A 287,733-nucleotide genomic window follows, 5' to 3' on the forward strand; every position below is an offset into this window, starting at 1 on the left:
ATGTCAAATGCAAAGACAGCACCCTAAATACTATCCCTTATTACCTCACACGTGTGTATCTCATAAAAATGTACAACTATCTCTATTCTTAATTGTCTTACAGAAAAATTTGACAGGGAGGTATTTTGATAAATGCTGAGTCTTCATTACAAACTATCAACACCAAGGAAAGTTCTGCTTTCAAGAGGAAAGGATGAAATCACTTCTTGGTCTTAAATTACCAAAAATGTGCTTGATTTTCCAGCCTTCGCTGCCATGAATCATCTTGACAGTGTCCCTCAAACTCATCAGAAGCCAGGTCAAGCAAAACATATCAACCAGCAAATGTAATTTCCTTAGGAGGCGACTGGCAGAACTGAACTCTGCTATTTGTTCTCCTTTTCCCCTTTTCCTTACCAGACTGACAGAACTTGGTTTTGTGCTCTTAGCTGGATTCTTTGGGTGGCCATGGTCTGTCACACAGGGGAAGCAGTCACTGAACATCTTGGTGTGCTTTCCTTTGTACCTTTCCCTACAATGATGAGTGAGGTAAACAATGCTTGAAGAACTTCAGGTCAGAACATGAGGTGTGAGTCCTCATCTTTCCAGCACAGTCAAAATGTTCTGTTTTCCTTGGCTTAACCAGTAAAACAAGAAAGCCCTCCAGGATTCAGACTGGCCTATGTCATGCCCTCTTTAGGGAGTTTATGGATTTCCATGACCTGCAAGTTTTGTGGGAGGTTTCACATTCTACTAAACGGTTTTCAAACATTTAAAACTACTACAAAAATAAAAATTTGAAGGACAAATGACCAGCACATGTAATTATGAGACCAAGAGCCTGCACCCCTAGCCCTGGCTGCATGACCCAAGAGTGACACTGCAGAGGATCACTGTTAGATGACACAGGTGCTCACAAAGGATTTTTTGGAGCATTTTTCTGGGATCAAAATATTGACAGGGCTGATGAGCACATGGCTGGGCTTTGGCAACATCATTGCCCCTTTCAAAGAGTATCCACACTCCTGGTCCTAGGCTGCCACTTTCAGCCCATTGCAGGCTCAGCCAGACTGGATGTCCATGGTTTATGATCAGACAAGTGTGCCATTTGTACTCAATTTGTATCTTCTCCATCATCAATACGTGTAAGAATAAATAGATCTGTCTGTTAGTTTCAGAGTGGAAAACATTTTGTTACCACATCTTTCCTTCCCTAAGGAGATTAGAATAGGTATATTATTTTTATTCAGTGTGTGAGGCTGCAATAAAAAAATATAATAGCATGTTCCAAATGAGATTGCAATACATGGATTGGGTTTATTTAATTTGATTTCTATGACTGGAATATTAAATTTCTTTGACTAGTCACATACCTAACAGGGCAGTGAATTATTCACAGGAAAATGTGAATTGCAGTTAATTTAGCCTCCTGCAAACCCCAGTGAAACTTGTTTTCATGGAGGTGACTCAGGGTCTGGAGAGATGCCCAGAGACCCAGGTTTAGGTCTTCTGGACTGTATCCCTGCAACCTAAAGCATTTGGTGGTTCAGGGCCCTGCAGGTACAAGCACCTGATGTGAAGCTGAGGTAATCCCAAAGGGAATTATCCTGCCTCACAGAACTATGCAGATACTGGGTGTGGTTAGCTTTTGGCTGAATAAAGTCTCTGAAATAGTATCTAGTGTATCAACATGCTCTCAGAGCTGTTAGAAGTTAAAAGTAGCAGATGCTCAGCTCTGCTGAAATTAAAGTGGTTTCATCCTCCGCCCAGACAGTCCTGCACAAAACAGCTCCTTGTGGTAACTGAAACAGATTTCAGTCTTTTTAGAGAAGGCCAAGCCCCTCCTGCTCCATGCTTGATACATCCCACTCCAGCTTTCCTCTGCACCGTCGGCGTTGCTAGACCCTCCTGTTTTGTTGTGTTACATAGGAAAGCGAAAATTAAAGCAGTCAAGTTTTGCAGCTCCAATTTTAGCAGTACTTTCACAGTTACTATTGTGTTAGAACTCCACATGACACAAAGAAATCTAGTAGGTCAGCAGCTTGAAAACAGAGTCTAATTTTATATTTCAGCAAGTTATATAAGCATTTGCTGATCACTTTTCTTAATAGAACCTGCTTTTTCTCTAAAGCAAGTGAAATCTTTCTCCCAGAAGAGAAAAATACACGCAGTGCTTGAAAGGTCCCTTAAAGATAAAACCAGAATTACTCAGTATTGCCCTTTCCAAAGAAGATTTCCAAGAAATTTTCACAGGCCACATCAGTATTTAAAAATAAAATCAAGTGTTATGTTTGAAAACATAGTGAGAAATGTGTTGGGTTTTAAGTAGTACAATGTGATAATGTTAGCACCTCTGCTAACAAAATCTCTGAAGCACTTGTAAGGACCCAACCAAATTAACAGTGAGTTTTTGTTTTCTACATTTCATTCTGTAAAAGTAATTTAACTGTCCTTTGCTGGTGATTTCAATGGAGCTGAACCAGTAACCGATTTGCCAGCTATAAAGGGGAAGTAAACATTTTAAAAAGCCTTTGGTTTTCATTCTATGTTAATAATTAGTGGAATTGCTTTTGGAAAATATGTTAAATTCGGTGATGTATCTTCAGTCAATGGGATAAAATACCTCTCAGGACAGTGAGATGTCTGCTCCTGGCTGGAGGGTAGAACAACAGACTTTATATTACTCAGCATGGCTGCATGGAAAAGGTGCAGATCTCTTTTTTCCTTTGTGAGAGATCAACCCAGACAGAGCAAGAGGATGATTGTGGGATGGCTGGGCAGGGGAAGCAGAGGGCTGCACTTTTGCACACAGTTGTGGTGTGGATGCCGCGGCAAGCAGAAGTTGTCATTTCATTTCATAGTAAAGATCATTTTACAGGTTATAAAGAACCAACTGTTTAAGAATGATTAATCAATTAATTTTACATTACAGTTTAACAATGCAAAAGCTTGCTTTAACATGATAGTTAATGGCTACTTATATTGCAGCCTATTGATGGGCTTTAATAACCACCAATACCAGACATTTGCTGCCTGGCTGTGCTTTCAGCTACAGGATTTAGCTTTGAGCTACAGGATGAGCAACATGCCCAGTGAGCCAGCTTTCATCCAATATTAGTATCTTGCTTACAGGAGATCTTCATTAACTGGCTGCTCATTGCAAAATACAGGCAGAGGTTGCTGAATGTGTTCTTCTGCAATGGCCCTGTGAAACAGGACAGGTTGTCTTTCTAGCTCAGTAATTCTGTTGCTTGCAGGCTTGGCTGAGCAAAAATGTTGTTCTCCTCCTCCCTTTTGTACCTCTACTATCATTAAGGATTTCAAACTCTTTCACCACTGCTGACAAATCTGGCTGCCTTCAGTTGTTTTATAGATTTCTCTTTTTCCTTGAGGTTTCTGGGTTTATTTAATTAAACATCTTTGTTCGTTTGTTCTGCTTGATAATTAAATCCTTTTATTTTAACCATCTTTCTTCAAACAGAGAATTCATATGCATGAAGGACAGCTTCCAGAAGTGAGGAAAGGAAGCTACTGAGTACTTTGGCCCCATTGTCAGCAATGAAAAATATAGTTTTTGATTGACTTGCAGATACCCTTTAGGAGTCACCAACTAAGGAAAAATGTTAAAACTGGAAAAAAAAATTCTACCCAGACCTTCATTTCAACTAATGCATTATTTATGTGACTTTACTAGAGATAACTGACATTATTGTTACACCTTCACTTTTTTCAGAGAGAAAAACTGCACTTTTCAGAACATCCCAATTTTTCTTTTCCTTCCCTTTTGCTCAGCCTGTCCTTCTCCAGGAGATCTTTAGTCTGTGCTACCTTATGTCTGTGGAGCTGATATCCCCTCCCAGAGCTCAGTGGTCATGAACTTATCTGCCTTTATCTGAAAATGAAATTTTCACAGCAAACTACACACAATAAACAGGCTTCAGTATATGAATAGATATTACTGGTATATATATATATATATATATATATACATATATAATAGATATACTGGTATATATATATTACCACTATCAGAGTCCATCCTTCATTAATGCAAAAGTTTTCAATATCTTGCTGGCTGAAGAGGGGTTTAAAATTAGTCTGAGCAATAGTTAATCTTCTCCTGAGGTCTCCAGATGTACTGTGGGACTCCTCATTGGAATTCACCCTGCATCCATCACTTGATTTCCTAACCAGATAAAGCACGGTGGTTCCTGGCCTGCCTGGCTCTGCAGCTCTCATTGCAACAGCAATGGGCATTAAAAAAAGAAAAATACCTGTGAGATCTTTTTCAGCCTAATACATTTTTACTAGAATTGATAAAAAAAATACACAGTTTAATAGATGAAGACCTACTAATTCTCTGAAAAATATCTAGGTGATAGTGGTGATAAATCTATTCACATTTCTCCTTTTTGTGCTTAGTGTCATTGTTGTAGTTGTGAATCACCTCCAAACAGGGGTCAGGAAAACCAGTATGGCTCCTGCAGGCAAGGATTTTAGCTGAATATGTAAAGGTTCTCTGTGGTTTATGGTTTTCTGGGAAGTATTTGTATCGATGTTGTTTTTACCACACTAAGTACACTGAAAATATGAGCAATAACAGGCATCACATTGGGGCTGTGGAAATTAACTTCAATCCTTGCTTACCACAGATGAAAAAGAGAATTTATGAAGAAGACCTCTGATTTATAGTGAGCAATTCTATCCTTGGGAAAGTGAAGAATTAATAATATCCAGAGATTTAAACCCGTAGTGATATAAATCAATGGACATGTCTGCAGATCCAGAGGGGGAGATCTGAAGGGAAGAAGCAGGTCAGACAGCTTCAAACCAGCAGCCACAGCTAAATCTAGCAGGGTCTGCAAATCAGAAGAGGTTCATGACCTAAACCCTACAGGAATGCCACCAACAGCTGGGATGTGGCAAGTGAGTCTGCATTCCTTTTCCCTTGCCATGGGTAGCCTGGCATATTAGTCTACATTTGGGACTAAAGCTGTGACACTAGTTCATGATGGGGAAATGAAGCAGGCTAGGATGTAGTTCAAATATTCTCTTCAGCAAATCATAATTTTTAAAAGACTTTTTAAAAAAAAATTTACATTTTACCTCCTTTCTCCCTCCACTTTTTACTTTTTTCCATTCTTAAATTTGTTCCTTATTAAACGCATATAAAATCTCGCCTCCATAAAAACCTTAACACCTCTTGATACAATTTGTTACATTTTTTTCCACCCTGAAGATGGCAAGTTTGTATTCCATGCTTTGTGGTGCTTTATAATGCCAAGCTGGCTTGATGAATCTCTGTGCCATGGAGTAAAACTAAAATCAAACCAGACTACTCTCAGGAAACTACACCTGGTGGAAAGGTTGTTGTTTGATGGGAGCTAAGTAAATTACGGTCATGGTTTGTGCTTTTCCTATAAAGCAGGTTAATTACCAGGATCCCTGTGCACACACCATGTCAGCCTGGGATATTTTTATACAGTTTTTTTAATACAGTTTTCACAGATCATGTGTGCAACTCTGATTGTAGTACTTTTGCCACCTAATTCATTGGTCAAAATATGTTTTGTGTGTAAAAGGCTGTCTCACTCAGATGCTTACATATCTTCTTCACTGATTCTCATGGGACAGATCTATTGTTTATGCAGGTGCAGACTTGTTTTTGTCCCCGGGAATAAGTTGTTATGCAAACAAATTCAATTCCCAAGGTTGTTTCACGTGGGAACCTGGCTAACTGTACTTAGAAAAAGTAACAGGCCAGCTTGGCAGCTCAGCAAAGCAAGGCCTGATTTCATAAGGCTTTTTTTTAATAACATCTTTTACCTGTCTGCAACATACATCTTCTGATCACTGCTCCAGCAGACACAGAGCATGTTCAGACACCATGAGAACGGGTGTTCTGTGTTGGGCATCAGTCACCTGCCAGTGGCAGCACGTGGGAGGAGGCAAGTGACAGGGAAGATGACATCTGCAGCCTTTTTACTGTTCCTGGTAAATTCTGTGATGCATCACTGCTATCCTCACTCCAGTGGAGCTTCTCCACTCCAGCAAGGCTGGGAAAACCTCCAAAAGCTGCATTCACTGGAGATTGGAAAACACTTGTAAATTTTTTTTAAGAGGAATGTTCATTGCCATAGTCCAGCTTGTGAGAGAAGATGATGGCAACATTTCTGGATGATCAACACAGCTTCTTGCACATTCCTGATCACCAGAAAGCCCAAGTCTATCATGCAAGAATTGCTTTAAATTCACAAAGCCAAATTGTTTCATGTTTGTGTTTGGAGAGGCAGAGAACTAAGTCCTTTATTTCAATAGATGAAGCTAAGTTTGCATTCAGATATTTCAATGATAAAAATATTTTATTATATGAAATTATGAAATTTTTACTTACAGAGCTCTTCCTTCACTATCTCATCATCTCTTTTACCTGTTTTGTAATTCAAGCTCCCAGCTCATACTCCTCTGGGAAAAGTTGTATGGTTGTTTATTTTTTTTTAAACAGGGAACTCTTTAAAAAGCATTCTGCCTCCACTTCTTCAACTCTTACCTGTAACTGATATAAATAAGGGTATAATTAGGCATTAAAAAATCAACACATTAAGCTTCTTAATTAATTATGATTTGCCTATTGATTTAATGTCCTTGTAAATTATTCTGCGGGAGATGTGATTGCCTTTCCCAGACATAATTGCATTGTCTATCCTATAGAGGCTTTCCAAAGAGTTCTGTAAAGTGGAAGGCACTTACTAATTGTAATAACAATGAATGCACAAAACAGGCATTTGTGTTGTCCTTTCTTGCTCATAACTTCCCAATTTGCAGGCAATTTACAAAATCCCTTAAACTGCCTATTTGCACCTCAGGCTTTTTTTAAAAAAACCCAGCTATAAATGTCTTAAAAATCATGTATGTAGACTTATGCATCATATTTCATGACAAACACCTTTTGTATCTCACAATTTTAGATGTAGTATCTTGGCTCCAATGTTTTCATAACTCAGGGCATAGGTTAAATAAGTTAGATCACAGCTACCCATAGCTATCTAAAAGCATTACTACTGAATTTTAAGCAATTTCCCAATGCCTCAGGAAATAATCAGGCCTGATTATTCCCATTCAGAGGACAGCAATATTCCCTGGGAGCATACACACAGCATCCATCAGCGAAGACTACTAATTTACAGGGCACGTATTTCTGCTACCTGATATTGCACAGAGTTTTGAGACGAGTGATTAACTTTAAATAGCTTGATAATCAACAGCAGATTAGGAGGGAGTGGGTTTGTGATGTTGGATCGGGTGGCCTCTCTTCTCAGCCCTTTTCCTAGCAATAAGTGGCACAATGGTTTTCTCTTGTGACCATGCTGTGCTCACAGAAGGGTGGGTGAAGGAACAGGGTAAGGAGGGAGGGTAATGAGGGAAATGAGGGACTCATGGAGGTGAGGGGGAACTGTCCCCACCCCTTATGGCTTCTCATTTAGTGTTTTCCATTCCCCCATGCTGGGCTGCAGAAGATGCACATCTATCATGGCTCACATAAATGGGGTTTCCTTTGCCAAACTGCTGAGAGACTCAGCCTCCTCACCTCTTGAGAGCTGGGGTTGGTTTGCTCCCAAAGAGCAGCAGCTGTCAGGTGTGTGCCCCAGCAGGACCTGGGAGCATCCAGGATCTGACAACAAAGCCATTCAGTGGGAGGCTCTGTGCCAACCCGGTTGTCACATGGGAATTCACTTACAGTTGTTTGCACTGCTTAACAGGGAGTTCATTCACTTTAATCCAGCTCTTTGGATGTCTTTGTTTGGTGAGCCTTGGAACACCTCCCAGGGAAGGGAAGTCCCACCTTTGCCCTGCTGAATTGGGTGGTGCAGACAAATTCAGGTGACTGCTTTCTCACAAAGAAGGCTCCATCTCCAAGAGCACAATGGCAGCCCATGGATCTAGGAGAGTGAAAGGGCCATGGTAATATCTGTTACCAGTGGAGGTTCTCTCTATTACACTTTTTGTTTCTCTTCCCCTAGGAATACATAGAGATGAGAAACTTTTGAAAGTTTCTCATTCAAATACTTTGCTTTACCTTTCTCCCTACTCTTTTCCAAGGTTGTGTAGGTTTGCTGAACCCTTTGCTTCTTCCAGCTGATCCCTTCTGCATCCACTGTGCTATCTTAGCAGGAAAATCCTCCTCACATTCTCCTCCTCCTTCTTTGTAATGTTCAGAAAACATAGTCGTGGGCAGGACTCATTGCACTGAGGTTCGTGGGCATTTTCTGTGGTCTGAGTTATTTCTGAAACTAATTATCTTATCAGCTCTTTTGACAGGATTTGCTGAGTGCGTGCTGAAAGAAAACAAATGAAAAGCTTTGAACGTTTAGAGAGAAGTCAGCTTGGTGTTCAAGCCCAGGTAACTCCCCTACTGCAGATAGAACCTCCCCATCATCCCCCTGCACTTTGGAACCGCTCCTGCTCTGGCACCTGCCTTCTCTCAAATTGCTGTGCAAGACGTGCAAATGCTATTTTCTTTTTTGCTGTCAGCTCTTTTCTCCACATCATCTACTACTTCAAATAACACTTTGAAAAAGGAACTCTGATGTCTGCTTTCAGATGAAAAATGACAATCCCTGGTTAACCTGTTCAAGCACATTGATGGGGAAGCTGTAATTTCAGGATGGCATCTTTCCCTCTACAGTCATGAGATTTATTGCAGATGAATGGAGCAAGTTAGAAGTAATTTTTTACTCACAAGTTTCAATAGATACGTAAGAAATGTCCTCATAGTCCATTGAGGATTAGACATTAATTTGTGCGAGTGCTTTCATAGCAGTGTAACACCCTTCATCCTAGCATGAAAATATACCTTCATGAATGTATTTTCTAGGAAACCTCAGAGGGTTACTTTACTTGGTTTTTGTTTTGTAAGATGTGATAATTTCTCTTTAAGGTAAATTAATGTGTTAAAAACAATTTTATTTTTTTTTTAGGCCTTGTGTACTTATATGCCTTTAGATATGACATCCCTGTGCAGAGGAAGGAATGTCATTCCTGCTGTCTTCCTGCAGCAGGGCATTGAGGGGACACCAGAGAACTGGAAATTAAGCCTAGAGGTGTAATGGTGCCAGAAGTCTTTTGTGAGCATGTGGGTGCCCAAAAGGGCTGTTGCACATCACATCCAACCAGCAGCACGTGGCTGCATCTTTCAATTTGGCCTTGTGGATTTCCCTAACTTTTCACCTAGGTCTAAGTCCTTTCAAATATATTGAAAGAAGCTTTTGACAAAACAAATTTTGCCCAAAGAGTGAGTAGGATTTTTGCTGTTTAGAAATATAAATTTTCTCTTAAGAGGCCATGACCAGCGGGTTGATTTTGCTGAAGAGCTGATTGTCATAGAGATAAAGCTCCATGGCATACAGGGCACAATAAAAGTGCTGGCAGCCCTTGAACATGGCGCCATTTATGCCAGAGTTACGATAAATGCTCTGAAAAACACTTCCAGTTATTTTAATTTACTTTTTCTCTGCATCCCTGAACTCTGATCACTTGCAAAGTGAAGTGCTCTTAAGAACTTTAAGTACTCCATTAATTTTAGATTGCTCTAAACTCTGCAAGCCCAGAAACCCAAAGCACTCTTGAAAATCTGTATTGCTGCAATTACTTTGAATCACTCCAAAAATGTGGGTTCAAAATCCATTTTGTGTGTTTATTTTTTTTTATGTTCATATTTTCCCTTGCAGTGCAACAAACACAGCGGAGACATAAAGTCTTCAGCCCACTAGGAAACAAACACATCACTCTAAGAACAAGGCTTCACCCAAATTGTTAAAATAAAAAAGGAGCAACTTTGAGAAAAGTTAATAATGCACAAGGATTGCCGGAAAATGTGTGTCTTCACATATTCCTAGCCACACTAAGACTTAGATGCAGGCATCTAAAGCTGAAGTTAGTTTGAGATGAGCACCTCAAGAGATTGGCCAGTGCACTGAGCTGGCTGCTGCTCTGGCTGGGAGCTGTATGTATTTCCTATTACATATGTACCAGACACCCCCTCTGTGGGAGCTGGGCTCCATCCCCCCTGTGCACATCAGGCTCCTGGGCTGGTCTGATGATGGAGAGCCTGGTTCTCTCCCCTGTCCCTGGGGAGCTGTGTGCTCCCCCACACACTCCTGCTTCCTTAGCACTGCAAGGGTGGTGCTCAGGAGGAGCCTGAAGATAAGCTGCTTTCAGCTAATATCTCATCAAAACGAAATAGCCTTTTGGCAAGGCGTGGGAGGAGCAGCACAGTGCTGCCTCCACTGAGGACAAATCACTGTGATCTTCAGCTGCTGGAGGAGAGTTGGGGATGACTAATATGTAATAAAGTGGCACAACAGGTTTGGTCCCCTGGTAAAGCCTTTGATTTCAGTGGCGGCAACTGACAGATGAAACTAAGACATGCTTCACATGCTCAGATAAAGCTGTCTGAATAAATAGAAACTTTAAACAGACTTTTTCTTGGAAATAGGATATGAAATAATAGCTGTGCTGGCAAGCTTTTGGGGATCTCTGTTAAGGCATTTGTTTTACATTTGTTTACCCAGAATTTTTTAAATAAAAAAGATAAGTCAGTCACAAAATAAATAATTCAGCATCTTTAAAAAATATAAATAAAGTATCTGATCATTACTTCCAAGAAACAGTATCAAATATTTAGGTTTTCTATCTTTCTAAAGTAACTGTTTCCATCACAAATTTGTGGCCTCCCATGTGGCTGAGCAATGCAACACCTTCATCTTCAGTCAAGAAAATCATCATACTTTTGCAACTCTTCCTGTCATAGGTAAGTCTGCTGCTTAGAAGGTCTCTACTTTTAGGCTCTGATCTCTCTGTTCTGTTCAGCTGGGGGCAGGGAATTACAATTCTAAAGACCATTTTTCATCTCTCTGGGGAGATTTTCACTTTGGGAGCTCAGCATCCTTGGCTGCCTTTGGCACTGCCTTAATTCCATGAATACATGACTTTGAGCCTGTGTGTCCTGCAGTGTCCCCATGGCTGTGACCAGGAAAGGATGTGCCACCAGAGGACTCTCTGTGGAACCCTGCGTGGGATGGCATGAGCCTACCAAAACACCTTTTAGACAGGTGTTTTTTTTGGAGGGACTAGCACAGTCCCAGCTGGTTCTGGGGTGCAGAGATTTGGTGTGTCCCATGGGAACACTGTTCCTGCTCCTTGTGACCAGCAGTGCCTTTTTGCACAGGGAATTCCCGAGAAGTAAGAGCATCGGCAGCTGGGTCCATGCAGTTCTGCATTGCTACTTCCTTATTAATGCCATATAATCAATCAGCCCACAAGTGATTAATAATGGTTCTTATTGCCCTTTTCCTCCTCCATCCTCCCCCTGGGAGATGCACCAGCTTAGACCTGCTTTTGCTGATCACCATGTGTATACTCTAAGACAGTGAGGGTGTCACCTCTGCATGGGTCTTGTCCCCTCACTTCCTGGCTCTGTGCTGGCACCCAGCATGAGAGCTGCTCAGAGGGAAATATATCCTAAAGCACTTTAGCCATCATCACCTACTAATAACCAAAAATCCATCATTACTGTATGGAAGCTAAATGAAGAGTCATTACATGTGCCAGCTATTAAATGATGCATGATGAGGTGCTTCAGCAGTTGATCATGGAAGAGATGAAACTACGCTATGAAACACAGAGGAAGGGGAAAGACAGAAGAAGCTGTCTACACTAAACTAAGCTCTTTCCAATAAATGAGACATTGGTTTTGTTGTACTGAAGTAACTTCTAAAAAAGAAAACCACTGGACTTTATGTTGGAATAAAATAGAGGTCTTGGTTCAATAGGTAGAATCCTATCTGAGAGTAGTGGCTGCAGTCACAAGCTGTGCCATCTCTCTAATAAAAGATGCTGTTTTCCAGTGCAAAGCCTGACAAAAAAATTTTCACTGTCAGCGGATCCACTTCAGCACTTAGGAGAATGCTGCTGTGGCCAGCAGCCTCACAGTGCACAGTGTTTCAGAAACAATTGTCTCAGGCTCCCCTGTACTAGGTCTTTATCCATTTCATACCTTATTACCCCTCCTCAGACCCAGTTCTCTCTCTCAGAGGCTGATCTTCTGGGCACAGCTCTACCATATCCTTATTCTTGCCAAGCACAAGTGCCCAGTCCCTTTCAGTACTGACTTTACCTGTAACTAAAAGAAAATGTGTACGGTTTCACTGTGTTTGGTTAAGCAGAACACCTGCCCCTGAATCAGGGACCTTTCTATTCCACTGCTAACTTCTTGCCCCACCACGGGTCAGTGGCCAGCCAGATCTGATGGGGTTTCATGTAGTTTTTCCCAGGTACCAGTAAAACTGCCTGCTTTGAGACCAAGCAGTGATTTCTGTGGAAATTCCACTTGAAACATACCCACATCAACTGGTCTTGGAGAGGTAATTGTTTAGCTCATAATTGATTCACTTTGTGTGCTGTGTTAATTTTGTACTGAACTATCTTCTTGAAAATTACATTGTGGAATACCAAGTCAAATATTTTACAGAAGCTTAAATCAACACTATTCCCTTTATTAAGCAAAACTGTAATCTCATTATTAAAGAAAATAAAAATCTAGTCAGTTTTCAAAGATGTATTCCTGTAGATGGGTATTAATTATATTATCCCTTCCTATTTTTTAATTTCTGCAGTTTTTTCTCATTGTCTGGGATCCATTATCTCCACAGGATCACAACTCAGCGGGCATCCAAACCATTTAACTTTCCCTTAAACAGCATCTTTTCTTCTCCTGTTGTAATTTTGCCAGTACTCCATGATCACTTCAAAATCAGCATTAGCAGGCCAGAAAAAAACTGTAAGTTCTCCTCAAAACACTTCTTTGCAAATTATTTACACTTCTGATTTGAAGATGCTGAGTGTAAGTGTTGCTTGCTATCCCTTGAACTTCTGCTGTTATGCAAATTGTTGTATCATCATCTGGTGGAATGCATCATTCATGGTTGTTTTTCTCCTAGATTCAGAACAAGAGTATTTGTTCATTAAAAATATTTTCCTTTCTGCATAATTGTTGTCATTTATATATTTTCAATATGGTAATAGTCCAAAGACATAATTTGGTTTATCTTCATCCCTAATACATTTTAAAGACTTCCTTACTGCTCTTTTCTCTGTAACTGTAGCCTGTTCTTTCTATTCTTTTCCTTTGCTTATCTTATTTTTCCAGTTTCTAATATCCAAATTACAGTAATTGCAACATTCCCTTTTTCTGTTTGTTTTCCATTTGGATGCAAACATTGCTCTTTTCATTGTTTCTCTGAGAGGTTCCATTTCTGTAACCATCTCAGGTATCCTTTGCCAGCAGAGGCACCAGGGCTCTCGAAGGCTTTGGCTGCAGCGGCAGATAAATACATTTGTGTGTCTTCTGAGTTCTTTTTCAAAGTTTGCCCTGGTGTATAATTGTTTTGCATGGAGAAACTGACTTTTTTGAAGTACCAAATGGATGTGTGACTGAGATTTTTTCCTCTCTTTCCATGAGTAATGATCAACTGTTGATCTTGGGCCCCCAGAGGAACAGCTACGCCTCTGTTCTTCAGTTAATTCCTCTCTACTGAGAGCAAATATTATCTTGTTGGATCCCACTTGTTTTTGCATTAGCTAAAATAAATTTCAGAGCTTTGGGGTGCTGACAGGTGCACAGAAATACCTGAGTTTGGGCAGCCCTCCCTAGGCACTTTCTCACTTCTGTCAGAGGAGTACCCTGAGCTGCACACCATTCACCCACGTGAGCAGCAGCTTATTCCTCAAAAGATGTCCCAAAACTGCAAACATTTCCCCATTGCTGGGATAATTGGTTCAGGGATTTCTGACTTTGACTTTTCTACATGGGTTAATAGATCACTTGATGAGTGTTTTCTGCTGGATAGGGAGCACATTTTCGTGATTATTTCTGTTTCTGCCTTTAGGTAACAGACCTAGATAATCAGAAGCCATCCTATGGCCACCTTTAAAGATATGAGTCTGGCCCAGCTTCTGCAGTCAGAGCCATATGACATTCCCAGTGGCAGAATTTTTAGAGGAAAAGAGGTTGACAGGAAACTCTTGATGCAAGTGATGATGGTGTCTTGCTTTCCTTCAGGAAGTGTTCACCTCCGTGGTGACTCTACCAAGAAGTTGGTGAGATGAGTGAGGAAAGCTGGCAGGACATACAGTGTGTTGGATGGCTATTCCAGGGGCTGCCTTTCCCAGGTCAGCTCTGGGACTGGGTGTGTGTTCAAGGGCTGGCATCTGTGGTCCTGAATATCTCCTCTCTGGGATGGCACCTCTCTCACTTCTCAGCCAGGCTCTGGAGATTTGTACTAATCACACAGTGCCAGACTTGAGAAAATTCTCTTTATAACCACTTTCTCAAATACAGGCACTCTATTTTTTTTCTGTGCATTTCTCAAAAAAAAAGAGGTTCCAATGCAAAATTCAGCTCATCTGGATAGCGTGTGAGTTGGCCACACACTCTTAAGGGGGCTTCAGCAGAAGACAAAGGCCAGCAAGCCATGAAGGCAGCACCCTTCTCTCTGATGAAGATATCTCTCTTTGCATTTTGCTCAGATCATTTAAAACAAATCGTATCCATTTCCTTCACACTGCACAGTCTGAATCTTAAAAAATGGCACATTGGGTTGTGAATGAATGGAGAACAACATGTTATATTCCTGAAAAATTTTAGTCCTCCAGCATATGACTCCCCACTTGGATAACTGCTTGTTCCACATGGGAGCCAAACAATTAGTTCTCCACTTACTTATGTCACCAGGTTGTAATTATTTTCTGGTGATACTCTTGTGTGAAGCTTTGTACAAATACAAAATAGAAAAGTAGCCCCTGTGCTAGGAATTTACAGTTCTAATAACACAGAAAATAGTGGCACTTAAACAAACATAGGAACTTCATGGTGGGCTTAATTTACACAGTTAGCCATCAAATCAGGTTGCTATCAAATAAAATACAACTAAATCACAAGTGTCAACTCTGACTGCTCATGCTGAAACTATTATAGAAAGTCACTTATTCATTTAAAGAAAATAAACCCCAAAACAACCCAACACAGAACCAGAATCTGGGTTAAGTTTAATTTAAAGTTTAAAAAAATAAAATCTCTTAGAGCAAAGCCTTGCTAGCATCTTCCTCATCTTGTACACCAGCCTATGCATTTCCCAGCCATTGAGAATCTCAGGAATTCTGCTTTTCTCTTTTTACTACAAAACCTTTCATATGGCAGCCCATAATTTGCACTCATCAGTTTTGAGCATGCTCTCTGCAGTGACCCATTACCAGATGACAGGATGCTCACAGTATCCAGGGAGCAAGGAAAAACCAAATTTCCAGAGCACATGGCACTCTGTGCATCTGCAGCATCAAGGTTCTTCCCAACAGGCTCTTGTAGGAAGGCATTTGCTTGAAATTTGCATTCTTTAGATGATACCAGGATCCAAAATCTCCTTTTCTATGGAGAGCAAGTAACTGAACAGCGTCTCCAGGGTACCACTCACAATGATGACCTCTACATGCACAGCAAAATTGATTAAATGCACACTTACTTCCCTGCAGCTTCAGCAAGGCCAGCAGGTCAATCACATTAATATCAGATACTCTATTTTATTGGAGAATTCTTGTGGAAATAAATGTCAGCATGGCTGCAGTCCAAAAATGTAAAGATTCACTGGCGAAGTCAAACATAAATGGATCTTACCTTGCAGTTTGACAAAGTTTCTTCCATTGATATTTCTCTCTAGGTACCTCAAGCTATGGATGTGATACAGCATATGTTCTATAGTTGGGAGAAATGTTAGGCTAAATTATCCTTGAACAACACAGAAGCAAGTGAAAGTCAGGTCTTTGAGGTGCATTACATCTCCCCTGACATTGGAGATATTGTTATTAATATCCCCATTTGTCACACAGCCTCCATTTAGGGCTGAGGAGACAAATCCAGACTGCTAAGGCAGAAGCTATCAGACACATTGAAGGTACCTGCCATAAAAGGGGATTGACCATAGCCTGAAAAAGCCCATTGTGCTGCTATCTCTGCAAAAGATGGCTCCTGTTTTAAGGAACCTGCAGTTTTGGTGATAGATGGCTTGAAGGGTGCTTGCAGCACATCTCACAGGAATGCCAGGGACCATCAGCCCTTTCACTCCTTCTCTTTTTGCAAACTCCTGACTCCTGCTTCCTCCACCACTTCCCTGTCCTGAAACATGCCCCATGATGGGTGTCACTGCAGCTTTACCACAGTGGCCACATGGGCTGGAGACCCAGAAGCAGCAGAGCTTGAGGATCTTCTGCTCTGCTTTATTGCCCCAAAAAAGCCTAAAGCCTTGCCTCCCATACTGCCTGCAAATCCCCAGACCTCCAGATTTTAAAGTTTGCAGTGCAGTATGTTAACAACACACCACACATTCAAATGTGTAACTTCAAATATCAGAGTGTTATAGAACAAGGAGAAAATTAAAGGGAAAGAAAAGGTCACTGTTTCAGCGGTCCTGTCCTCTTCTGCCCCACCATCACAGGCAGTGGGACACTGAGTCTGTGCAACCCATCAAAAAACTCAAGTATCTGCTGAAGCCAGTGAAATGAGCAAGAAATTAGCTACAAGCAGAGGAGTGTATGACTGGCAAACACTCAGTAAATCTTATGTTTTATTTACACATATTCATCCCTGTCAGATTAAATTAGACTTCAAAACACTTGGAAAATATTGGACAAATGCCCTTTATCATTAAGGGAAGATTCATTTGTGTGGCATTATTAAACTGGTATCTTTTGCCCTTTTTAGTACCATTTTTTCTTTAGTTAATTACCCAAAGCTTTTCAGCACTAAGAGCACTAATGAAATCTCTAAAGAGCTGAAATATAGCATTTTTTTGTTAAAATTGTAAAGGCTTGGATTTATTCTTAAAGGCAAAAAATGAGTAATGGCAGATCTTTGAAGAATATACATTGTATTTGCATTTTCAGAGATTGGCTCATACCTTGATTATCATGTCCCTTGCTTACTCTTACAGATGGGGTGAATACATCTGTTCAAAGAGGCTTGTCAAAGTCCCCATGGTATCTGTTAATCACAGGCAGCAGCAATTCTGCTTTTATTGGTGCCTTTGGGTCTCAGGAATGTTTGTGGTCTCAGCTGTTTTTCATGACCACCCACGTGCTACATTGCCCTTTCAAACATTGTTCTGTGTCCAGTCCTGTGCATCTGAGCCAGCTGCACGTGGGGGCGTTTATGGGCAAGCAGAGAACGTTTAAAAAACACCTTCCCTCAAAAACACCCTCCATGTGCAGCGGTTTTGAGATGGGTTTCCTTGGAAGCCTGCTGCTCCCTGCCCTCCCTAGTGCCGACAATGCTTTGTTGATGGGACCAGGAGCAGCAGCTCCTCAGCTGGGAATTACCATGGGAAATTAGGCAGTAAGAGACAATCCAATTATGGATGCTGTGACATATGCCCTCAGAGGGCTTCATCAACTGCAACAGTATTTGCCTAGTCCTCCACTTTGTATTTCAGAGGGCAAAAGGGCAGCAAATATTAAGGAAAGTGGCCCTGCGACAGGTTTATCTCTCTCTCATCTACAATTGTAACACTTTTAACAGATGAAGGACAGTAAGAAGGCAAGAAATAAACATGACACCCTTATTGATTTGGATATTTTTAGACGGAGAAACATGCTATTTAATACGTAGAAAATATTATAGAAAATAAAGGTGTCTTTGCACTGCTGTAGAGCTTTCCATAAAACAGTGCAAGGAAGTCAGTCAAGAATTTGATGAACAGCTCTGAGCTTGGTATTTTCAATACTTCAGTATAATTTATTGCCTCTTAAGAACCAGCTTGACCAGACTCTGCAGAAGTCAATGCAGGGGAAGTATACGATGCTGTCACCTAGCAGAAAATGGCACAATGAAATGGGAGCCGAAGGCTAAAAAGAACAGCATAAAATGTTTAATAAAGACAATATTCAGCAAGCCATGTAGATACATCAGCTTCTCCCACCCTGCAGGGTTTTTCAAAAAGACTGGGCCCTTGAACTAAGCACTGCTGAAATGCAGGCATGTTCAATCAGGAAGTGGGAGGTGAGATTCAGTTTTGGAGGCAGCAGTCAGCCTCAAAAATCCATTCTCATCACTTGTGGGTGAAAAGCCACTTGATCGTGTCCTGTGAGTTCAGCTTGGGTAGTGTCACTGCAAGGCAGAGCAGCTTGGGCATCTTCCTCCCTCTCTGCTGGGAGGCATCCCACACAGGATTTCTGACCACACAGGAGCATGTTCAAACTTCTACATAATAGTGGAGCAGGCTCTGGAATTCGTCCTTACTGTCTGTGGCCTCAGACACCTTTGTGCACTGATGGGACCACATGGAATGGCAGTGGGATCCTCCAAGGAAAAGGCACAGCATGAAGCCTGCTCAGGAACAGCTTGTCTGGGTAATACAACTGCTGGTTCCTGTGATGACTAGGGAGCTAGCAGGCAGGTTTTTGTAGTTACAGTTATTCCCAGCGAAGAGTTCTTTACCTCCCACTGCTCTTCAAGCTACAGGGTTTAACTGATATTAGCCTTTTCCCAGCTGTTTGAAATCTAGTGAGCAGTGTTGCTTTTCTTCTACCCTCTGCCACTGCTTGCCTCCCTGAGGGGAATATTTTGGCTGTCTTCCCATCTGAAGATGTGTTTGGAAATTTGGATGAGTCCAGGGAGCGAATTGTCTCTCGTTCTCATTGCAAACACCACTAGAGTTATTTGGCTTCACAGTTATTTCCATCTCCATGTAATCATTGTAGAACACCAGCCTGCCCTCAGCAGTAGTTCTGTCCTGTTGCTGGTCCTCCACAGCATGAGCTGTTGGTCGTGGTTTTCACATGTTTTTTTTGCTAGCAATGATTCCACAAGTATTCACAGAGGTTTGCTGTCCCTCCACATGCTGCCTGGGCACCAAGCAGAGGCTGCCACACGTGTAGCAGACATGGCCCAGGCAGCACAGCACACGTACAACAGGGCAGTGTATGACATGGTGAACATGCAGCACTGGGCATGTACACCTCAGTGAACACACAACCAGGTGCAGGTACACACAGTGCAGCCAGAACAGTGCACATGCCATCATGGTACACATAAATGGTGGTGCATGTTCAGCATGTACAGCACAATGCCCAAGGTCACAAACCTGTATTGGGTTTCAATGAGGTCCTTCTAAGGCCTGGTTGGAAGTCAGCTGAGGGGTTCCAGAGGACCTGAACTCCCCAGTAGATTCAGTCCTGCTGGCTCTGACAGAGCCAGGCTGCCCCATGCAGCCTTTCCACCTCCATCCCAGCCTATGCAAGGACCACAACAACTTGTTCATCCTTTACTCTGCCATCTCACCACAGTGGCATGAGGCTGACTAGAGCTGTTTTCTTTCATCCAAAAAGCTGCTAGACAGGCACACAGACTTGGTCCCTCTACTCTACAGACAGTAAAATGGCTTACAGTAAATCAACTTGGCAGAGATCATACCAGCAAGGCCAATAGAGCAACAAGTGTTCAGAGTTTCAGGCCTGCACTTCAAAATTTCCTGTTTAGAAGGCTCTGTTTTGACCACACAATCCTGGTCAGAGAAATAAAGACTGGGTATGCAAAATTGCAGCCTTAGGACTTGTCCTAAAGGCATGTGATTGACTGATTGATTTATTGATTGATTGATACACACAGGATAAAGAGGATCTAGGCAGAGTAGCTCACACCAAGGCTGATGGGGAGCCTGAGGGTGAGGCTGAGGGTGTCCTGGAAACTCAGCATTTGTGTGGCTGTAAACTGGAATGCCCTTGTACCCAGAGCACACACAGCCCTCAAGGCAATGCCAGATGGGGAGATCTGCATTAGACCTGGGAGAGCAGAGCAGCTTCTGTTCCATCCCAGTGCTTTGCCAGTGTCACAGACCAGCTGCTGCAAACCACCTGCTAAAACAGGGTTTTTCTGTAGGACAAGCCATGCTTTGGCTGAGGGTGGTGGTGGAAGCAGCTTAGCAGGTTTGCAATTGAAAAAATTATATCTGACACTGGCTACCTTTTGCAGGTTGACTTGCTGTTCAACAGGATCTTTTCTGTTCTGTGCAATATTTCAGCAAACAATGTTCATTTCAGAGCACTGCTCAAGACCAAGGCAATAAGGTGTTCCTACAAATCACAGAAACCATGATACAGGAGAAATATTTTTAATAAGTGAACTGACCATTTTTATAATTTATTTAGAAGTAATAGTGTCCTAGGATCATTACAAAGAACATAATATTTTTTAGTAATAGGCACTAAGGCAGTTCTGTAGCAATTTTACTGTCATTATTATCCACTTAACCACCTCTTACATTTAGAAATACTAATTTGTTTGTGTGTATGTATGTATACAGTGCTTGATATTACTCCAGGATCAAGTTTCTCAGAGAAGGAGAAAATTTTGCATCTAAGATACTGCTAGCCACAAAAATACTTAGGGAGTAAAGGGAAATGCAAATTCTGCGCAGATGCTTGGAAGGGATCCAAACCAATGCTTTTAAAACGTACATCAAACCTTCCTCCTCTGTTGCTGCTGCTGTGTGGTATCATGTACAGAGATGTCAAATTACTTAGAAGGCTGAAATCTGTGCAACTCAGCACCTTTCCCATCAGTAAATTAGAGAATCAAAGTGGAATTAAACTATTAGAGGAGGTGTTCATTGTGTAAAGAGGCATTAATAGGCTTTTAAGGGACAAATTCAACCAGTAGTTGCTTTACCAACTTGTAAAATGTGCAGTGTGAGTACAGCCCCAGACGTCTCACTGCCAAGGAAAGTCACTTTCTCTGTGCAAACTTCAGGAGCTTTATCAGTCTGTAAATTTACCAGGGCTATATTTGAGCTGAATTTCTCCATGAGACTGGGCCAGCTATGTCTCATTTGGAAGAAAATTTTCCCAATCAGCAAAGATGGTTTCAACAGGGGATTTTATAAGACAGAGCTTTGTGGTTTGCTTTGCCTGAGAAGGCAGAGCTGTAGTGGGAAGGGTGAGGTCAGCAGCAGAGCTGTGGCATCAGTCAGACCCCGAATCAGCCTCTCATCCAAGCTGGCTGCTTATGGCAGGAGAAGAGGAAAAAGTCAAGCGTTGCTCTTCACTGATTTTTCCAAAGTCATCACAGGTCTCCTGAGTGCAGCAGCCCCCACGATGAAACCACAAGTACAGGCTTCTTCAGGTTTACCTTGTGGTGCTCTGGTGCTGTGCTTCTAACTCATCTATAACAATGTTTGTGTAGCAGAGTAGGGGATGCAGTAGAGTTTGTATTGCAAGAGTAGGGGATTCCAAGCAAAAGGCATGTAACTGAGTTTCTTATTTTTATTTGTTGCATCCAGATAAAGTTTATTTTTTTTTTCTTTTTCTTTTTTCCCCCCAAAATTTGCGATGGATTGGTTAAAAGCAGCTTTCAACCTCTCTGAATTTGTGAGAGCCTAAAACTTTCCCAGAGCAATCCGCCAAGAATTTCCCAGGGAACCTGACAGTGGCATTGTCCATGTGAATAATTAAAAAATGTTCCTTTGGAGTGACCAGAGAAATTTCTTGGACAAAAGTCAACCAAACTCAGCAACTCCTGAACAACTCAAAAGGGGATGCAAGAGTTCTCTTCCCAATGGGTCTCTGAATGTCAAGATGACCACCTTCATTTCCAAAATAATCATAGGAGAAACAGCCCCTTTCTAGGTCTGTGAATTTTCAGTTTGAGTAAATCCCCCAGTCCCTACCTCTGCAAACACATTTGCTCCTGCCAGCCCTGGCCAAGCTTCTGGATGGGACATGCAATGGGCTGGATGTTATTTCATCCTATCTGGGTGGCAACAGCAAAGTCCTTTTGAACAGCATCGAGTCAGATTAGCAAGTCTGAGGCAGTCCTTTGCTGAATCAATAGCAGAGGAATTTCTAAGTATTGTGAGCCATAGCTGTGCCACTGGTGAGGACACTTGGACACACCCGAGCAGCATCACAGGGAATCAACTAACAGCATGCTGGTATTTGTGTCAAATTGTTGATATGTAAGCAGGGAGCATGCTGTGCATTTAAATCACTTTCACACTAAATTTGGAGCAGAAATCATTAAATATTTATTCTGTGCCTAAAATACTGCTCAAGCGTCCTACTTACTGATATTACATATTAATTCACATAGATTTTGCAGTACTGATAATGCATTTATTTTAAAATGGTGACTCTGAGGCATTTGTCATGATTGGGCTGTTTAATAAAAAGAGAGATTCGTGGCCCCAGAGGAAGCCCATCTAGTCATTTCTGTAAACCTCTTGAAGTGGCTCATGTGAAAGGCAATTCAAGAGTTCATAATTACCAAGAAAAAAGCACTAGCTGTAAGTTTTTAGTGATGTGTTGAAGACCAGTAAAATCAGCTCTTCCAGAACAAAGATACTTCAAAGCCTAGTAGAAATTTGGAGTTATTTCCTTAGCAGTGGGAGTACTGTACAGTCAGAGAAGCAAGCACACAGCTAGAGCATAATTGCTACAAATCAATTGCTCCATTCTCTGGGACTGGTGCATCAACCAGATGAGGACTGGTTGAAAAACTACTGCAAAAAACTTAGAAAGTAAATAGATGCACCTTGAATTGCAATGACCCCAGGAATGGCAATCAGGCACTGACTGGTGGCAGAAATCCAGCCCAGGTTTTGTAGGAGCCCTGTGAATGCTGGAATAGATCAGCCACAATTATTTCCAGGCTCTGGGGGAGCAGAATAGGGTGCATTTGATAAATTGCCCATGGTCCTCCTATCTGCAGTAAGACTCAGTCATTTTTAATTATAAACGCCTTGAAAGCTGGGAGCCAGTGCTGATTGGGCAGCAAAATATTGCTACAATCCTCTCAATAGGGTTTGGAAAAGGATTTCAGTGCTGAACCTGACACAGATGTGATACTGCCAGTCTGGCCAGAAAGTGGAGATAAACAGCTCACTTGTGGATTTTGCTGAGTAGCTGCAGACATGGGGAGAGTCTGGTCTCTTTCAGGGCCTGCTGGGTCAGGCTAATTTGTTGTTATTTATTTTCACACCTTGTATAATAAACCCCAGGAGGAGGCTGAAGACCAGAACCAGTGTCAGGACCAAGTGCATCATCTATGGCAAGCAGGATCTGCCCAGGCCAGTGGAGGAGAGCATGAGCCACAGGGCAAATAGTACGCTTCCTATCACCATTAAATTTCCCCGTCTCTTGCTTAGTGTTGTCAAAGAAGGTGATTCAACCTCTCCCCCTCTGTCCCTGCCCTGACATGCCTCCTACAGTACATCCCTCCTTCTCTCCCTGCAGTATTTGCTCTCACAGTGCCTCTGAGCAGTAATAGGTGCCTGGAAGAAACACATCAGGTAGATCATCATGAGCATCAGCCTCCAGGCACTGGAGGCACTAAAGCCAATGTGCCGACTGTCTCCTTCCCAAAGAAGAACTGCCGGATGCAGAGTTTTGAGAAGCAGCAACATTGCTTGTGGAGGCCAGCATTGCTTCAAACGCAGCCAAAAGCATCCCCCACACAGCTGCAGCTGTGGTGTATATAAATCCAGTTACAGGGTGGAATAAGCACTCCTACCTCAGCACACAGGGCTATTTCTGACTCCAGAACCTGGATGCTGTGGAAAGTCTCATTTTCCTGCAGATGCTAATCAGGCCTGGAGAGCAGAACCTGGCACCTGCAAAGGAGGGAGAAGAGAGAGAAAATGATGGCTCAACAGACTTTTTCAAGGGGCTGAAAAGCCTTTCCAAAGCACCTTCAAATATACTATCCAGAAATAGATTAGGAGGTTATCTTATTGCAAACTGCAGTTTTCCAGCAGTGCAGGTAGAGAGGGGAACTCCATTTCTTCAATGCTCTGCCAGGCCCCAGTGGGCAGTTACCACTGCACAGGACACAGATGACTGGTCCCACTGTGAGACACAGACCCTCATCTGGCTGGAAGGTTCCCTTTCAGGTGTCAGTTTGCTGAAGAAAGGAAACTTGCTTACCCTTGATATTTCAGGGCTGTAAATACTCTGTGTGCAGGGCAAGGAGCAGGCTGAGCACTGATAAGAGAAATGCTGAACTGAAGCAGTGACGCCCCAGCTCTTGCACCATCTGCAGCTGCAGAGGCTGTGTGTCCCACGGTGCCTCCTTTCCCCATCTCACACTTCCCTGATGTCAAGGATTAAGTAAGCCAGCAGCTCTGGCTGGCCCCTGCTTTGCTTCTGCCACAGCTCTGGTGCAGCCAGGATCCCAAAGTAAATATTAGCTGAGTGTGCGTGAACAGGTGAAAAGAGCACCAGTTTAAGCCACTCTGTTTGGGAGACACAGAAATCCATATAATGCTGTTACCAAGAAACAAGGATTGTTTCCTCTGCTATTTTAGGAAACAGTGAAACAAATGGAGCCTAGGACACACCAGGATTTCTATTTCCACCCTGTAAATGAGTGTTATTACCCAGAGGCAGTGTTTTCTAGTGGCACTCTGTAGCCAGACTCTATTCATGCCTGAATCAAAGGATGTGCTGGTCGAACCTGCCCACTCACATACTCCCATTATCCAGTTCTTTAAAGTGCCCTGTTGCAAGGTGCAAACTGTCTAGCCCCTCACAGCATGTGCCAAAGGACATGGCAGCAAGTCCTCAGGAGAAGGTACCATTTACTCGGCACTACCTGTTGCACAGCCTAAGACAGGCTGGCCCTCAGCAGCTCCTCTGCTTCCTCTTTCAGTTGCTGCTGAAATTTCTCATCTTTATAAGCTGAAAGATATTTTTAGGTAGAGTCTTTGCCACCTCCTTCTCCTCCTTTTTCCCTTTCATTTTCACCTGATACTGTACAGAATTCAGAATTGTATTGCAAAATTGCTTTTCTAAGCAAAAACTTTTCTCATGTTTTGATGGCATGTTGCCAAAGGGCCAAATTTGCAGTAGGTAACAGTCAGAAGAACAAATGATCTCTGATGCTGGGTTCCTATAAACACGGAGAGTAGCAGCCAGCAGGCACCGTGTGGTTGCTGGGGGGCTGGCACTGGGCAGCCCTGTCAAGAATAAGGAGCTGCTCTGCAGTCAGTCTCAAAGTGAGGGTGAATCCTGCACACCCCTCCAGAGGTGTTTTCTGATCCATACCCAGCATACTGCATAAATAAAGCAAATCATCTCAGGCTCATTAAAACAGTACCATCCAAGCTGGAATAGGGATAGGAGCTACAGGACGCAGTGGGTGACTGGCAGGGAGAAGCAGTGAAAGTCTGCACTCTCACTTTGCTTCCAAATCTCATGTTCAGTGCAAATGACCTCACATTCTGCCAGGGGAGGTTTAGAGTGGATACTAAGGAAAAAATTCTTCACTGAAAGCATGGTCAGGCATTTGAACAGGCTGCCCAAGGATGCGATGGAATCACTATCCCTGGAAGTGTTCAAAAGGTGTGTGGATGTAGCCCCGGGGACATGATTCAGTGATGAACAGGGTGGTGTTGGGTTAATGGCTGGTCCTTTCTACCCTAACGATTCTGTTATATACCATGGCAGAAAGGAATCTCAGAGGAGACTAAACAGCATAAGAGATGGGCCTCACTCTCTTTCCTCTTCTAGAAGTCCCTGCAACTCCCTGACATCAGAGCACATAGATGTTACAAAGGTGCTAATTGCTTCCAGCTTTCATAAATATTCTGGTTTGGGCCTTTAACCAGGATTAGTAAAGAGTGTGGGTTTATTTGGTTTTCATGCAAATGCAAGCCTCCTTGAGGGAGATATTCTGTTAAGCTCTCCCAAATGGCTGCTTTCAATCTTTCTGAGGGTTTCTCCCAAGCATTGGGTCCTGCCCACTTGCTTGAATAGGCAGTGTCACAGCTCCCAGTGCCATATACACAGGAAGTCTCTTCCCAAAGCCAAAGCTTCTGCTTCATCTCTCCTTCTTTTAACAGTCATTTCCACAAATCACAATCTACACTGATTTCCTCCATATAATGGAAATAACTGGAGATACAATCGCTACAGTAGCGATTTTTCTAGTATCAGCAGGATCTTCTCTCTTACACTGTTCAAAGTGGAAACAAATTGAAACATTTCACAAAATACTTTGACTATTCTTCATCCAACTTTGCTTTCAATACCTGACGAGGTCACCTGGAATCTCCTTTACTCAGCTGCAGTGGCTCCAGCTATAAGAGGTGGGAAGCATTTCACCCTCAGCAGGGATTGATGTGTGTTTGTGTATTTGCTGCTTCTTGTTTGTAGTGTAAACAGGCGCAGACACAGAGGCAGAGTATTCCCACGTGGTGAGTATTGCCTCTTACTGGAACTTGCATGAGAGCAGGTAATGCAGGTACTTTGGATCTCATTTAGTAATTATTCTGGAAAGTGTTTTAGCAGATGCAATTAACTCATGATGCTGGGAACAAATATGTAGGGGCAGATTTTTAAAACCTCCTGGAGCCTATTCCAAAGTGATAAGCTAGAAAGGACCAAGGGTTTTGCAGTTATGTTTCATCTTGAAAATGAACTATCCAACATTAGCCATCCTTTTAACCCAAAGAGCCTTTGTTTTAAGCATCCTGAGAAAACAGCAATAAAAACCAATATAACATAAAAAATTACTTAGCTAATGCTCCTATTTATCTACATTTACCCACTCGTGATGGGTAATTACACAAGCACCCACCATGAAATCATACCACTGGAAGTTAGGCACATATAATTTTCATAATCACTCCACTGCTTCCCTTCCTGCATGATGCCAGACAGACTGCCTTGCATTAAGATGCAAACAACTGCAAATGAGAGATGTTTTAGAAGAAGCTGCATACACCTCTCTGGACAAATAAGGCATTTGGAAAGAGAAAGCAGGAGGCCTGAGAACTTTTTGACCTGATTCTTTCCTTTACTCAGTAAAAATCATGAATGTTGTAATTGTACATTCAAACACAGTCAAGTGTGGAATCATGGCTGTGTGAGTTAAGGAAATAAAGTGTTGATCACATTGACTGTGATGTGTCCCTGCTTCTCTGGACCAGTAGAACTTCCAGATGAACTATACCTCAATATTCAGCCAGGCCTTTCAAAACATAACCAAGTTCAAAGTTCTCTAGGGAGCCAAATCTCACCCACTAAAGGATAAATATAATTCTGAAGGTTCTTAAAAAAAGAACATGCCTATTTTTTTTTTTTGGTGGTTGTATCTATTTTACGTCAATTAATTAAAGGAATCTTTTCTGACAATCCGTCAGAAAAGTCAATCTGTCTTTACAGTCAGATACTCAATGTCTGTGATGCTCCTACCAGCAAAAGTTATTTCTGTCATCCTCAGCTGCTTTCCTCTAGTGAATCCACCTCTGCAGAGTTACCTCAACAATCAGAGCAATCACCACAGAAAGAAAACCTTTCATAAAAAATGGTGCAATTTTCCTCTGATCATCTAAGAGAGCTTTGTTGCTATGTTGTCCAGGAGAGGGAAGACAGCTGCAGCTTCTGAACATCTGCCTCCTCAACTATGAGGGAGAGCATCTGCAGCCTCATGTCACAGATTTTTTTTTTTTCCATTCTCCTATACAACAAATGGCATTTCTTTCTTGAAAATCCCAAAGACTTCTACTTTCTCCTTTGTTGTGTGATCACCTATAGATAATATCATCATAGGCACTGATGGAATTTATTCAAATTTTTCTGCTTTCACAGTTCACCCAACAGGACTCAGGACAAGGGTTTTGTTCTCATGGATACTATAAAAATGGCATCAAAAGAATGGAAAAAAAAAGTCAAAAGAAGGAAATGCAAAACTAAAAGACAAGTGAAAAACCAAGAGAACTTTGCTGTGGAAGAGACTTTTGAGACATCCCATCACCCTGGTGGTAGTTATCCTTGCATTAGAAATGTTAGGGGACAAATGGCACTAGCAGGTGCTGTATGACCTGTTCCCTAGCAAGGGACTGGCAGCACAACTACACACCTTGGCTGAGCAGGGTTATTTGCATCACAGCAGTGATATCATGGTTCTTCCAGTTGTTTGTCTGGGAAAAAATAAATAAGGAGGCATGAAATTAAATGATACTGAGAAAGGTTGAGAGGGGCTGAAAAATCTCTTCCTAACTTCAGCTTGGACAGCTCCTTTCAGTGCAAAGCACATGGAAAACTGTTTGTGGGAACTTTACAATTTTGCTCTTCCCCACAGAGAGTCTGTCATGCTCAGGTCTTCCCACATTGCTCACAGGACACGCACCATGGCAAGGTGGTGCTGTAGCAGATAAGGCTGATGGAAATGGAGAAAGACATTTTTCGCTCTCTACACCAATTTTTCAGCCACTTCTCATGGCTTTTGGAAATGTAGGACTCAGAAGCTTTTCCAGAGTCATCTGCTACACTAAGCTTTTAATTAGAAGTAGGCAAGAAGCTCAGAAAGCCCAGCTGTTGTGAAAATGTTGGAACACATTGTAAGAAGCAGCGCCTATCTCCTCTCCCGCAAGCTATTCTCACAGCCCCATTACCATGAGCCAATGTTTATCTATTCTCCCTAAATATTTATTAACATGAATTAACAGGTGACAGGTATTTTGACATTTAAAAAAGAAGCACTGCTAATTGAGAAGAAAAAACACACCTTGAAAACACCCATCGACCACAAATACACAAAATACATGTAAATGAAGTCTCAATCAGATGTGAAAATCACCAAAAATTAAACCATTGAGCACACGATGCCTTCACTGACTCATCCTAAGAGCATCTCCTGAAGTCCTCAGCTTGCCCCAGGTAATCTTCATAGCAGTACACCACGATATCATGATATGTGTAATAATTAGTGACTTGGATGAAACGTATCAGCGATATCACTTTTCGATTAAGACTTTTAGATGCACTGAGGTGCAAGAAGAACTGCTTGGTGGAAAACAAATACTGCGAGCCTGAAGTCTGTGGGGATTTGTGTGGTTCAGGCTGCTGTGGGGACACAGTAATGTCTGTGTGGGGCTGTGGGGGCACAGCAGGGACACTGGTGTCCAGGGGGACACTGAAGACACAGCAGGGTCTGTGTGTGGTTGCGGACGTTCGGAGGGACAGTGCTGTGGGTACACCACGGGCACAGCGGTGTCTGCGTGGGGCTGTGGGGACACGGAGAACACCGCGATGCCTGTGTGGGGCTGCGGGGACACCGCGGGCACACGCCCCGGCCGGGCCCTCACCCCGCACCGCCCCGACCCCCGCGGTCATGGCGGAGGCCCGGCTCCCACCGGGCATGCGCGGGGCCCGCTCGGCGCTCGCTCCCCTCGGCCGGCGCGTGCAGCACCGCGGCCAGCGCCCGCGCGCACGGGGCGGGGCGGGGCGGGCCGGGGCGGGGCCGAGCGGGGCGGGCCGGGGCGGGGGCGCGCGCGGGCGCGGCGGCGCGCGGAGCCGGGCACGGACACGGCTGCGCCGAGCGGAGCGCAGCCCAGCGCAGTCCAGAGCTCGCCCGGCCGAGCCCAGCCGTCGCCGCCGCGATGTTGGACCCGTCGTCCAGCGAGGAGGAGTCGGAGGAGCTGGTGGAGGAGGAGAGCGGCAAGGAGCCGCTGGCGCCCGCCGCGGCGCGGCTCTCGCCCAGCCGCCCCGGCGAGGGCCCGGGCGGCGGCGGTGGCGGCGGCTCCGGCGGCGGCGGGAGCGCTGGGGGGCTGCAGCCCGGCGGGCGCGGCAGCAGCGCGGCGCGGCCCGCCAGCCCCAGCCCCTCGGTGGCCAGCGAGAAGGAGAAGGACGAGCTGGAGCGGCTGCAGCGGGAGGAGGAGGAGAGGAAGAAGAAGCTGCAGCTCTACGTCTTCGTCATGCGCTGCATCGCCTACCCCTTCAATGCCAAGCAGCCCACCGACATGGCCCGCCGGCAGCAGAAGGTACCGGCCGTGCGCTGCCCTGCGCTGCCCGGCTCTGCCCTGCCGGCCAGGCCCTGCCTCTCCTCTCTATCACCCACCTTTGGCTGCTCCCTGCCTGCCCCTGCCATCCACCCACCTGCCTGCCCCCTTCTTACCTACCCGCTGTTGACTTACCCCTCCGCACGCTCCTCTAGATACCCCCTCTGTCCGCTTCCCTGCCCGTTCCTCGCCTCTCCTGCTGCTCCCCAGGCCTGCAGCTCCCCGGGCACCCCAAGGGCACTCCCGGCACAGGGCACCTTGGGCCCACGTGGTGCGGCTTGCTGGCAGCAGCCCTGTCCCGGGGCTCGCAGAAGCCCCCTGACCCCTTGTCACCCTTGTCACTCCCCGACACGGTCTCCCACACAGAGCCGGCGCGGTGACATACATCGTTGCTTCTAGTTACGCAACATCGGGATTCGGGAAGTTTGGGATGTTGGCCATTTGAAGGTTGTCAAAAGGAGAGAGAAGGGTTATATTGCTGGAAAACACCAGGCATGTGCTGTTGCCTCCTTCAAAGAGATTCCACAACTCCGTGCTTACTGCAAAGTTTGTTTAACTGGGAGTGCTGGCACTGACTTGGGGAGTTGCTGAGTCTCATTTCAACTTCTTGCAAGTGTTTATGTGTGGTGAGCTCCCCAAGACCAGCTTCCTGGCAAAATACATCAGCAGAGGTTTGCGATGAAGTCTGTGTCCCAGTCTTGACTCTTCCTCCCCAAGTGTGCCACCACGGCAGGGCCGCGTGCTGCTCCAGGCAGCTGGGCAGGAGCTTCACCTGGACTCCCCATCACCAGGAGCTGTCTTGGAGCTTGTTTCTCCTCTGAGGCACTAGCTTGTGGGCCAGGGCAGAAATTAAGTTTCTTCTGCCTCTGGATTCGGGCATCTTTCAGTCAAACACAGCCAACTTTTTCCTTATGCCAGACAGAGTTGGTTGTGTGATGTAATTTAGCTCTCTGAAACAGCTGGCTGACTTTTTGTCACCATTTTCGGTTGAGTTTCTTAGACTGCAGTTTTAGCCTTGGTACTGTTCTGTGTTCACAAATGACCTTTACAATTCAGGCAGACTTCTGGATGTAGTGATGCAAACGACATTCAGTTCTGCTACACCACAGGACTATTATTAGTCATTGCAACATACGGAGGTAGGAAAGTGTATCCGTACTGTATCATGTAGTTTAAAGGCAATATAGGACAATCTGTTGCTGGAAGGTTGAATGATCTGCTTTTGTTTGCTGAACAAAGTACACAGCTGAAATTATAGCCAGGTTTGGAGTTTCTTTTATTTGTTCTTTTTGCCTACAATGCTTTTCAACAGATTGTGAATTTCCAAAGTAGTTTTGGCTTTTGTTTGCTGTGCAACTTCTTTGTGTTAGGGAAAGATGATGAAAGTTACGTGTTTGTTAGTTTCACTGAAATAAAACCTAGTAAGCCCTGCAACTGTTTCTCACATGAAAGTGAACTGAAATTGTCAAGTAGTTTATCCAAAGGAGCACGCAGCACCTTAGCAGTTCAGAGTGGCTGGGAAGGACAGTTTATAGTCACTAAAATCAAAACAGTGCATTGTGAAAGGACAAGAGAAGGTGAAGGAAAAGGTGGGGAATAAAGTGCAGGTGAAACAAAGAAAGGAGGAGTAATGAGAAAAAATACAAAATGGCAGCAATACTCAAGGGTATGTGGAAGTTATATAGCATCTTGGGAGGAAATAATCCATTCTCTGTGAAATGAACATAGGGAAACATTTCTGGCTTATTAACATAGCTAAAATAGGTGTGTCTTGGAGGATGACCATCTCCCCTCAAACTTAGCAGTGGAATGGAATTGGGAAAGCTAAATTTACCATGATAACACATGTAAAATTTAATTTGCCCTTTAAAAGGTGAATTAATTCTGGTTTTTTGTCTTCTCTATATCCCTACATTCAGTTGTCATGCTGGGAGTAGATCCCTGCCTTTTTTTCTTAGCCACGACTTCTGTTGAAGTCAGTTAAAGGACTACCAGAACCTGGAGTTTGTTGTTGAACTTCATGTGCTCCTCTGCTTTGCTTTCCTGACACATCCCTCTGGGAAGGTGCACCCTTCCTTCTCTGGCTGGGGGGGGACCAGAGGGTGAAGGTGCAGGATTTGATCCCGCTTGAGCACCGAGCTTCAGTTGCAATGTAGTGGTTGGGTCTTCAGTAATGATAAAAGTATCAGGTGCTCAGGACTCACCAGACTGGAGCAAATGCATTTTGCTTCTTAGGGGAAACGTGAGAGAAAACTGGATTTTGGTTCTGCTCTAATGGGGGCTCTTGGGTCAGTTTGCTCAACAGAAGAGGGGTAAACTGCTTCCTTTCCCATGTGCCATTTGCCTCTCCACCCTCACGGTCTGCAGTTTGCCAGGGAATTGTTTCATTCTTGAAGAAATAGGGAGCAGAAGATCCCTAGGCATTGTCATTTGCAGTCTCCAGGCTGGTGTGCAGGACCACACTCCCTCCTCTCCCAGTGGTGCTGGACAGGCTGCAGAAGGTGCTGCTCGATCCACTGGACATGCGGGCCCGAGGAGATGCCAGGACCAGAACCTGCCCCACTGCCCATGGACAGGACAGGGTGTCTGGGAGCCCCACTGGGGCTCTGCCCAGGTGAGGGGACTAGCTTCACGCCAGGCTGCTCAGGCCCCACACCCATGGCAGGGAGGTGCCACCACAGAGGTGTCTGGGCAGAGCTGTGCAGCAGTGAGTGCTGGGGACCTGTCCCCAGCGCTGCTCAGGTTCTGCCCAGTGCTGGAAGAAGAAGGATGAGGTTTGGCTTTACCTGGCTCGCAGCTCTCCCCTGTAGAACGGGAGATGCTGTAACCTCGAGCACAGCCCAGACAGGTCACCATGGCTTTGCAGGTGAGGCAGTGAAGCTGTTGCCCTGCAGAGTGGTTTCCTGGCTGGGCCAGCCCTCCCCACCACAGCTGGAAGACTGCAGCTGAGATGGGCTGTGTTGCAGTCAGCCCCTGCCAGGCTCCCCGAGCCCGGGCAGCTTCACCGTTGCAATTTCCTCAGTTAAGAAAGAGTTGATTTTGTTGTGGCCGCAGCACTGAAGTTCTTGCCGGGGCTGTAGATCCCTGTGATACCTCCTCTGAGGTGTGCAATCCTCCCTCCTTGGTCCTGCAGTGCTGCTGTGTCAGAGCTGGCTGGTGCCCCGGGGGCCGTGTGTTCCAGTGCTGTGAGTGCACAGACACAGCGGGCACCACTCGTGTAGCCACACGCACAGGTGTAGTGCTTTGGAGCTGGAAAATGCAGCCTGGTGTTCTGCATCACCCATGAACCACCCTGGAACAAAGGGAACTGTGTAGTTAAGGTGCTGTTGCACCACAATGGTAATTACCTGCTGTTTGATAAATTAGAATGTATATGAGAGTGAAGAGAGCAGCAGCAAAGTGTGAATGGATGGTGTAGCTGGGTATTTACTTCATGTGGGCATTACAGCACTGCTTGTTTACACCTGCAGCAAACTGTTTCAGATTTCCAGATGAATTTAAGCAGATGCCACTCAGAACTGGTATTTTTCTGATCCTGACACCCTAGAAATTTCAGCAACAGAAGAAAAACTGTTTTTTATATCAGTGTGTTCAGGTCTACACCTCTGCTTTGGGTTTATTTTGATTTTTATGGGGTAAGGCTCCACTGGAGTAACTACACATCTGCGATGTCTACCTGTAAGTTCTTTTATTTACATCTTTCTGGCAGTATTTCCTAAGGGAAAAGAAAAAAGGCTTGTTAGATACCTGCCCATGCTGTCTTACTTCTCTCTTAGGTTTCTTTTTTAAGCCACCACTGAATTCCAGACACATTTGAGATGCAGAGTGGTCTGCAAGATACTCATCCCTGTAAAACTTGGTGAAAATAAGGAGATTTCATTTTTATCTTCTACCCCAGATCAGAGGAAGGTGCAGTGTGTGGGCAGCCTTTACTAGACACTGAGGAGTCTGGGAGAGGAACCTACTCAATGTGGAGGAAAAACTCCCATCAGAGCTTACAATATTGCTGGACATGGAAGGCTCCAGCCTCATGATGCAGCTCAGGAGGAAAGTGGCTTTGCCAGCTCTGTGGCTCTCAGAACAACGTGTTTTATTACTGCAGATGGCTCTGAGCTTGGTAATTGCTTGCCCAGGATGTGTGTGGTCTTTTCTCTAGCTCATGCTGATTAGTTGGAAGTAGAGTTGAGACGACCAGCTGTGCTTGGTGCCTCTTCCCACTTGATCCCATCTGTCTGAAGCCTTTGGGAAGAGAGCTCAGCCAGCAGACCAGGGATGCTGGACAAGGTGTGTGTCTGTAGTGATGCAAACCAAGCATCCTTGGATGTTGGTTGTACCTCTTGCTAAATATCTCTGCAGCACGGCAGTCAAAAGGCTGGAAGCACAGCCCTGGAATCCGTGTTTGCTCCTTCAAAATAGCATTAACTAGAAACATTTGTTGGGAAAGGGGCAGCAGGAAGAACTTTTTAGGGGATAAAATGTGGAGAGCACATTAGGTCGGACATTGTTGCAGTTGCCCGCTTTCCTTCCTGCAGAACATGGAAGGAGGCAGGCAGGAGAGTAAATCAGTTCCCAGTGGGATAAATGTGGGATGAAAAAAGTTCCAGATTTGTTGCAGATTACCAGGGCTACTCCTGGGAGAAGTGGCTCATGATTTGGGTTCCTGTGTAAGCCTGTGGGATGACGTCAGGTGCATTAGCAAAATTCTCAGTCAAATTCAGCAAAGCGCTTAAGCTTATGCTTCGCTGAATGGTGATTGATTTAAGCACAATGCTTAATGCAGAACAGGTGTGAGAGGTCAGAAGCTGTTATATTGGTTACAGTGCATCTTAAAATACTGCAATTCCTGCCATTTCAGCAGGGACACAACAGCTTGGACATAGCAAAGCTAGTGCAGCCTTCCAAATAACCACGTATTTCTTCCTTATCATGGGTTGGATTGTTACTCTCATGCTATACTTACACAAGTTCTCTCATAAAACCAACACATTGTTCTTCTGGGACAGACCCTGAAGTCAGCCGGTGTTGGGACTTGTTTTAGCAGCTTTCTGCCAGAGGAATTTGTTTTTGTGCTCAGATTCGGCTCTGCTGGTCCCAAGAAACCCTTGGAGATTTTTGTTTTCCTCAGCTCTGCAGGGCAGGAGAGTTAAAGACGATGCTCTGCTTGTTTCTTGTCTGTCCCTCAGTTGCTGTTTAGTGCTGTTTAAGAAGTAGATGCAAGGTCCAGGCAGTTCTCAAGCATGAGCCGGACCTCATGCACAGTTCTGCTGCAGCAAAGCTTGCAGGATAATTATCCGTGCTATGCCTGTACAAACCTGGAAGGGTAGTGAGGGGCTGGCTTCACCACTTATTGGCTTAATGTAGGCACAGGCCAGTGCCACCATCAAATGAGAGCTGTGTGTGTGGTCTGGGGCTGTCCCCAGCTCTGTGCCAGCCCTGAAGTGAAGGTGAACCTGTGTGAAGAGCATCACCATGGCAAGGAAGGCCTGACACATCTGAGATGCTGTGCTGCATAGCATTGTGGAGTGCAGAATGTGGTTACTGTGCTCATATTGTCTAGAATCTGCAGAAAACGGTTGTTTTCAGTTAAAACCCTTATAATTTATTTTTCCAGTGCCTTATCTTAATTTAATTCTAGGAGATATTAAATATTTGTAATATTTTGGCTATTTATATATTTGCAGTTTATTGGATTGTGAAGTGGGTAATTAAATAGGCTGTGAGCTTGGTCTTTAGCTGTTGTAAAACTTTGTACTCTTGACCCATAGCCTGACATTTCAATTATTGTGGGTGGCACCTCTTGGGCCAGAGATGTTACGAACTAAGAGTGGAGAAGATTTATCAGTTCATGCAGCTCCAAGCTCTGCTACAGCCCATTGTTTCAAAAGGCATAATTTATGGCCTTGCTTTGCATAGTCTAGACACTCTCCCCAAAGCACTTTGCCTCTTGCACAACTTGTAATTTCTTCTGCTAAATGGTGAGTCACTTACTCTCCATTTACCTATGTGGAAAGTGGTCAGCAAGTCATTTACCTATGGAAGTTTTTTGTTAGCTGGAGAAATATTTAATTTGTTTTTAGCTTATGTAGCAGGAGCAGCCCAGCCTTTAACACTCTGCTACTAGCAGTGTATGTATATAAGGTCCAGAGCTACTGCCAGTGCTGTAGTCCAGAGTGCTACAAGGTAAATACCCTGTTTCTATTTCATTATGTAAACTTGATCAGTATATTAAGACCAATCAATTCAGTATGATCAATAAAGCTGTTGCTTGGAGGGTATTGATGTGTATCCAGCAGCACCAGGGTTGTACCTACAAAATGATCTCTAGAAATCACATATTTTAGTGTGTCTTTGAGAATTAACTCTAATTAAAACAGTAGAGTTCCCTTAAAACAGCAGACAAAGGGACTTCTGCTGGTGGTGAGTGGCTCTTCTCCATTTGTCACCCAGGAGGGTGGGTGGGATTTGATGGATGGCCCCTTAAAGGTCTTCCCTTCCTGGAAATAGAGCAGGGTGAGGTCCAAGGGAAGGGGCCACCTCCCTGCCCAGCTCTTTTAGAGAGTGGTGCAGGCATGGCAGGACAATCAGAATTATCTGCTCACCCTGGATGCTCCTTGTGCAAGTGGCACCACCAGCTCCCAGGGGTCAGAATTGGGCCACCCTTCCTGAAGGGCATGCTCCAAGGTCCAGCAATAGGGTCCAGCTGCCTCTTCATGAGTGTGGGAGAGGGGAGATGCAAGAGAGGGAAGGTTCCTGGGGAGTTCTCCTGTGTCATTACCTTGTAGATACTGACAAAAATACATAGAGCATCCTAACCTGGCACTTGTTATTTGTGGGTAGAGGATATTTGGGTTACTTCAGCTAAGTTTTCCTCTGAATTGTGTTCTTAAAACAGGACATAAAGTACAGTCACGGAGCATTTGATGTTAACCTTTTGAAATTGTTTGAAAAGGTGCTTTTAGTGATAATATTTGGTATTGTTTGTCTGTGATTCAGGCTGATAAAGTCAGACATTTTCTAGAATTTAAACACCTGAGTCAAAGTGTCATGCAAATATTTATTGAGCTTGGGGTAAGTGATGCTGTGTTTGTAGTTGTCATAGTTCAAAACCTGTCTGTCTACTTCACAGTAAGGTTGGGAGCTTGGCCTTTTAGTAGTGTCAGGTATATGGTGACCCTCATGGGTGTCTCCCCATACCTAAATGTTAATATTTGATGAAGAAACTTAATGAAATCTAGATGTAGTCATGTTTTTCCAGGCCAGAAGGGTGGATTTTTTAGTGACGGTGCTGTGGTGTTTGTCTTTGGGGATTGGTGATGCGGTGTGCAAATCTTGAAAGAACCCCATTGACTTTGGTAGGACTTTGGGCTGATGCCACAATACATCTGTGTAATGCCCTGACAAACAGGCTGATGGTCCAGCACTGGCCTTTTGTGATCTCCTGTGCTAAATTAGGGTGACATTCACACAAGGACAGGGTGCTTTTAGAATTTCTAAAATGAAGAGTCATCAAATTTAGCTTTGTCTGTAGACGCTCTGCAGACCACCTTCTGCCCCCTTTTTGAGGTGGGATTTAGATCCACATTTGATGATTTAGGATTAGTGTTTATGAACTGGATCTGATCCTGTACCAGCATGGAGCAGAGTGAGCCTGGCCCTGCAAGTCTATCTCTCGATGTATGCCTTCAGCCAGGTGAAGAATTTTGGGGGGGAAAAATGTAATAAATTTTTTGGCAGTGGAAAAGAAGTACTTGTTTAGGGTGTTGTGGTTGCCTGATGTACTTCTGCAGGAGAAAGGGGTCTTGTATCCAGAGAAGCTGCAGCACTGTGCACACAGGCTCAGTTCAATCTCTTGGAGCAGGGATAAAAGGGGATGATTTGATTCTCAATTGCATGTCTGGCACAGGGGAGGACAGTAATAGGGAGGAAAGGCTGTTTTCCAAGAACACACCTTGAGGGACTACTGATAGAAAAAGCTAATTTTTAATAATTGTCTTGTTGAAACAGTCTCACAGGTTGCTTTGTAAAGAGAGGTGTCTGCTCTACCATTTGAATTTGATTTTTAGCATTTGCATTTGATCCTGAGAACCCATTGAGCTGGAGAGGATGGCAGGGGAAGTTTGCATATCCTTTAAATTTGTAGCAGCCACCGATGTCTGTTAGTTGCAGTGTGTGCTTTCAATCAATGAGGTTGTGGGGCTGGCTGGCTCCTGTAGGATGCCATTCTCCCTTTCCTGGGGAATTTGTTAAGTTACCAAGGCACATGATGCTAAGTTGGCATTGCCTTGAGGTGCAGAAGGCTTCAACCCTGTTGAAGGATTTTGCTGCTTTAAGCCTCACAACGTGTGACCACAACCCACAAGTTTTTCCCCACCTCCCCATCACAAAGGAGCAGCCTCATGCTTTCCTCAGATCCCTCAGGAACAGTGATTTGCTTTTGTTGGTAGGGTCATGGGTGTGTGCATGAGGGTCATTTCAGAGCCTGGAGGGTCACAGCCAAGATGCTGTCTCTGGCTGGCACTGGAGAGGACAAGGTGCCTGGCTGGTGGCATCCTGGTGAGATAAAGGGACTTGGTGTTAGAGGAAAATAGACCAGTACTCCTAAATACAGCTCCGTGCTCACTGATGTTGGTTCTACAAGAAGGCACCTGCCCATCTGAGTTCCAGCTGGTGCTTTGCTTGGAAACAAACTCTTATCCCAAGGAGTGATTCGGAGGAGCCCTGTCCAGCCAGTTGGCCAAGTGAACCTAGATACTGCAAAGACACTTTGGGAAGAAAATTCTGGACTTGCTCTGGCACGCCTTGACATGTGGCTGGTACAAGTGGCTGTGAAAGGGAGAAGCTTCTCCATGAACAGCCAGCCAGATACAACCTTTGTTCCATTCAGCACTCCCCTCAGGTGTCCCTGTCTGATGGGTGTGGGCTAGGAAGGAAGGAGCATTCAGGTGTTGTGTTTAAGGCACAGAAAATACTGAATGATTTGGGAACAATAAGTTGCAGCCATCCAGAAGTTCTGTTGGACTGCTGCTGATGCTGCCAGGGGCAGCAAGGAGATGGTTTTTGCAAGGAGCTGGTTTCACTTCACCTGATGTGCTGTTGCAGGGGGTCAGCTCCTCCCACACCTCAGCAGCAGATGATTTAGGCAGCTGGAAGGTGATCATATCACATAAGCAGAACATCAAGCAAAAGGCAGTTTTCTTCTAAGATGTCAAATACCTTTTCCTAATTGAGCAAGAAGGCACACATGCTTTGCGTGTTGCATATGACGAGTTTGCTTTTATTGTTTCCACCACTAGACTTCTTCCCTCCTAGCAGACTGCTCCCATTCTTCTTGCAACCAGAGATGACAGACTCGTCTCTGCCTCGGGAGGAAGCTAATGGGGTGACGCAGCAGGAGCCAGCTGCCTTGCTACCTGCATGGTGACAGTGCAGGGGGGAAGGCAGGCCACAGCCAGAACATCTTCAGCCACAGGCGAGGCTGCATGACCTGACTGTGGTGCACACTGCAAGAACCAGCACTGTGCCTCCCACCCTGGCTCTGCAGACCACCCTCTGCCACTGAGACCTCTAGGCAGAAACCATCTGCTGATGTTATCTGGGGATGTTCTGAGCTGCATGGGGCTGGTTCTTGGTGCATAGCAAAGAGTTAGCTGGAGGTAGGACTGCAGAGACTTTGTGTGTGCTCAGTCATTTGTGAGGACAGAGCAGCTTGCAAACATGAATTGATGCTGATGCTCTGCAGTGGGAAAGAACAGGGAGCTGGTAAGGGCATGAGGCCTGTCTGAGGGAGTTTGGAGTTGGTTTCAGCTTTGCTCCCTCCCTTTATCAAGTGTTTGGTGTTTTAGTCTGCAAACTTTCCTCCTCTGGAAGGGTACCTGTGAAGGAGCTGGGGCAGAGAGGAGGGATTGCTGGCAGTTCTCAGGTATGGCTGTGTTTTCCTTCTCCATCTCCCATTTTCTCTGCATCAGGTATGCCCAGGCTATGGTGATGGGGAGTAATACTCTTCTAGCCTCTAGCTGTCTCAAGAGAGAGCTGGTATCCTCAAAAGACTTGAGTTGATCATGCAGTGGTGGATTATGTTGGCCAAGGCTCAGCCTGATATGATTTCTGCTTGTTTATGGGCTCCTGGACTTTAGTGGTACCTTCTACTCTGAAAGATGTTGGTTGTAATTCTGCAAAGACCCTACCCAGCTGTGGTCTCATGGGTTTTATCTACTCCAAGGGCTACTTCTTTCCCAGAATCTCTCATGGCACATTCCCACACAACCTGAGCCACACGCCCAGCAGGGAGAGCAGCAGTTTGTGCTCTTGTTCCAGCCTAACTGGTGTAGGGAGGGAAGACTGGGCAGGGAATGGCATCAAGAGAGCCTGTTTTTTAAACAGTGAGCTGGTTGCTTGTACCAGCTCCCGTGAGCCTGCATGGCTGAGCCATGGGCAACTCCTCGAGGGTTACACCAGCCTGGGAAGGGAGATTGAAATGAGCAGAGCAGTGGATCACGCCAGAGGCATGATGGAGGATGGAAGAAGTGAATTTGACACTTGAATTACACTTTTAAACTTCTGGTTTTGTTTGTTTGTAAGTGCTGTTACAAGTGCTTGTGCAAAGGTTATGAACTGAGCAGGACATGGTCTGCATGGGCATTGTTAGATTTTTCCATCAACGAGGAAAGCCACAGAAGTGCCTGGACTCCTGTGCCATACACATTGCTGGCTGATATAAAATGTGTGTTTCCTTCTAAGGCTGCATTGCATCCCTGCTGCTGAACTTATATTTGGAGTTCCTCAAAGCCTCTGACCTCTGAAGCCTCTGTGGCAAAGCTCCTGCTTGGTACATATTTCATGCAGCAGGATGTGAGTGATAGAAATTCTTCCTGTAATTTCATCTCTCTGTAAACTCCCTTCCCTCAGCTTCTGTTGCATGCCAAAATAGTCCTTTCTGCACAGAAGTCACCCCAAAAGTGAATCAGATCCTGCTGAGCAGGACAGTCTTCCCACCACCTATTTATAGTGCATGCAATTACCCTCCATGCATCTCGGAATTCTAATTGCCTTTTTATTGCTGTTTGTAGTGTGCTAAAGGTTTTTGAATGCTCATGCCTTGTGTTCTCATTAGCTCTATTTATTCCTCCTTTGGCTCCTTTCCTCAACGTCATCAAATTTAACATCTTCATGCCTCCAGGGCCTTGGGCAGCTCTGCCACTTTTTGACTTCTCCCATGTCCTCGCTTGTGTTGCTTCTCCAGATGCTGTGTTCCCTTGTCTTGGTCTGACATGCTCTTGGGAGCTGTCTCCTGGAAGAGCTCTGTGCCTGCTGTGATACCCTGCCACTGATCCCTTTGCTGGGCAGGGTGGCTCAGGGCAGATGCCTCAGTGTCTCTGGGGCAGCTGTCTTGCATCAGACAGGGCTGTTGAGCGTGGTGAGGCTGCCCAGGCAGTTAGGAGCAAGTACATGATTTCCAAATGGGGAGCGACTGTCAGGAGTCTGGGGAGCAGCTGGTAATGGGGACTGGGAATTGGTAAGGCAGCTGCCGTGGCCTGGGTTGCCCTGCATGGGTTTGTTTTGCCAGGGTGGCCCCAGAGCTGCTGTGTCATCAGTGGTCCCCTTGAGACAAGGGCCTTCTCTAGAGATGCAGCCTCTTGGGCTGGGGGTGCATACAACTGGTATCACTGAGATTGGTTTTTTTTAGAGCTTCGTGTATATCCTGTACCAGTTTTCACCTGATGGGCTTGTACAGCACCTGGCACCCTGGTGGGTCACTGGAGACAAGCCTGTGTTTGTCTCGTACACTTTCTTGAGTGCAAAGTCCTTTACAATGTTGTTTGCTTTATGTTTTAGCCTTGTTGTGTGGCATTTCCATAGCTCAGATTAATTTAATTATCCCCCGAGGTGCTTGCTTGCTCACAGTTGTCCAGGACTTTATTGCCCTCCTCTTGTGTATTGAGGAGCCCACACAAATCTGAATCATCAGTAAATGTAATCACGGTGTTTGATGTTTGTTCTTCCACGTCCGTGATATATACAATGAATGAAACTGGTCTTAATACCCATCTGTGCCTCCCCTTTCAGCACTTCTTATGTTCCAACATGCTTACTTGCTGTGTGCAGCCCTGCCACTCAGATCCCCCAGCATTCATATTGAACACAGGAACTAATGTCTTATGTAAAACTGTGTCGAAAGCCTTCTCACCCTATAGGTGATTTATGGTCAGAACTTGCCATCAGCAACTTTAGCATGTCTGCTAAGCACGGTGTCTGCTCAGGGAGGGCTGAGCTCAGTGTCTGCAGTGCTCTGTGGCTTGGGGCTGAGGACAGGTGAGTGCTCCATGCTGGGAGCCAGCATCCAGCTGCCTGCTGGTCTCAGCCTCCGAGGTGGTGGCACTTGTGACATGGGCTGTGCAGCGTTACTCTAGGCTGGCAGCCTCATCTGTGGGCTCTGGCTGAGTGTGAGGGCTTGTTAGTCAACAAGAAAATTACTGAACTGAAGCAGCCTGGAGCTCCTTGGTTTCAGTGGGAGTTTGCTGTTTCAGGTTCCTTGTGAAAGGTGAAAGCAAAGGCAGAGCTTGGCAGTTTGGGCACTGACTGGGGGCTTGAGTTTGGGCCAGGTTACAGGCTCAGCTCTCTGCTCACTTCTTCACAGACTCACACAATTATCCAGATCTTTCTTAAGCTGTCATCAATAAGGAGGTGGTGAAAATATTACTCCTTCCTGCACAGAGCACTGTAAGACAGTGAGAGCTTGTGAGATGCTGAATTAATTGCTTAGTGCAGGATACAGGTCTGGGGGAGCACTGGGGCTGGACCTGGTGAGAGTGGCCGTGCTGTAGCTCAGACACACTCTGACACTGAGCACCAGGGGCTGCCCCTTCTGTGACTTGCTGTGTCCTCCAAGCAGCTTCTACAGCTGCTCCCTCTTAAAATAAGACAGTTAATAGTCTTGTATAATTCATGCTTACAAGTTGTAGACATTTGATGATAGAAGGAGCCGATGTTTCATTTACACACATGGGGCTTCATATAGATCTTACCAGCTCTGTGCACAGCAGCCATGCACCCTTTCTTGCTGTTTGTGTTTGGGCAGGTGGACAGCAGGCTGCCTGCTGTTTCCATCGGTAGGGCAGTGCCTGGCTTGCCTGCAGCCTGCTCCTCTGACATTTCCTGAGCTTGTCACGGGTGCTGTCCTCCTTCAAGAGGGAGAATTGCACTGGAATACAGAAGCAGGAAAATCGTCATCTTTATTGTTCTTAAAACCAAACTGCGGTATGAAAGGAAGGCAGTCTGGAGTCCTGAGCCTAGTTTTGCATTGTTGGGAGTCTGTGGAGCAAGGCTCTGCTCCAGATGGGCTCTCTCGGGATGCATATGGATGTGCTCTGGCTGCCCTTGCTTGGGGCGCTCGCGGTGCAAAACGCGGCCTTCAGATGTTTGTGCTCTGGTGATGGCTCAGGCTTCAGGGACAGCCAACTGTGACTAACAGAAAATGGGCATTTTGACTAGTGTAGCAGCTCAGCTGCCCTCTGCTAAAGCCCATACAGCCAGGAGAAGAGTAAGACCTCTGATTCTTTCCTCTTGGCCAAAGGCATAAGAGTCAATGGCCAGCCAGAAGCAGCTGCCTTGCTGTTTGTTTGCTGCAGGTTTGGGAGGGAGCTCCAGCTGCTCCACTAGTGTGGCAAATCATCTCCATTTATCTTGTGGTGTTATGCCTTGATGATGTCAGAGGGTCTCTTTACATTGCATATATATTCAGACTAAGCAAATCACAGTAGTTTTCCTATTAAAATTTAATGATGAAAGATTACACTTATAAGTGATTTCTCTTCTTTTTTTTCTTAGCCAGTTGTTTCATTTGCTGTATAACCCTCATACTAATGGTAATAATCTTTCCTGTGACTCAGGGGAACAGATGTGCCTTTTGAATTTGTTTTTTTTTACCTAGACAGAATCTTCGTGGTAGTTTGTTTGGTTTTTTTAGAGCTCTGATTACTTGCTTTGCAATGCTGTGACCTATATTCAAGGTGAAACTTGTGATAAATACTTGCTTTGGGGAGAGAGGAACAACTATGTTTTTGAGAAGATTAAGGCCTGTCAGGCAGCAATCCTCATTTCAATTAGACATCAAAATGCAAATCATCCAGACTTCAAAGTATGTCAAGGTGAGAGTAGAAAGGACTTTAATGCATTCTGAGATTAAACTGAAATCCTTGAGCACTTTATTTGTTCTTGGTTAGTTACGCTGTCTAGGAATGGTGTGGGGGTAAGTCACAGTTGTTCAAGGAAGCCCTTCAAAAATATTTTTAGTCCCAGGACTTCAAGAGCTAGAGGAGGGATTTGCTCACCTGGATGCTTGGGAGACTGCAGTGTGTGAAAGGGTGAATGACAGAGCCTGGGCAGTGGGAAGACTGAAGTATTTTTTAAATTTCTGCTTGAAGAGATTAGCTATGGTTTTATGAAATGTAAATGAAATTCCTACTGTTCATTCTCTTTTTCTTGTATCTCCTTCTGACTTCTCAAGCAAACATTAATGAAAAAATTGGGGGTGAGAACCAGCAAAAAAAACTACTCGTCCCTGTTGAAACCATGGGTACAAGGTCATAGCTGTTTATGTAACAAATCTCACAGGATTCAAAAAATGTCCTTGGAGTTGTCTTGTGCAATTTTTCAGAAGTATTCATGGAGTCACAGCACTACTTTGCACCAAAAATTGTAGCCATATACTGTAATTGCACATTGTGCACCTCTTTGTACCCTGTTTGAATGATCCTACTTTGTAGGTATGACACAGAAGCTTAATGATAAAATAGCAAAAATGCAAATTACACATCTATCTTGTTTAAAAAAAAACATGTAATTATGTTAGCATGTAGACCCTGCACTAGAAAAACTACTGTAGACAGAAAAACTCTTTAAATGTCTGTGTTCTTGAGAGCTGTACCTTGTGTGAAGAGCATTTACAGCCACCTCATATCACCCCCTTCCCAAGGGAGCCAAGCATCCAGTGAGTTCCCCATGGCTGATAGATCTCCCTGGGCCTTGTGGGGCTGGGGCTCTTTTTGCACAGCAGACCTGGGCATTGTTCTAGGGAGTTGCTGAGCCTTGGTAACTCAGCAGAGGTGGGAAGGGCTACAAACAGGGGAGCAGAGGCAAAGAAACAACCTCCTGCATCATGCGGGCTGCTGCTGAATCACTGTTTATGCTGTTTCCGTACCTGCTGACTTGATGCGTGGAAATAGGGTACCTCTATTTTTAGTTCTTACCTTGTGCATTTATGCACATGCACGCTAAAATGATACTTTTTGTGATGGGAGCAGTTTCTTGCCTACACAGGGAAAGTATTTCAGTGTTGTGGCACAGTAATGATTCCCAATTTCTTTCCTTCCTGAAATAATCTGCACAAGGAGAGAGTGGGGAAGAGCTTCTTGCTCTCTGTAGTAATACAGGATGCCCTGAGTGCCTTGGAGCTGCTGCTGTAATTGATGCCATCCAGACATGGTCCTGCCCCACTGCCTTTCTGGCAGCAGAATTGCAGCTGCCAAATTTTATTCCATATCCTGCTGGCTTCCTTTACCCTCTCCTTTAGAGCTTATTTGATATGTAACTAGGATTTATCAACTATTGCAGCAGGACCACAGTGTTTTGGTTTGTTGCTGTCAGTTTTTAATCTGTGGTTTATTTTGCTCCTGTTGATGCTAGTGGAGCAGTATTGAGCTCTGTCAGCAGAGGAGAAGGTCCCAAGATGAAACCAGCACATTTGTGTTGGCAGGAGTTGCGTGTTGGCTGTTACCTGCTGCTGCATTAATTGTGCTGTGAAAACAGGCACCACTTTTAAGGTAATTTAGATATAAATTACCAATACGAGCTGGGACGTTGAAGTGAGGCAAAGCAGCGACTCGTCTGTAGCAAAAAATTACTTACACTGGAGACAAGATCTGGCTTATTTTGTTAATGCTGCAGGAAGCCAGTGGTTGCTGGTGGAACATTCCAGTGAAAACAAAGCTTTCTCATTCTAGTGTGTTTGGATTGACAATGGCATTTTGGGAAGAGAAGAAATAAAAAGTGCTCTGCTTTTAAATGGCTCTGTCATTCATGCAGCAGCAGCTTTGTGACACTGTCTGTCCTCAGCTGCTGCGACTTCAGAAGCCGAGATTTCCCAGAGCTGATGAGATTATTTGACACAGTGATATTTTTTGGAAAATGCATTGTTCCCTTCCTGGTATCTTCCTGGTGCATGGTGTGCTGGTACCTGCCACCAGAAAGCCTAGGAGTGAGTGCTGCTGCTGCTGCTAAAATGAATGAAATTGTGCATTCAGTGATGGCAAACTGGTCCAAGTGCTGTGTCCCATGTAAGTGTGACAAAAGGCTTGTCAGGATTCTGCTTTAAAATCCTGTGTCTAAAACCTTAGTGCTGTACTTGGCATTCATCAGGTTTTTCCAGCGGCCCTCTTTGATTTGCTCTCAGGAGAAGGTAGCAGGGGAATAGCTGCTGCTCTTGAATACTGGGTGAAGTTTGGCATCATCTAGATGGGAATTGTGCCTTTGACTTGAAGGTCTCTGTAGCTTTGGTTTCTGGAATGTCTGGATGTTAAACTGTCACCTCCCAGCAGGTCTCATGTCTAAAACCACTTGCAGGGCAGCCCTGTGGCAGCCTTGCTTTCCTTAGCTAGCTTATGCAGAGTCTCAGTATCCAGAAATTAGTGTTGCCTCCAAATTCAGATCCATTTCTTAAATAACCATTTACTGTGCTGTGAGAGTTTGGTCTGGCCAGCAGGAATGACTTAGTGATTCTGGTACTCACTCCGGTTCAGTGACGCCTGATGTCTTTTGGGTCCTTTGCTGTCCTTCATCATTACAGAGCCTTGGCACCTGCACCCAGGAGATTATGGTGTCCTTGTGAAACCTTTGCTGGTCCAGTTTCTGTCCTTTTCTCAGGGATATCAGGAATGAAGCAGTCACTTGCATTGCTGCAGAGTAATTTTCTGCCTCTGGAGCCACGTACAGAGCTGCAGCACGTTCACTCCTCGCTGCACACCCAGCCCCAGCTTTTCCTGGTGTGAAAAGCTTGCTGAATTGTTTTAAAATGCCACAGCAGGAAAGAGCTCTATTTCTTGTACTCCATCATTTATGTCAGCCCAACTGGTGAGCTATTTGCCAGAAGCACGTGGCGGGTGTAAATGCATTGGCTTTACATGGACCTGTTTTCTGAGTGCTTGTGGCTGCCCTGTTGAGGAGCATCACCAACCAGTGCTGGAAAACTCCTGGGGGAAAAGAGGGAAGAAAGAGGAGAGGTGGGAGGAAGGTGCTCATCTTGAAGCAGAAACACCATTTGCTTCTGCTTCACCTCCCTGCAAAGAGACAAGGAGGGCCTTTGGACTGTGCAAGGACACACTTCCCTCAGTATGTGGGAATAAGGTAGAGCAAGGGCTACCCAAGAGTAGCTGTTTAGAAACAGATCTATGGTACCTTTGGGTTTTGGGGAAAGAAATGCTGAAGGTTTGGGCACTTAATGTCTTTTTTTTTATGGAGCTCAAACTGGACTGCAAATACTTTCCCCCCAAAGATGTTTAAAGCTAAGCCTCACAAGGCTGAAATTGTGTGCAAGCAGCCCCAGCTCTCCACGAGGCTTCAATTTTCAAGATTATTCAGAGATTTGCAAATTAGAAAGGTGCTGAAACCGGTTACCTTGAGTTTCAGTGGTAGATCATTTGATGGTATGTGGCGTCTTGCAGATTATTTCCCAGGCACCATCCCCTGTCAGTGGTACTTTTCCATCTCTGATGGTGTCTGTGGCCAGAGCTGTCTCCTTGGCTTATAGCCACACTCTTTAAGGCACAGAGAAACCAAGGCAAGGGGAAGAGAGGCTGAGCACAACCTGAGAAGGTGCTCTCAAATCAGTGCTGGCTGCCAGCTCTTTCCTCACTGTGCCCAGGGAGGTGGCAGTGGCTGTGCCAGGGATGCTCCCGTGCTCGGTGTGGGATGCAGGATGTCTCGTCAGACACCTGAGCAGACGGCTGGGAGGTCAATACCTCGTTAGAGCAAAGCCATGTGCCTGCCTTGCCTTTCTGCTCTCTAATTGCTGCCTCGGTGCTTCCTATCTGCATCCAGTAAGCGAGCTACCAGATAGTTAATTACTGCTCTGGTCTGAGTGCTGTATTATAGTCCATTCTGTCAATACTAATTGTTTTATAGAAATATGAAGTACCTCTTCCCCTTTCCTCCAAGGACTTTGAGACACAATGTGGGCTTTAATGATATCATGCTCCCTTCTGTCCACTGTGAGCAGGAAAGTATCTCCCATTTTCAGCAGGCACTTAGGGCGATCTGTTGGAGAGTCATGAGCACTCTGCTTCTGGGGTCTGTTTCTGTGCCTTTCCAAAAAAGCTCTTTCCTTGCCCTGGTACCTTTGGTGCTGTGTATTTATAACTAATCAATTGCAACCCAAGATCACAGCTATGATTATCAATTGTCCTGATGAATGCTTCCTGACATTGTTCCATTCCTGGGTGGGGTTTCTTCTTGCTTTTCAACCTTTGGTTTAATAAATAGGTGCAAAAGAATAAGTAACTTAAGCAGGGTGTTTAGGTGGGCATCTGCTGAAAGTGCACACAGCAGTGTATAAGGATAGAAAATAAGGAAAATTCCCCCTTTCAGGCATGGAAATTGTCATTCAGTTGTATCTCTGTGTACTTGCACTGAGTTGGGAAACCACTGGTGTGATGGCTCTTTGCAGGGGGATTTATAATTTTGAATGTGTTCTTATTACTGCCCTGCAGTAAACACCAAATAAACATTCATAATTAAAGAAAAGTAAATTTAAATGTGCTGCACATGTGTTGAGCTTCAGGTGTGTTCGTAGTGACTAATGTTTTAGGGCTGTGCTCTGGTTCTCTTTGCCTCACTGGAGGTTTTGCTGTTAGCTTTTAATCGTTAGTGGCATTGCACAGAGCAGGATGAATTCCCAGGTGAGCACCTGCAATCTGTGCTGTCATGCAGAGATGAAACAGGAGAGCAGGGAAGAGAGCCTGGCTGTGGGAAAGGCCCTGCCACCGGGATGCTCCAGACCTGAGCCTGCTTTCTGTACCTACAACATCCCGCACAAGCCTCAAGAACGAGATACGGGTATGCCTGAGGCTGAGGTGTGATTTTAACAGGGATGGGGAGGATTTGTTGACACAAGGATGGATGGCAGAGTCCTGTTCCCAGGGGGTTGGTGAGGATGAGAAGTGTTTTAGCCCTTCACTACGTGGCACCTTCTGCTTGGGATGTGCCTCTGTGTTGCTCAGCACAGCTGCAGGTGCACATTCACATCAGGGCTTCGTCTGCTGTCAGCTGGTTACACCACGCAAAAGGAGGACGGCTGGATGCAAGGGTTGATGGTATTCCTCTGCCTTCCCAGGGGATTCACAGAGCAGACCATATTTAATTAGACTTGCTTTTATACTTAATTAGAGTCGCTTTCAGAAAACAGCGCAACTTCTGGTGCTATCAGTGCTTTTCAATGGCAAACACGGGAGGGCAAGCAGCATTTAGGTACTGCAGACCCACAGGGCCAGAAATACTCAGTCTGAGAGGCAGGAGTACTGATCCATGGGCTGAATGGTGCAGGATGACTGCTGGCTACTCCCACAGGCATGGCACAGTGCTGGACTGCTGGACATGCTCGCTGCATCCTTGTCAGGCTGATGAATCCGTGCTGAAGGTCTGAAACTGCTGTACGCAGGCTGAGATTACATGGCTGTCAGTGCAAGCTGTGAACTGGGAGGTGACACAGCTTTTTCTCTGAAGGAGAGGTTTTTTTGCATATTGTGTGGGATTTATAAACAAAACTTACTCCAGTACAGGCTGAATCTTTCCTGTATTCTATTAAAATATGGGGGGACAGGAGGCAAAAATTAGCCTTTTAGACTTAATCTCTGTCTTGTTCATCTGTATTGAGCTCTGAGAGTGTTTGTGAGCAGAGAGTTGTTGTTTGGCTTGGAGTTCCTGCACAAGGGCTTTCCATCTCAGCTGAGCACTCTCAGTGCTTTCTCTGCTGTTCTCCACAAACACTCAGTAAAGTTTGATGTCTTGCTGATGTCATCTGCAGGATGTTCTGTTCTGTGGCTTTAAAATGCATCCCAATTTCAAACCTGCTCCATTAGGTTTAAGAAAGACTGTGCTGGTGCCCTGGCTGTCACATCACGCAGACTTGTGGAAGCCTGCATGTTAACTGGTCTCTGAAAACAGTTTCCTGGTTCTCAGCAGCAAATGTGATTATGGTTACACTGGGGAATAGAAGCATTAGAAGCCACGTTGTTGCATTAAAGGTCAAATTCAGTTGATTTTTAGTTCTTCAGCAGCAGCAGCCTCCTCTCTTTTACACCTGTGACTTCATGTATGTCTGCCAAGGCATAGGCAGGAGCTTAGAGATTGAGTACCAGGTAGGCCAGGCTTTGCTTCTGGAATTTTTCTGGGGAAGAAAGAGGCAGTAACATCTTGGCTCTTAGTTGATTTTTTTAAGAGAAGAGCCTGGTGCTGCTGTCTCCCAGTGGTACCCAACGCTGCTGCTTTGTGCCTGCCATCGGTGGGAACTGGGGAGCCCCAGTGCTGTGTGCAGCTGGATTCTGGGTGGGAGTGATGCAGCTTGCTGGATCAGCACCTGGAAAGCCACAGGCTTCAGTGGGAGTGGGGCCAGTTTCCAGGCTATGCCTGCTTGGGACCTGTGGCATGAGGATGTGTATTTTGGGAGGGCGTGGGATTCCGTGTTCCAGAGTGAGTGAGCTCCCACACGTGTACCCAGGGATGTGCAGCAGCTCAGGATGTCACTGATGATGTTTGTCACATTAATATTCATCTCCTGTGTTTGCAAATCTTGGCGTGTGCTGCAAATTCTTCTGTTAGTATTTTGGGGCAATTTCCTTCGGTTCCTGATTAAAATGCATGTGTTTTTCCTCATTTGAAAATATCATCTGTATCAAAAAGCTAATGATCACAATACCTGGCTTCCTTTTCCCCAACAAAGATGACAGCAGTGATATAAATCATTATGTTGCTGATTGTAAAATTGCTACCTTCAGGCACGTCTTTATTTTAGGGCTGGATTTTTTGGCTGCCAGAATTTACAGGAAAAAGACAGTTAGAAATTTTCTCCTTTTAATATGTAGTTTTCACAACTCTCAAGTCTCTTTATCATGTCAAACTGCTTTGGCTGCCAGGCTGGAAAAAGCAGAAGATTAAAGTGCCTTTTTTTTTTTTTTTCCCCAAGCATGCAGCTGTGCATATAAGTATATGGTGTCTTTTCTGACGTAAGATAAAGTCATAAAGAGTTCCTGGTGGGCTTTTGCATTGCTCTGCTATTGTGGTTCTTGCTGCAGTAGACAGTGAATGTCCTTTCCTTGGGACTTTTTTCTTGTCTGATTTGAACCTCAGTTACCTTCTTCTGGTTTCTGGCATGGTTGTTGTGGGATCACAGACCTTCCTAGCACTGAGGTGCAGCAGCTCCAACGTGTGCAGAGCCCTGCTGAGAATTTGGATTTTAGTTGCTCATTTTTGACGTGAAATCTTAAAGGGATTTTAATGCAGCGTCATATGGAAACACTAAGGATTGTTTGTTTTGTTGCTGGGTTAATTTTGTTTTATTTTAGGTGGGTTTTTTTCTTCCCACCCCTGTGGGGAGATGTAAATGCCTGTCTAGAGAAGTCAGGAGCTGCAGAGACTGTCTGAAATGCCACCACCATCTGACCACCTCCCAAATGGCCGAGCTCTGTGCTTGGTGAATGACGACAGCAAACCCTATGAAGGGTATGGCTTGTATTTAATTCTGCATTACAATCCCTTTAATCTAGGATTATATCCAGTTGTTTTCTTCATGCAGGGTCTGTCAGATAAAAGCAATAGCATCAGGGAGAAGAAAAATTGCCTCAAACAGGGGCTGGAAACCTTGAGTATCAGCAGGTGCTTTTATCAGAGGCATAAACCTACCTCACAAAAACTGTCCAGGCAGGTGCAGGGGCTGACAGGACCCTCCAGCTCTGATAGATTAAGACCCAGGGATGGCAACTGGTTGCAAATGAAACAGTAATTGCTTTCCCCTCACTGAATGAAATCTTCTCTGAGGCGATTACACAGATTAAAGCTTCCCACTGCAATGTACCAGAATAAATATAGCCTGTGCCTCTTGCGGGGGCCGCTGCAGAGCAGCATTGGCTGCAGGATGCCTCTTGTGAGGTATGGGAGGGCAGCTGGAGTAAAGGAGAGAAATCCTGTTAAAAATAGGGCTGGAAGGACCTCAGGCTATCTGAACATCTTCCTCTCTTAAAGCTGGATTGAGCATGCCCAGGTTGTTCTTGGTGGCACTTGTCCAGCTGGTCCCACTGGGGATGTGGGGACATGAATTCCTGGGTCAGCTCATCCTGTGCATCTGCATCCTTACTGGGACAGGGCTTTTTCTCCAGTATCCACCTGGCTTCCTTGCTGTAACACATACTTTTAACTTTTTGTCATGGATATGAGTGGGAATGAGTTTGTTTTGGGGTTTTTTTTTCAGCAGATTTTTCCATACTTTGAAGAGTCTTGTCCTCAAAGCCTTCCTGAGGGAGCTTTTTGCTCCTTACAGCCCTGCCCTGGGCTCGCATTTGTTGCTTTGCTCCTGCTCCCCTTCTCAGGGGCTCCCTGAGTGGTCAGTGCCACCAAGGTGCCCTTTCCCTGCACTTTGTGAGTATTTAGTGCACCCTGAGCCATGCACTTTACATGTCAAATTAAGCCATTACCCTAAATAACAGATGCATTTTACCAACCTGATAATTGGTAGTAGGTGCCACTTCGACCAAGGTGCGAGGGAGAATTTGCCATGCTTACACAAAATCGCTTTCCTTGTTTATCACAGCATGATTTAACTACCTGGTGCTGCTAGTGGAGTTTGATTAGGTTGCATGCTATATAGTTTCAAGTACAGCGTGTGTGTGGTAGTTGCATAACACAAATTAAAGTCTGAAATACAGAAGTCGTATATGTGAGTCGTAGGGATCTTTTTCCACTCTAATTAGCTTCTTTCCAGAAGAAAAGAAAAAAAGCATAAAAAAAATGCAGTTCACTTCAGTGTGTAGTAGAAGATGAAGCCTTATGTGGGCTGGAGCAGTGCCACATGATGGAGCATCGTTCTGGGTTGTACAGAGCTGTGTCTCTTCCCTACAGCAGTGTGCTCCTGTGAAGAATCTGGCTTTTCCTAAGGCGTTTGGCAAACCTGAGGAGGACAAGTGCAGTTACGGTGGGAGGGGTCTGGTCTCCTCTGTCCAGACCCTCTTGGCACAAGCTTGGGCTCCCCTTCCAGAGCTCAGCATCAGTCCCTGCCCAAGGGACACAGTCTTGTGTCCTTGGCACAGCCCTGTGAAGGGGACTGCTCCTGGCTCTCATGGCTCACCATGTGAAATTATTCGAGTTATGAGCACCTTGGGGCGAGGCCCGGGAGGGTTTTCTGTTATTTTCATTTTGCACCAAATGGTACAGGGAGGCCACAAGACTATGTTATCAGCACAAAACCAGGCCCTGGAACTGACCTGTGTGCAAATGGGTGAAGGCAGATGCCTGGGTAGCACTGGCTTCTGCAGAGGCATGTGCAGCCAAAGGGATTTGAGTGAGCTGTGGGCGAGAACTCAGAAGTGCTTTGAATTGTGACAGTGATTGCAGCACCATCACCTCCTATCAAATGAATCAGCAGGAAAGAAGTCTTTCTCTAGCCCAGGGCTAGTTAGTTTAATTAAAGGCCTGTTGCTCTTGCAGAATTTTGATGTAGTCAGCTAAGTTGGTTGCTTAAATGATGTAATGTTGTTATGCCTATTTTTCCTCGAGTCTAAATTTCTGTGGCATAAGTAACAGGATGAAATAATCTGTTGTTGTCTGTGGAGAGCTGATGAGAAACGAGTGGTGGAGGTGGTGGGTAGGCACTTTCAGGGGATCTGCTGTGAGACCTGATGGTTTTGCTGCAAATTGTAAGGGCCAAGGCTGTGCCAGCGACTCGTCTCGTGTGGCACACTTGGGAGATGGCCACCACCGGCCCAGCACCTGCTTATTAAACTGTTTTGAAGAAAATAACCTTGGCATCTAGTTTATCCATTCTCAGGGGAATGTGATTTGTATCTGGCTTTTTCTCTAATTAATAAAAATCTATTTTTATATCGTGGGGATGAATTTTCTCTAGGCCTTTGCTTATCCAAAAATTGTCAGTGACTTCAAGTGATGGTTTTAATGATGGCTTTTTCTCTTGGTCTGAACTGCTGGACCCTAACAAGGACCAAAACAATGTCTTTAAGTTTTCAGCCCCTGTTCTTCCATACATGCAGTTTTCTCATGGTCCACCTTTTGGTTTTTGTTATATCATTTTCTGATCCCAAGCCCTTGTTTTTCCAAACCAATACTTTCTTGTGAACTATCTTCTGTTTCCACTGGGGATAGAAATGATTTTCTGTTCCTCATCCCAAGGAGCTTGGTGGTTGTTGGCAGTAGCTGTTCATGGAGTAGTTTCAAGAAATGCTGCAGTGGCCACCTGGTTCCCTCAAGCTTGCTGCTGAGGGCTGTGACTGACTGCCACGTGGACACTGGAGTGGGGCTTGCCTTGTGCCATTGCTGGCACTTCACTGGCCATTAGTGCTGCTCCAGCTCCAATGCCCCATCCCAGCTGGGATCCAGCCCTTCTTTGGAGCCTGAGCCCTGGCTCTTTTCTCATCCCCACAGTCATGATCATTTGCCTGGTACAGCTGCTGGGGCTGACTTAATGCAGTTCTGTACTCATCAAAGGCACTCATCAAGACTGGAGGCTTTTTGGCTCCTTGGCTGCTGCTTCTGTCAGTAGTTCCTATTAACACTAATGGAAATCACACTCTGGCATCAGCAGCACTGCACCCCCTGTGCTGTGCTCTGCTGTCTGACAGGCGTGGAATTGTGGAGGTAATTCCTTCTGCATCACACAGAGATTTTACTGCAAGGGGTCTTGCTGTCACTTCATAAGTACTGTGCCAGCTTAATGTTCTGTTATTTTCTTTCTTGGGAGCTGAGGAGTGTGATGGGGGTTAATGTTGGTTCTTAGGCACGGAGAATAAGGGAAGAAAAGTCTTCTTTTGAATTCCAGCCTTTGACAGAGTGCTTCAGTGGCTTTCCCTGTGGCCCTCCATAGCTGCAGGGTACATTGTTCTCTCTTCAGCAGCAGCCCCCGAGCAGGAAAGGCAGCCTCTGTCACCCACCCAAATGTCAGCCCGTAGGCAAAGAGGATTTGTGCACAGCTTAGCAGAGGGCTCAGCTACCAGCCCCATTCAGAAATCTCCTTGGTCTCCCAAACAGGCTGATGCCTTGCTCTTACTGACTCATGTTGTGCAGGCTCTCAGTTGCTCAAGATAAGCATCTTTATTCTGCTGTGCTCTTGCTGTTAGCCTGCAATGTGGCAAAGGATTCTGTCTTTGTGGGATTTTTTTTCTGATACTATCTTCAGTTTCTTTGCTTCTTCATTGTACCAGGAAGAATTGAGATTTGTTTTGCATCTTTAAAGCACATTTCTGTAAAAAATGTCTAAGGAATTAATCACAAAGCTCAAAAATAGTACATGGTTTGTAAAAAAGTAGTCACAGTTCAAAAGACTAAAGGAAATAATTTATATTTGCCACTTAAATTTAAGGGGAGCTTTATTGTATTGTGGGATATAGTATCAGAGAGAAAAGTGAGATTGCAAAGACAGACATCAATCAGAAGGAGTGACTTGTGCCCAGTTCTGCATTCAGGTTTGGGGAACTTTGCTTCTCGTAAATACTTGGGCTTTTGTCAGTGAAGGCAGAAATATCTTCTCCAGGTCTGGAACTGATGGGCAGGGATGCTGAAGTTCTCAAGTGACTTCTGTTGCCAGCTTCCCTGGCAATTTTTTTCCAATATTTCCTGGGGGGGAAGATTTTATTGCTGATTTTGTTTGCTACAGGATGCATAATGTCTGACTTTCCAAGCCCAGAGCCAGGGTTTCAGCTGGAACCTTCTCTGCTGTGTGGGTCAAGCCAAGTGCTGAAACCTGGCTGGAAGTGAATTGGAGGTGGAACAAAGTTTCCCACCAGTTTGTCCTTCTCTTGTTGGTGTGGTCAGGATACTTGCCCACTCAATAAACCATTGTGTGTAAAACTCAGAAGTTTGGAAACTGCAGACAAGGAGAGGCTGGATGGCAAAGTAACATTGGCATTGCTGGAGAAAGCCCTGCCAATGTGGAACTGAGGGGAATGGGCTTGTTTGTGCTGCTTTCTGGCATTTCCCCTTTGTGCATGGCCCAGCTTTCTGGAAAAAAGCCTGCTTGGTCACAGTTCAACCTGATCCCCTCTTCATGAGGTTTTGAGGCCAAAGGAGCTGCATGAGCCAGTGCAGCTGGTACCTGGATCACCTGCCTTGACCTTCACACCCTGCAGGCTCCCTGCCCAACTTCCAGCGTGCCTACTCCCTCATCCAGCTGCCAGGGAAGCTCACTGCTGATATTCCAGAGGGCTGGGAAAGCATTTGTCTCTGAGACAACTGCCAATCAGGGCTGCCTGTTCTGGAGCAGGCTGTGTGGGCCCTCTCTGCAGCGTGTGTCGTGTCAAGGGAGAAACCATCTCTGGCTGTGCTGGTGCTGGCCCAGCAATCAGCACCAGGAGTGAAACTCCAAGCTCCTTTCATTCAAATATTTTGGGGCATTTTCAGGTAAGCGACTGGATTCCCACATCCTCAGTTCTGCAGCTTTTATTCAAGCAATATTTAAGAGTAGTGTATTTCCTTCCAATTTCTGCAGGTACCAGTTATCTCTAATTCTTCAGCGTAGGCTGAGGCTTCTAATAGGAATGTTTGAGTTGAAAAAAAAAAAAAAAAGGCAAACCATGCTGTAGGGGGAGGTGAGCTGGATTGATTGTGCACATACAGCATAATGTGGGATCTGGTTTATGGGATCAGAGTAACATGGAGTACTGTGGTCCAGCTGCCACCAAGCTCTGGGATCTGCCACCTGCACAGACCTTTTTCCAGGCTGTAGCTCGCTCCTCACACTTATTGAGAGGAGGAAAATGAGAGTAGTGATGCAATGCATTGTGCTCATTTGGGGAGTTTATTTTCCCTTTTTTTGTAGTTTTTACTGTTATGATTTCAGTGATCTCTTGCAGGGCTCCTAGAAGCAGAAGGCAAGCTCCAGGATAGAGAATGCTGTAGGCAAATGCTAGCACAGCTGCCTTTTATGAAGAATAATTTCATTTTGTCTTTTCCTCTTTCTGCATGCCCACGTGTTTTTCTGCTCCTACAAACTCTCCTCTGAAATGATATGCTTCAGTTCTGCAGTAGCTTTGCTGCTTTTTGTGGGGGTTTCAACTTGAGCTATTAATGTGTAGACAAACTCACTACCAGATGTAGAAACAGGCAGTTCTTCCCTCCTGCCCTTTGGGGCCATGTTCTGCTGCTCTCTCTGTGCACAGCCTGCTCTTCTTCCTCCTCCTGTTTTTTTTGGGCCAATGTAAGGTAGTGTAAGACACATAGGAAATCTGGAATTTGAGCTTGGACAGCGTATTCTGGGGGTGTGTTGAAGAGGATATTTACTCCATCTGTTACATCCCCTTCTGCTGCAGGTCACTGTTCTTGTAGCATCAGCCTGCAATTCTTCTGAGCAACCCACAGTAAATGAGGAGCAGAGACAGCTCATCTGATGGGCAGAGGATAGCAGGGGGCTCTGACCCTCCCAGCAGAAATGCACAGAGCTCATCACTCACTCAAAGCCTTTAAATTTATTCTGCCTCAAGTCCAAAGCAGAAAAATTAATCTTTCTTCTTTTGGAGACAGCCTGCAATATACTACACATCACAGGAATTCTTAAAACAGCTTTCCTGGCTTAAATCAGAGAGTTTTTAATGTGTAGGCATGTGTTTTTGGAGAGGATTTTTATGTAGGGCCATATACAACTGCTGTGTTGAAAATTGCCAGACTATAGAGAGTTAATGTATAATAGTGGTACCAACCTTACTCTTTTGGGTGTGTTAGGAAACAAATGTTTCAAATGGATATTTTGAACTACTGTCTCTGAGATTTGGCCAAAAAAAGCCCCACAGGGCATCAGAGGTACAAAAAAAGAGGCTTTTTAAAGGGTTTTTTTTGTTTTGTTTTGTTTTTTTTTTCTTCTAGTTTACCCAGTACTGTGTCTCCAGGGTGATGGGAAGGTGGTTGGACCAGACCTGATCTGGCTGCCTTTGCTCCCTCTGCCCCAGAACCAGCATGAAAGATTTGTGTGGTTGGGTGCTGCTGCTGGGACTTGGTGGCTGGTGCTGGGTCACAGCAGGCAGCTTTGGGGGGATGTTCTTTAGCTCTAATTAAACTTGGCAGGAGGTGGAAGGCAAAAGACAGCCAGCGTGCTGGCCAGAGGCACCAAGGGCAGAGGGCTACTCGCTCAGGGAGCCAAGATGTCCCTCTGGCCCCAGCCAAGTGCCCCAGGGAGGATTCAATCAAGTGCTGGTTGTGGTGCTGCTGCTTTCCTTCCACGGGCGGGGTTTGTGTTGGGAAGGTCCTGGTTGGTACCAAGCTGTGCTCAGATGCCTCATCCCTGTCCTTCCACCAGTTCCCCAGGAGATCTCCCTGGGCTGCAAGGCTCAGACTGATCACTGCAGCCTGTCAGCCAGCAAATGGCCTCTCCCTTATCTTGAAAACCACGGTTGAACTTCTTGCCTAATCTCAAGCAAGCAGTTAATTGTCCCTTTGCAGATGCCAATGTGGGCCCTGCTCACACCGCACACAGGCTGTGTGTACCATGACTGCCCTAGCTGGATTTCATTTATACTTACAGCCTAAAGCTGAGAAAAGGTCATTGCTTCCTCCAGCTTTCCCTGTCAAGTGAGTGTGCTCCAAGCCTGGAAATCTGAGCACTTGCTTGCACAAAGCCACCCCTGGGGATATGTCCCCATGGGGCTTTCATCCCATCTCTGATGCCTCAGATAATTTGCAAGATTTGCCCCTTGTTTTCAGCCTCCTGACAGAAACTGGGTCCAAATTCTAGGGCTGTGGGAAACAAATTGGATCATTTTAATAGTGCCTTTCTTTAAATAATAGTAAGTCACCCCAGTGGAATGATGTTATTAGGCAGATGAATTTCCCTGATGTCTTTGAAGGAGCAGACGGACATTCTCAGCTATTCCAGGTACATACCAGCCATCCTGTGAAGGTATATTTCCATGTATCTGCCTGGTGGTAGGCATGGAAAGTTGAAATGCTGTTTCCTTGCAGTAGTTTGTTGCCTCAGAACAAACTACCTTTTACTAAACTTTCTCCTCCAGCTCCAAACAACATGCCCTTGTAAAATCTGATATTACTCACTTTAGCAGGAAATGTGAGGTGGAGGAGGACGTACACTACAGTTTCACACCTTTTCTCTTGTTTTTCTATCTAGAAGCAAATTCTGTTCTAGTTTGACTGATTGCTTGAACCTCTTTCAAGTGCTCTCTGAAGGAGACAGCTTCTCTTTTACTGGATCAGAGATGCATTTGGCTCTTACACAGATTTTTCTTAAAATCTGGAGTGTTTTCTTTTTGTTTGTTTCTTGGAACTCATGGCAGATTCATAGAATAAAGGAAAATTTCAAACACAACAAGTTGTACTTAACCAGAGCCATGGTCACATCTCTGGTCACGTCTCTTGGTGGGCTGCTTTGAAAATGTGCTTTCTTTGGAAAAGAAATATTGCTCAGACCTGCATCTGCTTCATCTTCTGCTCCAGCAGCCCAATTTCATGTTGATTCAGACAGCAGCCCTCTGGTTTGGGGGCTGGTGGTTTCCCCAGCTCTTGGCAGGGGCAGGGTGGGCATATGGGGTGCCCCACAGCAGGGCTCACCATTTTAGCCTTGTCTGCCTGGGAGCTCCTCTTCATTTCTTGCCATCTTGTTCATTCCCATCAAAGATATTCCCTCCCCTGCTAACTCTGCCAGGCTGAAACCAGCATTTTCACAGAGGCTGGGGCACACCAGGAGTCCTTGAGTCTCCATTCATTTGTCTGCCACTTCTGCTCAGTAAGAACTGTTTTTAAAATAGCTTGTGACATGGAGGAGAGGCAGAGTTTAATGATGAAAATGATGCAAAAATAACGCCAGTGATGGTAGATGTGCTTTTTCTTTATCTTAAAAAAGAATGGAGAGAAGCCTGTGTTTCTTGTTTGGACATCTGAAGTGTCGGTAGGAGATCTTTAGCTCTGATTGTTTAATATTTTTAAGTCAGCATGAGCCCCTGTATATATCCACCAGGAAGGATGATTGGCTTCTGCAATCTGTAAGGTCTGCCTGGAATAGGAACACAGAGATGGAAATAGTTCAAGTAGTGATTTAAACACGTCTCTAAAACTAGCTTGCTTTTCCTCTTGGATATGCACCATCCTAGTCTGTGAGAGGCTCTCAGTTTTTTCATGCATGTAGCCACTTCTGGAGAGAAGAAAAATGCTGTTACTCTCCACAGATGGGAAATGCAGCACAGGAGGGAGCAGACAAATGGGCTGTTGGACAGCAGGACTTGCTTGAATCCCAGAAGCCCCCAGCATAGACCACCTTTTGTTCCCTCCTCGTGCCTCACCCCCATTTGTGGATCAGTTAGTTTATGGATATTTAACTGTCCTTAGGTTGTGCATGCGATCTCCAAACCCACAATATACTGAGCCATTCCTAGCCCCTAATCCAAGAATGGAGATACTGGGGTGGTGTCAGCAGCATTATGGGTTGCTGATCTTCAGAGTGCTGAACTGTCCAAATAACACTGGCCTGGGTGGTGGAAAGAGGTTCTGTGCTGTTAGTTACCCCTCAGGAGGGGCTGGCAGAGTGTTCCTGGTCAAAGGGGCTCTGGCCACATTGAATAGCAGTGTAAAACCACCACTTCTATACAATTCTTTCTTTTGGGCACCTGGGAATTGTTTGCTCCTTTGTAGCATTTGTAAGAGATTTTGCACTTGTTTTTTATCAAATAAATACAGTATCAGCTATCTGTTGCAGATGATTGAATGAGAGGTTTTGCATACCTGTGATGGTGACAGAGCAGGAGGATTAGGGCTTTTCAGCCAGTGGGCAATAGATGTGTAATATCCATACCCCAAACTGTCATTTTTACTTCCTTTCAGTCAGGCTCTGAACATCGAAGTTCTGGAAGTTGTCCTCAGAATATTCTGAAATAAATATAATTTCTAGTAGGATCATAGCCCAGCCTGTTCCTGACTTTTCCAAGGGTCCGGACATGGGTGTCTCATGGAGAAGGACCTGTGATGTTCTCCAGCTCCCCACCTCCCTCCTCCACTGCAGCACACCAAGGTCCTGAGGCATGAAAGGATGGGAGGTAATGTCTCAGAAGCTGTGTCACATTAACACTCACAGGCTTCCATAGACCATCTGTTGTTTTCCATCCAACAGAAAAAAACGAATGAAAATGTTACTTTCCAAGACTGCCTGTGGTGTTCCAGAGGAGAAGGAAGATCTTCCCTCAATCCTTTATCCTGGGCTGAGTGTTTTTTGAGGTCTCAGAGCAGCAATACATTGTATGTACCACATGTACTGCACTGGTGGAGTGAAAGGGCAAGGCCAAGCCATGTCTGTTGCATTTACAGAGTTCCTACATCAGTCAGAGCAAACATGCTCCAAGTGCCCTTCTGGCCAGGCCCTTGCTAGGGGGGCTTGCTGGAGCAGGCTGTGTAAGCAGTTGTGTTAGTGGTCCTCAGGACTTGAGGTTAATCAGACAGGAACTGATTAAGGAAGGTGTTTGAGCCAGAGAGAGGAGGAGGAGATAATCCAGCTGCAGAGTCCAGCCTGGGAGTAAAGGGATTTCTGGGCACCCAAAGGGGCATCCAGTGTTGGGGGGCTTTGATTGTCACTCTGCCCATTCTAGACAGCCTCTATTCTATCTGTCTCCTGGATTTATTTCCTAGCTATATTTCTGCTAGTATTTTTATGGCTTTGTTTTTTCTGTTTTATTAACAGAACAGCTGCACTTTTACCACAGGCAGGATGACGCTGGGCTTTCTGCTGAAAGCTGCCACATCATGATGATGTGTTTTACCCAGCAGACCTCACCAGGCAAGGTTCTTGGCACAGCAGAAGTCACCAGGGAGGTTTCTCAGAGCAGCAATCACCCCTCAGCCCATCCCCAGTCACTGGCCTAGTATTTCATTATTGCTATTTCTTGCTTCTGTTTTGTGCTGGCTTCTCTATTCTTCTAAGATCAAAGTCATATTTTTATTAGCAGTAAAAAAATAGGGGCCTGAATCTGTTTGATCATACACAGAAAGATACCCAGCAGGGCTAGCTTAGTCTGTTGGATCTGTCACAAACTCACTCTGCTAATGGCTTGCTTAGGTAAAATAAGATCAAAGGTGGAAAAAGTTCCAAGTTTTCTGTGCTCTTGTCAGGTGGCTCCATCTTGGGGTTACTTGCCAGCACATCAGCTGCAGAGGAGGAACCAGCCAAGAGGAGACACACAGGAGAAAGAAACTTGCAGTCAGGAGCAGAATTTCCTGATTGGAACCACTGCTGAGCCACCTGGTCTAGTGGGAGGTGTGCCTGCCCTTGACAGAGGGAGTGGAACAGAGAGTGATCTTTGAGGTCCCTTCCAAACAATTCTGTAATTCTGTGATGTTCAAGGAAAAGGGGACCCTTTGCAGGGGAGGGATGCAAGGAGACAGATACAAGGGTGGTATGTGAGTGTTGGATAAAAATCCCTGGTACAAACAAAGAAAGTGAAGCAGGCTGTGGCAAGGTATCTTTTGATGTACCTGCATCTAGGCTTGCTCTGTGGTGGCAGGTTGAAAAAGGAAGGTGTAGTTTGGAAAGTCATCATGGCAAGGCCCAGTCCCAAATCCTGGGTTTGCTTTCCTTTTTTAGCATTGTGCACCGCAGTGTTGCAGAAAGTAGGAGCAGCTATAGTGGCATTTTAGGTCTTTCATATATGTCAAAGAAGTGTGCCAGAGTGAATCATAGAAAAGAAATATACTCAGGGTTTGAGAGGATAAAAAAGCACATCCATGTATTTCAGCGAGCAACTCAGAGCCTGTGCTTTGTCTCTCCAATAAATCTGCTACTGGATGTAGTCTGGGACAGTGGAAAGAGGAGATCTGCACTGCTTGATCTAGAGCCTCTGTGTCTGCAGCTGGCTTAACCAAAGGGATTGATGTTTTGCCTTCCCATAGTTACTCAGCAATACTTGAGCCTCTTTACAGGAGAAATGGTCCAGCAAGTGCCAAAATCATTTAACACTCACTGCTTTTGCTGCAAAGCTGCTGGAGTTTGCTCATAATAGCGAAGGTAGTGAGAGGTCCTGGCAGGGAGTGGAGCTGCTGTGGGGAGGCATGGCTGGGTGGTAGCTCTGTGGCTGAGCAGAGGAAGGGGCTTTCTTCCTCTGCAGGCTGCTTTAGTGGGTTTTCTCTCCCCTTTGGTCACATTGCTGAAGCAGATAGGTCAGGAAATACTATTTTTGTTTTCTTGGCCTGCTTGAGTGAGAGGCTGGCTCAGTGTCTGACCTCCAGATGGGTGCTGTGCTGGTGTCTAAGGACCCAGGAGCTGTTTGCATTGTTTGTGCTCAAACCCAGCCTGATCTCTGAGCACAGGGCAGGTGGGCATGTAGGAGTGTTTCTCTTGGAGGATCCCCATTGCTCTGACCCATCCCCAACATCTCAGGTGGGCTGAGCAGACAGGGCATGAGCTGCTGCAGGCACGAGGGGTTGTGTGCTCTTCACTGCCCACGTGTGTAAACCCAGGCATGGTCATGGTGCAGTCATTTTCTCTGCAACAAATCAGCTGGACACCTTCTGAGAGAGGAGTAGGTGACACTGGGGTGGCTTGCCAGGACCGTGTCTTTTTCTTGTTTGCCACTCACAAATGATGAGTGTGGCTGGAGAGTGGGTGGCCAGTGTGGATTCAGCAGGGCCTGTAAAGCATGGACCAAGGGAGAGGCAACAAGCACCCACAAAGAGGGAATTGTACAGGCAGCAGCAAAACAGGGGGTGTGTGCACAGTGATCAGCATATGGTCAGACTGTAAGGGTATCCCTGGGAAGATGTATGGTGGCTATCAGGAACCAAAGCACAAGAAGCTCTTTCTGGTAATAAGTATTAAATGTCTCTGAATCAACCAGAAAAGGCATTGTTAGGTGGCTGGGAACAGTTTCCTGAGGCTGGCAATTAATACTAGTTGTGTATGTGAGCACTGAAAAGACAGCAGTGTTCAGCTGTTTGCAGAGCAGCCACGTCTGCCCAAGAGAGTTTGCAATTAAAACCCCAAGTTCTGGAGCTGTGAGTCACCCCACCTGTGGCCCCCTCTTGTAGCAGAGAAATCAGCATCAGCAGAGGGACAACCTGATACTTTTTGCCAGTGCAAAATAACCTGTTTGTTTGGTTTTTTTCCTAGTCTCATGTCCATTGCTGGGGCCTCAGGCCTCTCTCCTGAGACCAGTGCTCAGCTGCTCTGGCCTCCTCCCCACGCCTTCCCTCCCACATTGTTCGTGTTGTGACTGGTTTTTCTGGCTGTGAAAGCAGCAATGATGAGAGATGCTCATTTGGTTGGTTTAGATTTTTCCTAAATCACTTGGTGCTGAGGAGTAATGAAATATTTATTAGATGTTACAAAACCAAACCCAGAGCAACAGCACAGTGAGCAGTTAAATATTCCTCCTTTCCTCCCTGCAGTGGTCCCTGAGCAGCAGGTGCCCTAAGAAGGAAGAGCTCAGTGCTGCTTGTGGTTGACTGCTGCTGGGCTTTCTGGATAAAAAGCAGAGGTGCTTTCCCTGGGAATTACCTGCAGTCCTCAGCTGAAACCATTCCTTTGGGACAGGGGTGATGCTGATGGGCTGAGCCATCAGGGACCAGTGTGCAGTGCTGTGTTGCATCCTCATGTCCTGCCTACAGGAAAGACCCTTCCAGTGGGATGTGCAGTGTGCCAGGGCTGTGTGAGACATCAGAACACTGAAACATTCTGTGTTCATCAGAGGTGTTCAAGTGTGGCAGTGAAGGGGGTCACTTTTTAGCCACAGGGTACCTTTCACTTGGAATAATCCTTCTACAGAGCCCAAATCTGATTGATTTCAGCAGCAGTCACATTGATGGACAGGGCTTTATTAGCAGGTTTGAGTATCTGTACAGGTGTGGATGTGTTATGCTGGAGCTTGATACTTACAGATTCAGCAATCTACAATCTAAGATGGCCCTTCCTTCCAAATCTTCTGTTGGTTATGGTATTGCTGTAGTATAATGTGGATTTCAGTGGAGTTCTAGAGGTCTCTGGCCCTATTTCCCTGTTTAAAGCAGGGCTCCCTCCCAAACCAGATAATTTTCATGCAGTCAGGCTGTGGAAATTTGCAAGACTGGAGATGCTACAGCCTCTCTGGGCTCATTTTGGTGCTGTACTTATTTATTCCTGCATGCTCAGACTCAGCAAAGCATTCTGGAGAGAGAATGTCTTAGTGAGGCACATGGCTGTGTATAACTTTTTTCAGGGAAGTTTTCTGTAGCAAGCAACTCCTCTTTGCAGTCTTGTGCTTCCCTGGTGTAGGCAAAGAAGGCTGGAGACAATGTGCAGAGTCTGTGCCAGGTGTTCACTGGCTGGAACACTTTGGAGAAGGTGCCATGGCTCCCTGCATCCAGGTTGGCATTTGGCTCTGAGTCAGACCGAGTATGTGCAAAAATAACACAGAGCAAAAAAAGCTGCTGCTGAATGTTTGTCCCAAAGACGCTGATGCGCTGTTTGCTGGGATCTGCATCAAGGAAATTCGTTTGGTTGCCTCTGTGATTTGCTTGTGGCTGGTGGGTCTTTAGTCAGGTTGTGAAGTCACTAGATTGTGCTGGGCATGTGGTTTTTTTCTTAATAAAGTTAAACCAAGAAGGTAGGAATAAATCATGTCTAGTCACTGGTGAGCTCTTCCCCATAGTGTAGTCTGTTATGGGAAAGGCATCTGCCAAGCTTCTTATTAAAAGCCACTCAATCCACCAGGGATGCCAGCCCAAAAGCTCCATGGGTGCCGTGCCTGATACCTGTGCCAGGAGTTCACTGCCTCAATTGATTACAGTTTTTAATATGTCTGTGTATATCTGGCAAGTTAAATACTCCCATGCTTTAGACAGGTAAAGGTCTGGGAAACACCCTGCTGCATAAGCACACCACAGTATCAACCTGGGAGAGTTCTCTTGGGTCCACAGTGCTGTGTTCTGTGATCTCTCTGGAATGCAGAAATGACTCATTTTTTAGTGGCTCACATGTGGGAAGCAGTTGTAGGGAGCATCAGAGAGGTTTGGAAATGTGAGGGAAGGTAAGCAGAATAAACCTTTTCAATCCACCAGTTTTCCTGCTAACTCCCAGCTCTCCTGTGTGATGGCACTTGGATTTGTGTTCGCATGGGAGGCAGCGAGGCTGTGCCCCCAACACCCACACACCTGCTGGGCTTGCAGCCCAACAGGGTTTCACCTCCTGCCACAGCTGGTGTGAAGGCTGTGATATTGTCTGATGTCCTTCCAAATGGAAGTAATTCTGCTGTTTTCTGCTATTTGTGAGCACCCTCTGGAAGGTAACTGAGAAGTGGTTTGTATTGGCCCCTTAGTGGCTTTACTGGATCTGCAGAGGCTGTTGGCTTGCTTTATATGGATTTCTAGCTTATCACTTATCAACTGCCTCTAATTACAAGAGATAAAATAACACCCCTGCCTTTAAAGCACTTAAGCTTCCAGTTGAGTGTTCAGGGCATGTGCTCTTTTAAGCCTGTGGCTGAGTTAGTAGCATCACTTGGCACTGCTTCAAGGCTCTGGAGTGTGATGCTGGTGCTGAGACTGCCCAGCCTTGCTCCAGCCTTTGCTGAGAGGTGCAGCCTCCCAGCTGCCCCAGAAGTGCTTCTGGGATTTGGCAGCAATGCCTGTGCAGCCTGATGGGGAAGGAAAGAGGCATAAAATAGGAGGTGAAGTGTGTTGGGCATATTTGGTTGACCTGCAGGTCTGTTTCCTCTGCTCCCTTGTGGTGCTGGCTTTCTGCACCAGGTGTTTGCTGCTGTGCTGCAGAAGCTAAGTTTAATGTGAAAATAGTTAAATTGTGTCTCAGATCGACTGCCTCCTTGATAACATCCCCAACAGTGGCACAAACATGGATCAATACCCAGTGCTGTCTCACCTCTGGTGGGGGTGTCAGTCTGAAGGTCTTGTTAGCTGAGGACTGGACTGTGCTGCAGCCTGCTGTGATCAGAGAGGATCTCCTTCTCCCTGGATGGGGAAAATGCTGGCATACAGCTTGGCTGAGAAGGAAGCAACTGACACTCTAGTAGAGACAAATCCGATGATTCATTTCCACAGCCCCCGGGAGCTTGCGTGTGAGCTGCGGATTGGGAATTTCTAGGAATTTCAAGGAGCATCATTTGTTCTGAAGGTATCCCATTCAGTACTGAGGAAGGAGGATAAAATACTGCTGCTAGATGGCATTACAGGAATTGAACAAGCAAGGACTCTTGGAGGTTGTCGTAAGAAATAATCTGGACCCAAAAATGTAATAAATAAGCCATGCATGTTGTTAAAAATCCCAAATGAAAGAGCCTCTTAGTATGTCTTTCCTTGTGCCTCAGCACCCTAATTTCAAGGCTACCTGTAGTTTTTGTGTTTCCTCCCTTAGTTTTTTATAGCATCTGTTGCCCTGTCATCTTTCTGACATTCACAATGCTCACTAATAAAAAATCATCAATACATTTAATTAACATATTGCCTTTCTATTTCTTTGCTATTTGTTTGAGATAATTAAATTATTAATAAAAACAGACCTAGCACAGGTGTCTTCCACTTGATCACTTCATTGTCTCCTCTTATCATTGACCCTGTTTTCAATTTCGAGCTCAGATAGGTTTGGAGCCTATTTTACAGCTGATGTTGTGCATGTTGCCCAAGGGTTCTTGATGTCTAGGGTGCTGTTGGGAAACACCCCAAAAGGGTTTAGGTTCCTGACATGGCAGATAGGATCTAATTTTTGGTCCCAAGAGTCTGCCATCCTAAAAGCGAGAAGCTTTTGGCAGTGCTTTTCCGCTGTGCTCATGGTCCAAGGCTGAGATGAGTCAGGTTAAGGGACGATCCTTACTCCAGCCTGTGATGCTGAGCTTTGTTGCGTGTGTCAGACCCTGTGAAGCGTGGGCTGGTGTTTTTTGGGGGTGGGAATGACCCACCTTTGCAGCCCCCATGAGGTGCTGAAGGCTGTTCCACGTTTTCTAAAGCAGAGCATAGTGAGTCTCACTTTGTCACTTTGATGAACACCTCTCCATTAGCAGTAAGATAATTCCAGATTATCACATCAAATGGCTATTGCTCACTAACCCCCCTCAGCGTGGTGTTGAGGAATTAATTACCAGAGTTCATGATGTTCGCTACTGCAGTCCCTAAACACCCCACGTAGCACATTGTGATTGTAGCTCCAGTGATATTTATCACTGAATTTTCCAAGTGGTCCCTCTCCTGCTTTTTATCACTAGTGGTATTTACCAGGCATCATTCTGCTCTAGTTGTTTGAATCTCTGCAGTTTTTTGTACTTTATTCAAAGCCATTTAGACACTTAGAGACATTAATTTTATCATTCTCTTCCATTCTAATGGGCTCATTTCTTCCATTGGCATGCAAATGAGAAAAAAAAGAATCTTCTCTAGACTTTTTGGTCACTAATAAATACCTGTCCTAATTCTTACTGCCTAACTTACGCTTTAAGTTTGAAGTTGCAATATATACACAAAATTAATTCTTATCCTCAAACATGAAGTAACCCCATGGTAAAGCAGCCCCAGCTACATTGCAATCCCTGCAGCTTTTCAGCATGGGTGTTGTCTACATCTTAAGATGTTAGGCTGGCATTGCTGATACATAACTTATGTGCCTGCTGTGACTTTGTCTGCATTTTAAGCTGAAGAGGTGGGTTTTTAGCTATGTCTGGTTTTAAACTGACAGATAAATTGGAAAAATAATGGCATGTTATCTTACAAGGCTGGAATAAACCCTTGTAAACTTTCTATTGATGCCATTGTGACAGAATTCGAATTGTCTTGTAAGTTGTACCAGCTGTATGCTAAACAGAAAGTGTTTTGAGCAGCAAAGAGACAGCAGAGAAAGTCCTTGCTAGGATAAGGAGAATAGGTTTGCTGTCAAAGGATTTCAGCATTAAATTCTTTCACTCCTGGTTTTGACTGATGTTTTGTGTGTAAAAAGCCAAAATAAATGAGCAAGGACAAAAAATCAAAAACAAAAATCCAAAAACCAACAGCTAGCTTGCAAGGCTTTCCATTTGGTATGAAACCTCAGCTTCTGAAGGGGAGGAGAGGCTGAGTGGAGAAAGGGTTGCACCAAAACAGATTCTTCCAAGCACTCACACAGCAGCTTGCTTTTAAATTAAGTATACCTGAAGCAGTAAAAGTCTTGTGTTCATTTTGTGGTGGCAGAGTTGTTTAGAAATGATGTTCAGGGTGACTTCAGGTGCTTGTGATGCCTAAATAAACATGCCAGGCTGCAGAGTGCACGTGTGTGTGTGTACCCATGTGTGGCTGGTTCCTCAGCTATTGCTGGCTGTCCCCAAAGGAGAGCAGAAATGCATGTCATAAGCACCTCAATAAGGTATTGCAGGTCAATTACTGTTTTTTTTTCCTCATACATAAACCTTCTTTGATTAATTTTCTTCTTTTGGCATGTTTTACAGATAAGTAAGCAGCAGCTCCAGACAATCAAAGATCGTTTCCAGGCCTTTCTCAATGGAGAAACCCAGATTGTGGCCGATGAAGCATTTATAAATGCTGTCCAGAGCTACTACGAGGTAAGGAGAGACAATGCAATGCTCTTAGAAATTCCTGTCCTCACCCATATTCACAGATGGGGTTGAATGCTGAATTAACAGTTTGTCCATTATCACACAGTATGAAGCAAAGGCAAGTGCAAAGTGACTTCTGTCTAATGTCTGGTACATCACAGTGTTTGGGAGGTTCAGGATTTGAATGTAAGCCATGAAACAACCCCTGTGCCATGGTGTTTCCTTATAGATTGATTATGGGGAAGACTGTCCTTCCTTTGAGCTGAAAAATAATTTCCTGGTACTTTTAAACAGTGTATTCTAAAACAGGGAAGATGGAAAAATCAGTAAAATCAATGTCATGTGCTCCCTGTGAAAAATACCAAGAGAAATCTGGGCAGCACATTCAGTTCTTGTGGGAGCTTTTGCATTGTGTCCAATTGACTTTGGGATTTTCAGCAACAGTCTTGTCTTTTCTCTTTGGCCTAAAAAGTGCTGCAAAGCAAAGGGGGAGTGATGATAAACCAGATGATACCAGAGAACATAAAACATTGTCCATAATTGTGGAAAAGAATAATTATGCATATCAGTCTTTTTGCACCTCTTTGTATGCAGCCCATAATGCTGCCTTTTATATCTCTGCTTAGAAGGGAAGAGTTTCTGGTTTAGAAGGAAATCAGTGCTTGTCATTTCTATGAGGAGTGTTGTTTATTATTTTTACTAGCCTTTCTGCAAACGATTTCTCTTTCTCCCTAGAGCTATTCTGTCATAGAAGGTGAAGATTTTGAATTGCCTACATAAAATATTTCTCTAGAAGTGCAATCTAAGAGGGAACCAAAATCAGACACTAAAACTGAAGAAAATTTTAACTCTATAGGATATGACAGCAGCTGCTTCTGTGTAAGGAAAGCACAAATTATCTCTGGTTTAACTCTGTTAAACCAGTCTAGTAGTTCCTGCTCCATTGTTCTCTGTACAGGAAAGAAGCCAACAGTCATTTGCATCTTTTATCAGAAAAGAAATTGCCAAGGAATCATCACAGCTTCACTGAACAGGTGCTCTCAGAGAAAATTTTCAAGATGGAGTGAGCTGTGTTTTAGGATGCAAGAAGAGCATAATCTGTTTAGATAAAATTAGTGGGCAGGAAAAGAAAACTGCTTTAAACCAGGAAAAATACATCCCTGTTTCACTTCTGGGTGAGTGTGTCAGCTCCAGAAGTCCTGTGCTGTGTAAATGCCCCAAGTTATCAATCTGAAAAACAGCAGTAGATTAGCACTAGATGTACACAAACTCATGTCTTCAAGTGGACCCTCCACTGGCTCTGTCCTACTTAAAACAGGCCACATAAAGTGTAATGCATAAATCTGTGTCCTTTAGCACAACTTTATTTTTATTCTTCTTAGCTGTTGGTCTCCTTTAATCGATGGCCATGTGCTTTCAGCTTCTGTGCAGCTGAAGCTTGCCTCTGTGGCTCTTCCTCAGCACCAGCTGCAGTGGCACAAGCAAGAGCCTTGCCACAAAAAGCCTCTGCCCCTCAGTGCCTGAGCAGAGTTCCCTGCTGAGTGTTCTCCCATCTCTGCAGAGATGTGCCCCTCTTGGTTGATCCATTGTGCAAATCACGGCAGATCCTGCTTAGCTCATCTCCTGCAAATCTCAGTTTTATTCAATTAACTTGAGCCCTTCTGCTGGGTGCTATCTAGAAATCAGCATTTACTGATTTATAAATCTGCAAGATGGCTTGGGAAACACACAGTTGTGCAGGACATGGCTGATGTTTCTAAAAGGTCCACTTATTAATGGTTCAGAATAAGTTCATTATCTGGGAATGATTGGTTTTTGCAGAGGGAAAAAGGTAAGGGTGACATTGTAGGTCAGAAATGCACTTGCTGTTGCCCTGAATGTGTTTGCACGGCCACATTTTGCTGTTAATTCTGGCTGTCAGGGTAAGCACGTGGTTGTCAGTCTTAGGCTAGTTCACAGGCTGCTATCAAATTAAAAAATTGAGTGATCTGCTGCTGCTCTGCAAAGCATCGCTGTGCCTGCAGGAATGCCGCAGACCCGTGTGTGCAGACAGGCCCAGCATACTCCAACACACTGCAGGGGAGCTTTTCTCAGCTCCTTTGACTTCCAATGAGTAAAGCTTTGTGTGTCACCGGCACATTTTGCAGCAGTCACCTCAGTGCATATGATGGAAGTGCTTCATTAGCCCCATTTCCCCTTTGCTGTGGGCAGACAGAGGGCAGTGGCATGGTGGGCTCATCTGTGGGTGTGGCAGGAGATGCCTGACCCAGCTCCTGGAGGTCAGCTCCCTTCTGCAAGATTCGGTGTGTGCACCCATGCTAGGGTTTTGTTGTAGGCAATTCTTGGCTCCTGGCAACCCTACTAAGCAGTCCTACAGCCAGGCAATTCACCTGGTATTTTCTAAATAAAACAGGACAGAACACCTTTTTTAAATCTTTTTTTTATCTTCCTATTTCATGGTTTCTGCTGCTTTGTGTCTGATGAGTGCTCCCCTGTGCCTGCCTCCTCCCTGCCAGCTGCAGCCTTCCTTTCCTCTGCTGGCTGCTGCTCCATACCCAGGGAGGAAAAATCAGGGCTGAGGGAATATGGGGAGCCAGATCCCACTGCTCATGATACTGGGGGTGAGGACCATGGCTAACAACAGCCACTGGGGCTGGCAGGTACAGGAGGTTCAGGTCTGGGCACCTGGCATGGATGAGGGGACATGAGAGCCCAGAATGTTGCAGTGCACTGGTCACTGTGACCTCCCACCATTTCCTGCAGTCAGTGTGCTGATAATTTCCATGGCTGCATCAGGAACTTGGCTCTTGATAGCTCTCACCCATTACTTGACAGCATCTGCACACACCTGGGGCATTATCACTCATATTTAATCTCCATGAGGAAACAAAGCACATGCTGCTGTTGTTTCAGCATGGACTGAAGAGGTTACTGGTGGCATTCTGCCTGTCTTGTCTGCAGGGAGAGTGCTCCTGTGGTGATATTGGAAGGAAACAACTCAGCTCTTTCTCAGCATCATTTTTGGTCTGGTCCTTGGACAAAACCCATTACTATTGCCAACAAATGCCTGTGCCATCAAGCATCTGGGAACATGGAGTACCGTGTTGCTGAATGGTATATAAAAAAAAATCCATCATGGCCTTAGGTCATCCTCAAGCTCTTGAATTATTGAGAGCTGACAGATACACCCTTGTGAGGGCACAGCTTCTTCCCAAGCTGCTGTATTCATAAGTTCTCAGTATTATTAATAAAAAAGCAGTTTTCTTATTGGATATTGTTTGCTCTTCTGTGTTCAGGGCTTGGGAGAGGAGAGTCAATGCAATATCCCTCTGTCTCTCTAACCTTTGAGCTCTGTGTTGTTCCCAGGACATCTGTGGTCTGTGGGAGTTTACCATGTTTTGATCCTTTTGCTGCTCTTGCAGTGAGAAGAACATCTTTATGAAATGTCTTCTCCCTCCCTTTCTCCTGCTTGTCAGTGTCCTGCATCTCTGCAAAGGTTCAAGCCATGCTGAACCATCTTGCACTTCCCATTCCTGGGACAGCAGGGCAGACAGCAGGGATCTCATCTGGTGTAGTAGAATGAGGGTGTCAACCTGGTCCTTGCAGAGGTTTCCCAGGGGCCTGGCTACCAGAATAAATCCAGTGCAGTGCTGTTGGCTTCAATAAGATGACTCTGCTCCCTCTAACAGAGCAGAACTTGGTTAGGTGCACGTAGTTGTGCAAAAACTTCCTTATTAAAACATCAGATACAACAAAATAAAATCATGCTTTCCCAAGGGGCATTTATGTATCTGGTGAGGTGTGACCATAACATCACATCAAGTCCTAACTGCATCAAAATATTGCATTTTAGTGGAGGCAAAGCAGAAGCTTCACCTGATTTCATTACACTTCCCAAAGTACAGCTGGAACCTCTGGCAACATGTGGTGGTTGAGTGAGGAGTTGGAGAGTGTCCTGGCAGTCAATAAGCAGCTTCCCAGCAGTGAAACCACCTTTTGTGGTACTTAAGGGGGATTATTTTTTAAGCTGGCACCATTTGAAATCACGCTTTTCTTTGCAGGTATTCCTGAAAAGCGACCGCGTTGCCAGGATGGTGCAGAGCGGAGGGTGCTCAGCAAATGACTCCCGGGAGGTCTTCAAGAAGCACATTGAGAAGAGAGTGCGCAGCCTGCCAGAAATTGATGGCCTCAGCAAGGAGACAGTCCTGAGCTCTTGGATGGCAAAGTTTGATGCTATTTACCGTGGGGAGGAGGATCCCCGGAAGCAACAGGCCAGGATGACAGCGAGTGCTGCCTCAGAGCTCATTCTCAGCAAGGAGCAGCTCTATGAGATGTTCCAGAACATTTTAGGGATTAAGAAATTTGAGCATCAGCTTCTGTACAATGCATGTCAGGTAAGGTGGGAATGGAAGAGGGTTTTTCAGGGCAGGCTTGCCAATGGGAAATACTGCTGTTATGAACTGGAAACTTTCTGACCAGACACTTTTGGAAGGAACTTCTACCAAGAAATTTGGGTTGGTTTATGGTGGGACTTCAGCACTGCCAGTGTTGTTCTGCCAATCCAAATTGGCCTCCTTCTCTTGCTCATTTTCATGCACAATTCCATAGGATTGCTGAGATGGGAATGTTTTATTCCTCAGCTCTGTATCTGGGTGAGCAGATCTTTGAGGTGCTTAAGTGGGCTGTTTGCCTGTGGCTTGTTTGCCCGTCCTGTGTCACATCACCAGTCTAAATGACAGAGAGCCTGTGATAGCAGCAGCCAGATCCCAGGAGTGCCTAGGGTGGGTGGCTTATGCAGACTTGCCCAGTGAGATTATACAGGTTCTCCTTAAGTAGAGGGAGCTCTGTGATCCCTGCATGCCTGTGGTGGAAGGAAAGAGCATCCCAAAGCCCCATGACCTCAGGGTAGCTCTGCTTACACTTGAAAACCTTTCCCATTCATCTCTTTCTGCCCCAGAAGGGCCAGTTCTCCAGAGTTGCATGGCTGGGACTCTGCAGTGCTGCCTGTGTTTCCAGCAGCCCTTGCTGAGGGCTGGCTGTGGCTATCCAGACTGCTGGTGACCCAGATTATGGTCCCCTGCTGTTGGATATAAATATCACAGGCGGGATAAAGGATGCCAGAGACACAGAGAGAGTAAGGTATGGAAAGTTTTTGGAGGAGGAGCAGACTTCAGTCTTTTCCCGGTAATTCAGGGCTTCAGCTTCTTTTTGAAATGAATACATTTGAGACCAATTCTGTCTGTCTTCTGTCTAGACATTTCCAATTCTTTTTAAGACATGGAAAATTATGTTTGATCTGTTTTTACCCCTGTGAACAGATTAGTTATCTTGCATTTGTTCTTCTTCATCTCAGACCTTAATGGCAGAGTGGGCAGAGGATAATAAATGTCCCTGAGTAATGTGTCTTCATAGTGAAAACTGTAGTGGCCCTCATAAATTGTGTTTACACAGATTTGGTGCCTCCATCCTCTGTTGGAAGAATTCTTTATAATCAAAACTGTAATATTTTCAGTGGTGTGTTAAGAACTGAGTCAGTTCTGCCATGTTTTGGTTTATTTTTTAACTTAAACCAACTCCAGCCCTGTGTCTCTCATCCTCCCTTAGCCTGTGCTTTGATAAGGACCAGGGCAGCTCTGTGGGAGCGTGTGTGTGATCCTTCCCTCCTGGTTTGTGCTTCCCAGTGATGCAGAAAACAGTGTTTGATCACAGCTGCCCTGATTTGTGATCTCTGCTTGTTAGAACTTTGCTGGCTGACGCCATGAACCCAGAGGTTGCTCCCTGCAAATTGCCCTGTTGCATCAAGCAATCTTTTTCCTGCATGGGTCCTGGTTTTAATCTGAAAGCAGAGGACTTAATTCTGGGTCTTTTCTAATACTTGGAGGCAGTAAACCTGTAATTTAAGCTTTTACAGGAAGACATAATTTCTGATGAAAGCGAGAATTAGCATGGCAGTTCCTGTTTGTAATACCTGGATAGTGAGGATTAGCTGTGCAGAAGGGAAAGCCCTTTGTGCAGTGCACACCTCAGAAAGCTGCAAGGTCAGCAGTCAATGAGCAGCTGGGAGGGGTTAAAGTGCCAGTGCTGTGGGGTGGGACCCTGTCCCATGGGGAACTGGTCTCTCCTGCTCCTTCTCCATCTGCAGAGCAAAGGCAGCAGTGAGCACCCAGGGAAACCACAGGCTTTGCTCTGAGAATCGTTTTTTGATGCTGCTTGTGGTCCTGTCATCTGGGCTACACCAGCAGGGCCTTTGGGGCTCTCTGGCCAGCAGCAGACACTCTGTACTTCCCTCTTGCTGTGGAAATTAGTGTTGACCATTACTCTCTCCCCAGGGACACAGCCATTGCTTGCAGCCAGTCTGTGGGATGTAGTCACGAGCTTCTCGGTGGTAATTTGGTATGGAATAAGCTACACTTTTTTGACCTGTGCTTGTCTGCCATGCATGGGAGGAATTGGGAAAAGCAGCCTTTTCCCTGGCAGGCTGTCTGAATGCCATCAGCCTCTCCAGAGTGGCAGCACTGTGCTGTTCATGCAGTTTAGCAGTCAGTCACCTGTGATTAGAAAAGCAAAGCCCATTTTCTTCTGTGGAGGGGCTGGCTGGGCTGTGCTCTGCCTTGCCTTGGTGTGCAGGGTGAAATTGCCCAGAATTGCTGTGCAAGTAGGCAAGGAGTGACAAGGCTTTGCCAAGTTGTCCATTGAAAGCATGAGCAGGAATGGTGCTGAGAGTCCCAAACACTGCTGGTACTTCTGTGGTTTGAAAGTAGATGCTTTTCTCTATGCAGCCTCCTGTTACATCACTCTAATTGCATAATGATTGCATCACTGGGACTGCATTTCCATTCACTTCTGAGATAATATTTTGTTTGTGCAGAAGGAGGATGATTTCTAAAGAGATTTTTTAATAAAGTATCCCCAGGTGGTATGAGATAAGTGTATTTTTAATGTGATAGCAGTGATTTAGCAGGATCTGAGATAGCAGTTACTGATAGTGAGGTATTAATGCAGTTAGAAAGGCTTTTAGGAAACAAAGATGGGAAGGGGTGTTGTAGCAGCATAGTTGTGAAGATTACAGTGTTGTTAAGCACAAGCTCTGACTAGAACATTTTAAATAATACACAGAGTCTTGTGCTTTTTGCATAACACATGCCACGTGGCTTGGTGTTTCTGCTCCAGTGGAGTCAGCATGGGAATTGAGCATCTCTGGCTCCAGCAGCAAGCTCCTCTGCTGTGTGAGAGGTGTGGTGGAGGGAGAAATGTGTTTCTGTCTGGGCTTTCTGGTCCAGAACCTGTTGGCAAAACCTAAATTTAGCTCTTCTGCTATGTAATTAACATGTGGCTGTAGAAGAGTACTAAAGAAGCTATTTTCTGTACGTAGTGGGCAATTCCAAACTTGGGTTCTTGCTGCAGTTGGCTTTTCCTAGGGTACTCTGTTTCCTGCTGACCTTCATGACGACTGAATTCAGAGCATCTCTGAAAATCAGGCTGTGGTGTTCTCCTGTCTTGTTCTTTAAATCACAGCCGTAGGGCAGTGATTTACTTTTCTGTCTCAAGCTGTGTTTGGAAGTAATTTTTAGCTACAGTGAGACGAGCCAGAGCTGGTACAGTGCTGTTCAGTTAATCCTGCAGCAGGAGCAGATGTTCAGATCGTGTCTGTGATGAGCTGTGCAGGTCCATCCTCCTGCTTCAGAGGAAGAGTGGGGTCTCCCTGCAAAACTGTCTGAACTCTCAGGATTCACAGTCAGACTTTCTCTTCTTTCCCGGGCCTGAAGTGTCCCATATACCGTGGCAAAATAACCTGTGCTAAGCATAATTCCTTTAGATGTGAGATTTGAAAGCAAATAACTAAATATAGGCATGTCCAACCTGCTGAGTGATGCTAATACATGGTCATGGTTTTTCAGCATCCATTTCTGTCCATCCATGTAGAAGACAAAACATCAGAGAAGTATGCAAGTGTGGGTGGGCTGCAACACACACCAGGTCTCATTGCTGTCTGGTGGCTATTTCATGTGAAGGCATAAAGACTTCTCACCAGTGGAATTGTTTCATAAGTTTTGGGGCCCTGGGATTTTAACTAGGAAACATTTCAACCCAAATTTTCTCGAACAGAGCTGACTTAAAACTAGAATTCACTGTTTTGACATTTATTTTCGCAGCTGAATTAGGACACTATGTCCAAAGGCTGACATTTCTCACATAGCAGAAAGTTCCCCTGCCAAAAAAACCTGACTGATTTTAGCTCAAGTCAGTATTGGAAATGATTTGCTGAGGTGGTATCTTGCCTTCTGCCCCTCTCTCATCTCTGCAATTCGTGTGGTTCTACCAAACTTGGTTTCTTCACTTGCTTTGGTGTGTTGAGCCCTTCACGTGCCCATTACACGCCCAACATGTGTCAATCATGTGCCTGGCACATGGTCACACTGCCATCATGTACCCAGTGTGTGCCAAACACGTGGCATGAGCTGCCTTTGCTGACTTAGCTGAAAGTTGGAGAAATCTCCTTAAAAATATTTCCTAAATCCTTTCTGTTTGCAGAGAAGCTGTAGTGGTACTTGGAAGCTGCAGCCCAAGTAGGGGCAGAAACTCATGTGAGGCACTGTGACAGCTCAGACAGTGAGATGAAGGCTAAAGTCACCTCAGAATAAATGTCTGATTTGTGTGTATACTCCCCAGACCAAGTATTTCACTTAGTTTGTTGTGATGATGCCTTGCAATGGGCATTGAGTCCAGGGTTGCTGTGCACAGTGTGGAGTTACCTGTCTGTACACATCTCTGTCCCTTCAGTCCAGGGCCTCAGAGATTTAGGATCAGATCCCTCCATTCTGCTCCCTGTTTGAAGAACACAAAGCAATTCCTTTTTATTCTGGCTTCATCTTGAAGCTCAATGTCTATGAAATATGTATCTGCAATTCCGAGCATTTAAGCACTAACTGTGGCTGTAATAACCCCTCTGAAAGGGAGGGAGGTTTGCTGGGACCCCAGAGCCCCCTACAAACAGCCTGTCCTTGGGATGGTGGTGGTGAGCTGGGACTGCTGCAGTGAGCCTCCATGGGCTCCTCTCTCCAAGGCTGGATGCATGTGCCATGGATAACCAGCAGCTTAGGCCAGCACTGCTCTCCCCCTTGCAAATCACCAGGGCATCAGCCTTACCCTGTGGCTTTTTTTTTCTCCCTCTTTCAGTATTTAAAACTCCTTTTGATTGCTCCACCTATTTTCACACCGTGAGCATCATCCCCATTCTGCCTTCTCCCCTCCCCACTTAAAACAAAGCCACGACCAATAAAAATGGGTTAAAGTGGTTTAGAGATGATCAAAAGCCTCAAAATCCATAAAGCATCATGGGCTGTTTTCAGTAATTCTGTATTTATTTCCATGGAAACGGAAATGGCAGCCTGGAGCCTTCTGCAGGGTTGTAATTACTCCTGCAGCAGCCAGCAGCAGCTGCAGCTTCCTGTCAGGGCCTGAGCATCTCGCAGAGCCTGCCGTGATTTAGCACCCAGTGGGAAATTGAAAAAGGAAAAAGCACTGGGAAGTGAATGAAATCTTCCCTGTCACAACAACACAACGTAGATACACACGTGGTCCTTTGGGGAGGAGGGGCAATTGCCCTTCTCCATCAGCTCAGCGTGCAATGTTTTGAGCACGGTTTGGCACGGGAGGGCAGAGAAACTGAGAGGGACAGTGCAATGTCAGGGCAGAGGGGTGAGGGTGGTGCCTGCCTCTGCTGGAGCCTCGGTTGCCAGCCCCATCCTTTGGGAGGGGTTTGCTGATGGAGGTTACCCAGGAGGAGCAGACAGGTGCCTTGACTGTCCCTGTTGGTCCCAGGTGGTGCAGAAACAGTGACCCTGTGTGCGATGCATCATTTGAGATCTGTAGTTTGGAGGTGGTTGAGATGGGACATCTCTTAGCCCCAGCATCCAGAGAGAGCTGCAGGGAAGCCCTGAGCCAGCTGGAGTGACAGGGCAGTGGGCAGGGTGGCCCTGCCAGCCCAGCAGTGTGCCACAGCACTGCAGCCTTTTGGGGAGGACAGTGCAGAGCTCACCCTGCCAGGGCTGTCAGCATCCGGTGTCTCATTTGCACAGACACGTGTGGACCTACATGTGCACCCATTAGCTGTGGGATCAGCTTATGTTATGTGCTGTTATGGACTTAGAGAGCAATCTTGGCCCCTGTAATTAAATTTAAAGCAAATTAGCTCTTCTATTAAACAAAATAAATCTGATGTAGCCTAATGCTGTATTCTCCAGCTATGGCTGATCAATTGCTCCTGCAAAGAGCAGGCAAATGCTGCTGAGCAGATGGTCTTGGCTGAGGCATGGTCAATTAAACTAATTAAAGATGCTTTCATTTAATCAGAGGGTGTTTTAACCCTGTTAGCTGCCAGTTGGGGATGTGTTTTTGTGTACTAGGAACTTCCAGTTCTGGCCCTTCTATGGAATTCTTCTGGTTTTCAGTCTCTTTACAGAAACCAGGCCAAAGAGTGCATCTAAAGACCATATATCTGGCAGAGAAATTATAATGTCATGCAATAGTAGTGAAGACTTGCAGAGAATTCAGTTGTTTTCTTCTAACACTAACCAGAGATGTTTATTAGCCTGAAGAAATCTTCTGCAATGAATCCTTCCTACCCTACCTCCTGCCAGCCTTCCCTCTGGGTTTAGGGGTGTGGCTGTCTCTCCACAGCCCAGACAAATGTCACTTGTTCCACCAAAACAAGAAGTGGCTTGTCATGGTGTATTATTTAGGGGACAGAAAATGGTTTCAGCATCCAGACAGGTTCTGGGGTGGAGGAGCAGGCTCTTATATCAGCTCCCTGCTACCATGCAAAACATCTTGGCTGCTGGAAGCCTCTCTTCCTAGATGCTCTGGAGATGGGTTTAATTCATTATTTGCTGCAGGAGTCCACAAGGACTCCTCTGAGCTGAAGCCTTCTTTTCAGAGTCTGTGACTCAGAACTGGGCACCTTCACCATTTCCTGTCCCCCACTTCTGATCTGCTCCCCTGCCCTCGCTGTAAGCTGACACCACTCGGTAAGAGCCACCAAGAGAGCTTGTTAATCTCGTGGAAGATCATGCCAGATGTTCTCAAGAAGCTGCAGTAGAGCAGAATCCTGCATACAGCCCATGAGTGACCCCTTCCCTGGGCTACACAAAGGGCTGCAGTATGCCCCTTCCTCTACCTTTCCACCAGCATGCACACATTAAATCAGAAACAGTTGTACTTTATCCAGAGGCCATGTGGAAAACTCTTGCCTCAGCAACATGGATCCCTGCAGGTACATCAGAGCTAAAATCAGGGTGATTTTCAAGATGTTCATCCTTTGTGAAATGATAAAGACCCTTTTTTACCCTCATCTAATTAACAGGGTGTTTTTGTGGTGCAGCATCAGCTGAACGCTCTTTGTTGTCTGTGTGGACTGATTAATTTTTGCAGTTTTAGGCTTAAATTACCATCAAAATATCTCTTTCATTTATTTTTGTTTCAATTGGCCCATCATCTGCATTCATGCTGCAAAGGACTGCATAAAAAATAACCATGGTTACCTTATAAAACATCACATCGATGACTTGACATTTCAAATCTACCTTAACCCCTGAGATGGGCTGGAGTGAAATTTTTGAGTTGGCTTCCATAGGGTCTGGTTCCAAAGTTTCCAAAGCTGGGACTTGGCTCTCAAGATGTTGTCTTTATTTTGAGCAATCTCTCTTGCTTCCCTAACTTTGAATTCAGTGCAAGCCACTGTACATGAAAACCAGTTTCTCAACGTGGAGAAACATTGTGGACTGTGTCTTGTTAGGAAAGGAAAATGTCACTCCTCCTGTTTGTCTTTCCCTCAACCAGAGATGATGGGCAGAAGACACGACAAAGAAATGCCCCCACTGGCCCCTTTTGGAGAACGTAATCTTATTTTTTCTTTGAGCAGCATTTGTTCCCTGCAGTACATGTTCCTGTCAATCAGCCCAAGAGGCCTTGGGAGACAGAAGGGGTGTTATCCAGACCTCTCTCTCTTTAAGCAAGGAACTGCTAGCTGCAAAAGAACCCATATGTGATGCTTATCTTGAGGAAGGCTGGAATACTTAATAAGACATAACTGGTGCATGACCCTGCACTATGTTAATGCCTCTCTTTCTCTTCCTCTTCCTTTTAACTGGAAATACAATGGAGCCTCTAGAATTTAATTTTGTCTGTAGGTCTTTACATCTAATTTGAATTCCACATGAAAATCTCAATGCTTTGCAGCCCTTCAACCCTTGCTCATGTATTTTATCAGTGATTACCTTCCTGGGGAACTTTTAATGCCTATCTCAGGAGCAAAATGGAAAGATGCAGTCATACTTGCACATAGTGGGGGTTATACATTGTCATGCTGACTTGTGCCAAAGCTCCAGGGTCTTCATTGCAGCACGCAATGTCTTGTCAGAGAGCCTGGACTGGTTCCCACTGAGCTGTGCTAGCCTAAGGTTACATACTATTCTTTTGGTTTTCTTTTTATCATGTTATATAGAGAGATCACTCTTCTGACATACATCATCCACTAAGGGAATATTTTGAAAGTTCTACATTAATATTTTACTAGGTTTTCTCTAATCTTATTTCTGTAAAGATGTAGTTTCCTCAAGGCTGCTTCTTTGCAGTCCATATTGTGTTCAGATTTAAAGAAAAGGGAATTATTAAAAAAAAAATAAAGTTATTCACCAGACATTTCCTCCACTCCTTACATTTCATTCTTCAGGCCACCAGTGTTCCATGCAACTTGAAAAATGCTTCATGTCACAGTTTGGAATATGATGGACAGTATAATTTTAATTCAGAAGAAACTTTGGGAGACAAATGGATCAGGCCATAGAAAGACTTCATGAATATAAAATACAGATGGGTTAATCTTCCAGTTTTCATCTAAAAAGTACCAAATTAAAAAGAGAATAGGTATATTTCTTAGCAGAAATTAACTGCCAAGAATTTTCATCAAAAGGATATCAAAGTAGGCACATATTTGTTTCTACTGAGCTGACTGTAAATTGGAAAATGATCAACAAAGAAGATTTCATGCATTTCAAAGGCTCAGCCTCAATATCCCTAACTTATGTAAGCTGCTCCTTACCTCAGTTTCAGTGCTGAGTTTTCATATTCAATACACTACATTTTTTCTGGAACATCTGATTCTACGCATGTTTGTGAGAACTTAGAGAGCAAGTTCAATACAGAACTGGACGCAACACAACTTTAAATACAGCTTCTCATGTGTTTAAAAGGCCTGTAGTAGTCTAATATAATTTAAGAACTGTGTTGGGCTCCATAGCACAGATTTTGTTGTATAATGCAGGGAAGCAGTGATGTTTCCTAACAGCAGTGATTTGTGCATGTGTTTTTCAAGTGTTGTAGCCAGCCTTTGGGTCCTGTTCTTTAGTCTCTGACAGAGAACAGTAAGAATATGGGGAGGTGATGGAACAATGCTATTTGTCACGTATTTGTCATGAAGTCTTTGTAGGAGCATTGATAGCTGTGACAGGGAAGTGAGTGGAGTTTCCCAGGAGCTCTGTGTGCCAGCCCTGAGTGCTGGTGGCCCAGGAGAGCACGGTGTGGGGTGGAGGTTGGAGTCTGAACCCTACTGTGCCCCAACCACAGCCAGGTTCCAGTGCCCTGGGGACTCCTGGGCATTGGTGGAACCAGGCTGCCTGCTTGTGTATTCAGGCTTGAGCCTTAATCATTCCTCAGATGTGCAGAGGAGGAGACAGCTAAAATTACAGGCATTTCCCACAATAAATGAGAACAAAGAACAAATGCATAATTTTGCTGTCCTCTTCTGAATGTGCTGCGTGGGGAATGATGTTTGCAGTTAAAAAAGGGTGCTGGGGAGGAAGCAGGCATGGTGACAGACAATGACCACAGGTCAGGCACCCAGACTTTGCCCAGCAGCTTGTTGAGTTTTGGTTAATTACCTGCTCATTCTCTTGGGTTCTGCTCCTTTCTGCATCTTGCCTGACTGCTGCCTGTGTGTGCAGCTGTACTGGCACCAGCAGCAAAACTGCACATCTCCAGTCATCATTAGTCCACAGAAAGAGAAACTAGATAAGGTCTACATTGATGGTATTTTGCTCCAGGTGTCAACATAAAAATGTAAAATGTAGGGCCCAGAAATCAAGATATTAAGTCACCAACAAAGGTGGGAGATCTTGGAAGATGACACAAATTGCAGTGGGATGCTGGAAGGAGTGTAAGGTTTTACTCCTTGGCTGCTCCTTAGCAGAAGAAGCAGCAATGAAGAGTTCTCTTTTTCCCAGGCTGAGGACCATGAGTTGTCTTCTGTGGAGAGTTTTGCTAAATAGAACTATCTTCTTTTGTGACCTAGTTAAGTCCAAACTTGACAGGGAAGAAAGCCTTTTGGGTGTTTTAAGTGATTAAATTCTAATAGTGGAGTAATTAAATGGTCTCATGTTTCTTCTCAACATCAGTCATTTATTGTGCTGATATTTCTGCCAGTTTTTTGGAGAGCTCATGTTGTGCAACATTGGTGGAATGAGCTGCAGGCATTGGTTTGGCTGCCATTGCCAAATGTGCAGAACTGAGACCAGGACTGACAAAACAGCTGCAAAACAGAGATGTTGTTCATGGAGAAATTATTGACAGATTTATTTTATTAAGTCCCATGATGCCTGTTAGGTCTGATGAGAATGCCATTTGCCAAGTGTAGCATTCTATTTTGTATTTTGAAATCATATTAAAACCCAGTGCTCTTTATTTCTGATGCAGGGTGTAATATCAGCAACAGTTCCTCATCATGGTTCTCACCATCCCCTCATAGCCTGAAGTTTTATTCCCTTCCCATGCATATCCAAATTCTTACTGTCAACACAGGCAGATAGTGATAAGACAAGAGGGACAATTCTAAAGTAGAAGAGAAGAGCATTAGATTAGGTATTAGGAAGAATTTCTTCCCTCTGGGGGTGGTGACACACTGGCACAAGTTGTCCAGAGCAGCTGTGGATGCCCCATTGTTGAAGTTTTCAAGGCCAGCTTGAATGGGCTTAGGGCAATCTGGTCTAGTGGAAGGTATCTCTGCCTGTGGCAGAAAGGGTTGGAAAAAGATGCTCTTTATGTTCCCTTTCAACCCAAACTATTCTGTGATTCTGTATTTCTATGGAAAATGTAAAATATCAAGTAGTCATTTTCATTCACCTTCTGACTCTGCTCTTCATTGACCTTTCTGCTTGTAGATTTTCTCTTTATTTGCCCTTTTTCTCTGTAACAGTGTATTTTGGCTGGGAATAGCTGTGCTCAAATGGTTAGGTATCAGTTGAGTGTAAATTAGTTGAAGGAGCTGTGGCTGCCACTGTCAAAATGATTCCAAAATAACTTTGTGTGGGAGAGTGATGGTCAGGTCAGACAAGAGAAGAATGGTTTGAGTCTGCTTGAGGGAAATGGAGTTAGAGGGGATAATGCCAGTTGGATTAATAGAAGAGCAATGTGCTCTTAAATACTGGCTTAAATGCTGTCAGAGATCCTTCATGCTACAGTGGCCCCTTGTGAGTGTGCAGCAGCAGCAGTATTTGGGAAGGGGTCTGTTTCCCATGAACATCTGCATTATTTGAGATGAGCTCGGGTTTCTTTGAGGCTGGTACAGCAGCTTTCCTCTGGGAAATCCCTGCTGACAGGGTGGTCCTTAGCAAAGCAAGAGAAGAAAACTGGACATGGGTTTTGCTACTGGTTTGGCTCATTGATGAGCTGCTGTTCTCCCCAGGGGTACCAGCTGAAGCCCTGCTGCTCAGTGCTGGGAGGTGACTCTGCTCCCTTGACATGCAGTCCTTTGCCCAGCTGTGTAACTCCTGATCCCCTTTATTAACAGTCAACATAGGCAATTATTCAGGGTCATTGATTGGCCAATTTGTTCTGGCTTTATGTATGGCAACTGCAAAACAGCTGAGGATGTCTGGCAGGCAATAGAAGTTTTATTTCTGTCAATTAAAATAGCCAAATATATGTTCAATGAGATAATTTGGATCATTACACTTCCCTATTATAATGCCAGTTGCAGCTTCGTCTATTGTATGGATAAAAACATAAAAAATAATATCATTTTCTATCCTAAATATACAAATAAAAATGCTGGCATTGTAACATCAGAGCATGAGCCTGATCTGAGCTTTGTCTTTAGTGATCTTGGGAAAACCTTGTTCAAAATAAGAGTGGCTTCCTGGATGATGACAATCAAAATACATTTTGTTTAACCAGATCAGTGGTTATCACCATCATGTGAAGCACCACTGCAAGCCAGGAACTGGCCCTGGTATCTCTGTCATATATTTTGTCTTGTCTGCAGTCAGGGTAGCAGTAGAGCAGGGGATGATGGAGGAAGGGCAGAGCAGTGTGCAAGGGCAGAGCAGGAGGCACATCTGTCTCCCTAAGGCATCCTGCCAAACCACCATCACAGCAGAAGAGAATCTCTCTCCACTGTTGCCTGAATTTACTCAAGTACCAGTCAAAAGTAAATCTCTCCTGTTCAAAGATGAAGAGTTCATAAGAATCTTTAATAACAAAACTCTCCCTGTGCAGAGGCTGCTGGAAAGGGGTGCCAGGGTTCTGGGGAGCAGAGGAAAAGAGAAATGGGTCAAATAAATATCTGCTGAAGAAGAATTTCTGCTGAAGAAGGGGTAAATGCTCATTGATAGCATGAAATTGGATGTAACTGTAAACTCTGCTGTACATGAAGTGGTCTATGCCAGTGTGATATCCCTGGAGAAGGGAAGGGCAGCTGACAACAAAGGATGGTCTCAGAAAAATTGACCAAGCAAACCAGAGTTCAGCTTGGAACAGGAGCATTTCCTTTCAAAAGTGTCATTAGCTGTCTGCTGCAATGATTCCTGCTGTAAGATGAACAAAACTCATCCCTCTGGTGTGATGGCAGTGATCTGTGGAGAGCTTTTCCAGCTGCTCTGGGATGTTCTGGAAAACCCCAGGGGAGGTGGACACAGCTGAACTGGATATGGGGCCAGTCCCACCTTGCTACAGCAGTTTGCCTGCCCTGTTTTCCAGCATATGAAACCACTGTGCTGCTCTTGCTTTTCTCAGGATGCAAGCCTCAGGATGTAACCTTCAAGAGAACCTCTAGCAAAATCGAAAGGAAAATCAGCTCCTTTTTTTAAACCCGTCCTCCCCCTTTTTTCTTTCCCTTTTTTTCTGCTTCAAAAGAGACTCTGGAGAGGACTTTAAACAAACAATGAGGAAGTACAAGCTGTCATAAATAGTGTTAAAACAAGAGTCAGACTCACAGTAAGATAACAAGGTACCTGAGACAGTGGTGACAGAGTTGTGAAAGGTTTTCAAAGCTTGTGTCTGATTGATGCCTTGTGGGCATCAGCTAAGGATTCTCAGGACATTGGTGGGCATGGAGAACAGGATGTAGTCACAGCCTCAGTGGGTGTGCTGAGCCTTTGGCATGTGTGAAGGTACCCCAGGAAACATTGTGAGTAACTGTTGTCTTTCTATAGGGCAGCAAAAAAATCCACTCCTATATCCCAATCTGGAATCTGTACTATAAAAATATGTTGGAAAGGTCTTGAGAGTTATGTGAAGGGATAAGGAAGAACTAAAAGTTTGACTCACCTGGGTAAATGGTCCAAGTGATTTGTTTGCAGATGTATTGGAGCAGTGTTTAACTGTCCGTGTACAGGAGCAGTAAAACTGGGATCAAAGCAGTCATTCTTGGCTGCCACTGACAGGGGTGGGAGCACTGGGCAAAGGTTGTGGCAGCCTTTCTCTCGCCTGGAGGATACACTGGATCTTCTCCTATCAGATAATGCTTAAGTTTAAAGGGAAGGATGGATCTTAACATAGCAATTGTGTGCTGAATTTTTACTAGGTATGTACAAGAGATTGCACAGGAAGGGGCAAGTGGCTAATTCTGGGCTGGGAATCCATCCTGTGTCTGGGCAGGTTTTGGGTATCATGAAAGTGTTATTGCTGCATATAGACTCAGTTATTCAACTGAACTTTGTCTAGGCTGGTTATTTCATTTCAGTCTGCAGTGGAAGTTGTGGTGAGCTCTGAAAAAGTCTTGCAGCCAGGCAGATTGGAGCTGTTCCTGGCCACCTGCAGCCAAAAGCCTTTGCTGTGGAGCTGCCTGTGTTGGGAAGCAGGGCTGGCATGCATGGAGCACTTGGTGCTGCACGGCAGTGAGGATGAGGTGATGGCAGATGAGGGGACACTGCTTTGCCAGATGAAGTTTGTTACAAATTCCCATCTGCTCAGAAGCAGAAGCTATAAGGTTTGTGCTTGTACAAGTAATTATTTGTTATACATTTTTAAACATGAAATGTAGTCCAAACGGCAAATATTTTTAGCGTGTGTCATTGTGCAGTTAAGAAGGCTGCCAGCAGCATAAACCAGAATAACTCTGTGTGGTGATTGGGCTGAGATGGGATTTTCTGCTTTGCCCATTTTCTCATCCCCGTGTTTGGGTACTCATTCTCTCGGCTGGGCTCCTTCTTCCACAAGCCAGCCTCTTGCAGAGCCAGCTGCTTTATCGCCCCCTCCATTCATTTTACCTGTGGTGGAAACCACATCTGGCACAGCTGGGAGGTGTTTGGCTGGGTGTGAAAATGGCTCTGAAAAAAATGGGACAGGATTGCTGCTTTTTCTCCTAGTGTAATATGGAGGAGGCAGTCTTACATCTCTTAATTTTCAGTAGATGCATGCTGTGGACTGAGCTGCACGTGGTTTATAACATAGGCATATTTGGGCTGAGTGAAGCATTTTTTCAGGTTTTTAAAGAACTGGTTGAATTGTTCAGCAATATTTTACCCTCCACTCTAAAATCCACTAGAAAAGAATGGGAAAGTGGATTTAAGATGGGTCTCAGCATTTTAGGAACAGGACAGCTTAAGTTTTTAAGGTTGCATAAAAATGTTCAGGAGGAAAACCATCTGAAGATGAATGCTTTTTGACAGGGCGAGATCTGTTGTGGATTATGCTCAGCCTGTGAGCCAAGTGATTTTGTTATTCCCTCAGTTCTCATGCAAGGTCACAGCATAAACCTCAGTTGATTCCTTTGCACCTGCGAAGCAGCACAGACAGGTACCAGAGCATTTCCCAGCTTTGCTGGTCCCAGCAAGAGCTTGTTTTTGTCCACCTGTCTTAACAGCTTTCTCAGCATTTGGGACATCAGTCCTATGAGAGCCTGCTTTTCCCTGTTGTTTTACCCTGTAACTCCACTGGAGAAAGAGGGGGATGCATTGGGTATGCAGCAGGAACAGCAGTCTGACCCCATGGGTTCCACACATGCATTATTTTTTTTATTAGTGCCCTGAGCACTGCTCTCCTGCCCTTGATTTCCATAGATCTTTGATTATTAATAAGAAAGAGAGGGGAAGGGTTTCAGCTGTAGGTTCCCTATGTGTCTGTTCCTGTGGGTTTATTGCTGGTAACATCTGGTGGTACCTTCATTTGAGATAAGAGGGTGGTTCTAGCAGTGCAGTTTTGACCAGTTTACATAGAGGAACGCAAAAAAAAAGCTGAATTCCATGAGAATGCTTGAAGCGTGGCTTTTGTCTTTAATCTTTTCATTGATGTTTTTCCTAATTTCTAAAAAGAACTGCAGCAGCTGGATGAGATGAACAGGTACTGTTGCTGCAGACCTGTGGTCATGGTTGCACTCTGTCTCACATCTGGATCCCAGCTGTATATTTTGCTTTACTCTCTTACATCTCTTTCTTCCTCAGTGAAAGGAATGTCCTCAGTGAAAGCTTAAAGGGAAGGTTGAGAGTAGACTCAGATGAAATGGGATCAGAGAACAGATTATCACCTTATTTTTTCAGAATGCTGCCACACAGAAAGCACTGAGGGACTTCAACAATAGCAGAGACTGTAATGCCATACGCTCTTGAGTGTCCAGTATATTCTCCCTAGCTCTCTAAGCAAAAGCCTCCTGCTCTGCTAACAGTTTCAAAGGAAAAAGGTCATGCCTTGCTGAATGTAGTTTGAAATAAACCACATTTCCTCAGAAAAAAGGAGATGACAATGTTTCTGGCAGAGGAGCTGTCTGGGAGAGTCACTGTGCAGCTATACTGGGGCCTGACCTGCCACCCAGCACCTAAAATCACCCAGCACCCATCCCTAAATCCATAGTCTGTTGTTGATGGAAGCCTGCTGCAGAGGACTGTGCCATCTCTGCTGGCATCCCAGCCCTGTCCTTCAGGCTGCCCACGGGGTTCAAGGGTGGTGGGTGCTGCACTCTCTTCCCCAGCTGTGCCAAGGGTGAGCTAGTCCAGGCTGGGCTGGGCTGGATGTGTTGGGCAATTAGTATTTTACTTGGCTCTAAATACAAAGAATAATCAGTGAAGCAGTATGAAGAAGAGCTCTCCACCCACTGGGGATGGAAAAGCCCTGTCTGGAGGTTCTATCCCTGCTGAGCTCTGAGGAAAGATAATTGAGAGGCAGTGGGTGAAGCCCAGAGTGGGACTGGGGGAAAAAGCTGGTGCTGCCATGAGCACAGTGCACACCATCGGGACAACACCGCTCTCTCCTGCCCTGGGCCCCCCATCCACAGGGTTTGGGGTCCTTGGCACTCAGAGCCCCTGTGGGGAGCTGGGAGCATGGGGGTGCAGGCACTGCTCTGGAATGTTCCACAGCAGCCTGGCTGCATTCACCATCTCGAGGTGGCCGGGGCTCAGGTGTGGGAGGGACAGGGACAGCCTTGGCTGGGCGAGTAGGGCGGACAGATGGACACCCCGTCCCTCTGCTCCAGCTGGAGCGGCTTGTATGCACACAGCTCTCCTGCACACACTGGGACAGCAGAGCTGCTTGAAAACTTCACATCATAATATTTCACCTGAAGAAGGCTGTTAATGACGGGATGTGATTGATTGCCTTTTTCTGTCGCTGCTGTATTAGCTGTACTTAAATCAGCTTACATTAACTGCAGTTATATTTAATGTTCTCTGTCTACACGGCTGAATTTTTAGATTGTTAATTTTCAATTGTGAATTGTTTAATTATGTCTGAGCTTTTCATAAATATTTGGAACGTGTGTTAATATTTTCTATTACATGCGATACATGGTCTGGAAAAAACTAATCGTTCTTAGTGCTGTGCACTGGGTCTGGCAGTGTCCTCAAAGCCTTGATGCTCTCTTATCTGCAGTTTCTTGCCTTCACAGCTGATGTGTCAGAAATTGAGGTCTGTAGCTGGTTCTGTGTGTGTGTTATGGTCAGGAAATCTAGGATTCATTTGGCTCCCTGACAAGAAGAGGAGGAAATGTTTGTTTTCTGCAGTGTGGTAACATGGTGAGGTCTGGAGGCTCGTGACCCTACACGAGTGTACAATTGCTGTGGTCCGAGAGCCTGCTCTGAGCATCAGTATGACATCTGGAAGGCAGTGGTTCTAAAACTAGGGGGATTTTTAGGATCTTCAAATCCCAGAGCCCCAAAAGCTCATCCCTGTTTTCCCATCCTCCTCTGCCCAGGCAGGGCTGCATGCAGGGCCCTGATTTGAGCTGATTAGAGTAAAGCAGTGCCATGCTGTATGCAGAGGGAGCTGCTGCTGCCAGGCTGAAACACCTTACTCTGTAACTGTTATACGTACGTATACGTACGCAGAAGTTTTTCATCATACATTTGATATGGACAAATAACAGCATTTTCTATATTGTGTAGATGGTTTGCTGGGCTGACTGTCCCCACCAGTAAGGGGATGAGGATGGGTGCACCCCATGGGAGGACTTGCCCCACCTGCTAAGCTCTCCCCACACATGGTACCTGTGCTATATTCCTCCTCTCAACTTACAGACTCACTGCTTTTAAAAGCATCACATTTTTGCTCCCTGTGTTAGTTTCTTCATAGCTATGTCTCTTGCTGCTTTTCTCTGTCTCCTTCAATTCTTCTCACATCCTTGATCCTTAATGCAGGCGCCAGAGCATCTCACAAGGGTATTATGTGAGGTTAGATCCCACATGACAGCTCTCAGCTCCTCATGGCCCTTCTCAGACATCCATTTTATGCCACTGGTTCTTCAGGGGCAGAATAGGTGCTGTTGGAGGGGATCAGGCAGTAAGAGAGGTGGTGGATGTTCTCAATCAGTGAAGTTAGGATTCCAGTCCCTATTTCTTGTGATTTTTTTTTCATGTTGTTAAATGCTAACTATTTTAAAAAGAGGTGGCTTTTCTGAAATGCAGTGATAGATTACATAGGATTGATAAGGCTAAAGATTGATATGGCTTCTGTTCAAAACCAGGAGATTGTCTCTGAGGTAAACCTCTCTGAAACCTTTGAATGACTCAGAGCACAGATGTTTGGGCACTGCTCTAAGAAAAGCGAGGAATTGACCTTTTAATTAGCGTAATATAGTAATTTAGCATAGCCATACTGATTGCTTATTAATCATTTATAGTTGTTGTTATGTATTGATCAAAGGGACTTAGAGATGTGGTGTTTCTGCTCTGGATTTTGATAAGCTGATACTAATTAGTGAGCAGCATATTAGGTGCAAGTCAGAGGGAATAAAATAGCTGCATTTGCAGTAGAAGGCAGCTCCCTTCCAGTTCTCTGTTGCTGTAGGAAGGGAGTCTGGTGGTGACCTATACAGAGACTTCTGGAGAAGTGTGATCCTACTCACAGGTGAGACCAGCAGCTTCAGCTCCCACCTCCACCATAGGATACCATCCACTGAGAACATGTAGCAACCTCTTTATGTGCTGCAAATTTGCTGCCTAGAGGTTTAATTCTCCTGACTGCTTTCTCCTTGACCTCATGGGAAAGTTTGCTGCATCAAACCAGTGTGAAAAACATCAGCCTGTTCAGGAGGTTGGTCTCTTTAGATCTCTGGCTGTGATAAACCTAGACTTCACAAATACAAAAATGAACTGTAATGGGCAGGACTGCAATCTTTGCTATCCTAGTCCTTGAAAAAGTGGAAGCCATAAACTTATTTTTATACTCCCTTACCCTTGTTTTCTGCTGATTTAGCATATAATAAAACCAAAATGTTGCTGTTTCATGGCCAGTTTCTGTTTTGCCAGTTTTTTGCCCAGGGCTTTCTGCAGAAAAACAATTATTGCATGGACACCATTGGAGATGTTCCACATCTTATTCCGTCACATTTAATCCTACAGTGCAGCTTTGCTGGACTAGGTTCTTGTGCAACTTGCTTTAGCTCCAAAAGCCAAAGCCCATTTTGAATTAAGTTGTGAATGTGTCTGCTATTGAGCTTTTAATCAAAGATGAGGATTTGAGGATATGTAGATCCTTCTTCCATGATGGATTGGGATGAACTAATTACAGCTGATTCTAGCTGTAAAACTTATTTGGAACTCAATAGTAGTTTGAGGAAATTCAGGTGATTCTCTTTGCATTAACTGATGTGAAATTCAGCATATGAAAAGGAAACACAGGCAAGCTGAATGTAGTGATGTACCTCAGGCAGCATCAACCAGCCAGTGCTCCAGTTTCTCTCATGGTGCCATAGCTCAGCGTATGCTGCCTCCAAGCATCCTTATGCAATGCCATAAGAAGATGGTATTAAGGCATGCTCAGAGGTCAGAGCCTCTGGACAGCTTTAGTCTGCAATCCCTTTCAGTGTCATACACCTTGCACACATGATCTTGCAGAGGGATTTGCAGGGTTCAAAAGTTCTCTGGCCACAGATGGAAAGGACGTGGCTGTGCTCTGCCATCCCTTTTCTTAACAGCTTGCAAAGCATTTGCAAAGGCAGGCAGCACTTTTTTTCTTCCCCTTCCTGTTTTGCTGAATCTGGTTTCTCATTTACTTTGGTTTATCATTGCACATAAATCTGGAGGTATCTTTGCACAACCTGCTGGGTTTGCTTGTCTCAGCTTTCCTCAGCCCCACGGTGCAGCCTTGCAAAGCTGTGGAGAGGTGTGGTGGCAGGCAGGTGGGGAACCGAGAGGCCATGGAGTAATATCATCTTTCCCTGCACAGGATCCATGCCTGGCACCTGCCTTCCCTTGCCATGGCACCAGCTTGTGCTGGGTGATCCATCAGCACTCTGCAGGAGAGCAGTGAGTACCCAGGGGTGCTGCTGCCAGCTGCAGAAAGGACATGAGAAACCTCTGCCTGCTCGTGCCACCAGAGCTGCTCGGGTGGAAAATCATCTCATTTCATGGGATAAACAGCTATCTAAGACAGCACTCAGACCAAGGTGAAACCAAGGGTGGACCTCCTGACCTCGCCTGGTGAAGCAGGCATGGTCCCAGCATCCACAGGCAGATGTAATGGGTGAGAACCTGCACAGCCCTGGTGGATGCTGAGGCACAGAGATGTATTGCAGCACTCTGGGATTCACACTGAGGTGGGGAGAGGCTGCTCTACATCCCAGAGAATGTTTTCACAGATGAATCTAGTGCAACCCTAAGTTCGTGAAGCATGAAATAAGATTTCTCTTTAAGAGAGAATCATCAGCCCTTACTGAATTATCCAAGTCCTTTCTGTTGTTCTAAATCACCCTCCCAGGACCCCCTGAGTGCTCTCATGCAGAAGGTGTTCATTAGATAACCTAGGTATTTGCTGGGATAGCAGGAGCCAGCACCTATCCACAGCAAACAGCAGCCAGCAACTGTGCAGCCCTTACTGAATTATTATGGAAATGACTGAATTCCTGCAGTGTAGCCTGTTTTACCTACACATGAGCAAAATAAGGTAATCTCCTCCCCAGGGGAGGGGGTTTGTCACATTTTGGGGTGCTGGAACCCTGGGGTTTTGTGAGGAGCTAGGGCTGACCAGAGGGAAAAAGAAAATTTTGGTGATGTAATAGGCACAGGTTTCTTGAATTAAGGGGAGCTTTATGTTGTACCAGGAAGATTCTGCATGACTGAGCCTAAAAGACTGATTTGGGGAGCTCTGACTGGACAGAGAAGAGGCAGCCTTAAATATCCCTGCTGTGCCGTGGCACCGAGGAGATCAGTCTCCTGGAATGTCATGGGATCATTGTCACTGAAATCCTAAAGGCTGGTGAAGAAATCATGTTCTGCAGGTCCCTCCAAGTCTTTCAAAATCCTTTCTTGAACTGCAGGAGCGAGAGTTGTTGAATCCATAGTTGGGCTGTGCAGATGCTGCCGTGGCTGCTGATGCAGGAGGTGCCTAACGTGGGGAAGCTGTCCTTGTTCCTCTTCCTTGCTCCTGTTTCAGATCCCAGGGCAGCCAGCAGCCTGCAGTTTGCTGCTCAGAGGGTGAGCACGTTGCCCAGGACATTAGTGACTTACCCTTCTGAGGTAGCTTAGCATCATTCATGTTCCCAGTTTAAAGGGAAGAACCCCACCTGTGGCTGAAGAGGGAATGTTCAGATCCTCCTCTGCTTTCTGCCTCAGACTTGTGGGAAGAGGTCGGGGCCTGAAGCACCAGAGTGCTGCCATCCCACTGCCCTTGGCTGCTTGTAGAGAGGAATATTCACCATTAGTGGGAGAAGGATGCTGCAGAGCAGTCTGTGACATTGACATGGAGCATATGTGTGCCACATGGTGCCACTGTGTCCTGCCTCATTGCACTTTATCTCCTGAACAGCAGCTTTGTGCTAAGAAACCGAGGGCATCCCTGCAATGAGTCACTTTGGGGGCCATGTTTCTTTTAGCTGGAGCACTCCATGATGCTGGTGCCACATGTTGTGAGTACTCCTGGACTGACAGATCAATTATTAATTGATGTGGCTTATGAATTTTTCAGTGTTTTCTCACGCTGTGCATCACAAAGTGAAACCACCTTTTATGAGACAATGATCTTTCCTAAAGCCCTACATCAAAGCTGCAAAATTGTCACCCGTATTGTGATCTTGTTCAGCCTTCACCATGAACATGTTTGCTTTGAAATACTTAATCAACCATTTGCTGAGCTACAGAGCTCCCAGCATGTTAAAGGATGAGTGCCTTGAAACTTTGTCTTTGAGGCATTTGGCACCTAAAACCATGCATGGCACATGCATTTGGCTGCACTAATTATTTTGGGAGGAGTTATGCCAGGCCTAGGAAGAACATGAGTGGGTCATGGCTTTTGTCTTAGTCCTCCAGCCACAGAAAAGAATTTAAAAAGTGACATTTTCAGACCCCCAAGCTGCATGGTGGTGTGCTGGATACCAGGATAGGGAAAACTAATGTTTGGGATTGCTGAGAGTGTCCCCAGCCAGGACAGTCCCTGCTCAGCAGCAGCCCACCTGATCACCTATCCTGGCTGCCAGTACTGCCAGGGAGGAAAACTTCTTAGGTTGCTGCAGCTCAGCATTTGTGCTTTCAGAGCATATAAAATGTGTTTTTCCAGAACCCGTTGCAAATGGCTGGAGCACGTGTCCTGGGAGGGCACTGGTTCCACCAGCACACTGTAACCTTTGTCCCAGGAGGGGAGATAGCCTTGGACAGGCCCCAGGTAGTGCTCAGGAACAAGGATGTTGTGAGACCTGCTGCCTTTGCTGGGAGCCAGGAAAATCAGCATTAGCCGTGGCTGGCAGGGAGGGATTAAGCTGTTAAATGGTCCTGGTGGTTTCTGGCTGGTGCTGATGGCAGTTACACCAGTACCTGTCACCTCCACGGTGTAAATGCCAGGCATTGAAGGTTGTATCTGTATGTTGCTTCCTGTCATTACAAACCCTCTTAGCTTACAACGATGCTATTTCATTATAAGCCCTGTTAGTTTACAACAACGTTACTCCCAGCTGAGCTCAGAGCGTGGGTTTAGCTCCTGTGCTGTTTCACTCCCTGTGTCTGTCGGGACTATACCCCATCAATCCACGTTTGGTGGAACAGCCAGACCCACTGTGCTCTTACCAACCAGCCTGGGGCTGTGTACAGCATGTCACTTGTGCCACCAGCATCGTCCCCAGACTGGGAGGGTTTGTCCCATCTGCAGCCCTCTTGCTGTAGTCAGTGGCACGAAAACTATGCCCTGCTCAGTCCCCGGGCAGGTGGGTGGATCTGAGGTGTGAATCCCAACCATAGCACTTTGTGCACAGCAAAGGAAAGAGGAGGGCAGCCTGGGCTGCTCCAGTGGCTCTTTTGGGGCCATGGCAGTAATTGTAAATGGTTTGACTTTAAACTGTGATAAACCAAAGCTGGAGTTTTCAATATAAACTCTTGAAATAAAACACTTGGACTCCAGAAGCATGGGGGTTTAAAATCCCCTAATACCACTCATGTCCTTGCTCTGCTTTGGCATTTCCTGTATAAGCAGAAGTGGGCCTGGGCTCTTTGCTTTAAAAACAAGGCTCAGGCTGGGTGATTTGCAGGTGAGCTGATGCAGCAAACTCGTTAGATGTGGGTTTGGTAGGTGCCTGTGCATCTTGTTGAAGATCTTACAGACTAATTAGGATGGTTGGTTTGTGTCTGCTTCTGCCTTTCAGAGATACAGAGGGATTATCTCCCATCCTTTTGGGATAGGAAGAAAATTCTCTCAGTGAATTTTTTTCAGGGGGATGGAAACAAAGGGTTTCTTCTGCAGGCCAGAAATTGGTTCTTACTGGCAATCAAAACTCTCATGAGGAATGTTTTAAACCCATTTCTCTTATTTACTAGTGCCCACTAAAAAGTATTCCTTATTGACAGTTTATATGTACAAAACCTGTCTTCTTGCAAGGTCTTTTTCTTGCAATTAAGCCCTCACCAGGAGTTAGAGTAGGCACCTGCCCTGCAGTGCCTGCAGTGACAGGCTGGCTGCAGTGCTGGTCAGTTTTGAGTTCCACTTAAAATTTAGTCTACATATAGCTTTTAATTTTTATTCTTTTGCTTTAGCAACTGTTGCACCAGTGTAGATAGTCTCTGCAGGGCAGGCAGAGAACTAATGTGGTTGCGGGTAGACGTATGAAAACATCTAATTTACCAGCAGGCAGTTGGGTAATGATCAGTTGAGAATTACAAATTACGTAAATCATGTGTTTGTGGCATGCTGCTGAAGAAAAGCCCAGTGCATATGACAAATCATGTACATATTGAAATATATAATACTTTTCACATTTAATTGACTGGGGCAACCTTATGATTTATATCTTTGCTTTATTCACAGCACACCCATAACATAGTCATAATGCAGAATGAAACTAATTCATTTTCTCTTTGACTTTTAAAATAATTTATTTATTTGGCTGTCAAGTACTTGAATATAAAGTGGGCATGTGACAGATAATAAATAGCTGATTCTCTAGTTAAGAAATTGAGTTTTAATGATATTAAGGTCTGTGTTGCCTTACTTGGTCTTGCTTAGCTGGCATGCCTCACACTTGCACCTTGCCTTATTTTACAAGCAAAGTATGTTTTATGGGTACCAGCTTTACTCTCTTAATGGCCTTATATAACTATATATATTCATAACTATATATAACTATAAATATATATAGAGAGAGTGTTATGGCTGTGTAAAATATACTGTGGTTGCTCTGATGGCAGCAGGAGCCCTTCCTAGGCATAAGAGGAGACAGTGGCTGAGCTGTTGGGCTGCTGCTCTTAGTCACAAGAGATCTTCTGGGAGGTGCCAGGAGGACAGGCAGGGGCTGTCTCATTAGTACCATTCTGTAGAAAACAAGAAGAAAATGTTATTTTGGCTGCTACAGACTAGAATTGCCTTCCTAAAGATCAGTTTTCATCATGGAGCTATCATGCAGAATCATTGAAAATACAGCCTGGAAAGATTTTTTTTTTGTTTCTTTTAAATACCAGGCTTGGCATCACTACTTAATCTTGGGAAACCCAGCCCTAGAAAGCAATACCTTACCCATTCTACCACTGCCACAGAGACTTCCTAGGCTGCTTGTTGGCTCCTAAGAAAAATAGTTTCTGCATTCAGATCTGTCTTTGACACCTGTAGAATGACTGGAAAACATCTGCACAATCAAGATGGTGCAGAAAGCATGGAGCAGTTTGTTGGCTCATTATCCTACTGCAAAATCAACCCTCCTCCACAGCAACATCCTCAATTTCTAAATTTAGCTCCTGAGTTATTTTGGGTAGTGTGTGATTAACCTCAATTACTGTAGCTCAGATAGGATTCACATAATGCCCCCTCTTTCAGAATTGCAAAGAAAGGGAAATCTTGCTCTGTACATTTCCTACCCTTAATGAAGCAGCTCTGAGAGGTGCTTCCACAGGGGTGCAGGATAGTTGTGAGATACATTTTTTCATGGAGACACTAACAGAGGCAGCTGATCCTGAAAGGTGCTGATAATCCATGGCTCAGTACTGGTGCTGGGATCAGGAATATCAAGATGAACCACACCAGCAGGTTACGTCATGTAGCTGGTGTGAATGAAATCATTGAAGCTTCAATGGATTTGGATCACAGTCAGGACACTTTGTAGTTTTCCTGAATTAAATCCAGAACAAAGGCTTTCAAAAGCTAATAAAAAATATGCTTTCCGTCAATCTCAGCCATCTCATTGTTGGCTCTCTGGAAAATCAGTGGTGAAGCAGAAATAGCACCTGCACCTGTGCAGATCTGCACAAGTGTGTGTGGCAGAGGCGAGGGATGTGCAGGCAGAGGAGGAGATGCCGTGGAAAGTGATGGGGTGGGGGCAATGTGGTGTTTCAGCTGATCCAGTGAGCACCAACAGATGAGCTCATCATTCATCAGGCTGAGAATCAGAACTTTTGTCATCACTATAGCTGTAACAGACTACACTGCACCAGACTGCCTCAAGGTGAGGGTGGTTGGCCCCAGGAGGCAGCAGGGCAGGCTTCAAAAACTCTCTTGGATTGTTGAACATTGCTTTTGTCCTTTGTGGGGGCTTCTGTTCCAGAATGTGGCCCCTCACCACTCGCTCTGTCTATCAACAATGTGGCACAGGTGGTCAGCCTGAAGAACTGAACTGCTCCTAAAGGTGTTGCATTGGTTAATTTTTCACCTTGATTTGCCTTTTGTTTCTGTACAGCTGGACAACCCTGATGAGCAAGCAGCGCAGATCAGACGCGAGTTAGATGGACGTCTCCAAATGGCAGAACAAATTGCCAAGGTAAAAAAAAGTCTACTGTTATTAATAACTTCATTTAGGAATATACAAGGAGTTTGATGCAGCCCTCAAGTCCTGTCATTCTCTTACGGGTTTCTTCTCACAGTAATTACAAGTTAAAAATGATCGGATTTTTAGCTGCAAACAAAACAAGATGAAGCTGTTTTGATGTGCATGTACTGGACTGTCCTGACGAGCTGGGATAGTTTAGCTACCTGAAAAATCCCTTGTGAATCCTCCAAGGTGTCACATTTCTATGCTAGACAATAGGGTGGATGGTGGTGTGTAAAAAAGGAGCCAGGAATAGTCCTAATGTGATTTGTGTTGTTTGCTGGACTGATGGGAGCCACAATTTCCTGCCTGTAGGTAAATGCTGCCTCAATAAAGGTCTTCCAGATGTATTGTCCCAAAGAAGTTCACACTGTGCATGAGAGCAGTCAGACCATCATTGCCCCCTACAAGCATTGCTGCTGTTTGGAGCAGTAGGCACAGGACCTCCAAACAGCTTTGATAACCAAGCACTCAGCTAATCTCCCTAGAGACCCCTCTGTAAGGAGCCATCTCCTAGGAGCAAATCACAGCCTCACACAGGGCAGGTTCACATGGCCTCCAAAGGACCAGAGATGATGGAGAGGATCCTGTTGACATCAGTATGGCTGAGTTTTATCCTTGCCTCTAATCAGATGCTCTGAGTCACTGATAAAGCCCTAATGGGGCTGAAGTCATTTGGAATGATCTATCTGGCTGTTCTTGATAATCAAGAAACCATTACTACAAGGCAAAAAAAAAGATCTAATCAGAGAGACAAACTCAGTCTAGGGGCCTGCCTTTCAGCAGCAGTCCTCCCAGCACTGAGCTGTGCCCAAATTAGGATTTTTTTATAAGAATGGTAATATCAGAGCTGTTTGCAACCACACTGATATGCCTGGGTGTGAAAAGCAGAGCATATTGATTTATAGTCAGGCATTAACAATGGTGCTGGTGAAGCCTGCACAGCTCCTCCTCACTAGCACCTCTGTTAAACATCTGCTGCTGTTTTGGCTTTGGGGATGGTTTTCCCCACTTCACAGATAAAATTAGTGAGATGGCCAAGGACCACATGGCCAATCAAAGGTGCAGCAAAACAGCAAACTGACTGTAGCTCTTGTTTAGCATTTGTCCCTTTACCACTTCATTCTTGTCAAGAAAACCTACAGTATTTATTTGCTGTGAAATGTAAGCCTCTGCACTGAGTGCAGCTGCTCTGGTTCTGAGATGGGTAGCCAGGCCCTGAGTGCCAGAAAAAGATTGCCTGGTTTTGTTATTTCATTTTCTCTCTATGGCATGTAGAACAACAATATGCATGATTCAGTAGCAGCCAGCAGAAGCTGCAGCTTCATGAATTATTTTTTGCAAATGAGAATTTTCCATTTCCATTCTTCCCCCAAGGATGCTGAAAACAAACCATGACACTGCTGGCTGTCCGAGAGAGAGTCAGGGGGAAACTCCTCAACATAACCTGACATATCAATGTGCAGAATTCAACCTTCAAACTACAACACTGCAGCTTGGAGGGTGGTTTAGAGTAAAAGGTACTTTCCTGCATTTCAGTAGGCAGCTAGGGATATTTAATCTCCGTCATGTTACTGCAGCAGACTTTCTCTTCAGAATGTCAGGTCCCACCAGCATCTGCCTGCGAGAAACCTTGTTCTTTCAGATCCATGAATACTGTATTTTGGAGGCATCCAAATGACCTTTTGAATCCTTTTCTGTAGCCACCTTTCTGGGCAGGGCTGCTTTCCCTGTAACAGAGGGCAGGTTCACAATTCAGCTCGGTGAAAGGATAGGATTTCCATTTTTATCTCCAATTTGCAGCTTTCAATACAGATTTTCTGCACAGGGAGTCTTACAGTGCTTGTGAAACCAGCACTGAGGTGTCTGTCGTAGAGATTCCATTCTCAAGGCACATTAATGCCTCGTTGATAAATTAAGAAATTCAGACTAGGGCATTTGCACTTCAGAGGCAGCAAAGACTGTGGAGTCTTATGGGACCAGTGGCTCTGCAAGGCTTTGTCTGAGCTGTTGTGTGACCTTGAATAAGCCACTGTTCATGCCAGCTTTCCTGCCTCTGGACACCAGGACACAGCTCTGGGTCTTTCTGCCTTCCCATGTGCCCAGGACAGTGCAGTTCAGTGCAGCACTGGGGCAGTCTGGGCAAGGTCTCCCACTGAGCTCCATCAAAGCACATCAGCCCAGCCTTGGAGCCAGGTGGCTTGAGGATCACGCTCTGTGGCAAGCAGATGTTTTAAAGCTGAATCTGGACAGGATTTTCAGTCTGCATGTTGTACTTTTCCAGTGGCTAAATAGAGCAGCGTTACAGCTGAGAGCTTAGTGATGCCAAGGCAGACATTTGTTTTTCTCTGCAGCAGCAAGGACTCTGCTGTTCTGTGGTGCCTTTTCTCCTTCCCAGTCACCTGGCCTCAAGGACAAGGAGGAGCACGTGTGGGGGCAACTAAATGAGACCTTGTGGTGACACTGGGGTGTCTGTCTGGGGCTGGACCCACTCTGATCCTACAGAGGTCATTCCTCAATATCTTACCTCTGCCCCTCTCCATATTCCTGATCCTCTCTCTGCCCCCAGTGCATGAGGAGGTGACTAATGCTCTTTCTTGCTCTTGTCTGCATCTCATGATAGTGCCCTACTCCAGAATTCCCCCCAGTTTTATCTCCAGTCTGATGGGTGACTTGAGACCACATCTGCATCTCTGCATTTCCAGCATCAGTTAAACAGTCCCAGTTAAACTGGGACTGTGTTATGCAGCACTTCAAACTACATTTTTAGCCTTAATACAGGAAGTTGCTGGTGGCACACAGTGAAATGTCTCAGTCCTTGCTGCACTGCTGAAAAGGTTTGTGAGGGCAGTGCCAAAATTGCAGTCCCTGGAGAGATGGATAAGAGCAGGATAAAAAAGCAATAATGTCTGAACATCATTGCTGCAGCAGTAGCTCTCAAAATCCACAAAACAGTTGTTTGTTGTTTGTTTTTTATTTTTTTTTTTCCTGGGGGTGACTTGCAACTTATATAATGCACAGACAATACAGGAGGCTGATTAGGTAGTTTATTTCACTTTAAGTCTAATTTACATGAGGGAATTGCTTCCCAAGATTGAGGCTGGAAACAGATGACTATGCTTCAGCTGCTTGGTGTGAGTGCTCTGTGAGCTCTGCTTGTAGTGGTAAGACCTTGAGGACAGATGCAAGAATTAGTGCAGAGGAGAACTCTTTCAGCAGCCTGATGACAGTCTTCTAGAAGAAACATGACCTTGTTTTCTTTTCTAGCACACATTTTACAAATGGCTTTTTACAATGTTGTGAGTTGCCACCGAGATTGTTTGCACATCAGCCTTGTTTTCCCTGGCTGCAGGTGCTGCCTCACTGTCTTACACCTTGCACAATGTCTCATAGCCCACTGAGAGACATTCCAGTCCTGAGCATGTTCAGGCCATGGAAAGGATTGTCAGAAGATGTAGGGCTCAGGCCAGTGATGGGCAGCAGTTCAAATGAGAGCATGCATTGGGGAATATCATATTTTGCTCTCACTGTCACCATTGGTTTTGGGGTTTAAATTTCGTGTTGACAGCAAGCACTGGAGGATCTCACAGTGAAAGTTTGTCTCCTTGTGGGGAGGCTCAGGCCTTGGCAAGTAGTGGAAAGGATGTATTACCCCTTCTTCCAGTTAGGTCCAAACATTCCTGCTCACACATGGCTGGTTTTCCCTCTTTGGGCTCCTTTCAACCTAGAAACCTGATGAAGCAACTGCTCAGAAGTGTTTTAAAAAGAGCTGGCACAATTGGAAGACTGGAAAACAAATTTCTTACTGTCAGCATTCTCTGAATCCTTAATAAGTTGTTGTTGATCACAAAGTTCAGTTGAGATCTTGTCTGGAATGTTTGTTACTGAGAATACATCCATAGGAAAAGGCCCATTTGCAGATAGAAAAGTCAGTGAAATGCAAGTGCATGCAAGATACAGGAAAGTTGGACAAGTACCAAGCAGTAATTCTATGAGAAACTAGCAATAATGTTTCTACATTACTCAGGGGGAAGCTGTAATTTGTCATCTGGTTTGTAGGAGTTCCCTGCTCACAAACCTCTGCAGATGCTTGTCCTAGGGTGACTTTATGATGCTTGTATCCCCAGTCATCATTTCTGTTTGTGCTGGATGTTAGGTTCTGCACCTTTAGCACTGGTTCTGAGAGCAAAGTGGGGAGAAGAAGCCGCAGTTTGTTTTCAGAAATGGCACTCACTGCTCCACATTCCTCTCCAGACTCTGCTGTCCGGACAGCGGGAGAGAGCTCTCTTTGGAATTTAGTTAGTTTTTAGCTAGCTGAGGCAGAGAAGTTCCCCAGACTGTGGCTTTTCTTTTTCTTGGAACTGATGGGCCCTGCTCTGCACTAAAAACCCAGAAAGACACCAGGATCTCACACCTATGGCCCACCAGGGCCTGGGACACACAGCATTTTCCAGCACAGGAGGGACTGATAAGAGACTGAGCAAGCCCAGCTACACCCCACAACAAGGACTTTCTCAATTTGCCATCTCTTCAGAACAGTGAGAGGTTTTATTATTTAATATTATTCATTTGTTATGCTTGTGAATACTTTGCTTGTTAAATAAACAGGTTTTTTCCACTTTTCTTCAAGGAAATCTTTTCCTGAACCAGCCGGGAGAGGAGCTGCTTGAATCTGCTTTCTAGAGGGACCCCTTTGGAAGTTTCCTTCCAAACTTGCCCTAAACCAGTGCTCTTGGGGAATTCTCCCACTGCATCAAGTGGTTGTTGATTGTCACAAACATTCATTCTGTTGTGTTTGTTTCCAAATCCAAGGAGCGCAAGTTTCCCAAGTTTGTGTCCAAAGAAATGGAGAACATGTACATTGAGGAGCTGAAGTCATCTGTCAATCTCCTGATGGCAAACTTGGAGAGCATGCCTGTGTCTAAAGGAGGCTCCGAGTTCAAGCTGCAGAAGCTGAAACGTAGCCACAACACCTCAATAATTGACATGGGAGAGGAAAATGAGAACCAGCTTTCCAAGTCAGACGTCGTGTTGTCATTCTCCCTGGAGGTAAGCTACGTGCACACAACAGGATGAAGAGTTCATGGGAGTAAAAAGTGCAACAGCCAACTTCTGCTCAGTTCATATTTAGGTTAGGTGGAGAGAGGTGAGTAGAAATCACTCTCTGTTTACTGGAAGCTTTGCCTGTGATTAAATACTGTGTCCATTCTGGTGTCTTACCACCTTGTTGGAACAATCTGTGTGATATTTTTTCCATTTCCACTGTCTGGCATTTTCTGATGATGTTGTATCAAATGGCTCAGAAATCTGCATCATTAACTGATCTCTTCATGCAGTTTGTTACTGAGTGTAGCCCAGTAACCCTGAACCTGTATTGTCCCCAAAACCATTACAATAATGCAAAACTGTAAATATCAGCATGTTGAACTATTGCCAGCTAGAAGGGTTGCTGTATTTCCCTGGGAGAATTGCTTCCTCTTTGAAGAATTGAGAAAAATTCCTGGGGTTTGAATTCACCCAACAGATTGGTTTGCAGTTTGTGTGGAAATACTGTGCTGTGCTGGGTTGCTCTTTGCTCTCTGTTGCATGCTGACTTTCTGCTCAGCGCTGTGTTGAGCAGTTTGCCTGTGCAGCCCAGGGCTAGGCAGGGTGCTGCTGCTGCCTCTGACTCGGGCTGCCTCAGTCCTGGAGCAGTGTTGTACAGTAGCTGCTTTCAGCCAACTCAGTTGTTTTGTGCAAACACATTTGTGGTCTATTTGTGGGCATATTTACTTCAAGGAGTCACCAGCTCACCCGCACAGAATTGTTGTTGTCTGTCAATGAGTGGGTTTATGTTACATTGTCAAAACAGCTACCAGGATGGAGTCAAAAATGTAGGATGCAGAAAAATCAGAAAATTCTATTTTTGTGTCGTTTCCTGTTTATTTATCTTCCTAGGGCATCTCTTGTTATACATACCATGCTAATGCAAAACTTAACAGCTGTAGTTGTCCAGTCTCAGAATTTAACTCACTAGGTGTCTGAAACCATTTTATAGTATTCAGTTCCGTTTATTTAAAAGTGGGGCTGTGAACCCAGAGATGGTACCTTCAAGAGCAGCATCAGATAAGGCTCCAAGCATTCCCATGTAGAGGAGCAGGGAACTATGACAGAGCAGCATCCCCCTGTTGCAGAAGCTGTGCAGTGTGTACAGCTGTGTGTGAAGGGACACCCTTACAGCAGTGTCACAAATGCTCTGCTCCAGCTGAATCCCATCTGGGGGCAAGTCAAAGCCCAGCACTGACTTCAGCAGCTGGCAGCTCTGGGCACTGCTCAGTGCACAAAACTCCTGCTGCAAGAAAGCTTTTACTAAAAATGTGCATTCATCAGAGGGTTTGGGGAGCTTGGTGTGCCAGGGAGAGGATCCTGAGCTCCAGACAGATCAGAAGACCTGAGGAGAGGAATTTTAAACCCCTGTGTATATACTACATAAATAGCTGTAATAAAACATGAACAGAAACTCCCACAGTGATTCTTGTAGAAATGTTTAAGGTGTGTGGTTAATGGGATTAATCACCTTTAAAAAAAATTAATTACCTTCAAGAAACTTAGGCGGTGATTTCTTAATTAGAAAGATTTTGTATAAGCAAGATGAAGAAAGATTTTCTTTTTTTTTTTTTTTTACCAGAGCTGTAGAGTGGACAAGGGGCAGCAGTTTTAAACTGGAAGAGGGTAGATCTAGATTGAGTATAAGAAAGAAAATAGTTTCTATGAGGGTGATAGGACATGGGAAAAGGGAACAACAGGGACATAGGTGTTTCATCCTTGGAATTTTTTAAGATCAGGTTGGATGGTGCTCTGAGCAACCTGATCTACTGACAGACATCCCTGCTTCAGCATGGGGAGTGGACCAGATGATCTTCAAATGTCAACCCCAAACTATTCTATGATTAATATGGAAAATAGGCTTTTGACACAAGTTGAGTAGTTGTGTGGGTTTTTTTTTTCTGGATTTCACTTTCACATTAAGGCACTTCTAGATGGGGCAGGACCATGTCTGTGAAGCCCATCTCCTGAAGCTTGGTACAGCCCTGGACACCCAAGAGTTTCAGGGAGCCCATGGGCAGTCAGAGGGAACCCTGGTCTCCATACAGACCTGGCTGGCTGCCACAGTCCCCACTCAGGCTGGGCAGTGCCACGGTCCCTGAGCATCCAGCAGCACGTGAAGGACCCCAGCACTGGCTGACCAGTGGGTTCAGCAGCCACAGCAGGGTCTGAAGGAGGCTGCTCCTCTTACATTTCTCCTCTGCCTGCAGGTTGTCATCATGGAGGTGCAGGGGCTGAAGTCGCTGGCCCCCAACCGCATCGTGTACTGCACCATGGAAGTTGAAGGTGGGGAGAAGCTGCAGACGGACCAGGCTGAAGCCTCAAAGCCAACGTAAGCCTTGATTTGCTCTTTGGTCTCTTCACCACACTCTCCTCTGCCCAGTCACTGCAGATAGCTCTGGCTCCTGCATGGTGAGGGCAGGGGGAACTCTCAGAAGTAGAGGAGAAACGTGGCCTTCCACACATGCAGAGTGTTGTCCTGCAGCTGAGAGTGGCACATAAGCCCTGATTGAGGGGAATAAAGTGTTAATGAGAGGCTTATGTCTCGTGTAGCCACAGAGAGATAAATTTGTGCCTATACTTAAGTGCTTTACTAAATAGGGATGTAGTTAAGCATGTGCTTAGATAAGTACTTGTCTGAGAGTCCATCTGAACTGGTGCCATCAGGTATAGGTACATTATCTTGTTCTCACTGTCATGATTTTGGCAGTCCTACAAGAAAGAGAACAGCTGGCAGGGACACAGTCTGGCAGCCACAGCCAGAGGTGGAGGAGAGGATCTGGGAAAAGCTTCAAATGACTCAGTTAAAGCTTTATCTGGGGCCTCTCTGGCCCAGTCCTGTTCAAGGGCAGAGTCTTGTTCTGTCCTCTTCCACCTTGTCCCCAAATCCCCACTTTTGAACCCACACTTGGCTTTCTTTTGTCTTACCTGGGTGTTATTAAGTGTCTACCAGTAGTGATTGGCCTTTGTTATTTGGAAGGAGAAAATGATGAATGGCTTATTTCCTTTCCTATTTATGGGATTAGTTAACTTGAAACATTATGGATTTAAGTCAGTTTTTCTCTGGATGACTGCAGAGATTTCACACTTAAATTAAATTCTCAGTGTGCTTCCTCACAGTGGAGAATTGCTAAGGTGGTATGAGGCCTCCTGCAGGAGTAGGGAGCAGTGCTGTTGTGCTCATGTCCCATTCCCAGTGGCCAGCCCTCAGAGCTGCTTTGCCAGGAGCTTCCCAAGCTCGTGGAAGGAAATCCAGAACCACCTGGCTGCAGGAGATGGGAGTGCACAAGCTCTGCAGGCAGCTCTGGAGCAGTGGATGCAGGCAGGACAGAGCAGAGACAAGGTCAGGCTGCCTTCCCTCTGTCACTCTCCTCCCACATAGGCGCAGAAATTGCTGGTGCCTCATGCCCTTTGCTGCATCAGAGCAGCAGGAATCTGCAGTAAGCAGTTCAAAAACAATATTCCCAATCAGGAAAAGTGCTAGAGCCTGGCTGACTTTTCAAAATGCTTTGAAATCTGCTTTAGAGAAGGAAGGAAGGAAGAGAGCTGTGCTTAGAGCAAAATTTCCATGAGAACTTACAATTGTCACTATTTTAGGTATTCTTACTGCTTCAGTGGAGAAAGTTGGGCTTTATTTAGGGGAAATTGCTACTATTCATACTGAAAAAGCACACTTCTCCTGGGTTACGTGTGCTTCTTTAGATTGGTCTGTTCATCCCCCTTTTGCACACAGCTCTGCCCTTCCATGCACAGGTGTTCTTACTGCAAGATGTAGGGCCATTTCTATGAGAATTGTTTTGAAAATAAGACCTGCAGGAGTAAACTCTTTAATTGAGTGGATCATTTTATTATAATTAAATGTACAGTGTCTGGGCATGAAGCCATCAGCCCTCAAGAAAATGCGGCCAACACTGAGTGCTGCGGTGTGATAAAAGTTATGCAAGTCCATCACATTCATCCTCTCTCTGCACTGGCTTCCTGTAGAGGTGTGAGCCAGGCTTAAAGACTTCTGGATTGCTCCAGCACTTGGGCTAGAAATGGCTTAGGAGGAGAGTAGGTTTGACAGTTGTATTCCTAGAGGGAATTTTTTTTTGAACTTTTCATTCCAGAACCAAAGACCAGCCAAGGCTCTAGAATAACCTTCACAGAACCCAGAGGCCATCACAAAATGCTTGTCCTTCTTTCCTCTCTGAGTTAGAGGTGTTTCTTTCACCTTGCTTCCCCTCCCAGGTGCTGCAGCAGAGATACAGGAAACCAAAGCTGTGTGAAAGCAATTTACTGTACCTAAGTTCTCCTCTCAAGAAGGAAAGAGAATGAATCAGATGTGACATGTTTGTCATCTTGCTTAATACAAGACTTGAAGGCCCTCAGGTACTCTGGTGATGGAGGGCAGTGATAGAAACAGCTTACACATATTGGAGCATTTTTTGAGCAGTGCTGTCTTAGAAACAAAGGATTTATGGCCAGGCAGAGCAGCCTTCTGAGGTCTTAGTTTAGATGCCAACATTGGTCTCACTGAGGTCATTCACACCTGTTTTCTTCTGTATTTTTGTAATAAGCAAACCACCCCTAAAGAAAGGAGCGGCTCAGTGAAGGCATGAGGGGCTGCTGGCTGCCCAGCATCCAAGGATTTGTGTGCTTTGGCAGGGAATGCTGCCTGGCCTTGGGGTGAAGAATGCTTGGGGATTTTGGACCTCAGCACTATGAAACTGTAAACATTGAAGCAAGTTATCTCTGTACATCCCAGAAGTTTTATGTCTCAGAGGCTCAAAAAACGTGGGTTAAGCACCCATGCTCAGAATATGCAGTGAATGCTGTTCTGGAAATAGGCAGAATTTTTAAACTGCCAGTCTTGAAACTGTTTGAAATTCACCTTTGCCATTGTCTGGAGGCTCTACAGGCTACAAGATTTCTCACAAGCATCAGGGGATAAAAATTACATTTTAATAATAAGATTCACTGGAAGACTTCACTTTTCTATGACAGCCCTGTGTCCTGGGGTGGGGAATGTTAGGGGCCACTTAACTTTGTAGGACATCTTTGCACCTAACTCATGGAGTTGTTCACTGTATTCTCACATGTCCTTGAAATGCCAGCCCTCAGCTGGAGCACCCAAGTCACAGCACATTGCTGATGGTGGCTGCTCTTCAACTCAGTGTCATACCAGGGCTTCCAGCCCAGCTTCCACATCTCTGACAGCAAAAGGCAGTTCACCAGCCAGGGAAGAATTTCCAAAAGCACTGGTCTAGGTCTGTGACAGATACTTCTTTCATCTTTCTGGTGTAAAACTAGCAGTTTTTGAGAAGAAAATATCTTAGTGACTTTGAAGCTTGAATCCCAATTGCAGATCTTGAGAGAGGCAGGGCAGCAGCAGGGTTAGCAGCCACACATGGCCAGCAATCAGATGAGTTATGTGCAAGGAGTGTGGTTTTTGGGACAACAGTAAATACTGGCCTTCTATTTCTTCTCAGGCTTCATGTTTGATTCCTGACATTTTAAGCCCAATCCCTTCATGTGAGGATTATCTGCCTCAGTGCAGATGCAGGGGATGGCACAGTTCTAGAAAAAAACAGGTCTGAAATAGCAAGGTTTATTTCAGATCAGGCTTGCAGTGTTTTACTAGTAGTGCTTTTAATAAGTTGTGTAAGAAGAAGCTTTTGTGTATTATGCTCTAACACACAGATGTCTCTAAAAGATATTTCAAATCCCAGTGTGAGAAGGATTTTGCTGCTTTTCATGCTGGAACTGTATTCTTGCAGATGTTTGTGGGGTTTATATCTCTCCCCCCCTGCCCTGCATACTGGCCTGTGGTCTGCCCTCTGCATGTCTCCAAAATGCCCTTCCAGGAGCTGTGTTAGTAGTGCTGCTGTTTGTGCAGCCTGGGAACTGTCAAGGGTTGTCAAGGGGCTTGGGAATAGCACAAAAGATCCAGCCACAACCCCCCCTGTCCTAAAGTTTCTAGAGAAGCTGCTGGGTATATTTAAAGAGTGACATAAACAGTGCTCATGGTCAGCATCTTACATCACCTTTCTCTGATGTGAGCAGAACAAAAGAAGAGACCCAAACGACAGCAAGGGCCTGTGTGCCTTGTGAATAAATGCTATAGGTTCTGGACTTATTTTGGCACCCAGATAATTCATATTTTCTCCTCTATCACAGCAGTGAAAATTGGGTGTTGCTGCATTGAAGTGAGCTGAATCATTTGTGGTAAAAGCAATAAATACTGCTGAGGGAAGAATCTGGCCAACCTGTGCATTTGACATGCCTGGAAGGGAGAGGGGTGTGGGCTGCTCCTCTGGAAGTGTTTTCATTTTGAGGTTATATATCCCCCTAGCAGAGCAGTCTTTTCAGTCCTAGTGTAAGGGTTGTGCAGTAGCTCAGAGAATGAAAGGTGAGGATGGAGCTTGTTGTGTTCTGAAGGAGGAAAGACCATTCTTCATTGTTTGAGATTTTTTTCCATGTTGTTTTCTTCAGCATGTGCTGTAGGGCAGTGCTGGAGAAAGGACACTCAGTGGCTCTCATCTGACTCCATCCAATGTCTCACGTTTGTCATGACCAAGGGCTTCAGCCTTGTGCCCTTTCCTGAAATTCACTCTTGATAAAGTAATGTCTTTGGTAAACTTCTAAACCTTTCCTATCTCCTTTCCCTTAGCCACCTCCCTAGGATATGGAGGTGTTTGGTTTTATCTTTGTGCTTGCTCTGCTGCTGTTCCCTGATTTGTTTCAAGGTGCTGTGACAGCTCTGCTGCTTATCTCTGCTGCAGCAGGCTGCCCTTGTTCCCTGCACCAAACCTCCAAGCTTATCACTCAGGCAGAGTTTTTGTTTCAAATTGGTGTGCCACATCCATCAGAACCCTCTGCCTGACCATGAAGAGGGACAGGACCTGCACAGCATCCTTCCTCAGTGCTGTTTAGTCACCTTCTCCTGCTCGGAGATGGGCACTGAGCAGCAAAGGGAGAAGCTTTGTGGGAAGGGAGGCTGGCAAGCAGGGATGCTTTCTCTGCAGAGGGGGAAAATCTGGTCTTTTCATTCAGGAATCCCCTGCCTCAGGGCCTGGAGTTTGAAGTGATGCCCAGTGGCTTTGCACAGAGAGGACTGTGATAGGAGTGTTCTGTTGCAGTCAGTGTTTTGCTGCCGCCTTGGGAGATGCTGTGAACACTCCCCCATGGTAAAATGAGAAAAGTCCTTCCAAGTTGCATAAATTCCAAATGAATATTCCATATTCCATACATCTAATTTGACTCTGCTATAGTAAAGGGTTTTATGTTGATGTGAGTAAGAGTAGAGTTTAATTCTTGGTGTGCCTCCCTCAGCACAGTTGTTGTTGCCAGGCCTGGTAGGTCTCTTCCAGACATGGCAGAACTCAGGCACAGGTCCTGTGTGGCTACACAGTTTTAAGTAAATGTTCATATTTAGGTTTGCATGCTTAGCTAAGCCCTGTGTAAGCAAAATTCATGATGCTGGGTAAAAAACAAAGCAGAAGGAAATTTTAGGAAGTAGCTGCTTTTTCTTGCTTTTTTTCCCTCCTCCTCCTCCTTTTAATTGGCTTCAGCATTAGATATAAGCTGTCTTAATTACCCACCCTGATTGGATTGCTTTTCCAGTTACATTACTTCATTTCACAGCTGTGCAGATGTTTGCAGCTCTTTCTCCTTAGGACATCTCTGGGAGCCCTAGTAATGTGTTAAAGCAGGTGACAGGGTACAGAAAACATCAGACACCATTGTTTGTGAAATACAGTCTGTGTTCCTGGGGTAAGGCTCTGAGCAGAGGGTCAGTCTGCCCCAAGGCATCTGTTGGGGAAATGTCACCCTGGAGAGGTCTTCAGCTTTGGTCTCTGTGAGTGTGGTGCAGATGCCATGAGCCTGTGATGCTGCTGGGCTAAGAGGTGAAAATGACAGGGACAGGAACTTCAGGGCAGCTGCTTTCAGCCCCCATGCCTAAGGCTGAAGGGTACAATGTGGTGTCCACATTTTCTTCACTTACAGCTATTTAGAATGCCTAGGAGAGTTTTCTGATGGGACTGTGCATGACTTTGCACCTGAAGGTAAGATAACCTGATATTGTCTTGGTTTCACCTGCTCCTCAAGGCCTCTTTTGTGTGACAGTATTTCCATAATGCTCCTGAGATTTATGGCGTGATGTTCCCATTTCTGAAAGTGGAGGCTGTGGACAAGTCATTAAGCACAGCAAAAACTGCACTAAAAGGTTATTACCCGAGTGCAAGTATGTGATCTGTTATGGGAGGTCTTCATGCAAATGATTTACTACCCTTTTTAATTAGGAATTCAGAACCTTCTCTGATGTTCCCTCAAAGCTGTTCTGCAGGATTGGTTCTCACCCAGCTCAGCCACTGTGGGATAAAAACTCTGCTTTAGATTAAGCAACCAAATTTTTCACCAGAATAAGGGCAAGATCCTGTAGGGATTTCCTTACCTCAAGTGCCATCCAGACAGCCACACTGCTGTGGAGGAGCCTCCTGGACAGCCATGGAATACTCTGGAATACGTGCAATACTCTTCTGGGACTGTCAGTGTTGATCCCAGGTGGGGACCTGTTCCCAAAGGTCTTATGTTCAATCCCTGCTCTCCTGTACCACGCTAGAAGCTATCTTGAAGAATAATGAAGGCTTGTTTCTTTGCGCTTACCCCTTGTACTTGGTTTCTTCCAGTATCAAGTAAGTTCAAGCTCTGTGTTTTCCCTGACTTTAAGAGCTCACACAGCATTGCTTTCACATGGATTCTCTGGTGTCTAGTAAGGGTTGAGCTCAAGCACCTTCTCTTTCACAGATGAATGTCTTGCTTTTCTCGCCAGCTGTCTAATTTCTTGAGTGTTCCTATGCACTTGGGAATTATGTATTCCTGTGATAGCACATACATTCAAATTTAAGTATTCCAGAAGGTGTGATGATGCCCAAGGCAATTTTCATCGACACCCGTCTGCTTCATCACTTGCAGCCTTAAGATGGGGATAGGAAAAACCAAAAGGACATTGAAATGAGAGTGAGACTCAGTGATCTGAAATAGTGCTTTATTAAGAGGAGGACTGCAAAATGCAGGTTCTGAGATACGTTCAGTCATGATGCTTATTGCTCATAGGTGGTGTTCTAAAAAAAAAAAAAATAAGGCATGCCTTAGTGTAAGTTCAGCACATCATTTGCCAAGGGAAAGGTGGGGGATGAGACATGTGAAAGGGCTGAGTTGTTGGTTTATTTATTAAGTGCTGTGTACAAGTAGTGCACATTGTTATTTAATGAGGGGTGCTGCTGTTGCAGCAAAACAGTGTAGGGAGATAGAGGACACACTTTATAGAATTGGTACTGTGCCTGCTCCTGTCTGGACAAAGCTCTAGAATGGTGAAATGAGAAGACCAACCTTGATAGTGATTTTACAACATTTTAGGTGTCCTTTCTGTGAAATGAAGGTAGAGTGTGTGCTGGCTTTGTGAATGTGCCTGCATCTCCCAACAAACCACAGAACTAAGTGTAAAAGCATTTAAAGGGAGCAACATACTGTTGTCACTACGTGGACAAGGCATGCTCATGGAGGGAAGGGCTTGCAGATGGCTGGGTGGGCATCACCTCCTGGAATTGTCCACTCATCTCCACTGACCCAGGGGATGCTGGTGTGAACTTTGCTTCTAGCAGTCAGAAGTTGGGCAAGGCAAACCCAAGTGACTGGCTGGATTTGAGCTTCCTGTCCTGGATCCTGGCTTAGAAAAATATAGGACAGCAAAAATGTGAGTGGTGGCACAGTAAGAGATGGTCTCACACTTCTTGTTCATCCTTTTAGCTGATTTTGGAAGGGTACCTGTCCCGTTCCGTGATGAAAGGGGGAGTTGGGAAGCCCCTATAAGAATATAACATATGTTGAGGCATAAAAAAAAGTCAGATTGATCCCTCTCAATACCTTATGTTGTTTTCTGCTGTTTGCATTTAGAAATATTTCACTGCTCTCTACTAAGTTTTATAAAGGGGGGTCTAGACTATGTTGAAACAACATAGTAGAAAAAACAAAACAGTAACATATATTTTCAGGCAGAGGATTTCTGTCTCCTTTTCCATGGTCTGTGACATACTAAGTTTATGTAAATCTGGCAGGCTATGGCCTTATTAAGTCCAAAATCATGAGCAAGCCTTAACCAATGGGAGTCCTCTGCAGTTGTATTTTCTTCCAGGGTGACAAGATCTGATAGATGTGATTAATTGTATTTGGTCATTCTGCAAAGTGAGCAGCACTGTGGCTGGTTCAGTGGAGCATCTTTGGCCAAAGGAAACTTTGATTAGCATGTGTGTGGCATTGAAGTCACCCTGTTCAAGAATTGGTCACAGCCACAGACAGTAAATGCACACAGGCATTTAATGAATGAAGCTGTAAACTCATGCTGTATCCAAGCAGATACACTGATGGAGCACATACAGTAGGCAGCCCTTGTAAAAGCAATTTTTCTTTCAGTTCACACCTCCCAGTAAAACAGTGCTGGGCTTTCATTTCCATTTCCCCCTGCTGAGTTTTTTTCCTCTAATTGTGGTAGTATTAAACAAGAGCACAGGGCATTTGGAAAGCAGTCATCATTTAAATCATGGAAAGTAATCATGCAACTTTTTAATTTTCCCTGTTAATACCTAAAAGATTGTGAATAGCACTGCCACAATTTCACTTCCAAACCAGCTGAGGGATTTCTGCAGTAGAGTCCAGCTTGGGGTGCAGCAGTGTGGGAGGGGTGTGTGGTCCTGGGCTGGGTGCAGGCAAGGCAGAGGGACATCTCTGGGGCAGGAATGCCATCTCGTGGCCATAAATAGCTATTATGTGATTTTAAATCCACCTCCCATCCCTTCTTCCATCCTCATGACACTTCCCCAGTGTATCAGTCATTCTCAGGAAACACAAATCAAGCTGTATTTTCTTCATAGCAGAGATCATCCCTTTTTGGGTTCCTGAATCTGTGCTGTCGGGCTCAGCAGCTCCTCTTGGCTGTGGTGCCCTGTGCTGGCACTGGGACGGGATCCACGGGGATTGTGTGTGAGCCACAAGCAGATCAAGAGCAGACCTTTGCAGGCTTTGCTTTGCTGCAGTCTCTGTCAGCTTTACCCTGTTCCTTCTGTGCCTTGCACACTCAGGCACAGATGTGATGCTCTCCAAGACATATTTCTCCCTCAGCCGGCAGTGTAGTGCTGCCGTAGCCAGTCTGAGGATGTGGGAGTTGCAGCTCCTGGAGGGAGAGATGGTCTGCTACTGCTGTCTGCATGATGTTAAGCAAGATGGTGCCTGTGTGTGTGACACATACCTTGTGTCTCAGAGGTGGGGAAACAGAAAAGGGACAGACCATGAAATGCTGGAGGTTGGAACACCTTAGATGCTGTAGAAGGAGCCCAGTACTTGGAGAAACACTGTCTCTGCTCACCTTTTGAATAACACCATTCAAATAATAACACCAGGTGCTGTCTGCAGTGGTGTTTTTGGGAAAATAAACACCCTTTTTGTAAGCAAAATATTTACCAGTGGTGTTCTATTTAGCAGAGGGAGTGCTGTATGCTCGGCAGGAATTAGGGTGCCATGGGGAATGATGGATTCACTCGGACCATCCTTGGATTATCCCATCAGAGCAGACATCAGTGCTCCATTCAGAGACATGGCCTCACTCAGTGTTCTGTGGCTCCAGGGAAGGCAGGTACAGCCACCTGTGCTGGGCAGTGCCTGCAGGAATGCTGATTTGTCAGCACCTGCACGGGAGATGCGTCAGTGGAAGCGCGTTTTAAATCCCCGCAAAGTCTGTGCGGGAAAGTCTAGGAGGAATCAAATCTGTTTGTGCTGTCACTCCCACTTCAGCTCAGCTTGTTCCCAGGGGATGGGACTGAAAGGCTGTTCTGGCAGCTGAAAGGGAGGGGAGGAAACAAATGTAAACAAAAATAGGCTGTGTTGTCAATCTGTGTCTGATGTCTTTGGTTATTCTGTTTTGAAGGTGAGTAAACACATCAAAGTTTTACCGTGGGAGGAATCCCAGAGGAGGCTCAGCAGCCCTTGAGCATCAAAATGTATTGTGGATGCACACCATTCTCAGTGCATTTCTGCAGGCAGAATGGAAAGATGCCTTTCTTAGCACCTGAGTGGTATTTCCTAGCCCAGGATGGTTTTGCATGAGCAATGTATATACATCTGTATGTGTTCTTTGAGATTTTCATTTCAAATCTTTTCTGTGAATCTGCAGCAGTCACCTCCAGCACACCTTTCTAGCAGTGGAAAGATCGTAATTTCATCTTCTTGCTTTCTCTAAATTGGGATGAGGCAAATTAAGGCCTATCTCTAGTGACTTAATTAGACCTCTCATTATTGCAATAGCAGGAAACCAAAGCAGGTGACTGAGGCACACGTACACAGTAGTACAGTCCCCTAAATTTGTGGGTTTTCAGTGGAGGTTTTGTAGTCCTACTGCAGGAAATCACAAACTAGTTTGTAGCTAGTACAGCATCCCCAAACTGGCAGTTGTTTATAGCATTTCCCTGCTGAAACAAGAGTTGTGTATGCGTGGAGTTGCATGTGCATCCCACAGGTCTCCAGGTATGTGACCCAGCCTGTGAGTTTTCTTGGAGTGCCTAAAAAAAAGCTGGAATTCTTCTGTGCCTTTGGGTTATTTCAAATACTAAAGACACAAATGAAAAACCTATTATCCATTGCCATTGCCCACAAGAGCTGCAAAGAATACATATTTTCTCAAAGGCTTTGGAATTCCCTGCTTCCATTTATTATGGTTTTGTGACCCAGCTGGTACAGGGGTGAGCACCTGCCTCTGCCATGTGTCACAGACACATCTGTTCTGCCACATCCCTGCCAGTTCAGGGCCTCACCTGCACTGCTCCTACAAGGAGCTGTCAGCTCTCCCAGCCTCTCCTTGTGAAGGGCTCACCATTGTCTGGTTTATGGTGTTCCTAGAAGTTCCCAAGCACTCTTTCCATTTTTAAAAATGGCTATTTTTATCCCAGTGGGATTAATGCCATTTCTGCATGAGGTTTTGTTGTTGACCTGAGTAAGTCTGTGTGTGCTCACTTATAATGAACTATCACCTCCATGTATGGGCAAGGGAAATTCAGATAAATCACTGATAACTGTGGTCATCAACCTCTAGTTCATGTTTTTGAATGGTTGCTATAGATAAAGCATTAGAGAATACAGTAAAAACTATCCTGTGTGCTTCTTTATATATAGTTGACTGTTAAAGATACTTCAAACCTGTTTATTTTCCTCCTCACTTGTGTCTCTAGGAATATGTAGAAAAAAAACACAGCTTAGCATTACATTAGAGGAAAAGGTGCACTACTCCTTCAGCTGTGTGAAGGTAGGTTAGCTCAGTGCCTGGTGTGCTTCTGCTCTGTTTTTCCTGGTACTCAAGCATGGGCATACATGATTTATGGCCCATGATTTAAAGGTCTCTTCTGGGAGGGGAGGAGTGTGCTGAAGTAATAAAACCATCATTTGTTAGACAGGATTTCTGGGAGAACTAAATTGAGGCTGTATGTAGCATTTTAGTCTCCAGCGATGAAGTGGGATCTGAACTCTCCATCCTCACAGCAGGATCCAGAAGCAGCAGGGACCATGTCTGAGCACCACAGTAAGCTGAGAAACCAGGACTGTATTAAAAGCATCACGCCACACAAGGTGAAGCAGTCACCAAACCCAGGCAGTGTCTCTCAGGCTACTGTCTGTGCTGCCCTCTTGATAAACTTTGCTTCACCAGCCAGCTCACTTTGGAGACCTAGCTACAAGTACACCCAGAGGGACACAGGCATGCCAGAAGAAAAGAGATGAGGGTTGTAAATGAAAATAAGTACATGAAGCACAACCCCCTCCACCAGCATTCCACAAGGGAGGGAGGCAGCCAGACTTGCCAGTCATCCTCAGCAGATCCCACTCTGACAGTAGAGGACAGCAAGGGAGGATAAGCTGTCCTTGAAACTGTCCCAAACATAGTCATGTATATTAAACTGCTTTCAGCTGGACCTCTGTGCCCTTGTTCACAGCCAGCTGGCTGTGCAGGAAGGTAGGTGATGCTGCTGCTGGTTTTGGTCACCCTGCAGGGGTGGAAGCAGCTGCCTGCCATGTCCCTACCTTCCCAAGGATGTGTTCCTGTCTTGGGAGGGGACAGGCATTGCTGCTGAGTTGGTTAGTTTGGGAAAACTATACTGAGCAGGTGGCTCACTAAACTCCTGCAAATCTGGCCAATGTGTAGGAATATTATTCTGCAAGACTTTAAGTGGTGAATATATGGGAGGAAGGCAGAAGGGCAGCATCTCCAGCAGAGACCTGTCCAAGGAAACTGCCGTGTCCATTGAGCATCATGCACACCTGGAGTGAACCCATTGAGGGGACAGCTTAGCTCTCCTTTAGTACACATTTTTACTTTCATTTTCTGATTTTTTTTATGTTTATTCCTTGCAAGCTGGAGAGGGATAAAAGATATCCTCTGGTAGTTTTGAAGCCCATGAGAAGCAGTCGTAGAAGATGTGAAAACACGTGGCTCTGAAGCTGCTCCCCTGTCAGCCTGGTCAGCAGGGCTGATTCATGGCCCAGCAATACAATCCAGTTACATTTGTTCATTGTTTATATAAATCACAGGCATCAGTGTTCTGGCTACATCAAGTTACCAGAGCATTGATGGAAGAAGGGTGACTGTTTTAAATTAGGCAGGGGCAGAGCAGACTTGCTGGAGAGCACAGTATATGAGTGAATTTAACAAATTTTACTGGGTATCAAATGTGTATGTTTGCTTTTAGAAAGGTCATGGGTGCTAAAATTTCCTTTAGAGAAACATACATACTAGAGTTCGACAGAAATTACTAAATCACTGTCTCTCAAGCACAGCTGACAAAACTCTAGGTCACGTAAGTGGGATATTGTGAAGAAAAGCAGCTGAAATCAGAGACCCTCCTGCCTGGTTTCATGTGATACATGAGTGCAGTCAGGACAGGGATCTTTACAGGATTTTGCTCAAGCCTTATTCATATCCTAAATAGTATTTCAGTCATTAATTTTAACATAGCAGTGCCATGGTGTTTTAATATTTTTGTCTGTTAGCTGTGTGGTAGTTAGCTTTATAATTGCTGTATCTGCATTTTAGAAGCCCTCAGCCCTACAGCCAAAGTTCAGTAAAGCACTGGACTTCCACAGGATGAAGGCAATTGTTTCTGCAGTGACCTTATGGCAGGAAAAGGTAAGAGCTTGGTACAGCATCAATGGGAGGAGAGTGGTCTTACAGATCTTGGTCATAAATTGGGAATGGCTGAATAGCATCAGCCTGAAGGTTTTTCAGAGGAGCAGTGCAAGACAGCTGAGAGCAGCTAGGTCTGAGCAGCCTGGCACCTGCACTGGCAATGGCATCACTGCCCCCACGTGTGAGTAAGGGCAGTGTCTGTGCTCCCAAATGCTCCTGAAATCAGACAGGTGAGCCCATCCTTCAAGTGCTCCTTGAGGCTGTGGATGTAATGGGAGACTAGAGCTGACCTTTGTTACTTGTTGGCCAGTCACACCCTCTGGATATATGTCATTTTGTGTTCCATTCAAGATAAAATCCTAGCACTTTAGGCTGTTTGGTCAGTAACTGTGATGGCACCTCTATGTGAATCTGTAGACACAAAGTCTGCAGTTATGATCTCCTTATTATCCTTGTAAAAGGTAAAACAAGGGCCAGCATCTGTCAAGTTAGCACCTGGGGCATATCTCAACCTCTGGCACTAAAACCAAAGAGTTTAGCTGCTTATCCTAAGTTTGATGCCTAAATAGAAACTCTGGAGACAAAAGTAGATCCTGGTGATAGCACTGGAACAGCACAGATGCCATAAATAGGGCAATGATTCCAGTAAATTTGCTATGCACAGCAGCATTTCTTTATCAGTTCCAGACTTTGGGATCCACTGGCCAATAAGAAATGCTGAGGAGTTGAGGCAGGATTCAGATAGTTAATATGTTCCTGATTGAGGAAGTACTGTCAGGATTGTTCTGCTTGTGTACCTTTTTTTGTGGTGTTTGTACATCCATATGTATCCATCTGTATGTGTGTATCCTTTTGGCCAGAATGACATTTGTTTGTCTGCATTTGCAGATGCTTTATTGCTTTGAAGTGTCAGCATGAGTTCTGTGATAGGGGGACAAAATAGCATGGCATTTGTCCACAATGGGTCCCAGTGCACTCTCCCAACAAATGAGCTCCTGCAGTGATAACCTGCTTAATGATTAAATATGGAAATGAAACCATTACACTGTTAGTCCCTTAGAAGATCCTAACACCTAGCTACTGTCCACAGCTAATTTTCTAAACAATAATTTAATACACAGCCCAGATAAACTGGGTACTTAGACTGAATACAAATTATGTTTCAGTGGCATGAATTATGGCCTTATGCTGAGTATCACTATGGCAACTAATGACATCACCACAGGCTCCAACCAGCACAAAACTCAACTTTTGATGGTCTCCATTTGTTGGCACAGATCTTTTCAGGGCTTTTGGGGGTATGAATATGTAAGCACCAGTGCTGTCAAGGGTTTGCTATGTATGTTTGCTGTCATTTGAAACATTTATTCTCTTTGTGGTTAATGTTGTTCCCATGAAGGAAACCTAATGAAAATTACTGTTTGTATTTGGTTAGTAACATTTGTTGATAACATATGGTCTGGGAATGCTTCAGCAAATAAGAGCTTTTTAATAGTAAACAGAGATACGAGTTCTATAAAGCAGATGCTGTCAAAATACACAGTGTAAGGTTGGATATTTTCTTACTTTTGCCTCTTACCCAAAGCAAGATAGTCATCCTACTTTCCCTCCTGGTGACAAAGCAGTTTTTTGAGAGAAAACATAACCTGTGATCTGGAACTATGATTAGAAAATTAAGTTGCTTCTTGCTTCTTACCCTTAAAACATTTCTTAGGTAGCTGATGGCTCACATATGAAAAAGAGATGATATAAAGGACCTGACTGGACTAATAGTACTGTAGATAATTTAAGCCAAACCTCTGCTCTCTGGCACCGGTGGCGGTTTGTTGCAGCATCATAAAAAACAAAACATATGAAACAGTGACACCAGGAGAGGAAGCTTCAGAGCAAAGCTGATGGAGAACCCAAGTTTGTTAATCAGCTCTGTGCCAAGCACGCTCATCTGCTGAGCTTAGTTGGACAAGATTTGCTCAGTGGGGAGCAAAGCATAAACCCATATTCCTAGAGCACAAGGTGAATTATTTTTACTGATAGTTTTCCAAATGCTAAACCTGCTGCTTGGTGTTCATCTTTGAGGAACATCTAGTCACTTGGCCATGTCTTCTGAGCCTTTCCAAGGGACCTGCCTTTCTGCAGCAGAGGATTTAGTTTGAGGACAGCCTAAAGTGAGAAGTGTGATTAACAGAATAAGGCTGAATAGAAGTGGTTAGTGAGTTATGGCATAATCTCTCATCTGGCTTGAAGCATTCTGGGTTGCAGTGTGTGTTCCACCACATCACTCAGAGGTGTTGCTCCTGGCACGCTCTTGGCAGGGTCCCACATGCAACAAGTTCGTGTTTTATGTGCATTTGGGCAACTTTTGATTGCAGAAACTTATAGATGGCCTCTAGAGACATGCATGTCTAGAGGCTGTGGATAATTCAGCCTCCACAGCACTCCTTTCCAAGCCAGGGAATGACTCACAGAGTACAAATAGTAGACAGTGGATCGTGGTGTGGTTGCAGAGGTGATGTCTTCCTGGCCACTGCAGTCCCACCCAGAAGGAGCTGGTGTCCTGCTCTGCAGTCCTAGCTAACTAGGATTCCTCCAGACATAATGGCTTGAACTTAGACTTGGGCTGGGCTGAGACTTGGAAAGCAACCCAGGTTAGGTTGCAATTTCTTCAGAAAAAGCAAACCTCACTCAGCCTGGAAAGGAGAGGTTAATTAGGCAAGAGAGAAGCACAGGCATGAGTGATTACAGACATCCTGGGTGCAGATGTCTTCAATCCTCTACTTCTCTTGTGACTATACAGGCTGGCACTGCAGGAGACATTGTTCTTTCTAAATAAGAAAGTTCTCTTAAACTTGGTTTCATGCTGCTCCCAGATGCTCTCTTTTTTTCCCCAAGGACCATCATGGGTTTTCCAAACATCTGTTCCATATTTCCCAAAGAAGATAATAAATGCCCTTATCACTCACACAACCCAACCACATTGGCTTGTGTCAGACACATTTTAGGTTAACTATTTCATGCCTGAGTGTTGCTGCTGACCTGCCAGCTGAGCTGAACTGCTCTATGTCCTTTTTTCACAGCTGGGGCACCCAAGGAGACTTCACGACAACCCACGCTCTTCCTGCAGTGAAGGTGAAGCTGTTCACGGAGAGCACAGGAGTTCTGGCTCTGGAGGATAAGGAGCTTGGGAGGGTAAGGAGATTTTGATTTTAATAATGTTTCTTTCTGGCCCTGCTTTTCTAGAGAAATCTCTCCTGTACAGAAATATCTTTGGAGCACAACATGCTCTGCTTTTATGCCAAGCTTCAGGAGGGGGAAAGAAAGCAAGCTCTTCGCTGCTGGAAAGGAGTGCATCCCGCATGCTGTCTTTGTTGTGAGTTTCTAATGGCAGCATTTCAGCTGGCTGTGCCTGCTCTGAGCAAAGGCAGAGGATCTTGTATGCAATATTGGCAGTCTGGAAAGCCTTAAAAGTTACTTGCGGAAATGGACATTCCTGAGGCAGAAAAGGGGATTATGCTGAAGCAAAAAGAGGGGATTTAAGTTTGGCAAGGGACTGTTGAGTTTCTCTCATATCTGCTGAGCAGCCGGTGCATGGTTTGAGTTTTTGAAAGCACTGACTGCAGTACTCCCTGCAAAAGGCTTGGAGCCCTGGCTTCCCTGGGGATGGATGGTGGCTGAGCTGGTGGCTTCAGTGAGGCTGGACTGGGGAGTGAAACATGAGGGTTCATTGCTCCCATCAGTGGTGATAATGCAGAGAGTTTAGATTCCCAGGGTATTGGCCACAGAGCAAATCTTCCCACCCCATCTCTGCCCCTCACCTGTGGTCCCTAATCCAGTGCCCTGGCACTGGTAGCCCTGGACCACTGCAGCCCACAGCTCCAGAATATCTGTGGGTGGCACTTTCCTATGGCTTTGGGACACTTCACTTGTCTCCATGGATTTTGTGCAGCTGTTTAATTTGTGTTGGCCCCAGGCAGAAGTGGCAGCAAACTCCTTGCCATGCTTTCCTCAGCCTCTCAGGCTGAGATCAGTGTGATGATGATCAGTTTGGGGGAAGAGGATTTGGCACCTCCTGTCATGGCTCAGCATGACCCAGGTGATCTCCAGGGGCAGCCTGGGCTCTGTCTGCCCAGCCCTGCAGCACTCTTTGCTCTCCTTCCTGTATGTATGGTAATGGCTAAAAAATCCATGGTCAGGAAAGCCTCTGATCCTGTCACAATCCCAAGAATGGTATTTCCAGTTATGGACTAACTTGTTGGGATGTTTCTTGCTAACTCCTTGGCTGTTTGTGCCTTGACAAGGAAGAGTCTGTGTCCATTCAACATTTTCCCAATTAACATGGTTTTGTGTTAAACCTGTTCATAAAAGTGCCAAACATCCTTAGGTCCTAGTGAGCTGTTGATTTAAATTTAAAGCTTTATGGTGGAGAATCCTGCATGCAATTTTTTCTCATGTAATTAATTTTCATTTTAATTATTTGTGTTTTCATGTTCATGAAGTATCCTTTATTCTTGCACTTGAGAGAGAGAAAAGTAAAGCTACCTCTTCTTTTCTCCTCTCAATCTTCTCTTCAAAGAGCCCCTTCAGACTTTCCTCATCCACACCTTGATCCTTGCTTTCTCCCTGTCCTCCTTTTTTGACAAAAAGGATGACCCCTCTAGGCTGCAGTACCACAGCTGAAGACCTACAATTGTTTTGCTGCACAGCATCATAATGTTTTCAGGATTATTTTCAAAACCTCCTACTTCAAACAGCCTGGCACCCGGCCTTTATCCGCTGTGGCATGCTGAGCAGAGCTTTTCACCCAGCCGGCCACACTGTCATTCAGGGATTTTCCCCTGAGTGGTTACACTCAGTGCAGCCCCCCTTGCTTTGTAAATCTTGTTTCCACTGGCAGCCATGAGCAGTGCTGACTTTGCTGGTCTTGGGAAGCAATTAACTGTGCATGTTGTTCTGAGAAAGATGTCAGCACCCAAAGCAACCCCTCTTGCCCTGAAAGGCTGATGAGCCAACCCTACCAATGTGCTTTAATTCCTGGTCCAGCGGGAAACCATCCCTCAGCCCTGAGTTTCTGCAGGCTGAAGGACATAGGCCAGCAAGTGTGGGGAGCTGGCAATGATTCCTCCTGGCCCGTGGCCACCAGTGCTTTCAGTCGGCCAAACTTCAAAGGGATGCTCAGTGTGCCCGGAGCGGCCGAAAGATGACGCGTGTCTGCTCAGGCTGCATCAAGATTTCTTCTTTAAAGTAATAATGAAACCGGGAGTGTGTTAAGCCCCTGGTTTAGCTGTTGGAGTGGGCAGGAACCTGCCTGCATGGAGAGAGGAGGAAAGCAGGTTTTATACACAAAACACCCTGCTCAGCCGCCCTTTGAGCAGTGGCTTTGTGCTCTGCCAGGCGGGTACAAAGCCCACTTTCTATTGCGAGTGTTAAGTTGGCAACCGGCCGCCGCTCCTCAGCTCACCACTTTTATCCAAGAGAGAACTGGAAAATGCTCCCAAGCCCTGCACTGCTGAATGGGCAGCTGAAGGCATGGGAATACATCCTGACCCTATTGAAGCCGATGGCAGGGCTCCCGTGGATTTCAGCCATGCCAGTACTTCATCTGCCGAGGGCAAGGAGGGGAAGAGCTGTGAACTGCAGAACCACTGAGAAATGTTTGTGTCTTTTGTTGAAAAAAGAGTTGGAATCAAAGTAGAGAGCATCCCAAACACACTGAGTGTGTGCTGCCTCGCTAAGAGATGCAGCTTAGTGCAGGTGTATGTTCTTGCATGACCTGTCTGTCATTGGGGGTCTTTGGATGCTGCTCAGAGCTTGGGTCTGTCATGCTTCTAACACCGCCTGCCTCATGTGGAGAACTCATTTCTCATCTTCAGGGTTTGCTTAAATGTGTTTTCTGCCAAGAGTGATGCAGTACAGACTGGTGTTGCTCGGTTATCTGTGTGACTAATAACAGCTTCAGATTCCTAACAGAGACAGCAATTCAATAAAAGAAGTGATAAATAACATTAATGGATAAGGGTAAAATTGAGAATATACTGATATTTACCTCAGGCTTTAGAGGAGGCAATAAAATAAGTTTTAGAGCAATTCATCAGAGGATAATAGCATCAATGATATTTTGGTGGAAAACAGCCCTAGATTGTTGACTCAGCAGCAAAGTTGAAGAGCAGAGGAATACAACATTCTAGTCTGGGCTGGAGTTTGGCAGGAGCATAGACTAAGCATGAGCAAGAAATGAGTGATGGCAGCACATCAGTTAATGAGGGTGAATGCTGCCATTTGTAAGAATTGTGAAACAATTTACTTGCATAAAGATTAATGGATTTAAGGAAGATTCATCTCACTACAGCACAGGGGAAACTAGAATAAATTTGTACCAGGCAAAGTGACCTCTGAGAGTGAAAGCATCAGAAGGGGAACTGGTATACAAGGAAGGGGGTTAGGCCACCTCAGAGGAAACATGGAAATACCAGGAGAAGATGGTGGATGTGGTGTTGTCCTAGGGGAATACTCTATATCTTACTCTCCAGGGGGCTGGTCTGCTTTGTAGTGGTAATGGATGAATGGGAAAAGCAAAGCTATGATCAGAAAAGACTATTCACCTCTTGGAGCTTTCAGTTTCTTTGAGCCAAGTGCTTGCATTGGTGTTCATCTGCAGCCACTGGTGTTGCATGGATGTGCTCCAGCTGGAGACCCTCCCAGCATTTCCTGCTGCATGAAATGGAAGCAGAGTCCTGCAGTCTCTCATGCCATGACATGGGATGCAGTTTTTATCTGCTGCTGTAGCTCAGGCAGATGTACCATCCTGAGCTGAATGGAACTGATCATGCAGCTGTGTCTGCACAGCACCATGAGCTAATTGAGGAGCCAAAGAATATATGACCTAATCTCAAAATAATAAGCTGCACTTTAAAAAAGCAATAAAAAGCCATCCTCATTGATGTGAATAGATATATCCAGACTGACTTCCAGGACAAAACTAGGTCATCTGATGTATTTCTGTTCCACACTAAACCCCATTTTGTGAATCATTTTTTCCCTTTAACATTGTTGGTTTTAATTCTTACAGGTTGTTCTCCACCCTACTCCTAACAGCCCAAAGCAGTCAGAGTGGCACAAAATGACTGTTTCCAAAAACTGCCCGGATCAAGACCTGAAGATCAAGCTTGCTGTGCGAATGGATAAGCCTCAAAACATGAAGCACTCTGGGTAAACACTTGTCTCAATCTAAAGTAATTTTGTTTTGAATGTGCATTAGGAAATTTCACTTTTTTTAAGATGCTCAAGGAGAAACTCTTTTTCTCAAGTTCACAGGAGGTGAAGTGGAAAGATAAATATAAAAATGGCATTAGTTCAGTCATTTATAGTGCACTTTCCATATTCTTAGCGTAGACTTTTTTAATGCATATCAGCCAAACAGTTTAAATTTTAAACAGTTTTCCTCACAGGAAATTATGTTTTTTCCTGTGAGAAATAATAACTGAACTGCCCAACTCTCTTACAGAGAATAATACAATTTTTAAAGTTATTCCTGTGTATCCCTGTATTGATTTCTCAAAACCAAAATCACAGTGGCCTTTCCACTTGAAATAAACCTCAGTGTGACCGGCATTATTTAGAGTGAAATACACACCACAATTAAATAGCAGTTTCCTGGTGTAGGACTAATAATTGTGAAGGTTAAAAGGGATACCTTTCTCCTCCAGGAGAGAGTGTCAGAAGATCTGGGGCCAGAGGGATGCCTGACCACTTCTACCTTCATATAATTACAAATTAAATCATCCATGGGAAGATCTAATTAAGGCATTGGTAAGGCTCTGATTGTTCTTCAGAGCTGAGGATGTGACAAAAAATCGAAACTACCCAGGAAAGTCACTGTTGGAAATAACTCTCCTGTCCGTTTTTGGTGCTATAAAAGTGACTTTGTTTCCCTTTTGTTTTCATAGTGTTTTGTTAAATTCCATCCATTAGAAAGTAATTTAGATCGTTCATTTTTTCTAATTCCTCTTCCTCCTCTTTTCTCTGCTGATGAGATCAGAGCCAGTAGTCTTGTGTGAAGTTTAATTTTTTCACCACGATCACAGGCACCAAAGCCAGAGAGGACAGTTCCTCTGTCCTGTTTATTTCCTTGACCTCAGCTGACAGCAGGGCTGTTCCCTAGCTTTCTTCAAGTAATATCTGATTTACATGATACTGCCTAAAATTCTGAGATTTGTAGCCCTTGCTACCAGAACTGAGATTATCTTTCTGTTGTTGTTAGCAGCAGTAGCCAAAAGGACACTTATTATCCTCCTCTTGGACTAGCTGAGGACTCAAAGCCCACGTCAGCATGACTTGGAGTTCTATTGTTTAAACTTTCACCAAGAGTATGGTAGATCTCTTCTGGCATAAGGAACCCCCTGCATAACCAAAAATGAAGTCTTTTTTTCTATTTATTGAGCCAGAACTAAAGTAATTATAATGATACATAAAACATATTAATGCTGAATAATATCCTTATGTTTATTATTAGCCTGGTGCTGCTGCTAGTTTTGCCAGTGTTTGTGTTACAGTATCACAGTGGCCAATTCATCACGGAGATTAAATGCTTATTTTGACATTCGTTTTAAAAGTTAATTCTTCCTTTGTAGAAAACAGTAAATTCACTCCTCCTCAGAAATTATTCAGTTTGCTTGAATTATCTATAGCCAAGCAATTTCTTGGATTTTGTCTTAGAGCTGCTCAGTGAAGTGTCCTGGTTTAGTCAGTCCAGTTCATGAGATCCTGTGTACTGGGTTTGATGTAGGAAGTGTCCCTGTGTTTGACAGTTCCCCTCAGCAAAATGGTTTTATGAAGGCTAAAGCAGATTTGGGGTTTCTCTTCCTTAATTCTTCTATTATAAATACATTCTTTGTCCATCCAACCATGTTATAGCTATTCACTGGCACTAAAGGGCTTCAAATTCTAAGCAAGTTGTGAAAGACAAAGGGAAAGAGAGAATTAATACTGTAACACTAAGACTCTGTAAGATTTTTACATCTGTTTCTTTGCAGGTAATTTGTTCAGGCTACAAATTAACCCATTCATGAATGCTGCTGAGCTTGAGACTCTTGTAATTACTCCTTGTGCGTGAACTTCAGTTTCTAAGTGTAAACAAAGTATACTGAAAAGCAAGAGAGCAGATTGACACTTGTGTACTGAATTTACCTGTTCTTTTCTCCTAGGTATTTATGGGCCATTGGTAAAAATGTTTGGAAGAGATGGAAGAAACGATTCTTTGTCCTGGTCCAGGTAACAGATGTAACTAGAGGTGATCTTAAATCACAGCATGAGATACTTGAGTCTGTCCTCTGGCCATTTTCAGTGCCATGTGATTGAGCTGAGCTGTGGTTCTGTGCAGGGTGTCTTAATCCATGCACGTGCATGGATTAAGATCCATGTTAATCATGGATTCTTTTCTAAATGTATGGGTGTTCTCAAGGATATCTCAGTTGCAGACTTGCAGCCATGAGTTTCCAGATGCGCTTGAATGCTTGATAAAATGGAGAATCAATTTTAATGAGGAATTAATGAGATGAGGAGGAAGCTTAATCTGTCTTGGTTGGAGGTTCTTTGGCTCACTTTTGAACCTCCAGGTTGAATTTGGAGCCCATTTGAAGTTTTATCAGTGGCTATGTCAGAGTCAGAAACAAATCATTCTTGGTATTTATCTTGCCTTCACATTTATTACTGCTTCTCATTGTCTACAGCTCTCACTGATCATTTTGCAGTCATCATTTTGCAGTGTCTTCCTTTTTTCCCTTTTTTCTTGTTTTTACTTTTTGCCCTCCCAGTTTCAGTAGACCTGTATATTTGACTACTGCTAAGAATTTCAAGGATACAGGCAGATGTCCTCTGTAACCCACAAGGATCTGGTCAGTACTTCGTGTGTTAGGTGTTCCCTCACTTGCCAGGAGCAGGTGAAACCACTGCATTGGCCACAGAAGTGTGTGGCCCCAGTGTGGGTGACACCAGCCTAAGGAAGTCACAGCCCTCTTGGGTCCACCTCTCCCCCTCTTCTCTGCACTCTCAGGGTGTGTTGTCTCAGAGTGTGAGGAATAAAGCCTTTGTTCAGGGTTTTCTATGAAAGCAACACAGAGATTCTCTGATGGAATAACACGAGATCCAACTGAGATCTTGTGGCAGCACAGATCCAAACTGATCGGGTCAGAGGGTAAAATCCTGCTGCTGCTGAAGCAGGTGGCAGGTCAGTTGTAGAGGGGCAAAGTGTAAGAACAGAGATGGCACCAGGCTCCACATTTGGAGCATGCTTGTGTGCTGTCTATCCTGTGCTGGTAAGGGCAGGAGTCCAAGCAATCCCTCTTCCACCTTAGACACCTGCTTTCTCTGGTCCTAAATACCTGGTATAAGCTGTTTCTGTTGTGCTAATTACTGTTCCAAGTTCAGCTGTCTCAGTAGGAAGTTTAATTGTATTTATTCCCCTTTTAGCCCTTTTGCTGGCTTCCATAGCATGAGGCAGATAAGGAAATCCATCCATAGGAAGTAAAGGGGATTTATGATGTGTAGGACCCATGTAAGTAGGAGGCTATTTAGAGAGACCCATTGAGTACCTATTCCCATAACCAAGTATGATCAGCAGAGACAATTTAAGTGCTCATTTTGTATTCCACATGGGGTCAAAATGGTCACACAGAGCGGGGAGGTAGTGTAGAGCAGCCACAGGATGTCTCTGTCTGCCTTTCCCTTCTGGGAACATTATATGCTGATCCTGTTCTTGGGCAGAGATTGAAGGGTTGCTTTTCTCTGTATGTTTCCTTTATTAGGTTCTGAAATGAAGTTAGAAGTGGTATGGCAGTCCATGATCACCTGTAGTGCAACTGGTATTGCTTTGCCCTGAGAGACAATTCAGTCCTGTTAGACCAAGTTCTCAGTTCTTTTTTTCCCTGTGAACAGGGATGCTCCAAAGCAGAGTCATTTTTCCTAACCTCATTTCTCCCATAAATAATTCTGTTGATACTCTTCTGTGCAAGGGTTTGCAGGTTTGGACATGGATTCCCTCATCTCTCTCAGAGCCTTCTGGCCATTCAGTGTGGTTGCAGTTGCTTCTCTGGTTTTTAGCTGCTATATATTCTTCAGCTTGCTGTGGAATTGAAGCTCTCAGAGTTATTCCATGTTTTCTCATGTTACTAGGTCTGTATTCGTCAGTTGGCATATCAGAGCAGAATTTGGCCAGAAAAGCAATTCATTTGAATAAGATGAGCAGACTTTTGCCCCCAGAGAGTCTCTGTAGCCCACCTCAGAAATTCCAGCTGCCACTGCAGCTTCTCTGTTATGTTACCGTTTGCTCAACATTTGGTGCAATGTAAAGTGTTCTGCCGTACATCAAATATAAACAAGAAACACTCTCTATGCAGTCCCTCAGATGTAGTTTGAGCATATTGAACATGTCAGCAGGCAATAAAGATGGAATAAAAATACTTTGCTGTCCGTATGTTTGTCATTTGCTTTTCATGCAATGCAAAGGATGGGTGCTGATACGAACAGGGATTGGCAGTAAAGGTGTTGATGTCCAGGATGCTCTGAACTCTGCTAAACCAGAGGCAGAAAATAACCCCTGCAGGAAGGTGAGCTGGCCCTTGTTACAGAGAATGAACAAGGAGCAGCCCCTCTTTCAGGAGCTTGATCCACACCAGGCTCCTGCCTCCACCAGAGCCGAGAGATAGAGCCCAAAGCATAAAGTCCATTTGGCAGGTAGTGGTCTGGTCAGTCCCTGACACTGCCAGGAGGGCAGGGCTGTTTGGAGGAGTAACTACACGTTTCCTTTCTGATCCTTTGTCTCTGTCCCTTACCTGTAGCATGTTCTATTGCAGCTGTTTCCTCTCCTGCTGCTTGCAGAATAACCTCCCCCTCCTGGTCTTGTGCCCTCTCCCTCTTTCAGATGGACACAGCCTTGGTTCCTTCAGTGCTATTGGCTGGTACCACTCTGTCTTCTGGTACCAGTGGTTAAGAAATTTGTGGTAATAAATGCTCAAACTCTTCATAACTATTTAAACAAGGCACAAAAGTGCCAAACTGCATGGGTGGCACCAAGGAGGAAGGTGTTGATGGCAGTTTGTCTCTTTTGTGTCAGTGATGCCTTGCCGCCACGAACGGAGGCTTTGCGCGCGTATGGAGAGAAAGCAGCTCTGCTGGGAGCGCTTCCACTGCTACTTGGCTTGTGTAAGCCCTGGAGAGAAGGGGAAAGGAGCAATAACTGCCTTGTAATTTGGGTGGAATAATCCCTCGCACCTTCTGTGTCTGTGTAACTGCAAGGGTTATACAGGAGTGATTTGTTTGGGTGTAGTGAGTTCGAGCAGTTCCTTTGTGTCATTTCTAGACCTGAGCCTCAACTCTCCAGCACCTGCCTTGCTGGGTGGATTTGGCTCAAGCCCTTGGGGAAGGGTTATGGCATGGCATGGCTGGCACAGCAAGCGTGTGTGCTCCTCCAGCACCGATCTGTGCATTAAGAGGGGTTAGTTTTCCCTTCCGAATGAATCGCAGTCCTCTCCGTACACTGCCCACCCTTCTCATAGACACCCTTTGAGATGAGCAGCAGAAGAGCAGAATACTGATTAGATGTAAATTACATGGCAGAGACTCGTTACTTGCCTAATTTTAAATCCTGAGATATGCAGTGTGAAAATGATGGCAGAATATGGCCCTGAGCTTGGATGGAAATGGTCCGCAGCATCACAAGCGAGGAAAATGCTTCGTAAAGGCGACAGTAATGCCAGTGGCAGTGGTAAGCAAAAGCAATTAAGCTATTTAGGGCAAAGTTCTCCGTCTCTGGTTAGGAAAGAAAATGTGCATCCATTGCAGATGTTATAAGTAAGTATTTCCTAAGTTGCTGTATCAGCTGCTTGAGCACAGCACACAAATTTCAGCCAGTTTGCCAATTAGACCCTCGTGCAAAAGCTGGGATTTTTGATAGCTGACAGAGCTTGTATTAATTCTTTGCAAGGTCTAATGTGCTGTACTGGCAATAACACCATGGTTGGTTCTGGTGGGTTTGCTGTCTTTGCATTAGGAAATTTCTTATAATGATTTTTAAGGGCAAGTGAATTAATTACACTGAGATTTCAGACTGAATCTGTTCATCTCTTATCATAACCCCATTTCTGTGCTCTGGCAGCATATGGGAAGTAACACTCCATGGTACCTGGACGACATGTCTGCTGAGTAGCTTGAAGCAGTTTTCAGCTGATTGTGTCTGATGGTGTTTGCAGAATGTTGCTGGAACCAGATCAACTCTCTGCAGATTAAAACCAGTTGCAGTGTCTACGCCTGGATCTATTGTTCTAGTGACAGACTCCCTAAACTCAGTATCATTTAGACTAACAGTGACAGTTCTTGCTTTTAGCAAAACTCAGTTGACTCGGGATAAAATGAAATGAAGTAAGTGTTCACTAAGTCTGAATATCACCCAGAAATTGAAAATAATTCTGCAGAACTGCAGTGTGGTACACCAGCAGTCCTAGACTGTGGTCTTCAAGCTGAGGTGAATGACCCATAGCTGGTCCCCATAATCATATTAAATAATGTTTTCTTGTAGACCCTTGCTGAGGACTAGGCATAGATGGTGATTTTTGTGAAATATCGAGTGTGATGATACATACAAAATATCTGGAAACTGGTTAAACTGATGCTGCAGCTTGTTACACCTGGCTGCAGTAGGTCCTGCATACCTGTCCATACTCACACAGGATGAAGTCCCACCACACAGCCCTGCCCAGGAGAGCACATAAATCTCCTGCCTGAAGAGAGAAGCTGGGACAACTGTTTTGTGCAGTATTTTAGAGCTGAATGGATATGCTGAGATGTGAAAACTGTTGTTTTCACGTTCTTTTCTTTAAGCTGGATCATTTCCTCTGCTCATTTGTGTCAGGAAAGGGCTTGGGAGGCAACGTACAGCTGCAACCAGAGGACAAGAGTCTCCCATCAAAGTGGAAAGCTGTATTACAGCTGGCAGTATCTTCACACGGTTTCTCTCCCTTGGGACAAAATGCATGCTGTTAATTTAGAAAAGGTCCATTTAAGAATTTAACCCAAGTAGGGTGGTGTTGTGTCAACAGTAAAAAAGGGGAAGCAAATGACTGAGTTGAGAGTGTGAGGCATGACAATTAACAGGTTTGAGCAGGATCCTGGGGAAAGCAGTGCTTGCTAGAGCAGGAGTCTCTGGTGGAGAAACCATGACAAAGTCAGGACTAGTTAATGCATATCTGCTGTATTTATTAATCAGTTGGATTGTCTAGCTGGTGACAGAATATGGTCAAGTGCCAAGAAAGTCAGATTTAATTTAGTAGCCTGGGAATAGTGAACTTTGGCATTTGTCTCCTGCTGTCTGCTTCCCCTTTCCTGAATTTCTTTGTCTTTTTCCCCACCGTTTTTTCCCTTATGTTCTTTTGTCTCAAATTATTTCTCCAAGTGTTTTCCCTTTTTTTGTAATGAACCAACCAGGGGTGCCTTGGAATAGTTCCCTTCTTTTACTTTCTCTCAGTTCAGCTTCCTTAGATGCTCCTTTCCTGGCTGTCATCGAGTCCCTGGATGAAATCCCAGCTGCTTTGAGAGTTTGTCCCTTACTGGGCAGAGATTTCTCCTCTGTCTTCCTTCAGTTTCCTCTCTGTAGCTGTGTTTTTTCCAATTACTCAAACCATTCATCTTGCCCATCCCATCTGCTCGCTCACTCTCATACTCAGCTATGGTTCAGAGTGAACTCAGCAGGCTGTAAGATTAATTTCTGCTATTAACTGTTTCACTTGTCTGGCCATTTCTGAGCTTTACAGAGAGCAGGCTCTGTAAAACAGTATTTTGGGGGACTGATGAAAGGCAAGTGCAATCTCCTCTTGACCCTGGGGTGCTGTTTAGCAGCAAAGCACAGCTGTGACATACTGAGCTTTCTAGAATCCCATTTTCTTGGGCTTGGCTTTACCACTGCCTGTAAATGGAGGGAGCCACATTTCACTTTGTGGCCATGGCACCAACTTCTGTCTGAGCCCAAGCAGTAAATGCTCTAGGCAGCAGGATAAGGCACACAGGCTGGTCTGTCAGTCCTTGAAGTCAGTAGCTTGAGTTGTTTAGGTGCAGGCACTGTACATGGCACAGTTGGCACCTCTTCCAGAGGCCATCATTAGCTTTGTCCTCTCTCCAACCTGATCCTTGCTTGCTCCTGCCAGTAAGCTTTGTGGCATTCCTGAGCTTGGGCTTCTGGGCTGTGTGAGTAAAGAAGTAGGATGTGAACCTGGCTCACTGCATGTTGTAGACCCACCTGTAGGTTTCTCTTCAAGGTCTCTTCTGGTAACAATGTTCTTTCAAGGAAATCCTGTGCATCCTAACAGGAGAGACCAGTTTGCTTTGCCTCTGTCCCAGGATGGCTCCACCAGAGCCTACTGTCTACACCTGCTGTTTATAACCTTTAACGTGAGAAATACAAGCTCTAAAATGCCTTTTTCCCTATGTTGCCACTGTGCTGATGTGTTTGTCTTATTGCTAGGGCAAAAGAATATTTCCTGGGTCCAGAGAGGAGTGGAATTGTGTATGAAGAAGAGACCAAAATTCAGACATAATGTTTAGGGTCAGAGAACAGCTGAACTACTGATAAATTTACCTGTTGCTATAGACCATACAGGAGAAGGAAAAAAAGAATTAGTGGTATTAAGGTTTTCAATAAATGTCAGCGTAGGTTAGCACTGGCTCATTTCAGGAATTGCATTTATCATGCAGTCCCTGAAGTTCAGGCTGTCTAACACAGAGAAATCAAATCCTTACCGCTCAGACGAGATCTCTAGGATTTTCCCATAAATAAAGCACATTCCAGAGTTTCTCCAGGAGATGGCAGCAACATACTGCAAGTACGACTGAATGAGCACCACAGGAGTCTGAATGTTGTGCTGTGGGGCACTGGGTTATTTTTAGATTCCTTCGTGTTAATCTTTTTAATTTTTGTGTTGCCCATACGATGGTAGGCATGCAAAGTTCAGAACAGGGAATATGCACTGGTGTGCTCCTGCTATTGGTCTGCTACTTGTCAATCTTCCGTCAGTGCTGGTAGTTTTAAGGAGGATGCAAGATGCTTAAAGCATCACTTTTAGTCTTACTCCCACAAATGTGTTAATGATAGAGTTTATTCTTAGGTAGCTTTTGGAGCTGTTCCTGGAGGAAGGCTCGGTGCAGGCAGGGCTGCTGGAGCAGGCTGGCAGCGAGCAGAATCCCATAGAGGGCAGCAATAAACCGAGTGGCGACTGGGAGACGCTGTGCCAATAGATGGGTCCCCCGACTTCAATAAATTACATTTTATTAGTGAGAGATGACACCAAAATAAGTGCTGCAGGTATCTTTGTAGCCGAGAAATTTGGCTGGAGTTTGAAGGCAAGCCCTCCCCAGCCCAGCCATGCTCCCATCTTTCAGGATCTCTCCCAACTTCCAAAAAATGACAAGCACAATTCATTGCCACCCACCAGAGTTTTAAAGTTTCCTCCAGAGGTCAAGAAAATGTCCAGACGAATAAAATTACGTCAGGCGTCCAGAATGTGACACAACCTTAACAAAGTCATTTGAAATCATTTGACAGTAAATTTCCCTGTGAGTTCCTAGCCTGGGGCACGGAGAATCCTCTCCTCTCCTCCCTGGATGAGCTCCTTGCCGACCATCCAGATCGCGGCACGCCGAGTACGCGCGGGCTCTTGATGCGGCCTGATGGGCTCCTAAAGGCGATTCGGGAGCCTGGCAGAGCCCCCGCAGCTGAGTCGGCTTCCGTCAAGAGCTTGACATTGAATGTATCGTGTCATGCAGATGGTACCTCAGAGGAGTGAGAGCTGCCATTTACAGCACTGATGACAACAACTGCCGAGATCAGTGGGATCTTAAGATTGCTTTAATATGACTGGCACCTAGCAATTTAGCTCACATTGTTTGTGACAGGGTGTCACTCTTGCACTTGTCTGGGGATGAATGATAGAGGGTTTTAAACCGTGGAGCTTCATCTTTTGGAGGAAATTAAACCGCTGTACGTACTGATGCGGAGAATCAGATGCGTGCTGCAGCAGGGTGTGCTAAGAGAGGGCTCTGCAAAAGCCTGGTAAAAAGTTTAGTCTGTCTCTAATGGGCAAAGAGCATCCAAATTACCCCACCACCCCCAGCCCCTGCAAACACGCTGTCGGCGTGCAGCGTTCGTAAGCGCTTCGGATTGCCTTGTGGTGGTCACCCGGTGCCATCTTAGCTTTGTGATTTTCCTCAGGTTAGTCAATATACATTTGCTATGTGCAGCTACCGGGAGAAAAAAGCAGAACCTCAAGAGCTGCTGCAGCTCGACGGATACACTGTGGACTACACCGACCCACAGCCAGGTACGGGGCTGGCAGCTCCCACGGGTGCTGCGCTCACCACTCCAAAGGGAGTCCTCTCTCTTCCTCTCCCTGCCTGCAGCTGAACTGTGATCAGCATTATTCTAAATATGTTTGTGTTTATACTGATCATTAGCTATGCATGACTTTACTATAAATAGAGCTAAGGGACTAAGCTAGGAGTTGCACCAAAGGAGGGAAAGACTCATCTCTTCTGGGGAGCCTAAGTGAATTAGACACTTAAATCCCAATGAAATTTAATTGTGAGCTGAATGCTCAAATTGAGTAATGATTCTAACCTGTGCCTTCAGATTATATTCCCTAAATTAAAGGCTTGCAGCTATGCTTGTCTTTATTGTAGAAAATATTTATGGGACCAAGCCAGCATTTTTGCCTGCCCTGTTCTCTCTAGGATGGATGTCAGTGCATGGAAGGGGCAGGGACAGAAAGCCCCTGCTACCTGGAGGTACCTGGTGGTGGTTGAGACCCTTCTTCAAGTGGATGAGCACCATTTTTTTCCTTTATTTCAGTGAGGCAGCATGCTGAGCATGGTGATCCTCACCACGCCCTGGGTAATGGTACCCCAGAGGAGATGAGAAAAGATATAGTATGTAGGTTGGTTGTCAAGACCCTTATTCCAGTTTAACTCTCATATCAGGGAGATGGGAAGATGGGTGCCAAATCAGGGCAAAGATAGAAATTAGGATATCACCCAAGAACCTTTTTCTGCACTGTGAGCACTGATGCTTTCAGTCTAATGGGGAGCCTCCCACTCGAACCCCATTTTTAATTGGGATCCAGTGGTACCCACATGGGACTTGCACAGATGGAGCTGTAGGTGAGAGAAGCAATTAATCTGAGGGTGTTGGGGCATGTTTTAGTAATTGGATTACCTGGGGACCTGTGGACTGTTGAAGGTGAGTTTGGTGCAGAGGAGGGGACAGAGCTGGGAGCAGCATGGGACTGGGTGATGACACACCAGAGCAGTGGTGGGGTGGGAGACCGGGGAAGATCTTCTGGCTGTCCTCAAAGTCTGTGAAACTGCATTGTCACTTCCTTTCCTGCCAGGTTTGGATGGTGGCAGAACATTCTTCAACGCTGTGAAAGAAGGAGACACGGTGATTTTTGCGAGTGACGATGAGCAGGACCGTATCCTGTGGGTCCAAGCCATGTACCGAGCCACTGGCCAGTCTCACAAACCTGTGCCACCTACCCAAGTGCAAAAGCTAAATGCTAAAGGAGGAAATGTACCCCAGATAGATGCTCCAATCTCTCAATTTTGTAAGTAAATAAGTTCTCCTAGACAGCCAAAGTCTTTGATGGAAAGATTTTCTGCACTGATGTAAATCAATATTCACACACATGTTTCTGATTTCAAAACAAAATGTTTTTTCATTATCATAAAGCTGCTTTTTATATCAGTAGATCCAGAAGCAGTTAACCTGTGTGTTTGACAGAGCCAAACCCAAGAAACAAAATTCCTTGGGGAACTTGTCAATGGGTATTTTAAAGTGCAATACTTGATGGAGGAGAGAGACTGGGATCTGAGAGCCTGAGACCCACCTTGCTTTCCGCAGACACGTGTTTTACCCCCACACAATAAATTGCACACCCAGATCAGAGCAATTCATTAGCACCATTAGCTGTCTGTCAAATGCATCACGTGCTCAAAACTACAGGTGCAAATCTTGCAAGTATGAAATGCACACACAAAAAGAGGTCTCCTGTTGAATATTCAACTGTAGGAAAACATATGGTATTTTTAACAGGTTGCTTTGCAGGCCAGTTAGATGTGAATTTAAAGCAATCATCTTTTAAGTCGTAGCTATGCTGCATGTCCTATGCAGTTATACACATTTTGCTTCATCTGAAATTTAGAGAAATTTCTTTTCTCTTGCAAATGTAATTTGATTATAAACCACACAAATGCCTCTTCGCTCATTTTTCTTGAAGGTCTCAATCATCTGCAGCCCCTTTGTTATGTAACATGCAGCAGTTCTTGCTAGTTTCAGAAAAATTTAAGAATTAATATCATTAAATATAAGGAAAATAAGGAAAAGTGGTAAATAATTAGAGAATTTTTCTCATTAAAATAGATTTCAACTTTTTTTTAAATAGTCTCTGTAAAGCAGTTATGGAGTATATTGTTGTAAGGAACTCAGAAAATCTGAGCTTTCCTTATCAATAGCACTTGACCATCTTTTATATTTGTTTAACTTCTTCATGTCTGTATTTATAGAAAGTAACAGTACAAGACATACAGCTGTATGACCAGTGCTACAGCAGAAAACCTCCGCTTGCTGCTTTTTCATTTTTTTCTATCTTCCACATGCCTGTGTGTTCTGGCCTCCCTTCTGCCTTGCATTGCTGCTGCTGCAGGTGAAACATAGTGTGGTGACCTATAGTCAGTGTTTTCATTTCCATGATCCTCATCCTCTTCATTGCAGTCACTGACTTTGGGAGTGCAAGGTGTAAAGAACTAGGTTTGAGAGGGAAGGACACCTCTCAGAAAGCCAGAATGGGAGGAATTGACCTCTTGCAAGTGAACGTTTACTGGCTGTGATAAGCCTCTAGGCCCGGCTGAGTTGTGCTGACCCAAGAGCATTCCCAGGGGTTTGTGTCCCTCTGCCCAGAATGTTTAATCAGAGTTCTCAGAAATAGCAGGCACAGATCCTTCTGCTGCTGCTTTTTCACATGCTAAAAGCCTTCAAAGCATAGCAAGGGAGAGCAACAGAGGGATTCTGCTTGTGCCTGCCTCTCCTAACAAGTGAATCTGAAGGGTGCTCTTAGTTGTGGGGTTGGTGCATAGAGGATGCACTCCTGTTCATCCCAGCATGATCCCTGCAGGGCAGGATGAGAGCAGAGAACATCAAACCGAGCAAACACCTTTCCCTCCAGTCTTCTCTCATCCCTGCAGACATCAAGTTTGGAGAAATTTTCTCCTGCGTAAATTCCTGATATTTACAGATTTTTCAGTTCACCAGACCAATATGAAGGGTCAGGTGAAGTGTTGGTTTCCAAGACACATCATAGCAGCTGTAGCAAAATCTGCCAGGATTTTGAGGAGAAAAAGGGATTGCCCAGGGCTGTGGACACTTGGGTGTATGATTTGCTTGCACAGCCAAGCACTGTTTGTGTGGGAGAGCTGAACCTCTCTGCTTAAGGTACCTGGGGTGGAGAAGGGGCTGTTGACTTGTCCTAATCCTTGCCACAGCTCAGGGAAGTCAGTGACTGGGTCCAGGTGTCAAGTCTGCATCTACACAGTTCAGCATGTCCATCAGAGCCTTGTGCTGCTTGTGGTCCTCCAGACTCTCAGCCTGACTGTGCTCAGAGCTATAGAGATGCCACAGGCATGACCTTGTTTTTGCATCTCGCTCACTTGCCAGGAGGCAGGGCTCCCTCTTCCCTGCTTCTGGTGAAAACAGACAAGATTTCACCCCCTGGGCCCTCCAGGGCATTTGAGGGAGTCAGGATTTGACCTCAGTTTCTCTCACTTGTTCTCATGCCAATACCAGCTCCAAATCTGGATCATTTTGCTTTTTATAACACCACCACCCTCTTTCCATCCACAATGTATTTTTCTGTAAGTTGCACAGCGTCAGTCTCCCCTTTTTGCTGCAAGAGCTGGGAAGCCCTCTTGAATGTGTTGTGCCAAAGCCTGGGAGAGAGAAACTAGTTGGGTCATCAGTTCATCAGTGTGATGACTTACTATTTGATCATCTTCTGAGCTAGTGGGTTTTGTCCTTGGTTTTCCTTCCTCCTCCCCCTTTGGAATCTAGATCCCTCTGACAGGTCTTTGTGCACATCCTACAAGAGGAGGAGGGCAACATGCCATAATACACCTTCATCTCAACGGGAAAGGCTGCTCATTTTTCATATTTCAACATCTATACATGGCAGTGTTCATTGCAAAAGTCATGGGGCACAGCAGTTAAATGATCTGAAGCAACAGTGAGTCATGCAAGCCACATATGGGGAGTCTTAAATGCACAAATATCTCAGCTCCTTCAGTCTTGAAATCCGAACATACCAAGTATTGCATTTTTAAAAGGGTCTAAGTTTGTTATTGGTTTTTTATTTGGCTTGGGTGTTTCGCTTTGGGGTTTGGGTTTTGGTTTGTTTTTTTTTTTTTTTTTGCCTGCAGAAAGGTAAGGACTTCTGTGAGACATTTTTATTCTTGTACATTTATCTTTATACCTGTCATATTTTTAAAATTTTTTTTGTGCTTATTAGAGGCTATGGTGAATGAGGATGTGCAAAGAAGTAAATGTTAAGCCATTTGACGAGTAACTGTTGTTACAGCTTCCATGTCGTAGCAGTCCGAGACGGCTCATGCGCATGCATGCACACGCACAGAAAATCCAGCCCTCCGTGCCTGGCATGGAGCTGTCTGTTGCACAGAAACTTGGGAAGCACTTATCTTGCTGTTTGGGAAACTTGGGAGAAATAGTGCATTCCGTTTGGTTCCCACCTCTTTTGATTCAGTAAATGTAAAGCTTGAGCGGCACCTGAATTCTCATCCACAGTTCGATGGCAGCGCTTGACTTAGAAGTAAACAGACAGCTCCGAACCAGGGTGGAGTTTATTTTATTTGCAATTTAAGTACTGAAAAAAAAAAAATAGATCCTGCTATTCATTAATTTTTGTATGACTTACAGTTCTTTTTGCGTGGGTGAACAATACCTGTTAGAGTGAAAAGTTTTGCTTTTTTTGTTTTGCTACAATTTCAAAGAAAAACTCCATTTACACAAAGCTGTGCTTTTCTCCAGTGTTCGCATTATAAAAGAAAAAACCCCAAACTGTTCTTGTTTACTGTTGAAATCATTCACAATATTATAGTCAATAATGCTGCCAATACATTTTACACCTTTTGGCAATATTTAAGCTTCATAAAAGTGGTCACTTGTCTGAAAGCACCAATCTTTGTTTGTTCTGTGTTAGTGATGTATCAAAGAAAATTCCCAAACGTGCTCAACATTTTTTTTTTCTTGAAGCCCTTTTTTTTAACATGAAAGATTGGTGTGTACTTGTTTTACGTATCATTTGTGGCTATATTTAGTTTTTAATGTCTGTTTATATTTAATAACTGTTAATCACACCATATACAGTGAGTTGGTTGTTTTGAGAATTTGTGATGATTTGTTCTCCCATAATAAGTAGCAAGGTTTATTGAGCTGCTTGAGAAATTTTCAGCTGTAAGTGGTTTTCTTTTTGGTTGATTTTCTTTAAGTTTCTTTTTCATTCTTTGCTTGAACCCAAATATTTAGCTGCTAGGTTAGGGCTCCTGTCTGCTTTCCTGAGCCTTGTTGCTAGTCTTTATGTTATTCTGGTTTGTTCCTTCTTACCCTGCTAACTTCTAGCTGGACTCAAGGGTAAGTGCTTCCCTGTAGCTAGCACAGCTCAGATAATCAGACTAGATTATCTGACATATGCAATGTGCTTTTTTTTTTTTTTTTCTCTTAAATCTTTCTCATGTTTAGATTTTGTAGTACAAACTTTCCATGTTATTTTCCTGAATTGAGATTTGAAATGTAAGTTTCCATACTGAAATTGGGATGCATGTGATGTTTGCATAATTGCCTTCTCTCCCTGGCTTTCACATTGGCATCAAGTGATCCTCTTAGTAAAGCCAATCATTAACATTTCTATTTTTCATTCCAAGATGTAAATATTAATTAACATCACAATAAAACTGTAAATAATACCTTCTTTTGTTTCATGGAAATTACATCTAGTTGACTGCTTCCTGCCTGAAAACAGATCATTTTGCACTCTGACAATATCCTTTCTCTCCGTGCCGATGATTAGCTTGGTGCAGCGCACCAGAGTGCGGGGCTAACCATGGACACTTCAAAGTATAGAAAGATAGGACAGGAGACCCCAGGAGACCCAGAGAAGGTGCAGTACTCCAGAGGAGACCCCAGAAACCCCTCCACACATGCCCTGTGGAAAAAGCCCTGAATCATCGAGGTTGGATTAGTTACCTCTCCTGTTAACTCCGTAGGGGAAGGATTTCAGCAGCAAGTGGCAGCTCTCTGGGTCACCCTGCATTTGGAGATGCTGGCCTACTCACTCTTAAATGCATTTTCCATGGAGGGATGCTGCTGTTCCCCAAAATTATCATAAATTATTGTTTTGGCATGGGTCTCAGTCAGCAATCAAAGCTGTGCTAGTCAAAGAATAAGCCAGGGGAATTGCTATTTTACTTTTTCCCACTGGTATACCTACTTTGCAAAAGATAAAAGCCCAGACCTGTGCTGTAAGAGAGCTTCTCCTTAGTTTGCACAGTCCTAAACACACCCAACACAAATCCTTCATTGGTGTTAAAATCTTCTGTAATATCTGGTGAGTGCCTGCTTTCCTTAGGAGGGAATAACATCAGTGGGTCACGAGAGCTGGCAAATATGTATCCGGAGTATCTGAATGCAATTATGAGAAGGAACAGGCGGTGTCATCCCTCTTGGCCATCAACAAGACTCCTTTTTTCCTTCCTCCTCCTTTTATTTCTTTTTTTTCTTCTTTTTTCCTATGTGTGAGTATGTGCGTGTGTGTACAAATATCCCCCTGGGTAGCAGGCAGAATTCCTTCTCAGCAGACACTTTCTTTTTTCTTTCTTTATTTTCTTTTCTAAATGTTTGGATTTCCAAAGAGAATTCTTATCGAATTTTACTGAAAAAAAAAACCAAAAAAACCCCACAAAAGTTTAATTTTGATGAAATACAGATTTTTGCCACTTTGAAAGAAAGAAAGAAAGAGTGAATGAATGAAAGAATGAATGAACCTGGGTTTGGCAACATTACATGTATTTGCACTACAATGCATCGCTATCTTATTAGATTATTAGTTTTGTGCTTTAATTGCTTTACTTTTTTTAGATAGTTAAAGATATCATGAGAACGCTGCTGTATCTTCTATATTGTCAACTTGCAGATGCTTCATTGCAGGATTGCAGAATTAAGATGTTAAATCAATCTCACATAACTTGCATGAATTTAAAACTAGCCTGTAAATCTCTTCTACAAGCTTTAAGAAGCCTGGAACTCTAACTTATAAATTACAAATTCACAGGTTTCTGCAGCCATCCAATTCAAAATATTTTTAAATAGTTATAAAGATGCTGTGAAACAATGTTTTATATTATAAATAGCTTTTCTAAAACTGTGTTTTTAACTTGCCACACAAGGAATTATGTAAGTGTATACTACAAATTCTTATTCATCTAACTACCAATCCTTAGAAAACTTAGACTGCAATTCAGTGCCTGGTGTGTCTGGTGATTTACAGGAGCATTTATAACAATTTATTAAAATTCTAACTGAAGCAGAAAAGAATTGGTTTGCAGCAGGGGAAAAGCCATAAGCCACAGGAGTAAACAGCCCTTTATATTTAAAACTAGCCCATTATATTTAAAACTATCTTCCAACATGCAATAATATGAAAGGGAGAAGAAAGAACTCATGGCTTTGCAGCTGAGGGGCGAATTGAGGCTGCTGCGGTGGCCACAGCTCCGCACAGGGAGCAGGCTTGGGGAGGAGGTTTGGGGAGCAGGTTTGGGGAGCAGGTTTGGGGAGCAGGATTGGGGAGGAGGTTTGGGGAGCAGGTTTGGGGAGGAGGTTTGGGGAGCAGGCTTGGGGAGCAGGTTTGGGGAGCAGGATTGGGGAAGAGGTTTGGGGAGCAGGATTGGGGAGGAGGTTTGGGGAGCGGGTTTGGGGAGCAGGTTTGGGGAGCAGGTTTGGGGAGCCGGTTTGGGGAGCAGGATTGGGGAAGAGGTTTGGGGAGCAGGTTTGGGGAGCAGGTTTGGGGAGCAGGTTTGGGGAGGAGGCTTGGGGAGCAGGTTTGGGGAGCAGGTTTGGGGAGCAGGTTTGGGGAGCAGGTTTGGGGAGGAGGTTTGGGGAGCAGGTTTGGGGAGGAGGCTTGGGGAGCAGGTTTGGGGAGGAGGTTTGGGGAGCAGGTTTGGGGAGCAGGTTTGGGGAGGAGGCTTGGGGAGCAGGTTTGGGGAGCAGGTTTGCAGATCCCTGAGCACACACACATCACTTCTCAGAGGTGGCAGTGGCACAGTGCACAGTGAGGAGGGGATGTGGTGAGTCACCAGCTAGCACTGCCAGCAGCTAACTCACAGTCCACCCGGCTTTTTAATCCAGGTACAGGGATTTAGCGTTTCCCCCGCCAGAACACGGCTGTTTGCTGGAGAAGTCTCTTGCTTCACACAGGCAAACCAAATGGGGTTTTCAGACACTTCCTTGGGTATTTCTTTAACAAGCCACGGCCCAAATGTGTCTGTGAGCAGGAGGGGACCCTGCTGCCCCTCAGGACAGGCAGTGGGTTGCAGCGGGTGCTCCGTGAGCCGTCCGCCCTGGTGCATTGCTGGAAAAGTTCTCCCGCTTTGCCCGGCCAGGCCAGCAAAGACTTTTCTAGAAATATCTGTAAATGAATAGCTGCCATCAATCATTGTCATTCCTTTATTTCATGTCTCCTGATGAGGTTGACTAGTGTCATTGTTTGTTACTGTCCAAACCACATCTTCATTCTTGTAATGTCAAGCAGATATGACAAGCACACATTTTCCAGATGAGTAAGATACAAAGTCACCTTTTAATTTACAGTTGTTTGGGTTTTTGTTTGTTTGGTGGATTTTTATTGTTCTTGCAACAGGGAAATGTGTTGTAAAATTTATTAGATTTTCAGTTGCCTTTGGTACTAAGACAAAGTCACTCATTAACGAAAAGAAACAATTCTGGAGTAAGAAATTCTTACAATAAAATGGCTACCTAAAGCCTTTTATAACAAGAATTCTTTTATGGAGCTTGTCCCCCACTATTAACTTCACTGCTCTCAAAGCAAAATCTGCCAAAATTATTGCTGGAGCAAAAGAAATGCAGAGAGCAGGAAAATACATTTAAGAAAAAAAAAAAAGAATGAGAGATCTGACTGGTTTGTCTCTTCTTTTTTAAATAATAGATAGATAAAGAGAAATATACAGCCCTCAGAGAACCAAACAGTGGGACAGTCCTTTGGTTTTCATGGCTCTTGTTACTGTTGAAATCGTTGTGTTCCTGACACTGGCAGATTTTTAAGACTCTGATTTCAAACACATTTTGAGAGGGTGTGTATGACAGGGGTCCAGTTAATGGAGTTAGCACAAAATGCAAACTGGATAAAAATGGACAAAATAAACCCAGCATTATTAAAAAAAGGCAATAATGTAGGGGACCAAATGTTACATAAAAGGCCAGAGTCTGCAGTTTTGCAGAAGAAAGGTTTGTGGAGCCTGTGCTGGCCACGTCCCTCCACTGGCAGCCTCCCTCCTGAGACCACCATCGAACACCTTTCAGCTGCAGTTGTGTGCAGCTTGTCTAAATATGTAAGATAACTTCTGTGGGCCTGCAGCAGCATTTCAGCTGGGGCCCCGAACAAAGAAACACCAGCGAGTTTGGCACAGCACCTTGGGAAGGGATTGCAAATTACTGGAGCATCATATAACTTTCTTTCTTTGGTTTCTCCTTCCTTTTTAGCTAGAATAACAGAGCAGGGTCAAAAAAGCAGCTGTATTTGACTGAAACAATTAATTTAAAGTACTTAAAAATTTGCTGTACAGTTTGGGTGTGAATATTAGCCATTATCATTTTGTACTTTGTTTAAAATCACATTCAAACTGTATATGCCATTTTGAAAGAAGGTGGATTATACGTAAAACTTATTTCATATGCAGATGTTGGCATTATTTTAAATTGCCATATCTTTCTGAAGCAGAGTCATAATATATTTAGATTTGTTCTTTTCTTTTTCTGTTGCCTACAAAGTTTAATGTTTTTGATATAATTTGATTAATGAATTTCATTTTTAAAAGTGAGCCCATTGGAAAAATCAAAATGCAAAAATAAATTGCAAGGTGTGTGGGATGTTTATTTAGAATAATTAAGGAAAGGTGAGTTTAGTATAGTATTGATTTCTTTAACCTGCTCCTTATTATTTTTAAGAATTTTGGCCCAGTGAAGCATCTGGCCCAGAGCTGATATTTCATTTAAAAGAAATACACATTTGTATTACCATTCTCCACAGACATCTCCAGTTCACATCATGACAGCTGTATCCCCTGTGTGGGTGGTGTGCACCCACCCAGCCCTGCATCTCTGCTGGTGCAAAATGGTTTGGCCATGCAGGAGCTGTGGCGCTGGGCTATGCAGGGAGAGTTGTAGCTGCTCATCCTCCTTCCCATGGCAGAAATCCACATTTTAAATCACTGACTGAGCAGAAGTCATGTGCATAATGCTTTTCTGGTCACTTGAGCTCACACAGTGCCATGTCTGATGTCTCTCTCTTCATGTGGTTGTTCTGATGAGGAGAGATTTGGGGCAAATGGGCTTTCGAGCAGGCACCCAACGGAAGATGCGGCTTCAAAGTGTTTAATGAAAGTAAAATTGCCCCAGATTATGGACAGTTGTGGAGGATATTTAATCACTGTGTCTGTTCTCACACTTGTCAGGGAACTGTCTGTGCCCCCTGCCCTGGGCAGGGAGATTGTAAAAAGCCCAGCCAGACCCTCAGCTCTGTGGAATCCGGCAGCGCTTCAGCCGGTTCCCACCAGCAGGTCTGCTGTGTGCCCACCTTGCTCAGAGAATGTAATATGGGAAAAAGCTTATTAGCCTGGAATAAAAAATACTAATTTCAAACATGCTTTCTAGCACATATGCTCAAAAAGGTTCACCAGCTAAAGGGCTAGAGGACTCTTCCAATTTCCAGCTGATTTACTCAGCTCTCAGAGCCTCGTTGGCTGAGCAGGAGGATTGACAGTGTATCAGGGCTTCTAATTGAAAAGTAATAAAATCTCTGAGCAAAGCTGGCAAATGAAGGCCTCCAGCCAATTTGTCAGCTTGCAGTCAACTCCGAGGAGCTGGGCAGAGCAGCAAGCCATTAAAAATAGTCTGATAATAGCTGTTAAAACATTTTCCGGGCACTGGGGATGGTATGAAAACAGCAAAGCTGAACTCTTTGGGAGTGAATGCAATCAAATCCATCTTGGCCCAAAGGGACAGAGACAATGGGGCAGAAAGCTGTCAAAACAGACAGGAGCCAGTCTGTGCTGCAGGCCACAGGGCTGGGTGGGCTTCACATCCCATGCCCAGGGATGCTGAAGAGGTGCCATGGAGGTGATGCGCTCCCCAGGGAGATTGTTCCCATCCCCTGAGCCAGCCCTCGTGCTGCCACCTCACTCAGCACCGTCAGCAGCTGCCTCTGTCCTGGTGCAGAATGCACAGCAGAGGCAGGGGTGGGATTTGGGTCCTGGGAGGGAGGCAGCAGGACCCAGCACATCCAGCGAAACAGGGGAGCAGACCCTCCAAAATTAATCCTCTGTAGGAAAAACATCAGTGTTTATTCAGCGGGGTTATAGTGAGGAAAATTGCCAGCTACAGCTGAATTAAGTATTGCTAGCAGCTAATTGAAATGCTACATGTTTCAATTTGTCTGATTTCTTTCCAGTGAGTGATGTTATTTATACAGTTTGTATATAGATAACGACAGACTATACAGAAAATGTAAAGATTGCTACCAATGATCATTACTATATGAGAGCACTGACACAAATGAGGTATTTGGAAAGACATGCCATCCTTCACAGCTAAATATTGAATAGAAAAACATATATAAAAGAACATGCTCACTCTCATTTAAAACTTTTTTTTTTTCCTTTTAATTAAAGATTTTTAGTGGGTTTTTTTTTTCTAGTAAAGAGGGATTTTGTTTTAAAACAAATACAATTACCATATACTCCTGCTGCGGAAAACTGCATTTTTGTGTCCTTTCAGCCACATTGTTTCAAGGCCACCCAGTTCCCCTAGGAGGCTATAAACAGGGGAAGGATTTAAATCCTATTTTCTTTGTCGAGGATTTGGCAAGAACCCATATAGTAGGAAGCTGAGCACAGACAAAACCAAGTGAAAGGTGTCCTTTAATTCCCCAGCCGCTGCCAGAACAAAACCTGCTCCCAGCGGGGTCCTGGCTGGCCGCACCCAGGCTGGCTTGGAGGCTTCATTTCAACTGCTGAATTCGGTGTAGTTTAGTTAACCACGTTGAGATTAATTAATTAGCCCCTAGGAGTTAGTGCCCATAAACGTCACCCAAAGCAGAGAAGTGTGAATACGTTGAGGCTGTTAATTCACCCAAAAATGGCAGCTTGTAATCTAGGCAGAGGAAATTCAGTCTCTCCATCGGGATGACTGGCAGCTCCGACGCACTGTCGGGTTACTGCCTCTGTGACAACAAACTACATATCAATTTAACTTCTTAGCAATGCTTAAAAGAGCATCTTTTTATTTCAGTGAGGTAGCATTTAAAGTTGCTGTTAGGAAAAAAAATTGCCGTGGGGAAGACAAACATTGGCATTTGGAGAAAGAGCAACGTAACTGGTGTGATACCTAGAAAACCTAGTAAATGTAGAGAAAAAAAGCTGTAACTTCATTAGAATGGCAGAATCTATTATTACAATTAACCACAACTATCTAAATAGGGGCTAATTTACTTATGTGAGCCAAAATTCTGTTAACTCATAGCCTATTGTAAGATGCAGAGTGAATTTGTGCGTTTGTGTTCTGATTTTAAGTACAGAATAAATGCACTATAATGAGCAGTTGACAAGATGTTAATTCTAAAAATCTTTTGCCTAGATGCAATAATATAGTCCATAACTGATGCAAGTTGACAATGGGAGGTGAAGTGTACTGTATAGCCTGCAAAGAGAAAACTTAATGGCAATGGAGCGAAGAGGAAATACTTGGCTTTCATGCTTCATACTGTATATTTTTTTCTGTTATATTTGTCAACTAAAATGTCTTATATCTCTCTAAATGGTGTCTTTCTCTATATGTATAAATGAACAGATGCAGATAGAGCTCAAAAGCATGGCATGGATGAATTTATCTCTTCCAATCCCTGTAACTTTGACCACGCTTCACTCTTTGAGATGGTTCAGCGCCTCACTTTGGACCACAGACTTAATGATTCCTATTCTTGTCTGGCAAGTATATTCTTTGGTCTCTAGTGATATAAACATCAAGCAGCAAAGTCAAAGCTAGTGTGACTGGGGGCTAATCCCCCTGTTGCTGGAAGATTAACTTCTGTTTACACCAGGTTTGAATTTGGCCCAGAGGTATTTTCTTTTGAGAGGCTGCCTGCAGTGAGCTGACGGCTGTTCTTCTCCAGTCGCAATGTCTTTATCATTTCTGTTTGCAATGTTTAAAATGTTTCTTCCTGCAAAGAAAAACTCCAGTGTGGGAATGTGAAGTAGAGAGCAGTGTTTTGCAGCCTCCTGCACTGCCTTCCAGAGTCTTCTGGATGAAAGAACAGGGAAAAGATGACTGGTACCACCTCCCATGTCAATGGAGTCCCAGCAGGAATAACTGTGGCCCAGCTTTGTGTCTCTTTATGAGCAGGGGTCCCAAGCAGGTAACAGATGGGACTGTGTGGGTAACTGCAGTGCTGCTGCAGTCTGTCCATGCTCACAGAGTTGCATGCCCATCCTGAGTACTCCCATGAGCAGCAGTTGCAGCTTGTTGCCCACTGTAGGACAGTGACGCTGAGACGTTTCAGGTTAGCTTGTAGCCTTTGACTGGGGTGCAGTGCTTGGGGGCTCTTATGTACTGTAAGGGCTTAAATAGCAAATAATGAATAACAATGCAACCTGAGCAATTAATTTTTAGCGGTTTCAGTGAGGAGGATGAAGAGGCTCTTAATTTTTGAGAAAACAACAGGATGAATCCTTTCTAGAGCGTCCTGAAACAGAGGACTTGTCCTGAACATGGCATGGGACAGATTCTGACCTGCAGCCCTCCTACTGTTGCACAGGGTGGCACACTGGGGTGTTGTGGTGGGCTCCTTCAGCAGAAAGACCATGCTGTGCCAAGAGCCTTTTCCAGCTGTGCAGTCCCTGGAGATCTTGAATGCCTTGCTGTTAAAAGCAGCAGCCTGGGAACACAGCTGAGCAGTTGGCAGGGAGGCTGTGGGTCTCAAATCCTGCCCTCCATGTTCCCCCTCCACCATGGTGCTCTTCTCACTGCCCTACTCCTTGTACCACACACAAGGGCCAATCTCCTCTGAAGGACTGAGATCCAGTAAATGCCACTAGCAGTAGTGAGTTGTCACCTTCCTGAGGGTGACAGGGCTAGGAGGAACAGTTGTGGACGTCCCCTGAGGTAAGGATGGGGTGGGGGAAGGCTGCACTTTACCTGCAGATACCCAAGTGGTACAAGTAGGCTTGGTGGGAGCATTGTCAGACCTGCAGCAGGTTCCTCACTGGTTCCATCAAGGTCCTTGCTCTGGCAGGCAGTGACTTTGGCATGCAGCTTCTGCTCCCCACGCATGGCTGACCCTAGGAAGACCATCCCCATCCATGCATGTCTGAGAGGTTGGCTTGCTGCTGGTTTGTCTCTGTGCAGTCTTGGGCCTAGTGAGAGAGCTGTGGCCGTTGATTTAAACTCATGGAGAGGTGAGAGGCCATCACTGAAAATGATTAACAATGTTTTTCTTCAAGAAAGCCACCAGCCGCACTTCTGCTTGTTATGGAGATGTTTAGGCCCTTGCTAGAAGCTACCAGAGCGGTGGAGCTCCCCTCAGCACCAAGACTCATCCTCTTCAGAGTGGAGCATCACCAATTAACCATCTTCTTTCAAATCACCCATTGCAGTGTTGTAAGGAACGGAATAATGGCCTGTGTTCACCTATGCTTGGTTTCACGTGCTTCTTGACTTACTTTGCCATGTTTTTGTCCTGATTATGGTGTAAAAACAGACTGCCCTCAAAAACTGCAAAGGGCTCCCACTATTCTTGCTGTGTCTTTGGAATGTTGGTGATAGCACGGTGCTGAGCTGGCTGGAGGAGCTGTGAGCCCGTGGTAAGCCTGCTGTGTCCACTGTGTGCCACTGGGCAATTCTTATTCCCTACAGGCCATTCCGTGCAAGGTCCCACAGTTTTGCCTCGTCACACCTCTTGTTGTTTTCAAACGTGGATGTGGAGGTGACAGGGAAGACTTACCCTGGCACAGAGGATAATTCAGCATTACTTCCTTTCTGTGGAACCAGGTTAAACAACACTATTGTTAGCCCAGTCATGGGCTGAGCCAGGCATCCCTAGGAAAACAAACAGCCTGGCTGACTCATCCCAGCCATGGTAGAAGTGATGTTTACTGGCAGAGAGCTCTGTGTTGGGAGGGGGAAGAACTCTTTCTGCAGAGCTTACAGAGGGGTCTTGCCCGTTATCCACAAATGGATGATTTAGTCACACTCAGAATATTTCCTGGACTTTTGAGAAGAGTATTCAGCTGTTCCAGCTTAGTATGGGCCCCATACTTGCATGGGTCTTCATTCTTTTCAGTTGGATGTGTGTGTTGTTTCTGAAACTGCCCTCCAACTCTTCCCAAGACTTCTCCACCCACTGCCAGCATCCAGCTCACACAGCCATCTCTCTGCTGGAGCTGTATTGCCCATGATATATCAGCATTCACAGAATTTGCATTATACAGCACAGCACATACCAGGGGAAGGTCTTCAGAGTACCCAGCCTAACCTAGATGATGTGAGGGAGTCAGGTTAAGAGATCCATGAAGCAGGCCACCAAGAAAAAATTTTCTTAGACTTCCTATGATAAATGGGAAAATTCAGCTACTGAAATGTGTGATTTCCCCCAAAAACTGTTTTTCTCAAAAGTTGCATTTGCCTTTAGACAACTGGCCTATGTGTGACCAGCCTTGACCAAGCCCTGCTTTTCCCAGCTCCATAGCTCCCCTGGCATTCCCTGCTGCTGCCTGGGATGTGTCTCCTTATCAGAGCAGTTCAGCTTGTTGAACACAGTCAGTGGAGCTCCTTGTGCTCTCTGCCCTTCCTCCATCGTCCCCTCCAGGTTTCCTCATGTCATTGGAGACAATCTGTGAGGCCACGCTGAGCTGCGCCTATCTGCCCTGGGGACAGACACCCCGTGTGTCATCGCTGTCAGCTGCCTTTGCCAGGCTGGCTGCATGTCAGCGGCTTGGGCCAGGCAAATCTTCATCAGGAGCCAGGATCTGCTTGAAGATGTTTGGGATCTGCCTGAATACTGCTTTTCATCAAACCTTGGGGGGGTTTTCTGGGGCTGTGGGGAGCAGCATTTACTGCTCCTTTGGATCCCCATTCAGCAGCAAGTGTTTTATTTCTTACCTCTGCCATGCAAAGGAAGATCTCCTCATCCTCCTGGGCTCTGGATCTGCTGCCTGTGCTCTCATGAGGTTTGGGGCTGATCACTGAACCTCTGATCTCTGCTCACTCTTCCCTTCATTGCACCATGGCAGCGATTTTGGGTGTTTACCATCATCCCTTCTGTTCTCCTGAGCACCAGCACATCACAGACCCCAATTCAGGGGAGCAATGTGGCATGCTCCAGATCGCTGGGTTCAGCCTCTGCTTCCTTTGCCTCAGACTCTGATACTTGACTCCAGTGAAATCGGTGCCAGCCTTCCCATCACTGTCAGTAGAGCCAAGATTTCACCCCATAGGGAGAAATGAATTCTTTCTTTGTACTAGGTGAATATAACAATTTCAGCTGCACTTCTACCCCTATACCCAAAAGCAGAGCAATCACAGTATTTCCATATTTTTACCATGCCTGATCACAGAAGACTTACACGAAGAGAGACAAGAGATGGTCTAAGGATGTAACAAACAGGCAACATAAAGAACTCCAGAATCAAGCATAATACACCAACAAAAAGCAGAAAAAATTACCATTAAAAGTGGTGAAGGAAAATATACCCCTCCCAAAAAATAGCCTTCCAGAGGGCCGTCCCATCTGCATTGTTCTGTGTCTTCATTTTGAAATGTGCACTTCTAGTGATCCCAGCACTGTAGCTACTCCCTATATCTATCATTTTCCCCTCATTATTTTAATTCTTTTCTCAATCTGTTTTGGAGTTGGCCCAATAAGGATGAGCAAATCCTTCTCTATGTCTTTGAGCTCTTAATTGATATTTCTTCAACTCTTTTCAAAGCAGCTATTTTGGCATCTAGAAAAGATTTGGTGTCATCTGAGTGGTAGAAAATATATTTTAATCTTTCACAGCAGTGTTGTTTCTAAGATGTAGCATTTGGGGTAACAGATGGGGTGGCAAAGAAGTTGCCTATAGGGGCAGTGCTCTGCCTCAACTACTCTCCCGCCCGCTGCAGGAACTTTTCAATTAAATGATGAAAGATTTTGCAGCTTGATGCATTCCAGAGCTGCGTCTTAGCAATTGTTTAGCATCCAAATTTCCATGTAAATATTGACGATTTTGCAGCGTTTTGAAAAGCAATCTACGAGATTATTCTTGTTCTCGTTAGCCCCTTTCCTGAAGGCAGAGGCACGCTCCACTTCGGCTGTCCCAGGACCTTCACCGCAGCCATCCCCTTGCAGGGAAGGGCGTCCTCCTTGGGAGTCCGGACGCTGCACCACAAGCCTTGTGTCATCAGCCCTTCAGGACTGATACAAAGAGATGGTCTGAGGTTCCTGGATGTGTAAGGGAACCCTGCTCTTGAGGAGAGCTCCCCTTGTTTCGGTGCCAAGGAGCTGGGCGATGTCAGAGCGTGTCGCTGGCAGCACACAATAAGGACAGTGGGAAACGTCCCTTTCTGATACTGCAGAATTGCCTTTCTCCATCTGCAGGACATTCCTACCTGCCAGATGCAAGAGAAGTCACATTTCAGTGTAATCCTCTGTCCTCTTCCCCTGATCAATCTTCCTGCTCCTGGCCAAATTTACAATCCCATCCCCAGAATGAAACTACAGTTTCACACTGTTTAAATAGCCCAACCTTGTCATCTTTTAAAGGTGTCTTTTTTTTCCTTTGTATTTTTTGCTAGGCACTGACATGAACTGGCCTAACTTTTCAGCATTTTAAATGACATTTCCCTTTAATGGTAGCATAATACATTTTTGTTTATGGTTGCAATGAGTATAAAATGTGTTTGAGTGATGATGTACAGACAATGTATTGTTTGAGTGACCTCTCTCCTTTTTCCTTAATGTAGCCTTAGGTTTGTATTTCATTTATTAGAACAGTTGACCACTACACCTCCAAATCTGATAGCCTTTGTATTTAATAACTTATATTTAAAATCAAGTCTCTTTATTTCTAAACAGGGCTGGTTTAGTCCTGGCCAGGTCTTTGTGCTAGATGAGTATTGTGCACGTAATGGAGTGAGAGGCTGTCACAGACATCTCTGCTACCTCAGAGATTTGCTAGAGCGCGCAGAAAACGGAGCTATGATTGACCCCACCTTACTTCACTACAGCTTTGCCTTTTGTGCATCACATGTTCATGGCAACAGGTAAGGAATTCTTCTTGGCTAGCAGTGCCCTGCCATCAAGGGATGACTTTGTCAAATATAGGTTTCCTTGGATAATGCACAACAGTCCCCAATTTGTTCTCACGGTGGATGTTTGGCAGCAGCACTTCTAGTGGCATAGTCGGTTTGTTTGTTTGTTTCATTGCTTGTTTAATGTAAGCAGTAAAAATGCACATAGAGGATCCAGAAATGAAGGTTTTTAACTTACTTGCCCAGGCACTTTCTAAGATGCAGTTCTGAACAAGATACAGTTGCATCCCTGTGACTGTCACGGGTTGAATAAATAGAAGCAAATGATACACTGTGCTGATTTAATTGCTGTGCGAGAGGATCTGACAAGTTGTAGCACTGAAATTTTCAGCAGTATCAAACTTCAGTGCTCAGAAGGGCTTTAAGCCCTTGGGCACCCATGTCTCATTTAAAGCCCACGTGACATCAGTTCAAAAATTGCTTAGACATGACTGAAACTTTTATCTTGCTCTGTTACAAAGCAATCTCAGTTTCAGAAGACAGTTCCTTTCTCTCAAATGTGACAAATCTTTGATGGGAGGAACTGGAGCTGTGCTTTTCACCCCTCTCCGTTTATTTTGTTGACAGCTGTGGCATCTACTGCAGCTCCTTTTTCTGCTTTTTTTTCTGTTAATTTATATTGTATACTTTGAGATATCACATTGTATCCTACATATGTTGCTGAAGAATGGAATGTTATAAAATAATTAGGTGTTTTCATGTACCCTCTGGTAAATACCACCCTGAATTACAACACACATTGCCCAGGTTTCACATTGCAAGGCTGTCGCTTGCTTTTGCAGTTACTTTCATACATCTTGTCATGGAAACCAAGTTTTGCTTCCTTAGTTTCTTTTTTAGTTCTGACTTTCCGTTGCTCATTCGTTCTTTCCTTGCCAATTGTTATATGATTTCTGTTGTTTCCTTTCAGCTTAATTTCCTTTTGTTTTATTTTGAGGTTTTTCATGCTTTCTTCTTGTTTCTTTTGCTTTTGCTGCCGGCCTTGCCCCCCGCATTTCAATCACTCCCCCAAGCCAACTCATGGCAGAATTACTTGGTGGGTCACAGCCAAGTGCAGACGGTGACGGGGGCAAAGCCTCTGCCGCTGAAACGGAGACAAAAAAGGATTCCAAAAAGGAGTCCAAAAAAAAGAAGGAGCCCAAAACCCAGCCGAATCCAGAGCCGAAAAGGTAAGCAAAAGTGTGCAGTGCACAGGAGTGTGTTGCAGAGGGCTCCTCAGTCACTGAGCACACTGGGCAGTTGCATCCCATGGCTCAGGGAGGCCTGACTCCCCTGAGTTCGGGTCACACGCTCTCCTGGGAGCTGGATAGCATCTGGGCACCCAGGTCCCATAGGGGATCTGAGATTTAGGTTCTTAGGTGTGTGTTTAGAAGATGGCTCATATGGTGTTCTGGGGATGGGACCGGGCAGTGGAAGTGGCTGCCCCATTGCCCTTTGTCCCAGGCAGGACTCATCTCAGCAGACAGCTGGTGTGGGAACAGGACTTGGCTCCAGGCCCATCTGGCCCATAGCAGAGAGGAGGTGGGATGCTCATCACAGCTACTCCATGTATCCCTGCACAGGGACCAGCACAGCCAGGGCTGAAGCTTCCTCTTCATCAGGGTTGGTGGCAGGAGGTATTTGATGGTATGGGCCAGAGTGACAACGACAATTCCCTCTCCATGGGGCTGGAGAGATGTGGGCATGGGAAAATGTCATGCTTTCACAGTCCCATTCTGTACAGCTGTCCAGGGCTGTGTGTGGCTGCTGAGCTGCATGGGGACCTGCTGGGCACTGCCAGAGGGGCAGTTTGGCCACAGATGGGCTATTCCAGTCACTCATTTAAAATATTTCAAGAAAGGAATGAGGTGTCTTGCTATATGATTTAGCTGTCTTTAGCTGACAGTTGACTTCACATCCAAAAGCTGAAGGTTCACGTTCCTTCTTGGTCTGTGCCGTCTCTCTGTTGCCTGGGGATTGCGGGAGGCTCTGTGTGGGAGCTGCAAGGCTGCAGCATTGCGTGTTCCCACCAAGGGCAGGCTCTGCTTAACACCCAACAGTTTGCTATGGAGTCTGCGGGGTGCAGCGTCTGCCTTTTGCTACCAGAAGGTCACAGAAAGGGACCACAGGAGGTCTCAGAGAAAAACGCGACTCCGTATCTTTCTTGTCTACTCTAAGCAATCTGAATATCTGAGTGGAAGAGTCACGATTTCTTTTCAGAGAGCTGTTGAGGTCACATGCATCGTGCATTTGCGAGCTGGCTGGCAGAGAGGGATGGAAAGCCAGTATTTACCCGTGCCGTGTGTAAAGCCGCGCTCGCTTTAGCTCTGTCCCTCCCTCCCACCTGCTGTGTCCATACATTGCTCATTGCCTTATGATGGCCCTGCTCTCCCCAGGAAACTTCCAGCTCATGGAAGAGCTGAAACTTTCCATGTAAAAGTTGTCAAGGTGCCCCAGGACCCGGCACAGCACCCAACAGAACATCTTGGAGTGTCTATGCATTGCATTGATGTTGGGATGCACAGTGGTCTGGGAAAGACTGAGTTACAAGACATTTTTGTGTTTAACAAAGGCTTCTTTTTCCATCAAATCTGAAAAAGTGTTGATTTTCTTCATAAAGAAGAGTTCCTTCACTTTTAGACAGTAAAAACCCCTGAACGGGTGGTTTAGCTTTCCCCAGGATGAAGTTGGCTGTCAGACAGAATATGCCACCCAGTAATGAAGGTCGAGCAGGGAGATAATTTCATGTGGCTATCAATCTCCTGTATTAGCAGCAGACAGTGATGGAGCTGAGGTGGGCTGTCTGTTTGTATCGTGTTTGCATAAGGTCAGGCAGCGAGACAACAGTCGCTCGCAGTCAGCGGGAAGTGCAGGCAGGCTGTGGATGCTGAGGACAGCCTGAAGGTCAAGGCTGACAGGATGACAGGTGTCAGTGTGGGGATGATGCCTCCTCGCCCGTCCGGCTCCCGCCTCGGCAGCGCTGCTACAGCCAGGACGGGAGCAGGGAGGCTGCTGGTGGAAATGCAGCTCTAGCTTGGGGCTGGCCCCACGGCTGTAGCAGGTGAAGTGGTCAAAATGGGATTTTGTGGACAGTTTGTTGCCTTGAATGTCAGAGTTTGGTCTCCCCTTCCTTTGGGCTCATGTATCTTATTCAGACCCCTGACATGATCTCTGCATACCAAGGCTGTAAATCACTGCTATTTGCATGACAGTCCACATAATTTTTCTTTTAATTTCATATTTTTCACAAGTAGACATGGAGTTAAATATAAATTACTTGCCCTAAGTTTCACCTCCTGGGACACCTGACTATGCAAGTTCAGGGTGTGAGGAAGTCAGGGTGCATACTGTCCTCATGTACTTGCTCTTCACTGAGAATGAGAAACTCAATGCTTTTTAATTGTTGTGGTCACTCATTAGTTGGTAATGGAGTTTTGTGCACTTAGTGTCACAGGATGCCTTTTGTAAAGATCTATCATTATGAAAAAATGTGATTTCTGAAGTATTTACATAGCTGACAGGTAGTAAAGGCACAGGGTTATCCAGACATCTGACAATACATGTCATATGTTTATTGATGTCTCTTTGCTTGTGGTACCAGCACTATGTTGCTTTTCTTTATCAGTAGTGCTCCAGAGAACTAGTAAAGGCAGGAGCAGGAAGGGTTTTGAAAAGATACTGTGATTTGAGATTAAATTCTGGAAATATTTACATGGTCACTGATGTTTTTCCCTGCCTTCTCTCTCCCTTCTTCTTGCTGTCCTCATGTCAGAGGGCTGTGACAGTAGTGCCAGTGGTGTTTGACACACAGAGGTGATGTGTTAGAGGAGCCTCAACTGCTTCCCTGTCTGCACATGGGAGAAGCATTGTGGAACAGAAAGTTGAGCTCAGCTTTTGGACCTAGAAAAGGTCCAAAGTCAGTGCCTAAATCTTGAGCAGTGGCTCCTGTCCCCTGGAAAGAAGTAGCTTTCAGGAATGGCCTTGGTTTCACTTGTGCATTTTTTTTTTTATTTAGGCATAGAATAGCTTAATTTTTAAATGTTAAAGTTAGCACTGTGATAAATTCTTTTTGTGCTTGTTAATCCCAAACTTTTAAAAATCAGCCTTAAATGTTGATTGTTTGCATGCTAAATATTAGCAGACTGAGCTTATCAAAATCAGGATGCTGGACTGAATTCTCTTCAGTCTAATAACAACCAAGTACCATAATTTTCTGCAAGTTGTTCAGCTACTATTTACCTAGGGTGCAAGCAGCTACGAGTGTCTCTGTTAATTAATTGGGTATATTAGTGACTTCCCTTTCTTCTGTAAACTGTAGTTTATGGCCTCAAACTTGTTTTCAAGAAGCTATTTCGATAGCTAATTAGCTATCATTACTGTTTTACAACTGTAAACCCAGCAGAATATCCTAATGTCATAAATCTTCAGGAATTGAAAACTCTACATGACATACCTGCAATTTTTTTCATTGTACTGTAATTACATATCTGGTCTGTTTCACATACAGATTTCCACACAGCTAGTTGAAACAAAAGAAATACAGGATTATTTTTTTCCCTTAAGCAGTAAAGTACACTTTATCATGATATCTTCATGTGCTCCCCTAGAGCTTTGTGTTGAGTTTCCAGTTCAGATGCCCCACCCTGGCTGCAGTGAGGCAGGTTCAGCCTGGCAGGGTGTGATGCTCTACCCTGTCGTGAGGCTCCGTGTCCCATCCAGCCCCACCATCAGCCCGTGGTGACACAGCAGGTGCTCCCGCTGTCTGTCGGATGGGATGCGCTGCCTGTGCTGAAGGGCTGGGTTGCCAGCCACCAGCAGGTCACCAGCTCAGCGCAGGAGGCTGACACGATTCATCACAATGGGTGTAGGATGGCAGGGCTCAGAAACCATCGGGTGCCGGCGCGGTGCGCCAGGGGTGCGGATCGCACACGAGAATCGATGAGCCGTGACTTGGCTCGGCGCTGCAGCGTGGAGGAGAGCTCGAGCGGAGGGAAGGCAGGAGTTGGGAAATTGAATGGTTCCCATGCTCGACAGCCCAGGAGCCCCGAGGTGAACAAAGGGCTTCTCACTGATGTTTCCTGCACGGGGTGAGTCCCCAGAAGAAAGGGGAGCTGGGGAAAAGCGGTGTTTGCTGAATACGCCTTTTTTCCCGGGGGTGTAGGCAGGTGGACTCTTTCAGGTCTGGTCCGCTGGGGGAGATGTGAGAGGCAGATCACATCCTGCCCACATCCCCAGATGATCCTGCCCACATCCCCAGAGCCCGTCCTCGTGCAACCGGTGGGACTGCGCAGGCAACTCCTCCTGCGAGGGATCCTGCGAAAGCCTCTCCTGACACATGCCGTCCAAGGCACTAATCATCGATGTTTACTGTATAGCTCATATGTGCTGCACCTGGCAACCAGCAAGGGAGCTGAAGGCAGCACGTGTTTTATATTTGAGTTGTTACTTAAAAAATCAAATTATTTGCATCAGTTTTTGACATTGTTTTTTTTCCCTTGGCTCTGCATGCCAGGGCTCACAGTGCGTGCAAAGATCTGTTTGCTACGTGTAAGCAATATTTTCCCCAGTAAAAAAAAAAAGTGTAGACAAGTTAAACATAAAAGGTGTAAAAGATGATATGTCTTTTCATTTAGAAGCCGACGTGGTATTTCATGGAGGCTTATGTCAAAGAGATTAACGCGCTGGAGCTATACTGTATATTTATAATTGCATACAAATGCATGCTATTGCTTCATATATTAGTCTTTGTTAAAAAATCATTTTGATATATTTGTTTTAGCAGCATAACTAGCCCTGGGGGCACCGGGTATAATTAGAAAAGGGCATGGGGGGAGGCGGGACTTGTAGAATAAAGCAGTGGCCTTAGGATCACAGGTCCTAATTATAATTTATAATTAACCCCAGAATTTGCACAAACCATCTAAGCTAAACAAGGACTATCATTTTTGCTGTTTAAATTGCAACCCTTTTTTTTAAATTTCACCACCTGCTTTGTTGATGTTGTTGTTTTTGTGGCTTAAAACTTAAAAACATGGGGGGATTAGGAAAGTGGCATTTAAAACTTTTCATATGAAATATTTACAGTGGGAATTTACTAGTTTAGAGCCAACACAGTGAATCTGCAGCAGAAGGAGTGATCTGAAACTTGTTTACTTATAATTAAAAATCTCGTTAGTTATTTTTCTTGCCTTTTTTGCCCTTCTGCTTCCCTCTCTGCCCACAGCTTCTGCCGTACACCTCAAGTACCCGTGAGCAGGAGCCATAGAGAATTGGATGGAATTGTGTCTCCACACAGATGGAGACGTTAATGTTGTTTGTCCAACTGAATTCATAGACCCAAACCCATTTTGTCCCTCGTGCATTTGTATATACCATGTACATCCAAAACTTCTGTTCCACCCTTTTGCTCTCCTCTCACTTCTCATCACTGCTTCAGTGCAATAGTGATGTGGTTGTGGATTGTGTGTGACAACATCAGTTCCTGCAGCTTTGAGAGATGCTGCTCACTGGAGGAGTTGGTGCTTCTGTCCATGAGATCAAAAAGCTAGTACCAAAGTTGAGCTGGAGACCTTTGCTGAAAATAAAATTGCCAATAAGCATCAGAATGAGCTGTACACCTTGAGCTTCTCCTGGGGATTTTTTTCAGCCCCATCAGCCATGTACTTAAATTGTCTAGAGCACAGAAGTGAATCTTAAATTACAGTGATGCTAAGTTACCCTTTGTGTTCTTGCAAAAGGGAAAATAAATATGTTCCCTCAGAAAGATTATATTTTCAAAGTATATTTGACTTGAATATTTAATTAGGTTTCAAAATTATCGAGCTAATAAATTAAGTGGAAGGCTTTGGGTAGTGTTTTTCCAGTTCTATCTATATCCTGCATTTGTCACTAATTAATGAGTTTCTAATGCTTCAGCTTCTGGGAAGATGAGCAACAAAGATTAACATAACTAGTAAATCCAAAGATGTGCAACTGGGTTATAGTATTTGAAATTTGACAAAAACATCGGAAGTATTATTATTTGTGACATGGCTCAAGATGGGGGATTGTGAGGAAAGCAAAGATGACAGAACTGGTGCTAACCACTGTGACAACAACTTGAAAAGCAGCCGACATGACATCTTTCCTATCATGCTGCCGAAAATGTCAACTTTGTGAAGGACAGTGAGAAAATGGTTTGCCGAAAATCTGAAAGGTAGATTCAAGAGATGCTCATCATGTCAGATGCAATATAGTCCACAGCTGGGTGAGAAAGGGAGTCCTTGCCGTGGTGATGGCTCTCGCTTGGCAGGCCCTTCCAGACATCCACACTGCTCCAAAAATGGCTACAGCTGACCTGTGGATTGTCTCAAGTTTGCATGCGACATGAGAGCGGCTTGTGCTCACACCCAGCACGGAGGGACCGGAGGCCAGAGCCACTGGGTTTGTGTCCTCCTGGCTCACACAGGTCCCAAGAAAGGGGAAGACCGAAGGATTAAGCTTTCACTGTGTGTGTGTGTGTGACTTAGGGATTTTGTTGGCATCCCTTCAGATGTTGTAACTTGGGCAAAAGCTGCCAGAGGTTTTCTCTCCAGAGCTCACCCTTTGTCTTTGTGTGGGTGAGTGATGCTTTCAGAGCTGCCACTGCACAGCCAGGACACAGCTGATGCTGTCAGGTCAGCCTGTGCTGGGTGTCCACCACAGGTTCTTACATGGTGAGTGCTTTGAGTACAGTGAGAAGCTGAGATTCATGTGAGAGGGCTGCGACCCAGCCCGAGCTGTCAGAGCCTGCCATTAAATCTCACCACTTGAGGTTATTGACCCAGCAAAGGGTAACACAATTTTAAGACCATTTCCAGTCCCACAGCAAATCACTGCCAGGGCAGGCACCTTTTACTGCCTCGTTTGTCAGTGCTGATACAATTAACCCAGTGACACTCTGAGCTGTTGTGGGTACAGGGCAAGGACCAAATGCCAAAAGTCAAATGAGGGCTTCAACCCTGCACCTTAATATATGGCATTTATTGTGGTCTGCCTTGAATTATCTCTCTCTGCCTGGGAGCAAACCAGGCACTGTGAGGTGCACAGCATCACAAAAGGCACGGACATCTCTATCTGAATGTTAAATATTTTATGGAACTTTGGAATAAATTATATTAAGCATGTTAAGACATTAATTTTTGCTCAATATCTAATTTGGGTTTTTTGTGGCTTGCTCATTTTTTCAAAATAACTAGTACTAATTAGTTACTAATGAGACCAGATCCATACTTCCAAAATTGTTTATGAAATGTGTTCCCCAGCTGAGACATTTTATCCAAGTTTCAGCCTAAATCTTTTTTTCCTGTTTTTTTCCTTAATACACAACTGAATTTGGCAAATAATCAAATAAAGATTCTGATTAAATGCTGTTTAACTTTAAATACATGCCCTGGTATTCAAGTCTCTTTCTGTGTCCATGTTGCAAGTTTTATTTAATGTATATTTAGCTTTAAAATTTTGCAGTAAATATCATGTACAGTTTGCAAGTTCCTCTTCCCAAATGTTTTAATGGTTTATTCACCTGTGTTGGAATATCAGAGTTCATATTTATGATATTAAGAGCCTACTAAATGTAGGGTCGAGGAGAAGTGATTGCACAGATTTTATAGATTTTAATTTTTTTATTGATTTTTTTTTTCCCTTTTTAAGTTTAGGGCCTTTGATTCTTTAAGAGGAAAATAAAGCCAACCAATTAACCCCTGACAGGAGGTTCATTAGAAGCTTTGTAATCCCTTGCCAAGTCTTTTGTAAAGCCAAACCAGTCTAGTAGTGCGGATTTATGCAGCTTAAGCTGAACACTGGGGGAGGCCTTTAAGTAAGAACATTTGTTCAATTTCAAGATGTCTTACGTTACCTAAAGATCGCCTGTGCCAGCAGAGTTGCCCAGGAGTGCACAAATCCACAGACTTTGCTCTCCAGCAATGGAAGCAGTGCCAGTGATTGTGTGCCTGGCCGATCCCTTGGCTGGAGGGATGGATTAGGCTCTCTCCTCTCGCCTGGGATGCTGCTGCACAGCGGATTTTGCCGTGTGGGGGAGAAGGAGGGGATTGCTGCTCTCTGCTCTTGGGTGGGTTGGCATCAGCAGAGGTATGGGACCGAAGAGCAAGGGGATCACAGCATTATCCAGCCCCCAGGAAGAGCCTCAGCAGGGATTGTCTGCACACTGTGCTCTGTGAAAGATGAGAAATACCCCAAGGCAGCAGGCAGGACCTGGGTGTCTCACAACACACTCCTGTGCACTCCTCAAATAGAGGAGCATCAAGTAGTCTGAGAAAATTTACAATAAATTGCATAATATGTTCATTTGTATAAATTAAAATTAAAGGACTGAAGAGGCATTGCATTTTCAATACAAAGTGCATGTCACTCTTCAGGCTCATTTCAGCAGAATATATTGAAGATGGTTCACTTCAAGAAATCTCTGTAATGGGGTGATTCAGCAGCTAGGAAGGAGTGCAAAATTTTATATTATTAATGTTTATATAATGTTTAATGTATATTATAATAATGTATATTATTAATGTTTTTATATATGTCATTGATATTATTTTATACTGTGAATTGTGTTAAATTAGTGACTGAATTTTTCTGGGGAAATTCAGTCCCTATTTTGCCAGCAACCAGCTCAATCCTGACGTGAGAGCTAACATTACATTCCCTGCATATACCTGTATTTAGAGGGAAATCTGCTTTCCCAACTTCTTTATTAATGAAAATAAGGAGGTAGTGGGGTGTCCACATCTAGATTATCACTGTGAGAGAGGATACTTGTTTATTTGTTTATTTTTGTTACTTTGGCAGCCACCCCTGTCTCGGCATGGCACATCCTGTGTCCCGGGTCTCGCAGTTGGTGAGGGTCCTTTTGGAAGGGGCAGTGTGCTGTGGAATGAGGTCCCAGGGTGGAGTCTGAGTCATTGTGGCGTTTCTCCTGCAGGCCTGACGGGATAGGAACTGTGACCGTGGATGAGAAAGAGCGTTTCGAAGAGATCAAGGAGCGGCTTCGTGTGCTGCTGGAGAATCAGATCACACATTTCAGGTAAAGGCACAGAGCCCAGGCTGAGTGCGAGAGGAATGATTTCCTCACAGCTCCCTCCTATAAGCAGCAAAGCCAAAAGGCAGGTTCTGAATGCACACAGGAATTTTGCATAAGTGACACAGACCTACACAGGGCAGTGAAGCATGTTTATAGCTGGCGTGTGATTTTAAATATATATCCTTTAAAGGATATTTCGAACCATCTTGCTCCCATAAGCATGGTAAAGCTGTGGATTTTTTCTAAAATATAACAACAAAAAATCTTTTATCCTCATATTTCTCTGTTCCTCTCTGCTCAGTTATTACCCATTTACTTTCTCTCTAGTATTGACAGGCAGGGCTTTCTGCAGGGATGTCAAAGGACAGAAAGGTTTGATATCCCCCCAAAAAAGGGATGAATGGTCCCCAGCACACTGGTCAGGTTGGGCAGGCTGTGCACATTCACACACAGATGGGTGATGGCCAGGTGCAATGCACCAGGGTGGCAGTAAATGTCGTTTTCAGAGGAGCTTTTTCTCCCCATTTTTACAAGAAGATGGTATTATTTCTCCAAGGAGATCTAAAAGCTCTCCAGGTGACACTCAGGTTTAAGAAACTGCTAAATTTATCAGCTTATTACTAACCCATATTCTCTTATGCTGCATCTACACCAAAAAACCCTTTCAGAAAGTTGCTCTATAGAAACACTGCTCATTCCAGGCAGAGAGACTAGAAAATTGCTTGGACATATTTATGAAAGCATCCTTATAGCTCAGGAAAGGCTTGTTCATGTGCACTTGGTCTAATGCTAAGATGATGTGCTTTTTCTAGGTACTGCTTTCCATTTGGCCGTCCAGAGGGTGCACTGAAAGCCACTCTGTCGCTGCTGGAAAGGGTAAGCACAGAAATAGCAGAGAGTAATTAAAATGATCTGTTTTCATGCATCCTTCCATCTCAAAAGGCTCGAGGAGCTGTTGGCTTTGCATAGGACAGGTAATTAATGGTATTTTACTCTGAAGTGTGGGGCTTGGGTGGGGTTGGTGTCTCCTGCCTCAGCTGAGAGGCACACGTGTAGCCCGACCAGTAAAGGCAGCAGGGCCCGTGTCTGTGTTGTCAGGTAAGGGTGAAGGGTCTGCCTGCAAAGATCCACATCACAGACTCTTGTCAGCAGTGCCTGGCTGCTGCCTCGTGATATTCCCATCTTGAGGCAGACTTGTTCTCTCTGGATGTATAAAACCTGCTCACTATGATCCTTCCCATTCCTGCGCTCCTGCTGCTCCAACATTCTTCCCACCTCTGCTAACCCGCACTATGGCCAAGTCCAGACCCAAACCCAGGTCAGTCAGTAGGGCCTGGGAAGGGAGAAACATTGCCTGGCACTGGGCAAGTTATGATAGATCTTAATGTCATACCCTGAAAAATCATCACAGACTTCAGGGCATGTCGTACAGTGTAGATACAGAAGGGGAATAATACAGCAGGGATAGGTCCCACATCTTAGGCTGGCCAAGGTGACCTTGTAGTGAGTCCTGTGGATTGTACACATGCCCTGAGAGCCACACAGCACTAGCATAGGAATGGATGTTTGTGCTGGGCTTGGAGAAAAGCAGTTCTGTGTGCCACAACAAATCAGATTTTCTTGTGTCAAGGTTCTGATGAAAGACATAGTTACTCCGGTCCCTCAAGAGGAGGTAAAAACAGTCATCCGTAAATGCTTGGAGCAAGCAGCTCTAGTCAATTATACTCGACTATCAGAGTATGCCAAAATTGAAGGTAAGGCTCTTTCTTTCTGAAATTACAATTTTTCTTATGTTTCTAGGTGGCAACTTAGGTGGCTGGGAGCTCTTTAAAAAAAGCTCATTTGCTATTTACTCTCTTGTCGGTAAAACTGTTGTGATTCAGAATCATTTTTATGGTGTTGGCTTCGGAAGCAGTTAAGAATGGAAGCTATGCAAATCATTTCTTTTTCTGGAAAAGAGAGAGGAAGCAGTTAAAAAGAACTGTAGCTTTTTTTCCTTTGATCGTTAGTGCATTTGGCCAGTGGTGTAGTATTCAGACTCACGTCGTGGTTTTAAAAAACAAATTGAGAAATACTTGGGATGTCATCTTTACAGCTGAAGGTATAGTGCAGCTAATTGCTTGTGACACTTCAGGAGACAAATGACAAATAAAAAGCTGAAAAACTGTTTAATCTATGTTTAATCATTTGTAGCCAGTTTAAAATGTCTTTTTTTCTGGGTGTGTTTCATTGTCTTTGCAGTTTGCATTGCAGTCATTGATCAGTGATCCCATACTTGCATCGGATTTCTTTCTTGTCACTCTGAATCTGGCAAAGCTGATATTTTTGACCTTTTAAGTTATGGGAGAATAATAACCAGTGACCAGAGACACATGTAGCCATCAAAAAGACATTTTAAAGTTTGCTGGAGGATATGTGTTACTGAAGCTCTATGATTCGTCGTTCTTTATATGTTATCAGTTTATGTTGGTACCTTGTTGGCTGCTATTCCCAACTTGAAACTCCCATCCAACTTTTTCCAAGTTCCCAATTACTTAAATCTGTGTGTTCCAGATAAATGGTATGTTCTGCTCTAGACTCTGGGTTTCTGTCATGTGTGATGTGAAGCTTTCCCACAGCCAAGATTATTGTTGTATGCCTATAGGACAATATTGAGAGGAGGAAAAAAAACCCCCAAACTCAAACTCCCTCTGATTTGTTCTTAGTTCTTGTTTACTTGAAAAATTGGGTTGTTATTATATGGCAAATTGTCCAGGTTCTGTACATGACATGTCCTCTCTTTTTCCATTTTTTTTCTGTCTAATGATGCAAATTGTGTACCAGTGGTAATGAATTCATTGTTATGCATCCAGTGAGAAACACTTAAGAATTGGGCACTAAAAGGATGTTTATCAACTCTTGACTTGGTAATGAGTGACAAAAATAGAGGAGGAACAAAGGTTTCATAAGCACTGTATTATCAGGCAATTTATCGAAGTACTCAGCTTCAGAGGAAACTTTAATTGGTGTATTCTGTAAAATGCAATATTTAAATATACTTGACAAGGATGGAGAAGGACTGAGAATCAAAAACAGCTTTTCTGTTGATGGATGCTTCTACCCAGGGCTGGCCCCCTTAGGTTCTCTGTATAAATATCACTAACTCGTTGGTAAGATTTGCTCTCTTCTTTCAGATAAATCTATGCAAAAACAAACTTTATGATCTGTAAGTAAAAATGCATTCATTTCCAAAGTAGAACAGTTAGTGTGTACTTTTCCTTTTGTGCCTCAATTCTTCTTGGTTGTGTTAATTATCTGCACTCTCTTTTTGCACTGTGACTTTTAGGTCTGGGAATACTTTGAAGCAACAAACCTATTTTTTTTCCAGCTGCCTTTTCAGAGAAATAGTTCATTCCACACTATCTGCTCTCTTCTGCTTTTCTCCTCCTTTATCTGTGATTGGCCACAGCCACTTTTTGATGCTCTTTCTACAAAAGTGGTTGTAACACCAATTTCCAAGCATGCTGGGATTGTTAATTTGAACAACCCAACATCCGCCAGCTGCATGCATCAGGTTTTCTCTCATGAGCATAGTCCACTGTGTATTCAAATTCTTCCTTAGAAGAGCAAATGACAAGTTTACCTTGGTGAGACACATTCCTGTTTGCTGGACATGGCTTTGAAATTTCGCTTTTGAATGACATTTGAATAGCCACATGTTTATGGCACTTTTGTCAGAAATCCAGAACCAAATCAGTGGCAGCAGTGCTTGAGGCTATGCTTATGAAGAAATACCCGTGAAAGCCTTAGATACTGAAGGCTGAAATCCTTAGTATCTCGGAGCCTTAAACCAATGAAATTCTATTTCCCTCTATTCATGATGTTTTGATCATTATATTCTTGTAAACAGTTCAGAGCAAACCTCTAGAGTCATGGTCACAACCTCTCTTGTGACTCATGGGCATGCTGAATGGTTAATCCAGTAGATCTCAAAATTTTAACCCTCCTTTTTCTTTTTTTTTTTCTTTTTGTTTTTTTCCTTCTTTTTATCCTGTGTGTATCCCAAAATACTCTGTGGCTTTCCTTTTAACCTGATATAAAGTTTTCCTCTGACCTATAGCCTGTAACCTCTTTACCTCTGACCTAAGCCTCTTGCATGCCCAAATCCTCTTTTATAGGGAAAAAGAGAGAAATGTATGAGCATCCTGTCTTCTGCTTGGCCTCTCAAGTGATGGATTTAACCATTCGTGAGTACCTACCACCCTCCTCTCCATGCTGTCCTCACTTTCTCTGTTCTCATTACCTCAAGAAAGTCCAGATCCAAACCAACTCACTCTCCTTGCTTCAAGTCTTTTAGCATTGGCTTGTCTGTTGCTTCTGTCTGTGAAACCCAGTGTGAGAAGTCCAGTCACTTTCTATCAGCCTAAACAAGGTTAGACAATTAACCCATCTGTTTGTGACAAACTCAGACTGTCTGTAAGTTTTTTCAGTTCTTCTTTATGTCTGTGACCTGAATGCATTTTTACTTTGCTTCTGTGTAACCCCAGTTTGTAAAGTGCTTGTCACTGGTACACAATCAAAAGGTAGCAGCTACATTGTGAAGTGAGCTAGAGGTCAGATAAAGGACACTTGGAAAAAGCCATCCCTTTGCCTGCGTATAAAAATCTTTACCCAATCCTGTGTATAAGATCGTATAAGGCTGTCCTTTCTCTGTACATCAGATCTTAATGTCTCCTGTCTGTTAGCTCTCAGCCAAAGGATGCACTCTACTTGCTCTCCTCCTCAGTTTTTTTACTTACTCCTTTGCACCGAGCTCTGGAGGGGACACCCCGACCCTGCTGTCACTCGGAGACCCCCTCTGTGTCCTCAGAGCTCTCCCTCTCTGGTTTTCTATTTGTGCAGCGTTTTCTCTCACCTCCGTGAAAGGAGCTTCCTTTGGTAACCCCACGCTCGGGGGGGCGGGGGGAGAGACGGGGCGACTTCTCTTTTTTTCAAATGTCATATATCATGCATAACTGGGGGGCTGTGCGGTCCACTTGCTCATTAATCCTGCATATCTGTTCTTGTTTCTCTCTTTTCTCTCCTTGTTGCTTTCTCTCTTTCATATAGAGAATCAAAAGGACGCAGGTGAACAATTGTATATGCATTATAAATTGTTAGGACTGTTGAGTTATATTTATTTTGTTTTCTATTTTCATAGCTCCTTAAGATATGTACTCCTTCAGGCTGAAAATGGAGATGCATTGATACTTAAGGAGTTAATTTGTGCTGTCTACATAATCTCCTTTTCCTCCTTTCATAGAATAGAGCGTAGAATAAAAATACCCTGTAGAGACGTAGTGCCTTCTTAGCAGACAGTTGTAGAGAAGAATCTAGTCTTTGTAAAGAGAAGGTTTCTTGTTTTTCCAAAGAACTGCAGCTCATTTTGGGTGAAAAATTGTTGGTAATTTGGCCATTAATTTTCCACACCTAACAAGCACATTTATAAGTAAACTAACGTTCATTTTTGGTTTTCATACCTTCTGTTTTCTGCCCTAATGGGAGGACTGGGTTTTTCTTTATTTCTTTATTTCTATTTATTTGTTAATGTGTAACAAACAATCTGGTGGGACAGAAGTCGTGTTTGTCTCTCGTTTATAACCTGTGGTGACATGTAACAAGGCAAAGGCTCAGCTCAAGTGCACATCTCTGCAGAAGGGATGCTGGAGCTCTGCAGTCCCTCTTCTTGTTTCTGTTGTATCCCAGAGTCCTAGTTCCAAAGTCCTTGAAACCTGAACTGTTCATTTCTTTCTGTGAGTAGATTGTTCTGTTTTGTGGGGAAAAAAGAAAGGATCCAGTTGATTTCAGCTCTGTTTGCACGGAGAAATTGCTTTAGAGGAGCACTACAAGAGGCTGGGGCAAGTTCTGGCTTTCCCAGACCTCCTTAGCTCAAATTTGGCCCATAATCTATAGCATCATATAAAATGAATTGTAAATAACAACCAATATTTAGAAAATGGAGAATAATTTTCCTTACATCTATGAAAGGTGCAAATAAACAAAAATAAATAGAACAGTGCCAATTACTACCATTAACTGTAACAATTAGAGTGAGCACAGGCTGTTGTGCATTAAGCACAATAACTACACGGAGCATCGTGCTCGCTGCAACAACCTGTCACGTGCCTGCAGTTTAGAAATTCAGAAGGATATTCCTATGGTCCAGCTTGTTTAAAAATAACCTACTTCTTCCCAATGCTTACAGCAAGTGAAAGGGCACAGGGAGTTGTGACTCCACTGCTTTGTGCCCACAAATCTCCCTTTGTTTTAAATAAAAAAAATTTCAGACAAGGTCAGCAAGACTCACTTGAAACTGGTTCCTCAGCTTAAGTGGAGTCAAAAGTGACTGGGGTTTGGCCTGACTTTTTTATTTTGCCAGAAGCAAGGATAAAAATAAGATGCTGAAAACAACTTAAACACACAAGTGTCACCCTTTGGTTCTCCTCCTGAGAAGTGTGTAGTTTCTTGCCTTGCATTAAAATATTGAAATAGAACATTAAACAGGAAACTGTGCTAAAATAATTAAAAATAAAATACTTTAATTTTTAATCAGACAAAGCTGCTAACACTCAGATAAATAATTGTAACCTTTTAATAAATGTTTGTTTATTTATGTAAGTCAGGAATACATAATTATTTTAGAAAATAATAACTTCTTCATCTCTTATGCACAGGGATCCCATGAACATAAATGCCACCTTGCACTGCTGGAGTTGGGTACAGGCAGCTTCAGAGGTGGTGCCAGCCAAGACAATAGTTGTTAGTTTGACAATTGATTGTTTGGTGTAAGACTGGGGCCAGGGGGTTCAGTTTTCAGACTGAGTAATTCGCATATTGCAGTTTGGGTTTGGTCTCTGTAAGGAGAGGTTTCTCAAGGTAGTGCTGAGTTGGTGCAGAGAGGAGACAGGAGGATGGAGACAGGTCTCACCTCGGTGCTTAGTGCCAGGGCGTGGGTGGCAGAGCAGTGGGACATCTCATGGAAAGTAGCTGGAGACCAGAGGGACCCACTGACGTCCCCCAGGCAAATCACCTACTCTTGGGCTATCCAGACACACCAGGTTTTTGCTTGTCCAGCAGCCACTCCATCCCCTGTGCAGGGAAGGAGTGTCCCAAGGCACCACATCTCGCCGTGCTGCGTGGCTGGCACACACTGGCCTCCCCAGACAGGCTCCTGGGGAAGCTTGACCTCACTTGAAAACACCCCCAGTGGTGGTGCCAGGTGGGTGTGAAGCTGGAACCCGGTCAGTTCAGGGCTCAGTGCTGCCCACAGAGCAGCGAGGGGCAGCTGCAGTGCCTGGACAGAGGCAGACATCCCTCAGGTGCCTGTGTCAGGCTGGGGACCCTCCTGTGCCCGTAGGAGAGGGGCTGAGCACGGCAGCTTGGGCTGCGTCAGCCCGAGCTGGCACCAGCCATGGAGCATCTTGATCCTACCCTCGCCCCAGCAGGCGTGGAAGGCAGGAGAGGTTGGTTTTAGACTAGAGCAACACAGCAGGTTGTTGAGAAGCAGTGGCATTTTCCAAGGCATTCGTACTGGCCCTTGTCACAGTCCCATGCTCACTTTACGTCACTCGCCTTCCCTATTTCTGGATCTCAGCCTGGGAGGCTCTGTGCACATATCCATAACTCAGCTGAGGAGCTGAGCTGCCTGTCAATTGACCAGGTCCGAGGCAAGGAGAGGTCCTGGTGCTCTGTCAGCCCAACCCCTGCTGGGCAATCACTCCAGCATTCGTCATAAAGCACAAAGCTTAAAAAGAGAATAAAATTGCATTCTTTGAGTAAATAAATATGTAAAATATATGAAAACATCCATCTTTGTGTGCAGAAGCAGAGGCTGAAGTCATTAATAAATCCTATACTTTCACTCAGGCTGTATCCATGTGTGCTGAAATGCTGCTTTATTTGTTTCATTCCTTGAAGTGGCATTCGGCTGTGTTTAACAAAGAATCATTACGCAGCTTTCAAGATTTCCTCTTGCCCTTTCAAAGGCAGTGTCTAAAGCAGTACAAAGTTATTGCAGGAGCTTCAGAAATCTGAAGATCTGCATTCTGATGTTATCTTTCTATGAGTCTCTCACCAACTGCGGGAGCAACTTGCTGCCTGGGGCATGAGACACAATTCAGAAGGCACAGATTCTTCAGTAGGTTCAATAATCTTTAGAAAATCAGAAAAGCAGATATCTCTTCGGTATGATGAGGTTTTGAGGTGAATTGGCATCTCTTTCTGAATTAAAAAAACAAAACATTTCTATAATTTTTTTCTTTTCTTTAAAATAAAGCATCTTATTTTGAGAGAAAAATTATCATCACTGAAATCCCTTTCAGATACACGCAGATTAATTTTGTGGGTATAATAGAAGGCTGCCCTGCCTTGTCCTTGGGCTAAGTCCATTATGCTTTATAGTTGTCTTGAGAACAGCAGCTTTTTATATTGTTTTGATGATTGGCTCACAAATGAATGCACACATAACACTTGGATGCTAAAGCCTTTGGCAAGGGTCATATATTTTTCATTATTATGAGGAAATCATTGAACCAGTGGCTATGCTTCTAAAAAATATGAAAAGTCAATCATATTCTTCTCCTATTGCAAGTGTAATTCTTAATGTTGCTGATGTGTTAGTAACCCATGTAGCAGAAATCATGGTGCTGAGGGAGAAATACATAGTTTAAAAATCTTCCAGTCTGTACAGAGTCACACACAATGAAATGTATGCAATATCTATTCCCGAAGTAGCACAGATTTATCAATATACCTGTTATTGCAGGCTGAAGCTCATTGCAAGCACAAACCCAGAATTTTCCCAAGTAATTTGAGCTTCTGCAAGTATTTTATATGTCATGCAGAAGCATAAAAACCTTTAGAAGTTTGTCCAGGAAAGCACTTTGTCAGGCAGTAAGAAGCTGCTCCTGGCTCTGATTTCAGTGATGAAGGTGTTTAAAACTCATCTGACACACATGAGCAGCAGGTACAAGAGCATTTCTGATACTAAACTGGCTGTAGTGAGGGATCAGAGAGGAAAAGGACAGGGAAAAAGAAAAGCTAAAGTGAAACAAAACTTGCCATACACCACAGCTGATAACTAGCAAGTGCTGTAAAACTCGCCCAGCCTCACACATTTCCCTTGCTCTGAGCAGGAGCTGAGTCCCTGAAAGGACCTCACTTGTCATCTCTGAGACCTGGAGCTAGAGAAGTATATGAATTCTGGTGCCTCCTAGTGCAGGGCTGTCACAACCCCATTTCTGTTTAAATTTGCAGAGGAAATTAAACGATTTCACAATTAAACAATTTAAATGTTCTTGCAATAAAGAGATGACAAAGAAAAGCATGAGGTGGGGCTTATGAGTGTTCAGTGCCCCCAGGAACAGAGAGAACCCTTCCCCTCCTTCAGCTCCAGGTGGTTCTGCAACCATCATGCAAGAGCCTTGAATTTGGGTCTGAAAAGCTGAAATGTGTGAAAAAAGCTGAATATTTGTGCAGATTGGGCCAGATCAGAATTATATCAAGAGTTTGTTTCTTAGCCTGCTCCAGTGCCTTGTGGGAGCCTGTTTCCAAGAGCGGGTGGTGGTGGGGGGATGCCAGGAGCAGGGTAAGGTGCTGGAGGGGTCTCTCACAGGCCCCCCAGAGAAGTGAGAGCCACCCCAGGGCACTGTGCTGACAACTGCACAGCGGGAGCCTCCTCCAAGCTGTTCTGTACGCGCTGCACTAGCGACTCGTGAAGATGCTGCTGCATCTCTTGCCTTTTCTCCTCCTCCTCCTCCTTCTCTATTAATGACTTTTCCCTAGGACAGAAAACACTTGTGCTAATCGGGCCCGTTCAACACTCTGGAGTCTGGATGTCTGTGAAGCCTAAGAGCTATTTTTGGATGGGTAGCTGTTAGGGATGCAGGGGCTGGACTCCACATTTAAGGATGCTTGAGGGCTGCAGTGCTGAGGTGTGCAATGCTGTGCAACTCAGATTCCTTTCACATTGGCTTTGGCACTCTTAGGAAGAGCTCTCTGTCTTTGACACCCCCAAATTTGCCACCCAACAGACTCCCCTGGGTAGTGAGGGGTTTCCACCCTGTGGTTGTCAGACATGGGTGAGAGGAGATGTGCAATTCCCTCTCCCCACCATCCCTTTCCATCCAGAGACCTTGGCACAAACTTCTCTCCATAGAGATGGGCAGTAAAATATTCTTCCTACATTTCCATGTCAAGCTCAGGAGCAATCAGTGCATAGCCAAATTGAATTCTTGCTTATGTTTTAAAGTAGAGAAAAAGTCATTAGGCCAATGCCCAAAAAGCAGTTATTTTTGTCACTTGAGCCTGAGAGGTTTGTTTCTGGGGACAAAGTCACCCTTGGTAAACATTGAACAAAGATCAGGATTACTCCAGAGATGAATGAATAGGTTTGTTTTTCCTGTTGTAAGAAAACAAGGAAAAGAAAGAAAGCCAGTAGCTTGAATCTGAGAGTTTGAATTAATCATTACACAGCTTAAAAGATTAAAAATGTGTGTGTGTGAGTGTGCACGTGCACACGTGTGTGCATTGTGTGTGTTTTTATGTATGTATGTATATCTACCCCTGTGTATGGAGAGGGGCACCAGCCTAACTCACACTCCTTAATGGTTTACTCGAATATTCTTTATTATACTTCGATAAGTGTTACAGTTCTGTGAGAAATAAAAGCAATCAGAAATCTCCTTTGCACAAGCCAACTGATTTTTTTTTTCCCCCACTGGAAAATGCAAGCAAAATGGCAAGGACTTTTGGCAATAGAATGTCCAGATAAATATGCCAGATTCCTTGCAAATGACATGATTAAAAATAGTCACAATGCTGCTAAAAACTGTTATTAAAAGGAATAGAAACTATTGTGTTAATATATTCACAGTATATAATTTATTCTCTGGGTGTATGTAAAAGGAAAGGCTATTTTCTTTGAATTTTTCCTATGCTGATATTGTAAACTATATGACAGATGGGTCAAGTCCTGATTGCAGTATTCTAACATTTGGAATAGCAAGTAACATATTTGATAGAGCTGGCAAGTTTTTATATATGATTCAACCCAGAATATAAAAGCCACTAGAATTCCAAGTTGAAAATAATTAAATGAGCTGGAAACGATCAGGAACCACACATTTTTAAGTGACAGATTTTTTTACATGTTTAAATTGCACAAGAATATTTTATAGCTCCCTTTAACCAACAGTGACGTTTAATTCTAAAATGTGTAATTGATATTTGCAAAGCAATTAATTCTTATGGCTCATTATTCTATTGCTAAACGTGCCTAAGTACTGGGGAGCCGACTTCAAGTCGTGTTTTTTAGTTCACCTTTTCTGAATTCCAGAGTTTTAACTGAATTAACCCATCTCAGTCTCCTCGTGTGACTGCAGCGAGTGTGGTTTCATACTTGCATTGAATTTTTATCTTTCTGATTGCACGCTACTTCAGGATGTTCGAATCTGCTGACTTCTAGAATATGTGTTGTCAAACGGTGTCATTACCATATAATACCCCAAATACCGATAAGCAAAAGCCCAGCAGCTTATTCCATTTGTATTTGATCATTTCTGCTTATGTTCCTTTTGAAATTCCCATCTTTTTGTCACTGTTTATAAAGTCATTTTGTCTCTTTACTTTTGGCGTCTCTCTCTCTCTCCGTCATGCACAACCAGCCCGTCCGCCCAAGCCCAAGCCGCCGGCTGGGCCACCATCATCTCCTCAAACGCAGACTAACATGATAGATCATATGCTCAAAGGCATGGCCAAACAGCCGCCAAGTACTGTAATAGTCTTCCTTTCTTTTATTCAGTGGTTTTCTAGTCTAGCAGCCGCTCGTGTAGCAGTAGAAAGCTAGTCCTCATATGCAGCTTTATACAGAACACCTAGCGCGACGTGGTAGGTTTTAGAGATTTAGAGGTAGCATTTATTTCAAAATGTCCACATTTTTTTGTCTAGCAATGTCTGACATATGCAACATTTTCAAATATCAACGTCAGCACAAAATAACATTGTTGTTGCATAACATTTTGCATGGAAACTATAAATATGTATGAGCTTTACATGATGTTGGATGAAATGTTTGATAAGTATATCGTATACGTTTCATGTAACTGTCAGTGCTCCAGCTATCTTAGCAGAATATTCTGATGTATAGTAACTTAACCAGGGAAATATTTAAAATAAGAAGGAAAAAAATTAAGATTGACATCTGCTGGCTGCCAAAGTTATATAAGCATCAATATTTTCTTTAAAGACAGCATCTTTGAGCAGTTGTTCTTATTAACACTTTTGTCTTTTAGTTATATTTGAGAGCAGATCAATGTTGCAAATGAGAATGGGCCTGATGCTGCATTGATCAATGGAAAAGCTTTCCCTTGGCTTCAGAGGTGCAGAAACAACCAGATCTTGCTGAGGGACCTGCCTTTGGGCTCCTTTTGCAAAAGGAAGTGATTTCTACTTCTTGTAGCCATTGAGGTGCTAGATAGTATAGGACAGACTGGGGAGTTAACCAGGAACTCTCCAATTTCAGTATTTGCTCAGTAAATTATATTAAGGGGAACCTTGATTATTTTTTTTGTTTCAAATGATACAAGAAACAGCAGCAAAACTTGAGAAACACCCAAGGCCCTTATCAGTGCCATAAATGAGTAAAACTGTAGAGTTCATTTGCATGGTGCTTTACCATCCCTCAGCCAAGCTGAGCCTCTACAGTGCCAGACTCCAGCTTGCTGAGCTCCTCCAAAAACCAGCCACATTTGGGACTGTCCTGAAACATGCAGCTTTCCTTTTCATGGGAATTGTGTAACCTGTAAACAGGTATTCAGGAAAAACAAGGGGCTGGCAGGACTTTGAGGGGGCAAATGAAGTCCTGGAAGTTTCCTGAGCCTTCAGCAAGGCAGTGGTTTCTCCCCGGGTGAGAAAGCAGAATTTGTGCAACCTCAAGTTTCTGTCCCACCAGTAAACAAGACCAAAACACTAGGGAAAAAACAGGGTGTGTGGAAGGCTGGAGTGAGATGCCCTGTCAGTACCTGGCCTGTTGGCATATGGATCCCAAGGGGGCAGGTCTCCCACACCACTCCTGCTCTGAACAACCATCACAGGGAGAGTTTGCACACCCCAAGACAGTGAGCTGCTGTCTGATACCATGGAGATGCCAAAATACCTATGGATGCAGAGGTATGAGCTGTAGTGAAATTCCCCTCTTTGCCCTTGCTGCTCAGGAGAACTGGGTCTGGGACCTGGATGTGCCTGTGGTCAGCTCTGCAGAAGCTGTCGTTCAGGGAAATTGTGATTATTTTCTTTTCCTCTACATTATTTCTAGTGAAATACTCTGAATGTTCCTTATTTTTAGCATCTCATATTTTTAATGTGTTATTCATAATATAAATTACCTGGAAAAATACATTTTAATTATTTTTTATAGTTTTCAGAAAACACTGCAAAATAACTCAACATAGGTAAACACCAAGCTCCAGGATTTAAACTCTTTGGTTTGTTTTGCGGGGTTTTTGTTGTAAAGTTGCATCTCTTTTCCCATATAAATCTTACCTGTGAGCGTGGGATTTACCACTTTTCACTCCCTCCAGCATGCATAACTCCTGACCCTTGTGGAGTTAAATCCTGGAGCAAGACAGACCTGCGAGTTTTGCTTTTAGTAGCAGGTGACATTTAAATTGCTCGAGTCTGACAATTTATTACAAGTGCAGACAGATTTGTTTTAATTGATCTTCTTAAAAGAACTTTTAAATAATATAGACATGATTCCTATAATAGCATCATCTACATCAAAGGATACATACTGTTCATACGTTAATGGCCAGATGCTGTCTTTAGGGAATGTGATGTTCTTATTTGAGCTAATAAAGTGCCATCATAAAGCAAACCAACTCTGACAGTATTGTGAAATTTGGAGCTGGAGCACTGTATTTTCATAGTATAATAACGAATGTGGCTTTCTGGTTTGCTCAGTACTAATTATATAAGCATTTAACATATGCATGAAAAGATCTTCAGAGCTGCAGAATATTATGGGTTTTTTTTAACCTCTAAAATAACTTACTGTTCATCTAGCTTTTCACCCTGCCTTCCTTTTAACTTGAGTTCTTGTACTACAGAGAATGTAGGCCGGTTAGTCACTCCAGCTAAAAAGTTAGAAGATACAATACGTCTGGCAGAGTTGGTAATTGAAGTCCTACAGCAAAACGAAGAGCACCACGCAGAGGTGAGCAGCGTCCCCGGCGTGTCCCCCCAGGTCTTCCACAGGATCCGGCAGGAGTTTATGTATTTGTGTGATGTCTTCCCAACTGGTGCTGGGTTATCTTTTTTAAAAGCTGGAAGTATGCTCAAGTACTCAAGAAGGCAAAGTACACTTCAGGAGGATTGTGTTTTCAGAGGGGAGGGAGGGCCAAAGGATGAATTAATTGAGTTGTGCTCTCCTCGATGTCAGTTTGCAGCCTTTCTGACAGTGCCAGCAGGAGCTGAATCTGGCCAAAATAGTCACCACCAACTACCTGCAAGAGCAAGCCTGTCCACTTTCCAGAAAGGTCATATTTCTAATTCATAACCTGTGTGTGTGCCTCCAGCCAGCATGAGCAGGGTCCCTGCCACACCTGCCACTCCTGCTGTCCAGAGGGGAGCAAGGACAACTGCAACTAAACAGAACAGTTCTCCTTTCTGCCCCTTTCTGAGAATTCAGGTTGTTTCCTGGGGTCTCCCTGGGCCCCTCCAGTACATGATGAACTCACCTGGTTTCTTTTTGGCCTCTTCTGCTTTGACTTATTGGGAATACCTCAATTGCTAGTCACAGAGGTTAGGATGAACTGTGCTCTGTTACTCATTGTCTGGGTTATCTAAGGCCTAATACAACCACTTCTAACTCTTTGAAGCACCTTGACAGAAAGATTCATGTTTTAAAACCACTGAGACCATGTCATAGTCAAATATACACCAGAAAATCGTGAGGCTTGATCCTGGAAACACTTGATCCCACAGGCAGCTGGCATGGCTGGCTGTAGTCCTGCTCTCAGCACATCAGGACATTTCTGCCTAAGCAGGTGATGTTGCATACCCATGTAAGTATTTGCAGGATTCAGCCCTGAGTTCTCTGTAAATCTGGTGCTCTTGAATGCGTATTGAGAAGTTAATAATTTTAAAATTCAGAGTGAACAGTTATTGTTTATGACAGTAGGTATTGTTGCACTCTTTCACTATTTTCTCTTTTTCTTCCCACTGATAGATATATAGATATAGATATAGATATAGATATACTCACAATATTTTGCATTAAGAGCATTTGATAAATAATTTCACAATCACCTGAAAATCATTCCAGTGTGTATTAAATATGCAGTATAGTTTTACTTATTGATAGTACACAGCAATCCACAAAACCCAACTAATGCCTGATTACATATTTAAATTTCCTCCCTGTTTTTCTACTGTTCATTCAATCTTGGATGATCCTGGCAGGGGAAAGAGGTATGTGACTAAACCGAATGAAACGAGTCACTCCTGTCATATTCCGTGCATGCCCTCTCAGTGCCATGTTTCCTACTGGGATTTTACCCTGGTTGCCCTCGCTTCCGTAACTTTGACCGAGGAATGTAACAGCAACTTTGGGTCGGCTGCTTGCGGAGCTGGTAGCCTGACACAGGAGGGTAAATGTGGCATAGCAGTCCAGTCCATGCATGCAGCAATGGGTATATTTTACGAGCGCTGCAGTTACATCCCAACACAACCCTACCTGCCTGGACTCGCTCCTCAGCCTGTTGTTACCTGTCGTTTGCATTCACCCGACCTCTAGTACACTGTGGTGGAGATGGGCTCAGTACTACACGAGTGCCTAGAATGGTAGTGGTCTTCCTCTGGTTTTGTCTGTATGTGCCTTGTACTGGATATACAGTATTTATATGTAGAGAGAGAATATATGGGGTGAAGAGTGAAATAAACCTCCTTTTTACTAAAGCAAGGGGTGCTTGAGAGCGCTATGCTTGTACAAAAATGGTTTTATTCCACTCCTCACCAGCACAGGCTGGATGTACAACCAGCTGGGAAGGAGCTGTTTTTTAAAACACGGCTTATTTTGAAAAGAGGAAGCAGTTGCAGGACCAGTCACACTCAGCCAGCCACGCTGCCAAGATCCTCACATGAGGAGGAAGGCTCAGAACTGTTCTCCAGCATCTTTTGTGTCACAAGGTTTTGATTAGAGACAGAAGGTTAATGCCAACACAGATAGGAGGCATCCCGGTCCCCTGTTCTGAAGGGTGACTTGGAAGGATGAAATCCATCTCTCTCCAGAAGCCCAGCACACTGTCGGTACATTTTTGAATCCCTGTCCTGAGGGTGGCTGTGGCATTTCAGCAGTGCACAGGCAGTTGGCCAGCTCTCTGCACACTTTGAATTGTACCCAGGGAAAAAAGAGAAGAGGCTGGGTGGTTTATCACTGATTTTTATTATGTGTTGTAGCCACATTATGCTGTCACAGTGCAGTGAGCATTGCTGAGGTACTACACCTTTTTCCCCCCCCATTTAATTCCAGGTGACTTTTTTTTCTGTGTTGTCACTCACCTGAAGAAGGCTTGACCTGTGAGGTGTTACTCTTTGGTCTACTTCAGTTATTCAGCAGAAAATTTAATTGCACTGCTTACTGAAGAAATGCCTTACTTTACTGAAAAGCAATAGTTTTTGCAATTAACACATGCCCCCTTTTTTACCCATGTGGACATCCAGGCAGACTCCCTAATGAGAATGTAGAAAATAACACTCAGAGCTTGTTCAAAAATCATTACAAGAGGAGTATCGTGTCTAGTCGGTTGGGTTTGTCTTACCCATAAGAAGGAAGCAGCCCAGCACAGGCAGAAACAGCAGAATCCATGTGCCCATGTCTGTAATCCGGGAGCAGGAGGTCTCTGTCATTGTATCAGCTCTCCCATCAGATGTCTCCTAGCTCCCTTTCCCTTCCTCTGGATGGCTGATGACAGATGCCAGAGACAATGCCATTCACCTGTTTTTAAACTTATGTTTTCTCTCTCTATGTATACATATGTGTATATGTATATATGTATCTTAACTCCTTGAGGTCATACATATATACATGTGTATCCATGTGTAAAATATACAATAATAGGTGTGTTTGGCTAGAAAGCACACTTTCCCCCCCCTTCACATTATTATTTAAGCAAAGCAGGTAAGTAGATGGTAAATAAATGGAATGTTACCATCTTGAAGGAGGTTTTCTAAGTATGGTGTTACCAATCCTACTTACAGAAATTAGGGAGAAGGTTGAGGATACTCTCATAAGTTAGAGAATTACAGAGTTAAAATTTGACTTTTCAAGCAAAAAAGAAACTGTTACTGGTTTGGGCAATTTTTTTTTCCACCAATGATCACATGCTTTTCTTTTTTTAAAATAGCTCTTTTTTTTCCCCTTTTCATGGAAGCAGGTTCTTACTGCAGGACTCTGAAGTCTCTATGTTGGGATTTGTTACAGAAGACATTCTTTGGCCTCCCCTCTTTTCCCTTCCCCCCAAATATCAGTTGCCATCGGTCCTCCGTAGCGGTCGCTCCATGCCTGGGCAGTGTGGGGTGGGTGCCAGCATGGCAGGCTCTGGGCAGGCAGAGGCACAGCCAGAGAAATCACATCAGAGCAAGGACAGCCTCCCTGGAAACCAGAGCCAGGCGTGGCTAATGTGAAAGGACCCTGCACAGCCCCAGTGCTCCGCAGCGCTCCTTTCCTGCCCACCTTTGTGAGCAGGCTGGAGCAGGCATCAGGAGCACACCTGTGTCTCGATGGGTTTGGTTCCCCTGTGGTCTCTCAGCTGTTTGCTGCCTCCCAGCATGGCACTCACTGGCATTCAGCCCTGTGCCTGGCTGGACACCAGCACCAAATGTGGAGAAGAGCTGAAGAGCAGAAGAGCACTGCCCCACGCTCAGCCCCACACAGGCTCCCTCACCTTGGTTATGGCTTTTCCAGAGTGATGGCTCTGCAGACGCCCAGGGCCACTGTCACCACTACCTCTGTGCCCTCGAGCATCCCCAAGCAGGAGATGCAGCAGCAGAGCTGGGCAGCTTCTTCCATGGGCCTGAAGCTGAGGACAGTTTGCAGACAAAGGACTCTGCCATAGCCACCTTGTCCCCGTGCCCTGACCACTGGGACACTCACCTGCTGGTGTTGCTGCTTCAGGTGTGGGCAGACACTGAAGCTGTGCCTCCATGGCACTGCTCACCTCGTCCACATCTTCACCCCCATTACAGGGCAGACCCAATACTAAGATTAGTTTGGGGATTGTGTGGTTATTTTGGTTATTTTACATCTTGGATGTGATCTGGGAAGAGAATGCCAAGTGCAACGCCCTATCTGTCCGTGATTTCACATCAATTTTATATCAACTCATGGAATAATAGCAGGGCAGTGTCAGTCTGCTTTATGTTTTAAAGGATTGAAAGAGTGGAAATAGTTCCAAAGACCCCTTGCCAGTATCACTGGAAGCTGAAAAGTTGAGCCAAAACAGGAAAAATTATGGCAGTAACTTGTTTTGGGGGTGCTGTGCCCTGTCCATGACCAAGTGAACCAGTAGCTGGAGTTGTGCTGTGCACATCAGTGCATTTCTTCATCAGTGAATCAAAGCTCAACCCTGAGAGAGTGAAAGCCCATTCTGCTTATTCATGTCTGCTAAAACCTGCAAGAAATGCTCCTCCCTGACTGGCAATTCCTCTTCAAATGGATTTCTCCATTCCCAATCTCTTCCGTTTCATCTCCACTCTTGTGCCTAAGCTAGAGGTTTCTTTTTCTTGCCAAGTGCCGTGAAGCTGTTCCTTAGCTCCTTTAAGTCACCGAGTAATTTCCTGTCACTTCAAAGTGACAGCACATGGTCCTATGGACAGCTCTTCTCATATTGCATGTTCCCAGCCAGAAGTGACTACTGAACACGCATGCATGCATTTTCAGCATTCACATCTGAGCCATGTATGATGTGAATGTCACCTCAGAGAGCCCGCACAGCAAATTTTGAGGACCCATGTGCATGAGAATGAGTTACCTCACTGATATTTTTTGGTTTTCAAGTTTAGACATATGTTTTTCCTGCCTCTGTGAAAATATAGGCTTGCCGTAGATATTTTTTTTTCCACCTTGGCATGTTGATAGTAGAGCTTTGTAATGGGTACCTAATCAGTAGCATCATGAAGGTGGTAGTGTGTTAGCTAACCATATAAAATGAACAGTGCTGTAATAACTTTTACTGGTGATGCTTGAAGTATCTTTAAAACAGAGTGTGAATGATTTAGGACAGCTTTTAATGTCTCAGGTTTCTATATTTTCAAGACAAATGCAAGTAGTGAATCCAAGTAGAATTTAAGCTGTTGAAAAACGCATCAGAAAACTTACAGGCACAGTGAAGAAACTCCCAAATTTCTGTACTTTAGAAATAAGAATTAGTAGCTTTTTTTCCTGATAATTAGCATCATTAATGATGAATTTAGTCATTTATTGTAAATTGAACAGATGAAACATTCTCTGCCACATTACACCTGCATGCCTTTACAGTGGAGCTCTGGAGAGATCCTCTACAAGAAACCTTTCTGTTAGAACAGCAGCTCCCAATTCTGTGATTTGCACTGCCTGTGCAGGCTAGCAAAGCACTGTTCTCTTTACAATAAAGGTAGTTTCCATGAGATGCAATTTTTTTTTTTTTTTTTTTTTAAAGCTATGTGGCCTAACATCTTTCCCTGTGCTTTATTAGAACTAATACACGTCTTTTATTATCTTTTTCTACCAACTCTGAAGGCCTTTGCTTGGTGGTCAGACCTAATGGTTGAGCATGCGGAGACCTTCCTGTCCCTGTTTGCAGTGGATATGGATGCAGCGTTAGAGGTGCAACCCCCAGACACCTGGGACAGCTTCCCGCTCTTCCAGCTCATAAACGATTCCCTCCGTAGCGACTGTATGTATTTTGTATTCTGATCATTTCCTCTTCAGTGGGCGGCTCAGGTTACTGATAATGCTTTCAGCCTCTCCTTACTGCACAGAAAACTGAGATGGGTAGAGAGTTACAGATTTACAAACTCTTTTAGCATCAGCTTGATTTTATTCCGTTGCCTAGAAAATAAGAACACCCCTTAAGTCGCTGCAGATTTAAAGGTGGGAAGTTGAACTTTTATTTTGCTTCATCTTCTCAAGTCTCTTGGTAATGGCTGCCTGATAAGGAGGGAATTAGGTACTCTGTATCTTACTGTCATTAAATGTGTGTATTGTTTTATATGTGTGTACCTCATTTATTTAGCATGGAGAAAAACAATCCCTGCTTTAAGATTCTGTTGAAGGGAGGAAAATATTAAAGTAAATGGAAGCAGGAGTAGTTCAGAAGAAAAGTGCTTTGTGAAATAAGGCAATTCTCCGAAGCACTTGGGCCCATGCTTTCAAAACCCATGTGAGGATTTGGCACTTTCCTGGGTAGTCCAACCCTCCCTGGGGAGCTGGTGGTAAAATTGGCATTGCCTTAGCTAGGTCCTAGACCAGGACCCCAGCTAGCTTTCTAAGACTCCGTGTAAAAAGCCAGGGACTCATCCTCAGAAGGCAAGTTCCAGCATCATGGTACTGTGCAACCAAAGAAGAAATTATTCTCCCACCTGCTAAAGCCATAATGTTTGCCATGCTGTGTTTCTTACACTGGTTTTATTCACAGGAAGTGATAATGTATTTGTCAGTTTGACATTAATGGAAAAGAAGGTTCATTGTCTGTTTATTTGTTTGGAGTAAGAAGTTATTCCTGCTGTCTGTGTCATGAACTCTGGCTCCTGTTATGTTCTTGAAGTTTTCCTGTTCACTGACAAATTCTGTGTTTGATGCTGTGGTTTGTTACAGAGGTTGTAGTAACAGTAGTGTCTTACTATACTTTTATTTATCTATTCTAGATAATTTGTGCAATGGAAAATTCCACAAACACCTCCAAGACCTGTTTGCTCCACTTGTTGTTAGATATGTCGATCTGATGGAGTCCTCAATTGCACAGTCAATTCACAGGGGCTTTGAGCGGGAGTCATGGGAGCCAGTAAAGTAAGGAAACCTCCTTTGATACAATCGGAATTTGGGTGCAAATGGATGGAGATTCATATAGAGGTGAATTAGCGACCGTTAGACTGGACATGTAGAAAATGCTTTAAACATTCTAGTTCAATGCTATAATCTAGGAGGCCTGATCTCTTCAGGGTTTTCAGGTTAATGAGGGAAGTGGTATTGGCTTTTTGAAATGCATTGCTGCCTCAGTTTGAACCGTGTGCCTTTGAACAGGGAAGCATGAAAATGGAAAAACTTTCTTAACTGCCATGGCTTTTTGGAACCCATTCTAAAAGGCCTTTTCCAATGCTGCTTTTGAGCTCGCACAGCTCCTTTTCAGAACAAAAAAATCTCGCTTCACTGTGTTCAGTTCCAGCCCTATAACCCCTGTGAGTCATTGCTGTATTTATTCTCAATACTCATTTTTTCCACCCACCCTGTGGGGGGGATAGTGCAGTGTGTGCCTCTGACATCAGCCCCATGGCTGGTGGCTGCACATGTCCCCATGTCCAGGGCAGCTCTGTCAGTCCCAGCTCCCCTGCCTGTAGGATTAGATGTGCAGAAACCAAAGTGAAACACGGGCAAGATGATTCAAGCGTAATCATTTCTTACATTTGGAAAGCTAGGAGTTTACCAGCAAGAAATTGGGAGCCTGAGAAAAACCCAAATTGAACTCAAGAGCTGGTGAATGATAAAAATGTGACATGTGCTTTGGATTACTGTTGTTATTTCACAGGTTTTGAAGCATTGCTGAACCCTGTCATGCTTGCTCTATAAAGCCAAGTCAGATCCTACAAAAGGATGTAGCTGACTTTTCCTTCTAATAAAGATATTAAAAGAGAAAGATGGACCCTTTGCAAGGAAGATGAGCCTGGCAGTGCCTCAGACCAGGAACTGGGACCAGGTGACCTCTGGAGAGAGTCTTTTCTTCGCTTTTTTTGTCACTCTCTAGGCGAAGTGAAACGGCACCGCGCTCTCAGAGGTTGCTGTATAAAAGAACGTGTGGTCTTTCAGGGCTTTTCACACCAAATATGTTCCGTTTATAAGGAAAAGAGATTTTGTTCAGCAGCCAGCCTCCCATATGCAACCTGGAGTCTGAGTACCCAGGTTTTTTCCTTTCTTTCTTGTGCATCCTCAGCATCCGTAAGGATTCTGCCTGCCAAATCTCGGGCTTTTTCTTGACACCTGATCATCCCCTCTGTTTTGAGTGGGGTTAAGTGGCTGGCATTCAGGAGCCTCTCTCACTTTCCATTTGCTGTCTTTGGTCTGCAGGCTAACAGGATTAAAGATTCTAAAAAATCTTGTTTCAAATAAGCAGATGTGACCCAGAAAACATACAAGAAATAGATCTTTCGAGTAGGAGAATGCCATTTTTACAGCCACTCCTTCAAGCAGAATTGCACTTCGAAGTTAGCATTAACTTCAGTTTCAGAGCTCTGCTTTAGTGAAAAATATGTATTTCCTTGTCTGTTATGAAACAGAAGCAGTTAACTCTGTGTACCTGTTCACCTGGGTCAAGCACTCAATAAACAAATCATTCTGCCTTTTTTTCTTTTATTGGAAGCTGACATCTTTTTGCTTTTTAATGACTTCAGGGAGTTAACTATAGATGTCCATAAGTACTTGGATGTGCTACTTGCCTGTCAAAATGCTTTGTCCCTGGGGATGCCAGCATCTATCATTTCCAAGTTATCTCTGATAGTTATAAAAGATCTTTTCTTAGTTCTCTTGTGATGGTTATTCCCTTCTGGAGTTCCAGTTACAGCATGCTTTGAGCGTTGCATCTCCAAGCAAAAGCCCAGGATGGACTCTTTCTCTTACAGACTTGGGTATTTAAAAGATTTCTTCCAGCAGGAAAGTGGGTGCTTTCCATGAGAAGCTTCTGTCCATCTGGTGAAAAGATGCACCATGTTTTTTTTTCACGTGTTGATATTTTGTTCTTATGTCTCGCACACAAAAGTGTGAGTTGCAAATGCTGGCTCAACGTGATGTGGCCTGGTGAAGGGAGGCACCAGTGAGTGCCAGAGGGTGCCACATACAGTGCAAAGGAAAGGAGGAGTGTCATTCCTAGGATCTTAAGACATTTTTCATGTGCTGTTCAGAACTAAATGTTAAGGCATCTTCATCTTTGCCTCCTGGGCAGACCACCTGCTCCTCTTTGTCTGATCGACAGGGAACTTGCAGAAAAATTCAGGTTAGAGACTTATTTTGTTTGATTTGCCCTCCTGAAATCTACTCTCTTCTCACCCCACATGTCCATACTGTAGAACAGTTGCATTTTTGGCCATGGATTCTCAAATAGTTTGGAGCAGCCAGTTCCCAACCAAATTTTGACCTTCTATTGACACCTCTCCAGCAGAGCTTTTTTTGGAAATCAGGAGCACTGCAGAATGTTCTTCTACAGCTTTCCTCTGCTTTGGAGATAGACCTTCAAGTTGGCCAGCAAAGACAGATCATCAAAGCTGACCGTTCCACCAAGCTTGTTGTTGTCCTGGATCTCTACAGTGCATTATGAGAAGGAAATCTCATTATCTCCTCTTAACCAAGAAATTATTCCACAACGCAGAATCTTTTGAAAGGGTTTCTCTGTACTTGTGTTTGCAGTCAAGGCTGAAATATGTAGCCCTCCATAACCTGACCAGATGGCAGTTTGCAAGCATGTATTTCTTCTATTTTCATTGCTGAATACTCTGCACCTTATGCTCTGAGGAGTTAGGTATAGAAATCACAGTGAGAGAGAGAGATACTGTTAAGTATTGAAAAAAAATTAGGGGGGAAAAGCATGGATGTTATGTGCTCATGAGGGCTCTGTAATCTGCCTCTGCAGAGCTGCTGAATTTGCAGGGGGTCCGTGCCCTATAGCTAGAGCAGCTGGTGCGCTTGTATGAATCCACGCAGAGAAATGTGGAACACTTGTCCTTCGCACAGTCATCCAAGTATGCAGGATACAGAGTAGGTCTGTTCTCTGGTGAGTTGAGAGGTCTTGGAAAAGTAGGGTTTGCAATGGGTTTTTTTCATGCTAGCTTCTCGGAGAGTGCTGATTTATCTCGCAGCCAGCTGACACGTATGTGTGTGTGTCTCTGTGTGTGTGTCTGTGTTGAAAGATCTTTTTGAGCAAATGCTAAAGCTCATGCAATGACAACCAGTTTCAGTGGCTTGACTAGGACATTACTCATTGACCCAGCGCACTCTCTACCGCTCTGTAGTCCTGGCTTTAGCATCTGTTAATTGCCCACTAACCCTTTGCAAACTATTTGTAAATGTATCATTAATATAAATGTCAGAACTTGAACAATATAATTATACTAATAATTTTATAAGGTTGTACAACTACAGAATGATAGTGAAAAATGTTTCCCCTGAAAAGAAGCACCGCTGTAGTGAAAGTGAGTATTTTTGTTACTATTCTGGGTGTCAGTCACAGGAAGAGCACAGATTTGACTGCCTACTTCACTATCAAGCTCTTTGCTTCACATCAAGGCTTTTGTGAAAAGATTTGCTCTTGAGCATTTGCTCAGCCTCGACAGTGAGGTTGCAAGTGTTTATAGTGATGGAAGAGACAGGCATTTGCGTCTTCCATCACTAAATCATTTCAGGCATCCTGTAGGAACTGAGCATTTTAGGTGTGGCCGAGGGTCTCGTTCAGCACTATTCTGAACCCAGGAGACAGCTCAGTAAAAATACTGTGATTTTTCTGCCCTCCTTTCATTGCTGGGGCAGCTCTGCGGGAGCTGCAACTGGACGCGTTCCGTGTGACCGGTGCTGCGGTACAGCGTGAGCGCTGGGAGGTTGTGCAGGGGTACATTGCCAGTCTGTTTGCACTGAGAATTTCCCAGCAGACAGTCCAGGTGAAAGCCATTTCCACAGCTCACACACACAAACAGGGCTGAAGCAGAAGATACCAGGAAAACAAGTGGTGCAGCTCCAGAGTGTGTGCCTCTCATCAAATGTATCAGGATCCAGTCCTGAAGCTGAGTCGTCTTAAATCAGACAGCCTTCATCTTGTTGATGCAAATGCCCACATTCCCTGCCTGATGGCTGAGGTTATATTTAGCCATCTATATTAAATAGGCATGGCTGGCTTCTAGAAACAGTTTCTCATCTTCGACCTGTAGTTTTATGGTCTGAACAATTGCAGGCTTCATGGAACATTTGTTGGTAATATTAATCATTTTTTAGAGGTCTCACTGCAACTGTTAGTCAGATAATTAGATCAGTTGAACCTGAAAAACTGTGCATGTCAATTCAGGAGAATATTTTTTTTTATATTAGTTACTGTATGTTAACATAATATACTCCATTATTTTGCTGTTTTGTTTTGTTTTAAGAGTACTAACTTATTCTTGCAACATATTCTTGCATCAGCAAAATAGTGTGTTGTATAAAAGAAATATGTTTCCGTGTGAATATAGTATACTGTTTACTCTAGAAGTCATATTTTATTAATACAGTGTTTTTATTAATATAACACTGTCACTTCTTGAATTTTAATATTAAAACCAAAGGTCCTCTGATTTATGTATTTACCATCTGGCTAAGTTATTTAAGTTGCTTTTCCTTATACATTTATATGTTGTCCACCTCTTGCTATTTCTTTATTTATTCCATATCAGTATCTAACCACATGCACTGCCATTTCTGAAGATTTAACACTCTCTCAATCACTATGTAGTATATGTCTCATTCAATAGTCATATCATCTTAGCAGCAGATACAGTATGAATGGAAACAATGGGCAGCTTTGTGACATAGTTAATTCTCCTGTTTGCCTGAAAAAGGGAACACACAGATAGCAGGAAGTTGAATCTACTAAGAATCATAGTAATAATTAGAAATCAGAACACAGTCGTGGGGTTTTTTTTTTTCACTAGAAAAAACTTTGATTTGTGATTTTCCTCCCCAGCAAGGGATTTTATTCACAAAGAATGAAGTCTGTTCCCTAACATTCACCACCAATGACAAGCTGAGCTCTTGCAGAGATGTGGTTCACATCGTCTGTTGCGTTAGGAAACATTTATTCAGGCAGCTCAATTCCATTACTTTGGTGGTTGATATATAAAACTTGCAATAAGAAATGAAGTGCCAAATATGTCTCAGGGAAATTACTAAGATTTTAATGTGCCCTGAATGACACAGTGTATAATTGGATAGTTTCACAGGAATCCAGATAATGGTGTCAGTAAAGTAACTCATTTAATCCAGGGGAATGGGAGGAACCTCCAAAGGTGGCATATCCTGGTGCAGTCACTGAGAGCAGGCAAGTTTGGATGCTGAAGCAGTGCCTGTGTGCATCAATAGAAAAGCTTTCAGTAGCTTCAGCAGTGCAGGGTGAAGCTGAAATCCTGAATTTCTGATTCCATTTTCACTGAGTCCGAGTAACAATCTGGGGAAAATGGTGTCAAAGCATCTGGTTTTGTTCCTCACATGGGACTGTAAAACCACCTGTGGGTTCAGTACCAGTGGGTCAGTGTTCCTGGGAGAGGGCAGAAATGAGGCATTTTTCTGGAGCTGGCCTCTCTTCTGAGAGCCAGGTAATATGTGACTTGGGTAATTGAGTTCTGTGTCTTGCTGATTCCCAGATCTCCTGATGTTTTTATTTTGCATGTAGAATATAACTGTGGTGAGATACTCGCTAAAGCAGAATTAGACCAATTACAGCATCTAGAGACATGGTACAATGAAATATGTCAGGGTGGATTCCAAACTTGGGGCATGCAGTGCTGTTACACACACCTTGTTCCAGGAGTGAATGTTGCATTAAAACAATACGAGCTGTCCACTTTTTAAAGATCTGTATTTGCATAACAGTTGCACATCTGAAAATACTGATTGAAGTCATGATGCCCAAGTAGACATGCTTCATATTAACCTTTGAAAATCTTGATCACCTTGTGGCCCACTTCCAGCCATGGAACGGTCACATACTAGTCCTGGATTTATTTACAAAGTGCAGTTCATTCACAGTGCACAGATAGTGGGGCTGGACAATCCTTTTTTTTTTTGCACACAGGAATTCAAGGGAGGATCAAGGCAGAGTCTCCACAGAGGAAGAACCTTGTAGTTCACTGTTTCATCACTCCAGATTAGCCCATCTTTATTTGTGGAGTGTCTAAGACAGAGAGGTTTTGAAGCAAAATTGCAACTCCATTGAGCTTGGTGGCAAGAAAAACCTCTTATGGCTGGAATTCCAGACTCTATTATTTCAAATTATTATATATTATTATAAATTATATATTATTAATTATTATTAGTAGTAGTAATTATTATATATTCCAGTCCCTTAGCAGATCTCTTAATATAGTGCTTTAATCAAGCCTGTATATGTAAGAACTGAGACTCTTCCTTAAAAGAGAGATTTTTTGGAAGAAAAGCTGCTCTCTGCACTTTGAAATGGTATCAGGACTTGAAGGTGCAGTTATTTTCACAGGTGTTTAAGTTCTCTGTTAATTTGCACTTAGTGATTCTTCTTTTCATTCTGGTTTGCTTTTTTTTTTTTGCTTCTTTTTTTACTTTTTTTGAAAGGAATTTGAATTTTATAGCAGACTGCAAACACAGTACATTTAAGCTTCCATACCCATGCTTCTTTCTGAAATGTTTTGCTTTAGTTTTTTAACTGTCCTCATGCTGTGAACTTTGCAGATTTGTTTCTGAGTGTCATGTGCTTCTGCTACATCGGCATTGTCACTGTTATGGTATTTTTTCTTTCTGTCTGTTTCTTCCACAGGAGTTTAACAAGTAATCTGCCCAATGTGAATCTACCAAATGTGAATCTCCCTAAAGTACCAAATCTACCAGTTAACATCCCACTAGGCATCCCACAAATGCCTAGCTTTTCTGCACCGTCATGGATGGCTGCTATTTATGATTCTGAGTGTGTATTCAGTTCAAATTAGATCTCATTTAAATTTAAAGTAATCTTGGCATGGATATGTATTGTTTGTTTCTGTGCATTACATAAAACTTTAAAGAGTGATACAGTTAATTAGATGTTTTTCTGAATGAGACACTAGTGAATTTCTGGCATGTGTATTTTGAGGGTTTTTTTGTATAAACCTTGAAAATTTGTCTCAACTCCCACTGAGAGTTTGAGCTAGTATCTTGCTTTATAAAATAGCTGTCAACAATGGGGCATGGTCTGAATAACATACCAACCACAGAACTTACAATGTGACATTATGTGTCTCAGCAAAGAGTTTTGTCCAAAAGAGAAGATGAACCAATTTCAATGCCAGTCAACCAATTTCTGTGGACCAGATGTAGATCTAAAAATAAATGTTATTTAATGCAAGCTCTGCATTTCCCAGGTAATTTTTGTCTTGACTTGGATGAAGCAGTCCAAGAAAGAGGAGCACCCTGTAACAGTTTTATTCATATTGGGGTATGTCCCAGAGAGCAATTAAAGCTCCATAGCCTTCATTACTGCCCAAATAATGCCATGACCAACTAAAGAAAGATATTTTCAATGTGAGTTTTAGATTATGGCTTGGAAAATAGTGTCAAAGCAGTCTCTCTGTAGGAGCCTTGTGCTCTGTGCTCCCAGCTTCCTATCTGTGTTCCCAGGGTACAGGTGTGAAGCTCAGGGGGAACACACCACAAATCCTCAGCAAGTTCTCTTATAGGAGATTTCCCACTGAGCAGTGTGGAGGGTGGTACACAGTGGGCTCTAATCTCATCATTTGAGGTAGCTCATCTCCCAGGATGTTCTATCATGGAAACTGCATTTGTCCATTCTCCTTCTAAAATCCTAGAGAGTTATTTAGAGTTGGCATAGGGTGGTCTCAGTCAGCACTGTGGTGCTTTTCCTCTGTCTTCTCACTTAATAGACAAAACTGAATAACTCACCCAAGAATCCCCTGTTCACTTTTACTGAAACACCCTCAATTACATCTACACCTGGAGTCCACCAGAAGGCCTCTGCCATTAGTCTGGCACAGGCAGGATTGCAGAGCACTGGTAATGAATGAAAGTAAAGAAAACACTGATGTGAGATCTTTTTAAATAGATTTTAAAACCTTTTAAAATATTAGCATGGTTTTTTATGTTTCAAAGCCATACAACTCATATTCATGCTAAGATAGTTATTTTAAAGGCTAGCTTAGGCAGTTGTCTGTAAAGAGTACTTGAAAGTTTTAATCTTGCTCTGTGCATGCTTTGTGGTATTGCCCTTGAAAAGATAAGAATCATGTAATGACAGAAAATTGGATAATCCCTCTGAAAATGCTTGAGCATCAATGGTATATTGTTAGCTGCCAGTGTGATTAGAGTAATTGTGGTGCTCACAAGCAAAATATGAAGAGTGCATTTTGGAAATGAATATACTATATTGCTTACTTGGATGGAGCCCTAATCAAAAGTGAGAAAAAGACTGAGAATAAGTCTTCAAAAATTTTGAAACAAAATGGATGTCATAATATTGCTGTAGTAAATACCAATTATTGTATTTGTACACATTATATCACTTAAAATGTAAATTCATGCAGTTCCAAAACCGGGTTTAGACTGTTAAAGCTTGCTTACACCCAAGCACAGGTTTGAACTGAAAACTGTCAGTAGATGAACATGTGAAACTGTTGTCCAAACTGGTCCCCTGGCTAAAGGAAATGCCTGATTCTTTATCTTTTCGTCTCCCTGGTTTCCTTTTACTCACCCTTCCCCTCCATCAAGGACATGTTACCTGTTGCTTAGTGTCAGATACGTTTTTTCTACAACCAAGACTATTCATTCTTTATCTCGTTGACTCTGCTAGCCCAGGATCCCGCAGGACCCCTCTGGCATGTTGGGACTAGAGTTCTCACCCAGGAGTAGCCCTGTTTGCATTAGTTCCAAGCTCCTCTAGCATTAACTCAATGCAGCTGGCATCTGTCACAATAGAAACACCCTCCCTCATCTGTTTCTATAGATGATGTCAGCACAAGTGGTAATGCATGGTGTGTTAAATATCTTATAAATTACTGTGTTAGCATTAGTGGTATGCGAGGAGGGGGTTGAAACTCTTGAAGCTCCCTTGGTAATTGTTCTGAAAAAAAAAAGAAAAAAAAAGTGAGGGAGAAGAAGAGAGGGAGAGAAAAGGGTTATGGATGCATAAATTTCTCTGCACAAACAGAGTGCAATCCAGTCCTGTATTTTTATTCTGTAAGTGGAGGTTTGAGATATAATTATACTGTGAAAAGAGCTGGTGTAGCTACACACTGCAGGACTAAAGACTTCCATCTGGGCAGGGGTGTGGGTACAAGAATATATGCTTGGGAAAGAAATTGAGAATTTTGTGGCAGACCAAAGTTGTTGCAAAATAAATTTTTAAAAATGTAAATTTGTTGTCCTGTAATTGCCTTTGCAAAGAAAAAGGTGCAGCAGTAAATCCTGCCGAAACTCCTGGATATAAGAGGTACCCTTAGCTCAATTGACTTACCCCAATTTTTTTTCAGCTGTTCAAGAGATAAAGTGTGTCCTCGCTCACCACTTGTTAGCACTGTCCCTTACCTGGAAACGGGGCCGCACTGGGGGGGACAAGGCAAACTCAAGATATAATTTGGAGGGGGGAGATTTGCATGAAACCCTAAATCTTAATAACTGCATACAGCCTGGTATGGCAGTTATTATTGATCAAGGATTTTCTCCCACAGTTTCTAGCCTTAATTCTTAATAATCACATACGTTAATGTGGCTATTAACTAAGGCTGATTTTTACCATACACACGTTCTTCCCGTTAATATGTGTAACTCATGATGTTGTCTTACTCATCTGGTCTGGAAAGTTTTGTGGGTGATGACAGCAAGGTAGATTAGGCAACTGTATGGTAAAACTCAAAATCCTGATGGTGGAGATGGCCAGCGTTGTCCTGTGTATGAAACTGCTGTCTGCCTTACACTTGTTGCAGGAATGGTCTCCACATCAGGTTGCAAAGACCCCGATGCCACTTCTGACTTTTGTTCTCATTTTGCCCTGCCAGCAATGGGTCAGGCACCTCAGAAGATATGTTCTGGAAGCTTGATGCCCTACAGACCTTCATTCGGGATTTGCACTGGCCTGAGGAGGAGTTTGGGAAACACCTAGAGCAGCGCTTGAAGCTTATGGCGAGTGACATGATCGAGTCCTGTGTGAAACGGTAAGTGCCCATGAGCGAGACAGGCACGTTCCTCACAAGAGCTCACAGCATGCAAAGCCTATTCCACCCTAAAACTGGAATTCACCCCACTGCTGTGAATTGTGGACTCTCCCAAGCAGGCACTTCTCTGCTGAGACTCGAGAGTGCTTAGTCACAATAAATCACCCATTCTTTTGGGCTTTGTAGGTAATTATTTCTTTTCAGTGCCACACGTGAGGCCAGATCTTCACAGGTCGGTGTGATGGTGCTAACTACTGAAAGCATAGCTATAAGAAAGATCCCAGAACCCACCTAAAAAGCACAGATATGTGAAAGGAAAAAACAAGAAAAAATTATTTTAAAAGTGGGATAGTGTGTTGCTTGGCACACAGGTTTCACGTCTGCCGTTGATTGGGAAAAGCTGTTGTATCATCAGCCACATTATAGCATAGTTACCTGCAGATCTTCCAAAACAGAGATATCTTTAAGCAACTTTTAGACATGCTGGCAGCTGTCATTTTGAAAGCAAAATATTGAAGTTAAATTTCCAACTTTTCCACTGCAATTTATGTCCATTTGCATCAGAGGTAACGAGGCAAGAAGAAAAAACGAACCTTGTATTTCATTGTGCAAAAATTCATAGACAAAGAGATGGATCAAATAAAAAATGGATGCCAAATATAGCCAATACATGCTAATATTAACTGCAGTGTGTGATGTGGCTGTTCTGTACCATAATTTCCTGGCCACTCTGCAAGTGTGAGTGTGGCATTTATTTTGGGTACAATCCTCACTAGCTTGGATGTGCAGTGTCAGCACAGGGGAAGGCACGTTCAGTCCCTGAGATGCAGGCAGGAAGGCAGACAGCTCAACGCTTGTTCTCTCACCATTCTGGAAAATAAACCCCAGTGCATTTTAAGTGCAATGAGATGTATTGCATTTAATGTCTTTGACATAAAGCAATTTATTGCAGAAGCCCATCTTTGGTCCTGTGTCTGGCACAAGCACTGAGCTTTAGTTGTTCTCCAGTTATCCGGCTGTCCTTCAGGACAAAACCCAGTGGTGGAGCTCTGCTCTCTGCTCTGCTCCAGCACCACCAGAAAAACTTATTTTATCGTTTTTATTTTTTTCACTTGGAACTAAGGCCCCTTTGCTGTCCCTACAGCACAGTTATAGCTGCAATGATCTGTAAAAATCAGACCGAGTCAGCTCATCTGAGAAAACTGGGAAAAATAAGCAAATTTCCAGGTACATCTAAAGAAGGGCTTGTGTGCATGGAAGCCAGGTGGTTTTTTTCCCTGATTTGCCTCAACCTTTCTACAAATGTGTTGTCCCTCTGTAAAAATCTAGCCCAGCTTGTATTGGTACAACTATATATAATGGTTGTGAGCATAAGTAGGAACATGCTCCTTTCCATGAGGAGATGGAAAATCCCAGTCTCCTTGGGTCCTTTCAGTAATTATCAAGATTCTAGTCCCCGAGTCCAGGCTAAATCTGGCACTGGTAATTAAATCAGTTCAAATGCCACTGCTGATGTAAACCAATATGCTGCCTTCCCTATTTATATCACCTGCAAACAGGGCCTGGCTAAGGTTTCTTTAGCAATTTCAGTTTGACACAACATTTTTCTTCGCGTCTGTCTCTGAACTGTTGAATCCATGGAGGAGCCACCCCGCCTTCCACACTGGGTTGTATTTCAGGGCTGTCAGGAAAGCAACCCTTGCAAGGAAGGCCTGTTAACTAATAATCCAGGCAGAAGGACCTATATACCAGCTCAGATCTGATCCCCAAAACAGGAGCTTCACATTCGTAAATGAGTTTTCATTTGCATAACCCTTGGGGGATCGTTCAAGTTCGAAATTATTCCTGAGCTGCAGCTGATATTATTTGTTATTTCTAAATTGAAGCTCCTATGTTAATTTATTGGCAGATTCGGTGTGGTGTGATAATTGTTCTGTGTTAGGTTAGATTAGTGAAGTACCTCTGGAATATGAAGAGGAGCTATGAAGAGAGGCAAGGCAGTGCCCACCACACTGGAAAGCATTCCCGTGTTAGACACACAAATGCCTTGCTATTTAAAATAAGATACAGGATCAGATTTTGTAGGTTTGGGCTAAGAAAGCTTTTGGTGTATCATGGTTTGTTCCTGCCAGGGATGTAGATTTGGTCTCAGTGAAACCTCAGGAGAACAGGGAGGTGTGTGATACAAGTGTGTTCACATGACTGCACGCTTTGCAGATAGTTTCTGGTGAATTTGTGTGGTGCAGGGAAACTGCTTCTGTGAACTTACAAGACAATGAAGAACTTCAAGTGAACAAATACTATCATATCACTATAAATGCAATGATATGGCAGTGTCCTTTCAGTCAAGCAGTGAAGGAATTTCTGTTATTTGTAGTTGATGTCAGGGAGCAATAGGAGCTTCCTTTAGTGCAGCAGGCTGTGGTTATCAATCAGCTAATGCAACCAAATTAAAGGTGTGCACTGACACTGCTGTTTGTAACATCATCACACTGTTTATCAAGCATAAGAGAGTCACAGTTTCCCTGAAACTGTTGAACACTTTATAAATAGTGTGTGTTCTGGAGAGGGGGTTTCTTTTTAAACAGGAAAATCATTTTTAGGAAAAAACACATTTGTAACAATTGCACTGTGGCACTCCAGCAGCATTCAGCTTTCTGACGTCTCAAACTCCTCTCAGTATTATTTCAAATTATTATTGTTATTGACTTCAGTATGTTTAAAAGCAACTGAAACATCTTTTTCTACTTTCCTTCACAGAACAAGGATTGCATTTGAAGTAAAACTGCAGAAAACCAGCCGATCAACAGATTTCCGAGTCCCTCAATCAATATGCACCATGTTTAATGTCATGGTGGATGCCAAAGCTCAGTCTACAAAGCTTTGCAGTATGGAAATGGGCCAAGAGGTAAAAATGCAGGTTCTTCCTTTCACAGCTTTTAAAGGCAATGTCATGAAATTTCCTGTCTCCTGTTGTGCTCGTTTCAGAGACGTTGTATCGTTTGTGGATTTAGCCTTCCATAGAGAGTGTGCAGATGAATGTACAGGGGGTTGCTCTCAAATCTAATGAGTAGAAACATTCGGAATCCCTGTCACTTAGGAGTGGCTTTTTGCAAGGACTGTGGTATGCATACGGTATCTCTCAAGCTTGGTTGTTGCATGATGACCATATAAATTGAGTCATTAACTGCACCTTGGAGCCAGGTGTCGGCAACACACTTTCTGTGTATGGCTATTTTCTGTAGACAAACATAAGGAAAACAGGACTGCCAAGTTGTTGCTGTGATGCATGTAAGGAAGAAAAAAAAAACAACACCACAAAAATAAGTAACTTCCAAAAGTAGATTGAAATCCCAGCTGCTTTGCCTTCCTTGAGTACTGGCTATAATCAGCACACTTGATCATTCTGGATTTCCAGATTCATAATGATTCAAGTTCCCAAACAACAAACTTGTTTTAATTAATTGCTGATTTTTATTTTCTTCTGAAGCCATAGTTGCAGGTTGAAGTTTCTGTGAATTGATCTATGAATTAAAAAGGCATGGCAAATTGGAATGAATTGAATGCATCAGAATGTTCATTTTGCTCCAGTGACTTCAAGCTAAATTAAATATTCATATACCAGTCTAGAATAAATTCACAAATACTGTTTGTCTCACCTAGTCCGCTGCTTGTCAGCATTTCCTAGATAAGCCTTTTCACTACAGCTTTCCATGGTCAGATTTTGCAGTGAATCATTTCTAGTTGTTCCTGTGTTTTTTCAGTTGTTCACTTCAATTTGTTCCTCTGAAAGAACTTGCTCCAAAGGCCACTGGATGTAGTAGGGCTCTCTGCCCTGATGTCAGTGGTGTTTGGATCAGATTCAGCTGTTCTTTTTATTTTTCTTATACATATTTCAGTTCTGACATTTTATTTGTGACACACACCTTGTAAAAGATTTCATACTGCCCATCATCAGGTCTTCCCTTGTCCTCCAGGTCTGCTGGAGTAGATTTGGAGTGGGCTTTTGTTGTCCAGGCCTGGACATGAACTTCTCATTTTCTGTTCCATATTCATACTCATTTGTCTCCCCAAATCCCTCAGCCTGCAGCTGCTGCAGCATCTACCTTGGCAGTGCCCCGTCAGCTGCAAAGGTCCATGTTTGTGATTCTCCCCAGTGCAAACCAGGATCAGACCCTTATACTGGCACTGAGGCACTGGCACCTTATACTCCCTGAGGACAGTAAGATTTTGGAGATCACAAGACAGAGGAGGCTCGTTGCATTCATTAAACTGTCAGGTTAAGTATTCAGATGGCCCAAGACTGATAACATCAGCACTGTGCCTGTGTCACCAGGCACTCACTGCATCTTTCCATGCTGACTTGTGATGGATGCCCTCTGGTTGCCACAGTTTCCTCCAAATTCTGAGCATCAGTCCCACTGCAGGTTTGGCCTGACTCAGACTGCAGGAGACAGGGGAGCAAGCAGCTGTGTGGTTGCTCCTGGGCTGCAGCTGGGATCAGCTGCAAATCTGCCTGGGTCACTTCCAGAGGTGTTAGGTGCAGCAGCTCAGAGACAGCTGAACCCCTGTGGCAAGCAGCAGTTGCTGGGACCTGAGGTTTTCAACAGATAGCTAAACTAATAGACCTGTAAAGCAGACATTAATTACTGGTGCATAGGTTACCACTTAGGGCTGCAGTATTTTATACACCCTCCCTTTTTCTTTTTTTTTCCTTTTGATTAGTGTTACTACCTCCCCCTCCATTCACTCGTGCCACTCTCTGTTCTGGCTACCTCCATCTCCTCTTCTTGAAGCTGCCTAAACCAAGATGGTCAGGCTGAGGGGGGTAAAAGTTCCTATATAGATCTGCCATTACAACCTGGGAGGGGAAGACAAAATGCCACCCCACCTCTTCCAGTCCCACTGGAAATGAAACAGATACGCAGCAGAGGCATGGGAACCTGGGTTTCCAGCCTGTGTCCTTCTCAGTAATATGAGGAGTTGTGTCTGTGCCTCACTGAGTCCCTCTGTGCCCCTATCTCTGGTGTGTAGCAGCTGCCCAGGTCAGCAAGGGGAGGAATGAACAGACAGGGAGGGACAGAAACTTGCTGATGGGACCATTCATCAGTGCCACAGCCAGCACATGGCTCCTGCAGCCCATGTCCCTGTGCAGACAGTTCAGTAGCAGCAAAAAGGGCTCACGCTGCCCACCACAGAGTCCAGGCAGGACCCTTGGCCCAGACCTAACCAGAGATGACATTTTTGTTAGAAACAAACTGCTGATTTTTCTGACAGTTCAATCTGTACGTGGGCAGAGACTCTCTGGACACCTTCCTTGACCTTGCTCTGTGGGTTCCCTCCCACCCCAAAGGCCTTCCCTCTCACACTACCTTCAGCCACACTCCCTTTAGCAGACACTTGAATGCGTTTTGCGAGCATTACCCTGTGAAACAAACACCCATCATTTCATTCCATTTCCTTGTCTCTAAAGGCAGCTGTTAAAACATTTGGTAAACATACTTTACCATCTTAAATATTTATTTTTCCTCTGAATTTTTAATACATCTAAGGGGATAAATGTATGTATTAAATGTTTCTCAGTTGGTCTAGTATGTTTCTATTTAATATCTAAGGTCAGATGGTCCTTAGAGAAATACAACATACACACAATCTGTTACATGACAAGGCAAGATACTCATCACATAAAGTCAAGTTGAATCATTGTAGTGCACTGATTATGGATTGTAATAATTGAGCTAATAGAAAGCTATGATGAACTTGATCGAGAGTGGGGGCTATGCTTGGTAAAGCAAACCAGCTCTGCGATCTTTAACCTTGAGTGTTTTCATGAGGAATGTGGAAGGAGCTGTTGGAATTGCTGGTTTTGCCAGGCATCTGTAGCAGCACCAGGCGCTCGCTTTCCAAACCGCCGCCGTCTCTGCCCCTGTCCTGGCCGAGGCTCCCCTTCCTGAGGGGGAGCTGGGGCTGTGGCACTGGTGGCACAGGGTGCACATGGCTGTGGCTGCCTGGGGCAGGCCCTGTCCTGCATGGTCACTGCCGGGGCACCGGGGCTCACTCTGCCCTGAGGATTGCGGCTGCGATGGGAATGAGCGCTCAGGGTGCTGCTACACCACCTTGGTGCATGCACAGGCTCCTCTCCTGCTCTCAGAGCTGTGGTTTTATTCCATTGGGGCTCTTGTTTGCTTTTGAAACAAGCTTGTAATTGAACATGCATCAGTCAGTGCATTTCACAGTGAATTGCTTTGCACATAGCTAGTCATGTTTGAATTCAAACTCATGACTTACTGGATGAAAGCAGTTAGCTGAATACTTGTTTGCAAAGTTTTACACACACAGAAAATGCAGTTGCAGAAGGAAAACATAATGAGAGAGTCACCCCAATATATGCACAACCCCTTCTCCATTTCCCTTAGGAAGTCCTGGCTGCCAAGATGTGCCTGTGTCTGCCAAGCACATCAGCAGCTTCTGCCTGTACCAATCTGTTACAGGTTCCTGTCACCCCACAGCTGCATTCCAGCTGTACTGGGAAAGGCCAGGTCGATCCTGGGAGCTGATAAGGCCTAGCTCTGCATTAATCATAACTATGATCCCATAAGGGACTTGTGTATGTCTTGACCTGCAAAGCAGGACATGGGAATGGGAGCTGCCAATGCAAGTATCACCTGCTTGTTCGTGTATGTTTTTCCCCCGCGTGGGCCCAGCAGATCGCAGCCTGTGGCGTGGCGGTGCCGGTTTGTCCTCGTGTCCAGGTGAGGCTCTGAGTGCCCCCAGCCAGGCCTTGGGCTGGGATGTGCTGTGCCATGTCCCTGCCCTGGCCCTGCCGCCCCGGTGAGGGCTGTGTGGCTGCCCCGAGGCTGAACCCTGCCTGTCGACAGCCGGTTCCCTTCCTCTTCGGAGCCAAATAAAACCGTAAGAGAGTGCCAGGTGTCAGCTACAATCCGGTCCCTTCCCACTGTTTTACTGCCACCAAATCCTACAGGTAGCGATCTCTGGTATTTCAGCAAAAGGAGGTTTTGACCCCATTTCATTTTCCATTGCTTATTGTTTCTGTGCATGATGCTGCTGTTCTCATACGTCTCTTTTTTTAAAAGATTTTGGTTTATTTATTGTTTATCTTCATATGTTCTTTTTCCTGTCTTTTGCACTTTCCTCTTTATTTCTGTCCCCAATCATCTGAAAAGTTTGCAAAAGAGTGGGTAAGTGTGTCCTACTTTTATTTTCTTTTTCCCAAATTCCTATATTAATGTTACTGCCATAGAAAAAAATCCCCAAACTGTAGAGCAGTTCGGAGTACCGATCAGACACTGAGACCAGCAGCTAGCATTTGTAAAGCCCTCACAGTCTTCCTTCCCAAAGTCTGATTAGTATTTAAAGCAGATTTGTCTCTTTCAATGTGATTTGATGTTAACATTTTAAAACAATATTAATGCCAAGTGGTAATGAATATAGTGACTAGCACCAGTGCTTGAAATGTTTGACTGAAAAATCAAATGTTTTGTGTTGGAAAGCAGTCATAATCAGTATTTTCTCAGTCCATTGAAAATAAGAATATACTGTATGTTTTCACTAATTAAATCTTGTATTGGAAACAGGTCTTTTCTAAATTAGTAGAAGACTGTATTTTAGTACCTATTCTAGCCATATTGCAGCTGATTGCATCAGAGCTCCCAAGCTAAGCAAGGTTTGGCATGTGCAGAAATTGGGTTGAAGACTCAAATGCTGGTGCTGCAGGCACAGGCCTTGGTCAGCCAGTGCTGAGCTACTGCCACGGGATCTGCCATTGCCCGGGGCTCAGGGCTGCACTGCCTGCTGGCTTTTGCATGGGACAAAAGGCTCGTCGTGGTTTGTTGGGTGGTTTTTAAGTCTATCTCACAGTACAAAACAGCAGAGCATTTGAACAAGTGCTTAACTGGAGCCATGTGCCCGCTGACCCTGGGGTAACACAGGTTCAGCTGCTTTGCTGCAGCAGGTGGGAAGGGTGCAGCACCACTGCCAGTGGCTGAGCCCACTGCCAGCTCCCCCAGAGCAGCACATCCTCCCCATTCCCACGCTGAGGGCTGGGTGGTTTGCTGTGCCCTTGGAAAGGGCAAGTGCCTGCTCCCCTCCAGCAGCAAGTGTGTCCCACTGTCCGCTGCAATCCATGTGCCAGGACAGGATAATGCCCACAGAAGTGGAGCAAAGGCATGTCAGAATCTCTAGGAGCACTGGGTGCTGGTTCTCACAGGGATGGTAGAGCCTCCCCTCCAACATCCACACATGGCTCCCAGAGCTGCGGGCACACGGAACAGGGCAGGGTTTGCCCATGCTTCAAGACTGATGCAGGATTCTCCTGAATTCAAGGTCTCTCCTACAAGTGTAAGTAGTCACTGGTCACTGCAGTGGGACCCAGGGTAATAAGCTGCATAATTATTTGGTTTAATACTATGTATTGTGGCTTACCAAGGGAAGAGACTGACAAGTGTAGAGCTGTTGGCTGTGATCAATGCTAATATTTTCCTCCCCCTCTCCTTTTATTTTTCTTTAGCACCAGTACCATTCAAAAATAGATGAACTAATTGAGGAAACCGTCAAAGAAATGATAACACTCCTAGTGGCAAAGGTAACCCTCGGCTTCAGGTGAAGTGATTCACTGTTAACATTGCATTTTTAATATGTGCGTTTCCATTAAAATGTGACACATTAGGATGTTGAATTGGCTTCTTGTTTCTCACAGGCAAGATCATACATCTCCCAGTCCTTTCATGGTGATTCTTTGTTGATAGGGAACTGCGTGAGACGTAATACTCTGCTAGCAGGATTACCATACTGGGCCAGAGGTGGCTTTAAGGAATGGGTGTTATGTTCATGGGGTATCACCCCATGGTCAGCATCACCTCACAGCACTGGGGTAGCTGTAGTCAGGGGGTGGCACTGCTAAATGCTGCTGCAGAGCCATTGGGGTGGCATGCAGAGGTGGTCACCACTCCTACGCATGAGGTTGTGTGGACAAAATAGCTCATCTTGTGCAAAATCACCATATGCTCTTCTAAGAAATTAATTTAGAGATGACAGTAGTGGGAAATACATTCCAAAATGTCAGGTTTAATTGTTTGGAAATTGTTTTTCATCAGAGTCAGCTTCTGTAGCTCAGCTGCCAGCATTCCCCTTGGGTGGTTGTGTAGGTCTGGTGTGCCGTGCTAACACGGAGGGGAATTGGTATGTAAGGAGAAAGATGGTGGGGTGTGTTTTCTTCTAGTTTCAAACTTTCTGAGAACAAGTCATCCCTATTATACAGTGGAGACCTTTAAACATAATCCGCCAACATATGCCAGTTCAATTCTTCTGCAAGAATACCCAGCTAGCTGCGTGCTTGCCACTGCATACTGGGAGCAGGAGCCCCAGCCTTCCCCACCCAGAGAGGCTCTGCTGGATTCCCCACACACTGCACCCAGCTCCTGTCCCCTGCACCACCCAGGATGCTGAGGGGTGATTCCCAGTCAGCAAGAGTTGCACCACAGCACCTAAAAGGAAGAACTTCTTTCTCCCCACTCCCACCCATTGTGCTCAGGGGTAGGTGGTCCATTCCTTTGGCAATGCTGAGAGGTCCACTGGCTCCTTTGAAGGTGATGCAGATTTTTACACGCTTGTCCACCTATTAAAAATAACTGCAGTATTTTTTGTCTTTGTAGTTTGTCACCATTTTGGAAGGAGTCTTGGCCAAACTGTCTAGATATGATGAAGGAACTTTGTTTTCTTCATTCCTGTCATTTACTGTAAGTACAGACTATAGTTTCCAGGGTTTTGGGGGTTTTTTTTCTGAGTTGTAACTTCCTGCTCTCTCAGGACTAGATCAGCTACCTAATAATTCTTCCTTTCTGTGATGCTTGATCACTCCACATGAATAGACAAATTATCTGTATGCAGATATACAGTAGATAAACATCCAGGATGCACAGAGAAAAGCCATCTCCATCCATGATTCGCACTTGGTGAAGTTTATTCTGTAGAGGATACAAATGAAGATGAAAAAAACCATTGCACTGTACATGCAATTATCTTCATTATTGCTTCACGTGACGGGTGTGTTCCTCTCAGTCTTCTGGCCATAACAGTGACCATCTTAAATAGTAAACAGCAAAATAAGGCAGCTGTAGGGAGTGACAATGTGTTTCTAAAAGAAAACAAGGTAGAGGAAATTCCATGAGGTCACAATACACCAGAAGCCTCTAATGCCATATTTCTCCCTAACACTGAGGAACCAATCCACAGCTCACCACATATTTCCTAGCAAGGTATAGGACCAGACCAATATCTGTGCAAAACTGGCCTCAGTATCCAGCAATGGTTTAACAATCAGAGCTGTATTCCAGAAAAGTGTTGTGACAGCTTCTTAGGATGAACACATGGCAGCTGATTTCCAAAGGTCTTCTGAAAATGCATGTGCCAGAAAGTTTACAAGAGTGTCTCTGTGCAAGCAGGACTTCACTTGCTCAGCTCACAGACAGTTGTGTACAGGAATGCCTGTGGCTGGGCTGCTTGGAAAGTTGTGTTCACATTTCACACCCCGGCCCTGTTGCCTTCATGTGCAGCCTCTTCTGCACTGACTTGTTCACAGAGACTGGGCAAGAGGCAGAAGGCACTGCTCTGCAAACTGGGAAGGCTTTCCAAAATCTCATTTTGGAGTTGTCTTAGTTACTTGCAAATGTCTGCTGTTTGCTACTCTTGGGCCCTTTCGCTGAGTTTGAGGCAGTTTGTAGGATCCATCTGGAAATGGAGATGGATTTAGGAAGGCTTAACAGCAGAGGCAAGAAACTGCTCTTGGCAGCTTTGTGCACACAGTCTGGCAGCTTATCTGAACCACCATGGGGTTCAAACTAAGCATTCTGCCTTTTCAGGTGTGCTGGAGGCACTTTGTTCTTCAGAGAAGAGAGGAAGGGAGGGTGTTCCATTCACTGCCCCACAGTGCAGCTCTTCTTCAGGATAAACCCCGCTTGCTTACAGCCCCAGGGCTGTGCTCACCTGTGCTTGAGGGGATGCAGGGGATGGCTTGGGTTGGATACCTGGATACCTTCCTTCATTCCAGTGCTGTGAAGGGTTAGGAAATGCTTGTGTGCCAGCAGCAGAGGATGTGGAGGCGGCAGCTTTCCAGGCATCGGAAGTACCAGCATCAGCCGGTGTAGACAGTGTAATGTGCAGCCCTTCCTTCTCCGTGAATCCAAGCTGTTCCTCGGTTGATGCTGCGCTGCTCCCACCACATCCTACTGTTTACACTGCCGAGTGCTGCTCCCTTTGATTGCTGAGCAAAGCCCTGGCTGCACCTGGGCTCTGGGCACCTGTCAGGACCAGCACGTGGGTGCATGGGGTTCAGGCATCCTCTCTGCTGCTCCTCAGACACTTACTGGCAGTTAACTGCCCCAGCAGCAGCTAAACAGTCTGTCCCACTGCAACAGCTTCACCGCCTTCGACCATGGTCCCAAAGCCTGGATTTCATGAGTTTTCAGTCAGGAAGGGATGTATATCCAAATAGCTGCTGTGCGTGGTGTGTGCATGTCTCCAGGAAAGTGTTGGTCCCTCGCCCACAGCAAGTGGGCTGGGCACACGACAGAGGAGCAGGATTGCTCCTTCCTGACAAAGGGACGTCTCTCGCTTTGGCCCCCATATTTGCTGGGAGCCACTGGGAGAGGAGGCTGAGGAGCAGCCCTGACCCCTCTGGCACTGGGCTTAGCAAGTCTCCTCTCCCTGCAGTAGTAATGTGACTTGCTGTGTTTAGTCTTTGCAGTGATAAATACAGAATCTCTCTCTTGTTACAGCATGCTTGCAGCACCTCCCACGTTTTCCCTGTCTGAACAAATACAACAAAGTGTGATGGTCCAAGCCACTGAGCTCCAGAAAGCATTAGTCTCCCACTCCCTTCCACCAACTTCTTTCATCGCGTGTTTTCCAGGCGCTCTGCAAGTGACATGTACTCGGGGGTCTTGTGACAGACAGTTTTATCACCTAGTAGGATATCCTCATTTCCAATTCCTGCCTCGAAATTCAAGATAAAATTAATGCATCTGTTGTCCTAATAAATTCTCACTAGCCACTTCTCCTTGCAGAGCACTTTGAGAGGAAAACACCCTTCTAAATTTGGCCAGACTTTTTTTTTTTTCTGTTTGTTGCTACATTTGAGTGCATCTTGGCGGCAGCAGCCCAGGCCCTGGCTGGGTGTCTGCATGTGGAGATCCACTGACTCTCAGGAATGGCAGCTGCTAAAATTTCCTGTAATCTGGATGGCCTCCGTAGGCAGAGCATTACACCTGTGGTAATTATAACCAAAGATTCCATGTTACCCAAGGGAGACAGAAGTAAAAGATCTTATTTTTGTTCTGCGCAAAATTTGTATGGTAAACTGAGATGTTTCATGGCAAAGTCACATACTTTGTGAAAAACGGCAGCCTAGCAAAAATCACACAACATCCGGCAGTTTGGAAATTTCACTAAATGTAGCCAAATCTGACTTTAAAGAAAAACAAGTAATTATTCTGATTAAAGGAGAGTGGGCAGGAGAAGCAGCTCAGTTTTTTTGTGGGTGGAGGGAGGAGATCGCAGGAAGCTGAGTTATTCTTGTCGCCTCTTGGCTTTGGAGAAGGTAGTTTGAAAGTGGCGCTAAGCTGGACTCAAGAGTGCTAAATCCACACTCAGCTGGCAGGTTTGCCTCTGCCTGACTTCATGTTCCATGTGATATTTGAAGGTACAGGTGTAACCCTGAGCAAGGACCCCAGCTTGAGTTCTGCAGGCTGTTGAGCCACATTGTTTTCCAGGCTTTCCTCCTGGTGGGCTTTTCTGCTCAGAAAAACTGCTGGTTTGGTGCTTGCATGGGCACCCTGCCTGCGTGGGTGTGCCATGACTGCCTGCTCTCCTGGAGCTGCATCCGCTGGATGGGCTCCAGCTCCCTTCACACACGGAGGCTGAGGCTCCTCCGCTCCCATTCCGCAGGAGCAAGGGACAGCACTTCACCACCTCCCAAGAAAGTTGTGAGGATAAATGCAGAGAACAGGGCAAGGTGTCCAGCCAGCTGGAAACACGAATACCTGGAGACAAGTGTTTGCTCTGGTGCCGATTTTGCTGCCTCCTTCGTAAACTCGTGTGCTGGGACATGCCCCGTCCCCCTGCAGCCTCTCCGGCGGCCAGCCCCGGGGTCTCACGGCAGCAGCAGGCGCTCGGTGCCCTCCTCCTGCCCTTCCCTCTGTTCTTGCCCCCCGACTCGGCAGCCCGGGCACTGCCAATACTCGCCGCGTTCACCTCGGCAATTACCACCAGTCTGGTCTTTTGTATCGCCTCATTGTGCTTAATTATGCACCCCCCACACACACCATATGAGTGCTTCCACCCACTCTCACATTCTGTCTCACACATACATTCATTCTCTCATTCGGGACACATAATTTATTCATCCCAAGATGCAACTGTGTGCGTGTTATATTTAGGCTGTTTTAATGGTAGCTTTAGAAATATTTAAAAGCAGGTGAGCTTTTACACCCAAACAAAGATGGCCGGCAACGCTTACCCTAATTAAAAGCAGAAGCGTTGTGGAAAATCCCAGCCATACTCTTTCTAGACACTGTGCCTTATGCTACAGTGGGAAAAAGGTCTCTGTGGCCAGCTGGGCACTGCTCAGTTGGAAGAGTTGGCCCTGACGTCAGGGGCCACCCCGCCTCCTGCGCCAGGCAATGTGCACCCTGCTGCATGGAAAAACCACAGACAAAGTCAGTTTGGGGTCTTGCGGCTTGTGATAACACCACAGGGTGCAGTGTCCATCTCTGATACCCTCCCTCCAATAGCATCTTCTAAAAATGACGGAGCTGTTCAGTCTGGGAAGCAGAAAAGCTTCAGGGCACTTCTGCGTGGCATGGCACGAGCACACTGCCCCAACGTGGTCTGCAAGCTCTTGCCTTGTCTTGCAAGCATCAGGGCCAGCAAAAAGGGGGAAAACAGTTTTTGTTTTGAGTTCACTGATATGAGGGAGGAACAAGTGCAGAAGAGGCTGCATGTCAAGGCAACAGGGCTGGGTTGTGAAACAAGAGCACAACTTCCCAACCAGCCCAGCCACAGGCTACACTTCTTAGAAAACCCTCAGCCCAGCAGAGCATCACAGAACGGTTTGGGTTGGAAGGGACCTTGAAAATCATCTCGTTCCAACCCTCCTGCCACAGGCAAGGACACCTTCCACTATCCAGGTTACTAAGGCAGCCTGGTCTTGACAATATCCCAGGTTGCAGCTTGCACAGCTGGGGGAAGCACTGTGGCAGGACATGGGACGTGGGCAGGATGATGGGAAAGGAGCAAAATTAGGGTCCTTCGGGTGCTTTCTTGTGTCTAGCTTGGTACAGGCCCCTGCCAGCCTCACCATGCCATCATGCCCCTGCTCCCAGGGGAGCTGCCATTGCTCCTGGGATACAGCTCCCAGCAGGAGAGACATGCAGTGCCTTGGGAGACACGTGGCATCAGGTGGAGAGCGAGGCCTCCAAAGAAAATAACGATGTCTTCTTACGAACCCCGTCTTCCCCCGCTCGCTGAAGTAGAAGCACAACTCCCACACTATCATCTGCTGCTATTAGAGCTTTAGCAGCAGTAAAGTTACCTCTCCAAAAAAAAACAACAACAAAAATACCACCCTTTTAGACAGGAAAGTGAGTTTCATCACCCTTTTCAACCTACTCAGCATTATGTTGTCCCAGGTCTTGGCTAGAGATTGTCTTACAGAGTTTAAAGAATAAAAGAAAAGACCTGAAAAGGTATTGATGGTGTTAAAACTCTCTTCTTGTTCCTTTTACAGGTGAAGGCTGCTTCCAAATACGTGGATGTACCCGTAAGCACAATTTAAACAACTTCTGTCATAGTAATTTGCATCGTGCTTTGGTTTATGGCATGTGTAGCAACCCACATTATGCATTATCAGCCAAAATTGAGCCATGGGCCTTCATACTTCTAACATTTGAACTGGAAAGGATATCTCCATTATGTTAATAATGAGCAGTTACCCTCTTATGGAGACCTATGAGGCTGTTTAGGCAACAATTTGCAGATGGTGTCAAAAAGGTACCATATTTATGCAATTGGCTTGAATCACATTTGAAAAAAAAAAAAAAATGGGAGCAGTGCATTCTGTTAATTCTTCATTTGGACTTGTACAAATACAGTATAATTTCCAAACAAAAAGTCCAGACATGTTAGAACTGAGCCAACACACATCTAACACATTAGCTAATCTATTTTATTTTTGTTCTTCTAATTGTTGGTTTATTTTACTCTTTTGGAAAATGACTTTTTTATTACTTTGGGGAAATGGTGATGAGCTACCAACATGTGTTTGGGAAATTGTTAATGAAAATAATTTTTTCCATTTTTCTGTAATTGGTGTAGGAAAACTGTACATCGTCTCCTCTAATTAGACCTTGATTCATAAGGAAAAGAGCCCTTAATGTTCTTAGACAGAGCACTTAACTTGCCAGAAATTTACATTTAAATTAAGTTGAAGTGTAATATATGAATGTTGGCTGGAATAAGGGGTTACTGTAACATTTACAGGCAGAAAGATCCTGAGCAACTGCAAATGCAGAAAAATAGATCTTTATATACCACACCAGTTCCTGCACCTGGTTAGACTGGGTGGTGGAAATCAAGAATAACTCGGCTGAGTTTGATGATGTGTGTGTAAAATGTGTGTATATTTAATGCAGATGTATTTTTCTGCATGTCCTTATATGACAATGTGATAAATTTATCAGACATCTTGGACCACGTCATCTGCATTTGGTGTTTTCAGCCCTTTAGCCCAACCTAAATGTTGCCTACAAAATTATCACATCTTTAGCCTAGCATGGAAAAGACAAACTCTTGAACAGTAAGAGGTGTTGCTTGATTTAAAGTACCACAGTGCAGATCTTGGCATCCTGTTATCTTGGAGTAATAAAAGCAAGATTTTGAGAGCCTTGGGAAGAAAAACTCAGAATTTATTTCTTTCCCTGAAAATGTGGAGGTCCTTCAGATGAAATTCCTAGATGTTTCAGTGCATCTTAAATATTTAGTCATCAGGAATTTGAACACAGAACAGTTCTAGGTGAAACATGATCTTCTCTGAGGCCTCTGTGTTCCTGGAAAGTAAAGCATCTCCAGGGAAGTGGTCTTAGTAAAATGCTATGTAACCCTTTCAAGCTTTTCCAAAAAGAACCTTTGTACCTTGGACATCCTTGGGAGGTCTGCAGCAGGGTCTGCTCCTCTCCTCAAAGCCAGACAGATGCTCCAGTTCTTTGTGTAAATCAGAGCAGAAATCATTCACCTGGGTTCATTTTCAGCTGTTTCCCCACCTGCCCCTGGAAACAAAACCAGATTACACTGGCTTCCTTGACAGCCTCAACGTTTTTAATGAACTCAACCACCAGCCCCACACACCACCTGTGTCCATGAGCCACTGCCTTTCCAGGGGAAGGAGGAAAAAAAACCTGTTTGATTACAGGACAGAGGGGAAATCCTGGTGTTGAACAGAAACCCACCAGTTAAATTTAATTCTGCAAATGTTAGTTAAATCTAATTCTGTAATTCTGTTGCAATTGTCTTGGTACAAACCAATCCGTCTAATCCTGCCTTGGAATGGGCACGATCAGCAGACTGAAAATTGCTTGAAAGTGTAACACTTGACTGCTGCCACATTTGTGTTGTCCTCATTGTTTTTCAAATTAATACCTTGTCATTGTTGCAGTAAGTGTTAAGAAATGTCACTGCCTTCCCAAGGGCCAAGCACTGGCCCTTTGCTTGATAATTGTTTGCTTTGTATTAAAAAACTCCCTTCCTACTGCTTTCCAAACTGTCCTCATTTTCACCCTGGAAATTACACGGATGTGTTAACTAACTTCAATTTACAGCGGCTGACAATCGTATCTTGCAGAGAAATGATACTCTGTGATCTGAGGTAAATCACAGTAATGGAAACTAATGACACTAGTTATTAACAAACTTACAATGTGCCACACAAATTTAAGGTTTTCTGGCAGCTCTTGTAATGACTCGTGTTACCATATTTTAATGGGTTTCCTTTGAGGTAAGTTTGAATCCAATATATCAAGCAATGTGAACTCAAACAAGATTTTTTTTTTTTCAATATTTTCCCATCCAGCTGCTTCAGTTGCCATTTGCTTTAAAGCTGTTTCGCTTTTTGCTGTTATCCCCAAAATCTTGGATGCTTGTAGGTTACTCTTTAAAAACCAGTTAAATTCTGCAGAGAGCTGTAGAAATGTGACATCAGGTAAGTTTCCATCAGGTAAGGAAAGGGCAAACTGCAGGAGGACAGCAGGAGATGGAAGAGAAAGAAAAGCAGTGATGAGGCTGCACAGAGAAGCTGCCCCCTGTGTCACTATTCATGTTTTTCTCTGTCTCTCTTCTTCTCTCCTCCATGCAGAAGCCAGGAATGGATGTTGCTGATGCCTATGTGACATTTGTCCGCCACTCTCAGGATGTCCTGCGTGATAAGGTCAATGAGGAGATGTATATAGAAAGGTTATTTGATGTAAGTAAATGCCCTCTCCTTCTTGGACACCAAGCAGGAGAGACCCAAAATGTGACAAAATAAGACAGGAGGATAAGTCACATTTTGAGAAAATTTATTAGTTATAGCTTTAAAAAATAAATAAATCTTTCCTTTCTTTCTGACTAAGGCTCGTATCTGCTCTCTGCCTGCTTTAAATCTTTACTCTAGTCTACTGTCTCAGTCTGTGTGTGGATTTTAAAGAAACAGTATCTTCTAAGAGAGCTCTTTAGTATGTTTAAGCTTGTGTAAATTTCTCTGTATCAGAACATCTCAGTCATTGTTCTCACTGTTCCAATATGAGCCAGTGTTTGCTAAGGGCCGGCTCTTCTGCACATTTTGCATTGTTTCATTGACAAGCACTCCAAATCTAAACTTTAATTTTGAAAGCTGATCAAAACAGCTGATTATGAACAGGATTTGGTATAAAGAAGGACCATGTTGTGGTGTCTGCCAGCAAAGTTAAATTTGAGACATGGTCTCCTTGATGAAGATGGCTGGTAGGAACTGACCCAGATGTTCACAGCTAATTTTCAGTTGGACAAGATCAGTTTGTTGGACTGTGAGAGAACAGTGACCTGTGATGCCTGTTTTTTTAGGTTTGGATGCATGTTAAAAGTATCTCTGTTTCTGTTGCTCTTGTTCTGTTACAGCCTTTCTGTCCTTGTAGCTGTTCTATAGTAAAGGTTTTCTGTTGATGACCAGCCTGCAGCATTAGTGTTTCAGTCTCTCTAGGATATTTGTCCGTATCTCAATTTATGTTTGAAGTAGCTTCTTTCCCTACTTTCCTTCCTTCCATCTCTCAGCAGTGCCATGTCTCTATCTCCTGGCTCTGGAACTCTAACAGCCTTCTGTGCTTTCTTTACTCACTCTTTTGCTTCCTCAGTGTGCAAGGAAAGCTGCTTTTCCCCAACCAACCTCTTTCCTTCACTCGATACTTTTCTTTCTGCACATTACCTGTCCCTCAGAAACCTCTTCTTCCTTTACAATTCCCACTCTTTCTTTTCCCCCATAATTTACCAGATTAAAATGGAACTTATCTCTCATGTCAAATGTTTTATCACATTATATCAAGTGGCATGAATTAAGAGTCAAATAATCTTACTGTGTACATCTACTAGCATGACCCATATCCACTGAGAATGCCTCATTCATGCACAGAGCACAGCAGTGCCTCCTCCGGGCTCGGCTCGTGCTCGCTCCTGGGAGAGTTTGCAGCGTGAGCACCAGACGCAAATCACCCATCAAGCAGGCATGGGGAGAAAAAACAAAACATAAAACAAAAGACTGTCGCTTCCATCTGCAGCGGGCCTGCGAGTGCATTGCTCGTTTGTGTTGAAATTTATTCCACGAGCAGTTAAATTTCCAGAGCTCATCTGGACTGTTCTTTTCAATGCCCACACTGCCTTTTCCCTCATCCTTTCCCTATGATTCACAGTTGGTGTGTTTGTACCGATTTGGGCCATTATTTTCAATTTTCAAAAGGCTGTAATTAACACAAATATTGATTTCAGTTTGATCCACTCATACTTGGTTTTACCAAGCTGTATTTTAAACAAATCAACAGTTGACATGAACAAAAAAATGAAAGAGCAGCTACCTTGCTGGAAAGCAAAAAATGCAAAACCCTTCTTTCCCTCCCTGCCTTCGTCAAGTCTCCCTGATCCATGTGGAATTAAATAATCAAGGATGGGGTTTTTACATCGCTCTGCCTGTTTTGACCTACACTGGCTGCAGGTGGGAATTGCAGCATGTGGGAGCTGTTCCCATGTCTGTTCCCATCCCAGTGGGACAGAGTTGGGATCTAATGCTGCTGGCATGTTTGCATGTGTCTCATGTACGTGAGTGTGTGCCCATGAGCAGGGTGAGCTGTGGGGCGGTGGCTTTGCAAGGAGGGAATGGACTGTGCCAAACCCTTGTCACCCAGAACTTGGAATTATGTTTTGAGCAGTCATGTGTTGTCTCTGTCAGGTTGCAGCAGAAGGAGCTGGCTCCTGTGGTCAGCAGCAGCACAGGGTTTACGTGGGGGTCACCAGACCCCATTTAAGTTGGTGCTGTGTTCACTCACGTTTGGGTGAAGCAAGTGCTGAACTCCATTATTGAGCTCAGACAGAGCCCTGCAGCCTTTTGCCCCTCTCACCTAACCCAGCAAAGCAGCATGGTCTTGGGGTCTTTTAAGCTCCTTTGGTCTTATTTTCCTAGGATGTTTTAGTTACTAACTACCTCTTTAATAAGAAAGAGAAATAATCAAAAATGGTATTTTTTATGCTGAGTTAGAGTTGGACCTGATTTTGTTCCCTCTTCCCCCAGCATGGCAGGGGAGAAATCCTCTTAGCTGCAGTTTCTCCAGGCAATGAGAGTATTAACACTTTCACAGCCAGGTCCTCAGCTGCTTTAGTGCAGCGGTGCTGGCTTGCCCTGGTCAAATCTCGGTCCGGTTTAGGCTGTTGTAAGACAATAGGGGCAGCAGTGGCAGCAAACAGCTTAAACCTGCCTGCAGGCAGGTCCTGGGCACCCAGTGGGGTCACAGTAAAGACACTCATGGTGTGGGGCTGCATCCCTTTTCTGCACAGTCCTGAGCAGTGCAGGAGCAGAGGTGCACAGTACAAGGTTGTCAATCGCACGTTCAGTGGGGTTTGAGCTCCTGGGATATCCCTAATCCCTGCACTTCTCTGCCATCCTGACCTGTGTTTCCATTTATTCCCCGTTTTTTGCCTCCCAGGAGCAGAGGCTGCAGAGTGTGTTAGGACATGCCTCCAGAGAAGCTGGGTTAATATGTCTTTTCTTGGCATTTGCCATGATTTCTTAGTTCAGAAACCATCTCTCTTCCCCTGCATCGCCTGACTTGCTCGTGCCTGCAGAATAGGGCTCAGCTCTTTGGGAGATACTGGTGTTTGCGGCAGATTATTGTTATATTTCTGTGTGGTCTCTATGTTAATCCTCTTAATTCTGCAAATTAGTCAGGATGGGTTTTTCCCCCTCCCTGAAAATAGAGTCATCTTAATTTTAAAAATCTGTATTCTTGGGATCATTGAATGAACAGATTGATCGTGGAGTTCTGCTGGTAATCAAAACCTAACTAGCTTTTTGGCAGTGCTGTTTACTGCAGAGTAACATGACTTATTTACTTGGCCTGGCTCACTAATTTGATAACATGTAACGCTAAAACACTGTAATAAGGCCCATTGGTAGAGAGCAGTGGTAACAGAGGAGTTTCAGAATAGCATTGTAGCATCCGCTCCCTGCGCTCCTGTGCCTGCCTGGGTGCTTTGGGATTTAAACCCCATGGTACTTTGCACACAATGCAGAGGGATGACAAACTCCTTGTGGTGCCTGATAGGAAGTAAAATATTATCGCTTTTTGCCCGGAAAGGGGAGCAGAGTTGACATGCAGAATGGAACTTTTTATAGGAACAATGAGGCAGAAGCAGGTGGGTGTATCTTAAGCATGGGAAAATATCTTCAGAGTGATCTTGAGTCTTCAGACCAATCCTGCAAAATTCAGGTCCTCTTTGTCTTAGGTCACTCAGAATTTCATAGGATCAGAGTTTATACATCCATCATTTTATCTGAAGGCAGTGGGAGTTTTACTTGTGAGGGTTGTGCCCTTTGGCAGAATTTTTTTCTAGATCCATGTATGTGTGCGTGTCTTTACAAACACCCTTAGATACTCACAGTATAGGTTTCAACCCGTCACGACATATGTGATCCAGAAAGCCTATGATTGACTAGTAGATAGTGTGAATGCCAACCTTTCTTCCACATAAATTGGTAAACACTAATGTAAAGCATAGGGTGACTATTTCCTCCCCAGCCACAGCGAGTATCACATACACAAAAGGCTACTGAACATCGGGTGAGCTCCCCGAGATCCTGCGAATTCCAGCATCCTGATGCAGTCCCTGAATAGCGCAGATGGCATTTTTCTCTCTGATGATTAATTCAATATCTTACCGAAAAAAACAAAAACATGCTTTTGATATGAGGGATCAAAACACCAAGAGAAGCTCTTAAGATTGCGAGGACCTAAAAAAAAAAAAAAAATTAATTTATTTTTTTCCTCCTTGTATTTCTTGAAGACACCAGCCTGAGTAGAAGATAAGGATTAAAACAGATGTGCTTAGTGGTAGTTCATCTGCTTAAATCTAGCAGTCTCTGAGATCAGTGATTAAAAAGCCATCTCTAACTTTGATGAAATCCACTGCAATGGTAATTCTGTGTCTCTGATCGCTGTCTTATGGGCCTCATGTCTGCCTAAACCGGACATAGAAAACATTTCACTGGAGATGATACACGGATTATATGGGTCAATTATACACTTAATCTGCCTTCTGGAGATTAAGTGTGCATGGATTGACCCTGCGTATTTGGCTTGTCCTTGGCAGTTATCAGATCAGGAAGGTTGCCTATACCAAAAAGTCTGGTAAGAACTTAATCACGCAGTGATACTGCCCGCCGAGGTGGCAGCAGCCACCGTGCTTTTTGCAGAAGGCAGTTTTACCACTTCACTGTCACTGTGAGCGTTCAGCTCCCTCGGTCTGTGTCACAGCCGGGATAGCAGACGGAGAATTCACTTCGGAAACAAGAAACGAGCCGGTTCTTTGCAAGGCAGGAACGGCTCTTAGTCTTGATGGCAGGGTGGGATTAGCAGGGTCTGGCAGGTGTAGCAGGGAGGGCAGTGGGGAGACCAGGGTTTGCTCTGCTCTCAGCTGTCCTCAGTGCAGAGGAACAGTCACTCCAGCACCTCCTATCAGCTAGAGGAGCCAGCATCTCCTTCCCACCACCTTCAGAGAGGCAAAAGCCCCTGGCTGAGGCTCCAGCATCGAGTTCTGTCCCTCAGGCTCAGCTGAGTTGGCCTTTTAGGAAGCCCCAGTGATATCCCCAGGCAGATATTGCATCTGGTGGATTTTGTTGGATTTTGGGTTTCTTCCCTCAACCAGGAGCCCCGCAGGAGTGCTGGGGACATGGTGCAGGACTGCAGTCATATTTCCAAAGCAGGCTGCCCTTGCTGGTATCTGACTTCTAAATATCAGAGATAATAAGGATACAGGGCACTGTGTGAGACTCAAGACTTCAGCAAAATCCTTATATGCATTTCCAGGAGCCTGAGTAAGCATTTGCCAGTGGAGGATCCACAGGCAGCTCAGCATATGTTTCAGTACCTACACATTAGAGCCTGATAGCACACCTGAGTATATTGAAAAAATACAAAACAGCTAGATCAGTTAATTCAGCAAGTCCTCTGCAGACACTGAGGCATTAGCTTATTCTTAAAATCAAAGCTTCTGCCCTCAGCAGGGTTACTCACTTAAATTTTGGCAGCTCCTTCAAGGCATGCTTGCAGGATCATGGCATTTCTTGCTAGACCGTAAGCCTTGCACGGCACAATCAAATGCCAAAACGGAGCCCTTCCCATCCTCCCCTCTCCTTTCCCTGCTCAGTCTCAAAAGCCTGCTTGTGAGTCAGTGGAGCTGCACTGTGAGTTAGAATTATTCACAGGAGGCCGGGTTGCGGGATCAGGGGAAGAACGGATATCAGGCTGCGCGCAGGGCTCCCATCTCGTATCTGCTTGTAGCCACACTCACCGCTTTCTCTTAGACAGACAACAACCTGTTTCCCTCCCACGCAGCTAGACTGCTCATTAGGGCACTAACTCTCTCCCACTCCCATCCTGATATGGCCTCCACGGAGCTATTTCTTCTGCGTTGTTTTTTGCTTTTTTTTTTCCCTTCTCTCCCCTTCCAGAGTGAGTTGTGAAATGCAGACAATTAGGCACATTGATCTCAAGGGAACACAGCTTACTTTTCCTTCCCTGTGCGTCTTTGGAGGAGCTGGGGCCATGCAGCTTTTGCTGCCCTTTGCTGGCTTGGCAAGGCTCAGACCTGGACCTGGAACTGATCTCACTGCAGGACTTTTGCTGGGAAAAAACATAAAATCATGGTGGCAGTTGTCAGTGTGTCTTCTTGGGGATGAATTCTCTTTGTGCAGAGAGGGCATAGAGTACACTGTGTCCTCTTGGAGTCACACGGGAGTGGAGAGAGGAGCTTAGCACTGACACCACTCAGAGCCAACCCTTGTCCTCTGATATTCCCCTCTGTTAGCTTCACACGGCCCAGGCATGCACTGGGCACATGGCCTCCCGGCTCCCCCTCAGCAAGGCTTCTTTCCTGAAGTGCTCATTTAAGTAGGTTCCATTTAATTTATTTTAGGGAGAGTCTTAATAAAATAAATCCTAGATCTGTCACTGGATTTTACATGCTTGAAAGGGGTTTTTTCCCCTCCTAAATGTCTTTATCAGAACAGCTTTTCGTGTTCCAGTAGACATTTGGTTGAAGACAGTTAATTTGATTTCTTTTCCAGAGGAGATTTTCCATTAATCATTCTAAGAAGGCAGACTGATTGCTCCGTTACGTTAAGGTCAGCATAGGCTTGCTAACATCATCTGCACCGTGCTTTTGAGCGTCAGAGATTTGTGTTTTGGGGCTGGCACTGAGCAGAAGATCATTTATTTCCTGGTAGATGTGAGTAGCCAGGGTTTTGGGGAAGCAGGAGCATGGAATCCTCCATCCAGAGAGGGCCTTTTTCCGAGCAGCCTCTGACCAGGAGCTCTCTGCGGACGAGTTACACGGTGCTCTCGGCCTTCCAGCTGAGTTTAAGAGGCTGTAGCTAATTGGAGCTGAGTCCCGTGGGTCAGCAGGGAGGAGAGCCTGGAGGTGGCTGGTGGGCCGCGGCTCATGGGGGTCCCAGCTGCGTCCAGGGGTGCGAGGAGCGTGGGAAGGGCCGGGGCGCCCCGGTGCCCGCAGGTGTGCGGGGCTGACCCCAGCCCGTGGGTCGAGCCGGCGGCTTTGCTCCCTCCCTCCAGGCTCTGCAAAGAGCCTTTGCCCAAAGGAGCTCTCGGTGCACACAGGGGAGACAATGCGCGGACAATGACGGATTGTCTGATTTCCAGCAGCGCCTTCAATCCATCTTTTCCTTTTCTCCCCCTGCATCCCAGCCCCACACAATCGCTGCTCAGCCCGCGCCAGCCAGCGGTGCGTGCCAGATTAGCCGTCCCAGGTCATTTTGTTTCTCTTGATCTGCGGCTCTTTCCTTTCCTGGTGCTCCCTTAAGCCTCGCCCTGGATGTATGATATCAGCATTCAAAAATGCCTGGTGGGACTCGGGCAGGGAGCGCGCTGTGTCCGGTGTTTAACCCCAGGAAGGACACCAGGAGAGCTGCTGCAGTCAGGGCCGAGATGTCCAGGCAGCCTCTAGATACTTTTTTTGGAATATGCAGGCTATAAAGGAAGCAGATAAAGTTTATCAAGTCCCACTTCATGACAGCTTCCAATTTAAACTGATAAACAAGTATAATGAAAGTATTCTCTAGCATGCATTGCTGTGCATCTTTCTGAACAAGTGTGCAGCCAGTTTTATCATCACTGCCTCACACTAACAGGGCTTTGGAATCAGGACAGAAAAATAGCAGTTGTGCAGATATTGTGTTTTACTCGGCTGCTTTATATAGAAACTCAGATTTTAACATGTCAACTTCATTTCTTTTTTGAAAAATGGAAATAAGCAGAGAATATTTTATAGGTTAAAAATGTATTTGAGAACAAGCATCCATACAGAAGTGGTTTTCTGTTTGTGCGCCGTTATAGGTTCTTATGCAGAAGCTCTTTCATTTAGGAAAAGGGAGGTCTGCAAATTCCTGCAAAGCAGCAGGTTTTTGGGGATTTAATTTGGCAGTTCCTAGTGAATGCTGTGCACTTTGCAGAGCTGTATCTGCAGAGAAGGAGAGAGAGCTCAGCACCCAGAGCCCACCTGGTGGTGTGCCCAGGCCCCCAGTCTGTGTGCAGGGATATGGGATGCTCCATGCCAGCGCAGCCTGGATAGGCAGGGTCTTCCAGTTCAGGGGTTCATGTAGCCAGGACAGCCTTTACCTGTTACCTAAAGGGAGCATTTCCTGGAGGCGTGTAATTCAGTGTATAAACAGGATTAGGACTGTCTCAGAGGGGAAATGAGGCACCTGCTGAGGCAGTCAGCCTGCAAACCCAACAGGTTTAAGTATGGGATGTCCCTGGTTTGAGGACATTGTGGATGGGAGAGGAATTTGGGGCTCCCTTCCCAGATCACCATGAGCACCAACTCCTGTACCCCCTGCCATAGACAAGTTGTCTGCACAGGGGTCTCCCCTGCAGTTTTCTCTGCCTGCTGCCCTCCACCCGTGGAGGCACATGGTCTGGCAGGTCTGCCCTCCTCAGAGTGCAGCAGCACTCTGGAAGGATTCTGAGATGATCTATGCGTGGGCTGGCGTTGGTGTTTGCTCACAGCAAACCCCAGCAGATTGGGACCAGGATATCCCTGGCTGTAGGAAGAGAGGAGCCAGCACTGCAGTTACTTTTTCCATGAGATTCCCCCCAGGGCAGAAAGGGTGTCATTGGCACATTCACCCATCACTTCTGCCGGGGATGGGTGTATGGCTTTCTGCTAGGCAGAGACTTTGGTGTCTGGCTAGCAGAGCAGACCACCCTGACATACAGATCAGGGCCACCTGAATGAGTACAAGGCATCATATCCTGAGTATCAGAATTGTTCCTCCCCCCTGAAGGAGCAGTAGTGTTGCAGATCCCTTTCTGGCTGTGTCCCTGCTGTGGGAAGCCTTTGCCTGTGTGCTGAGAGTGCACACATAGCCTGCGAAGCCACTGAGGGTTGGCACAAACAAACACCCACCGTGGCCTGTGGAGTCACAGCTGCACAGGACAGGTGTAGGTGTTACTGGTTTGTGCAGCCCCGAGAGCAGGGGCTATTAGGGATGAGCTTCTCGGGCATATGTGTTTGTTGTGGACCTTGGCCCCACCAACACAAAAGATATTGACCCTCCCTGTATTCCCTGAAAAGGAATTAAATTTTGGGTTAAGAGCAGAGAGAAACTTGCAGCAGGGAGCACACAGGTGGGGCTGTGGCCCTTTGGCAAGCAGGGAATTTATCCCACCAGCACCAGCAGTACCCCTGGGAGCCCCGGCCTCCTTCCCATTAACACCTGTGGCACCGACCTGCAGAGCCCCGCCGGGTCCAAGCTGCGGGCAATTCCGGGTGAGGCGGCAGCCTGAGCACACCCTGGAGCCGAGATCCCCGAGCAGTGGGTGCTCTCAGGTGCCATATGTACTGCAAAGAGCGTGCCGCACTTCCACGCGCTGGGGTCTGCGCGCCGCGTTCCTGCTGAATGCTCTTCCCCGTTGGAAGGCAGAGCTCTTACGCGATTCGAAGTTGTTTTGTGGTTTATTTTTGGGAAAAGGGGGGGGGGGGGAGAAAAAAATAATGTAATTCGGTGATGCCATTTGCATCCTAGACAGATGATGAGTTGCTCTGGCTAGCAGCTTAACCCTATTAGGCAACGTTAGGGACTGTGACTTTATTAAATAATAATACAAATTATTTTCATATCAAGACCCTTTGACTTTGTAACTTCCTCGTATTGGTACGTTGTCAACAAGAATGAAATTTCGTAGTTAAGGAATATAAAATAGAGTAAAAGGCATCCAGAATTCACAGCTCCAGGGTGGATGTTGAAGAACACGCTGTGTGTACTTGCAGTGATAGCATTATAGTGGTACATAAAATACCAGGAAAAGAAGTACTTCAGTAATAGCTCAGTGTGAGTGTGACCTGGGAGACTCCAGACTAATTCACAAGGTTCTGGTAGATCAAGGTCAAAATTTTATTTAAAAAAAAAAATAAATTAAAAAAAGAGAAAAAAAAAAAAAGAGCCCGAGGCTTTCGGAGATTTTTATCAAATTGCTAGTACTTTGCCAGATCTCTAGAATTTAACGTGGAGTCTTATAGGGAGGTTTCATTCTGAAAATGAGGGTCATGCTGGCTGCTGTGAGGAGCACTTGCCCAGAGCCCTGCTGAGCACGGCTTACAGAGGCTTCGCTCACAGGGACGAGGTGCAGACATGGGGTCCCCAGTTTGGCAAGGGAGTCACAAATCCCCAACACCGACGGTTCATGCACGCAGTTCCTGAACACACCAAGGCAAAGACCCTGCAGAGGAGTTAAATTAGCACAGTGCAAACTGTCACCAAAACTTAGATTTGTTTTCTGAAAGATACTTTCCAAAGGGTCAGAATTTGGGGGTGAATCACCTTCCTACTAGTAACCCGAGGGCTGCCTGAACCCTGCCAGTGCTCTGCCGTGTGCTCTGTGGAGCTGCACCGACAGACTTATTTTTGATGTTGGCTTTTCTTACCTAACTTAAAGAATTATGTGCCATAGAAAAGCTGCCTAATGACCGGACAGCATTATTATCTGGCATTCAGCAGCATAGCAGGACGATAACTATTTATTTACTCTTTATGGATAATGTTCTGTTATTTTCTAGTCTTTGGCAATAGCAAGAGAGCATCTGATATATACAATATTGGTGTGTATCCAATTGTTTGTGAACATCCCAAGTTTTGAAACATGGTTGTGAGAGAGGAATATAAGCTTAAGCTTGAAAGGCTAAAAAGCAGAAAGCCCCACACGTAAATGCTATTATACACTTAATGAGGCAGGGTTTAAAAAAAAAAAAAAATCAGCCACACAAGTTGGTTTTATCAAAGAAAATGTATAAATAACAACCAGTGATTCAAAGTGCTTCACAAAAGGAAAAGCAGGGACGGGAAGCTAGCACTTCACTTGTGGCATTCAGATAATAGTATTTACTACACTAATCTTTTGGGCTTAGCAATTGACAATCAATATATTATTATCAACAAGCGTTAATGCAAACAAAAAGCTTCTATTTCTTTTTTTAACTGTGTTCCCCTAAGTTCCTTAAATTTAATTAAAACCAGACAGCTCTCCTTCTAGTACAAATTAGAGTTAAAATCATATTAAATATTTGTTCCACGGGAAAACAAAAGTGTCAGCTTGTGCTACCAGGTTTAGCTGTTTCTTTTTTTCTCTTTTTTTTTTTTTTTTACACACAGAGGGGAAAAAAAAAAAAAATACCAGCTACTCAAAGTTAAAATAAAGTCTCTCTCCCTCCCTCCCCGTCTCCCAAGACTACTGTCTATAACATGTTGTTCCTTATAGAAAGTGGGATATGGTGGCATTTGCTTGATTAACTTGCTCGACAAAAGTGACAGCTGCTGTGGGTGCATGTAGCTAAGCTGCACAGCGCAGTTCCGCCTTTGTACATCTGTCAGCAAAAAAGGAGGAATAAAGAGTGAAAAGAGACAAATTGGTCCCAAAAGGCAATCCATTCAACTCAGGAGGTTTGCTCTATTCAAGCACTCGCTGGGAATCTCAAGTGCTAGGTAGCTTATTCAATTTCATTCATTCTTTAGAATGAGCCCTCAAGTGTTTAATTTCTTATTCTGTTGAATAAAAGGGGAGCTTTTTTTTTTTTTATTGGAAGCATTAATTGTAAGACTAGCTGATCAATGCCTGCAATATTAACTCATTGCTTATTTTATGGTTAGCTGTGTGCTCCGAGAGCCACAGCCGCTAAACTTATTTCTGTAACATGGGCAATGTCACACCAATTTCTGTTCTTCTGGAAAACCTGGGCACTCACAGCAATGTCGTTCTCAGTGCCCTGAGCCCTGTGCCCTGCCCAGCTTGGGGGAATGATCCAAATCCTTGGCAGGTGTAAATCCAAAGAGTCACTGGGTCATTATTGGTGCCACCCATGGCTGCGGCCAGGACACGACCGAGCCAGATGCTCTTTGCCTGGAGGTTCAGCCCTGAGCCCACTGCAGGTTTGGCCCTCTGTGCTGGAGGAGGTTTTATAGCTCCAAATGCTGAGCTGCCTTTGGGTGATTCTGTGGTCCCCAGTGAAGGACAGGGCAGGGGAGCCCATCGGCTGGGCTCTGTGAAATAATACCCAGAGCAGCAGCAAAGAAAGTGACAAATGGATGGGATGGAGTTTGCTGCATGGGCAGGTCTCTGCTTACCATTCCTTCTTCATTGTGTGGCAGAAGGTCCATCTCAGTCTCCTCACTGACACTGGGGACCAGAATGATGTTTGTGCTTGAGTACCTGTGGCTCTTCACCCACCTCGGCTCTGCCACCTCCTCCTCCAGAGCCACCTATCTTAACTCAAGCGTTTCAGACACATTTGTGTCACCTGTCTCTGCTCTATGCCCACTCTCCCAGCCTGGGGCACAGCTGCATATCTTCTGCAGCAACACAAAACTCAGGTTTCCAGAACAGCCTTAAAAACAACTGGGCTCAGCTCTGCCAGCCTGGCCAAGACTTTGCTAGCAGTGCTTGGGAGCAGGCTGAGTCACGCTCCATGCTACCAGTGTCCACATCCATCCACATCCAGCATCCCAGCACAGCTGGCCTTTGGAAAAGGGATTGCATAAGCTGCTATGTATGTCCATGCTGGGAACATCTCTTTATTTCTGATAGACAAGAATAGATTGCATTTACTGTGAGGCCCTGTGCTTTGGACTTGCCATCTTTACAAAGTTTTTGGAGCAGCAATGACTGCCGGGAACCAACAGTGAAAGAAACGTTGAGGGAAGGTGGAGAGGAGCACTTTGGTGGCCACAGAAGGCTGAATGGACAAGAATGATCCTTCCATGACTGTCACAGGGCAATCTGGGCTTTGGGTTGCAGGGCTGAAGCCATTTCTGGTGTACAATCCTGGCTGTGCTAGTGAGCACACCGAGAGTGAAGGAAGGACCGTGGTGCCTGGGGCTGGCAGGCTGCTCCTGAAGAGTTCCCACTCTCCATGCAAGTCCTCCTCTAACACTGGCAGCTGTGTGCACAGGGCTGGTCCCCAGACAGCATGTCCCTGTGCTGCTGTGGCTGCATCCCTGCCTTCCCTGTGGAGATGACACCTGCTCAGGGGAGGTGGCTGCCGTGAATACATGTGACAACGCCGAATACCCAATTTGATCTCAAGGCCACCCAGGACTGGGATGGACACGGCTCTGTCAGCTGTCACCTACTGTCAGCAGTTGTAAATCATCACAACCCCACTGTGCCTTCCACCAGCTGAGCTTCTGGCCCATTGGATAGGGATGCAAATGCCAGAAACAAAGAGTTGGTAATTTTATCTATATTTTTTTTTTTTTTTCCTGGCTGATAAAATTGCTTTGAGCTGTTGCCTGAGAGCAGGTTCAGTTTTCCTTTGGGAAGACTCACAGTCAGTCTCTTCCTCTCACCCTTCCCACCTCTGTGGTTCCCCTCACTTCGTGCTGGCTGGCTCAGGGATGCTGTGGTGGCGTCTGCCCAGCATCCAGTTCCTCGTCTTTGAAACACCTTGAATTCAAGGGTTCATTTCAAAGCTGCCTTTCAGCAGCTTCAAAACAAGCCCATGTCCTGGACAAAGAGAGGGAGCCAGCCAGCATTTGGAGCCTCTTTGTGCAGTGTGTGTCACAGTTTTAAATAGATTTGCCCTGCTTGGATTGGTTCTGGTTGGAAAGCGAGTACTGAAATGAGAGGTCATAGGGGAGAGTTACTATGGTAATTGAGTAGTATCACCAGTAGTTTTGCTCTTATGAGCATTAAAGCACATAATAATAGACAAACAACAGTGGTTAAAGCAAGCAGGTAGGATTACTATGTTCTTTTGTCAGAAGTATATAATGTCTTGTAGTCAGTTTTAAAGACTTCTCAACCCCAAATCCACCCAGCAGTCACCTGCTGAGTAATTTTGTATGCCTAATCTCTAGCCCTTAACTACAAGCTTTCTGCTAATTTGAGGCAAATGGGTATTTTTGACACTAAATAGGGCAGTAAAGAATCCCTGACCTAGAAAAACTCTGTTCCAAGGCACCGAGAGCAGAAAAATATTCTTTCAGCATCCTTGTGAGACCTTTGGAATGACATAAAATAGCTTTGACTAAACTGTGCTGCAGCCTTCGATTAATGGTTTGCAGAAACTTGCTGAACATCCCTACTACAACTTCCCCCATAAAACTTGTCACTTCAGATTGCCATCAGCCACCACAACAATAATCATTTCATGCCTATTGCTAATTGCAAGCACAGCTGAGGCTCAGCAGGGTGCTCTTGCACAGTCCCAGGCCTTTATACCAGCCTCAATCTGTTGTATGGCACTTGTTCACACACAAAAAAACTACCAGTAAAGGCAGAAAGAGGCAGAGTCACAGGTTCCTTGTAATCCCTCTGCTACCCTGCTGACAACCCAGCCCTATAAGCATTCCTGGTTTTGTCCCACTCTTTACAAAAGCTGAAGTGACCTTAAGCTACTAGTATGTAAGCTTTTGAATGAAGAATACAGCTCCTTCAGGTGCCTTAAGAAGCAGTGTTGCATCTGGCTTACGAGATTCTGTTTGCAGCACTCCTGGGGTGAGCTGTGGCTTCCTGTAACATGTAAAATATGAGTGTGAACTGAAGGTTCATGGCAAGGAACAGGAGGTCATGCTTCCATTCAGCTCACACCAAAGAGAACGGGGGTTTGCAGATGTTCCTGGGTGTGTGTAATGACACCACCTCCCAGAAAGCACAGGAACCCAGCACAGGGCTGGGTTTTGATAAAATGTGCCACATTCAGTGTGCTACTTGCAGATTTATTCATACCAATTTCTACAATTTATGTATTCAGAGACAAACTTGCTATTTCAGGAACTTATTGATCATGTTTTTGCATTCAAAAAAAAAAAAAATTAAGGCAGAGGGCTGGGGAAAAAGGAAGCTTATTGCTCAAGCTGGTTGGGGTGTTGGATCAGTATCCATAGAAGTGCACCTCTTGTAATGCTCCAGCTCTTCTAATGCCCATCCTGGTGCATCCCAGGTGGCCCATGGCCCACCTCATCTACCCAGCCTAGCACCCAGCAATGAAGGTTGCTGTGAAAGACAGGAGAACAGGAAAATAAACCTGAAAGAGGGATCAAATGCTTTTCTGTACAAATACAGTACCTGCTTGCAGTGTCTGGGCTCTGGCAGTGCATTTCCTCTGCTGGGGCTGGCTCATGGTGTGCAGCCATGGGGGTTTGCCTCTGCTAGAGCCCTGCTGCCTTCCCTGCTGACATCCTGCTGGATGAGTGGTACCCACCATGTGTCCAAAAGGATGCAGGCTCCACAGCCTGTCCTCGCCCTGTGCCCCAGACTGAGTGTAAATTGTCCCCTAGGTGGAGGACAGGGATGCCAGCAGCACCAGTAATGTGTGTGTACTGCAGTGAGTTACATGTGGGGTTTTGTCCATAGGCCTGGGCCATCAGTGAGGTCTATTTGTTCTTTTCAACCAGTCATGAGGACTTTTTAGCAGAAAATATATTTATGGTATTTGGTGTGCTCATGCCACAGCTGTGCTGTGGCTCCAGAAATGTGCCTGAAATGTGTTGCAAACCCCTTGGCAGAGCCCCAAAGTTCAGTATTTGGCCTGTGGCCTCTGCACTTTGTCTTTGGGGACAAGCCACAAAGCTGGAGCTGGATCCCCAAGGGGACCCTGTGTCCCCAGCATGAACCCCACTGCCCCTGAGGGAATGGCAGACCCCCTTGGGGAAGGCAAGGTGGCCAGTGTCCCCACAGGACCACTCTGTGCTCTTTTGTCTGAGGTGAATACGTTTCTGTTTAGGAGCATTTGGCTTTTTTGTTGTTTTTTTAATAATATAGTCATATGCAAATGTTATCTTCTTTGGTAGGTTAGTCATGAATCAGAGGGCTTATGCGTCTTATAGCACATCAACACTAGCGATAGCTAAAGGGAACATTTAATTTATGGGCTAACTTATTTTTATGAATATGCAGGGCTTAAATTCAGCAGTTGGTGTGTGCTCTATGAAGTGACGTGACGGTTTTGTGTATCAAGATCAATGAATTAGACTTTGTCTTTTTCTCATAAAGCAGAAAGTCTTAGGAGTAAGTTGGCTTTGAGAAAGAGAGCTCCTTTCATGCAGCCGAGCGCTACGCCTGGCTGAGCTCTTGTCAGCTGCTGCTCGAGAGGAGAGGGGTGCAATTCACATTTGGTTCCAAGGACTTTGCACTTCCCCAGAACCCAGAGTGTTAAAGTGCCCTCCAGAAACACAGAAAAACATTTAATTTTGCTTACTCTGAAGGTCTTGCAGCAGTAAAGTCACCCTGCCAATAACCTCCAGGCAGAGGTTATAATTTCTGTTTGGGATCACAGAGCCATGTGGGCGTGTGTGGTGTGGGACAGACAGAAATGACAGGACCTGCCCCTGCCAGGGACTTCTCATCTCATGTAGAGTTGACACAAGCACCCAGCAGATGAAGGGAGATGTAGGGAGGTGGCAGGGGAAGGGGGAGGGTGTGTATGTGCAGCACACAGTTGTGCCCTTCCTCTGGGGGTTCTGATCTGAAGAGGTGGCAGAAGGGGAAGGAGGTGTTTGGCTGACCTGGGCATCCATGTACCAGCACAGTCCTGGCTCAGAGCTAGTGTCACCCAAGAGCATGACTCAGTTAAGCACTGATTGCAGAAAAGCAGCTTTATGAACATTAACAATTTCTCTGTTTTGTCCACGTGGGTGTGCAGCATTTCATGGGAACCCAGGCAGATCCCCCAGTGACAGCAGTTGCTGTGTGCCACTCAGCCACCAGCTGGCTGCTGGCTGTCCTGGGTCAAGGTACCTGGGACCCCAAGGGGATACCCAGGGACACTCTGACTTCTCAGACTAGTCTGAGGGATTGGAAGGTATGAAGCCCACCAGACCTTCATGTCTCCTATGCTCATCAGGTCCACACCAGCTGCCCAGGTTGCTTCACTCACTGTTCAGCCCGTCACAGGACCCCAGGTGACAGCTGAGAGCTCCTGCTTGCCAGTCTCAATTAGTCTCATCCAAGCTCTTGCCAGGTTTGTGGTCTGGAGATGAAGGGTCAGCAGAATCTCTGTCACAAGTTGCACAAGGTGTGAGCATTGAGCATGAGGTCACCACGTGCCATTTTTTCGGTGACTCTTTCATCTCCTATTCCCTCCATTTTTTAAAGAGGTGGTGTAGAAATTAAAGTAGAGGAACATCTTTGGAGTTGGGGGAAAGCTGTTCCCTGTGCAGCTCCCGGGTGTGCTGCTGCACAGTTCAGAGATGTGTGTTGAGCACGCATTTTTGTGGTGCAGGGCTGTTTTAGATCAGACTCATTTGTTTGCTTTGGTGAGCCGTATGCCACCTTGTGGGTGCCGGTGTCAAAGGATGGAGGGTAACAAATCAGTGGCCTCAGTTTTGCAGTTACAGAATGTTCAGTTGTCTCCATTCCCCTGCTGCTCCAGCGGGACAAGGGCATGTTCTGTGTCAGACACCCCCGACCCGAGGGGGCAGCAAGACCTGACTTGGACTGGGGCGAGGTTTTAGGCTCGTTGGGAGGCAGCTGCATTCCAGACTAATTTGGATAGTGCTCTATCAGGATTTTCATAAACTGGTCTGGTGGGGTTTCTTTAGTATTTTAGCTGGTTCTAGATTACTTGCATCTGGTCTGCAGTATGGGATTTGATCTCTGCATGTAAGAGAGATCACGAGAAGGGGGCAGCTGTGCATACAGAGGTGTGATGGGGTTTTGCCTGCTTTGTAGCCACCCCTTGTGCTGAGCACCCTGGGGAGATTTTGTGGTTCCCCACCCACCCCCCAGCCTTTGCTTTTCCTCCTCTCGAGGGCTCGCTGCTCATCTGTGTGGCATCAGATGTGCAGGACTCTGATCCACAGCCCACCAGAGCCTTCCTGCACTGCGGGAGTGGCAGGCTGCTGCCACACTGCTGCGAGCCTTTTTCACAGACTACAGCACAATTTCAGCCCCTGGAGGGGCCCTGTGAGTTCAGCAGCTTTGAACAAGCTGATTTCTTTGCTGCTTTTCCATCTTTCATAACTGTGAGGGTGAAACCAGAGCATTTCCCACACAGCCTGGGCAGGCACCTGTAGGTGCTTAGACCAGCATGAGGTGCTTTCCCCTCAGCCAAACCTTGCCCCGCATGAGCCTCCCCTCCACTCACCCTCGGGGACCCAGACTCATCCTGTGGCTGTTGAGGATTGAATTTGAAGATGGTAAGTAACCTGAGTGTGGGACTGACATCCTTAAAGGGAGGACTGTGCTCTCACTGTGGGGGAAACAGGTTAAAACATGGTTCAAGCCAAACACACATCACTGCTGGCAAGTGCCATCAATGGCAAAATCAGATTACGAAACCTTGCAGTGCTACTGGTGGCCGTTACCCTCCTAATAAGTTTGTTGTTGTTGTTATTGTTGCTGTTAAAATTTTCAAGCTCATGCATGGAAATTCTGTGTAAGAGCAGATGCCTGTCTCCCCTCTCAGTCTGTGGCCCCCAGGAGCGGGCTGGCAGGTGGCAGAGGTGGGTGTGGGGGGTGCTGGGGGCACAGGTGTCAGTGGGTGCTGGAGAAGTCGTGTCTCTCTTGCAGCAATGGTACACCAGCTCCATGAGTGTCGTGTGCACCTGGCTGACAGACCGCATGGACCTGCAGCTCCACATCTACCAACTGAAAACTCTCATTAGGATAGTAAAGGTGAGCACCCCAGGTGTGCCCAGGGCCCCTCGCTGTCCTGTCTGTGTGCCTGCAGCTGTGTGGCACCTGCTTTAGGCAAACTGTCACCGGCAGATAAATCAAGGATTTGTTAAAATTCTTTACAAGAATTAAGATAGCAGTGTCTGTGGCAGGTAGCACTGGATAAACAGGAGCTTTAAATGCACAGGGATGTAAAATACAGGTGTGCAAATAAGAACAAAGTAACTCCTTGCATTAAAAACAAAAATCAAAGCCTCTTGCCATTTGACCTTACTTGTACAGTAAGTGCACCAAAATAAGCCTTTTTGTGGAAAAAACCACCAGTGATCTGTGGTGTTAAAATGGGTTAAATTGACCCAAAAGTTTTTAACGCTGTTTTGCTAGAAACATTTAAGCCCAGCTATGGGTTGTGATTATTGTCAGAATGCAAATGAGGTTGTTCTCATAGTTAATTGAAGTTGTTTCTTTTACAATGGGTGTATATAATCAGCTCTAAGAGATCACAAAGGTGAGATAACATACCCTGAAAGTAGCATTTTTTTTCCTTAAGTGCACGTGTATGTGTATATGTGTGTGTGTGCGTGCCTTGGACTAATGATAATTATTTCAGTGTGAAATCACAGTGGTTTACATGAAATAATAAGATCACAGAAGGGGGTAAATATATTTTTGATCATTTTAGGTTCTATCTAATGCTTTTTGGTCTCGTATTTTATAATGTTTATGGTCTTGTGTGCAGTGAACACATTGAAGGCATGAATAAATTAAAACTGAAATGCATTAAATGTGCTTTTCATAACTGAAAACAACAGGCACAGACAGATTATTCCTGCTTGTCAGCTAGCTGAGGAAAGCTTTTTTCCTTGTGCTTTATTTATACCAATATTACATTCAGAAGCAGCTATAACAAACCCAAGGACTTTCTGAAATAGCAGAACAGTAAATAGTTTCTATGCAGAGCACAGAGCAGAATTAAATGAACAACGAGACCAGAGTTTTATCTCACAGAGTTGAGAAGTTTTTAAACATAAATTCAAATAAGAGATGTTAATTGTAATATAAAGGGAAGTATGAAAACCATGGAAATACAATTCCAGATTGAGGTGAAGAAAGGGAGATTTAAGAAACATGTGCCCCGTGCTTATATTTATATATCAATAATTTTGTCCAGTATCCTGGACTTAGTTTATTTAATCCCTATGCTGCAGGTAGGATTGTTTAATATGGAGCATTCCGGGAATGTGTAATCGTGTCTGTGGGTACTGGGGATAAGCATCCTGCTGCTTGAAGAGAAATAACTGACATTAGAGGCAGATGAACACATCCTGGAGCAAGGGAAGTTAGTTGGATCAGAGCCCTTTTATTGCTTTGATGTCATTTTAGACACCAGCCCACCCTACTCAAAGCTCCCCTGAGCTGCTTTGAAGCTGCCCAGCCTGGCCCACAAAGGCAGGGCTGGGGTCACAGAGCTGTAATTTGTTGCCCAAGGCGCCCTAAAGGGAGCTCTGCCACGGCAGAGTGGTGGCCAGCAGGGATGTCCCTGTGGCCTCTGTGCTTCCCAGGTGATGCAAAATGTCCCCAGGGCTGGATTTCCCAGCCTGTCCCATTAGTGGCCCCACAGGTGGGCTCCTGCAGCGGAGCTGGTGTTGGCCCTGACCTCTGTCTGTCTCTGCTCTAGAAAACGTACCGAGATTTCCGATTGCAAGGCGTGCTGGACTCCACCCTGAACAGCAAAACCTACGAGACCATCCGGAACCGGCTGACGGTAGAGGAGGCCACGGCGTCGGTCAGTGAGGGCGGGGGGCTCCAGGGAATCACCATGAAGGACAGTGATGAGGAGGATGAAGAGGACGACTAGGGAAGCTGGAGCACCGGCTGGGGGTCGCCTGGTATCCGTGCATGTACCTCGTCTTTAACTCAGTTAGCCACATTAGGAATTTTTATGTCAGCTCTAAATGCCCATGAGAAGTTTACCAATACAAATGCCATGTTAGCTGTGTGGTAATAAGATTAGCACCTCTCTTTGATTCATCAGTTTCCTAATTTCATATCTATATGTTCATAAGCAATATGGAGCACCATTGTTTAATACTGTTAATGGAAAAACTACATAGAAAACATCCTAGGTGTGTCCCTGTTATTAAAGTTTAAACAATGCTTCATTAATGTACTGTATATACATTGATGGTAAATTGTTGTGAAGATGAGTGACTCGAGTCCTTTCATTTCTTTCTCTTCTGTGGATGCCAAGTGCTTAAAATTAATTAAAAAAACAGCTTTGTTTTTAAAAGAAAAACCAGGCAATTACAAATGATTTTTTTGTTCTCTCTCTGTTCATTTAAAAACCAGAAAACAAACAAACCCAGACAGCCGTTTGAATCATTCTGCATCCTTGTTAATGTACCAGGCTCTTCCCTTCAATATGCAGTTAACTCCATAGAGACTACATCCCAAAGGATTAGTCATTCTAATTGCCACACCAGATTAATCCTATCATTATGGATATATCATGCCACATTACAAGTCCAAAGCAGTTGTTTTATGTTGACGTTTGCTCCTCTAAATGTTACATTTTTGTTTAAATTTCAAATAACCGTGTATGTACAAAGACAACTTTAATTACAATCTTAGACTCTACAAATGTGTTTATAATAATATATTGAATATTTATTTCAGTAGATTGTAACCATAATTTACAATTCCTCTGTTTCACAATGGTTTTTATATATGTCATGTACATTGCATTTTGACCAGTAACTGCATGTCCATCAGTTCCTTCTCCAGAGCTTTTACTTTCTGTGTAAAATAGTGATCCATCTTGCTTTTTTTGCCTTATACAAGCCGACAGTTGTAAAAGTGTGAGAACTGTGGCTTCTCAATAAATAACTATTCAGATGTCCTAATAATAAATTATGGAGTCTTTTTATGTCTGCCTTAGAAAAAAAACCAAACCAAGCTGAGATGTAAGAGCCCCAACCTCACAGAATAAAGGCATTTTCTTTTCTCATGGGTGTTCTTTAGTTTATTAATTAAGAAGATGGTTTCCTGATTTGCTCCCCAGGTCAGGATTGGGAGCACAGTGTCTGTCCCCCAGGTACAAGGGCATTTCTGCTATGACTGCCACAGCTGTTTCCACTGTTATCTGCACTCTGTGTCCTGTGATTTGTCCCTCAACATCTAAATTATGTCTGCTCTGGTTCAGCCCCTGTTTTTATATGGCCATCAGCTTTACCCAACACCTCCCTTCAAAAGGCCTCGGTTTGTTCTTTAACTTCTCCCAAAACAGCCAACTGCAACAGCACTTAGACACACAGGGCGGAGACAAGCCCCGAGCTGAAATTAAATAAAAGTCTGGTTTGATGGAAAACATGTTTAATGGAAGCACACTTGAAGTGGCTGCCCAGAGAGGTCATGGATACCCTATCCCTGAAAACGTTCAATGTCAGGGGCTCTGAGCAGCCTGGTCTAGTGGAAGGTGTCCTTGCCCATGGCAGGGGGTTGGAACTAGATCATCTTTAAGGTCCTTTCCACCCCAATCCATTCTGTGATTCTCTGTTAGGCTCAGAGATTTCTGAGAGGTTTTGCAGTCCCTCCCTCCTATCAGTCAATTCACACCAGAACTGATTCCTGTAGCCCAGGTCTCAGTCATTTGAAGAACTGATGTGCTTTACCCCCAAACACAACAACTTGCTGCCAGCCTGGGGAACCAGAACAAATGTTCATCCCTCACACATAGATGGGCAAATGGAAAAACATCCTACCTAGATGAGCCCTCCTGACATAATGAACTATTAAACTAAACCATCTTCCAGAACCTAAAAGACATGAGACCCACTCTGGACATATGGGAGGAGATTGGGACCTCTGGAACTGCCTGTGAAGGGGGTGTTGAGTCCCAGACTGGGCTGGGTTATGGAGCCTGGAGCATATTCACCTGCAGTGCTGGATTTTTGGGTCCCTTCCCTCTGTGTCAGAGTTTAGCATCTGCTGTGGGGGTGCTGTGCAGTCCCACCTGGCTGGCCACACCCTACACATTCAGCATCCACCTTTCCCAGCTGTCCTGGGAACACCCCCCCCTTGGAACAGGGGCATTAGCAGGGGCTTCACTTTAGGAATGGGTGGTGGATGCACACATTTAGCACCATTTACATGTTGAGAAGTCACCTGATGCTCCAGAGTAATGAATTTTTAACCCTAACTGTAGCCCAGGAGAGTTGATTTTTGACTTGCTCTATGCTGCTGGTAGAGGGAAGCACATTGCCAGAAAAAGCTGCTTCTGAGGACTTAGGCAGGAATATGGCTTTGTGACCAGCGACACAGGAAGCTTTTCCCTCTTCTTACCCACCCTTCATATGTGCAGCTACTTGGCCCTGAGTCCTCAGAGGAACTGAGGGGTAGTAGTTGAGTGTTCAAGTCGTACTCAGTCTATCAAAACCAATTCAGATGCCTCTGCAGGTCTGTCACTGGCATGCGCACAAAAATATTTATTCCTTGACCTCATTATGCTTGGAGCCTTCAATCCCACCCTGAAGTCCTCCCAGGACTTCCCTGACAAAGCAAGTCTCACAAGATATAAAGCAAAGAACAAACTGCAAGCACCACCTGGTCCTTTCTTTCCAGAGGGCTGAGACCCACTTGAGACCCACACACATACTGCTGCACACGTGTGTTCATGCCCTCTTTATCCTCTCCCTCAGCTGTGACAAATATTTATGTGAAGGACAGCAATTCCAAGAGGAAGTCCTAGGAAAGCCTTGCTGGGGTGGTCACCAGGCTGGTAGCAAAGAGCACTGAAGGACATAGAAATTTATAGCTCTGCTGGCAGTCAGGCAGAGCAGAGCTGGAGAAACAGCTTGATTCTGCTCTGGAAATGTCTCCCTTTTTTTTTTTTTTTAAACACAAAATATTTATTGGGTAAAAACACAGCCCACTTCCACCTGCCACCTTTCAAAATAGTGAGCCCTGCTCAGTTTTTTGAATGAGAGAGTGTGGGTGCAGCCTTCAGGAGATGCTCCTTGGCTGAGCGTTGCTAACGCACGTCGGTGCCTCCCTGAGACAGCAGTGGTTGGACACCCTCGAGTGAGTGCCTCTGTCATGAGCAGTGACCCTATGGCCTGTGACAGCTTTTTGTGTTCTCAAACCCGAAAAAAGCACCCCGGAAATTCCACAGCCCTGAGGCCTGACCACAGAACAGGGCTCACTATTTTTAAGGCATTTGGACCCAAAAGATGAGCTTCAAGGTTATGTACTTCAGTGTAAACAGAGAGATCTCGCATACAGCGTTGCTGCAAAGCAGGATTTAACCTCCCACTCCACAGCCTGCAGCTTGTGGCTGAGCAAAGGAGTGCACTGCACCCTGATCCCCACTGCCTTTAACCCTGCATGTGACCAGGGGAGTGCTGGCAGCCCAAGCCTCTCCTAAATGGGTTCTGCACTGTGGTACCAGGAGTGGGAAGAGCCACCTTGGGTCAATCCTGCAGAAATGTCAAATCCAGTACGGTTTCGTTTTGCCTGAAAAATATCAATCTGGGTTGAAATCCCTCCTGGCCACAGACTGCAGTCTGGGTAAGGCTCAGCTCCTGCAGAACAAAGCAACACCTTGGGCAGCACCCAAAAGAGCTTGTGGATAGATGAGAGCACTGGCCAAGGTGGCTGAGGAATGCAAAGATCTGCTGCTGGCTCACTTCAGCCCATTGCTGTGATGGAACAAGCTCCCACAGTCAAAGGACTTTCTGCCAGTACAACCACACCTAGATGAAGAATCTGCCTGTACAGTTATGTCAGTCAGTTTTGGGAAAAGAGGAAAATTTCATTCTTCTGCCAGCAAAATTTTAAATGATAGATCAGGCCAAAACTTCTCTCATATTTACAGGGAAGTCCAGCGAAAATATCCTTTTTTTGACAGACTTACTTAAAGCATGTGGCATGGACACTGAAAATGCTATCAACTATTTGACTGACAAGTGTCAGCAGCTGTTCATCCAATTTGTTTTATATTTCACCAACTAACAGATTCTTTCCCCTCTGCTGTAATGCATGTCTTCTGGCCCATAGGCATCTTAGAAATTGCTTTTCTGCCTTTCTAGTGACCAAAACGTCAAAAATATTAGAAGACAATTTGTGTTCAGAAGCATAAACAGGCACGCAATAAAGCAAAGATGATTTTGCCAACGTTCAGGCTGTGTTCTTTTTTAAAAAGTCACAGCAAACCTAAGGCAAAAATTGTTTCTCTAAGCTTTAAAAGAAAAAGCTAATGCAAACAAAGCACATGATAAATCAGCACAGGTTAAACCATCAGCTACCAAGGGGAAAAGCTGCTAAGGGCCAACCAAAATGCAGCTGAGCTGAGCATGTCAACCTCTGCACTTTGGCTGTGAAGTTCACAACTCTGCGCTTCCATCACCAGTATTTGTTAAAAAACCCGCTCCATGTTGCCAGGATTTAACAAAGCCACTGTTGTATCAAACCAGGCTCAGCTAGGAGAGACCTTTGAGCCATTCACAAAACCCAGTCCTCTGCATCTTAGGTCTAGCACTGCTTTCAGAACTCTTCGATCCCAACTGCATATAATTGTTGCAGTTTTCACCCATCATGAACTTGCTGGACTAAAAAAAGCCTGTGTGACACCTCTCTCTGGTGAGCTGTATTCCATGATATTTCCTTTAATCAAACACTTTCAGGCTTTCAAGCAAAACCTGAAGTGATATTTTCCTCAACCTTTCTAAAAGATACATATTCCATTTCAAGTCGTAAATCCGCATTTGTTGTAACTATGCAAAATATGGGAGAAAAAAAGTGCAGAGATTATATGCAATCTGCCAGCAGAGTTGTGTGCCATGAGGAAAATGCCTCACAGGTCAAAACAAAGAAAAACACTGAGCAACAAATTAGTTGCAGGCAGTAGCTAATATGGAGATCAAAAGATTAAAATCAACATACAACGATGAAATCACTGGAATAATAGGAGCACTTAAGAAGATTAAGTCAATAACAGAGTCCAGTGCTACAAAAATAAGGTTTTGATTATACTGTAAAATTTTATCTTGGGAGAGCAAAAGCAATTACAACCATGACATGCTTCACTATCCCTGCCTTAGACCATCTTGGCTCATTTCCTATGCAAGGAATACAGTTGTTGAAATAAACAGAAATGTTATGACTCAAGTGCTCGATTCAAAAACAAACCAGGTGGTCAGATCAGATTGGGGACTGTCAAGATGGGGTCTGTAAAATCAGGACTTGTTGCAGATCCCGGAGAATATGACAGCTGGGGGGAGCAAAGGCCACACTGTTTAGGACTGGCTTTCTGCACAGAGAGCTCCACAAGCAGCTGATGTCGGGGCTGTCCCAGGCTGTCAGCTGGAGAGGAGAAGCACGCACTGGAAGGGAGGTAGGAGGAGATAAATAACTCAAAGACTGGTAGTGAACATGGTGATGAACTCTGATAACAGGGAAGGTATTTTTCTATCCAGCTAAACAGGCAAAGATGGTGGGTTTGGTTTTACATCAGAGGCAGAGCATGTGGCAGCCTCCAAGCCCATCCAGACCCTCATGTCAGGGACAGGAACATCTCCCATAGCCATGCTCAGCAGTTCTGGGGGTAGCACAGCCCAATGGGGATGGGAAGGATGACCCACCAGGGGCAGCTGATGCTCCCCATGACAGATCCACCCTTGATCATGTGCTTGGTGTATAAGCAGGAATTGACGAGCCAGCCCCTCCAGCACAAAGTGGCCATGGCCATGGAACACCAGCCTCATCCATGGACTGTGGGACCAAAGGTCTAGAGCTCCCCATGGAGAAACAGTTTACCCTGGTGAGGTCCTCCACAGCAAGAAGTCTCAGAGCTCTCAGTGGGCTCTGCAGTGCTCTGTTTTGTGAGGAAGAGCTGAGGCAGCTCCTCTGTGCCCCAGGGCTGATGACTTGCCTGGGCTTTTCTCACAACTGTTTTTTCAATATCACTATCTCCAGCCCCACCCCAAAATCACAATCTAGGCTCATAATTAAATCAAATAAATAAATTATCCTCTATTTTTACATAATTTGTGGGTGTTCTTGAACATTCAGCAAATACTTGGGTTGTGCATTGAAGTTTTTTCCTCCAGTAAGACGTCTGGATTTTTAGTTTGGGCTCTCATTATTGGGGGAATTTTTTGTGGTTTTTCTAGATCACGTCTTCTGGGATGAAATCAACCCATTTCTTGCGCCCAAGCAGCACAGCAGCACTTTCACTTGTCAATCTGGGAGTCTTGCCAAGCTCTCTCTGACTTAGCCACCATGAGGGACGGGGATGCTGCACTCCAGCCGGTCCCACACACCCCAGAGAAAGGGGACAAGGTGATGCCATCCACTGCCACCTCCACACCCTGCAGCCCGTGGAGTCCAGCTCTGCAGCAGATGGGGACACCTGTGACAACAGTTCAAACAATGGCAAATACAAATCTCAAACAACCTCACGTGGCACAGCCAGAAAGACTGGACAATACTGAGTGAGTATGAGAGGCAAAATGACAGTGGAAAGATTGGTTTTGGAAAGATTATTTCTCTATTTGGTTTTCTTCTTTGAAAAAGCAAGTAATTTTGAAAATGAGATGTTTTTCTGTCTCATTAAGGGAAGAATAATTCAAAACACGTGGAGTTTGTCCCACTTACTTTTTTGCCTTCCTTCTTTCAAGCAAAAAAAGGGAAGGAATAGGAACATGAAACTGAAGTGGGCTTCTACCCATTTTCACTGTTTTTTGTTCCTTTTCCTGAAACGTTTTCAGTAGGAAAGTGAGAACAAGGCCATCCCCCCATTATATTCTCCTTCTCTACTTCCTCCCACCTTTTCTCCTAAATAGAAAATAAGGGGAAAAAACCCCTACAAACCCAGAAAAACTTAAAAGCTCCCACTCTTTCAAAAAAAAAAGTACAACATTTCAAAACATTAGGAAGGAACATCTTTCAGTGTTCAGTGTTCAGAAATGAAACGCAGCATTGCTCCATTACTGCAATGCGAAGGATGACTATTTCTGACAATAAAGATGGAGAATAGCAGCTCACCCTTTCAACCATTTCTTCCTTGGATTACTGGACAGGTTGGCTTTGGACATGGTGTGGATTCCAACGACTCCTCACCTGCCTCCTGGGCTAGACCAGTCTCGCGCCAGGAGCTCGATTTCCCTCATGATGTCTCTCTCTGCTCCTCACAGGCAGGCAGGCAGCGTTTTTGGGGCATAAAGCCTGGCTGGGATCGAGCCGTTAGTTACCATTCCTGTTGACAGGCAAACTAGAATAGGCTCTGGCTCACTTTCTCCGAGCTGCGGAAGGAGGAATGAGCCGGGAAAAGAGTTCATTCAATTGCTTCTGTTTGGCAGCTCTGCAGGACTCTCCGCACAGACAGAAAGAGATGTGGCAAGTAAGGAGTTGCCATTTTTAGAATTACATAAGCCCATTTGATTGCCATCGAGGCACTCTGTGCAGCTCCTGCCACGGTGCCCTGCCGGTTGCTTTGCAGTGGGACTAGATTTCAAACAGTTTTAGAAGCAGGTCAGATACCAGCTTTTAAAATTGGATTCAGGTTGAAAATGTCGATGTTACTCCTGCCATCACTGACAATATAGACCAGGACAGCCATGCAAGGACTCTGAGCCAGTTAGCTTCTAAATTCCCACTAACCACACATTCTCCGGAACCTGTACAGTGCTCCAAAAACCAAGCTCCCCAATAAAAATAAAAAAAAAATCGAAAAATATAAAATAGAATTATCTGCCTATAGATAGGAAGTAATGTACATAGCTCAATAAAAGGGATGAAAAAATACTCTGGAGAGTCTCAAAGCCACTACTCCCTCCAAGGTGCTTTTGCCAGGCACTACCCCTGCCCCAGTGTGGCAGTGTCCATTGGGTGACAGGGCAGCAGGGTCACCCCACCAATGCTTTGGGCCCTGCAGGATGAGGTGGACAGCCCGTGGGGACTGAGGCACACAGGACTGCAGGGCTACTGCTCCCGTTGGAAAAAGTATTGAGGTTTCAAAGGAGTAACCAAAAAGATTCACATGGGTAACGACCCTGGCTTCACCTCCACCCCAAACTTTGCTATCCTGACTTCTCCGTTCATTGCTCATCAATTTGTCCAAACAGTGTCTGTCTCTCACCACTGCAAACTGAGTTGCAGCCAAACACCTTGGGAGCATCCCTGGGCTGGCCCCTCGAAGTCGTAATTGCTGCCTTGCACGGAGACAGACCCAAATCCAGCACGGTGGGGCCAGGGCCGGGCAGCACCGCAGCCCAGCCCTCCTCCCAGCCCAGCTCTGGGCCCCTCCAGCGCACCTTTGCACAAAGCTACAAAGCCACGGAAAAAGCTGATCCCCCACCCTGGCTCACAAAGACAGCCCCATCCTAATTGCCTGGGCCGGTGGCTCACCCGGCAGTCCATCACCTTCCATTAAAAAATAATAAGGAAAAGAATTGAGAAAAAAAAAGTATTCAGAAAAATACCTATAAAAAGCAAAGCAGCATGGAAATCAAAGCCACCATTTCGGGGAGACTGAAGCATAATGCTAATAACTTTCGGCAGCTTCCACTGCGGAGTTTAAGCAGCTGCCAAGTTAAATAACTAGGAGGATCCTAAGTTATCTTCCAGTGGACCAGAAATGCCCAGTGCCGAGTGGCTGGGCGGAGGCGGCCCGGCGGACGCGGGGAGCCGGGCCGAGCCCGCGGGGCCCGGGGCTGCCCCCGCCCGGGACCCAGCCAGGACGGGTCCCCGGGAGCCCCTCAGCAGGCGGCTCTGGCTGTGGAGGAGAGGAAGGGGAACCCCCGCCGCTTTTCGATGTCAGCGGCCGGGGAGCGTTTGGGGCTGGGGCTGCAGGGCGCGTACGGGACCCCCGAGGGGAGCGGGTGCTGGAGAAGCCCCGGGTGACTCGGCGTGTCCCTCACGGGGCCGGCCCGGCCCGCCCGGGCACCGCACTCGTTTTTCTGGGGAGACAGCGGCGTAAACATAACCGCAGAAGCGATCGCGTCCGCAATGGGAGCGTCTTTGCGGCGTGCGCCTTCTTGGGAAAAATCCGCAAACCATTTCTCCCTCCAAATGTCGGGGGTGAAGGATTAGAAGCCCACGGGAGAACTGCCTCCTCGGGAGAGGCGGAACGCGGGGCCGAGCCGGGAGCCCGCTGCGCGCCCGACGTGCTCCTGCCTCCCAAAGCCGGGCCGGGCCGCTCGGGCCCCCCGAGCCGGGCCCCCAGAGCCAGCACCCCCAGAGCCAGCACCCCCAGAGCCAGCACCCCCAGAGCCAGCACCCCAGAGCCAGCACCCCCAGAGCCAGCACCCCCAGAGCCAGCACCCCAGAGCCAGCACCCCAGAGCCAGCACCCCAGAGCCGGGCCCCCAGAGCCAGCACCCCAGAGCCAGCACCCCCAGAGCCAGCACCCCCAGAGCCAGCACCCCAGAGCCGGGCCCCCAGAGCCAGCACCCCAGAGCCAGCACCCCCAGAGCCGGCACCCCAGAGCCAGCCCCCCAGAGCCAGCCCTCCCGCCTGGCACTCCCCGAGCACAGGGGCTCGGGCTCGGGGCTGGCCAGGCGGCGGGGCTGGGGCAGCTGTCTCAAAGTCACTCAGTTGTAATATGCTCGCCGGAACAGCAGAAGTCGAATCGATAGAGACGGCCTCCAGCTGTGCCTAAACCTGCAATTTCAATTAAAATACTGAGCTCCGATGCCGGGGTCTTAGCTGGGATCTCAACGCCCTGATGCGTAAGGCGTGCGGTACCCGGTTTGGAGCCGGCCGGGAGGCAGCGGCACGGCCCGAGCCGGACCCCGGCCTGGGGATGCACGGGAGCTTCTCCGGGCTGCGGGGAGGAGACAGCCCCGGGGCTCCGCAAGGGCTCCCCCGCCTCTCCTCGCCCCCAGCGGCCCCGAGGCCTGCGGGACCCGCTCTCCCAGCAGGGCGGTGGGTGCGCAGCAGCGAGCCGCCAGCCGTCCCTTGGCCGGGGAGGGTGGGAAGGAGGGAGAGACCCGGTTCAGCAAACACCCCGGCAAGGACGAGGGCGGCTCGGGGAAGCTGGCAGCGAGCTCCCGGTCCCGGCTCCGCAGCCCTTCTTTTATCCTGCCCGAAATCATCTCGTTTACAGAAAATATTTGTTTGCACTATTAGTTGGTACTGGAGTTAATTACTCAACGTGTGAGCGGGGAGTAATATGGATAAAAGCAGCCCCAGTGTTTATTGTGTGGGTGAGCTGTTTGAGCGGTGCTTGAATAAACTGCAATTAGGGTTAGATAGAGATTAATTAACATGTGAGTGGCAAGGTGTAAAATAGTTCCCAACCCTCCACTCAGTATAATCTGCAGGCGAGGAAAAGAAGTTTGTGGAGGCTAATTAAATACTTCGCTAAAGCCGGCGAGCCCCGGGAGTGAGCGGAGTCCAGCCCAGCGCAGCCGCCGCCTGCCCGCTGCCGCTGCCCGGAGGAGGCGCGGGCTGGGCGGGCGGTGAGGCTCAAGGGCGGCACGCCTCCCCGGGGCTCAGCCGGGCTCTCCCGCAGCCCAGATACCGGGCACGGCTCCTGCGGGTCTCCGCGGTCCCGTCCCAGCCTCTCCCCCAGAAGCGGGACGGTTCCGTCGCTCCCTGGCACGCTGACCCGTCAGGTCCGGGCAGGGCTGGGCGAGCGCCAGCACCTGATGCTCCAGGCGGGGTGTCCCCCCGGGGCTGGGCTCTCCCCTCCGCCCGCAGGCAGCCCGGGACGGCCGCCGCTTTTAAAGTTTGTTTCTGGAGCGTGTTGTGGTTCGCAGGTGAAAAAGCCTGTCTGCAAACAGCCGCCGGCGAGCTGTCCCGGCGGGGAGAGGAGGCGCGGCTTTGTCAGCGCCGCACAAAACCCCCGAATTCCTCTAAACTTTCTTAGACTCGCGAGGGTGGGGGGAAAATATATATATATATAGGGGCCTTTTCATTGCTTGCTTTACCTCTGGCCAAGCTCAATCTAAACCCTTCGCTCCCCCCCTCTCCCCCGGATAATCCTCCCCTTTATTTTAGAAACACACAAAACCAGGTTCCACGCAGCGCTATAGTGGCTACAAGTGAAAGAGAATTGAGCGCCCTGAATCGCCGGGGGAAAATTGGTTCGGCTGAATAGCCCCGGCGAGGGACGGGGCGGCTAATCAGAGCCCGGGGGGTGCTGCCCTGCAGCCGCCCCCCCAAACAGGTGGACGCGGGACTCTCTCAATTACCGCGTCCTCGCATCTGAGGTTTCTGCAAATCCTCCCCTCCCGCATCACGGCGTTTTAATTGGAGAGAGGAAGGAAAGAAACCCCGGCATCCAGGCGCTATAATGTAGCGTCGCCTATTTGGGGGGGGCGGGGGGGAAAGGGGGAAGAAGAAAGTGCTGGGGAGGGGGGAGAACAAGGGCTACAAGGGCAAGGGAGAGTCTCCGGGTGCCCTCCGGGGCAGCGGGCACCTTTAGGGGGTGACAACTTGCAGAACTTCCCTTCGCTGAACACTGGTCGTTTTTATTATTATTATTATTATTTTTATTTTTATTTTTTTTTAAGCAGCGAACTCAAGTCCTGGACACGACTCCCTCCGCATTTATTTAAGGCTAATCACCAGCTACCCTGAGAGGGGAGAGGGCTGGAATTAAACTTAGTTTAATTAACATTAATACACTGTCCTAATTAATGGGTTGGCTATTAATTTATACATGCTGGAGAGGCTCGCAGATAAGTGACAATTTATTAATTATCTTCCAGCTCGGTTGCAACGGAGCTGATTGCAGATGGGTTGCCAAAATAACTCGAGCATGGTTGCGTGGTAGTTGCTTTAGAAAAAAAAAAAAAAAATCATTCTCCCCCTTCTTAAAAAAAAAAAAAAAAAAAAGGAAGAAGAAAAAAAATCCTCACGCTCATTCGGAGTGGCTCTTCTAACCCCAGCAAGAACTGGAGCACTCTTTTCCACCCAACTTGTGAATCGCACTTGCCTTCTAATTTGCCACATGCAAAACGATTCCTCTGCTTTGCAAGTTGCTTTTTAAGAAGGGAGAGAGAGAGGAAAAACCCAGCTCGCACACGAGCGATTTGTGCGTCTTAAACTGGAAGGAAATTGTGCGTGGAGAGGGGGGGCTCGTCTTCCTCTCTCTGCCCCAACCCACCGCGCTCCAGCCCGGCGCCTCGGCTTGGGGAAGATCCATGGTGGCATCCCCATGTCATTCTGCTCAAAGTGACTTCATATGATGTCAGCTTTAAATGTTCGAGACCGTGATCTGACGCTCAGGAAGTTGTTTGCTATCAAAATGTGACTGTGGCCACACTGCGCTGCTTGGATGAGTCTCGCCGGCGCTGGGCAAAGGTAAGTGGTCCCAGGGCGAGCCCCGCCGCCCCTCGCTGTGCCCCCCGCCCCTGCTCCCGCATTTCCCGGACCGTGGCCATCGGTGGGGCTCGGCTGGGTGGCATCGGGCTGGGGGAGGTTTTTCTTTTTCTTTCCTTTTTTATTTTTTATTTTTTTTTTTTTAATACTAACAAGGTCTAGCTTGCATGTTACTTTAGCGTGTTCCGCTTAATGAGCAGTAATCTGGTACCCTACGTGCCATTGTTCTTGAATATGTTCATTTGAATGTAAATAGGGAGGGGGTGCCGGTGGGGGGTGGGGTGGGGGGAGAACAAGGTGCTTATTAAATTGATTTGTCTCCTGGCTTTTCTGGAATGCAGAGCCGAGAGCGGGAGCGAGTCGCTGCTCACACCAAGTTCCCGCACGGCGGAGCGACATGGCGAGCCCGGGGTCGCTGGAGACGGTCATGCCTTCCTCCTGCCCCCGGCACGACGGCAGAGCCGCCACCGCTAACCCCTCCAAGACCCTGGCCTTCTCCATCGAGCGGATCATGGCAAAGACGTCGGAGCCCAAGCCGGCCTTCGAGGAGCGGCACGGCGGGCCGGGGCCGGAGCCAGGCAAGAAGCCGCTGAGCCTGTGCTCGCCCCTGCCCTGCGTGATCCCCATCCCGCCGCTGGGCTACGAGCTGCCCTCCAAGACTCTCAACTACTCGGAGCTGTGGAAGAGCAGCCTGCGGGGCGGCGCGGGGCTCTGCAAAGCCAACTGCGGCGTGTGCTGCAAGGCAGAGCTCGCCCTGGGCCAGCCCAGCGGCCGGCTCATCAAGCCGCAGGTCATCCACCAGGCAGGGGCCGTTCCGGCTGCCCCCCGCTCCCTCTACTACTTCAACTACCTGGACGCCGCCTACCACCCTGCCGACCTCCTGCACGGACAGCTCTTCCCGGCCGGCCTGCTGGGCGCCCCGCCGCCGGGGGGGCTCTCGGCCCACCAGAAGCTTTTCCTGCTGGAGAACGCCAAGCTGGCGGGGCTGGCGGCCGAGAAGCTGCCGCCGCCGCCTCCCTTCGCCCACAAGGAGCGGCTGCCGGGACACCTGGACCAGGTGATGAAGGAGGCGGCGGCGGCGGAGCGCGGCGGCCCCCCCAAGGGCCACGCCAAGATGGGGGGCGGCGGCGGCGGGGCGGCGGAGGGCAAGCCCAAAAACTTTACCTGCGAGGTCTGCGGCAAGGTAAGGGGGGCGCCGGCATCGGCTGGGGGGACCGGGGGCGGCGGCGGCGGCGGGGCCGTGCCTGACCTCGCCTTCCCGGCGCTTCCCCGCAGGTGTTCAACGCGCACTACAACCTCACCCGCCACATGCCGGTGCACACGGGGGCCCGGCCTTTCGTCTGCAAGGTCTGCGGGAAGGGCTTCCGCCAGGCCAGCACCCTGTGCCGGCATAAAATCATCCACACCCAGGTAGGTGGGGGGCGGCCGGGTTGCGGGGGGCGGCGGCCGCCCCTGCTCTCCGCGCAGCCCCCGCTGACCGGCCTCTCGCACCCCGGTGCAGGAGAAACCCCACAAGTGCAACCAGTGCGGAAAGGCGTTCAACAGGAGCTCCACGCTCAACACCCACATCCGCATCCACGCCGGCTACAAGCCCTTCGTCTGCGAGTTCTGCGGCAAGGGCTTCCACCAGAAAGGTGAGCTGAGCCGGGACGCGCCGGGGCCCTCTCCCATCATTAGCGGGGATTAAACGCGGCGAGCCCTGCCCGGCTGGGGGAAGCGAGGGGTGCAGGCAGATCCGCCGCCGCTCCCAATTACTTTTCCTCTAAGCTGGGCCGCATCGCCGGGCAGCGCTGACGGTTCCCCCTAAATGCTTTTTAAATGAAAGGTGCCGGGCCTCGGTCCTAATCCAGAGCCCTCCGTTTGCCGCGGGTCACCGGGTTGACCCTGCCTCTCATTTGTGCCGTGCCAGTTGCGCGCTGCTCCGCGCTGACGAGGAGCGAGTTTGACAAGCGGGACGAGGGTGCGGGTGGAAACACTTCCTAATGCCCCCCTTACCTGCGCACCGTGCGGCCCGGGCACCCTCGGGTAACTCCCTTTTCCATCTTTTTCCTCTTTCGCAGGCAACTACAAGAACCACAAGCTGACCCACAGCGGAGAGAAGCAGTACAAGTGCACCATTTGCAACAAAGCCTTCCACCAGATCTATAACTTGACTTTCCACATGCACACCCACAATGACAAGAAGCCCTTTACGTGTGTCACTTGCGGGAAAGGATTTTGCAGAAACTTTGATTTAAAGAAGCACGTCCGAAAGTTGCACGACAGCGTCTCCAGCGCTCCTCCGCCGCGGGACCCTGGGCGCAGCGGGCAGAGCTAAGGGCCCGGCGCGCCGCCACACTCGGACCTGCTCAACCAGGCCAGCACTATTTATCCAAACCAGCCTTCGCTTCTCTGGCCTTTTCCCAGCGAGCTCAGCCGCCGGTAGCAAGCGACCCCGAGGCGCAGTTGTATATAAGAGGAATCTTATTTAATGGCGCGTTGCGCAGCCGGAGCGGGCCAGGATGGGCCGGGCTGGCCGCCCCCCGCCCGGCGCCAGGACAGCGCTCTTTATACGTGTCTGTAAATCTCCATTTTAAATGTACGCTCCAATAAGTGAGGAATATATCTATATCTATCATGGGACAATAAACCGGCCCTTCGCAGGTGTCTCATTTCCCACCTGGGCCCCGGCCCGAGCGGGGACCGGGCTGCACGGCGCTCTCCCCCGTGTGAACGCGGCTTGCGGGAGCCGCGAGCATCAGAGGAGCAAAATGAGGGCGGGAGGGAGCCGGGCGGCTTCAGAGGCTTCAGAGGCTGCTGCCGCCCCCCGGAACGGGGTCAGAGCCCTTGCAGGACCCCCGGCGGGGCTGCGCGGCCCCGACCGGCAGCGCCAAGGGCGGCTCGGAGTTTCCCAGCGCCGCTTTTCGGGGTCGGTTCATTACGGCGTGTTTAAACCGCTCCTGAATGACTATCTTTCCTTGCATGCAGATAAAATGATCTCACGCTTGCTTTCCGAGTAATGACCCAAATTAAGAGAGAAAACACAGACCCTTCAAACCGCATTACATTAATCTAATCACTCCCAGCAGGCCTCAGAAACTCTTTGTGATCAGAATATGGATAATCAAGCACTTGGATTACACTAAATATTCCCTTCTCATCTCCCCCCCTCCCTCACTTTTAATACGCAAGTGTCTATTCCGGCCACGTCGTTAGGAACAATATTATTCTAGCGGAGAAAGGAGATTGAGGAGGCCGGGCGTGTGCGTGCTGCTCGGGCCGGGCTTGCCAATGAAGAGGGGAACGAGAGAGGCACCGAAATGCCTGGGGACGGCGTAATGGGGAGCTCACCTTCCTCCGCTTAATTGAGTGGTTAAATAGAGGGAGGCGAGGACGAGCACAGCTCGCCGCCGAGCGCAGGAACGGGAGCCGACCCCTCGCTCCGGGTTTCTGGATTCATTATTAAATAGGCTGCGATGTTCCGCGTTCTCCAAGGAGCGGGCTGGGGGCTGGGGCTCCGGGGCTCCGGGCCCCGCACTCCCGCTGTAGAGACGGGGCGATTTTAGACTTTCTCGGGGTTTGCATTTTCCAGTGTCTGAAATAGCGTTTTGACAGTTTGAGGAGAGAAAAAGAATGTCCAGTGATGCTGGCAGCGGGGAAAGATCACGACCGAATTTGTTTTAAAAAAAAAAAAAAAAAAAATTGGCAGAGTTTTAGGTTAAAAGAAAATTTTTAAAATAATAATAATAAAAAAATGTAAAGCCCGCCACCGATAAGTCACCGCTCCAGAAACCCTGTGAGGAGGAAACGGTCCCGCAAGTGAAGGGGCTGAGGCTGAAGCCCCGGGCCGAGCCGGGCTCTCCCGCCGCCGCGACAGACGGGGCGGGACAAGCCACGGGCCGGGGACAGCGGGAGGGGACACTCTCTCCGTGAGGACACTGTGCCGGGGGAGGCCATGGCAGGACGAGCTCCCGGAGGACGGAGCGGGGCTTGCGCGTCCCGAGCCAGTCCCGCTGCCAGCTCCGGGGGAAGCGCCGCTCTCTCCGCACCTCGGGTGCCGGGAAGAGGTCTGGGCTGCCAGCCGGGAGCCAGGCGCCGCTGCGGGCCCCACAGACAGCTCGTAGGCTGTTTCCTCAGCTCTCCTGATGGGCAAGAGCATCGCGAAACCCACTCCCAGGAAGGGAATTAAGGAAGTGCGTTCTTATCGCATTTTTATATAAAGCGGCGTTGTTTACAGAAGCCGTCTGGGGAGGAGGGCGGCATCTTCGGGGCACCCTGAAGTGCCGTGTCCGCCGCCGCTGGTGGGCTTGGTCACCTGGCCCCTCCTGGGGGCGATGGGCCCTTCCCGGAGCGGCTGCGGCCCCGCTTTGCCCCCGCTCTCGGAAGGGGCCGCTCGCCGCCGGCCGGCCCCGGACCCCCCCGGCTCTCGCCCGGATCCCGGCACACACAAGCCGCAGATCGCGGGGGAGGGGCGGCTCTGTCAGACACACACACGCCAGAGACTCCAATTATCTTCTCCCTCACAAGATGTTTCTGCTGTCCACGACTGCTCACACTTCGGCACTCTTGCCAGCAAGCCTCAATAACACAAAACCCGCACAAAAACCCCTTTCCCGGCGCCGCAGCCGCGCACACAACAGATTGAGCGGTGCCGGTGCCTCGGGGGGAGGGTTAGAGGTGCCTCTGCGCACAGAGCGACGTGCCAGCGCCTCCGTGCTTCCCCCTCGGCCCGCCCGGCCCGGCCCGGCGCTTCCCCGGCACCGGGCGGCTCCCGGCTGCGTCCCGGCACCGCGCCGGGCACCGGGCAGCGACCAACCTACAGGCAGCTGCGTTGCCCTTTTCCCTGCACTCCGCTCTCCAAACGTCTGAGCAACCGGTTTGCTGCTAGAAACATGTTAATTGCCAACGGAGCTCATTAAGGCATGCACATGCAAAACACAGCGAGGGAGATTAAATGGACAAAAGCGCAATAATGAACTGTCAAAAATCGGACCCATCTACACGACCAGGAGCACTCAAGAATGAGGCATTTAGAGGCAACAAAGGATTGTCTGGGACAGGAAGAAAGGACGACCTAGACTTTTGTTTAGTCAACACAATTGATTACAAATGAGAGATTAACAGGATAGCTTCAGAGTTTTTTTGAAGGAGGCAGAAGAGAAAAGTCCAATTAAGTGCACCGAATGTTAACTACATTGATTTCCACGGCCAGCGCTGGAGAAATTCTCATTAAACCATCCCTGGCGATCCCTTTTGGAAAGTAATTTGTCTCCCTGATGGAGCAGAGAAAGGGAGCCATGTAAAGAGAAAGAAGCGCTAGTTCTTGGCACAATGAGCTTAGGAGACACACTGGAAAGAGCCAAAGGGGGAGTTAATGAGCATCTGACAAGCCGCTTGGACCCGGGCCTGGAGAGCAGCGATGAAAAGATGGAATTGGCCAACAACTATTCTTTATATCAAACATAAAAAGGCCAATCTGAAACAGCGCTGCTCAAAGCTGGTGGGGAAGAAAAGAAAGGCCCCCAGTGAGGGGTGGAGTGGAGGGCTCAACTGCCCCATTGGGACGGGGGAAGAAATGCACTGGCATGTCCCTCTCGGAGCGAGCGGAGCTGCTGGCCCTCGGCGCTCCCCAGTCCGGGCGGGCACGGCACAGGGGGCCCGGCAGCCCCGGCCCGGAGGCGCTTGCACACACCCGAACCGTCCCAAAGCTGGGTACAGTTTAAAGAAGTTAACCCGCGGAGGGAGATCTGCCCAAATCACGGCGGCCCGGCTCTCCCCGAACCCCATCCTTCTCCCAGGGCCTGCATTCGCCCGGCCCCTCCCGCTGGACCCGCCCGGGGCACCGGGCACCGGGCAGCGCAGGGCAACGCGCGTCGTGCACACACGGCTCGCTCCGAGGCTCTTAAATCAGATTAGAGCTCGTTAATAACAATTTTGGCTTAAGTCTGTATTGACTTAGGTTTAGGAATGGCTTAGCACTTTCGCTTAAGTCAACACCAGGGCTAAATTGACGCATGCCTTTCCCAAAGCGCCGTGTCCCCCAGGACGCCCAGGTGCCCGCAGGACTTGTCCTTCCGCCGCTTTAAGCCGTTGTACGGAAGTATTTGCATGATTCTTAAGTGAGCCTGCTGGGCCTCGACCATGCCAGCCCATCCCTGGGTGTCATCCACGAGGGTCCCCTCCAGGGACGGGTTTCACCCTCCGAGGGCTGCGACAGGGCACTTCTGTTCTTTCAGCCCTTGCGCTCCTTCCCCAGCCCCATGGTGCGGCTCCTGCCCACTCCCCGAACACCTCCAGGTCCCCTCTAGCCCCTTCAAATTTGTATCCTGGATACCCCCAGAGAGCCGGGGCTGCTCTACCATCCACAGCCGAGTCCTGTGGGGACACCAAGGCTGCAGAGGCAGCTGTCCCCGCACCCGGGGGAAAACACGGCAGGGCGGCTCCCGGCAGAGGCTCTCCCTTCAGCGGCCACTGCGAGGGCTCCCGGCTGCCTGCCCGGCTCCTTTAGACCCTGTGAGATCCACATGCAGATGGGATGGCAAGGGACAGGCAGACCCTGGAGCTGTGCAGGCAGAGGAGGCCACGAGCAGGGGCAGGCAGCCAGCCCTTGGACTGCGGTCCTGGTGGGGTTACTGCCTGCTGATCCGGACACCCCATGGCTCTCCTCTCCCGAAGGTTGCTGCACGCAGACCCCACACCGGGACCAGCTTTACCCTGACCAGCCGCCCTTCCACCCCCGCCCTGCTGCCATCCTCCTCAGCCGCCCTCGCACAGGTACGGGGCTGTGCTGACCAACAGCATCACCACGGCACCTTAGTGAACACACTTAAAGGGGAGGGGGAAATGCTCTTAGCAGCTGCTTTCTACCACACATCCTGATTCTCTAGGTGATGCTGTCCCAGCATTTAAACCCACTCATACTAGCCTACTCTTATTGCTAACCCTGACTAGCCCAAAGCCGTAGCCTCGTGTTATTTGTATTTATCTCACTGATTTACTGCAATTGCTTAATTGATTGAATCACGGGCAACGCGTGCCCTCAATTAAAAATTAAAAAAAAAAAAGAAAAAAGAAAAAAAGAAAAGGGTACATTTAGACTTCTGTGCTCTCTTTTATGGGCTGTCTCTCCTCATAAGGTGTTGAAGCTGCAGCTGGGCCATGTGGCTCAGCCCTCAGGGGGCCTCGGGCGTGCTCCCCAGGGAGCACAAACAGCAGTGTCGGTACTTGGAGTCACCAGCGATCTTAAACTCTGCTTTAAAGTGACTCCGCTAAGAGCGTGTTTAGTCACCGAAACACCTTTTTGTCCCCACTGGGGACAAATGACACAGACCACGGAAAAGGTCCGCTCCCTGAATGTATAACGCCGAAACAATACTAAACTTGACTTCTACAAATATTTGCATCTTTGCAGTCTTCTGCGTTGGCAGAGGAAGCAGGTTGATGACAAACTTTAAAAGAGATCTGATCCGGGGGCAGAAGTACTCTCAGCCAACGGGACAAGGAGTGGGGACCTCGCTGGACCCGCTTCGCCTCTCGCGGCTCCCGGCCGAGCCTCTGGGAGCATCCCCGGCCCGCGGGCGATGCGCACGGACGGGGCCGCAGCAGCGGGGGAGCCGGGGGGGGCAGCGGGAGCCCCGGCCCGGCCCGCGGGGCTGCTCTGCCAGCGGCGCCCGGGACCCCAACACAACGGGGATGGGGCTGGAACCCCTTGCGAGACAGGGGCCACGCGAGTCAGGTGTTTTCCCATCCCAGCGCCGCTGAGCCACTGCAATGGACACGATTGAGTGAAGGGCTCGGGCGCTTAAAGCGCAGAGAGCACCTGAGACCTCCTGCAGCCGCGTTCCCGAGGTCCCGTTCACTGTCTGATACTCCCTCTACTCTCTTCCTCACTGCTGCCAGTTGCCAAGATATTTCACATAAATAGAAGCTTTCTGATTTATTATCAGCCTCTTCCTTCTGATTCATTATGTTAATGAATTGAGATATTACCAACACTGGATTATCGTATCTATCAATGAATCCAGCAAAAGAAAGCTAATTATAGAGGAAAAAGCCAAGTGTACCCGGAAACTTAATACAAAGAAACGTCCGAGAAATAGCAAAGCGGCTGCAGTAGTTTAAGAACCCTCTAAACACAGCTTCAGTTGCCTGGGGACTGCTACACTTTGGGTCACATAGACAAACCTTTTTCTTAGGGATTTACGGATACGTTTTTACCCTTAACATTATTATTACGAGCGTTTCCAAGGAATCAAACCCGCTGCCCAGAGCTTTGCTGGCAATCTCGGCGCGGTTGAGAGAGGGAGGACGCACAATGCGCTTCCCTTCCCTCTCCCAGCGCACCGCTCCCGGCGCCGCGCAGCGCCCGCGCCCCGAGCGCGACCGAGCGGCACCGTCTGTCCTCCCCCGCTCCACAGCGAGCCGAGAAAAAGCGGCCTTTGCTTGCTTTGGCTGTTTTTCATTCCCTCCTTTCTCCCTTTCCCACTCGGCTCGGCGTTTCCCCGGCTGGAAGCAGCTCCCCTCGCAGCGGGGCGCGGGGCGAGCGCGGCCGCGGAGCGCAGCGCGCAGGTTCCCCGGCGCTGAACAAAGCTTCATGTGCTTCACTCTGAACACATTATCCTCCGGAAGCTTTTATTGAGCACCAGTCAGAGCTCCGTGAATGAAGCTATTGGAACACGTACGAACTAAATGGGTAAAGAAAGGCAAGTCTGGTTACCAAAATTACATTTCTCATTTCCCATTCACCGCAGTCAGGCAGGTACTTATTTACTGCGGCTTCAAGCTACGGTAATTAGTAAAAGAGACTGTAATTTACCTAAAGGAAGGCAGTTTTTCCCTTTTATTAATTTACAATAGATTTGTAAAATAATCTTACAGCAGCTGGCTCTGCTTGAATCTGTTTCAAAAGTGTGATGTAAATACTGTCTCACACTATTTTGTTGCTTATTAGGGCTTTCTGGTAGGTGATACGACTGAGAGTGAGGGGAAAGAACATCACACATTTATTTTTAAGATCATCATCACAGCGATAAAACTTATGGGAAGAAGTGAGTATACTTTCTATCTGTATGCGTTAAAAACAGACGTATTCAAAGTAAGTCAAATGCAAAAGCTACAACTGGAAGGCTTACACAGCTTAGCGCATTTTCAAGAGCTGTTTTAACTGTGTTTAAAAGGAGTAGCAAATTCCCAAATTAAATCACCCTATTTATAGCAAAGACAAAGAGTTTCACACAGCAGGAGGATATACTAAAGAACCGTTTTCCCCCACCTGTTTCCTTAGCAAGGGTTTAAGGATGTATCTACATCTTCCTAGTAAAAGCGTATCTGAAGTAATTTAGCTCACACATTATGAAACAATAGGAAGAGTGCAAATAATCGATTTGGGATTCGTTACATTTGGATTTTTCATCAAAAACATCTGAGATTTTAATCTTCACTCAGCAGATTAATATTTCATATCAGAGTCAGAGGAAAATAAACATCATACCTAAGCAAAGTGTTTATCACTGGCCTACTCACTGTTCACACTTGGCTGCAGCAGGCACCAACTTACATCCAACTCATACATGCAATGCAGCACTGAGATCCAAGAGGCAGTGACTACAGGATCAAAGCTTTATTTCAACTATAACACAGTATATCCATGGATTATAATCCTTGAGCAAACAGAATATCACAGTAATGAAGACCTTAGCATTACAAATATGTTAAAACAGCTTGCATTTGGGGTGATATTTAAGGTCAAGTTGTATCTGAACACAACTATTAAAATATTATGAAAATTACCATTATGGAGTAAATAATGTTTTCTTTCAGATATAACCTCTAAAAGTACATTCAATTTTAAATTTGTTTTTCTTATTTTTTCAGTACCAACAAGCTCAAACTGAGCATCTACATCCCCAACCTGCTCTATGTGAATGAAAAAGACAGAAATTAAGTACTATAACCTCAGCCTAAAAATTAGTTCCCAACTTCTATGAAAACATGACCCTGAATAAATACAATCAAGAGGATACCATAGTGTCAGATATGCATCTAAACCAACTTACTATTTCAAATATACTCACAAATTAAATTAATAGGCTTATGAAAGATTCTGCAGAGTAAGAAATTTCTTATGCTAGGGAAAAGTAACATGCCTTGCCTTCTGCTCCTGCCCCCACAGCCAGAATAACTGAGAAAGTAAAAAGCTTGGGAATGTGATGGTAGAGGTGACAAGATGGGTGAACAGGCTGTGCTCCTGGGTTAGTACTGGGGTTACTCATCTGTGCATTAACCTAGAAAAGTATGATTAATTATTTCTTCTTGCAAGATACTCCAAGGTTAACTTACAAACAGGTAAAACTTTAGGGTTTTCTCACTACTCCTTACTCAATTGCTGTCCCTCACCTATCAGAAAAACACAAGAAGCAACAGGTTTTTAGGACCGCTGCACCTTATGTATACATATATTGTAATACAAAAGGTCAAGCAGCAAGTTTGGGATTCTGTTTTGTTGTTGTTAGCGTGTGGTTTTTATTTTTTTTTTGGGGGGGGTTGGTGAGGGTTTTGAGAAAAAAATTTACTCACGATGAGTAGGAAATTACAGAAGATATATATGATGTAATTTCTATATTTTTTATTTTTTGATATATATATAAAAGCTTGGGATAAGATGGGGTATAACTACATAGAATCAATATATTTGACAGCCTTGACTTGGTGAAGAATACCCATTCAAGATCTCATAGGAGACTAATATTAGATCACATTAATATAAATCACCTTGGGGGATTCCTAAATTTTTTCAAAGCACACTAAAATTTAACATTTTATTTCTCAAATCTGTATCTCTAAAAAGGCAAGTATCAAGCTACCCCAGCCACGGTACATTAAACTCAACAAATGTAAGTAGAACAGGAGAGACCATATAATTCTGGTCCCTGCCACTGCCTGCCCCAGCTCAGCAGTCACTTGCTCCTGTACTGTGCTATTTCACAGTCATTGACAATTGCACTTATTTGTTCCAACCACAGAACAACATGAAGGTACTCGTCTCTGCGAACAGTCACCTACACACATGCCTCATTTAAATGTTTCTCTTCATTCAGTTTTTCCTTTTCTGGACATGTTCCTACAGTATTCCTTGAACTAGTTGTCCTATTGCTTCTAAAGTTATGCTCCAAGAAATAAATTTAAATTCCTTCTTTGAAGATAATTTTGTTTTACTCTCAGACACGCTATGTGAGCACCAAACTGCAGCACAGTAGGTAACTACTCTAACCCTGCTTGCAGGCGCCTTTCATGCCAAATTCTCACCCATGGAGCTGCCATGCACTCAGTGTCCATACACCTGCATCTCCTTCCAGGGGAAATCACAAGGGCAAGGAGATAGTGAGCATCTGCATTGTGTCCCAGTGCTTAGGCGGAGTCGGAGGAGATAAAGACCCAGATTATTTGCATGTATAAAGTACTTAGGGGCCCAGATTTTTGTTGAAGTGATTTCCCTTTGGATGCAAAGAAGAGGATGAATCCCATTCTTTGTCAGTAACTAACTGCTCATCCATTCCTTCATTCTGAGCATCATGTATAATAGGTTTTCCCTTCTTGTGTGCTCAACTGGTTCCAATTATTTGCTTTTTAAACAGGAGCGCTACAACTGCAAGATCCATACACATTCCCACTAAATCAGATTGAGAATCACATTGTGATTTTACAGAAGAAAATATTACCAAGTTGTCTTTGTGACAGAACACTGAGTAGGTATAAAATTGCAATGGTCTCTATGCCAAGTTTTTTTTAAGCTCTCAGCTTGTAAGATGAAAGCCTAATTTGATATTTTTGTAGTTATATAACAGTTCTAATATTTTGTGACATTTTGTATTGTGACACTATAGATGAAATTGTCATCGGACTGACACCCTTTACTGTTTATTCCTTAATTACAACTGTTAACAACACTGCAGAGAAGCGTGCTAATCTGCCATCACATATTATGAAAACAACGTTATTGTTACAAACACCAACACCCACTCAACAGGATAATTCTAAGATGGCAGTTTCTGTAAAAAGTTATCAGTTTAATGGACACTTCAATAGAAAAAAGTTTAAAATGAACTCCTAGTATTCCTGTGGAAAATATACAGCAATTTTATATTGCACCTAAAGTTTTGATTTTATTGTGCCAGTGAGTCTTCATGCTGCACAGGGATATGTTTTTCTAATAGTGAGGTCTCTCTCTAGGTAGTATGAAGATGCATTGCCTAGATAACTAGACTAGCAATATTTGCAACCATTACATTTTCATATCCTCAGACATTGGCAAAGGTACTTTTTTTCCTCTACTACTTCCAGGTTGGGGGTGGAATGGTGTTGTTGCAGGAAATTAAATTTTAAAAGTATATTGACTCAAGTCCAGGTTCTTAACAGTAAAATAAATTAATATTTTCTAGGCTTCTTTTGCTTAGGAAAGATTCATTTTCTGCAGGCTATGTCACACACCAGGCAGGATCTTCCACTGAAGCAACACTTTCAGAAGTTTTGTACGAGTGAATTTTTCATACCTAGTTAGCTCAGTACAATTAAAACTGCACCTGTAGGAGGAAGATGGGAAGCTGTTCAGTGGCTGAAAATGAAAATATATCCTCAACTTCTGTATATGCTTTGTTCTTGGACAGCCACTGCCAGTTACCTTTCAGTTTGCTTCTTTCAAACTTTTCATGCCTCAGAAAAAGTTCTCACTTTTTTTTAGATTGTATCAGCAGAAAGAAAATAGCATTAAGAGCAGCCTAGAAGTAGCAAAAAGCCCCAGAGATTTGTTTGCCCACCCTTAGACAAGAAATACAATGTAGGCAGAAGGAAGTTGAGAAAAGCTGCCTGGAGTGAGGTGTACGAGTGATGAAAGTGGCAATGACAAAAAAAAACAAAACCCCAGAGAAAACAAGATGCAGAAATTCAAGTTCCTTCCATAACTGCTCTCGTGAAGGTTCTTGCACAGATTCCTGGTGCTTAACCAAGGCTACTCTGATGCACAGTCTGCCTTTTCTGCTAACAGTAAATTCTTCCTTTCTCTCTCATCCACGAGCAGGCATGAAGCACAGATGACTGAAGTGAAGAAAGATAATGCAAGAATCTGTCTTTACTTATCGCACTTATATGTAGAAGCAGAGGATTAAAAATAACGTAAAACTCTTCTCACAGTGAAAACCCAATTGCCTTGCTGGAAATCTATACATCAATGTTTCTCATTCTTGATCCTAAAAACTCATTTGAGGATTGCTTCTGTAGTACAGAATGAAAATAAGGAATTGTACACAACGCAACAATAGAATGAAATTGTCCTATATAATTCATTTTCATTTAAATAATGTACATTTCAGTTTAATGGAATGATATTCTGTTGCCCGACCTGGATGATCTCTGCTTAAGTGATAAATTACAAAACAAAATGAAACTAAAATGTTTATTTTTGTGAATCTTCTTCAGGGTAGTTTATGCTCTGCTTTGTAGCTTTCGTTTCCTTAAAGCCAATAGGAACTTCTGCTCTTCCTAAAAGAAAGTCTTCCCACTTGGGAAGAGATTCTTTTATTGATGCCAAATAGAGAGTCTGAGAAAGATATAAGAAAAAATAAACTTAATTTCAAAATCTGTGTCAGCCAGTTTAAAACAATATAGAAATGCAATGCATTATTAAATCTTACTTTAAGAGTGAAGCAATTCAGAAAAGAACAACGTACTTAACATATGAAATTTTTAATCTCTTGTGTGATACAAAATATCAGCTTGGAAATATTTCCTTCTGCAGGACAAACTGTGAAGTGACTGAATGTGCCCTCTTGTGGTAAGCAACATCAGTTTAGACCTTACAGTACCTTTAATAAACTATTTTCCACGATTATATACTTTTCCAAAAGCAGCTTTTATATTTAAGTATGTATGTCACTGGAATTTCATTTTGCAGTGGGGAAAAAAATGTTAGAAATGAAAGCTGCACATTTACCAATGTAAATTTATTATCCTATAAAAGTTTATAGTACTTTAAAGAACTATGGTTCAAAATAATTGAGTAAAATTTTAGACTTGATAACTCACTGATAAAGTAATCATCTCAAGTATTTGGAACACAGATAAAAATAATAATAAAAAAAGGTGATGTATATTTAGCATATGGTCTAGGAGAATCACTGTGGATCATCTAACCCTTCCTCTTTACTTCCTCACACTGAACCTCAGAGTAATAAATTTAACATATTACTTATCTGTGTTATTAATAATTGATCATTTTTGTGTTGGTATCCTAAGGATAACTTGTTTGTAGGATTTTCAGGAAAATTTTAAGTACCATTTTTTCCCTACAAAATAACATGATCTAGGAACCGTGCTAAGATAACACTTTAATCCATCCATGTATGTATTTATTGCCACTGATGTCCATTCAGAAAAATGTAATTTTGCAGTAGAAAACAGTTATGATTCATATATAGTGAGCCTTTTTATTTTATTTAAGTATGCAATGAAAGAGAAGTGCAACATAAAACTGAAGATCTCCCTGCAAAGTATTAGATTCCTGGCTAATCATTTTGATCCTTACATGTAACTCAGATATAACTATGGCACTTGCAGGTTTACAAAAATATTTTCTTCAACAGATTTACTCAAAGAATCTTTTTTGACAAGCATATGTGCTGTCACACAAAACTACTCCGACTCAGCAAGCTGGGGATCCATTATAGCCATAACTTTCAGAGTATATTAATACAGACACATATATGGCTGAGTGAAATATGCTCAGAAGTGTTTTGGAACAAAGCACGCACAAGAATTTTGTACCATGAAAGAAAGTTTTCTTTTTCCACTATTTATAGCACTCTTCTCTAGAAGCATAAAAAAAAAAGCTGAAATAGGATCTTCTCCTTCAAATAGTAACTCTGTTCTCTCCAAAATTTCACCACTGCTGCAGAGTGCAGACATTCTGCAGCCACAAGCAATCGCTCTGCAATTCCAATTTCTGCGGACTTTGCTTGACAAGCAGCTTCACACCTACCATGGGACTAACTGACCCAAACAACTCCAGAGGTGTCTGCAAAGTCATTGAAGAGTCTAAAACTACTTCTGAACACAGTCAAAATAGGTTTAATGTTTAATATTAGTAGGTTGGCATCTTCCTTAGCATCATTCAAAATGTACAAGTATTCAGGAAAAATGTACCCTTTTGCCTAAAAATGTCTAAAAATAATAAAAACACCACTGAAGGGGCCTACCCGGTGTGCACCCTGTCACAGTCACAGGAGGCTATTTACAAAAATGCAATGACAGATGAAAACTTTGAACAGTAACCATAACAAGAAGTGATGCCTCTCCTTTAAGTAATAGCCTAAGCATGCCAACACTTGCCCAGCAGGTGTGAAGCTGAGGTACAATACACCTCTCTTCACAGCTGACAGCGCTGAAACCTGGCCCTTCGCCCTGCTCTGACACAGCCCCGGCACCCAAACCAGCACGGGACACTCTGCTCCTGTGCCTTTGGGAACCAAGCCACCCCACAGCACACAACACACAAACCACTGGGGCAATAAACAGATGGGAATCTGCTCAACATTTTTATCTTGAAGTAATGCTTTGGGGAGTGCAGGTTGAGAAGAAAAAAAAAGAACCAAGTGTTCCCGCTGTGGTACTTTTCATAAGCTTCCACACAACTCTAAAATAATTGATGTGAAATTTTCTCTGTTCATGCTGATGAACTGTTGACCCTGAAATGTAAAGATGACAATCTGTGGTAAACTGAGAATGGGATGACCATATAATACAAACTAAATAGCTCTGACGTAGTAAATACAGTAATCTTCTGATATTCATAATATTCATTTTTTATATTTGACCTAATTTTTAAATAGAAGTTTGTATAGATCTGAAAGCTGCTAAACATTTCCACCAGAATGCTCCAGAATCTAAGGACCTTGTCCCAGAATTTAGGTTCAGCTTGCTACACAGTACACAGGCCTTTGGCTATACCAGTCACTGGATTTTAAAATCAATTATTTTCACTTTAAGAACATGCTTCAGGGGAAAAAAAAAAGCAAAATATTTGGTAAACAGCAAATGAAAACAAATGAAAAAGGAATTGTAGGACTTACTTCTAACTTAACAGTATCAGGATGTGGAAGTAAATACATTCCTTCTTGCAGCCTTTTTTCTGCTACTTCTATATCCTAAAACACAAGCAAAGTACATTTTAAAAACAAACACTGGGAATTTTAAAAGAAAAATACACATATAAAGACATTTAAATTAACTAAATAAACCCATTACAGCTAAACAGCATTCAAAAATTCACACTGAAGTTCAAATATTTGTTTAGTCATTCTGAAATACAACTTGTACTACTTAGACTAACACCCTCCAGCTGCTAATATGTTTTCTGCACCTTTTTCATATAAGAGTATGCTTCACAACCAAGTAAGACTTCTGCTGTAAACACTGCTATTCTCTCTGGACACCAGGGTAAATTAGTTAAATTCTGTTGTATAAACCTCAAGGAAATAGAGGGGAATGGAACATCTTTTTCTGTGCTGCGTAAGACTGAAGTATGTATTCTAGCTACTGTAACCGTAAAGCAACTAGGCAAATTATGTGCAAGATCTTTACTTCTCAAGACAAAGATGACTTGCTAATATGCATGCATAACATGTGCACATAAATGTAGAGCTGCAGCAAGCTGTTCACCAGACAAGCTTGGATGACAATGCACCTCACATAGTTTTCTTACAAAAAAAAAATCGGTATTTGGGTTTCTGGTTGTCCAGTGGATGTGTGCTGGATTCACAGAGGCCCAAATAAATCTTTTAAAAAAGAAACAACCAAAAAAATCAACAGCAACAAACAAATCAAAGCATGCCCCCAAACTAACCACCCTCCCCCTTTAAAGTTCTGACCTGTTCTTGTGGGCTTAGTTCCATACCCAAACATTGAAGAGATTGAGTGGTGGGCAGATGAAGAGAGACAGAAAGGGACGTGGGAGTGGGGTGTGAAGAAGCCAAAGCTGAACAGAGTGGAGGGGGAAAGAAAGTATAGCAGATGGCAGAGTTGGGAGCAGAGAGCGGGTGTGAAGAGTACAACAGAAAAACTAAATGAGAGAGGAAATTCCCCAAAGGGACTTCCCAAATATTCACCACCACTGCTGCTGAAAAGAAGAGTGAGATTCTGGAGGAGCATATCCACAAGAGAGACCAAACATGATTACTCGTATTGAATAATAGCCAGTCTGAATACATCAATAAGCAAACAGTGTTTATCTCAAGTTTAGTTCAGTAGAGTATAATTAATAAAAGCAAAAAACAGGACTTGCTGAAGTTCAACTTAGTGACATGTATACAGTCAGATTGTTCAGTTTAGTGTCCATTTTATTTCATTAATTCCTTTTACAATATTCTCTTGTACATAATTACAAACCTAATCCAAACAAAATTGTTTCTCCCTTTTCTACAGCAAAATCCATACCACCGTAGGAAGCTAAAGGATAAGAGAGAGTAAAGAAAGAGTAAACTAATTCTCAGATTTATCCAAATTCTCAGAAGCAGCAAATGGCTGCCCCTTCTCAGGTAAGAAAAGACTAATGAGATAAACCTATAGAGGGAACAAGAAAAAGGACATAGGCCATTTGAAATCACAATGTCAAAATGCCAGAGGCCAACACAGACTTAAGTGACTTAAGCAAGGGATTTTTCTGTTGCACATCCTTAGAACAGGTACACACAAACAGCAGCAAATGAAGCTCGTATCAGAATGGCTCAGGCCAAGACTGGAGAAGTTATCACCATAACAAACCATGCTGAATAAAGGATCATTCAATAATGTTCACCTCATATTCTTCCACTGGATTTTCCTACTTTCTGAATCCTTCTTCCTAATTGCTGTAGGAATTTTAACAGGAAGGAGAAGAATATCAATCATTATTTCTTTACAGACTCAGCAAAGTAACTGGAATGTTTATGGTGATAGGAAATGAATGTCTTTCAGGCAAGAAAGGAGACAGCAGTTGTGCATATATGTTTAGTAGAGAAGGTCACTTTGGCATAGCCTAGATATTGGACGTGTCTTTTCATTGCTCACTCCAGTTTGTGCTGTGCAGTCTATTGTCATTCAGAATACTGATTTAATGACAGACAGTGAAAGAAATTTTTGCTGGAAGGTGTAGTATGCTTTAGAAAATAACTAGAACTACTGAAAGATTAGATGGCACTTCTTGTGTGTCTACACAACTGGTAAGTTTTGTAGGAAAAATAAATCCCTGTCATCAATATAAAAATAAATACATCAGCAGTATAAACTTCTTTGGAAAAAAAACAGCTAATCTAATATGTCACAGTACTGAAAAAAAGAGAGCATCTTACAGTGCTTCCCCTAAAACCACAAGGACTGGAACAAAAACAATTCAAGACCCTTCCCCAGAGGTAAAATGGAATGCATGACACATACATTGCTTTTAGGGGACCAAATTCAGCTGTCACTTATATTGATATCAGTCTGGCACAATCACACTTAAATAATTCTGGAATTGCATGCCCGGGAAGGAAAGCAAATTTGTTCTAAATTACCTTTCCAGTACTAATTACTATATAGCATACTCTTTCTTTTCTATTTCATGTTCCAAGCTGTTGCACAGTAATACATATTTCTAAACACAAGAAATATCACTGAGAAACAAATGTCATAAATTAGATTACAAATACTAGTCTAATTTCTGCTTTTATTACGACAACATTATATAAGCACCAAATGATACAGATTTCCCTAATCTGCAGTCTCCCTCTAAAGACATTGAAAATACTCTGATAATTATGCTAAAATGCTGAACAAATGCTTATAATGTCAAAATTTCAATTAAAAAAAAAAGGTTAGTTCCTTGCTTCCTACTGATTAGAATTTAAATTAATTTTGAAATCTTTCCTGTGCATAAATTCCAACTAGCGCAGAGAAAGAAAAATGGCTTTTGCTATGATCTATTACTGAAAACAACTGATTTTTGCTTACATGCAGAAAACCAGAAATGCAAATAAAAAAATAACACTTCGTCATGTCCATGTATTTTTGAGTAGGCCAAATCAACAACTCTCCACATGGTAACTGTGAAATGTACAGTGCCTGGTATCAGGAACAATATTCTGAAGCTGGCACATTAATCAGTCTTGTTTTCAAGCTTCTCATATATTATGCTGCATAGATTTTTTTTTTCCTGTTTTCTTCTGTTATCAAAAAGCATCTGCAGGAGTGCATGCTTGTTAAAACCAGGATAAAATTAATAGATTTAAATTGATTTATGCTATTTTATCCTGCAACAGAATTTGTTTTGATACATATGTTTTTGCTTTTTTTCTGTACAAACACCAACATTTTTGACACTTGAAAGGAACAATTTTGAGGATGTGACAGAAGATAGCAAATATCTGTTTAACTGCAGAAATATTTACACTCTGTATATGTCTGAGCTATTGTTACCATTTGCAATATAATAAAGCTTTCAGGATGGAGAAATACATTCTGCATTTATTGTGTTTGCCTGCATATGTAAACTGAGAATGCATTCATAAACACAAATAATTTATAAACCCCTATATTTACAAAGTAAAAATCTAACCAAAAATGCCCATGGAAAATGGGAGTCATAATGGCTGAAATTAATAAACCAACAGAATAGGAGCTATGGAAAAAATAACCAAACCATCCATTTGTCCTCAGGCACTCACTGAAGCACCTACACTTACTACACCCAATAAAGAGGAGCTTGATTGCCCCTGTGCAGAATGTACCAGTTCACCAGCCCAAGTTGAAATATCTTCTTTGTCACAAAATAGTTAAGAAGCATTCCTGGCTAACTGTTCTCCTTGTCTGCCCCTCTCTAAATAAACCTCCCATTTAAATGCAAGCTCTAAAGCAATAGAATTATACCCACCCAAAATGCGAACGTTTTAAATCTGAACCAGGCTCTGCACGAAAAAAACCCAAATTAATCTTGTGATTTTCTCGGGTAAAACTTACTTTTTCAATAAATATAATACATGTATTATGGATCCTTGATAAGTAGAATCTTAAAGAAAAGGCACAGGATGTTCAGTTTTCTGCTGTCTCCTGAAAAACCGACAGATTTTTCACATGCATCGTGTCAGTGGTCAAATGCATCTCTTCAAACTCAGGTGCCTGAGCTAGGGATTTCAGAGGAGCCTTTCAGTATTCTGGTCCCTGCCATCAAACTTAGATCTTTTTAATTGCCTAGGAAACAAATCTTACCTAAATATGACAAGAGTTATGTAGAACAGCTATGAACTGTTCTACATTATTAATGGTGTCACCCCTACGAAAAGCCAGAAGCACCAAACACTGCTTTTACAGACTTGAAAGTAAAATGCTTGAAGTCACCCTACATCTCCTTAGAGAAAAAAAATTAAACTGAGAACCTCTTCAACAATTTAACACATCCACAGTAGAAGAACAGTTCCTACCCTTGGCCCAAAGCACTGCAGCCTGGTCAGCCTATTTGCAAACATACCCCCATGTCTTGAATCAAAGTGTAGAGGGACTGTGAGTACTGACAGACCCCTAAGTTCTCTCAGGCAGACGTGTACTAGCATGTGTTACATCTCCACTGTGCTTAAAAAAAAATAAAAATACATAGTAGCAGCTGCCACCACGAGGCTTTCATAAGAAGGGCACGGGAAATAGGTAGTGATGCCATCGGATAATAAAGACTTGTCATTTAATACTTTTTGGTCAAGTTCCAGAAGAGGGAACCATATAGAAGAGAATTCAAATGACAACTATAGAGCAAACACTTATCTTTTTTTTTTTTTTTTTTTTTTAATTATCTAAGCTACATAACCGTGACATTTTGATGCGGTTCCTGGTAGTTGCAGAAACTTACATTTAAAAGTGCTGCATTCCTTTTACGAGCTGCATCAGCTGCTTGAGTTTGCCATGTCTTTTTAGTCTTTTTGTCTCTTAGATAAGTCTCCATCTGCTGTAGCAGCTCTGATCTCTGAGACAGTCTACAAAGGAAAACATTTTGCTAAGTGGGTAGAACATTTTGCTCAGGAGCTAGAAAATAACCTTTTTACCTTACCCAGTTTTCTCAAAACTATGGGGCTAATTAAGCCGCCTGCAGGGTGGGTGTGCTGGGGGAGAGAAAAGGTACAGGCAGGCATCACCTGCTGTGCTTGTACGAAGCTAGAATGTTGCAACTAGCAGTCCTCAAATGCTAGGTGCTTAGAAACACTGAATCTCCCAGAAGAAGGAAAGACAGGGTGGGTTGGGGTGACTTGATCAGTACTACATTTGCTCTTGGCACCTACTAGTTGTTACAAGAAAAGCAAATTTTCCTGAATCACTACTGTATTTGCCTCACAATTTGAGTTTACAGGGCAACAAAGAAGCAAGTCTATAATTGAGGCATTGAGTGAGAGAATCCAATTACCTTCCCCACATAGGAATTGAATGGTGACAGGTTAACAATAGAGACCTTAAACCAGTACCACCATTGGAAGTCAGAAACCTCATCAACCTAAATACCCTTAACGGCAGGCAAAGGATGCTAATTCCCATGGTTCCTGAAGGAAGAGTGCCACCTCCTGGAACTCCAGCCCCTTGCTGAAGCACCACTGCGCTCTGCAGAGCTCAGATTCACTGGCACCGAGGGTCGTGGGCAGGGAGGGAGAATATCACAAGACACTACACAACCTGCTGTGAGGCAGAGCACAACTACTCACATCTCCTCATGTCTTTTAGCAAGGTGAACCTCCTGAGCCAAACATGATGACATCTTCAGTTGTTTGCCCCGGTTTTGTACTCTACAAAAGGAAAACCAAGTGAAATTAAAATCTTCTGAAGATGAACATTAACATACACTTTCCAGTATTAAACAATTCTGGTTAAAAAGCTGCACACATTATATCTATATGTCAGCCATCTACACAAAACCTGCCACAAGACATTGCTACAATGTGCTTTGAATACATTCACACTACTAATGTTCACAATATGTTTTAGGAAAATGCTACTATATTCTAATAATTTATGAAAACCAGTTTTTTTCAGTTTCAGATTCAGCACTGAGTTTTCTCGAGTTTCAGATGCTTACAACCACACACACACACACACTGTGCTTACATAAATTGTCTATTACTGTTTACATTACTGATTTCTGGCTTTTATCACATTACACTGAACACAGTTATACTTGTAAACTACTTCTCACAGATACAGGGACCTGTTCATAGGAAACTGTGTTCAAATTGTTTAGAACTTACGGTTTTTTTCTGAGCTATTAAGGAGATCGGCTGCCCACTGATGCAAATAAAGATCCTACAGCATTTTTCAGAAGACTGAAAATATTTTGGTTATTTTTTTTTTCACCTCAGAGGTGACTGCATTATCGTCACCTTAAGTGAAATTAAATAACTTGTCACAATTACACAATGTCAAAGGGTGGGAGAACTAAAAGAGCTCATCAAGATAACGTTAGCTAAGGTCTCCTCACTATCATGTGTCACACCTAACTCTGAAACCAGCGATTTACACGTGGCCTCTGCTGACGCTGGGGTGCATCTTCTAGGGATGTATGTTTTACCGCACTCTGAAAACACTTCTGCCCACCTGGCCTGTTGCTAATGCTTCACCTTGTTTAACACGGAGCACACCCCTTCAGCACTCCTTCCTTCAGCCGGGGCACTTCGTGCTCTTTGCGACACACCTTTACCGGCGACAGAAGGCAGAGCATCCCGCCGCATGTGCCTCCTGTCTTTAAGGGCGCCTATAGCTTATAACAGGAGCAATAAACCAGCACCACCGTGAGTGACAAACCGGCACCAGCCTGAGCATCCTCCGCTCGCTGCACCGTGGGGCGACCGCTGCCCTGGGCGGATGCCAAGGCCTGAGGCAGCCCGGGATGAACCTCCGTGGGCAGTTCCCGGATCTCCAGCAGTCCCCGGGGAAGCCCCTCGGGTTGAGGACGGCACTTCCACCGCAGGACCCGCAGCCGCTCCGCCTCAGGCCGCGGCCCTAACAGGGCGGGAGCAGCACGGCCGCGGCGGGGCCGCGCACCGCCTGCGCCCTACCATTGGGAAAGGGGGTGGGAATGGATTTACGGTCTCGTTGAAAGGTACCGTCCTATATGATTAGGGGAGAATAAGTCAGGAAATAAAAATAAGATACCAAATACACTAGCTAGTTTACCTTTAGCCTCGCCGGCTTCGAAAAGGAAAACAACCACCCGCAATGGTCTCCGGGACGCCTTAAAACACCCCCCGCCCCCGCTGCCATGGAGACGGCCGGAAAGGTGGAGCCGAGCCGTCACTGCGGTGGGCAGGACCAGGCGGGGGCGGGAACGGAACTCGCCCCTGGGATTGGAGGAGCGAGGGGGCGCGGGACCAATCACGGCCCGGGGCGGGAGCGCGGGAGCGCTGAGGGGCGGCCGGGAGGAGCGGGTGGTGTGTGCTCGCACTCATCCTCACGGGGCTCGGGTCCCAGGAACTCCTGCTGCTGGCATTTGCTTAAAACAATGGTTCCTCCCTCTGTGCAAGGCAGAGCCTTCCATGTCCGACCCAGGGAGAGCTCCCGGCAGCGCCAGCCCGGCTCTCCAAATGGTTTCCAAACCTTCTGGTGTGATCCTGCCCGTGTGTCACAGCCTAGTTCCTTCCCGGCCTCAAAGCTGGAGTTGCTGAGTCGAGTCCAGTCCTTTATAACGAACTTACATCAAAATATACTTCAAATAAAAAAGTACAATTAATCCACCTTGTTTTCTGTAAATATTTTGTCCTTCACAGAGAACACAAACCAAAAAATTCCAAGCTAGATAAAGCTGAAAAAGGTTTTTTTATCCATTTCATTTGTGCCCAGTAGATTTACGCACATGTGCAGCTGCAGATTTCTAAAAGCTGCTCTGAAAGTGCTTGTCCTGTCTAAATGTTTTCTATCTAAACATTCTCTCATCCTACTTTTAGACAACTCATCACAAGCTTTTCTTACTGCTGATCAGAAGATTTCTTGTGTTTTAAATCTCTTTATATTTTCTATTTTCCCCCCATTTTCTATTTCCCCCCCATTTTCTATTTCTGCAACAAATTCACATTAATTCACTTTAAGCAGAAGTTCTTTAATGTACTTGTCAACTTATCCTTGCTTATTGTAGGAGTCAGGATAAATAGTCGTTAAAAAGTTATTTTAATTTCTTTTTATCACTGTGATTTGAAGACAACACTTTCCAATAAATGTCACAGAGGCGTAGGAGTCAGTCCTCATTTCTAATGGTGCGAAAAGCTAATTGTTATGGTCACACTAAATGTAACAGAAAGCCCAAGTGTTTTGCATATTTTACTTTGAGCTATGCCAGCTCTCTGTAATGGCTGCAATCTTTCTTTGTAGCATTTAATGAATTTTAGGAAGATAAGAGACAAACTGAATTTTGGTTTACATAGACCATTATAGATGCCATTTGTGACAGAATGCCAAGAGCGTTTTAGTTAAGTTACACATACTATCAGTTGTTCAGTGTTGTGGAAACAGAGACAGGATGGAAGCCATAATTTTCAAATGGCTGCCTTAAGTGACAGTGGGTGAAGTTCACATCTACTGAACTATAAACTCGTTTTTTAATCTAGATTGGTTCTGAAGTTTTCAAGAATATAAGCTTTAAACTTCTTGAAAAAAAAAAAAAAAGTATTGTGCTGGTTATAGCCAGAAATCCCCAGGTGCTGGTATGAGCTGGGGTGGAATTAATTTTCTCCACAGTATCTGGGGCTGGGTTTTGAATTTGTGCTGGAAACAGAGCTGATAAAAACATCAGGGATGTTTTTATTTCTGCTGGTCAGGGCTTACACAGAGTCAAGGCCTTTTCTGCTTCTACCCCATCTTGTGGGAGTGCACAAGGTGATGAGAGGGGCATAGCCAGGACAGCTGATCCCAACCGGCCCAGGTGACATTCCAGACCGATCCAGGTGACATTCCGGACCCTATGGAGTCATGGTCAGCATACAGGGCTGGAAGAGGAAGTCCTGTATGTGAGGAAAGACTTTCTCCTGCATATCTGAATGCACTGGCACCTCACTGTAGTGTGTCCCACTGTTACATGTGTGTCATGTCCTAAGTGCCCCTGCCTTAGTTGCCAGTTATGTTATGGATCTTTCAGAACCCACCTTCAATAATTTTTATAAAAAGCCTTTTTTCCCCCACCCAGATTCTGTCTTCATTAGATACCTCTATCGTTATGCGAGTTTACTGTTGGAGCACTGCTATAAAAATTTGAAAAACTAAGCATCTGCCCTGAGATCTGTATTTACTGCCCATATGGATTAAAGACTTAATGTTAGCACAGAAATGGGAGAATTATGACCCTCGCTCTTTTTAAACCCTGCAACTTGATTTTGCTCTGAAAATTTTGAGGGTTTTCTGAGTGAAATTGGTGCATTGGGACACTAGGTGGCACTTAAATACAGCTAACGAAGATTTTTGTCTCTTTCAACACACAAAAACAGTCTAACACATCCTGTTCTAACATGAAGTTAATTATATCCTCAAAATGATGTCTTGGATTGATATTGCTAAACAAACATATAAAAAATGTAATTACAGACAACTGAAAAAAAATACTGTGGGCTTATAATCGCAAGATATGTTTTTTGCTTGTAATATGCTACACACCTGTGCATAGTTTATATAGATAGTATTTTATTTTGTCATTTTTACTAACATTTAGGATGGCACAATTTAGCTTTATGTGCATTTATTTACTGCTACCAATTTTTGCCATATGTCATTTTTTAAAAAAGGAAATGCTTTTATATATTGGGATTGCAAGACACCAGTATTTCAAAGAGAAAACTGTAAGAAAGGAGTTTTCTTATATGAAACCACTACAAAACTTTTTTAAAGAAATGCACATATTTTAGGTTTTTGGGTTTTTTTCCTTTGCTTTCCACTTCTTCCTTCCCTTACCTGTTGAAAGTTTCCCTGTCCTTCCCTGTCCTGCATTACGAATTGTTTTCTCTGTAGTAGTGATATTAGAGCTGATATGAAGCTCAGAAATGGTAGGACAACTCAACAGTGCATGTATTTGTGTTTTAGGATTTTTGGTACCTGAAGGTGTGTATTTGGTGTAGGAAACACTGGTGCATATGTGGAAGTCACATATTGTTGAAAAAAAATTTCCAACACAATACTCTGTGCTTAGACAAACTAACTCAATCTGTGTGTGCTTGTTGGAATTGCCCCCAGACATCAAGAAACCTGTTTCAGGTGAACCAGAACTCAAACAGCAGACCAGGATGGCTCAGCAACCATCAGCTGATGCAAAAATAGTCCAAACTAGACACGACAGGGCCAAGTTCAGAAAAAGCTTTGGAAGTTCTGTGTGAAGAGGAAGAACCAAGAGCTGTGTGTGTGACAGTGCAGAAGTGGTGGAACTCCAGCTGCTTTGTGTGCCTGTCAAAATGTGGTATAAAACTGTGCATCAGGCCAGGCCAGACTCTATCCAGTGTCAAAGAAAAAAAATACTGTTCTTTATAAAAAGATGTTAACAAGACAATATTTTCTTCATGCTTCTAGTAGGGATAGAAACCTGATAAATAGAACAAATCCAAGAAAATCAGTACTCTTCTGCAGTTTTTTTTCTTATTTTTTTTTTCTTTTGAGGAAGGTCTAAGGTTCTCTAAATATAAACAAGACTAGACAATTCTTCAGACAGTTTGCTGATACACCCACTCAGTCTTGTCAAGGGAATACGTGCCCCAACAGGTGCTCTCCATCAGTAGTGTCTATAGTATAGCTACTTTTTGAAGAGTTCACAAAAATAGTTTGGCCCTTAAGTAATAACATTTAGCCTTCTCTTAAAAAAACCCCAAAAAATGTTCTGTTCTCGACTGACTTTAACAGATGTACAGGTAGCTGAATGTTTTACAAGTAATTATAGTAACTATTTACAGTACTTAACTTGAATCTAATTGCTTCTCTGCGTGTTAGGATGGTAAATTAAAACTTTATTTCAAACAACTCCTGTTGTCTGTTTTCCCTAAGCTGCACAAAGGGAACACAATAAAAAAAACTCTTGAAGAACCACCATACTCTGTTCTTGTTTGGAGTACTTTGAATGGAGGAGCTTAGCTTTGATCTTACAACCAGCACTTCACTTACCCATGTAGACTGGATATTTCTTCCCCAGCATGGAGAGCAAGCTCCTCCTGAGAGCAAAAGAGGTACATGTGAACAAGAAGGACAGAAATACACTTTTTGGCTCCTAAGTGAGAGGGTCATGTCAGATGGTTTTTACAAGGGAAGGCTGATTTTCCCTGGCTCTCTCCCTAATCAGTACAGAGAGCTCAGCTCTCCTTGACCATGATGTAGGCCCATGGCTGAGCATTTGGAGCTGCTCTGCTGAACCAGAGGTATCATTCTTTACAGGCTACGTAGGGAGCTTTGAGAAACTGCTTTCCTCAGATTGGTGCCTGAAATTATGTACCTGTGTCTGACCATCTGCTTCAAAACCATTCACAGCTTATGTCTTTCACACCCTAGTGGAGGTTCATTGGAGTTCCTCAAGACTGACTTTGCCTGCTGCACAGACAGAAAGTGCTAGCTTTGGCCTGCTTTGACATTCCTGGTTGAAACCATAGCAAGTTTACTGAGGAGTAGGTCAGTGCCCCTAATTTCATGTGAATTCAATCACATGTAGGTATGGCTGGTTATTTAAAAACTCTTCCAACTGCATTCACACGTTGTTTCGAACAAACTGGACTATTCAGCTTTGTGCTCTGGGATAATGATGGACACCATCTTCAGTTTCAGGCCATTTACATTGGGTGTACAAATACCCTGTAACTTTTAGCCACTCTAAGTAATGCTATTGCCATCTGGTCATACATTAAAATTGTCTTATTCTGTAATGATGATACATCTACAGAAGCAAAAAGTACTTTGAATTTTAATACATGCATTTATATGACTGTCAAGATGCCTGATATTAATAGCTTGACTTTTACTGTAAGCAGAGGTAGAAGAAATAATACCACCTTCACAGTTCTGGCACAGTTTCCTTAGGAGCTGAGTTCCCAGTGCATTGTTTCTGGATTTTACCATACAAACCTGAGCCGCCTTGTTCTATTTTTTAATTTCAGTTCAGATTTTGAGTGCTTTTATTATGGACTTCTTTAGTTCCACAGAGAAATTAGAGAGGCAAAAGTGCTTCTCTTACTGAATAACACCAACATTTACTGACAACAGAAATAACTGAACTTGCACAAAAAGCCAGTTTCTAATAAACCCTTTTACTGGGTTGTTATGAAGCTTGAGCTTTTCATTTTTTACAAAAAAGCCCCACTTTTTAAAGAAAGGTCACTCAATCTTTTTAGAAAGATTTAATAAATGACTTTTCCCACCTTACAGAATTTAGTCTTTTGTTGAATTGTTTCTGTTCCTATTAAAGCCTCACAAAAATGTACCTTCTATTATATTTCTTCTAATAGGTTTCTCAGCCTTATAACTATAATAAATTTGTCAGTCTAGCTTCGCTGAACACTGGAGTTGAAAATCCTACCACAACAGATTAGAAATATAACCATTTCTAAACCCTTTCAAGAAGTTTTACACTTTCTTTCAACACATTTTATGTACTCAGAATTCAATGAAAATGACCTTTCAGAGTCATTCTTTAAAGTCTCTTTCTTGGTGATAGCACAGTCGAGCCATTTGATCAGTCAGTCAGAAAACCTGAGTTCTGTTCCCATCTCTGCCAGAGTGGATTCATAGTCTGAACCAACTTGCTGAAAGCCAACATTTTCTTAAGTGTTCATTCAGAGGGAATGACCAACTTGACCCACACAGGACCTGATTTTTTAGAGCAGCTGAGTGCTCAGACCTGCAATTTCAATAATTTTGAGCAGTACCCTTTGCACTGCTAAAATGTTTTTAAAAAGTCTACTAGTATCTTGTTTGGTTATCAGAGATAAAAAGCCTCAGAAGAAGCTTTTATAGCAGATTTTAAAAGATACACTTTTTTTTTTCACCTAATCTCTTTCCTCTATTTTGTTTCTATGAAATTTGGTTGTTGGTTGTGGTTTTCCTCTTTTTTTTAGGAAAGTTACATTTCTTACAAACACAAAATACTGGTTTGATAAACAATTCTCTCCAGGAAATGTCTTAAAGTGTAAAAGAATGTAACAAAACCTTTAGAATATTAACAACCATCCTAAAAGCAGAGAAGCAAAGGAGCATGATCACATAAATCTAAGAAAAGCAAACAGAATCTATGTACCTCAAGCCTCATGTTATAAAAAGAATCAACTTTGTTTTATAACACTGTGTGTAATATAAATGTCAATGTATCATATTTCCTTTGTATGAATGAATTGGAAGGAGTGGCAAGAGTTATCTAAACAATATAAAAGCATAATTTATGAATACTTCCAAGTGGCACAAATAATCTGCACTAATCCCAAATTACAAGTCATATTTTATCCTTCAGTTTAACCCCCTGCCCCCAGGTTTACTCATAACAAGGAAATGGAGGAAAAGGTGAATTATCTCATCCTTTACTTTTAAGAGAATTGTCTTGTAAACCTGTTATGGGTCATTCTACTTATTTGACCAGCTGTGATGGTTCTGTTGTGTTTCTGGTCACCTGAGTTCCAGAGAAACGAAGAAGTGTAGAAGAAGCTTTCAGGATGATCAAGAGAGTGAAGCAAACTTGTTTTGTGAAAAAAGATTAAAATATTTGGCTGATTTATGAAAACAGGATCAGGAAGAGTATCTGATTGTTTTCTATTAACAACAGAACAATAATATTAGTATTAGTGAAAAAGACATTTTTAAACAAAATTATAGTGCTATGAGAAGAAAAAATGGGTGTAATCTATTTGTGTTCCTTCCCATGGACAGAAGGGTGGGACTAGATGATCTTTGAGGTCCCTTCCAACCCAGATCACTCTATGATTCTGTAATGAATAAACCTTCTGTTGAACAGAGAAGTTTTAGGAGAGCTTAAGAATCAGACAGGTGAACTTCTAGAAAGAATAGAAAGGGAGGGAAAATGGGGTCATTTTAACATGGACCTTCACCCATCTGTGATTGGGAGTCTGAGCCGTGGCTTTCTGGTGGCTTTCAGAGGGAAGCCTGGCTTGCAGAGCCTTTCCAATGGCAAGTTTTTCATAGCAGACCTGTTCAGTTGAGCTGCATTGGTGAAATACCAGAATCCCACCACCAGTGTCAATATTGTTATCAGCTGCTGGTCATCATTGAGAGAAAAACTTGGAAATTAAAACTCCGAGTCACCTGCTGCTCTGTGCCTCTGGCTATGGATAGTATTGCAGAGGGAAAACCTGTAAGAAACCACACAATGCACAGCTCGTGCAGCTGGCCTGGCTCTGCCTGCCAAGCCAGGCTGCTTTTGTTGACACCAGTGCTATGTAGGTGTGCAGGGCATTGCTACTTCATTCAGGCATTGGGAGGAGAATGTTTTGAAAACAGCATGTCTGTGTTGTGAACATCTTCCTGTATGCGTAGGCTTCCTAATGTTACCTTCCATTTGCTGTGATCTCACTATGAGCTTTACATTACAAAGTCCTACATGACATTATTTGTGCTTGGCTGTTTGTCTGAACTTATTTCATAGCCTAAGGCACAGAAAGGCAGGTGAATTTAAATTTTAGCTTTCAAGTTGGTTTTCAAATGCTGTCAGTTTAAAATATTTAAATAACAGCAAGTTCTAACAGAATTCGCAGATTTTCCTGCACAGTTGACTATCTTTGGCCTTACTGAACCAGACTCTATTTATGATAAGAGTTATGGATATCACTGTGGAGTCCAGGCTTTGAATAGCTAGGTAAAAATGTCAGTGCTGCCATTGATGTGAAAAGGGTCAGTGCTTGCTTTTCTGTCATTTATGTTTCAGTTTAGCAATAATGTAGTAAAAGAGGCTTTCTTTGGAAAGATGACGCAGTAAGAGACATAAGAAAAAAAATACATTCCAAGGAATAAGAAAATTACTTTCCTTAGGGAGTACCATTTATTTTCTTCATTAAAACTTATCAAAGAATGATATCAGCTGATGGCTGGCAGTTTAGTTTCTGAAAATGGGCATGTTGGGCAAAAGCTGTAGAGTTACAGCCGTTTATATCAGTTTCTTAATGGGAATGATTTTCTATTTAAATACAGCCTATGTGTTTATACTCAATGTGTGTGAGTGTATGTAGCTGTGCACATGTGCGTGCACATTTCTCTATTTCCAGTAATTTTTGAAGCTGATCAATTGCAGATAAATTTCACACCAAGTTAAATTGTTTACTAATTGCAAAGACATCAAAGTTCTAAAAGTTTTTTTGAAGATAAATGGCTACTCAGAGAAAAAAGTAGTAAGGAGAGCTTAAAATTTGTAAGACGTCAGATGGTTCATGTAGGTTTTTTTCCTACCAATTCAAATGTATAGGAAACCAGGGTCCTTGGTTCTGTTTTTTTATAGAGCTGCATGTCTACTTAGTATTTTACTGTATTTAAAGCAAGTGGAACGAAACCAGTTCATATAAGCAATCAAATGATCTGTTGCTAAAATATGACTGGTGTATTAATCAAGCCATTACTGAGATGCTCCAAATTTCCTCTCTGGAAATGTCTTTCTGTAATTGGGTAATCTCTCAAAATAATTTGTGATACCTTTTTACACTTTGTGCCAACTGGAATAACCAAACAGGGCTGATTAAAATTATGCTTTCTCAGTTATATTTGAAAAACATGGTGTGTAAGTTTTATATACCTGGAATTGTCTTAGACTGTTACAGACTCTGAGGAGGGACTACTGTCACTGCACTAAAAGACACATAAGCAAGTGTAGAAATGGTTATTAATGTCTGTTCATGTGTGAGAAAATGTGACTGTTACTTGTAGGAAAGATCATGAAAGCACGACTGGGATCCATGGCTAAATCCCACAAAGTATCCTGAAGGTAGCAAAGTACATCACCACAAGATAATCTCTTCCAGTAGAGGATCATTTCCACTTAATTGTTTGTGTTTAGAATGGAGTGGAAAGGAAATCTAAGGAAAAAGGGAATTTTTCTTTTCCCTTATAGTTTACTGAGAGTTTTTCTTTCTTTGTGTGGTCTCATTGCATATGTGTGCAGGATTATAAGGCAATACAACTCTGGCAAGGCTGGAAAGTTATGATTACGTATGTCTTCCTTCTCATCATCTACCTGGCATAGTCTATGTTTAGATTTCATTCACTTTGGATTTCATTCATTGCTGGTAAGAAAAGCAACTGGATTACTTTTAGAAAATGACTCAGCATGTATGGAGATGAGGAGGAAGAGAGACAGTGAAAGATCTCACAGCCTACAAGACTGAGATTTATTGTACATGTGGCTTGGGAAAATAGTGTACATTAAGATTTTTAAAAGGCAGTTGGATTATTGGCTACTTTATGGGCCAAAATATATGTAGAAAATCAGATTAATCTCGGTGGAAACACTAAATTAGAAATGGCATCATTCAGTGTGAACTGTAAAAATGTTCTGCAAAGCCCCATTTATGGAAAAACGAGGCAACATCATTGGAGTTCTTCAGAAAGAACCATCCGTTTGCTGTCAGGGTGCAGGACTGTGATCTGTTTGCCACTACACCAGACAGATTTTCCCAACATAACACAGGCTGAAAAATCACTTTTACTAAGAGTATAGGAAAATTCAGGCTGTGTACTGTTTTTAAAAAGGGACAATAGAGGATACCCAGGGAAGGTGACAAAGAGCAGCAGACATCAATCCTTACCAGCCTTTGGCAGTCTGTAGACCAGTCACATCCTGAACCAGAGATTCTATCACATCTTCGTGTTTACTTCTCAGTTTAAACTCTTTCATGTCAATGTCTGAGGATAAGGTGAAGAGCACCACACATAAATGAAGACTCAACCTGTCACTTTATTGTGCATCCACACACTGTTGCTGTGGATGTACGTGGCTCCACAGCTAAGGTCCCAGGATACTACTACAACAGAATAATTACTATTCATCTTGAGTATCTTTGTCAGAAGACTGAAATAGGTTTGCCTAAAATTACTCAGAAAAAATATGCAGTAATGTTGAAAGCCAAGAAATGTAGTGATAAGGTGACAGAAAAGTCTTGGCTCTGCTGAAGACAAAATGAACTTTGCCCATGGCTTCAGTAAAGCCCAGATTTTTGCCTTGAGAGTCTGCCCAGACCAGCTGCTCTTCCTGGATTTCCTGAGAGTGTCTCTTGCCCAAAGGGGCTCCAAGGAAAGGTGTGCTGTCATGTGTTCAGAGCAGTGGATTTTAACAAGCATGTGTGCACTGTGGATGACTGTACTACTCTTTTTGTGAAGAACCTACTCTTTTCCAGCTTAGATATTCATTTTCACAAAGCCAGATCCTGCAGCTGAGCCCTTGTGGCTGTCAGTGTTCTCATGCCACTTTGTGAGGGTGGACTGGCAGAAAACATTTAAGTGCAGAGGATTCTGTAAACAAAGAGGTTGACTTGCTATTTAGATAGCACTGGAAAGTGACTGTTATGAAAAATTGAAGACTTGAGCATATACCACTTTTTTTCCTCTAAGCTTTTCCCTCTTCTGTACACACAAATCAGGAAAAGAACCACTCCCTGTCCTTTGGGAATCTCTTCATCCATTTTACAGCAACTGCTTCTGCTTGTAGGTTTAGTACTTTGTGTTGTGACCACCTTAGTGAAATGAATCTATGAAGAGCATGGCCCAGAAGGGAAGCAGTTCAGTGCACTGGTGAAACTGTGTCCTCAGACACTAGACAGGTCTCCTGTGAAGGGAAGACTGAAGGCAACAACCCAGGGATGGGCACTGCTGTGGCCTCACTGCTGCACTCAGACCCACAAGCCTGTGTAGAGCTCTGCTCGCTCTGAGGATTGTTAGCAAACTCTTGGTCCTGTTCCCAAACCTGTCTGTACCAACACCATGGCAGGAGCTCAGCTTCTGCTGCAGGCATCAATTGCCATGTGGGAAATGCAGCCCACAGATTATGGATAACCACGCCCTTGGAAGAAGCAGAGCTCTCCATAGTACCAAGAGCATAAGACAAAATTCAATGAGGAACACATAATGAAGCCAGAATTAGCTGCACAGGGAAACTTTTTAGTGCCCGAGTCCTGCCTGTTTTTGTGGTAATCTGTTGCAGCTGGTACTACAGCAATTGGTACTAACCAATGAGGTTATTTTGTAAATTATTAATAGATAATGTGAACATCTAGCAGATAAGGATAACCTGGGTTACAAGCTCATCAGCAGATAATGCTCTATTGCAGTAATAATCAGCCTGCTGAACTCTGCAATCGCCTATAACATTTGAGACCTATTTCTGAAAATATCTATTAATTCCTATTAAATATAAAAGGAAGTTTAATACAAAACATGGCCATAATGGGTATACATATAATGAGATCCCTTTTCCAACACTTTTTTGTCTTTAAGCACTTGCTTATACCCGCCAAGATCTTTCTGTGAGTAGGAAATATGTAAGCTAGAACTCACCTGTGAGGAGAAGGAGATGAATTTATCCTCCACTGCTGCATTATTGGGAAGCTCAGGTTTTGAACTGGGCAGAGGCAATGACGGTTTCAGGGAGAAATGGTTTGGTTCCACAGAGCATGGAAGAGCTGTGAAAGCCAGCTGAGTGACGTGATGTCCTCTGCAGTCAGCCCTGGCAGCTGCTATTCCAGCCAAGGGGCATCCCCCAGCTGTAGGTGTAGATCTGGACATCTAAGGGGGACAATGTCCTCCTGTGCTGGCCTGGTCACTGAGGACCTCGTACCCTCCTTGGATCTCATGTTCTTGTAAGTGTCTGAAAAAAACTTTAAAGTTTGTGTTCTTAACACAAATATCCTAATTGCAGGAAGGCTAAAATTCCACTCTCTTGAATCTTGTTACTTTCTAAAATGCCTCAAGTCTGGGACTCAAAATAGTGCTTTTAGGCTATAATGTGAGCTGTAATAGTTGCAATGACATATTGTGAAACCAATCCCTGTCCTGCTTTGCACCAGGTGAAAAGAATTTTTTAAGATCCAGTAAGTAGTTAAGAGTGAAAACAAAAGATCTGGGGATCCTTTATTTGGAAGTCTGCTGCCATTCAGCTCAAGAAGACTGTGATGCTCCCAGTGCTGCAGGGTGCCACTCTAGAGGGGGAGTGGATTTAGTGACACAATTTTCCAAATCCAGCATGGAAGACCTGGCTATAGAAATTATATATATATATATTTATTCATCTCCTTTGAGAAGCTGAACTACAAACATACTTCCTGCTCTGTACCATGGCTGGGACAGACCCTCAGTTGTGTGGATGCATCCTACCTGGAATAACTAGCTCTTTCTCCATGTTGCTTTGCAAAAGTACCTTGTATCCTTCTCAGGAAACTGAAGTCAACAAAGCAATGGATAGGAAGGAATTTAGTGAATTAATTGGCTTATCTTCTGATATTACAGCAGTAGATAAAATTAAACAGAGAAATCCCCAAAGCCACAAAACCCAGAATGAACCCGTTCCCCAAACAATAGCCTTTTCAGTCATTAAGTGGGAATAACATGCACCAATAGGATTATGATGCCTACAAATGTACCCTACTAAAATAAAATTAGTTTAAAAGGCAGGGACAATATCATCATCAGGTAGCTTTCTTGCAGGGTAGAAAATAGCTTTAATAACTTCATTGTTAGAACTAGTATAAAAATATAAAAGCTCTCCTTCCCCCAGTACAGCCCTGATTGTGTTAAAAGCAAGACCTCTGGGTCTTGAGGGCTCTTTTGGTGTTCCCAGCCTATGAAAAACGAGGGCTATGGCACACAGCTGGAAATCAGCAATGCAGAGTGTTGAAATCTCATTTAGAAGTGAGTGTATTTCAGAGTACAGAACCAAATGGGAAAATTCATTATATGGGAAGTTAATGCATCATGCTGCCTAGGAAGGATGCTGAGAGGTGGCACAGGAAAATCAATAAAAATTGAAGTGCAGGCAAAATGTGGGATAAGAGCTCCAAAAGGCAAAGAATCCAAAGTTAGTGTTACCTTTTTGGGACATGCTTTTTGGACTTACTTAGAAGGAAATGACATAATGGGACTTCACTCTCTGTTTTGGGTAGGGACCGTTGTATAGTCTGAGGTAAAAAAGAGGGTGAGACATAATTCAAGCAGAAAATTTGGGTGAGGGTAGCTGTGTGCTTAGAAGACACCAGCCCTGCTCAGGGCTGTTCATTGCTGAGGCTGTCATTAAATACCTGGAAATAACAAACACCTGCTCAAAGGTGGGTTCTAAGCCATTTGTGACAGAATGGACTCCCCTGATCTGGCTCAAAGTCTATGTGGATGCAGCTGCCCCAGAACAATTCTTTGAACAAACTGGAAACCACCAGGAAGGCACTGGACTGGGTCAGCATTTTGTGCCATGGGTCTGTGACTCTGTGGCTGTTTGCAGAATTTGCTTTATTGTCTTGTGCACTGTTTTTTTGCCTAGCTACATGCACTGACAGGGGCATAAAACCAGAAAGAAATAAGGGGATAAAAAGTGGGGGTGTACTAGTATTCCTTATTTAAGATCTTTGGTGTAATTTGAGCAGCATTATGCAATTTATATTAAATGACCATATTCTTTTTGCTTGTCATTTTGGTGCTTGTTCTGTTTCTTTCTGTCTTTTCTTTTATGTGACAAAATTCCAGCTTAGTATCTTAGGCAGTTACATACCTTATCTTTGTGGTGGATACCAGCACAACAAGGTGTTTCAGAAACTATTGAAGCTGATGAATCGAAGACCAGTCATTGATCTTCACTGGGACTGGAAGGTGCTGAGCCTTGGCTGATCAGGCACCCATGGAGAAACTGGAGGAGAATTTTCACAAATAGAGAAGCCTGTGTTGTGACAGGGCTCTGCTCATCTGATCAGATTAGCTTAAATCAGTTCCTCTTCCTAATACATGCTGCTAGGAGGTCAATGGTGCTTCTGAAGTCCATATAGGACCTACAGCCTGAGAGTAAACAAGCCACCTGCATCCTTTTTATTTCAGAAAACAGGGGAGGGAAAAAAAGGTGCAAACACTTACTTATGGCACATTTCACAGGCTGCAATCAGTTTACAGGTCACTGGGAGACATTCAGGCAAAGGCATAACATATGTCTAAGGGGCTCAATGTAGGAGGCTATCTAGAAAATTTGATTTAAGTTATAAGGAAGCTTATTTAAAGCACTAAAATTCAAAAGGCAGAGTCTCTCATAACCTAAGGTACTGAACCTTTAAGAGTTACTCCATCCCACTCCAATAAGGGTGTTTTTCAGCTTGAAGTCTAGTATTAAGCATTACTAAGGACATTCGTTTCTAGTTGCAAAGTGTGATAACCTTTCTATAACTAAAGGTATAAATAAAATGTCACCTTTTATTCTGTGTCACCATTTCTATACAGCTACATATATTACAGTTACAAGCCAACAGCCTCTTTTGGTCACAATCACACTGTATTCAGATTCATGATGAAATAATATTTAATTTAAATGACATTAAACGATATTTTAAATTAAAATGTTCATCTGATGATTAGACTCAGTTTGTCCAACAGTTGTGACACTGAGGCAATATCACTGAAAGTAATGATTTGAACCTGTTAGGAGAATGAAGCAGGGTTGTGCTGCTGGTCCCATCAGGCTGCATGTAATGAAAGCCTCAATTTATTGTTTTTCTATGGTTTTCTGTTCTCCTTGATGAAACACAATAAGCACCTTGTTACAGAAAAATGCTCATTTATGTAGTACATGCAGGACACCTCCATTCCATCCCTCTTGTGCACTCCATAGGAACCCCATAGGAAAAACAGCTGGGCTGTCCTTAAGAGAGCATAATTTCCCTCCCATGCATTGGCTGAGAGAAGCATAAAGATCTCATTTTATCATGCAATGAAGCTGATCAGCTTTCCCTTTGCTTTTCCTTCTCAGCAAGGAACTGGAAAGGATCACAGCCTTCCCTCTCATGGAAGGGACCTGCAGCATCTCACAAGTCTAGACTGACAGACAGAACCTCATGTTAGGAGACCATGGGGGTCCTTGTGATGCATGGCTGAGAAACCTCTGTTTCTCTATTGTGATGTGAAAATATTTTTGAAGAGTCTGTACTTGATTTATTATTTGGGATTTATTTGGAGGTTCCCCCTGTTGCCTTGGTGTCTCATTCCCTGCCTGAGCAGTCAGAGTCTGCTGCTCTCATCTTGCAGACAGGGCATCATTTTAGAATAAACCCCCAGTGGAACAGATGACAGGGGGCTGTGCCATTCCCTACACTGAGCCTTGGGCTTCCAGCCCATACTGCCTTCTCCCAAGACAAAAGACACATACCTTCTGCCTTTTTTTCTGATGTTGACCCAAAAACTCTCTCTTTCAGCAGCTCCTTAGACAAAGGAACAAAGTATTTATGATTAGATCTAGTGCAAGGATATCCTGTGATATGGGACACAGGACCAACAGGGTTTGAACTGGGGAGTGACAGAAATGATGAGCTGTGCAGAAAGCATGGCTCACAGAGACAGGGAAATGTGAAATATTTGAAACAGCTCCCATAATAGACATGGAACTGAAACGCAGAATCTTTTCAAAATTCAAAACCATAGCATAAAACACAAATGAAGCAGGCGTTGACTCCTAAACAAGGATTTCAAGACATAAGGAAGATAACAACTTTAGAAAAGAAAAGCAAGCCCAGTGACTGTCAGATTGATTGAACACAGTGTCAGGAAAGATTGCTTTGTGAGTGTTGCTTCTTAAAGCATTACAAAGTCAGAAAGACATAAAAAACATTGATTGGCAGCAAAGGGGAACAGAAATCACCACTGATCAATAAGGTGGCTGCCAACAGGTGGGGATGACATGTCAGTGCAGGAAGAACTTTGTGGGGATTCAAGTGGCTAAGTAATAGAACTGGGACCAAGCCATTGATCAAAATTATTTTTATGTTGTAAAAGGTCTTGAAAATGAACCTTCTGGCATTTGAATCCATTTAATAAAAATGCTGCTATTATTTGTGCCTACTTAAGATGACAGCTAGCAGCCTCTGGAAGCCTTAAAGGCTAAACTTGTTAGCTATTTATTACAGAAAATGTTGGGATCTCCTGATACCACCAATTAATTTGGGCATATTGTTAGTAGTGGGAAGTGCTGGTAAATCGTATCTCTGTTGCCAAAGTATTAATGAACTACTTTACTACATCTTTCCACTTGATACAGGTCTCAGCCAGGCCTCTTCCCTGAGCATTCCCAAGTATGGAATCCAAGTACTTTCTCCAAGGTTTTGCCTTTTCTCTTGTTCTCCACTCCTGCCTCTGCTGTTCACCAGGGTGTCTCAGGAGGAGCAAGAGCCTCCTGGAGTGAATGCTGCATGACCTTGGCAGTGCAGGGACCTCTGTCCTGTTTGTGCAATGATGACCTGACTGGCAGCAGCTGGGGGCTCACCTCAGAGGTGCTGCTGGCTTGTGAAAATGCTGTTTTTTCATTTAAGGATCTGCCTTGGGGTGTTCTGATTTCTATAGCTGTTACAGAGCTGTTTTTCTTGTTCCATGGCTGCCCCAGGTCATGTTCCCACTGCCTGACACCTACTTTTCTTGTGGCTTGTCAAAATCTGTTTTTTGTTGTATCTATCAAAGATGTAGGAACAGTTATACTCTTCCTTCAGGAGCAGTGAGTTAAGTACCAGGAGACAAGCCCCACAGCCTCTCTGCTCCTGCCTCTTCCAGGCCCTCTCCCTCCATAATTTCACTGGGCAATGCCCCAGTTCATCCTGTCTTTGCTCAGAAGATTTCCTGCTCACTGACCATCCCCACTGCTCTCCTTTTGTCTGTCTTCAGTGAGGATACACGTTTTTTGTTTGTGTGGTTCTCCCTTCCCAAAATGAGACGGTTTTAACCCTGCTGTGAGCAGCCTGGGAGGTGCCAGTGTGAGCAGACTTACCTGGTGCCAGTGTAGACCTGCCAGACCTGCATGTGTCTACCTTGCAGTTGGTGGGGTTGGCTCATGTCCAGCTTGCCATCCTCACCATCCTCCAGGCACTTCCCAGACAAGCAGGATTTACATAACTCTTTTCCCATATTTTTGCTGTGAAGTGTCATGTACCCAGCTACCTGAGCATGCAAGGGCTGCCATCTTCTCCATGGAGATGAAGCAGCCAAGCTGGGCAGAGGAACCTTTCCCTGGGTGCCTGCTTCTGCTTTCTGGCCTGGAAAAGTGGTAGAGGGCACTGGAGGTGCTGGAGCATCCCCTAGAGCAGGTGTGGCAGGCTGGGGTCCCTGCTGCTCATCCGTGAGGCAGCAGAACCTGCAGGTGAGATGGTGTTGAGCTGCTTCTGCTTCTGGGGTGCAACATGGCAGCACCCCCGAGCAGGGGCTGGAGAGAGCAGCCTACGAGGTGTGGGGGGCTTGGCAAGGGTCATCAGGCTGCTGTGCAGTGTCCCACTGATCACAGTCTGGAACACCCAGTGTTCCAGTGTCCCTCTTCCCCCCAGTCAACTCGACCACAGACCTAGCAGATGAGAATGCAGCAGCACAGAAGGCAGCAGATGCAGTGTATTGATTTTAATCAGCAATTTTACACCAACGAGTGGTTTGAGTTATTGATCTTTCTGTCCCTGTGCAGGTGCTGCTCCAGAGGCTGAGTGCTGCCACGTTTCTGAAGGC

At 44.7% G+C, this 287,733-nt stretch overlaps 3 protein-coding genes across 25 annotated transcripts; 2 read left to right on the top strand and 1 right to left on the bottom strand.

The window, feature by feature from the left end:
• Nucleotides 1–29,444: 29,444 nt before the first annotated feature.
• Nucleotides 29,445–235,757, top strand: CADPS (calcium dependent secretion activator). Of its 16 annotated transcripts, none has more exons than XM_086846973.1 (31): nucleotides 29,445–29,840; nucleotides 69,500–69,613; nucleotides 73,669–74,001; nucleotides 99,450–99,530; nucleotides 104,391–104,627; nucleotides 106,874–106,995; nucleotides 122,943–123,054; nucleotides 126,932–127,071; nucleotides 129,066–129,132; nucleotides 137,114–137,222; nucleotides 138,288–138,500; nucleotides 150,095–150,231; nucleotides 155,355–155,542; nucleotides 165,525–165,626; nucleotides 166,436–166,499; nucleotides 167,254–167,377; nucleotides 169,781–169,849; nucleotides 170,712–170,729; nucleotides 179,747–179,853; nucleotides 185,416–185,572; nucleotides 186,543–186,684; nucleotides 193,409–193,555; nucleotides 196,635–196,790; nucleotides 199,551–199,698; nucleotides 203,975–203,989; nucleotides 205,318–205,392; nucleotides 206,462–206,545; nucleotides 211,591–211,623; nucleotides 214,210–214,317; nucleotides 232,646–232,750; nucleotides 234,429–235,757. In XM_086846973.1, the coding sequence occupies exons 1-31, from the start codon at nucleotides 29,460–29,462 to the stop codon at nucleotides 234,606–234,608; spliced, it is 4,068 nt and encodes a 1,355-aa protein (XP_086703099.1). In that variant the 5' UTR covers nucleotides 29,445–29,459; the 3' UTR covers nucleotides 234,609–235,757. The 16 variants fall into 16 exon arrangements, with proteins under 16 accessions (XP_086703099.1, XP_086703113.1, XP_086703100.1 ...); XM_086846987.1 differs by lacking the exon at nucleotides 203,975–203,989 and adding an exon at nucleotides 156,604–156,759 and having other exon boundaries at nucleotides 234,429–235,660; XM_086846974.1 differs by lacking the exon at nucleotides 203,975–203,989.
• A 10,226-nt stretch (nucleotides 235,758–245,983) lies between these two features.
• Nucleotides 245,984–250,782, top strand: FEZF2 (FEZ family zinc finger 2). The gene is made up of 5 exons (XM_086845866.1): nucleotides 245,984–247,056; nucleotides 247,416–248,257; nucleotides 248,350–248,484; nucleotides 248,576–248,708; nucleotides 249,135–250,782. The coding sequence occupies exons 2-5, from the start codon at nucleotides 247,472–247,474 to the stop codon at nucleotides 249,389–249,391; spliced, it is 1,311 nt and encodes a 436-aa protein (XP_086701992.1). The 5' UTR covers nucleotides 245,984–247,056; nucleotides 247,416–247,471; the 3' UTR covers nucleotides 249,392–250,782.
• A 5,875-nt stretch (nucleotides 250,783–256,657) lies between these two features.
• On the bottom strand, nucleotides 256,658–270,528 carry CEP15 (centrosomal protein 15). Of its 8 annotated transcripts, none has more exons than XM_023935207.2 (5): nucleotides 270,259–270,528; nucleotides 268,794–268,874; nucleotides 267,953–268,076; nucleotides 263,172–263,246; nucleotides 256,658–260,644 (listed from the first exon to the last, which is right to left on the bottom strand). In XM_023935207.2, exons 2-5 carry the CDS (start codon nucleotides 268,844–268,846, stop codon nucleotides 260,501–260,503), a joined length of 396 nt encoding a protein of 131 aa, XP_023790975.1. In that variant the 5' UTR covers nucleotides 268,847–268,874; nucleotides 270,259–270,528; the 3' UTR covers nucleotides 256,658–260,500. The 8 variants fall into 8 exon arrangements, with proteins under 8 accessions (XP_023790975.1, XP_023790976.1, XP_023790977.1 ...); XM_023935208.2 differs by lacking the exon at nucleotides 270,259–270,528 and adding an exon at nucleotides 269,703–270,153; XM_023935209.2 differs by lacking the exon at nucleotides 270,259–270,528 and adding an exon at nucleotides 269,680–270,151.
• Nucleotides 270,529–287,733: the final 17,205 nt, after the last annotated feature.

This window comes from Cyanistes caeruleus, chromosome 11 (assembly GCF_971803275.1).
Source record: "Cyanistes caeruleus chromosome 11, bCyaCae1.hap1.1, whole genome shotgun sequence".
In the NCBI taxonomy this organism is placed as follows: Eukaryota; Metazoa; Chordata; class Aves; order Passeriformes; family Paridae; genus Cyanistes; species Cyanistes caeruleus.

Coding starts and splice junctions, on each gene's coding strand:
- CEP15 (XM_023935207.2), bottom strand. CDS start 268,846: ATGTCATCATGTTTGGCTCAGGAGGTTCACCTTGCTAAAAGACATGAG. Junction 263,247..267,952: donor GGAATGCAGCACTTTTAAAT/GTAAGTTTCTGC, acceptor CTTGTGTTTTAG/GATATAGAAGTAGCAGAAAA. Junction 260,645..263,171: donor CTGATACTGTTAAGTTAGAA/GTAAGTCCTACA, acceptor TATCTTTCTCAG/ACTCTCTATTTGGCATCAAT.
- CADPS (XM_086846987.1), top strand. CDS start 29,460: ATGTTGGACCCGTCGTCCAGCGAGGAGGAGTCGGAGGAGCTGGTGGAG. Junction 166,500..167,253: donor CTCTGTCGCTGCTGGAAAGG/GTAAGCACAGAA, acceptor TCTTGTGTCAAG/GTTCTGATGAAAGACATAGT. Junction 232,751..234,428: donor CTCTCATTAGGATAGTAAAG/GTGAGCACCCCA, acceptor TCTCTGCTCTAG/AAAACGTACCGAGATTTCCG.
- FEZF2 (XM_086845866.1), top strand. CDS start 247,472: ATGGCGAGCCCGGGGTCGCTGGAGACGGTCATGCCTTCCTCCTGCCCC. Junction 248,258..248,349: donor CCTGCGAGGTCTGCGGCAAG/GTAAGGGGGGCG, acceptor GCTTCCCCGCAG/GTGTTCAACGCGCACTACAA. Junction 248,485..248,575: donor ATAAAATCATCCACACCCAG/GTAGGTGGGGGG, acceptor ACCCCGGTGCAG/GAGAAACCCCACAAGTGCAA.